General features: G+C 46.4%; 4 protein-coding genes across 11 annotated transcripts; 3 read left to right on the top strand and 1 right to left on the bottom strand.

Moving 5' to 3' along the window:
- Positions 1–49,054: 49,054 nt before the first annotated feature.
- PRDM10 (PR/SET domain 10) lies at positions 49,055–164,540 on the top strand. 3 transcript variants are annotated; one of them, XM_062197353.1, is made up of 22 exons: positions 49,055–49,338; positions 101,995–102,182; positions 104,418–104,582; positions 107,526–107,585; positions 115,503–115,728; positions 117,437–117,678; positions 120,277–120,480; positions 124,716–124,788; positions 126,601–126,718; positions 129,815–129,944; positions 130,431–130,673; positions 136,322–136,669; positions 138,856–139,011; positions 144,134–144,313; positions 145,582–145,692; positions 147,311–147,511; positions 148,447–148,590; positions 149,060–149,230; positions 149,643–149,783; positions 152,211–152,382; positions 157,413–157,516; positions 161,604–164,540. In XM_062197353.1, the coding sequence occupies exons 2-22, from the start codon at positions 102,114–102,116 to the stop codon at positions 161,805–161,807; spliced, it is 3,462 nt and encodes a 1,153-aa protein (XP_062053337.1). In that variant the 5' UTR covers positions 49,055–49,338; positions 101,995–102,113; the 3' UTR covers positions 161,808–164,540. The 3 variants fall into 3 exon arrangements, with proteins under 3 accessions (XP_062053337.1, XP_062053338.1, XP_062053339.1); XM_062197354.1 differs by lacking the exon at positions 49,055–49,338 and adding an exon at positions 92,362–92,383; XM_062197355.1 differs by lacking the exon at positions 49,055–49,338 and adding an exon at positions 95,480–95,561.
- A 5,890-nt stretch (positions 164,541–170,430) lies between these two features.
- Positions 170,431–207,910, top strand: NFRKB (nuclear factor related to kappaB binding protein). 5 transcript variants are annotated; one of them, XM_062197351.1, is made up of 27 exons: positions 170,431–170,526; positions 172,021–172,183; positions 172,884–173,055; positions 175,772–175,973; positions 179,333–179,460; positions 181,510–181,684; positions 182,254–182,355; positions 182,944–183,017; positions 183,771–183,855; positions 184,213–184,393; positions 184,635–184,743; positions 184,914–185,040; positions 185,291–185,356; positions 189,790–189,869; positions 189,978–190,024; positions 190,965–191,022; positions 191,427–191,601; positions 192,418–192,524; positions 192,929–193,052; positions 193,895–193,974; positions 194,146–194,366; positions 194,458–194,728; positions 195,370–195,582; positions 198,680–199,447; positions 204,229–204,335; positions 204,859–204,994; positions 205,108–207,910. In XM_062197351.1, the coding sequence occupies exons 3-27, from the start codon at positions 172,921–172,923 to the stop codon at positions 205,231–205,233; spliced, it is 3,897 nt and encodes a 1,298-aa protein (XP_062053335.1). In that variant the 5' UTR covers positions 170,431–170,526; positions 172,021–172,183; positions 172,884–172,920; the 3' UTR covers positions 205,234–207,910. The 5 variants fall into 5 exon arrangements, with proteins under 5 accessions (XP_062053335.1, XP_062053334.1, XP_062053333.1 ...); XM_062197350.1 differs by having other exon boundaries at positions 190,962–191,022; XM_062197349.1 differs by having other exon boundaries at positions 182,218–182,355.
- An 882-nt stretch (positions 207,911–208,792) lies between these two features.
- On the bottom strand, positions 208,793–251,953 carry TMEM45B (transmembrane protein 45B). Of its 2 annotated transcripts, none has more exons than XM_062198464.1 (6): positions 251,861–251,953; positions 215,600–215,796; positions 212,592–212,798; positions 211,671–211,855; positions 210,878–211,023; positions 208,793–209,595 (listed from the first exon to the last, which is right to left on the bottom strand). In XM_062198464.1, the coding sequence occupies exons 2-6, from the start codon at positions 215,778–215,780 to the stop codon at positions 209,484–209,486; spliced, it is 831 nt and encodes a 276-aa protein (XP_062054448.1). In that variant the 5' UTR covers positions 215,781–215,796; positions 251,861–251,953; the 3' UTR covers positions 208,793–209,483. The 2 variants fall into 2 exon arrangements, with proteins under 2 accessions (XP_062054448.1, XP_062054450.1); XM_062198466.1 differs by lacking the exon at positions 251,861–251,953 and adding an exon at positions 251,596–251,685.
- LOC133763986 (cbp/p300-interacting transactivator 1-like) lies at positions 251,908–257,700 on the top strand. The gene is given in 4 exon segments (XM_062197653.1): positions 251,908–252,171; positions 257,054–257,238; positions 257,240–257,263; positions 257,265–257,700. Coding segments are annotated over 4 exon segments (909 nt in total).
- Positions 257,701–286,104: the final 28,404 nt, after the last annotated feature.

Here is a 286,104-nt window from a genome sequence, read left to right as displayed (position 1 = left end):
CCACTACTCAGACTCCAGCCAGGAGCCAAAGTAAACTCCTCCCCTCCTAGAAGTTGCTCCTTCTGGTGTTTCAGTTAAAGTAACAAAAAGCTACCCCGCTAAAGCTGCAGCCAGACTCCACCTGCCCCATCATCACCCCATTCTCCCTAGCAGCAACCACTAACGTGAATTTAGGATGTGTCCCTGCCTATGTCTAAGTAGTTTTCCTACATAGGAACAGCAGGTAGTATTATTTTGTGTGGTTTAAAATGTACAAAGAATTATATCATGTGTTTTTCTGCAAATTACTCTTCATTCAATTTTATGTTTTTCAGAGATGTTGAAACATAGAAGGCACTTCAAAAAAAATTCATGTAAGAATAGGCTTAAGAGATGAGTTTTGGGATGGGTGTTGTGGTGCAGTGGATTAAACCAGACTTGTGACACTGGCATCCCATACTGGAGCATCAGTTCGAGTTCTGGCTGCTCCATTTCCAACCCAGCTACCTGCTGATGCGCCTGGGAAAGCAGTGGAGGATGCCCAAGTGCTTGGGCCCCTGTCACACACATGGTAGACCAAGATTAAGCTCCTGGCTCCTGGATTTGGCCTGGTCTAGCCCTTGCTGTTGCTACCATCTGGGGAATGAACCAGCAAATGTAGATTCCCTCTCTCTCTTTCTTCCTCTCTATAATTCTTTCAAATACATAAATAAATCTTTTTTTTTTAAAAAAAAAGGTGCTCCAAAACTACCCCTAAAATAATAAAAGGAGACATTTTTGTAAAATTCTAAAGTGGGTATTTTCACTCATGACATGATTGGAATTTCACAATAACCCTGGAGAGCAGGTGGTATTATTAATCCTTCCTAACACATAAGGAGACATAATTCAAGAAGTTCAGGGACAGGACTTGCCCAAGGCTAAATATGTAACAAGAGGCCAAACTGGAAGCCAAACACCAACCTTTGCAGGTAGGAGCTTTGGTACCCAATGTATTGCCTCCCATGCTGGTTTTTCATTTCAGGCTAAGAGCTGCAGGTTGAGAGTAAAAAATCCTGGGAGGAAGGGCTGGCGCCGTGGCTCACTTGGTTAATCTTCTGCCTGCGGCACCAGCAGCCCATATGGGTGCCAGGTTCTAGTCCCAGTTGCTCCTCTTCCAGTCCAGCTCTCTGCTGTGGCCCGGGAAGGCAGTGGAGGATGGCCCAAGTGCTTGGGTTTCTGTACCTACATAGGAGATCAGGAGAAGCACCTGGCTCCTGGTTTCGAATTGATGCAGCGCCGGCTGTGGCGGCCATTTGGGGATTGAACCAATGGAAAGAAGACCTTTCTCTCTGTCTCTCTCTCACTGTCTATAACTCTACCTGTCAAATAAAAAAAAAAATAATAATCCTGGGACGAACTGTTCCTTGTTGATCAAAGAAAGTCAAGACTTAAGAAATGAACAAGGGAGGGAGGGGCATTTGGTGCAGCAGGTTAAGTCACTGCTTAGGACACCCGCATCCCATATGGAGTGCCTGTGCCTGCTTCTGAGCCAGTTTCCTGATACGATGTACCTTGGGAGGCAGCAGGACTGGAGTCCCTGCCAGCCTCATGGGAAGCACTGGTTGAATTCTGGGCTCCTATTCTCTGCCTGTTCCTGCTCTAGCTGTTGTAGACATTTGGGGAATAAACAGGGGGTGAAAGATTTCTCTCTGTGAGTCTCTTTCTATCCATCTCTTTGCCTTTCAAATAAAATGAAAATAGATCCATCAAAACCTTAAAACAGCAAATGAGGAAGAGGAAGAAAAATAAATCAAATGAGTAAAATACAATGAGAGGGAAAAGTAAATCAAGAAAAAGTAGTTGTTTTGGTCAGGTGTGTAAAAAGGGTTATAAAATTTTCTCCCTGGATGCCCACAGGTTAAAAATGCAGACCTCATTTCATAAAGACAGAGGAGAGGAGATGCTGTTTAGACATCACGCTCGCTGTGTCTTTCACGGCCCCTTGGCAGTCCAGGGCTGAAGGCTGGGCTGAGAGCAGCTCTTTTTTTGCCTGGGGCAGAGCTTCCCCAAGATAACCTTAGATGTTACAGTGAGAGGAATTCATTGAATGGCAGAGTGTGAAAGTGAGATCTTTTGAAAAAAATATTTTGAAAGATTTGTTTATTTATTTGAAAGGCAGAGTGATAGAGAGAAATCTTCCATTTGCTGGTTCTCTTCCCAAATGACTGCAATGGCCAGGGCTGGACCAAACTGAAGCCAGGAGCTCAGGAGACTCCATCCGGGTCTCCCACATGGGTAGCAGGGGCTAAAGCACTTGGGCCATCTTTCACTGATTTCCCGGGAGCACTAGCAGGGAGCTGGATCAGAAGTGGAGCAGCCGGGCTCGAATCAGCATTCTGATACGGGATGCAAGCATCGTTATCCTGGGAAAGATTACTCTCTTTCACTATATTTCCCCTATGCTAGGGAAGCCATTAACTTAAGGAAAGAGAAGTTTTCCTCATTAACCTCTTGGACAGAGTCCCTATACTCAGACCATTCTGAGTTATAAAAATAAAGCCAGGCTAGCGTAAAGTCTTAATCTCAAGTCCAAGTTAATGCTGGACTCGTGCCTTTCCCCATATCCCTGGGTTTCTTTCATGTCCAGGGAAAGGGGCAAAAGTCCCCTCATTCATGAGAGGTGCTGTCCTCGTGTCTTGGCTGTGCTGCTTCTCACTGGCTGCTGATGCTCTCCTGTCTTGGGCATCTCTATGAGCTAGGTTTTTGTGATTTTTTTTTTTTTTAAGATTTATTTATTTGTTTGAAAGGCAGAGCAACAGAGGAGACGGAGACAGAAAGAGAGCATAGACAAAGAGAAAGGAGAGAGAGAGATAGAGAGGAGAGAAAGAGGTCTTCCATTACTGGTTCTATCCCCAAATATCCACAACAGCCAGGGCTGGGCCAGGAAGAAGCCAGGAGCTAGGGACGCCATCCCAGTCTCCCACATGGGTGGCAGGAACCCAAGCATCTGAGTCACCATCTGCTCCTCTTTCCAGGTGAAGTAGCAGGGAGCGGATCAGAAGCAGTGCAGCTGGGACAAGAACCAGCACTCTGCAAGCAGTGGCCTAACCCATTGTGCCACAGACGGTCCTTCTATGAATCAGGCTTTTTTGACACTGTAGTAAAATTCCTTGTAAAGAAACAGGTTTACTTTGGCTCATAGTTCTGGAGGTGCAGATCTGGGGACTGCCTTTGGTGATGGCCCCTCCGTTGGCAGAGCCCTGGGGCAGCACAGACTGTCACAGGGCAAGAGACAAGAGCCTGTGTGTCTGTGTCCCTGCCACCAGGATTCAGCCATGGGAGTGCCACCCTAAACACCATAGCTTTCACTTTCTTAATACCATTTGCATATGACTGTGGGGGTTACATTCCTGCCTTTGATGCAAACTATATCCAAACCATGGCATCCTCTGGGTTCTGATTTCACACTGGTGTTAGGCCGAGGCCTTTAGTGGGCCCGACCTGAGGCTCTTGGCTTAACTACTTTGGTTGTCTTTCAGCTCCCATTCCAACTGGGATCAGATATGCATCCACACTCCAGGGCACCCACTCCAGGCTCCCCCAAGGTACACTGTGTGTCCACACTCCACTCACAGGGAGAGCAGACCCTTTCTTGCTACCCCAGGCTCTTGGGGAGTCTCTCAGGCCTCTCCCTAAGTGGCCTGGCCTGGAACTGTATGTCTTTTTTTTTTGACAGGCAGAGTGGACAGTGAGAGAGACAGAGAGAAAGGTCTTCCTTTTCCATTGGTTCACCCCGCAGTGGTCACACCACACCAATCCGAAGCCAGAAGCCAGGTGCTTCTCCTGGTCTCCTTCCCAGGCCACAAGCACTTGGGCCATCCTCCACTGCACTCTGGGGCAACAGCAGAGAGCTGGACTGGAAGAGGGGCAACCAGGACAGAATTTGGCGCCCCAACCGGGACTAGAACCTGGTGTGCTGGCGCTGCAGGCGGAGGATTAGCCTGTTGGGCCGAGGCGCCGGCTGGAACTGTCTGATCACACTGGCCAGGCCTGATGAATGAGGACCCCAGCCCCTCTCCAGGCTACGGCCAATGACGAAAAAGTGGCAGAACTGGCCCAGCTGCCTCCTGATAAGCCCTAGGAAGGAATCTGCTCTTAATTGTTTGTAACTGTGCAGAGAGGGCGGGAGTGTAAAAACTTCAGCTCCCAGCCTTGGGTCCCAGTTCCCAGTTGTGTTTACATCCAGGGAATTCTTCCTTGGTGCCGGTTTGTCTAAGTCGCCTCTCTAACACCATCAGTCTCCTTTTAGACTCTACTGAGAACAGCATATCTACTACAAAGCAAGGTCCTGTGGTATTCCTTCTGTGCACTTTTACAGTCTATTCTGTTTATGACAGATGATACTAGTTTTCCACCTACCACAGTGATTTACAAGTTCATTTATAAGATTTTTTTTTTTTTTTTGGACAGGCATAGTGGATAGTGAGAGAGAGAGAGAGAGAGAGAGAAAGGTCTTCCTTTTTGCCGTTGGTTCACCCTCCAATGGCCGCTGCAGCCGGCGCACTGAGCTGATCCGAAGCCAGGAGCCAGGTGCTTCTCCTGGTCTCCCATGCGGGTGCAGGGACCAAGGACTTGGGCCACCCTCCACTGTATTCCAGGGCCATAGCAGAGAGCTGGACTGGAAGAGGAGCAACAAGGACAGAATCCGGCGCCCCGACCAGGACTAGAACCCGGTGTGCCGGCGCCGCAGGCTGAGGATTAGCCTGTTGAGCCACGGCGCCGGCCTCATTTATAAGATTTTTAGGGGGCTGGCGCTGTGGTGTAGTGGGTTAAACCTCGCCTGTAGCACCAGCATCCCATATGCACACCGGTTCGAGTCCCAGATGCTCCACTTCTGATCGAGCTCTCTGCTATGGCCTGGGAAAGCAGTAGAAGATGGCCCAAGTCCTTGGGCCCCTGTACTCACATGGGAGACCTGAAAGGGTCTCCTGGTCCTGGCTTCAGATCAGCTCAGCTCCAGATGTTGTGGACACCTGGGGAGTGAACCAGTGGATGGAAGACCTCTCTCTCTCTCTCTCTCTGCCTCTGCCTCTCTGTAACTCTTCTTTCAAATAATAAATAAATCTTTTTTAAAATAAGTTGGTTTACATATAAATATTAGGTTAATAGTTGTACAAGTGGGCTGGTGCTTTAGCTCAATAGGCTAATCCTCCGCCTGCGGCGCTGGCACACCAGGTTCTAGTCCCGGTCGGGGCGCCAGATTCTGTCCTTGTTGCCTCTCTTCCAGGACAGCTCTTTGCTGTGGCCCAGGAAGGCAGTGGAGGATGGCCCAAGTGCTTGGGCCCTGCACCCGCATGGGAGACCAGAAGACGCACCTGGCTCCTGGCTTCGGATCAGCACCGGCCGCAGCAGCCATTGAGGGGTGAACCAACGGAAAAGGAAGACCTTTCTCTCTGTCTCTGTCTCTCTCTCTCACTGTCCACTCTGCCTGTAAAAATAAAAAATTGTACAGGTGATAAGTGAATATGGAAAACACAGTGATAGTATGAGGAAGGCTGAAGTCTATGGAAATTGAGTGAAGGCATGTAAGATATTTAAAGTAGTGCTGATATACTATTGAGTCTTAGTAAATGTTGATTATTCATTCTAGTATTGAGTGCCCACTACATACCAGAAGTATGTTTTAAAAACAGCTCTATTGAGCTGTTATTAAGACACCATAACATTTCACTATTTTAAATGTATTATTCAGTAACTTTTAAAAAATTTATTTAAGTTTTTGAGAGACAGAAAGAGAGCACTCTCACCTTCTGGTTCACTCCCCAAATGCCTCCAATGGCTGGGGCAGGGGTTAGTGCTGGGTCAGGCCCAAGCCAGGAGTCAGAAACACAGTTCAAGTTTTGTGCATTGACGGAAGGGACTCAACCACTTCAGCCATCACCTGCTGCCTCCCAGGGTGTGGGTTAGCAGGAAGCTGGAATTAGTTGGAAGGCAGGGTCTAACCCCAGCCCTCTGACATGGGATGGAAGCACTCCATCAGATATCTTAATCTCCATGCCAAACACTTACCTTTCAACTTTCAATAAATCTATAGTTGTGTACAAGCGTAGTAATGGCACCGAGGCTCTGTTGGTTCCAATAAGGATTTTATTATGCAGTGGGGAAGTCACACATTCTAATTCACATAACACACTGGGCAAACCGACCACCCAAGACTCCCAAGGTACCTCTGGTGCTCCTCACAATATGTCCTAGCCACAGAGGGCGGATTCTCCCAGCATTCGCGTGGGTGGTGCCGCTGAGCCAAAGATCTCGCAGGTCTTGAAGGGCGAACCCGGCTTCAGTGTCAGGTGAGCTCAGAACCTCGTGTCAGGTGGGTGCAGGGCTGGCTGGGAGAACTCTCTTGCAGGAAGGTCTGAGTGCGGTGGGTGAGCCCGGAGCTTTTGTTCTGCTGCTCTCAGGAGAGACTGTTCAGAGTCTCTCTGGAACTCTTTAGCCTGAAGTTTATATACACTTTAGGTGGTCAGTGTAGGGTTGATGAGGTCCCAAGGAGGGTGTGTGTGGGCCATAGGTGGTTCTTATCAAGTCCAAGCAGATCTCCTGCAGTTAATTTAGCTCTTGCTTCTTTCTTGTTAATATTATGGTGGAGCTGTTTAGTTTCTGCTCCTTACATGTATCCAGGACCACAAACCAATTTTAGAATCCATCACCCCAAAAAGATCCCTTGTGCCCACTGGCCTCCACTCTCCATCCCTCATCCTCCAGCCCCAGGCAACCCTAAGGGATGTTAATAGATGTGTCTTTTCTCATGCAAATGGACTCATACAATACATGTACGTGATCTTTTCTGGTTTCTTTCCCTTAGCATAATGTTTATTGTGGGTTTGGTCACGAATAATGCCGCTAGGAACATTCACACACAAGTCATTGTGTGAACATATGTTTTCATTCGTCTTGGGTAGGAGTAAAACCGCTGGAAAATTCGTGCTTAACTTTGTAAGAAATCACAAAACTGTTTTTCCAAAGTGGCTGCACCGTTTTTACATTTCTGCCGGCAAAATAGGAAGGTGCCAGGTGCTATGCTACCGTTATTTTGAACACGTATGCCCACTATTTTATAGGGTAAGTCCACGGCTGCGAGAGGTTTCCTGACTGGCAGGTCATTCAGCCTTCACAAAGCCAGTATTCAGCACTATCTGATTGCCAATCCGGGTCCTCTTTCTATTCCGGACAGAGCTCTGGCTGGGCACTTGTTCTCTCTGACAGGGATGGGGGATGGTGCTGCAGCAGTTTTGCCTGGGGCAGGTGAATAATAAAGCATACAGCTGTGTAGTCTTTGCCCCACCTGGTCCCGGATACCAAGCCCCGGATATGATTTACATGACTGACTTATAAGTTTAGATGAAACTTCAGGCCCGCTTAACAGATGACCCGGCAAATGAGCCAACAGGGTGCTGTGAAGAGCCCCCAGCACCATGGACTTTGACAGTCTCCTAACCAACCGCTCAGCTGGCCACAGTGCAGGGAGAGGTTCTGCTTTGCTCTCGCCTCTGAGTCAGCACGTTCGCTAACAAGCCCAGGCTGCTGCCGACTGCATGGTTCCCCTTGCCTGGTTGTGTGTGGCTGGCCAACACAAAACAGCAGGCTGCATAAACCCATTCTGCAAAGACAAGGGAAATGGAAACATCCAGCAGGAGTGACTGCTTTTGGTAATCTATCTTTTCGGCACGATTTTAATAAAAGGCATCTTCTCTGATTCATGTCTTTCTACACCACAGTCTCCAAGGGCATCACGTTGGGGTAAACGAGTGTGGAGTCTGGCATTTTCATTCATTCAGCCTTGACTGTCGCAGCTTCTGCTCCCTTTGGTGCAGATCTCCTTCCTGTCACACTTTGGCTGGACCTGTCACTTGGCCACTCCCCACCCAAATCACCTCCACCCAGGCTGTTTCCCACACGGCTCCTGAGTTATCTTTCTGATGCACATTTTGCTTCTTTTTTTATTCAAGGAAAAATGATGACATTTTACTATTTAATTAGGGTGATTCATGGTGATGCAAATATGACAAAGGCACACAACTTGTCTCTGTACGTGAAAGATGCCTACTGATTTATAGGATGGCCAAAATAAAAGAAAAAGAATATTGTGGGGCTGGCGCTGCGGCATAGCGGGTAAAGCCGCTGCCTGCAGTGCTGGTATCCCATATAGGCGTCAGTTCGAGACCCCAGACCCGGCTGCTCCACTTCTGATCCAGCTCTCTGCTAAGGCCTGGAAAAGCAGAAGGTGGCCCAAGTGCTTGGGCCCCTGCACCCACGTGAGAGACCTGGAAGAAGCACCTGGCTTTGGATTGGCATAGCTCTGGCCATTGCAGCCAGCTGAGGAGTGAATCAGCAGATGGAAAGCCTCTCTCTCTCTCTCTCTCTCTCTCTCTCTCTCTCTTTTTCTCTCTCTCCCTCTCTGTAACTCTGCCTTTCAAATAAATAAATAAATCTTAAAAACAAAAGAATATTGTAAGGCTGTCAACTGCTGTAAAACAAAAATCCATGGTCTTTAGTAGATTATAAAAGACCATTTGTAACCTGGTTCAGCAACCTGTAGCCGATTTCTCACTATTCTCCTCTCTTTTACTCCATTTAGAGGGACATTTACTCAGCCTTCTGATATTGTCCAGCACCTGCTACAGGCCTGAACATCAAAGAGAGACTCAAAACTTCTCAGTAGGAGCAGGTGTTTGGTGATTAAAGTCACTGCTTGGGATGTCTGATTCCCATATCAGAGTGCCTGGTGTGTGTCCTATCTAGTTCGTTTCCAGTCCTACTTCTTGGTAATGTACACACTGGGAAGCAGCAGATGATGACTTAAATACTTGAATCCCTGCCACCCACAGGGGGGACCCTGAGGGAGTTGCAGGCTCCTGGCTCTGCCCTGACCCAGTCCTGGCTGTTGCCAGCACCTGAAGAGGAACCAGCTGATGGAAGATATCTCTCTCTGCCTCTTTCTTTCAAATTAATCGAATAGTTAATTAATTAAAAATACTTCTTGGTAGATTTCTAGTTGCTTTGATCTGTCATGAGCCATATTAATTCTTTAAGTCTTCAAAGGGGACTTCTAATTCCTAGCACTTTCTTCCTAACAGAGGAGCTGTAAGAATGTTAAATAGCTATCTATTTTTACTCTTCTCTTCAGAATAGAATCACACATTAACTCAACCTACCTCCTGAAATTTTTAAAGGTCAAATCCTTATTTTAAATTTCTAGAAGTGCCTACCCCTTAAGGTAGAATAAATTAATAAAGATATAGCAATTGAGTGTTAATTTTTCTAGCATTAGAAAATATAGTGAAATGTAATTTGGAAGTCCTAAGTGGTCACTGAAACTTGAACTACTAATTATTTTCTTAAGAAAAAAAAAGCCAAATAAATAACTAAAGGGAAGAAAACACAAGTGAGAGTTCTCCATAAGACAAAAGCTGCTTACACCTTACAGATTACAGAGGTCCACGTTTAACAGTGCCACAGTGCTATTCTGGGAAGTGGATGACTTAAACTACCAAGAGAATTATAAAATCTAGCCAATTATAGATTAGCTTATACATTTGTAAATTTAATGATATATTAATGATTTTACAATCATAGTGTCATATTCTATTATGTGTATGACCAGCCATATAAGTAAGTAGACCTAATGGAAATATCTATCAGACCCTTAATTATATGTATGTAGGCATTATTTAAAAACTAAACCATGAGGGCCAGCATTGTGGTGCAGTGGGTTAAACCACTGCTTGCCACTCAGGCATCTCATATCAAATCCTGGTACTCTGCTGCGGATCCAGCCCCTTGCTAACACACCTGGGAAGGCAGCAGAGGATGGCCCAAGTCTTTGAGCCCCTGCAACCTATGTGGGGATGGAATTCCTGGTTCCTGGCTTCAGCCTAGCCCAGCCTTAGCTTCTACCAGCACTTGGGGTATAAACCAGTGGATGGAAGATTCTCTCTCTGACTCTCAGCCTTTCAAATGAAAAACAGCTTTAAAAAGGGGGGGGGGGATAAAAACCCTAAGCCTTGTAAAAAAAAAAAAAAAGGTAGGAAAAAAATTTTAGCAAATTGACATGGGCAAGATGGCGGAATAGGCAGGGAGCACACTATTAGTCTGGGGGGAGAGAAAGTTTAATATAAGTGGAGATACCGCAGGGTCAAGGAAGAGTAGGGGATGAAACAGCAGAGGAAACTCTTCCGGAACTAGTGATTCACAGTGGACCTGCGTGGAGAGCGTGGGAGCCCAAGTTCGGGACACCAGCGGCAGACTCAACACACCAGCGCTGGAACGCGAGGTGAGCCGAACCTCAATAGCCCGAGATACCAGCGGGCAAGCGGAAAGAGGAGGCTAGAGGGAACGAGGCTTGAAACTCCGTGGGGAAAAGTTCACCAGGCTAACTAGAAGGGAGATAGGAAAAAAATAAAAAAAGTGACCGATACAGACACAAGTTTCTCTCTCTCTGCTCACCTCTCAAAGGCGAGCAAGACAGAGCAGGCACCATTTTGGACATACGTCATAAGCAGGGCGACCTCAGGTCTGCACCAGCCCTGAGCCTAGCAGAAAAACCTGACTCTGGGGGGAGGGGTGAAATAACAGGAGATTAGCATCTAACTTGGAAACCCAGTGGGAGACTACAGGAGAATTGGAGCCCACACTGAGGGCAGCAGAGATTCCCTGTGTGGTCCTTGGGAAAGAGCTTCCGATCTCTGGCTCCTGTGGGTATATCATTTGCCTGCTAACTACCTCCAATTACGTTCAACTGTGTGGAATTACTTCCCTTTTAAATCAAAAAAAGAAAGAGATTTACCACACCTAACCTGGGAGTGTCATCTTTGACACACCCTCAACCCTGAGGAACCAAACACAGCTCTCAGTCCACACTCATCTCAAGCCTCTAAGGCTCCACTGAAAGCAGACAGTCCACTTAATATAGAGCCATAGTGTAACAAGAAAAAACACCACAGTGAAGAAACCAAATATCTCCAACATGCCAAACAACAAACGCAAAAACCAAGCTAACAAGAACAAGGAAGAAACTATGATGCCCCCAAATGAAAAAGACACCCCAATTCAAGATTATGAAGATGATGAGATCGAAGAAATGCAAGAAGCGGATCTCAAAAAATTGATAAGAACATTAAGAAGTTCTCAAAAACAAATTCTTGAACTACAGAAATCCTTAATGGACAAGATAGAAAATCTCTCTCGTGAAAATGAAATATCAAGGAGGAATCAAAATGAAATGAAACAACTAGTGGAACAAGAAACTCTGATAGTGACTAGAAATCATAATGAAATGAAGAATTCAATAGATCAAATGACAAACACATTAGAGAGCCTAAAAATCAGAATGGGTGAAGCAGAAGAGAGAATATCGAATTAGAAGACAGAGAACAGGAAAGGAAACAGGCAAACCACAGAAAAGAAGAAGAAATTAGAAATCTAAAAAATATTGTCAGGAATCTACAGGATACTATTAAAAAAACCAACATTCAAGTTCTAGGAGTTCCTGAAGGCATGGAGAGGGAGAAAGGATTAGAAGGCATTTTCAGTGAGATACTAGCAGAAAATTTCCCAGGTTTGGAGAAGGAAAGAGGCATCTTAGTACAGGAAGCTTATAGAACCCCTAATAAACATGACCAAGAGAGATCCTCACCACGACATGTTGTAATCAAACTCACCACAGTGAAACATAAAGAAAAGATCCTAAAATGTGCAAGAGAGAAACGTCAGATCACTCTTAGAGGATCTCCAATTAGACTCACAGCAGACTTCTCATCAGAAACCCTACAAGCTAGAAGGGAATGGCGAGACATAGCCCAGGTACTAAGAGAGAAAAACTGCCAGCCCAGAATACTATATCCTGCAAAGCTCTCATTTGTGAATGAAGGTGAAATTAAGACTTTTCATAGCAAACAGAAACTGAAAGAATGTGTTGCCACTCATCCTGCCCTGCAAAAGATGCTTAAAGATGTGTTACACACAGAAACACAGAAACATGGTCATCAATATGAAAGAAGGTAAAGGAAGGAAACCTCATAGCAAAAGATCACAGGAAGCTCAATTTCTCTTTGACATAGAATTAAACTCTGATGCTCTGTTAAATCAATGTGTTAAAGTAATCTATTATGTTCTCTTGATGACTGTTAAATTCTAATTGTTCAAAAACAGCTGAATTTTTATTAAGAGCTATGGGTTATTTAAATATGTGCTTTTTTTCAAAAATTTGAATAATCACCTTGTAACAATGATCAAATTTGGTCTATGTTATGTCATGATTTTAAGAAATCTTATTTCAACCAGATATTTTGGATTTTGAGCCTTCTTGGCATTCTTGACAGGCATTCAAAAAATCAAAGTTTCAAACAATCTGGTCTCTAAAATTTCCAGTAAATCCTGGACTTTGGTTTTTCCAGTTTGGGCCCAACTGAAAAAATCAAAGGACCTATGTCTCTCATCTTATAGAGACACCAACTAATCAGTCTATTTGGATTATATTAGAAGGACTGTCAAGATGTGATGTGGTACCAGACTTTAAGTTTCTATAATGGAAAATGCTATTAATACAAATGTTTGAGAATTAAAAAGTCTAATGATCGTGTGTTACTAGACATGATAGTTATCTTAATGAGAAAGCCCCAGAGGCCTAAAGGGTTAAATACTTGTAAAAGCCTACAGGTGCTTTCAAAAATACTGTGAAGTAAGCAAGTGCCTCTTGTTGGTTGATGAGTTTATAATTTTAAACATGGCGACTTAAAGTCTTTTGTCATCCACAGTTATATATGATGTGCTGCTCATAAAACTAAAGCGTTGTTGGTTCTGTGTTTAGCTGTCCTCCTATAGGTTCCTATGGACTTTTTCCAGCCACCTTTATTGTATTCAGTACTTTGGGATGGCTCTGTAAACAGATGAAGCCAATAATGTATTAACAGTACCAATTGAGAGAAAGTATGGTTAACTGAGGTTACTAAAAAGAAAAAGCAATTCAAATCAATTGGCAATCTACAAAAAGTTAAAGATTTTAAAAGCTATTATTAAAATTGCTATATTGGTCTATTATGCTATATTATATGTGTGTACATATTGTATGTCCACATGGGGAAATTTTATTAAGAGTTTTATTTTAAATGGCTTATAGATAAGATTGTCCATAAATTTAAGCTGCTAAAATCAATCAAAGATACATTTTAATTTGTGGGACCTGAATCTGTGTATCATATGTTTTAGACTTGTTGGTAGAAAGAAACTAAAAACATTTTAGATGGTTGTGCTTAAGTTTACTGGCTAAACAAACTACACCATGTTAGATATTTAAGAGGTGTTTTCAAATACATGATTCTTAAAATTTATAGAAGGCATTGGACCTTCTGGTAAATGTTTTCTTAAGTTGTTATCTAATGGTTGAAACTGTTTGCTAAGTATTCATGTGATATTGCTATTGTCAGCAAGCGATCCAGGACTTCCCTCATTTCTCTATTCTAAGCCCAACTTGTTCTTTCATTTCTCTATTCTCTTCAAGGTAGGAAACTAATTCTATTATGAAGGAATCTGTAGGATGCACAATTTAATCTTTAGACCTTATAAAAGAGATGGCTAACATTTTTCTGCAATAGCATTGCCAAAATAAGAACTTAAATAATAATCTCATAGCTAGATTCACTTCGCCATCAGCGAAGTATACAGTAAGTAGAAAAAACCTCCCTTTCAGACCAAAGGGAAAGAAAGTTTTAAAGTGAGAATATAATTTTCCTCATGGGCATTGTCTACCTTAGAAAAACTACTACAGAACATGCCTGTGACTATAGACTTGTAGTTCAGGCCACCGAAGATTAGAGATGGGACTTGAGCACTCCCTTGACTTGCATCCTCTGGTCTGCTTTAACAAAAACCAGGAGGAAAAGAAAGCTAGGCATCAGAAGCAATGGGTGGCAGGCCTATTAATGGCTGATCTGTACAGTGATCTGCCCTCAAGGAGACCCAACAGGCCAGTCCACTGCAGTGGCTTTCAATGTGGTAAGCCTGGGCTTCAGCAGAAGTCAGCTTGTGAAGAGCCCTGGCAGCTCTGCCAAGAGTTGGATCACTGGAAATGGACCTGCCCTGGAGTCGAAGGATGCCCAGATCAGAGCCACAGATCTTATTGGCTCTAAGCTGAAAAGCCCTTCACTCAGCCCAACTTCCAAAGTGACCACTGCAGCTGAGGGGATGGTCAAGTAGGGTCAGCAACATTGCAGGCAGAACTGTCAATTTCTTGTTAGAGATGCCCCCTGCCTTTACCTGGCCAGCTCTCCTCCCAGGCCAGCCAAGTAATGAAAGTCAACAGAGTGCCTTTCCCTAGGAGGTTCACACCTCCCTTAGGATATACCCCACGGGAAGAGATAGATAGGTCTGGGCCTCTGAATTTACAAGGCCTAAAGCCCACCAGATTATTATCAAGCCCCTTCTATCAGGTTCTATTTGCCTCTCAATCAGAAAACTTAATTGTAGCTTAGACAGCACCTTTCTTAGCTCCTCTAATAATGACTCTGGCCTTTGTTCTAGGCCCTGTCTAGTGCACTTGGGCCTCATTCCTTTGTAATCATAACCTCTACTCTACCACCAATGGCTCTACTCCCAACCTGTGTGTACTGATGGTCCTCTTCCCCACTTAATGCTGTATAATTGTTCAAACCTGGTAAATGCCACTCTTAGGATCATTGGTTACTATCCTCACTCTGTCTTTTATGACCTTGTCTAAATATGATCAGAGTCGGCAAACTTGGAAGGCTTCCATAGCCTTGGCAACTCATGACGACAGCCTAGGATGGTTACTGGCGCCATAAACTAGACTGTCAATTTGTTGGGTCAACAACAGGAGCCACTGTGCACTTGCTCCTCATGTGGGATCTCTGTCCTTAATGTGCTGTACATTGTGATTTAATGCTATAACTAGTACTCAAACAGTATGTTTCACTTTGTGTTTCTATGTGGGTGCAAACTGTTGAAATCTTTATACTAAATTGATCTTCTGTATATAAAGAGAATTGAAAATGAATCTTGATGCAAATGGAAGGGGAGAGGGAGCGGGAGAGGGGAGGGTTGCGGGTGGGAGGGAAGTTATGGGAGGGGGAAGCCATTGTAATCCATAAGCTGTACACTGGAAATTTATATTCATTAAATAAAAGTTAAATAAATAATAAAAAAATAAAAAAAAATTTTAGCAAATTTTACAAAGAAAAATTTTACACCAAATTTTACACCAAAAATTAGTGAGATAAAATCCTTTCTGTAACAGTGTTGATAGATTAAAAATGTGAAAAGACAGACCATGAAAAGAGGTAATGTGATTAATAGATAACACAGAAGTCATTCAATTCCAGCTTCACCAGAAATCAAGGTATCAAGTTTTGCTGACCAAATTAGCCAAAACTGAAGAAAAAACTGATGGGACCAGCATCACGGCACAGTGACTTAAGCTGACTTACACCCTACAAATTACACAGAGGTCCACGTCCCATACTGAGTGCTGGTTCAAGCCCAAGCTGCTCCACCTCTGATCCAGCTCCCTGCTAATGCGCAGGGAAAGCAGAAGATGGCCCAGGTGCTTGGGCCCCTGCACACACATGAGAGATCTGGATGAATCTCCTGACTTCTGGCTTTGGCCTGGCACAGTCCTGGCTTTTATGGCCATTTTGGAGGTTGAACCAGCAGATGGAAGAACTCTCTCTGTCTCCCTGTCTCTCCCTCTCTCTGTGTGACTCTGCCTTTTATTTGAAAATAAAATCAGTAAATATTTCTTAAAAATAATTGTTAAGATTATTATTTGAAAGGCTGAGTTTCAGTTGGGGGAGGAGACAGAGAGATTTTCCACTGACTGGTTCACTCCCCAAATGGAGCCAACCACCAAAGCCAGGAGCCAGGAGCTTCAAGCACCTGGGCCAAGCACCTGGGCCATCCTCCACTGCTTTCCCAAAGGCATTAGCAGGGAGCTGGATGTGAACTGGAGCAACAAAAAATTGTCCCATGCCCATATAGAATGCCAGTGTTGCAGGCAGCAGCTTAACCTGCTGTGTCACAATGCTGGCCCCAAATTCATCTTTTTTAAAGATTTATTTACTGATTTTTTTAAAAAGATTTATTTATTTATTTGAAAGTCAGAATTACACACAGAGAGAGGAGAGGCAGAGAGAGAGAGGTCTTCCATCTGATGGTTCAGAGCTGTGCCGATCTGAAGCCAGGAGCCACTTCCAGGTCTCCCACATGGGTGCAGGGGCCCAAGGACTTGGGACATCTTCCACTGCTATCTCAGCCCACAGCAGAAAGCTGGATTGGAAGAGGAGCAGCCGGGACTAGAACCAGCTCCCATACGGGATGCCGGCGCTTCAGGCCAAGGGGTTAACCTGCTACGCCACAGCACAGGCCCCTATTTACTGATCTGAAAGTCAAAGTTACAGAGAGAGAGAGAGAGAGAGAGAGAATCTTCCATCTGTTGGTTCACTCCCCAGTTGGCAAAAAAAAGCCATCACTGCACCAGGCCGAAGTCAGGAGCCAGAAGCTTCATCAGGGTCTCTCATGCAGGTGGCAGAGGCCCAAGCACTTGGACCATCTTCTGCTGCTTTTTTCAGGCCTTTAGGAGGGAGATGGATCAGAAGTGGAACAGCCAGGACGCAAATCTTCAGCTACTTGGGATGCCCATGTTGCAGGCAGTGGCTTTACCCACTATGCCAGTGCCCCCTAAAAAAAACTCTTAAAAAAAGAGAAAAAGCAAATGACATCATCCATAGATACTGGTTATGTGATCAACCAAGGAACTAATATATATCTGGTGGTGATGTGAACTTTGTACAATTCTTTTGGAAAGCAGTCTGGCAATGTATGCAAGAATTAAAAAAATATTTTTGCGTTCTTTGGTCATTCACTTCTGAGTCTATAGTACTAGGTGGTAATTGTAAATGAGGAAAGAGTAAACACATACAGTTGGCAGGAAGATATTTGTCAAAACGTTATTTATGCTTGCACACCACCTAGATATTGAAAGGCAGAACACAAGAGAAATCATTATATATTTGTTTGATGAAATATGATATAGCAAGTATGAATCAGCATGAGTTATTGCCATAAACACAATGTTGAGATAGAAACAAAAGCAAGTTACAGAACATGTACTGTGTGCAACTATCTTGAAATATGCAAATAATATATTACATAGGGACATATACATACGTGGCGAATAGAAATAAACGCAAGGGTGAAGCCTCTCCTACTTCGAGGAGGTGATTCCATGTGTTACAGAGGGGGAGGTACTAAGAAGTGTGAGTATACAGAAAAGATCAATTGTACTGGTAATGCTTTATTTGTTAAGCTCTGTGGAAATACATGGGTGTTCATTCTGTTATTCTTTGTATTTTTTTTGTATTTTGTATGTCCCCTGCCACCCACATGGGAGATCTGGATGAAGCTCCTGGTTCCTGGCTTTGGCCTGGCCCAGCCTTGGCTGTCTGGGGAGTGAAACAGCAGATGGAAGATTTCTCTCTGACTCTTTGTCTTCTTTCTGTCTCTGTGACTGTGATTTTCAAATAAATAAATAAATAAATAAATAAATCTTTTTAAAAATTTACAAATTTAAAAAAATTGCAACTACTGTGAAAACCACTCAAAATCCTTGCCAAGAAATACCCCCAAAGGCAGGTGTGGGCATGGTGGTTAAGACATGAGTTGGGGGGCTGGTACTGTGGCCTAGTGGGTAAAGCACTGCACTGCCGCATCCCATGTGGGTGACGGTTCTAGTCCTGGCTGCTCCTCTTCCAATCCAGCTCTCTGCTATGGCCTGGGAAAGCAGTAGAAGATGGTCCAAGTCCTTGGGCCCCTGCACCCCTGTGGAAAACCTGGAAGAAGCTCCAGGCTCCTGGTTTCAGATCAGCACAGTTCTGGTTGTTGCAGCCATTTCAGCCATTTGGGAGAGTGAACCAGCGGAGGGAAGACCTCTCTCTCTCTCTCTCTCTCTCTCTCTGCTTTTGCCTCTGCCTCTCTGTAACTCTGTCTTTCAAATAAGTAAATAAATCTTTAAAAACAAACAAATAGGCCAGTGCCATGGCTCACTAGGTTAATCTTCCGCCTGCGGCGCCGGCACACCGGGTTCTAGTCCCAGTCGGGGCACCGGATTCTGTCCCGGTTGCCCCTCTTCCACGCCAGCTCTCTGCTGTGGCCTGGGAGTGCAGAGGAGGATGGCCCAAGTGCTTGGGCCCTGCACCCACATGGGAGACCAGGAGAAGCACCTGGCTCCAAGCTTCGGATCAGCGCGATGCGCCGGCCGCGGTGGCCATTGGAGGGTGAAGCAACGGCAAAAAGGAAGACCTTTCTCTCTGTCTCTCTCTCTCTCTCACTGTCTACTCTGCCTGTCAAAAAAAATAAAAAAATAAATAAAAAATAAACATGAGTTGGAATGCTTATATCCCAGCCCCAAGTGCCTCAGTGTGATGCCTGCCTGTGGTTCCTGATTTCAGATTCCTGTTCAGACACACCCTGTGAAACAGTGGTGATGGCTTAAGTGGCTGGGTCCCTGGCACCCATGTAATTGAGTATCTGGCTCCCAACTTTAGTTGTCTCCATCCCTGGCTGTTGTGGGCACTTGGTGGGTAAACCAGTGGATGGGGGCTCTTTCTGTCTGTCTGTTTCAAATAAATTAAATTAAAATTTTAATTTTATAAATAAATATCTCTCAAAGTTAATATTTTCCCTTCTGGATGTTGGTGTTATTCTTTTAATTTTCTAAAATTTTATTTATTTCCATTTTATTTGAAAGGCAGAGACAGAGACAGATAGATCCTCTATTTGTTGATTCAGTCCCCAGATGCTCACAACAGCCAAAGCTGGCTCAGAGCAAAACCAGGATCCTGGGACTCAATCCAGGTCTCCCACCTGGGATGTTGGTGTTGCACTCAGCAGCTTAACATGCTGGACCACTAATTATTAGTTCTTAGTCCATTTGTCCTCTTATACTGTGTTTGATTTGTAAATTAATGCTCTTGGCATCTAGCATCACTTGTGAGATGTGGAAGACTAAAGGCTGGCAGGACATGAGGTTGACTGAAGGGAATGAAGACAGGGTAACTCAGTGGTTTCTACTCTGGTGCCTGAAGTATCTGAGAAAGATCAATCTTGTGGTCGTGAGGAGTCTAGGTTGCCTCCAATGATTGCAAGGTTCCCCACAAGTAAAGTGAGTGGCATAGAGTAAATTCATTTTGCTGAAAGAAAGAAGAAATGAATGGAAGGATAAGTCCAGGATAATATTGAATTTGAGGCTCTTAACTCCACTTTAATATTGTTAGAGCATTTTAATAATTTCCAATGGGTTAACATTTTGGGACTGGCAGGGAACTTTGAGAGCATCTGCTTTAACTGCTTCATGTTACAATAAGTGCACACAATCCCAGATTGTTGAATAATATCACTGAGTAAATAAAAAATAAAATATTCTCACTCTTTTTTTAAAAATTATGTATTTCTATTTTATTTGGAAGGGAGACAGAGAGAGATATCTTCTATCCACTGGTTCACTTTTCAAATGCCTACAACAGCCAGGGATGGGGCAGGCCAAATCCAAGAGCTGGAAACTCAATCTGGTCTTGCACGGAGGTGCAGGTACCCTAGTACTTCAGCCACCACCACTGCCTCTGAGGCTGTGCAATAGCAAAAGGCTGGAATCAGAAGCAGAGCCAGGACTCGAACCCAGGCACCCTGATATGGGCTGTGGGTATCCCAAGGGGTGACTTAACCACTGTACCAAACCCCCAACCTGATTCTTGTTTAATGTTACATCTCTTGAAAAAGAAAGGCAAAAAAAAAAAAAAAAAAAAAAACCTAAAATCTTCATGGGAAAATACACCACAGATTCCTTGGCCCGCGCTTTTCCAATCACAGAGAACTCTGGAGAATCTGGCGCCAACCTATTTTCCTACCTTGTCTCTCACTAACCCTCCAGGAAAGCCTGGCATTTCTGCTATATTCTGCTTCCCTACCTCCACACCTGTGTTTCTCTCTCACCAATAAAGCCCTGGTGCCCTCTCGGTGCCTATTTAGAACAATTCATCTTTCAAGATACAACTAAAATATTTTGTGGGTTGGTTATGATCCAGAAGTAACATAAAATGAGTGTCTCGATTTTGGCCAAAGGGTATGGGAATGAAGTGGAACAGAAAAAGGCTGAGCTTAAGATGGGAAGAAGCCGTGGGGGATAATAATACTAACCATAATAACGCGATAATAGCTACTAACATTTACTCATTTACTGCATGCCCCTCATTTACTAAACTCTTGTGCTAACCATTTTTATTTTTATTTTTATTATCACAGTTCATAATAGTCCAACAACTCTGTGGAACGGCATATCAGTTAGGATTGTGTTATGTGTAACAGAAAACGCTATTATAAGCGCTTAGAGAAGTCAAGGTGTTTCCACTACAGAGGCCAGTCTGGTTTTGGTGAGGGGGACAGTGACGTCACCAGGAACCCAGGCACCGCCATCTTTGCTCATACTCCTCCTCATGGTTATCACAGAACGTCTCCACGCTCTGCATCTGCCTCCAGGGAGGAAGGACAATGGGCAGCTCTTCTCAAGGGCATCATCCATCCACATCTCTTCGGCCGGCCAGAGCTTTGTCACACCTAGTTACAAGGGGGGCTGGGAGACCACCCAGTGGAATTTTGTTAATGAAGAAGACCAGAGTTGTGGCTGGACACCTGTTTGGGAGTGCCTGTTTAGATGCCAGCTCCTCTGCCACCCTTCAGGCTTCCTGCTAATGAGACTGGGAAGGCCACCACCTGCTGGTTCACTCCCCTAACGACCACAGTGACCAGGGCTGGGCCAGGCCAGAGCCAGGAGCCTGGAATTCCATCTGGGTCTCCCACATGGCTGCAGGGACCAAAGCATCTTCCTCTGCTTTTGCAGGAGCATTAGCAGGATGCTGGATCAGAAATGCAGCAGCTGGAAGAAGGGTGGGAGGGAGGGAAGAAGGGAATATCACTATATACTTAGAATTATATCATCAAATCACATTGAATCTGTTAAAAACTAATCAAAAATTAAAATAAAAAATTTTAAAATAAATAAAACTTTTGCTTAGAGGGAAAACAAGAGCATAAGTAGTAGCATATAAGACAGTATGAAGGGGCCAGTGCTGTGGCGTAGCAGGTAAAGCTGCCACCTGCAGTGCCAGCATCCCATATGGGTGCCAGTTTGAGTCCCGGCTATTCCTCTTCTGATCCAGCTCTCTGCTATAGTCTGAGAAAGCAGTAGATGTCCTTGTGCCCCTGCACCTGTGTGGGAGACCTGGAAGAAGCTTCTGGCTCTGGCTTTGGATTGGCGCAGCTCTGGCCATTGTAGCCAAAACAGTATGAAATCCTATTTATACTCTTAAAAATCACATACCAAAATGTGTAACAGCTAGTTTCCATAATTTGAGGTTTATTATTCCATTTAATGAAACACAATATAAAATGTAAAGTAACATTTTTTGTTGAGTAATCTGCTCCTTAAGAGACCTATAGCTATTTTGCAGGGTAAAGCAAGGGTTATTTTATTGTTAGATAATACAAGGCCACATTTTGCTTATAAAGCAGAAAAGAAGGAGAAGAAGTGGAGTAGCCGGGACTTGAATAGGGCCCATAAGGGATGCTGGCATTGCAGGCAGCAGCTTAACGCACTGTGCCACCGTGCTGGCCCCTAGTGTAATTTTCTCTGTTAAGCTTCAGATATTGCCAAAGCTTTCAGGTAGATATATTCATAATCTTGGGTAATTCAGTCATGAACGAGCAAGCGAGAAGAAAAATAAGGTGAATGTTTAAGAAAGATACAAGGGGCCACTGCAGGAAATCAAGCCACTTGGAAGGGCTGCATTGGTTTCTGGCTGCTCTGCTTCCCATTTAATTCCCTGCTGATGCATTTAGGAGGCAGCACAGGATGGCTCCCATCCTTGGATTCGTGCCACTCACATGGGAGACCTGGTTGGAGTTCCTGGCTTCTAGCTCTGGGCTGGCCCAGCCCGTGATTGAAGCCATTTAGTGCGAGATCTCTATGTCTGTCCCTCTCCCTCTTTGCTGTGCCTTTCAAATAAATAAATGTTAGGGGGAAAAACAAGCTGAATTTTCCCTACTAGAATAATAAAATGTATTTGTTTTACCTATTTCTAAACCTGTTTATAACAAGGCTTTATATGCCTAAGGATGAAAAAGAGAAGATGATATTTCAGTGGTGAAGATAATACAAAAGTGAATTTAAAAAAAAAGTAATCTGAAGCATCATGAATTTCTATCTGTTTCTGAACACAGGGGCAGACAATGTTTTATTAAACTTTTGTAGAATTATTGGGGGATGGAAAAACACACAAAAAATAGGAATTGAGAGCCTCTGCAATGTATGACATGCACAAAAATCAGCTCACACCTCTAAGTAGTGATGAGTAGCATGATTTTTCATCTCCTGAACATGCTGCTTATTGCAAGTGTGGCAAGAATCAGTGATTACTTTCCTGTCTTTGGCAGACTTGAGGATGTACGTTGACAATTGCTGTTTTAGAATCATCTTTGAGTCATATATTTTTTTGTTGTACCTCAAAGTGAGAGAGAGGCAGACAGACCAACAAACAGCATGCACCCATCTGCAGGTTCACTCCCCAAAGGCCCACAGTGGGGTGGGTGTGCTGAAGCCAGGAGCCAGGAACCAGTCCAGATCTCCCTCATGGACGGCAGGAACCCACCCACTTGAGCTATCTCCACTAATGCCCAGGATCTGCATGGGCAGGAAGCTGGAATCAGGAGCCGGGGCAGGACTGGAACCCAGGCACTCCAGTGTGTGAGGTGGGATGTGGGAGACCCTAGAGGTGTCTCTAGCACCAGCAGGGAGCTGGATGGGAAGTGGAGCAGCCAGGACGTGAACTGTTGCAGATGAATGGACTGTGACTAGGTCTTGAGATGTCTGCAAGCATGTACAAGTTTTATGTGATGAAACAAGCAAAAGCTGGTTTGCTTTTTTTCTAGAATCCCAGTCACCGACAATGATTCATTTTTAGGTGTTAATGATTAGTGTTTCTTCCTAGTGAAGAGTTTTTAAAAATTTAAAGGTAAAAATACCTTGAGTCTTGACTACAAAGCAAAGCACTTGGATATCAGATCAGAATTTAAAGAGAAGACTTTTGGGGAAAGAGTCTTGCTTGGTGCTCCAGCTCTCTGCAGGTTATTTTAAAACGATAAGGAACTTGGTTAAGAGAGTATTTACATTCCATGACCGCAGGAGTAGAGCAAATACAAACCACTGTTCAGGAGGAGACAAAGCCTTTCTTAAATGTAAATCTAAGCAGGACTTGCTGCGGCCTGGGATGTTTGCCGAAAAGGAGTGAGAAGCTGGAGCAATTTAAAATCCAAACGTGAAGCATCGTGGTCGACATTCGGGGGAGGTCTCCCCTCATTTCTTACTGTCTCCTACTTTGAATAATCAGAGAAACATGTATTAACAGAGGAGGATTCTGGTTCTAACCAGGGGCTTGAATTTCCTCTCAGTTGTTAAAATCCTGCTTCCTCGGCTCTGGTCACAGCGCGGACGTCTTTTCATCAGAGGAAGCTTTATTGCCATATGTGCTGGAAAAGTCCACTCAAATTTTCTTTTCATCTGATTTGCATCAGCAATATCTGTTTATAAGGATTATTTATGGATTACCCATAAATATTCAGGACAAAGTTCCTGTGGGTTTTAATCTCTGCTGTACCTGGCTTTGTTTATTTTCTAAAAAAAAAAAAAAATTCCATTTCATTTCTTCTGTTCAGCAGAAGATTCATAAGGGCAGCATTGTGGCATAGCGAGTAAAGTCAACTCCTGCTACACTGGCATCCCATATAGGTGCCGGTTCGAGATCCAGCTGTTCCACTTCCAATCCAACTCCTTGCTAATAGCCTGAGAAAGCAGCAGAAGATGGCCCAAGTGCTTGGGCCCCTGCACCCACGTGGGAGACCTGGATGAAATGCCTGGCTCCTGGCTTCAGCCTGGTTTAGCCCTGGCCATTCCGGCTATCTGGGAAGTAAAGTGGTGGATGGAGATCTCTCTCTGCCTCTATCTCTCCCTCTCTGTAATTTTCAAATAAGTAAATCTTTTAAAAAAAATCACTCTACTTTGCCATTTGGTCAGCCACTGTCTCTGTAATCTTACTCAGATCAAATGGGGCTATTCACACAAAAGGCTCAGCAAACTCTAGGCACATATAAAATAAGGGTTTTACTCAGAATAGAAATACTTTGCCTTGCTGTGAATTTTTCTAAAAACTAAAGTTATTTGGGACCAGCATTGTGGCAAAGTCGGTTAAGCCACCCGCAATGTGGGCATCCCAAATGGGCACCGATTTGTGTCCTGGCTGCTTCATTTCCCATCCAGCTCCCTGCTAATGTGCCTGGGAAAGCAGCAGAAGATGGTCCAGTGGATGGAAGCTCTTTCTCTGTCTCTTCCTCTCTCTCTGTAATTCTTTCAAATAAATACATGAATATTTTTTAAAAATTTAAAAACTAATTTTTAAAACTAATTCCAGAACTCCCCTAACTCTATCAATTTTCCTTTTTCTTTCTTTTTTTTTTTTTTTTTTTTTGACAGGTAGAGTTACAGACTGAGAGAGAGAGAGGGAGAGAAAGAGAGAGAGAGAAAGGTCTTCCTTCTGTTGGTTCACTCCCCAAATGGCCACCATGGCTGGCGCTGAGCTGATCCGAAGCCAGGAGCCAGGTGCCTCCTCCTGGTCTCCCATGTGGGTGCAGGGCCCAAGCACTTGGGCCATCCTCCACTGCCTTCCCAGGCCACAGCAGAGAGCTGGACTGAAAGAGGAGCAACTGGGACTAGAACCCGGCGCCCATATGGGCTGCTGTTGCCGCAGGTGGAGAGTTAGCCAAATGAGCCATGGCGCTGGCCCCAAATTATTTTAATTTTATTTGAAAGGCAGATAAACACATACACACACACAGAGGAGGAGAGAAAGAGACTGAGAGATCTTCCATCTGCTGGATCATTCCTCAAATGCCTGCAACAGCCAGGGCTGGACCAAACCAAAGCCAGGAGCCTAGAATTCAATCTGGGTCTCCCATGTGGGTGGCAGGGATCCAAGTACTTGGGCCCTCACCTGCTGCCTGCCAGGATCACATTAGCAAGAAGCTGGATTGGAAGCCTGCAGTAACTAGAATTCCAACCTGGCACTCTGGTATGGGGTGTGGCTACTCTAAACACTGACTAACTGCTGTGCCAAACACCTACCCCTGCAATGAGTTTTTAAAATTAAGATTTAAGTAAACCAAAGGAAGAAAGTCTGCATATTTCTTTGGTGAAAATTCTTAGAAGGCATTTCCTTTCACATTTTCTGTGAGCTGTCGTTTTGAAAACAAGTCGTTTGGATCTGAGCCTACTCTACTGAAGCATTTGGGATTTTTTTTTTCCACTTTGCTCCCCAGAACTGTGTTTTCCCTCTGGGTTCTAAGGAACACAAACAAATCACTGGCTCAGCGACTCTTCATGTCTCTTCCACTCCCATCAGGTCTTTTTGTCATTTTGCCTGCCATTTTTCCAAGCAAGAAAGATGGATAAAGGCCAGTTTGTTTAAAACAGTCTACTATTAAAATTATTTACTTATTTTTAAAATTTAACTGGCATGTAACAATTGTACCTTTCCATGGGGTTACATGTAATGTTTCAATATATGTATATATATATATATATATACACACACATATATATATATACACATACGTGTATATATATATACACATATAATGTCCAACAGGGTAAATATATTTAGCTTCTCAAAAATCTAGCATTTTTTTAAGGTTTTATTTATTTATTTGAGAGGTAGAGTTACAGAGACACAGAGGGAGAGGCAGAGAGAAGGTCTTACAATGGCTGGTTCCTTCCCCAAATGAGCCGATCCGAAACCAGAAGCCAAAAGCTTCTTCAGGGATGCCCACATGGGTTCAAGAGCACAAGCTGCCAGGGCCGTGGCTCAACAGGCTAATCCTCCGCTTAGCGGCGCCGGCACACCAGGTTCTAGTCCCGGTTGGGGTGCTGGATTCTATCCCGGTTGCCCCTCTTCCAGGCCAGCTCTCTGCTGTGGCCAGGGAGTGCAGAGGAGGATGGCCCAAGTGCTTGGGCCCTGCACCCCATGGGAGACCAAGAGAAGCACCTGGCTCCTGCCTTCGGATCAGCGCAGTGTGCCGGCCGCAGCGGCCATTGGAGGGTGAACCAAAGGCAAAGGAAAACCTTTCTCTGTCTCTCTCTCTCTCTCACTGTCCACTCTGCCTGTCAAAATTGGGCCATCCTCTATTGCTTTCCCAGGCCATAGCAGAGAGCTGGGTTATAAAAGGAGCAGCCAGGACTAGAGCTGGTGCCCATATGGGATGCTGGCACCACAGGTGGAGGCTTAGCCCACTACACCACAGTGCCAGCCCCTAGCATTACTTTTTTAAAGATTTTATTTATTTATTTGACAGGTAGAGTTACAGACAGTGAGAGGGATAGACAGAGAAAGGTCTTCCACCCTCTGGTTCACTCCCCAAATGGCCGCAACGGCTGGAACTGGGCCGATCTGAAGCCAGGAGCCAGGAACCTCCTTCGGGGGTCTCACAGGAGAACAAGGGCCTAGGCTCTCGGACCATCTTTTACTGCCTTTCCAGGCCATCAGCAAAGAGTTGAATTGGAACAGGAGCAGCAGGGAATAGAACTGGCGCCCATATGGGACGCCAGCACCATAGGCAGAGGATTAACCTATTGTACCACAGTGCTGTCCCCTATAGCATTTCTTTAAACTTTTTTTTAGAGAGATATGTTGGGGCTGGTGCTGCTATGGTACTGCAGGTTAAGCCACCACCTGCAGATCCAACATCCCATATAAACGCTGGTTCCAGTACTGGCTGCTTTACTTCTGATCTAGCTCCCTGCTTATGTGTCTGAGAAAGCAGTGGAAGATGGTCAAGTGCTTGGGCCCCAGCCACTTACATGAGATGCTTAGCCCCCACTGTTGTAGCCATTTGGGAAGTGAACCAGCGGATGTCAACTGGCTGTAGATAAGTGGACTTACTTCTAGAGTTTCTATTCTGTTCCATAGGTCTGGGTCCAACTTGATGTCAATATAATTTTTTAAAAAAAGATTTATTTATTTGAAAAGTAAAGTGACAGAGAGAGAGAGAGAGAGAGAGAATGAATGAGAATATCTTCTATCCACTGGTTCACTTCCCAAATGGTTGCAACAGCTGGGGCAGGCTAAGTCAAAGCCAAGAGGCAGGAACTCCATACTGAACTCCCATGTGGGTAAAAGGGGTCCAAGCACTTGGACCATCCTCTGTTGCCTTCCCAGACAGATTAGTAGGCAGCTGAATCAGATTCAAAGCAGCTGAGATTTGAACAAGTGCTTCAATATGGGATGCCAGTGTCACAAACAGTGGCTTAACCTGTTGTGACACAATGCTGGTCCCTAACATGCTCTTTTAATTATTGTAGTTTTGTAATATATTTTAAAGTCAGTTGGTATTATGCCTCCAGCTTTGTTCTTTTTGCTCAAGATCATTTTGACTTTGGGGGTCTTTTGTGATCCCATACTTTAAAAAAAGAGATTTATTTATTTCAAAGGCAGAGTTAGAGAGAGAGAGAGAGAGAGAAAGAGAGAGATATCTTCCATCCACTGGTTCATTCCCTAGATGGCCACAATGGCTGGGGCTGGGCCAGATCAAAGCCAAGAACCAGGATCTTCTTCTGGGTCTCCCATGTGGGTATGGAGGCCCAAGGACCTGGGCCATCCTCAGCTGCTTTCCCAGGCTCATTCGCTGGGAGCTGGATTAGAAGCAGAGCAGCTGCCACACAAACTATTGTCCACATGAGATGCTGGTGCTGCAGATGGAAGCTTAACCCACTGTGCCACAACCTCAGCCCCTCCATACAATTATTAAAAAAAAACTGATTATTTATTTTCATCTACTTGAAAGGAAGAGTGGGAGGAAAAGAGAGAGAAAGATAGCCATTTGCTGGTTCACTTCCCAAATGCTCTTAACAGCCAGGGCTGGGCCAGGCTGAAGCCAGCTCCATGTAAGTCTTTCATATGGATGGTACGGGTCCAAACACTTGGGCCATCACTTGCTTCTTCTCAAGATGCATTAGTAGGACTTGAACTGGCATTCTAATTTGGGATGCAATGTCCCAAGTAGCAGCTTAACCTGCTGCATAACAAACCTGCTTCTCCATACAAATGTTACTTGTACTTTTCTAGTTCTGTGGGAAATGTCATTGGTATTTTGATAGGGAATGCATTGAATCTGTAAATTGCTTTATGTAATAGTATGGACATTTTAATGACATTGATTTGATTTTTCTAATCCATGAGCACAGGGAGTCTTTCCATTTCTTCATGTTTCTTTCACAGTGTTTTACAGTTTTCATTGTAGATGAGAAGTTCTCACCTTTTTGGTTACATTTATTCCTGGGTATTTAATTTATTTTTGTATCTATTGGAAATGGGATTGTTTCCTTGATTTCCTTTTAGACATTTTGCAGTTAGTGTATAACAATGCTGCTGGAATTTTTTTTTTGTACATTGACTTTGTATCCTGCAACTTCGTTGAGTTTGTTTATTCTAGTAGATTTTTGGTGTAATCTTTGGAATTTTCTATATGTAAGGTAATGTCATCTGTAAACAGTAACAACTTCTTTTCTGATTTTTAAAAAACATTTACTATTTATTTATTTGAAAGGCAGAGTTACAGAAAGAAAGGAAGAGACAGAGACAGAGAGAGTGAGAGAGTGCTTCCATCTGCTGGTTCACTTCCCAAATATCCACAACAGCTTTCTCCTTGCTTGTGGGTTTTGTTTTTGTTTTTTTTTTTGACAGGCAGAATTAGACAATGAGAGAGAGGAGAGACAGAGAGAAAGGTCTTCCTTTTTCCGTTGGTTCACCCCCAAGTGGCCGCTACAGCTGGCGCTGTGCCCATCCGAAGCCAGGAGCCAGGTGCCTCCTCCTGGTCTCCCATGCGGGTGCAGGGCCCAAGCACTTGGGCCATCCTCCACTGCACTCCGGGGCCACAGCAGAGAGCTGGACTGGAAGAGGGGCAACCGGGACAGAACCGGCGCCCCTACCGGGATTAGAACCCGGTGTGCCGGCGCCGCAAGGTGGAGGATTAGTCTAGTGAGCCGCGGCGCAAGCCCTCCTTGTTTGTGTTTTAAAATAGATATTTAAGGGATCAGCATTGGGCATAGTGGTCAAGATGCGGCTTGGGACATCCACAGCCCATACTGGAGTGCCTGCTTTAAATCCTGCCTCCACTTCCGATTCCAGCTTCCTGCTGCTGCACATCCTGAGGGGCAGCAACTCATTTCTCAAGTAGCTCATTTCTCAAGTCCCTGCCACCCATGCGGGAGACCTGGATTGAATTCCTGTCTCTTGGATTTAGCCTGAGCCAGTGCCTGCTGTTGTGGGTATTTGGGGAGTGAACCAGCTGATGAGAGATCTCTGTCTCTCTGCCTTGCAAATAAATTAAATAAATAAAAATAGAGTATTTAATAAGAACTCTGCCACTTCTCTGTGATTATAATATTTTTAAATGTTAACAAGAAATGAACAATGCTTAATGAGTTTTTTAGTATCTACTGAATAGTTGCTAACATGTATATATTTTAGTTTTTTATTGTCTATATATTTATATTTGCATAGTTTTTTTGTATAAATAGCAATTTGACCATCCTGGACATTTTATGTTTTTCATATTGTGGTCTTTTTCTCTTTTCTTTTCCCTTGGTGCTGTCTTCCTCTTCTAACCTGTGCCTACATCATTTCAACCCACTTAATCCAGGTAATCGCATGCTGTATTTTTCTCCATTCTCAACCACATGTGTTACCTGTACACATCTTTGCTTATACATATGTACACACATAGTAGTCCCCGTTGGGGAATGTGTCACAAGCCTTCCAGTGGATGCTTGTGGTTGTGGATAGCATAGACTCATACTCCATACTATGCTTTTTCACCTATATCCACAGCTGTGGTAATTTATAAATTAGGCATGGTTACGATATCACTAACGGTGGCTGGCACTGTGGCATAGTGGGTAAAGCCACCACCTGCAGTGCTGGCATCCCGTATGGACATCCCTCCCATATGGATCCCATTTGAGTCCTAGCTGCTCCACTTCCTATCCAGCTCTCTGCTGTGGTCTGGGAAAGCAGTAGAAGATGGCCCAAGTCTTTGGGCTCCTGCACCTGCCTGGAAAGGCCTGGAGGAAGCTCCTGGCTCCTGACTTTGGATTGGCACAGCTCCAGCCATTGTGGTCAATTGAGAGTGAAGCAGCAGATGGAAGACCTCTCTCTCTCTTTTTCTCTCCCTCTCTCTCTGCCTCTCCTTCTCTCTCTGTGTAACACTTTCAAATAAATAAATAAATAAATAAATATTTTTTAAAAAGATATTACTAATGATGAAATAGGACAATTATAACAATATACTGTAATAAAAGTGCTGCAACTGTTCTCTCTCAAAATACTTCAGTAGCTGCCTGGGTTATCAGATTACCTGTTGCAGAATCTTAGTGCTTATTTTACTTAATAAGGATATCTAAGCATAAGAACTGTGACAAGGACAATGTGAGTATGCCAAGGAGAAGCTGTGAAGTGGTTCTTTTAAGCATAGAGGTGAAAGTTCTTGCCTTACAAGGAAAGAAAAAGAAATCATATGCTGAGATCGCTACAACGTCTATGAGAAGAAGGAAAATCCTGTGAAGCCATGAAGAAAGGAAAAGAAATTTGTGTTAATTTTGATAACCAGTGGGCCACTGTGACACAAAGCTCTTGGGAGCAAAACTGTGGACAAGGGGGATTTCCAGTGCAGGGCTTTTTCTCATTGCACAAAACTATAGTGTCACAATGTGCTGATCCAGTTTTATGTGTCAACATGATCAGTCCATAAGCCACTAATCTAAGGGTTGTCTGAAGCTGTTTTGTGTATGTGATTACTGCCTGTAGTCACTCGACTTTAGGTAAAGATTGCCCTGAGAATCTGATGGACCTCATGGGGTCAGTCTGAGAACAGAGCAGATTTTGGGGAGAAAAACCCCACCTGTGGAGAGTGGCTTCCCTCTGTGGCAGAGTTCCAGCTGCCCTTCTCTGCTCGCCTGCCCTGCAGGTTTCAGACCTGCCTAGCCAGCCCTGGCAGCAAACTGGCTACAGTAAATTCCTTAAGATGTCTCCTACCAGTTCTGTTTTTCTAGCTAAGCCCTGCCCTGATACGACACATTTCCTTGATTTTCTTTTTACTTCAACAAGGTATCTTGGACATCACTCCAAACCCAAGGATATAGCTGTGGCTCATTCTCTTTAACTGGTGTGAAGTACCACTATTTTATGACTGTTTCCAAACTCATCCCATTGTGGAAAATGCTGCAAAAACACCTGGTGCTTCTCTTTCTTCTAGAGACAGTTCGAGAATGGGGACTACTGAGTTAAGCAGGCTTCCCCTGCCTCCTCTGAAGGTTCTCTGGGATGAACTGGAAATAGATGAATAGGCAGTAAAGGTAGGCAGATTCCTTGAATGCTTCCAGGGCCCAACAATAGGAGTGTTATCACCCAATCACCTAATAAGGCCAAGATGCTTTCTTTGGGGAGAGAGAGGTGGGGATGCGGTACTTTTGAAGGGAGTAAGCTTTGAGTTCGCATTAGGTGAATGCTCAGGCATGTTAGTAAGTGGTTCTCTTTGGGAACTGAGTGGGCCTTAGGTTGGACAACAGTGCGTGACAATCTTTCCAGGTGTGGCACATTCTTTAACTCCCCGCAGATATGGGCTCAGGAACCAAAGGTGGTTGCATTCTTTGGTAGGCGCAGTCTAGACAGATAAGGGAGTGTCAGATCACTGTAATAATTTTTTTTTTTTTTTTTTTGGTGTTGACTCTCATAGGCAGAGCATTGCTAGAAATAGAGAGAAGGCTGTCCACACATTTTACACTTAAGCATGACTACTACCTATGTAGGCTCTTCCAGGTAAAACACACAGTATGACTTGAGAAAGCTTTCCACCCTCACTCAGTACGTTCATGGTAGCTTTGGGATCCGCATGGAAGGAAGGCCTATATTTCCGGGAATGGAGAGGCCTACTTCCGGGGAAGAAAGTCTTTGTCAAGGTCCCTGCAGGTGCCTAAAGGTAAACCAATGAGGATGAGACCCGCCTCAACCTTTAACTCCCATGCCCTGAATCTATAAAAGGAGCTCTCCCAATCTCTGACATACGACTTCCCCGGCCCCTGCTCTGTTGCTCTCTTGGGACCGGGGAACCTCGCCCGGGAGCGGAACCCCAATAAAAGCCTGTGAATTAATCTATTCGTCTGCCTGGGAAGATCTGTTACGCGCCGGACACCTTACAGTTCATAGGTTCTCTCTCCAATGCGGCTGTGTAATACTCAATGAGGTGTAGCATCTGCCTGGAAATTGCTGCACATTCATTGCACTTCTAGGATATCCCTCAACTTTGAATTTTCTCACACCCAGTGAAATTTGATTTGTCTTTGATAGCTTTCTCTCTCATCTTCCTTACGTTCATAGGGTTTATCTCCAGGAGGACTTTGCTTGTGTCTAATGAGCCTTGATTCTGAATAAAAGCTTTCGTGTACTTATCACATTCATGATCTCTTTCTTGTAAGGATTATCTGATGAATAATGAAGTTTGTCTTTTGGCTGAAGACTTTCCACATTCATGGGATTTCTTTCCAAGTGTGAATGCTCTGATCTTTAATGAGATATTGCTTCTAGCTAAAGATACTTCCACATTAAATACATTAAGGGATTTCTTTCCTGTATGAATTTTCTCATGCTCCGTGAGATTGGATTTTCTCCTGAAAGCCTTATATGCCTAGGGTTTCTCTCCAGCGCGCCTTCTCTGGTGTCTAATGAAACTTGACATTTGGATAGAAGTCCTCCCACATTCATAAAGTTTCTTCCTGGAATGTAGAGTATGAAGTTTTCTGTTACAGCTGAAGGCTTTTTCATATTTATCATTTTTGTGATTTCCTCTGTATATGCTTCTTAAATGCAGAGTGAGAGAGATTCAACAGAACACTTGGGAGCGGGCAGACTCCTAACTACATTGAGTACAGACTTGTTATTTCTCTCCAATGGGCATTGTTCTCAATGTCTGTGGGGTATTGCTTTGGCCTAAAGATGTTTCCACTCTCATTGCATTTAAGTTTCTTTACAGTGTGATTTTTTTTATGCTGAAGGAGGTTTTATTTTGGCTGGATGCTCTCCAACACTCCTTACACTGTGGATTTTGTATATCAGTTCTCAGGTATCTGTTGACATTAGGTTACTGAAAGAAAGCTTTATCTTAGAATGACTACCCTTAAATGAGAGCACAGCTCTGAGGATATATTGAAGGAAAAAACCAGACACGGTTTCTCCTACTATAGCCTCACTCCACAGCCAACCCTGAAGACTTGTGTAACCAAATGTGAGAGGGGGATGAGGCTTCCCCACAGCGAGCAATCAGCTCTGCTGCATCAGAGAGCAGTCAGGTGTCCTCCAATTCAGTTCAGCTCTGACTCTTTCTCCAGGTAGACCCCAGGTGAATGCTCAGGTCCCATGACTGTCCTGCCCCCTCCCCCCCTCGATGTGAATTGCAAGCTTCAGCTTGTTTTACCTGTGCTTCTGACCAACAGGCTATAAATCAGGGGTCCCATGACACTCTCCTCAGGTGCAATCTGTTTGCTAGAGCAGCTCACAGATCTCAGGGAAACACTTGTGTTTTCCGTTTTGTTACAAAAGGTACCCACGGAAATGCAAATCAAAACTACAATGAGGATTCACCTCATCCACATTAGAATGGCTTTCATACAGAAATCAACAAACAACAAATGCTGGTAAGGATGTGGGGAGAAAGGTACCCTAATCCACTGTTGGTGGGAATGTAAACTGGTAAAGCCACTAAGGAAGACAGTATGGAGATACCTCAGAAATCTGAATACAGGCCTACTGTATGACCCAGCCATCCCACTGCTGGTAATTTACCCAAGGGAAATGAAATCAGTAAACAAAAGAGTTATCTGTACCTCCATGTTTATTGCAGCTCAATTCGTAATAGCTAAGACATGGAACCAACCTAAATGCCCATCAACCAAAGACTGGATAAAGAAATTATGGGATATATATGCTACAGAATACTACATGGCAGTAAAAAGGAAAAAAAAAAAAAAAAGAAAAAAAAAGAAAAAAAAAAAAAAGAAATCCGGTCATTTGAAACATGCATGAACCTGGAAAACATCATATTTTGTGAAATAAGCCAGTCCCAAAGGGACAAATACCATATGTCCTCCATGATCTGTGAGAACTAACAGACCACCTAAAACGAAATCTGAAGAAGTGATACTGACACTTGGAGAAGGGATGACTTGAGCTGCCTTTGTCTTGACTCAAGGAACAGTTTTAGTTTTTTTTTGGTTTGTTTTTTGTTTTTTCCTTCATACTATTTGTTGAACTCTTAATATAGAGTTAATCATATGTGTATAAAGTCAATTGAAAATAGATCTAAGTAAAAAATAGAAGTGGGAATAAGAGAGGGAGGAGGAAGTTTGTAACTGTAAAGCTGTATACTTCTGCACACATTCCTATGGACTTGCTTCTAAGAGTACAGTTTAAAAACTTGTCATGGGACTCCAAATCCCATTAAGCTTGGTGGTAAAAATGCCATTTAAATTGTTAAAGTGATCATATTAAGTGTTAAAATGAACATATAGAATTAAATATTAAAGTGATCATAAAAATAGGTTCAAGTGTCTGTTAATAATAGATAGAATTAAAAAGGAGAGAATGTTCCACCATGGGAAGCAGTCCACACAGTAGACTCATAGAATGACAATCGCTTTAAGTAACACTCTCACCTCAGAATCAGCTGTTAAGTCTTCCTGGTCTGGCTAAAAAGTCCGTGAGAGCATTTCAGGCAGGGAAAGCCAATATACTGTGGCAAAAAATGTTCTACATGAAGGATCTCTGTGAATAAGACCCCAGTGGAAAGAAGTGGCCATCAAAGAAGAATGTAATCTTTTTTAAAGGGAGGAGAGAACTTCCATTTTGCTTATGGCCTTGTCCAAATACTGATGGAGTTTGTGGATTCAAAAGGCTTCCTTAGCCTTGGCAGCTCATGTCAAGAGCCTCGGGTGGTCACTGACGTCACACATAAGAGTATTAATTGTTAATTTAACCACAGGAGTCACTGTGCACTAACTCCCCATGCAGGACCTCTGTCCTCAATGAGTTTTATTATGAGAGTTAACTGTAAAACTAGTTCTCAAACAATTGTGTGTGTGTGTATATGTGCACAAATTGTTGAAATCTTTACTTAGTATGGAGTTGGTCTTCTGTGTACAAATGAATCTCAATGGAGAATGGGACTTGCAAGGGGAGAGGGAGGAGGAGGAGGGGTAGGAGTGTGGGTGGCAGGGCGGGTATGGTGGGAAGAATAACTATATTCCTAAAGTGTACTTATGAAATTTGTATTCCTTAAAAAATAAATTAAAAGAAAAAAGTACCCATGAAGACCAGAGGCTGGGTAAAGGTACGGGGGAAGAAACAGGAAACTGGCGTGTGCCACCCTCCAGGAGTGCCACCCTCTAGGAATCTCCAGGTATCCTGATACCCAGAAGCTTTCTGAATCTTATTCTTTTCGGTTTTATGGAGGTTTCATTATGTGGGCATGATTGATCAAATCATTGGCCAATGGGTGATTAGGTCAACCTGTAGCACCTCCCCAGATGTTGGGAAGTAGGGCTGAAAGTTCCAACCCTCTAAACCTGTCTTGGTTTTCTAGTGACCAGGCCTCTTCCTGAAGCTACTTGGGAGTCCCCAGGCCTCATCACTTCATTAGCATACAAAGTCTGCACTTTGGAGCGTCCAGAAATTTTAGGAGTTACATGGTGGGACATAGCAAGACAAGGATGAAATACAGATTTCACAATATCACAATAGCATACTCATTATATTCATAGTAATTCTTTCTAATACAACTTATTTATATTGGAATCTAAGCTAAGGCACAAATATTTCCAATTGGGTCACATTTTTTGAGGGTGTTTTGTTGAAGTAACAATGTTTGATAGAAAATACTTTTTCATACATTTTGTTTTTTTCCCTTGAGTGTATTTCATGGAGAAAGTTGCAACTTAAAGTTTTTTCAAGTTGCTTTTCTCTCTGCTTATACAAATTTTTCAGACTTCTTCTGAATTTGACCTCCTTTTCTACTCTTTTTCTAACATCCATGACTATAGCTATTTGAACTGAAGATGACTGTGAGTTCTACACACACACACACACACACACACACACACATATATTGCTCCTTGTTGCTGCTACATGGCTCCTAAAATTCTTGCCACCTGTGCACTGATGACTATCTTTTTATGTTCATGGGATGACTGGTAGCGGAGGCCCTAGGTAGCTTCCAGAAGGGAGCTGGTCCCCAGAAATACCAAGGCAGAATTAAAGGGTTAGGAATTTTAGCCCCACTCCAAACCTCTTGGGAGAGGAGGGGGCTGTAGGTTGAGTTGAGCACCAATGGTAATGATAAACTCATTCAAATCTACATAATGAAGCTTCCATAAAAGCCTGAAAGAATGGGATTTGGAGGACAGTTGTAGAGGTGGCACACCCAGAGAGACACGGAAACTCCATGTCCCTTCCCACATTCCTTGCCCTATGTGTGTTTTCCATGACGCTCTTCTTCTGTGTCCCTTGTAACACCCTTTGTAATGAGCTAGTAAACACGAGTCTTTCTGAGTTCTGCGAGTCACACTAACAATTTAACCAAGACCAAGGAGTGGGTAGTGGGAATCTCAATCCATAGGCGGTTGGTCAGAAGCATAGGTGACAACCTGTTTCTTGCCATTGGTGTCAGAAATGGGAGGGAAGGAAGCTGTCTTGGGGAATCAATCTCACTTGGTAAATCTGATGCAATCTGCAGGAAAATTGCATGGTAGGTAGGGAATAATCCCCTCCTCCCACCCCAGCCCTTGGTCACTGAAGCAGTCTGTATTGAGTATGTGGGGGTAAGAAAAATACTTTGAAAAATACTTTTTCCTATCTCTTACTCTTTGGTAGCCTGGGGCACAAACCAAAACCCTACTCTACATAGCAAGTTCTTTTCCAGTCATCTTCTCTGTAAATAAAATCAATTTCCCATTCTAAATGAATTGTATATAAAAATCACACTTAAATATTTAGCTGTTCAATTCCTTAGCCTTTCCTTCCCAATATTAAAACAACAACTATGACAAACTATCGATAGTTCATGCTCCTAACTCTACCCACCCATATTCTCACTCCTTCCCATCTCCCAATCTTACACCACATAGTTGTTTTTTTTTTTTTTAACTCATTTTATTATGTCAAATTGATTTCTAAGGGTTGTAGTGACATTGTACCACACCTTGCGTGGCTGAAGGAATGGAAATGTGCTTTCTCTCTGTTCTGGGGCTATACGTCCAAAATCAAGGTGCTGGCAGGGCCACACTTCCTGTGAAGGCTGTAGGGAAGGATCTTTCCTTTCTTCCACCAGCCTGGCAGCTGCTGGCTGCCCCTGACTTTCCTCAGCTTGTGGGTGCATCATTCCTCATCTCTGATCAGGCTTTGTGTACCCTTTCCTCTATGCCTCTTTCGGTTTTCCCCTAACATCAGACAACAAGTGTAGGGTCTGCCCTATCCAGAATGATTTCATTTGAACTAATTACATCCTTAAAGACCCTATTTCCACACAAGGTTCTGGATATGAATTTAGGGTAATTCTATTCAACTCAGCCCAGATGTCAAACCACCCAGTTATTTCCATGTTCACCTGCACCTAGACCCTCTTTAGTTTGTTCCTCAACCACTGCTACCTAAACCTGAATTTCTGAACACTCTGGAGGGCCTCAAAACTCTCAATTCTTCCTCTGTAGCCCACTCGGTGGCCATATTAGACTTCCACTGCTATTATCTGCTGTCCACACAGAGTAGACTGACACCAAATGGTCAGCCTTTTTTGTTTTGGCTGGTGTCTTGTTCAGTTATTTTGAGCTTACAAAAAAGTTGCAAAAAAGAAGTACAAGAATTCCTATATACCTATCGTGTATATATGTTAATAGTTCAGCCATGTTTAATTTTTTTAAAGGATTTTATTTATTTATTTGAAAATCAGGGTTACGGGGCGGGAGGAGAGGGTTACTGAGAGAGAGAGAGAGGAAAAGACACACACACAGAGATATCTTTCATCTGCTGGTTCACTCCCAAGATAGCCAGGCCAAAGCCAGGAGCCAGGAGTGAGGAGCTTCACCTGGGTCTCACAGGTAGGTGGCAGTGGCCCAAGCACCTGGGCCATCTTCTGCTGCTTTTCCCAGGCTGCTTGCAGAGAAATGGATTGGAAGTGGAGCAGCAGGGACACGAACTGGCACCCTTTTGGGATACTGGTGTTGCAGGCAGTGGCTTTGCCGTGTCACAACATCAGCCCCGTCACTGACGTTTTTAAACAAGAATCCAAGCTGATCATTTTGTAGACTGTCTCTCAATGTTGGATTTGCCTATTGTTTCCTTATAATTAGATTCAGGCTATTAGCTTTTGACCATCATCTCACAAATGAAGTTATATCCTTTCAGAACATCAGAGGTGGAGGCACATATCTGTTTTCCATCCCTAAGTACATATATACACACATTAACTTGATCACTGGGTTAAGATGGGACCTGCCAGGGTGGGCGTTTGATGTAGTGGTTAAGATGCTGCTTGGAATGCCTGAGTCAGAGTGCCTGAGTTCAAGTCTAGCCTACATTTCTGAGGTCCAGCTTCCTGCTAATGTGTACCCTGGGAGGCAGCAGGTGATGGTGCAAGTACTTAGGCCCCTGCCATGCCCACATGGGAGATGCAGATTAATTCTGAACTCCTGGCATTAGTTTGGGACAGTCTCGGCTGTTATAGGAATCTGGGGAGGGAACCAATAGATGGAAGATTGTTTTTCTGCCTTTCGAATAAATAAGAAATAAAGTAAAAATTTTAAAAAAGAGGATCTACCAAATTCAAAGTAAAGTTAACATGTTATCAAAGCACCAAATTTTCATTCATTATTTTAGCATCTATTGTTAATTCTTGATTGAAAAAAAACCATTTAATAATTATTATGGTGGCTGCCAAAATTACATATTTTCTTTTCCCAACATTTTTTGAGTTTTATTAGTTTGCTTTCCTTTGTAATTATGAGCTTTCCTTTTATCTTCATTGACTTTGCTTTTAAACGCTTAAAATTTTTTTGAGAGGCAGAGAGACAGACATAGACAGCAAGATAAATGGGAAGAGCTGCCATTCACTGCTTTATGCCCTAAATACCCTAAAGGCTGGAACTGGGCTTGGCTGGGCTGAAGCCCGGAGTCAAGAACTCAGTCCAGGCTTCTATGGAGGTGGCAGGGACTCAGTCACTTTAGCCATCATTACTGCCTGGCAGGATCTGCGTTAGCAGGAAGCTGGAGTCAGGAGCTGCAGGGAGGAATTGAATGCCCGCTCCCTGGTTTTGTCTTTAACCTTTGTCGTGTCCTTACTCTCTTGCCAGCCTTGTGATATAGTGAAAAGAGTGTCCTACAAATAGCACATGTGATGAAAAATATAATGAAGATTCCAAGATGACAAGATAGGGTGGGAGCTTACTGCTCTAGTCTAGGGGAAGATAGTTAAAAAAAAAAAAAGAAAGTGGAGAGAGTGCAATCTCAGGGAAGAGTTAGGGAGAAAAATGGCAAACTCGATGCAAACTAGAGGGACACTGTGAGGCATAGTCCAAAGATAAAAGCCATCCACAGAGGGGGAAACAACAAAAACAAGTATCTCCACAGATGCCTAAAAATAAATGCAGCAACTCAAGAAACAAGAATAGGGAAGACAACATGATGCCCCCAAAGCAGCACAACAACACTTAAATACTAGAATGTGAACATGAAGAGATTGAAGAAATGCTGGAAATGGAATTCAAGAAATAGATTGTAGGATTACTTAGAAGTAATCAGAAGCAAATCCATGAATTAAAGAACTCCATACATGACATGAATAAAATTTTTTTCCATGAAGTTGATATTTTTAAAGAGAAATCAAAACAAAATATTGGAAATGAAGGATTTAATAGATCAAATACAAAGTGCGGTAGAAAGCCCAAACAACAGACTTGATAAGGCAGAAGAAAAGAATACCAAATACCAAAGTTAGAAGATAAAACTCTGGAAATTTTAGTTAGACAAAAAAAAAAAAAAAAAAAAAAAAGAGAAGGAGAAGAAACTAGAAAACTAAAACACAGTGTTGGAGATTTGTGGGATACTATCAAATGGCACAACATATGGGTCTTAGGAGTTCCTGAAGGTATGGAAAGAGAATGGATTAGAAGGGCTTTTAAGCGAAATAATAGACATGATCAGGAAATATCCTCACCACAACACATTGTAGTCAAACTCTCCACAGTAAAACATAAAGAAAAGACTCTAAAATGTGCACAAGAGAAACACCTGATTACTTTCAGAGGATCTCCAATTAGGCTCACAGCTGATTTCTCATCAGAAATTCTACTGGCTAAGAGAGAATGGCAAGATAAATTCTAAGTCTTCAGGGAAAAAAACTGTCAACCCAGAGTGTTGTAGCCTGCAAAGCTCTCATTTATCAATGAAGGTGAAATAAAGACCTTCCATAGCAAACAGAAATTGAAAGAATCTGTCACCACTTGTCCAGCTTTACAAAAGATGCTTAAGGATGTGCTACACACAGAAACACAGAAACATGATCATCACTGTGAAAGAAGGAAAAGGCAGAAAATCTCCCAGTAAAAGTACAAAGGAAATCCAAAGTAAACAATAAGAATATTTATGGAAGAATGGCAGGACCAAGTCATTACTCATCAATAATCACTTTGAATGTAAATGGCCTCAGCTCTCTACCTAAAAGATACAGACTGGATTAAAAAGCAAGACCCATGTATTTGCTGCCTACAAGAAACACATCTCACCAACAAAGATACCCACAGACTGAAAGTGAAAGGGTGGAAAAAGATCGGCCATGCTAACAGAAACCAAAAAAGAGCTGGTATAATCAGCCATGCTTATTAGACACAATAGACTTTAACACAAAAATTGTTAAAAGAGACAAAGAAGGGCACTATGGGAGCTGGTGCTGTGGCGTAGCAGATAAAGACCCCGCCTGCAGTGACGGCATCCCATATGGGTGTCGGTTCTAGTCCCGGCTGCTTCACTTCCAATCCAGCTCTCTGTTGTGGCCTGGGAAAGCAGTATAAGTTGTCCCAAGTCCTTGGGCCCCTGTGCCTGCATGGAAGACCTGGAGGAAGCTCCTGGCTCATAGCTTTGGATTGGTGCAGCTTCAACTGTTGCAGCCATCTCGGGAGTAAACCAGCGGATGGAAGACCTTTCTCTCTCTACCTCTGCCTCTCTGTAACTCTGCCTTTCAAATCAATCAATCAATCAATTTTTAGAAGGGCACTATGTAATGATTAAGGGATCAATTTAACAGGAAGATGTGACTATAATAAACATATATGCATCCAATTACAGGGCACCTGGCTATGTAAAAAAATGTTAATGGATCTAAAAGGAGACATAGACTCCAATACAATAGTAATGGAGGATTTCCATACCCCAGTTTCAGCAATGGACAGGTCAACCAGACAGAAAATCAGCAAGGAAAGAACAGAGGTAATCAACACTATAGACCAAATGACCTAACACATATCTACAGGACTTTTCACCCTACAGTTGCAGAATACACATTCTTATCATCACTGCATGGAACTTTCTCTAGGATAGCCCACATGCTAGGCCATAAAAAAAAAGGAATCCTCTTGTTTGCAATAAAATGGATGAAGCCAGAAAACATCATAGTTGGTGAAATAAGCCAGTCCCAAAAGGTCAAATACCATATGTTCTCCCTGATCTGTGCAAACTAATAGAGCCCCTAGAAAGAACAGAGCCCTATAGAAAAAAGAAATCTTTCTCCAAGGAGGAGTTGGTTAGGGAGACAAGGGGTGGCGTAAGCCCTCCCAAGATGAAGAAACCCTCGGCCCAGGAGGAAGCGGCAAATGATGTGGAAGAGGCGGGCACCAGGAAGTCCCCAAGAAAAAGAGGAAATTCTCTGCCAAGGAAGGAAGGCCCTGAGGAGGCCGCCCAGAAAGAGCAGTGCCAAGGAAATAAAAAAGCTCCTTAAAGCATCCCAGGAAGACTGACTAGCACGGACATTCCCTGCACCTGCGAGGGGTACCCTTTCCTGTCCTGTGTCCTCATCCCAATAAAAACATCACAAAATGCTAAAAAAAAAAAAAAAAAAAAAAAGGTAATCTATAGAAGTGAAATTGACACTTTGAGATGTGTTGACTTTGAACAGCCCTTGTCTTGACTATTGATGAAGTTTTTTTTCCATACTCTTTGTTGAACTCTTTACTTAGTATAGAGTTAATCTTATGTGTACAAGGTTAACTGAAAATAGATCTTAGTAAAAAATAAGAATGAGAATAGGAGCAGGAGGAGGGAGAAGGGTGGGAGTGCAGGTGGGAGGGTGGGTAGGGTAGGAAGAATCACTATGTTCCTCACATTGTATTTATGAAATGCATGAAGTTTGTATACCTTAAGCAAAAGGTTTCTGGGCAAAAAATAAAGAAAGAGAGAAAAATATTATGCATGGATTTCAAAATTTTTTGCACCAAAATAAAGTTCTCTTTTCAAAAAGACTAATTTATTATTTTGAAAGGCAGAGCATCGTAGATAGAAGGAGAGAGATCTTCCATCTGCTGGCTCATTCTCTAAATGACCACAACAACCCAAGCTGAGCCAGGCTGAAGCCAGGAGCCAGGAACTCCATCTAGGTCTCCCACTTGGGTGGCAGGGACCCAAGTATTTGAGTCATATTTTACTGCTTTCCCAGGCACATTAGCAGGGAGCTGGACTGGAAGCGGGAGTAACCTGGACTTGAACTGGTGCTTTGATATGGGATGCCCACATCACAGGTGGCCAAAATGCCTGTGCTAATACATTTATCTTTTCATTCCACTTTTCTGCGAACTTCTTGTAGGGCCCGTGTATAGCATTTTTAATTATTCTTGGCAGGGGCTGTTTCGTCTGCCATGCTCTTGGCCATAAGTGTTACTCTTCCCCTTCCATCCCTCCTTACAGCAATTCCTACAAAGCTTCCTAACTCCCATGAAGCTGCTTTGACCAAAGTGACCAGCTACTTCCCCCTCCACATTTCCAGCTGCATTATTTTGCTGACTCTCTCTTTAGCTCTGAGCAACACTTGCAGCTGACAACCACATCCTCCTTGAAACATTTTCTTCCCTTGGCCTCTGGGGCAACTCCTCTCCTGCCTCTCTTTCTGTTTTATTGGCCTTGTTCGTCTCTTTGCCCTTGTCACTCAACCTCTAAATTCGGCAGCTCCCAAGAGCTTTGTCCTTGACACGTTTGTCCTCTCTATACACACTCCAGCCTCATCTAATCCTTATCAGTTGACTCCAATTAAATAGACCTCATCTAACCCTAGGTATTTAAGTATATTTATAATCTGATGCATCCTAAAATTGTATCTCTGACTCCAATCTCTCTCTTGAATTCCAGCTGCCTCTATAGCACATCTAGTTGGATGTTGAAAAGATATATCAAATTGGATGTGACCAGCGTAGAGCTCTTAATTTTCTAACCATTTCTCTCCCAGCCTCCCCAGTCTCAGTGGAGGCACTGCTGTTTACTCAGTCACTTAAGTCTTAACTTTACAAGTTATTCTTGATTATCTCCTGTCATCGCCAGCAACTCCCACCCTGTCTTGTATTCTAAGTTCTGTGGCTTCACCTCCAAAATAGATCTGGTGTCTCTCTACTTCTCCCCATGGACCCCCCTGTTTTAGTCAAGATCACCATCATTTCTTGCCTACAACATACTATGGGTGCTGGCACCACGGCGTTGTAGGCTAAGCCTCTGTCTGTGGCATCTGCGTAAATTATGGGCGCTGGTTCATGTCCTGGCTGTTCCTCTTTTGATCCAGCTCTCTGCCATGGCCTGGGAAAGCAGTGGAAGATGGTCCAAGTGCTTGGGCCCCAGCACCTGCATGGGAGACCCAGAAGTAGCTCCTGGCTCCTGGCTTCGGATTAGCCCTTCCTAGGCCACCAGCAGGGAGCTGGATTGAAGGGAAGCAGCTTTGACCCATATGGGATGCTGCCATTACCGGCTACCCCCAATGCTGGCCCCATTATGTATCTTCTAAAACAAAAATCTTACAAAATAATGCAGCAGATTGCTAGTACACTTAGAGTAACATGCAAGTAAAAGGGAGCTGCAACAGATTTCATAAAAACAATTGGCTCAAAATAAGCTTTATATCGCATTCTCTCCATGAATTTTCTGAAACCCCTTTGTATGTTCATTGAAAAGAACATTTGATAAATGCCCAGGAACCTTTATGAGAAAATATAACAAGTCCTTTACTTCGTTTACTTTTAGCATTTCATGAGCACTAAGAGTAACTGGGGACGGCACCATAGCACAGTAGGTTAAGCTGAGGTCAGCAGCACCAGCATCCCATATGGGCGCTGGTTCGAATCCCAGCTTATCCACTTCCAATCCAGCTCCCTGCTGATGCCTGGGAAGTCAGATGAAGATGGCCAAGAGCCTGGGCTCCTGCACCTGTCTGGGAGACTTGGAGAGAGCTCCTGGCTCCAGACTTGCAAAGCTCCAGCCATTGTGGCCATTTAGGGAGTAAACCAGCAAATAGAGACCTTTCTGTCTGTCCAGCTCCCCTGCTAATGTGCCTGGGAAAGCAGCAGAAGATGGCTGAAGTCCCTGGACCCCTGCACCCACATGGGAGACCCAGATGAAGTTCTTTGCTCCTAGCTTTGGTCTTGTCTAGCCCTGGTTGCTGTGGGCATCTGGGGAGTGAACTGGTACATGGAGGATCTCTGTCTCTCTTCCTGTAACTCTGCCTATCAAATAAATAAATTAATCTTAAAAAGCAAATAAAGAGCAATCAGGTAGTTTGAAGCCAGGGTGTAAGCCACTCCCTTTCTTGTCCTCTTCCTCTTCCCCTGTGTTGAAGAGATTCTGAGTTCTCCTAGATCTTTGGTTAGATGGGTGGTTTCCAAAATGACTGGATTCTAGATAGAGAGTTGCTGCATAGAGTTTTTGGGCACTCGATCTGCAACTTTTCCAACATAGAAAACTACTTCAGTCAGTTTTGTTGCCCAAGCTTGGTTCATGAAACAGATAAGGCTTTGAGGAGCCCAGTAGCCGGCAAAGTGTGTGGCTGCAGGGCACTAGGCGCCAAGGAGGGCTTTTGTTTATTAAAATAGTTTTTTTTTTTTTTTAAGATTTCTTTTTCTTATTTGAAAGGCTGAGTCTCAAAGAGAGAAGGCAAGACAGAGAAAGAAATATCTTCCATCTGCTGGTTCCCTCTCCAAGCAGCTGCAATGGCTGGGCTGGGCCAGGCTGAAGCCAGGAGACAGGAGCTTCCTTCAGGTCTCCCAAGTAGGTACAGGGGCCCAAGGACTTGGGCCATTCTCTGCTGTTTTCCCAGGTCATAAGCAGGGAGCTGGATCAGAAGTGGTGCAGCTGGGACTCAAATCAGCACCCATGTGGGATGCCAGCATTGTAGGCAGAGGCTTAACCTGCTATGCCACAGGGCTCGCCCCATTAAAATAATAAGTGGGGACTCAGAACATGCCTGGGAGTTCTGGTGTCAGTGTCATAGGAGTAGTGGCAGACAAACGTCTGTGTCTTATCCTCAACAGAGGTGGCAGGTTCTTCTTTTTTTAATATTTATTTTTTATTTATTTGAAAGAATTACACACAGAGAGAAGGAGAGGCAGAGACAGAGAAGTCTTCCACCCTCTGGTTCACTCCCCAGTTGGCTGCAACAGCTGGAGCTGCATCTATGTGAAGCCAGGAGCTTCTTTCGGGTCTCCCACGCGGCAGGGGTTCAAGGACTTGGGCCATCTTCTACTGCTTTTCCCAGGCCACAGCAGTGAACTATATTGGAAGTGGAACGGCTGGGACTAGAACCGGCGCCCATATGGGATGCCGGCACTGCAGGCAGCGGTTTTACCTGGCCCGATTCTTCTTTTTGTTACAGCTCTTTCTGCTGCACTGTTACAATGCTCGCCTCTGCTGGCTCACGGTCGGTCTCTCTTCTCTGCTGGATTCATCCAGTGCTTCTGCCTTTGGGGTTACCGCTTCTCTTCTCTGCTGTGTTTTCTGTCTTGTGACCACAAAGAATGAGGTACGTGGACAAAGAAGGAGTGAGCAAAGCAAAGGACCTTCATCAGAAGCAGACATGGGGCCGACACTGATTAAGCTGTGGCCTGCAGCACCAGCATCCCACTGGGTTCAGGTTTGAGGCCCAGCTGCTCCACATCTGATCCAACTCCCTGCTGATGGCCTGGGAAGTCAATAGAAAATGGCCAAGGGCTTGGGCCCCTGCACCTATGTGGGAGACCTGGCTCCAGATTTGCCCAGCTCTGGCTGTTGTGGCCATCTGGGGAGTAGACGAGCAAATGGAAAGACCTCTGTCTGTCTCTCCCTGTATGTAACTGTGCCTCTCAGGTAAATAAATAAATCTTAAAAAAATAAAATAACATAAAGCAGACAAAGCTCTCTGGAAGCTGGGGAGGAGGGCTGCAGCCCCCAGCTACCTCTTAAGGCTGCGTGGCTCAGACTTTTATGCAGTCTAAAGCTTGAAGTTCTTGAAGTTCTCCCTGATTGGTTGATATGTATGCTAATGAGGCATGCTACATGAACCAATCAGTGAACTGACATGGAGTAGCCTGTCTTGCACAGAAGTGTGCAGAGTTCTCAATCAGGTCTATTACGCAGACTTAACAATATCCAAAGATTACATTGTATATGGTTCTTCCCCTCTTGTCTCCCCCTCCCCTAGGGCTCCTGGAAAGTTACCTCAAGTTGTTTATTTCCCCTCTTTTTCAGGGGCCCCTGGAGTCCCCATCAACCTTAATAGTATTTTTTTTTTCTCCCAATCACCTTCCCCACAATCCACCTGGCTTGGATGGATGAGGGAGTCATTGAAGTCAAGTGGCTCTGGGCACCCTGGTTTCTACTGTGCAACCACATGGCCTACCCAGTGCAGGCAGAGTGTGATAGGGTCTCACCATGCTCAATCTTTTTTTTTTTTTTTTTTAAAAACCTCATGGCCTTTCACATTTGCAATCCTCTAGGACTAGAATGTTCTCCTAGATCTTCACATGGTTTCTTTGATTTCCATGTTCAAGTCTCAAGTCACGTGGTAGTATGGGGGGCATTCCATAACACACAATTTAAATTGTCGGCATTTTCTCTCCTCTGCCTGTCCCTGCATTACTCTCTCAACAGCACTTGCCATCACCTGGAGTCATTTATTTGTGTTGTTCTCCTACCAGCCTTAGCTCAGCGAAGCGGGGACTTGTGTGTTGTTGTCTCCTACTCTTGGTGTTCAGAACCATGAGGGGTACCCAGCGCATGTTTTATAAGTGCTTCTTGTGAATGAGTGAATCGTACTGTGTTAATAAACAAGTTAATGACAAATCACAGGAACACCATGTTATTGAGGCTCACTCCCTGCATTCCAAAGGAAAAACAATTTGTGGGGCGGCTTCTACCTGTTAATGTGTGTGCATTCCGAATTTCAGCAGCATTTCTCTAACTCCATGAAGTTAAGGGGGAGGGGTGGCTCTCCGGACGATAGCTCCACCTCTCATGGGTAACTGTTTTGGGGGTTTCTTGGTGTCATTTCCGGTCATTAGATGCCAGTTGGGACCACCCTAACGGGACATTTTAATAAAGTTCTATCTCCAAAAACAAAATGATTCAGGGAGTGGCAGGCTTTCTTGGCTATGGGAGAACCTGTCCAACTTTTCACAACCAAAAAAAATAAAATAAAATAAAATAAATTCAAATAGCTTCCTTAACCTAAGGAATCACCCCCCAGTCAACAAACTTCCTCTTCTATATACCCGGAGTAAGAGCTAATAGCAGCTCTAGCCCGCAAGTGCTGGGGTCTACCCCATCAAGCCCCCTTTACCTTTTCCGTTCACTTCAACAAGGTTGCTTCTCACTCAGTCCGGCCAGCACTGGGGGCTGCAGCCTGGTCATCAAGTTGCCTACAGGGTAATCAACTGTGGATTTTGAAAAACATAACGCTCTCCCATTCTTCCCACTTTGCTTTCAGTTACATAAAACAGCAAAGACAACACGGCAAAAGATTCCAGCCTTGTCTTTTCCCTAGTTGTAACTTCTCCCTTTTTTCCTTGTTGGCCAACAGTGCAAGATTTCATGGGTTTTAGTAGCATCCTTAATGCTATCCCTCCTTGAAGTTCCAGCTTAGGTACTGTCAGTCTGGGAGTCCAAGGTGTTTTTCACCTTGGAGCCGCCAATCGGCGTTGCCAGTGGGGGAGAGGGCTCTGCCTGCAAAGCCGGAGTTCATTCCCGTGCACGCGGTTGCCCTTTGAAAAGGCAATTTCAAGGGCCACAGCCTGAGGTCAAAGTCACGGGCTAACCGGTGTTCAAGAACCCTGCACTTCTTAGCGCCTCCGCCAACTTTCCCTTTCCAGGACGGTGAGGCGGGAACTAGACACACAGTGAGGGTGCTCTACGGGGTGGCAGGCCTGGGCACCCACAGGCTCTCGGCAGCCGAGGCCCGCGGGGCGCGCGCTGGCCCACCGGTGTCGCAGGCTGCAGGAAGGCGCGTCCCGGGCACGCCGCCCCGCTCGGGCGCCTCCCGCTGGTTCCACAGAGCCCCACGGCGCCCGGCGAACAGTCGGTTCCATGGCCGGCGTACGCTGAGGAAAAGGCAGACGTTTCCCCGGCCTCACCGCGCCCGGGCCCGACCAGGGGTCCTGACCCCGAATGCGAAGCGTCGGGCTTTCTGATTGGCTTAGAGTACAAACACACGCGTGCGCCGCCTGAGAACCTCGCTCCGATTGGATTGTATAGGAACAGCAGAGCACGAAATAAAGAGGCCGTCAGTCATTGGGCCATTGTGTGAATCTCCTTTTGGCTCCTCTGCCGACTGAATTAACGTCTCAGGATCTTCGTCATGACTCTTAAATCTGGGCCTGTCAGTTTGCCCCAGCGTTTCTCGTCGCTAGGCGCGGCATGGAGTTTACAGAATTTGGCCAATCATATCACCTCGAGGTCAGGTTGCCAGGCAGATTATGCTAATGAGGCCCCGCCTTTTATGCTGCTCCCACTCTGCGGCGGGAAGAACCACCTGGAGGTGGCGGGGGGGGTTTGATTTCCATCACCCCTAGGGAGAGAGGATCGGGGACCCGCTGATCTTCCACCTCCCCTCTCCCAACGTCGTGTAAGTACCTAAAGGATTAAGGGAAACGGATAAACCAGGGTCCGCAGTACCCCTTCGCCTGGGAGGGTGTTTCGTCTTTGCTTAGTCCCACCCAAAATGGCGCCCAGCTCTTTCCGCGTCTCAGAGCCCGGCCGGGGCCAACCGACCGCGGACCCGGGTGGGGGGGGGGAATTGATGGTGGTGGTGGTGGGGGGGAGAAATCCCGGCGGCACCGCCCGATGGTACAGTCCAGCCGGGGCTGGGACACGGCACCTCACTCGGGGTGGGGGGTCAAACCATCGGCACCTTCCAAGGGGAAAAGGGCAAAACCCCCTCCTGGAGGCCCTCCTAGCGCCGCGGTCAGCGATGGCCTCGGCGCCTCCTCGCCCCTGCCTCCGCCGCGCGCGGCCTCCCTCGCGACCCCCGAGCGGCTCGCACGCTCCGCCGGCCGCGCGCACCTCTCCTCCCCTGCCCGCGTTGGTTGGGCCGGGACGGCGGTTGGGCGGCCTCGCGCTCCGGCGGCGGCGGCGGCGGCGGTTGGGCGGGCGCTTTGCTGGCCGGGCCGGGCCGGGCTGTGAGGGCCGGCGCGGTGGGTGGCGGCGCGGCCATGGTCTCTCGGAGCCGCAGGCCGCGCGCGGGCGCCCAAAGCCGGCGGGGCGCCTCCCACCTGCCGTAGGCTGCTGGTCCCCCGGCCTTTATTTACAAGGTGGCGCCGCCGGGGTCGGGAGGCCCCGCCCGTGCGGGGGTGCGGGCATGGCCCCTGGGGGTCCCTGCGAGCCAGCGCCGCGTTCTGGGCCGAGGTCGCGGGGCGGCCGCCCGCCCGCGCCGGGTGCGGTGCGAAGGCGTGACGGGGCCCGCCGCGGGGAGCGGGCTGCGGGCGCGCCGTGGGCCGGCCGTCGGCCGCTTTCGCTCAGCGCCCGGGGGTCGGGAGCCCCGACGCCGGGTGCCCTGCCACGTCCAGCGGGGGGCTGCGGCCGTCCGCGCCCCAGGCAGGTGCGGGAGGGGGCGGCGCCGCGGAGTGTTGGGGGGCGTGCGCCTCTCGCCTTGCGGGGTGCCACCCGTTGGGGTCAGACCTCGCGGGGGTGGCTTTGTGCCGGCGTCGAGGATGAAGCGGAGGGGGCTGGCGCCCATCGGGCCGGCCCTGTGCGCTCATTCGCCTCTTGGATCTGTGGAGATGCTGCCCAGCCCTTCGCCACCCCCCACCCCCGAGATCTCAGCTCCTCGGCCCTTAACCGTCATTGGGAACAAATTACGCTGGGCTGGAGGTGCAGCCTCCTGCCCTGCCCTGTCGCCGTGTCTGGGGCCCGCCGGGCAGCAGGGCGCGCGGTGTCCACGCACTTGATGCACTGCCGCTCTGCAGTGGAGCGGACACAGTTTGAAACAAACCAGGGTTGTTGGGGGCGGGGGGGCCTGCAATGCACTCTTGCAGCGGAGCCTTTTCAGCCTGTCGTATTTAGAAACTACTAGGTTTACTTTCTAGAAGCCAGTTCAGGTGGGATTGACATAAAATGAAGCATTTTTAAAGCGAAGAGGTCCGTGGTTGACTTGTTTTGCACTCAGGCATTTTTTTTCCCCTGTCGTCCCCCCCCAGTTCCATGAACATTCGCCCTTTGCGCTGTTGTTTTGCAAGAGTGCTAAGCCAGCCCGGCCTTTTTTTTTCCCCAAAGAAGCCATTTTTACCTTTTCTAATATTCAGTAGCCTGCTCCACCACACGTCGTGTATTGTACATCTGAATGTGAGTATGTGCCCTAGCTGTTCCAAGGTTCCTGGCTTCCTGGACCCTGAGTGCTTTTTTTTTTTTTTTTTTTTTTTTGTCATGACATGATGGTGGTCTAAAGGCTGGCAGGTTAATCTGGTACGATCCCAAATTGATCAGCACTGCTTCAATTTCCACTTTGTCTAACTAAGGCTTTTCTTTTTCTCTTCTAGTTTTAGCAGTCCTGTGCAATCATTGTAGAAAGTGTAGGAAACGGGCAGGCGCCGTGGCTTAACGGGCTAATCCTCTGCCTTGCGGCGCCGGCACGCCGGGTTCTAGTCCCGGTCGGGGTGCCGTATTCTATCCCTGTTGCCCCTCTTCCAGGCCAGCTCTCTGCTGTGGCCCGGGAAGGCAGTGGAGGATGGCCCAAGTGCTTGGGCCCTGCACCCGCATGGGAGACCAGGAGAAGCACCTGGCTCCTGGCTTCGGATCAGCGTGATGCGCCGGCCGCAGCGCACCAGCCATGGTGGCCATTGGCCACCAACGGCAAAAGGGAAGACCTGTCTCTCTGTCTCTCTCTCTCACTATCCTCTCTGCCTGTCAAAAAAAAAAAAAAAAAAAAAAAAAAAAAACCTGAGCACATCCTGAAAGCCAGCATCCTGTATATAAAATAAAATGTTTAAGAAAGTGTAGGAAACGTAGAAACATAATAAAAAGTTAACAGCCCCTGATGTAAGGTTACCTGAAGTAATAATCCTTATTTGGTGTTTTCCACATTGTGTGTAGGATATTTTTTTTTCCACACCCGGCATCATAATGTGTGGTTTATTATCTGCTTTTTACAAAACACCGAAGATTTGCCACTTGCAGTATTTTCCCCCGTAAGAATTACCATGTTTTGACACTCTGCTTTTTTTAAAAGAATTTTTTCGCTGGCTTTATTTTCGAGTCTAGACTTGGACAAACTGTTCATTCCACAAAACAGAATAAGCCTTGCCTCATTTTTCTTTTTAAAAGCGTAGTCTGCTTGGGCGGGAGACGTTTCTGGATAACAAGCAGAACTGCTCCAAGGCCGGGAACTACTGAGCTATCATTCATTGGTTTCCTCACTAATTCTTACATCCTTAGTGCTGATGAACAGGTGATAACTGCGTTATTTAGTGGACTCAAATGGATTTGCTGAAGACGGTTTTTGGAGGGTGCTTGTCCTTGCGCTGTTTGCACCGGTTAGTGAGACTTTGTTTTAAACCCCAGTCCTGATGTACTTTGACCTGTTGCCACTAAAATTGCGTCTACTCCAACCCCAACCCCAAAGAAAGTGGAAACGCCTCGTCCAGCATTTGATTATCGCCAGCAGAATTTGCTGTGTAAATTTGACATAGGAACAGTAATAGATTAGCCAAGGGGAATTTGGTGTTTAGAGCCAGCTAGTTAGGAGTAAGGAAATGTTTGCTGCAGCCCAGATCTTTGCAGTCCAGTCCCCCTGGATTCGCCAGGTGCAGATGGGAGTAGTAGGAGGCTGAGGGGAGCTTCACTCTTCCCTGCGCTTGACACGAAACTTCATTCAGTTTTTGAGGAATCACTGCTCCAGGGCCTCTGGCCTCTGTCCTTTTTCGTCTCAGTGTTGTAACTCTAGTTGGAGATTAGTGTGGAACATTCTGAACTCGCCTGTCTTCTGTCCCCCTCCCCCCCTACAACTCATTTGGCACTGACACCTCACTCTGTAGTCTTAAAATATTTAAAAATTCCCTTTCCAAAAATCTCAGTGCTTTCCCACTGTCCAAGTCTGTAGACTGTAAATTTGTTGCTAGAAAGCACTGGGAAGTAGGTTCTCTGTGCATAACCCAGAAGTGGCTTAGGGAGTTGGGGTATGTGTGTGAGGGAGGTTAGGGATAATCAAATTACAGTGACAGCAAGACTGGTAAGGTGGGAAAGCCATCATCAAATGAATGGTATAGATTACCAAAATAGCCGGCTACAGTAGCCTATTGTTACTGATTTTTAAGTTGAACCCACTTGTTTCAAACAATGTTGGAGCTGACTGCTCCCTTTTTCCCGCCTGTGTCCCCCTTCACTCTCACGGTCTGACACTGATGTTACAACCCACAGCCTCACTCCTGTTTGCTGCAAGGGCTGTCCCTTGGATTTCTGTCCTAGCATCGAAGTCAATAGCTGTGTGTGCTACTGAGCATTTGACATATGGCTGGTGCTGTAAGTGTGAAATACATACATAGATTTCAGATTTACCCTGGAAAAGATATAAAATACCTCGATTTCTAAACACTGATTCCATGTTGAAATGAGATGTTGGATAAGCTAGGTTAAGTAAAATAAATTATTGCAATTAATTTTATCCGTTTCTACTTTTTGTAGTTACCAGAACACTTAAAATTATGTATATGGCTTGATGTTTCTATTGAAAAGCACAGCCTTAGTCTGATAGGAGCAGTGTGTTTCCACGTAACAGTAAGATATAATGTAGTAGTTTTTGGTTTCTACAGTTTGAGTATACACTGCTCTTATGCAGATGTGTCTGATTTTTGTAATGTTTATGATAGCTGTCAAAGTATGATTCTTTCAAAAAATTATAAATTTACTTTATTTGAAAGGTAGAGACGGATAGAAATCTTTGATCTGGTTCATTCCCTACATACCTGTAATAGCTAGGGCTGGGCCAGGCCAAAGCCAAGAGCTGGGAACTCCATCTGAGTCCTCCACATTGGCAGCAGACACCCACCTACTTGAGCAGGAACAGAGCCAGGGCTGGAACCTGGGTACTCCAGTGTCTGATATGGGATGCGGACATCGCAAGAGGTATCTTTTAACTACTAAGCCAAATGCCTGTCCCAGAACACGATTATTCTTTTGAAGACTTATCTTAATCTTGAAACTATCTCTGGGTAATTGAATTGCTGTTAACTGAATTAATACATTTAATATTTGAGCTTGAAATTGTAAAATGACATCTGTGATTATATAACCTTTTTAAAAAAGTCGAGCTAAGCATAATTGGCTGAATTTTCCCAGACTTGGCCTACTACTTATTGATTTTTATAATTGGTCATTTCTCAAAGGTTTAAGAAAATATTTCTAGGAGGAACTTGAAATTTAAGCTCACATCTTTTCTCTCCTGTGGTTTAGAAAAATGCCACAATAGAAGCAGGCATTTAGGGGGCCAGCATTATGGTGTAGTGGATTAAGAGCTCTGTCTTTCCCTCTCTCTGTAACTGCCTTTCAAATAAATTTTTGGAAAGATTTATTTATTTGAGAAGTAGGGTTACAGACACAGAGAGGGACAGACAGAGAGAGGTCTTCCTTCTGCTGGTTCACTCCCCAAATGGCCACAATGGCTGGAGCTGGAGCGATTAGGAGTCAGGAGCTGCTTCTGGGTCTCCCACGTAGATGCAGGGCCCCAAGCACTTGAGCCATCTTCTACTGCTTTCCCAGGCCATAGCAGAGAGCTGGATTGGAAGTAGAGCAGCTGGGACATGAAGTGGTGCCCATATTGGCTGCTGGTGCTGCAGGTGGAGGCTTAGTCCACTATGCCACAGCGCTAGCCCCTAAATAAATGTTTACAAAGATAGCAGCAGAAGCAGCAGCAGCAGCAGCAGCAGGAGGCTTTAGCCAATTGGAGTACCTGAGTCCCATCCTTGGTTCTGACTCCTGACTCCAGCTTCCTGCCATTACAGATCCAGTGGTGTTGGCTCCAGTCATTGGGTTCCTGCCTCCTATGTGGAAGGCCTGAATTGTATTCCAGTTTCAGGCTTTGGTCCCTGCCCAGCCCCTGCCATTGTGGCATCTGGGGAGTAAGCTAGTAGATGGGAGCTAGAGTTCTCTTTTTCTCTGCCTCTCAAATAAATTTTTTAAAAGAAAAAGGCCTACAGTGGTTTGATTGTAAGTGTAGAACACTTTGGACCAGCTCATGGGACAGCTGTCCTTGTGAACACTGCTAGCAGATCACTACCTATAGGAAATCCATATTCTTTCTACTGCTGTGTTTGACAGTGTTAACAATGGAGCCCCACTCTGCCTCAGTAGATGTATTTCCTTTTTTTTTTTTTTTTTAAGATTTATTTATTTATTTGAAAGTTAGTTACACAGAGAGAGGAGAATCAGAGAGAGAGAGAGAGGTCTTCCATCTGATTGTTCACTCCCCAATTGGCTGCAATGGCTGGAACTGCGCCCATCTGAAGCCAGGAGCTAGGAGCCAGGAGCTTCCTCCGGGTCTTCCACATGGGTGATGTCCTTGGGCCATCTTCTACTGCTTTCCTAGGCCATGGCAGAGAGCTGGATTGGAACTGGAGTGGCCGGGTCTCGAACTAGTACTCATGTGGGGATGTCAGCACTGCAGGCCAGGGCGTTAACCCCCTAGCCACAGTGCCGGCCTCGATGCATTTCATTTTATTGCCTTGTGTGGCAGTTGGATAGGGTGAACAGCATAGGCTCTGGGGCAGAGCACCTTAGATTTCAGTGTCTTCTCATTTCAACCAGCTGAGATCTTGGGCCAGTGGCTTATGTAAACCTCTGGTTCCTTATCAAATCATTTAACTGGTTCCATGATTCTGAACAGGGCTAATAATGGTACCAATCTCATAGTTTCTGTGTGAGGATGCTTGTTAGTCACTACTGTACTTGGCGCAGCAACAAGGCGCGCAGTACTAAATGGCTCTGTAATTGCTAACCTGGTTGAACCCCTCCTTCAGCCAAACTGGCCTTCCCCTGTCCCTTACCTATTTCGGTTTTCCCTTCCTGTTTTCATTCCTTCATTGCCCAAGTGGTGTGTTTCTTCCAGTCCTCTGCCAGCTGTGCCCACCAAAATCCTGTCCATCTTTCTAGAGCAGTAAACTTGGTAAACTTATTCGCAAAGGAATAAGTCTCTGTGGGCCATATGATCTCTGTTGAAACTGCTTCTTCCCTCTGCCCTGCAAAGCATGGCTGTGTCCCAATACAGCTATATTTTGGACCCTGACATTTGAATTAATGCAACTTTAATGTGTCATGAAATATCTTAATTTTGAGTCTTTTTAACCACATTAACATGTAATGTTAACATGCAAAGCCTTTCTTAGGTCACAGGCTGAACAATAACAGGTGTCAGGCTACCTGCAGGCTAGAGTGTGCCACCCCTGTCCCAGAGCGAGCAGAAATGTCACAGCCCTCCTTGAGGCCTTGGCAACCATCTTGTTAAGAGCGATCCTCTTTGTCTATGGAGTTCCTGCAGGATTTTTGTGTGCTTTTTCATAATAGAAGTGCTTAATCTGTATTGCATTGCATTGCAATTATTTGTACTTGACTCTTGCTTCCTAAACAGACTGTAAATCCTTAGAAGCTACAGATGTGTTTTAGCCTCCTCTTAAAATGCAGCACAAAAGTGCTTTTGATTCTAAAATGTTTTGAAGAAACAGGTCTGGGAGCCGGCGCTGTGGCTCAACAGGCTAATCCTCCACCTCGTGGCGCCGGCACACCGGGTTCTAGTCCCGGTTGGGGCACCGGATTCTGTCCCGGTTGCCCCTCTTCCAGGCCAGCTTTCTGCTATGGCCCAGGAGTGCAGTGGAGGATGGCCCAAGTGCTTGGGCCCTGCACCCGCGTGGGAGACCAGGAGAAGCACCTGGCTCCTGGCTTCGGATCAGCGCGATGTGCCGGCCTCAGCACGCCGGCCACGGTGGCCATTGGAGGGTGAACCAATGGCAAAGGAAGACCTTTCTTTCTGTCTCTCTCTCTCTCACTGTCCACTCTGCCTGTCAAAAAAAAAAAAAAAAAAAAAGAAAGAAAGAAAGAAAGAAAGAAACAGGTCTGGGCCAAGTTGAGCTATGAGCTATGAGCTGTCTTCTATTGCTATCCCAAGCACTTTAGCAGGGAACTGGATGGGAAGTGGAGCAGCCCCTACTTGTCTGGGGCCCTCGAATATGGGATGTCTATGTTGCATGGTCAGGGCTGGGCCAGACTGAAGCCAGGAGCCTGGAATGCCATTTGGGTCTCCCTTGGGAGTGGCAGAGGCCCACATAGTTGGATCATCTTCTCTGCCTTATAAATGCGTTAGCAGGAGCTGGATTGGAAGTGGAGCTACTAGGTCTCGAACCTTCACTCATATGGGGTGCCTGTGTCACAGGTGTCTGCATAACACAACGCAAACCCAGCAATGCATAGGTTCTTTGCAGAGAAAATCCTAAAATTTCATTGAGTGACTTTAAACGAAGACTTACTAAATGGACAGCACAGTGGTTCAGGGACTGGAGAGTACTCTAAAGATGCCAGTACCTTGGGAACTGATTTATAGATGTCATGTAATCCAAGAAAAAAATTTAAAACTCAAAAAGCATTTTTGAAACCACATAAAGTCTCAACCCACAAAACGGAATAACACTTTTGACAAAGAAAGTTGGGAGAACTTGACTAAGAGACCAAGAGAAGCTGTGATAATTAAGATGGTGTGGGCCGGTGCTGTGGCTCACTAGGCTAATCCTCCGCCTGTGGTGCCAGCACCCCGGGTTCTAGTCCCGGTCGGGGCACCGGATTCTGTCTCGGTTGCCCCTCTTCCAGGCCAGCTCTCTGCTGTGGCCCGGGAGTGCAGTGGAGGATGGCCCAAGTGCTTGGGCCCTGCACCCGCATGGGAGACCAGGAGAAGCACCTGGCTCCTGGCTTTGGATCAGTGCGCGGTACGCAGGCTGCAGCACGCCAGGGCACAGCGGTCATTGGGGGTGAACCAATGAAAGGAAGACCTTTCTCTCTGTCTCTACATCTCTCACTGTCCACTCTGCCTGTCCAAAAAAAAAAAAAAAAAAAAAAAAGATGGTGTAATGTTGGCACTGGATAGAGCTACAGTGGTAGATCAGTAGAACACCATAAGGAGTCCAGAAATAGTCTCCTGCATATTCAGACACTGGATTTATGACCCAGGGCTCCTGGCAAAGGAAAGACCGAACCGTAAAGGAGAAGTTAACGTTGGAGACCACATCCATGACCTCCACTAGTGTGGAGAAGGATTTCTTCAGAAGCTGCTTCCGGAAGAGCAGGCACAGCTCACAAAAGGGCACTTTAGGAATGGCCAAATGTCGAATGACTGTGTGAGAAGGTGCCCAGTCTAGGTAATAGTCAGTGAAAGACTACCCTGCATACCTGAATTCAACTCGACAGTACCAAATCGTGAGCAGGTCGAGCAATATGGACTTTCAGAAATGGCTGGTAGGGATGTAAATTAGTTATAAATACTTTGGAAAACAGCAACACCAAGAGAGTAAAAAATACATATACTCTAGTGGCCATCTGTTCTGTTAGAGAAATTACATACGTACGAGAGAACCAGAAAAAATACTTAGTTATTTTCATCCTGTGATCTAGTTCAATTAATCTTTTTAAATTTAATTTTTTAAATCTAATTGGCATAGTAATTGTATATACAAGGCTGGCATTGTGGCTTAGCAAGTTAAGCCGTTGCCTGCAAAATCGGCATCCAAGATGCGCGCCACTTAGAGTCCCAGCTGCTCTACTTGCGATCCAGCTCCCTGCTAATGTGCCTGGGAAAGCAGTAGAGGTCCAAGTGCTTAGGCCCCTGCACCCACATGGGAAAGCCTGGATGAAGTTCCTGGCCCGGACCTGGCTGTTGTAGCCATCTGGGGAGTGAACCAGCAGTTGGAAGATCAATCTCTCTCTCTTTCCTTCTCATGGTAACTCTGCCTTTCAGATAAATAAATCTTAAGAAATAATTGTATAGGGGCTGGCGCTGTAGTGTAGCAGGTTAAGCTGCAACCTGCAGTGCCAGCATCCCATGTGGGCACTGGTTCGAGTCCCGGCTGCCCCACTTCTGATCCAGCTCTCTGCTATATGGCCTGGGAGAGCAGAAGATGGCCGAAGTGCTTGAGCCCCTGCACTATGTGGGAGACCCAAAAGAAACATCTGGCTCCTGGTATTGGACTGGTATAGCCCTGGCTGTTGTGGCCATTTGGGGAGTGAACCAGCAGATAGATCTCTCAGTCTCTGCTTCTCTCTCTACTTTTCAGATAAATCTTAAAAACTGTGTATGTTAAAAATTGTGTATATTGGGCCGGCGCCGTGGCTTAACAGGCTAATCCTCCGCCTTGTGGCGCTGGCACACCGGGTTCTAGTCCCGGTCGGGGCTCTGGATTCTGTCCCGATTGCCCCTCTTCCAGGCCAGCTCTCTGCTGTGGCCCGGGAAGGCAGTGGAGGATGGCCCAAGTGCTTGGGCCCTGCACCCCATGGGAGACCAGGAGAAGCACCTGGCTCCTGCCATTGGATCAGCGCGGTGCGCCGGCCGCAGCGCGCCGGCCGCGGCGGCCATTGGAGGGTGAACCAACGGCAAAAGGAAGACCTTTCTCTCTGTCTCTCACTGTCCACTCTGCCTGTCAAAAAAAAAAAAAAATTGTGTATATTAATGGGATATAGTATGATAATTTGATAACGCATACAATGTTATCAAATCATGGGCTAATTAGCATTTCCTTCTCCTTTAATATTTATCATTTCTTTGTGTTAGGAAGCTTCAAACTCTTCCCTTCTAGCTCTTTATAAAATATATAATAAAGGCCGGCGCTGTGGCTTAACAGGCTAATCCTCTGCCTTGCGGCGCCGGCACACCGGGTTCTAGTCCCGGTTGGGGTGCCGGATTCTATCCCGGTTGCCCCTCTTCCAAGCCAGCTCTCTGCTGTGGCCCGGGAAGGCAGTGGAGGATAGCCCAAGTGCTTGGGCCCTGCGCCCGCAGGGGAGACCAGGAGGGGCGCCTGGCTCCTGGCTTCGGATCAGCGAGATCTGCTGTCCGCAGCGGCCATTGGAAGGTGAGCCAACGGCAGGGGAAGACCTTCCTCTCTGTCTCTCTCACTATCCACTCTGCCTGTCAAAAAAAAAAAATATATATATATATATATATATAATAAAGTGTTGGGAACTATTGATTGAATTACATGAGGGCGCTATGTTTTAGAGACAGGTTGCTTTTTTTTTTTTGTAAAAATGGTGAGTAAATGTTATGCATCTTTTCCCTCTGGGTTGATTATGTTAAGATCTGTCATCCTTTGTGTACTTCCTTTGTTAAAGCTGGCCACTCAGTGGGCATTTAATGAATATTGTGTGGGAACTGTTGGAATTTTTCCAATGGGAACCCTTCCACAAGTCCACGTAGTTTTATCAGCTCCTTGGCTATTGAGTGGCTTGGTCAGGTCCGTCCGTTGGTGGCTTTAGGAAGTCACGGCCTCCTGTGGATCCCTTGAAAGGAAGCCCGGCCTGGTGACTGCGTCATCTAGAGGGAGACCAGGGGGATAGTGGCAGGCCCTGCCCGGCTTTGTAGGAGCAGGGAGGGGAAGGGCGGTTCTCGCTCTGCAGTAGGAGGGGTCCGGGCTTGAATCACGCTGTGACCTGGCACTAGGCACAAGGCGTTCTTCCTGGTGGCGTTGAGGGTCAGTTGACAGCGAGTGTTTGTTTACAGGACCTCTGTGTAATGCGAACAGCAGGAGCTGGGAGTCAGAGCACTGTGATTATGCTGACTTCTAAGGAGCTGCCTCTGGTCAGGGGTCTAGGTTTGTGCTCTCCTTTAACTCCTCCAAGGGATTTCTATCACACCTGAATGAATGACCCACTGAAGTGTTGGCAGTGAACAGTTAAGGCTGAGATTTGCAAACAAGTGGGAGGAAATACTGACTACATAGTTTTACAGTTCTGTCAATTTTCAGTTGAAATACACGCATTGTAAGAGAGTACCTGATCCCTGCAGTGAGGAGCTCTTTATTCCCAACTTAATTGTTTAATAATGAAAATGTATTAAAATACCTCTTAATTAAAAAATAAGACTTTTCTGAATAAGAGACCTTCATGATCTAGTACTTAGCCTGTGGTACACATAATTTAAATAGTTATTAACGTTTGCAACACTCAGTTCTGACCATTATCCCACTTTACATGAACAGCGAGCTTGGGAGTTAGCTAAGACTTGTGGTATTGTTCCAAGTGTCGAGATGAAATTATACACGTGTTCACCTCGCTTCTGTTTCCGCCATTTCATACTGAGAAATGTGGGGGCTGGTAGAGGACAGCTCTGAATACAGGACCAGTGAATGCTGGTTTATTCTGGGAGTTTTATCAAAGTGGAGTAGGTTGACGTTTGGTGGATTGTCCATCTTCCTTCTGTGCCAGTAAGATGGATTTTTTTATGAAGGGGATAACTGCTTTAATATGCTAACTGGGCTCACTGTCTTGTTCATAAAGTAATTTTTAAGAAAACTCGTTCTGTGTTGCCCATTTAACCTTGCAAACAAGGGGCTGAGCTTGATGAGCGAGGAGCTGAAAATGGAAAACCAGGTGGGGGGCATTCACGGGAACCTGTTTACAGGGGGCACGGATCTGATAGGAAGGGAATGACTTCAAACCAGTATCGGTTTGCTTCTTAGTGCTGAGGCGGAGTCATGGATCAGTCTCTTTGAACAAAGGACCATTTGTCAGGAGTTGGGACAGAGTGAAGGGGTTGTTAAGCTGTTTTTCCTGGTTTATACACATAGTGTATATAAATTATGAAAATTGAGCTCCAGATTAATTTTTCCCTAAGCAATTTTAATGCATTCCTTTTCCCCCAGTGAAAACAGTTTTAAAACACTTGGATTTATTGTGAAAACAGCTTACCAATACGATTGTGCCTCTTGTACAGGGTTTGTGATTTGTTGAGCCATAGTTACGCCGAGACCATCTGTAAGGAAGGCTTTTGGAGCCCAGAATACCCACCTGGAAATCTCCTGGTTACCGCAGTTCCCCAGAAGAGCGTGAGATATGTGGGACAGGTAGCTTTAGGCGCACAGGTGTACCAGGGCCGCAGGTCGTATCTGCCCCCTGCTGTTTGTTGATTAAATGGCGTTGTTCTGAAAGGAGCTGGAGGGAACGTGCTTGCAGCTTTGTACAGCCACAGTTGAAAAATATGGATGCTTGGGGTTATTTGATGAGTCATTTGCAGCAAGCTCTTCGTCTTCCAGTGTCCCTTATAGCTGCACATTTCACATCCAGTGCTGCTTTCGGGTACCCTGACAGGGCTATGGCTCAGCCTCGCTTGTTACCGGCTGGTGGAGGGCAGCTGGGTGAGGGCAGTCTGGTTGGCAGGGAAGACCACCTGCATTCACTGCCACCAGCCTTCTCAGAATTCCGAGGCACAGATACATCAGGGGAGCCGGCGAGTTGCATATTTTGAAGACAAGCGGACGGATTCTTCCTGAGTCTCTGTTCAGCAATGACGGTGGCTTTGGCCATTGCAGGGTTGTATAAAGAATAGTTGTTACTATCACGGAGTTGCAGTAGGCACTCAGAGCCCTAATCTTGGTCTCCTTCCTAGAGGCAGGTCTTGGCCCCTGTGTAATCAGCCTCTCGTATGACTTGCAGAATGATTTTCCAAAAAGTATCACTGCCGTGATAAGATATGATTCTTTTCCTTATTGTGCTGCAAGAGTTAGCTAGATCTGCCTGGCACCAGGATCACCTGTGGAGGTTTATAAGTAAAGGATCCTGTCTCGACTCTGGGGAGTCCAGTTCATGAGCTTTGGGAGCTGTAGCCCAGTTACAAGAAGTTTAAGACTTTCACTTTGTGGCCTTTCATCTGCCCATCCTAACCACTGTTTGAGATTTTCTCACTCATAGTTGCTAGTCCCTAAGCATGCTCTTAATTTTCCTTGCCTCTGGAACCTTCTCAAGCTGTTTCATCAGAGATACCTTCATGTTTACTCTAGGAGCAAATAACAGGCTCCCCCCCCCCCCCCGCCCCCAATCTTCTCTCTCCCTTCTATGTATGTCAGGGTTCTTGATGCGTATTGCCAAGTTGTTTCCTAGGAAGCTTGCATTGGGTGTAGGGGCCATTCTCCACTGCTTTCCTGGGTGCATTAGCAGAGAACTGGCTAGCAAGTGGAGCAGGCAGGTCTTGAACCGGCACCCAAATGAGATGCCAGTGGCGTTACCATAGTGCTGGCCCCTGTTGAGCTGTGATTTGCATTCACAATCAGTCATTTGAAGTGTACTGTGCTATGGCTCTGATATATTCTCAGAGTTGTGCAGAGGGCACCATCACCACAATCAGTTTTTGAAACATTTCCCTAATCCCCAGAGGAAGCACATAGCTCTTAGCATTCACTCGGTCCTCCCTCTCCTCCCAAGCCCTGTGGTTTGTGGGTTTGCCTGTAGGACATGTTTCACTTAAACGGGATCATTCAGTCTGGCTCTTTGTGACTAGCTGCTTTAACTCCGCCTAATGCTTTCAGGGTCCAGCCACGATGTAGCGTGTGTTAGTACACCAATTCCTTTTTCTTTTTTTTAAAAAGAAGATTTTATTTATTTGAAAGGCAGAGTTACGAAGAAGCAGAGGCAGACAGAGAGAGAGAGAGAGAGGTCATCCATCTGCTGTTGCACTCCCCAGTTGGCCGTATTGGCCAGAGCTATGCAGATCCGAAGCCAGGAGCCAGGAGATTCTTCAAGGTTTCCCATGCCAGTGCAGGGGCCCAAGGACTTGCTCTCCTAGGCCATAGCAGAGAAGTGGACCAGCCAGGACTTGAACCAGTGCCCATATGGGATGCCAGCACTGCAGGGGGTGGCTTTACCTGCTATGGCATAGCGCCAGCCCCCACCATTCCTTTTTATGCCCAAATAATATTCCATAACCCATTACATGGATATTTATGCAATCATTAATGAATAGATATTTGAGTTGTTTCCATTCTTAGCTACTCCCTACACACAGACACATAGACACACACACACACACAATACTTCATTTATTTATTGTATAAGTTTGGCAAACACTAAAATCCAGCAACATTTTCATTTTTCTTAATTTAATTGAAAGAGAGAGAGAGAGAGAGAGATCCTCAAATGGCCATACTGGCTGGGGCTGGTCCAGGCTGAAGTCAGGAGCCAGGAACTCCATCTTGGTCTCCCACATGGGTGGCAGGGGCCCAAGTGCCTGAACCATATTCTGCTACTTTCCCAGGTGCATTAGCAGGGAGCTGGATCAGAAGCGGAACAGCCAGCACTTGAACTAGCACTCTGATATGGGATGCTGGCATTGCAAGCAATGCCACAAAGCCAGGCTCCCAGCAACATTTTTTCTTTTAAGATTTATTTATTTAAAAGGCAGAGTTATGGACAGAGAAATGTCTGCTGATTCACCCCTCAAATGGCCGCAGTAGCTGGAGCTGGGCTGATCAGGAGCCAGGAGCCAGTTGCTTTTTCCGGGTCCCCGGCATGGGTGCAGGGGCTCAAGAACTTAGGCCATGTTCTGCTGCTTTTTCAGATGCACTACAGGGAGCTGGATTGGAAGTAGAACAAAAAGAACTGGAACCGGTGTCCATATGAAATGCTTGCGCTGCATAACCCTGTTATGCCACGGTCCTGTCTGGCAACATTTTAAGCATGTGAAAAAGTCAAACGCTAAACAGTACTGGAGATTTTTTTTTTCGTCATTAGAAATGACTACACGTTTCAAATGCTGCAAAGCTATGAAAATAAGGGTGTTTGGGCTTGAACATATGCCATAAAACACATGTAAAAATATGATTTGTCTTTATGAAAATTACATCCGACTAGTAGCAAAGAAAGATGTCAATAATGAAGTCTCTTGTGGCCGGCACTGTGGTGTAGGAGTTAAAGCCTCCGCCTGTGGTGCTGGCAGCCCATATGGGTGCTGGTTCCTGTCCTGGCTGCTACTCTTCAAATCCAGCTGTGCTAGTAATTGGGAAAGCAGTAGAGGATGGCCCAAGTGCTTGGGTCCCTGCACCCATGTGGGAGTCCTGGAGGAAGCTCCTGGCTCCTGGCTTTGGATTAGCCCTGCTCTGGCCGTTGAAGCCATTTGGGAAGTGAACCAGCAGATGGAAGACTTTTCTCTCTGTCTCTCCCTCTCTCTGTCTGTAACTCTACCTCTCAAATAAGTAAATCTTTAAAAAAAATAAAGTTTTCAGCCATGTTTACTACATATATCTTACATATAGTGATGCCATATCTCATACCCTGAAATGCCAAGTGCATAGATCCAAGCAGAGGCTTCTCATTGAGGCAAAGAATTATTGGAGAAGGATTGAATTTTTACATGTAACACACTCAAAACTTTCTATATAGAGAGTGCTGGATCATAACAATGTATTCTGGGGCCGGGACTGTGGCGTATTGGGTAAAGCCACTACCTGCAGTGCTGGCACCCCATATGGGCGCAGATTCGAGTCCTGGCTGCTCCACTTCTGATCCAGATATCTGCTATGGCCTGGGAAAGCAGTGGAAGATGGTCCAAGTCCTTGGGCCCCTGCACTCGTGTGGGAGACCCGGAAGAAGCTCCTGGATCCTGCCTTCGGATCAGCCCAGTTCCAGCCACTGTGTTTATTTGGGGAGTGAACTAGCAGATGGAAGACCTCTCTCTTTCTCTCTCTCTTTCTTTCTCTCTGCCTTTCAAAGAAATAAATCTTTAAAAAAAAAAAGAAAAAAGATTTCCAATGTGGTGGCAAGGATTCAAGTAGATGACTTAAAATCTCTCTCTCTCTCTGCCTCTCAAATAAAAAAATAAATAAATCTTTAACAGTGTATTCCGCTGTATTCCTGAGAGGTTGCGTCTTCTCTGGCAGTATAAAATTTCCTGGTCAGTGTCAAAGTTCTGGTAAACACAAAGGCATTTTCTGGTGCATACAGATGTTGCAGTGGGCATCAGTGAGAGTGGAAGAAAATTGTAGATTTCACACCAAGTTTCTGTTGAGCTTTGTCAAGCCAAACAGCCTAACTATAAGGCAAGCGAAAACACCCCCTATAACAGATTAGTGGGTTTGACCAAGTAAATGTAGGAATTTGACCTTAGGAAAAAACGTCGCATGAACAGACCTAAAATAGTTGGCATTGAAGTAAGCATCTAGTAATTAATCAACATCTTGGCCTGCAGGCATTGTTTCAAAAGCCTGACCAAAAAAATCTGTTGTTCTGTATTATTAAGTCAAGTTTTTAAAATCACCAGTCCTTCAAATCTCAAATTATAATATGGTCTTCATTACAATACATCCTTTTTGTGCCATATGAACACAGTTATAATTAGGTTAAAGAAAGCTGAATTTGTTCAAATTATTATATGTTTTTATGTATATTGAATACTAACTTTTTTTTAAAGATTTATTTATTTGAAAGAGTTACAGGAGGAGGGGGGTATCTTCCATCTGCTGGTTCATTCTCTAATTGGCCGCAATGGCTGGAGCTGTGCTAATCTGAAGCCAGGAGCCAGGAGGTCCTCCAGGTCTCTCAAGTGGGTGCAGGAGCCCAAGGACTTGGGCCATCTTCTACTGCTTTCCCAGGCCATAGCAGAGAGCTGGATGGGAAGTGGAGCAGCTGGGTCTCGAACCAGCATCCATATGGGGTGCCGGCACTTAGGCCAGGGCATTAACCTGCTGCGCCACAGCGCTGGCCCCTAACATTTTTTTTAAAGATTTATTTATTTATTTATTTGAAAGTCAGTTACACAGAGGAGAGACAGAGAGAGAGAGGTCTTTTTTTTTTTTTAATAGAAAACTTTTATTTAATATAAATTTCAAAAGTACAACTTTTGGATTATAGCGGTTCTTCCCCCCATAACCACCCTCCCACCCACAAACCATCCCATCTCCTACTCCCTCTCCCATCCCATTCTTCACTAAGATTTGTTTTTAATTTTCTATATATATAGATCACTCTATACTGAGTAAAGATTTCAACAGTTTGCACCCACACAGACACACAAAGTATAAAGTACTGTTTGAGGATTAGTTTTACTGTTAATTCTCATAGTACAACACATTAAGGACAGAGGTCCTACATGGGGAGCAAGTGCACAGTGACTCCCGTTGTTGATTTAGCGATTGACACTCTTATTTATGGTGTCAGTGATCACCCGAGGCTCTTGTCATGAGCTGCCAAGACTATGGATGCCTTTTAATTTCATAAGCTCTAACCTGATTTAGACAAGGCCATAATCAAAGCAGAAGTTCTCTCCTCCCTTCAGAGAGAGGTACCTCCTTCTTTGATGGCCCATTCTTTCTGCTGGGATCTCACTCACAGAGATCTTTCATTTAGGTAATTTTTTGCCACAATGTCTTGGCTTTCCATGCCTGAGATATTCTCATGGGCTTTCAGCCAGATCTGAATGCCTTAAGGGCTGATTCTGAGGTCAGCGTGCTGTTTAGGGCATTTGTCATTCTATGAGTCTGCTGTGTATCCTGCTTCCCATGTTGGATCGTTCCCTACTTTTTAATTCTATCAATTATTATTAGCAGACACTAGTCTTATTTATGTCATCCCTTTGATACTTAGTCATATCTTTATGATCAGTTATGAACTTAAACTGATCACCTTAATTAGTAAGGTGGCATTAGTACCTGCCAACTTAATGGGATTTGGATTCCCATGGCAAGTTTTTAGCCCACCCTTGGTGGTAAGTCTAAGGGAGCATGTGCTGAACTGTACATCTCCCTGAGAGTGGTCTTTCATTCACTGGTTCACTCCCTAATTGGCCTCAATGTCTGGAACTTCACAGATCCGAAGCAAGGAATCAGGAGCTTCCTCCGAGTCTTCCCACGTGGCTGTAGGGGCCCAAGGACTTGACCCATTTTCTACTGCTTTCCCATGCCATAGCAGAGAGCTGGATTGGAAATGGAGCAGCTGGGACTCAAACTGGTGTCTATATGGGATGCTGGGTCCATATGGGATGCCGGCGCTGCGGCATAGCAAGTAAAGCTGCCACCCCTCTTTTTTTTTTTTTTTAAAGATTATTTATTTCAAAGGCAGAGTTTTATATATAGAGAGATCTTCCATCCACTAGTTCACTCCCCAGATGGCCGCAACAGCCAGGGCTGGGCCAGGCCGAAGCCAGGAACCAGAAACTCTGGATCTCCCAGATGGTTGGCAGGAAGCCAAGTACTTCAGCCACCTTCCGCTGCTTTCCCAGGGGCATTAGCGAGGAGCTGGATTGCAAGTGGAACAGCCGAGACTTGAGCTCATGCCTGTATGGGATGCTGGTGTTGCAGGCAGGAGTTTAAACCACTGCACCACAAAATCAGCCCCTTAAGTTTCTTTTATTGTGCTTCTGTTTTGGGGCACTTGATGGGAGAGAAATTCATTTCACAGGATTGCATCCTCCCAATGCATTCCTTAGCACTGGTCCAAACTTAGCTGTTTTGAATAATGCTACAGAGATTCATGAACAGATTTTTTGGGGGGATACATGTTTTTATTTCTTTTGGGTTTATTATACCTTGGTGAGAAAACACAGGGTCACCTGATATCATAAAGCCTTTTGTGGAGTTGCCAGGATGGTTTTCAAAGTAACTGCAGCATTTTACGTTCTCCCCAGCAGTGTAGGAGGGTCCCAGGCTCTCCACATCCTCACCAGCACTTGTTATTACCTGTGGCAGTATCCAAATTTTGAATGAAATTAAAAGAAGGAAAATATCACCAACAGAAGCAATTTTGTGACATTGGATTGTGATATTGGATTCCTAACAGGTGTTGCCTGTGTTATGTCTGGAGCTCTTAACACAATAAAAAATATAGATTAATGTTTTGATGAAATTGAGGCCACAAAGCCTTTATTCAGCTACTTTGAAGGTACAGTGTGCTGTAGCTTTTTCATCTGGTCAGACCTTTACTATTAGCAGAGAATTTACAATCTGATTGCATTTCAAGTAAATGCTGCCCATGCACTAGCAGACAAAACTCTGAAATGCTTATTTTTTCATGACTTTGCTCATTCCTTTTTAGCCCTAGGGATGAACATGAATTGCTAGGGTGTATTATACTCACAACCACAACAACAAACTTTTTTTTTTTTTTTAAGATTTATTTTATTTGAAAGGCAGTTACAGAGAGGCAGAGGAAGAGAGGGACAGAGAGAAGTCTTCTATCCATTGGTTGGCTCCCCAAATGGCTGTAATGGCCAGAGATGCCCCCATCCGAAACCAGGAACCAGGAGCCAGGAGCTGCGTCTAGATCTTGCACATAGGCGCAGGGGCCCAAGCGTCTGGGCCATCTTCTACTGCTTTCCCAGGCCATAGCAGAGAGCTGGATCAGAAGTGGAGCAGCCGGGACTTGAACTGGCACTCATAAGAGATGCCAGCACTGCAGACAGCGGCTTTACCCATTACCCCACAGTGCCAGCACCAACAACAAACTCTTGAGTGTTTACCGTGTGTCAGGCCTGGTGTTAAGCACTTTTCTATAGTTTTTCATTTGCGTAGTCTATTATTAATTTCATAATATCACTTTATTATTGTTAATTGTTTTAAATTTAAGACAGAGAGAGAAGGGAGAGTGAGCTTCCATCTGCTGGTTCACTCCCCAGATACTTACAATGGTTTGGGCTTGACCAGAGTAGGAGACAGGAGCTGGAAACTCAGTCTAGGTCCTCTGGTTGACAAGAACCCAGTTACTTGAGTCCTCACTGCTCCCTCCCAGGGTTTGCATTAGCAGGAAAAAAGAGTCAGGAGCAGAGTAGGTATTGAACCCAGGTACTCTGATGTGGGATGGGATGTGGGTGTCTTAACCACAGGGGTAAAAAGCTGCTCCTGACATTATTTTCTGTTCTACTCTTGGGAGTAAGCTGTCGTAACTGTTTTGTAGAAGAGCAAGTTGAAGCGTGAGACATGCAGTGACCTGGCCCTGTAACTGGTGGCTGAAGTGTTTGAATCCAGGCCCCCCCGACTGGAGTTCCGCTGCCTCCCAGCCAGAGCTGTGCAGCAGTGTCAGGGGCAGGGGAGGGGGACGTCTGGTCATTCAGTCATGCTACACCGGGTGTTGGGTGAGGCCTTGCCACGGGCCCACCGCGTGGGAAAGCTGTGTGTGTGCGCCATTTCCAGCAGTGCCTGTTGCCTCCCAGAGCCTCTGCCCCTCCTGTTAACTGAGACAGGAGATGGACATTCTAGTCCCAGATCTGATCCCACCACAGACTTGCTTCCCCAGCCCACAGCAGCCTGCTTTTACTGCCGTGAGCACAGATGGCAGAATCCGAGCTATTCTTGCAGCGTTGTTGGGGGAGGGTCGCAAGGCCGTGGAGATAAAGGCATTCCGAAGCTTTAGAGTCATACATCAAGATGCACCCCTGTGGGAAGTGGACCTTCAAATCATTCCTTTTAGTGCCAGGTTGGGCTTCCGTGTATTCTTTGCATGTATAAAGGCTGATTTTGACTTTGATTCTGAGGACCTGGGAGTGGCTGAGCTGTGTGTGCCTCTGCAGCTGTATGAGTGACACTAGTTCAAGTTCCTTCAGGGGGTTCTTTTTTTTTTTTTTTTTTTTTGACAGGCAGAGTGGACAGTGAGAGAGAGAGACAGAGAGAAAGGTCTTCCTTTTCCGTTGGTTCACTCCCCAGTGGCCGCTGTGGCTGGCGCACCGCGCTGATCCGAAGCCAGGAGCCAGGTGCTTCTCCTGGTCTCCCATGCGGGTGCAGGGCCCAAGCACTTGGGCCATCCTCCACTGCCTTCCCGGGCCACAGCAGAGAGCTGGCCTGGAAAAGGGGCAACCGGGATAGAATCCGGTGCCCCTACCGGGACTAGAACCCGGTGTGCCGGCGCTGCAGGTGGAGGATTAGCCTGTTGAGCCGCGGCGTCGGCTCAGGGGGTTCTGATTTGCTAGTTTATACTACTGGAGAATGCCATCTAAAATGTAATCTCCCCCATAGTGCTTTTGTTTTCTTTCCAGCTCATTTAAGTTCAGTTATAAACATTGATATTATATATACATTTATGTATCTGTGTGTATCTTTGCCCAATTTATTCATGGTGGAAGCATTTGTCTCCATTTAAAAAAAAAAAAAGATTTATTTATTTGAAAGAGTTACACAGAGAGAGAAAGAGAGGCAGAGAGAGAAAGAGGTCTTCCATCCACTGGTTCACTCCTCAGGTGACCGCAACGGCCCGAGCTGCGCCGATCCAAAACCAGGAGCCAGGAACTTCTTCCAGGTCTCCCATACGGGTGCAGGGCTACCCTCCACTGCTTTCCCAGGCCATAGCAGAGAGCTGGATTGGAAGTGGAGCAGCTGGGACTAGAACTGGTGCCTATATAGGATGCCTGCACTGCGGGAGGTGGCTTTACCCGCTAAGCCACAGTGCTGACCCCTGTCTCCATCATGTTTAATGGCAAAACATAAAAGCAGACTACATCCTGAGAGGGGGTTAAGTAACAAAGTACCTTCCATTCACTGCAGAAGTGTTTGTGGATGACTTCCTGTACCATCCAGGGCAGTAGGTGCTGGGGGTACTCTGTGGTCCAGGTAGGGGAGGTGGCCCTTGGGCAGCACATTTCAGTGTGTGTGGGGGGTGAGGGGAGAGGACATGCATTGCACACTCACAGAGCTCACCTAATAGGTGGGTGCCTGGCAGGGTGTGAAGGAGAGCCACGCGAGAGAGGCTCATCAGAGAGGCCTACTGAGGAGCTCACCTTGACCCTGAGGCCTCAATCATGAGAAGTTGTTGGGAAGCATCCAGGTAGAGGAGACCGCTGTTGCCAAAACCCTGGCGGGGGGGGGCCAGTGCTGTGGCGCAGTGGGTAACGTACTGCTGCCCCAGTGAGCCCACCTGCGCATGTGTACCTCCATACCTCAGTTCCCTTCTCAGCCCACCCTCCGGGCTCCAGCCCCATCACTCCCCCCTACACCGAGCTTTTCAGGGGCTACTGCCGGATCTCGCTCCCCGGCTCCGGTGCCACTCGGCCTCCCTGTGACAATCACCTCTCCCTCACACTCTTCTCTTGCTTCCCTAACACTGAACACCCCAGGCGTCCCTGCCCTCTCTCTCTCTGGTAGTTCTGGGAGTGGCACTGCCCAGGCTCCCCCAGCTCCTCCTCCTCTGCTTAGCTCTACTTACTCTCCTGGCCCCCTAAGGGTTTGTTTTGTTTTTTAAAGATTTATTTATTTATTTGAAAGGCAGAGTTATAGAGAGACAGAGAGAGAGAGAGAGAGAGGTCTTCCATCTGCTGGTTCACTCCCCAAATGACTGCAACGGCCGGAGCTGAGCTGATCTGAAGCCAGGAGCCAGGAGCTTCTTCCAGGTCTCCCACGTGTGTGCAGGGGCCCAAGGCCTTGGGCCATCTTCTACTGCTTTCCCAGACCACAGCCGAGAGCTGGATGGGAAGTGGAGCAGCTGGGACTCAAACCAGCACCCATATGGGATGTCAGTGCTGCAGGCAAGGGTTTTAATCCGCTGCGCCACAGCGTCAGCCCCTATATATTTACGTTTTGTTTGTTTGTTTGTTTTAAACAAAATGTTCACCAGAATAGGGACTTATTTAAATTGGTAATTGGCACATCTGTCATGTTCACAGCAATGAGATTACTGAAAATACTTCAGTATCTGAAAAGATGTCCAGAGTATATTGTTATGTTAAATGTGGTTCCATTTGTGCACAGCATGTATGTGTATAGAGACAGCCAGTTCCCCCCAGTTTTTTATTTACTCATTTTCATTTTATTTGCAGGGCAGAGAGACAGGCAGAGATGCATTATCTACTGGTTCAATTCCCCAAACGCCCAGAACAGTCAGGGTTAGGTCAGGTGGGTCCAGAAGCCTGAACTCCATCTGGGTCTCCCGTGTGGGTGGTGGGTGGCAGGGACCCAAGTGGGAGCCATCATCTGCCTCCCAGCGCACATTAGCAGGAAGCTGGATCAGAAGCAGCGTTGCTAGGACTCAAACCAGGCACTCTGATAAAAGGAGGTTGATGTTCCAAGCAGCGCTTGTCTGCTACACCAAATGCCCACCACAAGTAACAGCTGGTTTTGTATTGGGTGTGTATATGATAGAACAATGGAAGGACACAACCTAGAACACTGGATTGTGGCTACATCTGGAGAATGGCATGGAAGTGGGAAACGTTTACTTTTCATTTCAAATCATCCCAAACTGTCAGATTTTTCCTCCTACGGGTGTGTGCAGCCCTCACAAGAAATTTTAGAACATTTTTATCACCTCGAAAAGGCGCCCCATACCTTTAGCCACCTCTCCATCCTCCCCATTCCTTGACCGTGAGCAGTCACTGATGTACTACTTTCTGTGTCTACAGACTTCCTTATCCTGGACTTTAACATAGAACAGGTGGCACACCATCCTGAAGGTTCAGTCGTGTCGCAGCATGTATGCACGCTTCACTCCTTTGTTCTGGTTGAATGGTAAATATCCTGTCCTGTGGATATGTCACATTTTATTTATGCCTTTGTCCATTAATGCACACTTGAGTTATTTCCACCTCCTGGCTATTATGATTAATGTGACTATCAACTCTTTTTGTACAACTTTTTATATGGGTACCTGTTTTCATTTCTTGAGAGTGTATTCTTAGGAGTGGAATTGCTTGGTTGTATGGTTAATTCCGTGTTTAATCGTTTGAGGAACTGCCAGAATGTTTTCCAAAGTGACTGGACTATTTTATAGTAGTAGTATAAGCATTCCGATTTCTCCACATCCCCACTAACACTTGTTTTTCTTTGGCTGGTTGATTCAAGCCATCCTAACGAGGATGAAGTGGTCTCTCATTGTGGCCTTGACATTTCCCTGCTAACTAATGGTGTTGAGTGTCTTCATGTGCTGTCGGTCATTTGCGTGTCTTCCTTGGGAAAACGTCTATTCAGATTCTTTGTTAGTTTGTCTTTTATTACTGAGTTTTATGAGTTCTTTCTGAAGTCTGTATATAGATCCCTTATCAGAAATACGATTTGCCACTCTTCAGATTTTCTCCTGTTCTCTAGGTTGTCTTTTTATCCTTGCTGGTATCCTGCAAAGAGCAAAAGGTTTTCATTTTGATTCAGTCTAATTTATCTTTTTTTCTTTTGTTGCTCATTGTTTTAATTTCATATGTAAGAATCTTTTTGCCAATTTTGACGTTATGGAGATTCACCCCTCTGTCTTCTTCTAAGAGTTTTACAAGATTTCACCTTGGGGCTGGAGATCTAGAGTAGTGGTAAGGCCACCATCTGCAGTGCTGGCATCCCATATGGGCGCTGATTTGAGACCTGGCTGCTCCACTTCCGATCCAGCTCTTTGCTAATGGCCTGGGAAAGCAGTAGAAGATGGCTCAAGTCCTTGGGCTCCTGTACTTGTGTGGGAGACCCAGAGGAAGCCCCTGGCTCCTGGCTTTGGATTGGCCCAGCTCTGGCCATTGAAGCCATTTGGGGAGTAAACCATTAGATAGAAGATTTCTCTCTCTCTCTCCCTCTCTTTCTCCCACTCTCCCTTTCTCCCTCCCTCTCTCTCTGCCTCTGCTTCTCTGTAATTCTGCCTTTCAAATAAATAAATAAATCCTAAAAAAAAAAAAAAAAAGATTTTGCCTTGATAATTAACCCTTCAATGCATTTTGTTTAGTGTAAGATAACAGTCCAACTTAATTATTTTCCTTGTGGAAATCCAGTTGCGTCAGCGCTAATGTGGAAATGGTTATTTCCCTGATGATTGATCCTGGCACCCTTATTGAAAATCAATAAATCAGTTATAGATTTATTTCTGGATTCCTAATTCTCTCCATTGTGCAAGTACTATGCTATCTTGATTACCATTGCTTTGTAGGGATTTTTTTAAAAAAAAGATTTATTTTACTTATTTGAAAGGTAGAGTGACAGAGAGAGGGAGACGGAGAGAAAGACATTGTCCATCCGCTGGTTCACTTCCCAAATGGTGGCAATAGCCAGGGCTGGGCCAGCCTGAACAGGACCTGGAATTTCATCTGCATGTCCCACATGAGTTGCAGGGGCCCAAGGACTTGGGACACCTTCTACTGCTTTCTCAGGCACATTGGGAGGTTGCTAGGTTGGAAGATGAGCAGCCAGAACTTGAACCGGCGCCCTGTATGAGATGCAGACATTGCAAGAAGCAGCTTGACCTGCTGTGCCACAATGTCAGCCACCTGTAGGAAATTTTGAAATTGCGAATTTTGGTCTTTGGTTTTTTTCAGGATTGACTTGACTGTTGTGGGTTCCTTGCATTTCCCAACAAACTTGAGAGTCAATTTGTCCTTTCTACAAAGGAATCAGCTGGAAGTTTGATTGGGATTGCATTGAATCTGTTGATCAACTTGCAGAGTGATACCGAGTCTTCTGATCCAAGAACATGTGATGTTTTCTCACTTATTTAGATCTATACTTTTTTTGACAATGTTTTATAGTTTTCAGGGTGTAATGTTTTGCATTCTTATTATTTTTTTAAATATTTATTTATTTATTTGAAAGTCAGATTTACAGAGAGAGAGAGAAAGAGGTCTTCCTTCTGCTGATTCACTCCCCAGTTGGCCGCAATGGCCAAGAGCTGCACCGATCTGAAGCCAGGAGCCAGCAGCTTCGTTCGGGTCTCTTGTGTGGGTGCAGGAGCCCAAGGACTTGGGCCATCTTCTACTACTTTCCTAGGCCATAGCAGAGAGCTGATTTGGAAGTGGAGCTGCTGGGACTTGAACCGGGCGCCCATATGGAATGTTGGCACTGCAGGGGGTGGCCCCACCACTATGCCACAGCACCGGCCCCTTCATTTCTTTTGTTAAAACTTTATTCCTGCTGTCGCTGCGGCTCAATAGGCTAATCCTCCGCCTGCGGCACCAGCACACCGGCACACCGGGTTCTAGTCCTGGTCGGGGCACCAGATTCTGTCCTGGTTGCTCCTCTTCCAGTCCAGCTCTCTTCTGTGGCCCGGGAGTACAGTGGAGTATGGCCCAAGTGCTTGGGCCCTGCACCCGCATAGGAGACCAGGAGAAGCACCTGGCTCCTGGCTTTGGATCAGCGCAGCGTGCCAGCCGCGTCGGCCATTGGAGGGTGAACCAATGGTAAAGGAAGACCTTTCTCTCTGTCTCTCTCTCTCACTGTCTAATTCTGCCTATCCAAAAAAAAAAAAAAAAAAAAAAAAAAAAACCAAAAAACAAAAACCTTTATTCCTAAATACTCCTTTTAAAATTTTTATTTACTTTTATCTATTTGAAAGGGAAAGAGAAATCTATCCTCTGGTTTACTCCCCCTGAAGGGTGCAATACCAAGGGTAGAGCCAGGCTAAAGTCAAGAGCCTATAGCTCAACCCAGGTCTCCCACGTGGGTGGCAGGGACCCCCAAGCAACCACTTCAGCCAGGGTGCCGCCTCCCAGGGTGCACGTTAATAGGAAGCTAGAAATGGAAGGGAAGCTGAGGTTCTGATTTGGGATGCTGGCGTACCTAGTGGTATCTTAACCCACTGCCCCAAATGCCTGTCCATTATTCTTTTTGATGCTACTACTATGAATGGAATTACTTTCTTGACTTTATTTTTAGATTTCTTATCACAAGTATATGTAAATACGGAGGATGTTATATTCTACAACGTTGTTGAACTTGTTTACATGTTAAGATCTTGTCATCAGGCTGGCGCCTCGGCTCACTTGGCTAATCCTCCGCCTGCGGCGCCAGTACTCCGGGTTCTAGTCCTAGTTGGGGCACCGGATTCTGTCCTGGTTGCTCCTCTTCCAGTCCAGCTCTCTGCTGTGGCCCTAGAGTGCAGTGGATGATGGCTCAAGTCCTTGGGCCCTGCACCCGCATGGGAAACCAGGAGGAAGCACCTGGTTCCTGGCTTTGGATTGGCTCAGTGCGCCGGCTGTAGCAGCCATTTGGGGTGAACCAACGGAAAAGGAAGACCTTTCTCTCTGTCTCTCTCTCTCACTGTCTAACTCTGCCTGTCCAAAAAAAAAAAAAAAAGATCTTGTCATCAGAGAAAGAGATTGTTTTACTTTTTCCTTTCTAGGCTAGATAACCTTTTATTTCTATGCCTTGTCTAAGCCCGTGGCTAGAGCCTTCAGTGGGGTGTGGAGCAGCAGTGGTGAAAGCAGACATGTCTGTCTTTCCTGATCGTAGGGGAAAGTGGTCAGGATTTCATCTCGGAGGGTGGAGGAGCATGAGCCTTGCAGGTGCCCTTTGCTGGGTGGCGGAACATCCCTTCTGAGTGTTTAACAAGAAGGCTGTTGGGTTTTGTCCAATGCATTTTCTGTGTCTAGTGAGATGATAATGTAAGCTTTCTTTTGCTGGAATTTTGCTTTGTTTTTTATTCTGTTAATATGACATATTACATAATTGGCTTTTGGATATTGAACCAACCTGGCATTCCTAACTGTGAGAATTATGAATGTGTGAGAAGTAATCCATACTCACTGCAGAAAGAAAAAAAATCCATCTTATTAGCACTGCAGCCCAACGGATTATGAGAAAAATTCCATTTTGTCTTGTTTCTTCAGTGCTACAAAGCTTGGTCACATGCAAACCATGATTGATATTCTTTGGAGATATTTCATAATAATTAAATAAATGGACTTTGTGTATGTTCTGCCAAGAGTTTTCAATAGAGCATATAGAAAATGGTGTATGTGGAAGGAATATTTAATTTACTACATTTAATTTGAAAGTAGAATCACAGTTTAGTGATAGGAATATTTTCACATTTTTGGATGTTGTGTATGTTCTAAAGCTTTCTCATTGCTTCTGTGCCCCCTTGATAAAGACATGACAAATCTGGTGTTTCTGGTCGCGTCTTGATTACAAGATTACTCTGCTAAGCCACACAGGACAGTGTGTTTATGACAGTGTTTACCTGTTTCTTTTCTTTTTTGGAAGGTGTATTTATTTATTCGAAAGGCAGAGTTACAGAGAGACAGAGGGAAAGGGACAGGGAGAGGGAGAGAGAGAGAGAGAGAGAGAGAGAGAGAGACTTCCTTCTACTGCTTCATTCCCCAGATGGCCACAATGGTGTTTTCCTTAGCAGGGCCTTCCTTACTGCCTTACTGGTGTCCACACATCTTCAACTTCTTGATTAACACAGTTGCAAGCTAGGCAGGGAAATATTTTCCACAGTCTGTCACCACGGGGTTGCCTTCAGTTTCCTACCTTGGGGGGCAGCTCCTGGAGAGAGGGCTGCTTATTGAAACATGCCCAGCTTGCTGCCCTGGCTTTCCCTCCTGGGGCATCTTCTGATCCTTGGAGAGGGAGAAGAGGCTGGGAGATGGGCCTGAGTGGCAGAGAAGCCCGCAGTGTTCAGCGATTTCACGGGCCTGGGGAGCTAAAACGTTACAGAGTGGGAGGGCTGCTAAGGCCATCGGAACACGCAGGGCCAACCTCCCCAAGGAAGGGGAAGGTGCAGCGCTGGCTTTTCCCCTGACGTCTTTGCTGACCAAGCTGCCCTGGTCAAAAGGCTAAGAAGGCGAACAAAACGCAGCTGAATAGAACAGGGTTCTTGGCAGTCTCCTGTTGCCGGGGAGACGGAAGCTGGAGTCCAAGGCCACTGAAGAGGAGAGGTTCTAGGACTCACCTTAATCTCCCTAGCAACCCTGGGAGGTCACACTTCGGAGCCCTCCCACCCCTGTGGCCTCTGCAGATGAGCCTTATGTCAGCCCAGCGGGTCGCAGGGGGATGGGTGCTTGGGCAGGGAGATGATTACACATGGGTCGGAGCGCCAGGAGGCTGTGGGGAGCCAGGTGCATGTACCTCGGGAACGCTTAGGGGTTTGTGCACTCCTGTGCAGGCACGGGATGCGCTCTGCTGCTTTGAGTATCTTTGGAGAGTAGAATAGAGGACCCCTGACAGGCTGCCCTTTGCCGTCGCCTTCACATTTTGCCAGCCAAGCCGCTATTCGTTCAAAAAAGGGAAAGGCAGACATGAAGGTTTGTCACTTCTTCAGAACTCGCAGGGAAATGTCAGCTGCCTTTGAGCTCAAGGGTTTCCGCGCAGGACCTGCAGGCTCAGACAGACCCTCAGCAAGTCTCTCGGCTTCAGATACCCTTGCCTTCGCATGAATGCGTTCCTGCAGGGCTCTTTGGAAGGGCCGGATGCGTGCATCCCTAACAAACCGTCAGATGGGCTGGGAGGCTCAGTCTTTGTTTTTTGGTGCGTGGAAAATTCTCATCTGAGTGGGGGTGGGAGGAGCCGGGGAGGCGAGAGCCCACACGGCTTGGTTAACATGCGGCTCTTTTGAGGCATGAAGAAAGGAGTGCCACAAGGACTGGAAGAAAGACCCTTCTTTCTCAGGGGGAAAACTTAGTCTCTGAAAGCCCTTTGTGCCCAAGAAAAGCAAGGAGGTACCGTCGCCTGCTGTGAGGATGCTGCCCGGGCAGTCAGGCGCGGGGGGACAGACACAGAATGCAGTGGGAGAATTGGCCAGGGCCGGCCTGCACACGTCACTCCCACGGCTGCCGCTGTCCCCCTGCCGGCCTTCATCTGGCTGGCCGGTTTGTTTCCACCCTTTGTGCAACCCTCCCAAGACACAGTGCCTTCCTCCACGAGGGCCCGAAACAAACCAGGACGCTGCTTTAGCGTGAGTCACTCGGGAGATTTTAGACTGCAACAGATGGTACAGTTGCCTGCCATCGGAAGAGTTACCCACCCTGAACTTTGTTTGCCATTGTCTGTTCACTCGGTTTCTGAGGGCTTTTCTGGAATTTTGTTTCCCCCCAGCAGCATAAAATTTTATTGTCTGCGGGTTTTTATTTTTTTTTTCCTGGAATCTTGGACATTTTATTGTTTGCTGCGTTGTTAACATTTATAGCACTCATTAAATGGCAGTACCTGCAGGACCCATTATTATCGGTTTCTCATTCTTTATCTTTGCCTTAGACTTTCCTGTTTATGGACAAGTATTCCAAATCTATAACGGTTGAACTAGGAAAAAAAAAAAAAAACACTTGGAACCTCGTCAAGGCTTGTTGGCGGGTTCTTTCTTTTTCAGTCTGTTGGAATCCTTTGTGAAAGCTTGGTTTCCCTGCATGTTTACTTTCTCAGAGCCCTCAGTTCCTTAGTCATATTTCTCCTAGCTGAAAGTGTTTATTTTACTTTCTATTGGAATGAAAAGAAATATTGTAGTCATTGTTTGTCTGCCCTAACTTGTAGGTTCCTGGTGGCTTCCCAGCTGTGGTGGCAATGGTACAGTAAGATGGGCATGGAACTCTACCAGGTGGAGAGACCTCGGGCTCAGGCACACCTGCATCGCCCGTCTCAGAAGCTATTGTTCCTCTGTGAAACCGGGAGCGGGCTTGGTGGTTAGGCTGCCACTTGGGACACCTGCATCTCATATCAGAATGCCAGGGTCCAAGTTCCACTCCCGATTGCAGCTTCCTGCTAATGCACACCCTGATGGTGGCTCAAATGGTTGAGTCCCTGCCATCCACACGGAGACACGGATGGAGGTCTCAGGTCCAGGGGGAATGAAGCAGCAAATGGGAGTTCTCTGTCTGTCTGTCTGTCTCTCTCTCTCTGTATCTCTGCCTTTCAAGTAAATAAACTAAATAAAAATTGAAAAAAATAAAATGCAACTGCATTGTGGAGTTGAGGAGTTGTGGAGCAAGGGAAGCCATGAAGGTGTTTGGCAAACCCTGCTAGGCAAGCTTAGGGAACTGTTATTTTATATATATAAATCTACAAATTATATATAAAATATATATCTTATCTATGTGGATGATGGTTTATTTCCATCTTTTTCTCAGCAGTATTGATCATTTGTTGTGATTCTTGGGACTGAGAGACTTCTGCGATGGGCTCATTGGGCTTCCTTTTGCAGCAAGTGTGGGGAATTTGTGCTGACCCTTGTATTATTCTGTTTGTCCATTGCGACTTCTGCTGCCAGTTCTGTCCACCATTTAGAACTCAGTCCAGTATTTTTTTTTTCTTTTCTTCTGAGTTCTGAAACGATTTGTTCCAGAAATCGGTTAAGTGTAAAATCCCTACTTCCCATTCCAAATGAATGAACACGATAGAGGCTCTTTATTTTCATTCTCCTCGGCCTCATTCTATATCTCTCGGATTCAACGGGACACCTCCCGTCACGCGGTCGTTCTCAGCTGCTCAGAGGAGGGTTCCCGTTTATTCTGTGCTGTCACGTGCTTTCTGAACGTGAGTTTTGAACGACTTCATTGGCTTGTTGTGGGCATTAGCAGCGTTGGTGGATGTTCATGTGGAGACTGGTGTCTCACGTGGTCAGCCCTCCATACGTGGTGGCTGTCCTCGTATTCTGTCCCTGTGACTGACCCTGTGCCCTGCCTCCCCTCGGCAGCGCCAGACCAGGGGCCTGGGCTTGCTGGCGGGTTCTAGTGTGGCTGGTGGGAGTGTCACAAATCTTTTTTTGGAAAAGTTTATTTGAAAGGCAGAGTGAGAGAGATAGAGAGAGAGGAGTAAGTGAGAGAGAGAGAGAGAGGAGTAAGTGAGAGAGATCCATCTTCCATCCATTGGTTCCCTCCCCAAATGGCTGCAAGAGCCAGAGCTGGGAAGGTTGAAGCCAGGAACCAGGAATTCCATCCTGGTCTCCTTAGAGAGCGTGGCAGGGGCCCAAGCTCTTGGCCCCTCATTCACTGCTTTCCCAGGTGCATTAGCAGGGAGCTGGATCAGAAGCAGAGTAGCTGGTACTTGAACTAGTGCTCTGATCTGGGATGCTGGTGGCAAGCAGCGGCTTAACCTGCTGTGGCCACAACGCAGGCTCACGAATCTTGGATAAAAAGCATGGTGTGAAACCCAAGGTGAATCAGGTCAAGAGTCAGGGTCCAGAGAATAAGCCTGGAACCAAAACCTGGAGGTAGGTGGGGGAAAGAGGCAGATGAAGTAGTTCCACAGGGTGACCTGTGCTGTGCTCCGACAGAGAGGACAGGACCCTTTTTTTTTTTTTTTTTGACAGGCAGAGTGGATAGTGAGAGAGAGAGAGACAGAGGGAAAGGTCTTCCTTTTTGCCGTTGGTTCACCCTCCAATGGCCACTGTGGCCGGTGCATCGCGCTGATCCAAAGCTTGCAGCCAGGTGGTCTCCCATGCGGGTGCAGGGCCCAAGCACTTGGGCCATCCTCCACTGTCTTCCCAGGCCATAGCAGAGAGCTGGCCTGGAAGAGGGGCAACTGGGATAGAATCCGGCGCCCCAACTGGGACTAGAACCCAGTGTGCCGGCGCTGCAAGGTGGAGGATTAGCCTGTTGAGCCACGGCGCCGGCCATGGACCCTTCTTTTGTAACCCTCACTCTCTCCTTCTTCTCTCTACCCTCGTGTGGATATGCAGGTATTGTATAAGGCCAGATACTGTTGCCTCAACCCCATGACCCTGTCTCCAGTACAATTAAATACAAAAATGCAAGAAGTCGAAAAGAGTGAGGCTCAGAACCTTGACCATAATGGCAACTGCTACCGTGTATTGATCACCCACTATGTGCCAGGCACCATGGAGAGTGCTTTATATTGTAGCCACTGTGAGACAGGAGCAGGAGCAGGTGGTTGGCTCTCAGAATATTCCAGAAGGGGCTGTGTTGGGGACCAGCTGCTTTCACCTGAGCTAGGAGAGATTGCAACGGTGGCAGGAAGTTGGCAGCAGTGATTGGGTTGGGCAGAGGAAGGAAGGCAGGGCTCCTCTTTTTAAAATTTTATTTTTTAGAATTTTACTTGAGATGGAGAGAGAGAGAGAGAGCTCCTATCTACTGGTTTATTCCTCACATGCCTGCAGTAGCTAGAGCTGGACCCAGGTACTCTGTCTAAATCTCCCAGTTGAGTGGCAGGGACTGAACTACTTGAGTCTCAACCACTGCCTTGCAGGATCTGCAATAGCAGGAAGCTGGAGTCTGGAATAAAGTCGGGAATTGTACCCAGGCTCTCCTGATGTGGGACTGAGAGCCTTACCCAGTGTCTTAACTGCTAGGCCAAACGCCTGCCCCTGGGGTTCCTCTTAAATGCGAGGAACCGCCAGTAGGTGGCCGTGTGCGTGTTTATTCGTGGCTGTGATGGAACAGGGACCAGTGAAGTCCTATTTCCATCATGAGAGTGAGTTGGAGGTTACTACTGGGGTTTGTCTACATTTTCTCAATTTTTTTATTGTGGTAAAATATATATGAAATAAAATTTATCATGTAGCCATTTTTAAGTGTACAGTTCAATGGCATCAAGTACGTTCCAATATCATACAACTATAACCATCTATTTTCAGAACTCTTTGATCATCCCAAACAGGGATAGCCCCATTGAACAGTAACTTCCCACTGTCCTTTCCCTCCAGTCCCAGGTAACCTCTGGTCTGTTTGTTGTGTCTGGATTTACCTAATCCAGGTGCTTCTTGTAAGTGGAGTCACATAATAGTTGTCCTTTGTGTTTGCCGTATTTCACTTAATATCCTCAGGTGAGTCCATATCATAGCATGTGCCAGAATTTTCTTTTTATGACTAACATTCCACTGCACAATAATGTATACCACGTTTTGTTTATCCAGTCATCTGTTGACAGTACCTGTGGCATAAATCTTTAAAAAAAAAATATTATTTGTTTGAAAGGCAGAATCATGGAGAAAGAGAGGGAAGGGAAGGAAAGAGGTTGCTTCCATTGACTGGTTTATTCCCCAAATGGTTGCAACAGCCAGGGCTGGGCCAAGCTGAAGCCAGCAGCCAAGAACTCCATCCTGGTCTCCCACATGGATGGCAGGGACTCAAGTACTTGGGTCATCATTTTCTGTCTTCCCAGACATGTTAGCAGGAAACTGGATCAGAAGCAGAGCAATGGGTATGTTCAACCTGCAGCAGTTTAACTGCTGTTCCACAATGCCAGCCCCTAAAATGTTTTATTATTCATTTATTTTCATTTTGTTTGAGAGCAAAAATGAGAGAGAGATTGATCTTCTGTCAGCTGATTCACTCTCCAAATGCCCACAACAGCCAGTGCTGGGCCAGGCTAAAGCCAGGAACCAGGAGCTCCCTCTGGGCCTCCCACTTTGGTGGCCGGGTCTCCAGTCCTTGGGCCATCACCTGCTGCCTCCAAGGTGCATTAGCAGGAAGCTGAGCTGGAAGCTGAACTGGGACTCAAACCCAAGCACTCAGGATGGGATGTGGATGTCCCAAGCAGAATCTTAACCCCCTCGGCAAACGTCCATGCCTCCTATGGCCTTTTTAGAGCAACCTTGTTAGACAGTGACGGGAGACTAGCAGGTGCTCTCCACCCCCAGCCGTGGCTGTAACTGCGGAGTTGATTTCTCATGGGAGTAACCTTCTAGATGGTTCCACTTCTAGTTCTTTCCCACATAGCTCAGGACAGTGTGATTCATTTCCCACCCTGCTCCCCGCCCCCCCCCCCCTTCCCTTCCTGTTCTACTTGTCTGGGTTTTTCTTTGGAGACCCCTCCCCCACCCCGTTTATTCCTCTTGTCCATTTCCTTCCAGTCTTTCTGTTGACCTCCTTCTCCTGTTTCTTCATTGGTCTCCTCTCATTTCTTCTACACCTGTTTGTGTTCTCTCCTGTCTTCCCTCCAGCTTCTTCTTTTAAATTTGTGTCTCAGAAATGACCCTGATCATTATTTGTTCCCACGGTAAGGTGGTTACCACATTCAGGACCTGCAAATCTTGTCTTATTTAATCCTGTTTACAAGTCTAAGAAGTAGGTACTATTCTTATCTCCAAATACAGATGATAAGGTTGGGTTATGGGCAGTTAGGTAATTGGTACAGGGTCAGTTGGTGAAATGGAACCAGGATTGGAACCCAGGTGGGATGGGTCCAGTGTGCACCTGACCCTTCCACTCTGCCCTGCTGAGTATGTAGGAATGCCATGTGTCAGCTCAAGGGCAGAGGGATATTGTAGTTCAAAGTCAAGTTAAATGTAGTATTTATCCTGTCAATCTCCAAATGTCTACAGGTACTGTCTGCAGAAGTCTCACCTCTATATCTGTACAAGTCGTCTTTCTTTTCCCTTTTGCTATTTACACCTGTGTTTCAAGTATGTGGTTTTAAAAAGTCATTTAATTTCATATTACTTATAAAGCTGAAAAGTACTTTGATGAAATTATTTTATAAAGAGGGACTGATTTGCCTAAATCTACTTTAATTTTGTTTTCTAACTTTTCCTAACCATTGACATTGTAACAGATGGTTGTTTAAATTTTGACTTTATTTCAGCTCAGTTAATTTATTTTATGAGTAAATTTTTTAATTCTCTGAGTCAAAACATATAAGAATTTTTATTTATTTTTATTATTTTTTTGACAGGTAGAATTACAGACAGTGAGAGAGACAGAGACAGAGAGAAAGGTCTTCCTTTTCCGTTGGTTCACTCCCCAAATGGCTGCTATGGCTGGAGCTATGCCAATCCAAAGCCAGGAGCCAGGTGCGTCTTCCTGGTCTCCCATGAGGGTGCAGGGCCCAAGCACTTGGGCCATCCTCTACTGCCTTCCCGGGCCATAGCAGAGAGCTGGACTGGAAGAGGAGCAACCAGGACTAGAACCCGGCGCCGCAAGGTGGAGGATTAACCAAGTAAGCCATGGCGCTGGCCCCAAGAATTTTTATTTTTAAATGTTTATTTTCATCTATTTGAAAGGCAGAGACACAGAGAAAGCAAGAAAGAGATAGCTTCTATCCATTGGTTTACTCTCCAAATGTCTACAGCTGCTAGATCTGGCCCAGGCTGAAGCCAGGAGCTAGGAGCCCCATCTGGGTCTTCCATGTGGGTGGCAGGTGCCCGTGAACTTGAACTATCACTTGCTGTTTACCAGGATGCATTAACAGGTAGCTGGATTGGAAGTAGAGTAGCTGGGACTCAAACTGGAACTCTGATAAGGGGTGCACATGTCCTGCGCAGTGGCCCAATCCACTGCACCACAGTGCCCCCCCATAACATAATTTTAAATGGAATGTACATTTAAAACATCTTCAGATAACTTAGAACCAGCCTTTGTAATTTAGTCCCTATCTAAATTGTCTTTTGTCTGGTCTCTTTCTTGCTGGGAAGGTTCTAGCTTGGTACCTCTCCCCTCATTGGTTTTTCCTCAGTTATCTGGGTCCTCATTCATTGCCAGTGCTTAGCTTAGTTCATCAGTTTGGCTCATGGACCTTGAACAATGCATAGAACTGTTCATATACATTGTTTGGTCTTTCCTATCTTTCACCTCTACTGACTGCCTAATCTGGGTATTCACAAAACACTGCCTTTCTCCTTCTTCACCCAGCATACAACTTTGCTTTGGTGTCTAGTTTTTATTCTGAGGTTTTATAATCTCATGATATGAGCCTTGGAGTTTTCAAGATGGTACAGTTTGTCCTCTGTATCTGCAGGTTCTGCATGAATCCACCCAACTGAGGATCAGAAGTATTTGAGAAACAAATTGTGTCCGTATTGGACATGGCCAGACTTATTCTTTCTTTTCATTACAATGCAATGTAACAAACTAGACATAACATTTACAATGCATGGGGTATTATAAGTAATCTGGAGATGATTTAACATATGTGAGTTATATGCAAATATTGTGCCTCCTGTGGATTTTGGCATCCACAGAGGTATAAGAGGGCCTGTGACGTCAAACCCCTAGGAAAATGAGTGACAAAATCGTATGGGAGGACTTCAGAAAGTCCATGGGAAGATGGAATTAGAAGATTATCTTTATTAGAAGGTTTTCATTACAAAATAACTTTGAAATTCATGTTGTAGTTTTATCACAATGCACCTTGTCCAGGAGTCTCTTGGAGACCCCCCCCCCTTGCATTTTATAATGAGCTAATCTGTTATCTAAAACTTTTGTCTTGGAAGGGAGGGAAGGTGAGAGGGAAAGGAAGTGCAACATTTTCTTTACAGAAAGGGGCTTGTCTCTTGCTAGAGATCACACCTCGCTTGCTGCCCTCTCAAATCTCGGTAGATCTTAGCTAGGATCTGCCTTTTTTTTTTTTTTTTTTTTAAGATTTGTTTGTTTATTTGGAAGTCTGAGTTATACAGAGAGAGGGAGAGACACAGATCACCCAACCGCTGCTTCACTCCCCAGATGGCTGCAACGGCCAGGAGCTAGGAGCTTCTTCTAGGTTTCCCATGTGGGAGCAGGGGCCCAGGGACTTGAGCCACCTTCTGGTGCTTTTCCCAGACTAATTTGCAGGGATCTGGGTCAGCCAGGACCTGAACCAGTGGCTCTCATATGGGATGCCGGTGTCGCTTTACCCACTATGCCACAGCGCTGGCCCCAGGGCTTGCCATTTTCTTACCCTGCTTGTCTTGCCTGCTAGACCATTGTGATGGCTGGGGAAGCTGCTTTTCTTGGCTATCAAGTGCAAGACTGTTTCTCAAAACTGTCAAGGACAGTGAACTTTCTAGAAACAAAGCCAAGATGAACAGCGTCAGGCAGTGTCAGGAGCGGCCCTGAATCCTTCCCGCATCCCCATGGGCACAGTGCTGGAAGTCTCGGGTTGTGATTTTCGTGTTGTCTCTCATCTGCTCTGTGACCTGAGGGGACACACACAGCCTCTCTGGATCCTAGGTTTGCCACCTGGAGAATAGAAGTCACTCTAGGGGATTGATTTCCAAATCATCCTCTTGCAGGCACATCTCATAAAGCTAGATTAAGGTGTTTAAAAACAAAGGGGAGATAAACATTCAGATCTGGCTGAAAAGCCCATAAGAGTTTTTCAGGCATGGAAAGCCAAGACACTGTGGCAAAAAATTACCTAAATGAAAGATCTCTGTGAGATCCCAGTGGAAAGAATGGGCCATCAAAGAAGGAGGTACCTCTCTCTGAAGGGAGGAGAGAACTTCCACTTTGATTATGGCCTTGTCTAAATAAGGTTGGAGTTTGTGAACTCTAGAGGCTTCCATAGCCTTGGCAGCTCATGACAAGAGCCTTGGGTGATTACTGATGCCATAAATAAGAGTGTCAATGGTTAAGTCAACAACAGGAGTCACTGTGCACCTACTCCCCATGTAGGATCTCTGTCCTTAATGTGTTGTACTATGAGAATTAACAGTAAAACTAATCTGCAGTCAGTACTTTATACTTTGTGTGTCTGTGTGGGTGCAAAATGTTGAAATCTTTACTCAGTATAGAGTTGATCTTCTGTATATAAAAATAATTAAAAATGAATCTTAATGAAGAATGGGATGGGAGAGGGAGTAGGAGATGGGATGGTTTGTGGGTGGGAGGGTGGTTATGGGGGGAAGAATCGCTATAATCCAAAAGTTGTACTTTTGAAATTTATATTTATTAAATAAAAGTTTTCTATAAAAAAAAGAGGGGGAAAAGGGATAGCATTTGCTTCTGAGCTTACAGTCTCATGAGATGCTGTTCATTCTTCGTTACTACCTCTGGCAATCGTCTCAGCCAGCACTCGGATGTGACAGGTGAACAAGCAGGAAAATAAATGGTGGAGAAGTTGGGAGTACCTAGTCTTTCTTGGTTTAACGATTTAAAAAAAAAAAAAAGTCCGAGTGAGGTTGGGCATGGTTTTTCTGTGGCTCATGAGGCTCATGAATGGAGTAGTTTGTCCTGGGTGATCACTTGGGCCAGGTGTCTCTGTCTGTGGGGTGAGGAGCCCCAGGCCTGCTCTGTGCTTGGCTGCTTTCTCACACGGTGACCTGGGCCGGTCACGTAACCTCTCTATCTCTAATTTACAAAATGGAGACAACATGTATCGGCTTCATAGATTGTGGTGGGGATTAAATGAATCATTGCACGGGAGGTACTTAGAGGGGCTTTGTACATAGTAAGAACTACATGGATGTCAGTTAATGCTATTTTGTCATATAAATGAAATAGATCAATATTTCATGGCATTGTGACACCGGGTCCCTGTCATCTGAATATATTTGAGAACCCTGGAGGCCAGTGCTTTGGCATAGCAGGTAAAGCTGCCACCTGCAGTGCCGGCATCCCATATGGGTGCCAGTTCCAGTCCCAGCTGCTCCACTTCGAATCCAGCTCTCTGCTATGGCCTGGGAAAGCAGTAGAAGATGGCCCAAGTCTTTGGACCCCTGCACCTGCGTGGGAGTCTTGGAAGAAACTCCTGGCTCCTGGCTTCGGATTGGTGCAGCTCCGGCTGTTGTGGCCATCTGAGGAGTGAACCAGCGGATGGAAGACCTCTCTTTCTCTCTACCTCTCCTTCTCTCTGTGTATAACTCTGACTTTCAAATAAATAAATCAATCTAAAAAAAAAGAGAGAGAGAGAGAGAGAGAGAGAACCCTGGGTCTGGAATTTCTCTTCTAGTTATGAAGCTAACTCTGTTAATTTATCCCATAGAATGAGTCCTCATAATCTTTGTCTCCCTCTTCGTTTTTCCTTTTATTTTTTTTCTAAGATGTATTTATTTATTTGAAAGGCAAAGTTGACTGAGAGAGAAGGAGACAGAGAGAGAAGTCTACTACTTGCTGGTTCACTCTCCAAATGGCCACAACAGCCAGAGCTGAGCTAGCTCTAAGCCAGGAGCCAAGAGCTTCTTCCAGGTCTCCCATATGAGTTCAGGGAACCAAGCACTTGGGCCATCTTCTACTGCTTTCCTTGGTGCATTCCACCGGAAGTGGAGCAGCCAGGACTCTACTCGCGCCCACATGGCTGCTGATGTCTCAGGCCACAGCTGTACCCGCTGCACCACAGCACTCCCCGCCCTGCCCCGCTTCAGTTAACTCGGCCTTAATGAAGATGTGTTTTTCTATACTTAGAGCGAAGTCACTTTGCAGTCACCATGTGGCATCTCAAATGTGGGTCTAGGGGGCTTCTCTTCTGTTTCTAGGTAGGCGGGTATTTTTACACTATGTACATTAGCTGCAATCATCTATTTATCAAATGCCTGCTATTCCTGGCTTCTTTATTCTTATAGATGAAGAAAGGAACTCACGTAGATTAATCAAGTTGGCCAGAGCTGTAAGTGGCAGATCCAAGATCTTAAGACGAGCCAGGCCGCCTGACTCCAAGCTGTCTCATGGACGCCTATGCAAACCTTGTTCCTTGTCCAGCGGCTGCGGTATTTATGGCAGCTCTTTTCAGAGAGCTCCAACAGCACTTCTCTAAACGGAGGCCAATTTCTAAATAAGTGTTCCTGAAGAATGTACTTTTTATGCTGGGTCAGCAAAAGTCACCTTGTAACTGGTACATATTCATGGAAAGAAAGGTGAAAGATGAAACAAACAAGCTAAGTGATTGCTTTAGTATCAGGTCAGAGACTCTGGGCCCAGTCATTCCCTGTTTGCCCCATGGGAACCTTCCTGTGTAAACAAGAGCATGCTTCTGTCCTAGCCCCGCAGGAGGAGGTAGGTGTGGCAGAGAGAGGATGCCCAGCTGCCAGCCTGTCTCCTGGAGTTTGCTGTGCACTCTCTGCCCTACCTCTCGTGCTGCCTTGAGGTTCCCCATTGTCCAGAAGCTCTGGGGGACTGTGTTTCTGCATGGCAGTGTCTGGGTGCAGGCGTGGGCTGGGGGCTCAGGGTTATATGGGGTGAGGGTAGAGAACAACAGGAACATTCTGCCTCTACCTCCCCATTCCTGTGGTGTGGGGTGCTCTTCTGTTCTGGCTGCTGCTTCCACCTCCACAGGGTCCTTTCTGTGTTGGAACTCAGCCTCCTCCATTTTCTTAGTGTTTTGGTATTTTTTTGTTTTGTCTTTTAATTTGAAAGGCAGAGAGAGGGAGAGAGATAAAGATAGAGATCTGCCACCTACTGGCTCAAATGCTGGCAACAGCCAGGGATGGGCCGGGAGCCAGGAATTAGTTTGGGTCTCCCAGGTGGGGGGCAGGGACCTAAGTACTGGAGCCATCACCTGCTGCTTCCCTTTGCAATGGCAGGAAACTAGCATCAGAAGCAGAGTCAGGACGCGAACCCAGGCACTCCCACATGGGGTGCAGTTGTCAAATGCTTGCCTTTCTCACTGTTGACTCTGTGGGTCCCTCAGTCTCCCTGAACTTCTCCCTGTGGTGCATCTGGGGTTGGATTTCAGAGAGGGAGCCAGAAGAATTTACCTGTAAGTGCATTGTCTGGAATGGGATACGCGTCTTTCCATATGAATAACCATATTTCTGGCATATGGAGTGGCAGGCCAGTGCAGCTACCTCTGTAGATTCTTAATGTTCCTGAGGTTAATAATGTACCCCCCGGTCCTGTGAAACATAATCACCTTGTATCACAACAGTGGGAAGTATTTATGGCTCATCCCGGGATCCCAGGTACACAGCTACCTTTGAAGGTGGATGTGGGTCTCTTTCTCCTTCGCTGCATAAACAGGTGATGAATAATATGGAACTCCTGATTTCTCTAGTCTGGGGGAGTTTTCAAGGGGTGGCGTTGGCCAAGAAGGGCCCAACGATGCTGGGAATGAGGCTGGTGGATGATGGAGGTGAGCAGCATGGTTGGGACTTGGGACCACAGCAAGACAGGAGACTGTGGAGTCGGGCCATAGGCTGGACCACTGTCTACAGCTGTATCGTTAAGTGAGCTGGAAAAGTAGTTTATCTTCCCTCCTTACTCATCTTCAGTCTTCATCATCGTCAGTCTCACCATGTAGATGTGACCGTATGGTGAGCCGGGGGTAGCTGTCGTCTCCCCACTATGCTGTGAGCTCCATGGGAGCAGTGTCTTTGCTCATCTTTATCCCTAGTGCTTGCCATGTACTTTTAAAAAAAAAAAAAGTGTTCAATCTTCACCAAGCATGGAAAAATTGCTGCTGTGTCTTGAATGTTCACCATTATGCTTTGTGTCACAACTCTTCCCATGTTGTATTTCTTAAAATTCTATCTTCCTCTGGAAATAGTTTTTTATCTTAAAATTAATTATTTATTTTCATTTTAATTGAAAGGGGGGGGGGAGAGAGAGAGAGAGAGATTGATTGATTTTCTATCTGTCGGTTCATTCCCCAAATGCCCACAACAGCCGGGGCTGGGCCAAGCCAAAGCCAGAAGCCTGGAGTGCCCATCCACATCTCCCACATGGGTGCTAGGGACCCAGGTACTTGGGCCATTGTCTGCTGCCTCCCAGGATGCATATTACCAGGAAGGGGGAGTAGCTGGTATTTGAACCAGGTGATAGGAGGAAATGCTGGTGTCCTAAGTGGTGACTTAAGCCTCTGTGCTTTGAATAGAAGATGTTAATGGTAAGAGACACAATTGCTTTATATATCAATAAGAAAGCTAAAAACCCTGACAAGGGGAAATATAAGTAAAATAAATTGATTAAGATGTTCCTAAAAGGTATTCACCCTAAGAGTGGCCCTTCAGCATCTCTTTTGACTCTTGATGTTGGTTTTCACATAGCATCATTCTTTGTGCCATGCAGAGTATGGGTGATGTGGCATTTCTTAAAAGAGGGCACACTCCTACCTCCAGGAATCTCCTCTGAGCATCTAATACCTACTCTGCAAGTTTTTAAAAATATTTTATTTATTTATTTATTTGAGAGACTTACAGACAGTGAGAGGGAGAGACAGAGAGAAAGGTCTTCCATCTGCTGGTTCACTCCCCAAATGCTGGGCCGATCTGAAGCCAGGAGCCAGGAGCTTCTTTCTGGTCTCCAACAAGGTTGCACGGGTCCAAGCATCTAGGCCATCTTCTTCTGCTTTCCCAGGCCGTAGCAGAGAGCTGGATTGGAAGAGGAACAGCTGAGACTCGAACTGGCGCCTGTATGGGATTCTGGCACCACAGACAGAAGATTAACCTACTGAGCCACAGCACTAGCCCCATCTCTTCAAGTTTTGATGCTGGTACTTTCTTGCTTGGCTGGTGGCAGGTCTTTTTCCCCCTGTGAATCTTGGTAATAACAACACATCCTGCAGCTCCATCCATGTGGGCTGCTTTTTTTACCCAGGTTTTATACAGACCTTGTTTGTTAAAGTCATTTTTCCAGTGGTGGATATTTGCTTCCTTAATCAAATGTATGGCTTGCTACTCTTCCCATACCTTTGGTTTGTTAATACCAAACATTTGCATGATTTTGTTTTGAAGACATTTAAAATGGCAGTTAGTGGAGGGTGTTGTGGCACAGAGTGTTAAGCTGCCGCTTGGGACACCTGCATCAAATATGGTGTGCACGTTCAAGTCCTGGATGCTGCACTTCCAATTCAGCTTCTTGCTAAGGCATCCTGACTGGCAGCAGCTGATGGCTCAAGAGCCTGGGCCCCTGGCACCCATTTGGGAGACCTGGATGGAGTTCCAGGCCTGGCTGTTTTGAGCATTTAGGGGAGTGAACCAGTGAATAAAAGACTCTCTCTGTCTCTCTCTCATCCTGCCTTTCAAGCAGATGAAAATAAAAGAAAAATAGACATTTAAAATGGCAGTTATACTTGGTACCTCTGGTGTCTATAACACACATTAACTCAGTTGAAGTAAGGCTGGAACTAATAATGAACAGCTCTGATGAAAGTCACACATGCACGATGACCCCTATCCTGTCTGCCCCTTGGATGAGAGTGACTGCAGGATACTGCTGAGTGTAAAATTGATTCCTGTTTCAGAAATGTTAACATGTCAGAAGGAGTGCCCCTTAATCCCAGTGAAATACATACAGATCGTCAGCTCTTACAGCAGCCATGCTGGGCAGAGAATTTGGATTTTTAAGTGAAGATACTGAGGATTAGAGTGTGTGGCTTGTGAGGGTCTGTGCTAAATTTGGGAGTCCAGAACCCAGCTTTGTCTGATTCTGAAGTTCATGCTTTTCACTATGCAATACTGTTAAAACAAAACAAAACAAAACAAAAATGACTAGGAGCTCAAGAAGGCACGGGTGATTTCTTTTTACTTTTCCCTCCCTCTGTTCTTTGTGCACCAATGTTTCTTCAGGACCGAGAACAGCTCCTGGCACATATATAGTACCCAAGGAATATTTGTTGAATAAGTCAACGATTGGAGAGGAGATGGAAGTGCAAGCATGTCCTCTCTTTGGAAATGAAATCTCTGGCTCTTTCTTGGACAATGGGAAGAAGAAGAAAGTGGGGTGTCATTTCTAGAATGTGATCCTCCTGTTTTCTGAGGCGCAGAGGGAGGAGTGGAAGGAGGTGTCTTCTGGCTGTCAGGGCCATCAGCACCTGCCTGCTGGACAGCGCCAACATGGCTCTAGCTTCTTCCTCCCATCTCCTTTTAATCAAAATCAACAGAGCTGTGTCAATTGTGCCATCAAAAAGGAACTTATTGATGTTAAATTGTTAGGTTTTTAAAATTGTTGGTAGATGATTAATTGTTAGGTTTTTAAAGAATGTGTGATTTTTCAAAAGTTTTGCAAAGCTTATCTGTAAAATATGAGCATTTTTATTTTCACTGTTTTAGGTTCCAGACATTTTGTTTTTTAAACTCAAGACACTAAAAAAAATTATTTCAAAGACAGAGAGATCTCCCACTTGCTGGTATACTTCCCAAGTACCTAAAACAGCCAGGACGGGGCCAGACCAAAGCAAGGAATCCTGAAACCAATCTAGATCTCCCATATGGATAGCAGGAACTGGGTATGTGAACTGTGACCTGCTGTCTCTCAGGGTGTGCATTAGCGGGTATCAGAAGCAGGCATCAGAAGCAGATCCTGCTCTGATGTAGGATGTGGGTGTCCCAAGTGGTAGCTCAACTGCTGTGCCAAGTGCCCACCCCTCCAGACACTCTTTGAAGTGGTGTTCTCACTGTCTTGGGTGAGTAGAAAAAGGAATAAGCAGATTCAGTTTCTTCCACTATGCTTCCCACTCAACAACCAACCTAGGTTGACTTCTGTGATCAAAGATGTAAGTGATTTTCCTCCCCTGGCATGCAAACAATTAGTTCTGTCCCATCAGCCACCAGTCTGGTTGATTTCAGTTTATTTCTGACACTGTCTTCCTGGAGACAGTATCAGGTCTCCCAGATGAGGGCTCAGTCCCCATGACTGCTACTCCCGATCCGTGCCAGTTGTAAGCCCCAGTTGACTTACCTGTGTTTTCAACCACCTGGCTATAAATTGGGGTACCTGCACCCCCCTGTTTGGGTTTGGTTTATTTGCTGAGTGGCTCACAGATCTCAGGGAAACACCCTTACTTAGATATATTGGTTTGTCATTAAGTATATGGCAAAGGATACCCATGAAGACCAGTTGAAGAGGGTACATGGCAAGGGTTGGGGGAAGGGGCCTATAGCTTCCATGCCCTTTCTAGAACTCTAATGTGTTCAACCATCTAAAAGGTTTCTGAACCCTGTGCTTTGTAGAGGCTTCAGTACATAGGCACTATTGATTAAACCTTTGGCCACTAGTGACCAATACAACCTCCAGGCCCTCTCCCCTCCTTGGAGGTTGAGGTGTGTGGGCTGAAAGTCCCAACCCCCTAATCCTGCCTTGGCCTTTCAGATGGCCAGCCCCCATCCTGAAGCTACCCAAGGCTGCTGGCCATCTCTCAGGTCCAGTCATTAGCATACTAAAAGACACTTTGAAGCTCTTTGAAGATCCCAAGGACTTCAGGAGCCAGGGAAAGGGGACCAGGACCAAACACACATTTGTGCTACATTGGGCTGCTTGAGTTGCTAACAGTGTTCCAGATTGGGAATGGCCATTGTGTGCAGATAATTTTGTTGCTAAATTTTACTTATGTATTTTCCCGATAACAGATTAGCTGTTCTGTTCTTTTGTTCCCCATCTGCTATGTTTTCCTCCCCGCTATGCACACACTTTATGCTTATCTTATGTGATTTGTTAGTATTCTTTTTAATCTAGTTCTGTTTACTTCCATATTCTGCTAAGATTAGCAAAGATATTTCAGTCTGGAATACTTGTGCTGCCCCGTGCCGTTTCTGCTTACTTCCCCTGTTCGTCATTGAAATTTCATCTTTTCCAAGAAGTCATCCCTGATCCCGCCTGCCTTCACCTCTCTTCTCACTACACTCCGTGATGTCATTAAACCACACCACCAAAGTCACCAAGGTCTGCCACAGGTCAGAAGCCAACAGAACACATTCCTGGACCTTAAGGAACTTAGTATTGAGATGGAGAGGCAGATGGTAGACAGAAAAATGCAATATGGTTGGAAAACTTTTTTTTTTTTTTTACGGCAATTGATTATTATGTAACAGGCATTGTCTAAATAGTTCACATGTGTTATTTCACACTATTCTCTCAGTAATCTTATGGTCCTCATTTTACAGAGAAGGATGAGGAGTGTGGAGAATTTCTGTGATTTGCCCAAGGTCATTTAAGTCTCAGAGCTGCTACCCAAATCCAGGAGCAGAGCCCAGTTCCTCACCATCCTGCCTCTGTCGCTAACTCCTGCTTCTCCATGCCTCAGAGCGCGCATCCTCCTGTGTCTCCAGTGCTCCAAGGTCAGGTGCACCAGCATCAGGGTTTAGAGAGCAGTCATGACCTCATTTGCAGACAACCATTTCAACTGCCTCAGAACCTTCCCCAGGAGATCCCCCAAAAGAGCACAAGATGCTAAGGTAGACAGTGCAGGATAGTAACGTGTGTATAGTGGTTTGTAGTCAGAGTTACTCATCATAGTGTTGTAGGTAATTGCAAAAGATGAGAAGTAGCCTAAATGTTCATCAGTGCATGAGTGATTCAATAAATTATGGTATATTCACACAATGAAATTGCACAGCTATGATAAAGGGTGGGGAATATACACACATATTTATGTATATATATATATATATATAGAGAGAGAGAGAGAGAGAGAGAGAGAGAGTTAGAGAACAAAGGCATAATGTTACATGGAACAAACAAGGTATGGAAGAGTTGCTGCCTCTGGGATCAATAGTTTAATTCTATTTGTGCTCAGAGAGGGTGAGAGCATACTCAGAGATACGCTTGTATATGCGTCTTTGGACGAAAAGACAAGAAATTAATAATTTATCAAAAAGTCCATGGAAAAGTGGAAATAAAAGATGATGCTCATTTTCCAAGAACTCTTATGGAAGTTGTCTCTGAGGAGTGACCAGAGGATTCCAAGCAGGAAGCCTGCCCACTGTGTCCCTTTTGAACTTTGAACGAACTGCATACGATTACCTGTTTAAAAAGATGTAAATAAAATCATGGCCTGACCCCTGCAGCTTCCCAGCCTCGTGTGCACTTGAGCGTTTGTGCAATCAGTGAACCAGGTTGGAAAAAGATCTCCAGTCCCTTTGTTGGAAGGACACAACATCTCGTATGTGGTATTCCTGCTAAAAATACGTATCCTGAATATAACCATGAAGAAGCATCAGACAAACTCAAACTGAGGAGCATTCTGAAAAATAAATGGCCTGTGCATTTCAAAAATGTCAAGGTCATAGAGCACGGAGGAGTAGGAGCTGGCTTCGGATTGGAGAGTGGAGGGACGCCACCACTGACTGACTGTGTGGCACCAGGTTGGGTCCTGGGCCAGAGATAGAAGGCTCTTTGGTTAGAAAGGACATTAATTAGACAATTCACAAAGTTTGAATGCGGTCTGTCAGTGAAATAGTGTTGTTTTAAGGTTAACTTCCTCCCTGATTTTGATGATGGTTCTGTGTTTATAAATGAATGTTCTGGGGCCAGCGCTGTGCCATAGCGGGTAAACCTGCCGCCTGCAGCACCGGCATCCCATGTGGGCGGTGCTTCTAGTCCTGGCTGCTCCACTTCCAATCCAGCTCTCTGCTATGGCCTGGGAAAGCAGTGGAAGATGGCCCAAGTCCTTGGGCCACTGAACCCATATGGGAGACCCTGAAGAAGCTCCTGGCTCCAGGCTTTGGATTGGTGCAGCTCCGGCCATAGCGGCCAATTGGGGAGTGAACCAGTAGATGGAAGATCTCTCTCTCTCTCTCTACCTCTGCCTCTCTGTAACTCTGCCTTTCAAATAGATAAATAAATATTTTAAAAAAGGAAAATGTTCATATTTTAAGAATTTAGGGTAAAGGGAAAATGTGGCTGCTGCTTATTCTCAAATGATTCAGGTTAAATAAAAATGAGAAAGAGAAAAAAAAATAATGTGAGCATGGCAAAATGTTAACATTTGGTGACTGAGTGAAGAAATACAGGAATTCTTTGTACTATTTTTGCAACATTTCAGTGTGAAATTATTTCAGATTAAAAACTTTTCATTAAATAAAAGCTTTCTACCTGGAACATGTTTTATTTTGTAATTACTGAGACTTTTATGTTATTTTGTACAATTCTATAGTTCATATAAATCTTTATATTATTTGTGACCCTTAATTCCTAGTTTTTTATTTTAAAATATATTTATTTATATATATATACAAAGAACAGATTTCATGTATTTCAAAGGAACAATTTTAAGAACATAGTGATAGTTCTCACCTTCCCTTTCTACCTCCACCCTCCCTTCTTCCTTTCTTATTTTTCTTTAAATTTTGTGAGAACATGCTTCCCATTTGCTTTATAATCAGAGGCCTAATGGTCCACTAAATAAAGAATTCAACAAGTAGAAAGTAGACCACTGTTGCTCAGGAGTCCAAAGGGCTATAAACTAACCAGATTTCAAGATGTCGGTTTCACTCATGTACATTTTTTGTAGTCTATACATGAGCTGTCACTTATTAGAGAAAACATGATATATTTCTTTTTGGTATTGGCTTACTTCACTAAGCATAGTGGTCTCCATCCATGTTCTTGCACAAGACAGGACTTCATTCTTTTTTATGGCTAAGTAGTATTCCTGCATGTGTGTGTGTGTGTCTCCCATTTTCTTTATCCAGTCATCCATTGATGAACATGTGGGTTGATTCCATATGTGCTATATGTGCTATTGTGAACTGGGCTGCGTACACATGGGGTACAGATAACTCGTTCATATGTTGATTTCATATCCTTTGGGTCAATTCCCAGCAGTGGGATGAGCGGGTCATATAGTAGATCAGCTTTCAGATCTCTGAGGAATCTCCTTATGGTTATGCTAACTTACATGCCCACCAGCAATGGATTTTCTCCACATCTTCGCCAGCATTTGTTATTTTTGGATTTTTAGATGATGTTTTTTTCCAATGGCTCTGATGAGTATAATTTATATATCTGTGAAACTTACCCTGAATATCTTTTTGTGTATGTTTAAATAACACTGCTATATAAGGAAGTCTATAAAAATCTATTAAAATCTTTAATAAGTTATAACTCATGTCTGATAAAATTCATGCATTTTAATTGAATAGATTGATGCCTTTTTTTTTTTTTTTTTTGACAGGCAGAATTAGACAGTGAGAGAGAGACAGAGAGAAAGGTCTTCCTTCCTTTGGTTCACTCCCCAAATGGCCGCTACAGCCGGCCCGCTGCGGTGATCCGAAGCCGGGAGCCAGGTGCCTCCTCCTGGTCTCCCATGGGGTGCAGGGTCCAAGCACTTGGGCCATCCTCCACTGCCTTCCTGGGCCACAGCAGAGAGCTGGCCTGGAAGAGGGGCAACCGGGATAGAACTGGCGCCCTGACTGGGACTAGAACCCGGAGTGCCAGTGCCGCAGGCAGAGGATTAGCCTAGTGAGCTGTGCTCCAGGCCGATGCCTTTTTTTTTTTTTTTAAGATTTGTTTATTTTTTTGAAAGTCAGAGTTACACACAGAAAGAAGGAGAGGCAGAGAGAGAGAGAGAGAGAGAGAGAAAGTCTTCCATTTGCTGGTTCACTCCCCAATTGGTTGTAATGGCTGGAGCTGCACCAATCCGAAGCCAGGAGTCAGGAACTTCCTCCAGGTCCTCCTATGTGGGTGCAAGGGCCCAAGGACTTGGGCCATCTTCTACTGCTTTCCCAGGTCATAGCAGAGAACTGGATCAGAAGTGGAGCAGCCAGGACTTGAACTGACACCCATATGGGAAGCTGGTGCCTCGGGTTGAGGCTTAACCTATCACACCATAGCACCAGCCCCTTAGCATCCTTTCTTTCTTCCTTGGGCTTTGTTCTGGTTCAGAGATTGGAGCATGTGTAGTCCAGGAATATGCTTCCCAGCCTATTTGCATTAATAATGAGGAAAATTAGGAGCAGATCTCAGACAGTGATCTTTCTCCACAGCGAGCGATTGCAGTGTTTCTCATCTGTGCACGCCACTGTGATGGCAGGGTGGGAGGAGACGCATCAGACCTGGCTGCTGCCCTGTTAACCTGTCACGTGGCTTTTAAAATGTCAGCATTTTTCATCATTCAAATGGATGATTGATTACCTTAAAACTCTTTTGGAAATGAATAAGCTTTGGAGATGTGGATTTTGTGCCTGCTCATGTTTAGTAAGGCTTTTTTTTTTTTTTTTAAGTTTATTTTTTTATTTGAAAGGCAGAGAGAAAGAGAGAGATCTTTCATCCGATGGTTCACTCCCCAAATGCCCACAAAAGTCAGTGTTGGGCCAGGCTGAAACTAGCAACCAGGAACGTCATCTGGGTCTTCCACGTGGGTGGCGGGGGCCCAAGAACTTGAGGCATCAGCTGCTTCCTCCTAGGACCGCCTCAGCAGGAAGCTGGATTGGAAGGTGAGTAGTTGGGACTTGAACTAAGCACTCCTGTCTGGGATGTGGGCGTCCCAGGCAGTGGCTTCACCTGCCCCCCACCACACCCACCTCTAATTAGGTCACTGATAATTTCTGCATGGGTTTGCTGGGAAACCTGGGCCATTTTTCTTGTTTTGAAAATGATCCTACTGTTCATTCTGAATAAAGGTGGTATAGGAGGTCAGTGTCAGCAAGGCAAGAGCAATAGCTGTGTAGCAATAGACTATCCCTTGCCTGCAGTTAGCCTGCACGTTACCCTTTCTCCAGGATGAAGATCGTATTTTATTTATATATATATATATATAATATAATATATATACACACACTTATATGCACACACAATATGTAATATAACTTGATAGATAAAATGTGTGAGTACTTCAAAAACATTTGTGGAAAAGGATTAAATGATGTTTATTTTGGTACAAAAAAATTCTATTAGTCCATATGTACTTTATTTTTAAAAAATATTTATTTATTTATTTGAAAGGCAGAGGGAGAGAGAGAGAGAGAGAGAGAGGTGTCTTCCATCTGCTGGTTCATTCCCCAGATGGCCACAATGACCAGAGCTGCGCCGATCCAAAGCCAGGAGCCAGGAGCTTCCTCCAGGTCTCCCACGTGGGTGCAGGGGCCCAAGCACTTGGGCCATCCTCTGCTGCTTTCCCAGGCCATAGCAGAGAGCTGGATTCGAAGTGGAGCAGCCAGGACTCGAACTGGCGCCTATATGGGATGCTGGCACTGCAGGTGGCTGCTTTATCTAATATGCCACAACGCTGGCCCCCGTTGTATTATTCTTACAAATAATTTCTTCATTTTTACCTTTTTGCTCAGATGTGTTGCTTTGAACAGAGCTTTTTAAAAAATGAATTTATTTATTTATTTTTTAGATTTATTTATTTGAAAGAGTTAAACAGAGAGAGAGAGGTTCACTCCCCAGATGGCCACAACAGCCGGAGCTGTGCCGATCCTAAGCCAGGAGCCAGGAGCTTCCTTCGGGTCTTCCATGTGGGTACAGGGGCTCTTGTACTGCTTTCCCAGGCCATAGCAGAGAGATGGATTGGAAGAGGAGCAGCCAGGACTAGAACCAGTGCCCATATGGGATGCCAATGCCACAGGCCAGAGTATTAACCCGCTGCACCACAGCGCCAGCCCCTGAATTTATTTATTTTTAAAAGATTTATTTATGGCCGGCACTGCGGCTCACTAGGCTAATCCTCCGCCTGCGGTGCCGGCACCCCGGGTTCTAGTCCCAGTCGGGGCGCTGGATTCTGTCCCGGTTGCTCCTCTTCCAGTCCAGCTCTCTGCTGTGGCCTGGGAGTGCAGTAGAGGATGGCCCAAGTCCTTGGGCCCTGCACCTGCATGGGAGACCAGGAGAAGCACCTGGCTCCTGGCTTCGGATAGGCGCAGCACACCGGCTGTAGCAGCCATTTGGGGGGTGAACCGGTGGAAAAGGAAGACCTTTCTCTCTGTCTTTCTCTCTCTCTCTCTCACTGTCTAATTCTGCCTGTCAAAAAAAAAAAAAAAGATTTATTTATTTATTTAAAAAGCAGAATGACAAAGACACCAGAGAGACAGAGAAAGGGAAAAAGATCCTCTGTCTGCTGCTTCACTTCCAAATGGCTACAACAGCCAGGGTTGGGCCATGCCAAAGCCCAGAACCGGAAACTCCATCCTTCTCCCATGTGGGTGGCAGGGGCTCAGATCCTTGGGCCATCTGCTGCCACCTTCCCAGGTGCTTAAGCAGGGAAGGAGGGTTGGAAGCAGAACAGCCAGGACTTGAACTGGTGCCCTGATATGGGATGCTGGCATTGCAGGAGGCTGCTGAACCTGCTGTGCCATAACACAGCCGCAGCCACACAGCTTTTTCTTTTTGCCTTTGTTCTGTCAAAACGGATTCATCTTAAAGTCTTGGTTGCCTCTCTGTGTTTTTCAGGGGCCTTGCAGCGAGAACTTCCCTACCGTCCTTGGTGAACACAGGTGCGGCAGACAGATGACGGCCCTGTCCCCTGTGCTGCTGTAGTGCCCCAGCCCTGGTGCTGCCCGCTGGGGAAGATGGAGTCCAAAGACGAAAGCTCGCCTGTGTGGCCGACAGCCACGGAGCATGAGCAGAACACGACCCAGGTGAGGACTGCTCCTTCCCAGTGGGCCTCCATGGCAGGTTTTTAGTTGAGTACGGTTTGATGACAGCTAAGGAAATGAAAGTTACCATGGAGCGCGAATATGAGAGACTATGTGGGAAGATGGAATTAAGGCTTGTTTTGCTCCATGCACTTTTGAAATCTCTGCATAGCTTCCTCATAATACACATTTTCCATGAATTTTTGGAGGACCCTGCTTGTTGTACGTAGGCGTGGGGACTCTCAGTGCTCTGAGTGCTCATCTACGTGGATCGCTGTGAGTTTGCTGTGAGAAGAGCTAAGCCACCACCCGTTGGCTTCTCTGCCTTTTCTGCAACTTACTGTCCCACGCTCCCACGCTGTTGTGCTACCCTGCTTTGCTGTATGTCACCGGTGCTGAAAAACCTCGACCTGTAGTTTGTCTTCCTTACGTTCTCTGATGTTAACTGGATTTCCATTTCTTGTGTGGAATGCAGTACCAGGCACGTCTACAGTGAGTGGCCTTTTCTCTGTAACGTCAGAACGGAAGCCTGGAAGTGAAAACGGCCCCTTGCTGAGTCAGCAGCCCTGGCGCTCAGGCACTGGGTCGGGTGCTGCAGTCCTTGGAGACGTCTGCCCTTCGATTTGCCATCACAGCCAGCTGCGTGTTCTCAGCTGCATCTTTTGAACTTTGGGATGAGTCAGCAGTCACGTAGAGACTTATTTTATAAATGAGACCAAAGTGTAACACTTAATTTTTAAATATCATTACAAATATGCACTTTTTATTTAATTTTTCATTAGCCACATAACCACAGTTCTATGCTCAAACTCAAGAAGTTAAAAAGATTTAAATACATAAATCTCACATAATGTAAGCAATATATTATTATGATAAATAAAATTGATATAGTATGATTTAAAATTCTGTCTTAATACTTAAAAAAAAATCCCCAGAGATGTTTTTCAGCAGAATAATTGAGAGTGATTTTATGAAATTATATGAAGCTACATGCCATATTTTGTTTATCAACAAAAATATAGTCCATTGCAAAGCGAATCCAGAGGAAGTCTGGCTGTGACACTGCGTGTGACCAGGGTCTCCATGTGTGGGTAGCCAGATGGTAGACAGCCACGGTCAGCATTGCCTATTGCACCCCTAATTCCTGGCCAGGAATTCTGATTTAGTAGAATCTGAGTGATGGATGCCAGGTGGAAAAGCATGTTTGCCTTTTTTAAGCACTGAAATTAGCTCAAGGGTTTCATGTTGATGAAAAAAAAAATTGAACGTCACTGATTATCTTGCGGAAGTTAAAACGATACAAGCACCTTATGAACCTGTTTTTTTCCTAGCACGCAAACTTTATCTTCACAGGCAAATCAAGTGTCTGTGGATGCCAGGTTAATCCTCCAGTACAGAGGTAGAAGTTGGTTGTGGTGCTTGATTATGTGTGGTCTCTAGATTTCTTTATGAGAATTGAATTAATTTATCTCATTCTTCCGATCTGCTGTCCCCACCAGAGAAAATTGCCATAACAATGTTAGGTCCAAAGCGAGTGAGTATAAGAATAAGGATTCCAACCTAAGAGAGCCTGACTTCCGTATCAGCACATAGATTATTTCCGTCCCCAATGTGCACGGAGACCATCTGCTTCCCCACCTTCGGTACCAGGCATCAGGCTGTGCGCCAAGCTCCAGCCTTCAAGGATTCAGTCCTCCCAAGCTGACCACTCAGAGCGTCTTTTGCAAAGCTCAGTTGCTGCCTTGGTCCTGTAAGTCTTGGGAGATAGAAAATTACTTAGCCTGGTGACAGCGGAAATTGCTGTCCGGAACCCTTCAGAGGATTCGTCAGAGTCTTCTGTGTCTTTCTCTCACTGCCAGTGCAGGGTCCTCCTTCACTGGTGTTTCATATTTGGTAGTGTTGCCAAGCAGGAATTTTCCGTCACTTGTCCAGGACCAGTTAACCCTCCCACCCCCACCCAAGACTTCCCGGAAGAGTCACCTGCGTTGAACGCTTGAGGCAATGGGGAATTTAAGTGAGTTGCCTGACACTGTTAAGCAGTGAGTTAGTGACAAGGTCCTCGGAGCTGGTCTCCTTCTAGTCCCTCGCCTGGCATAGCTGGAGGTGCCATCAATCCCCGTTTGTCTTTCACTGGGATTCTTCAGCAACACGTGTGGGCTGGGTGGCTGGGTACCTTTGTGAGACTAATTTTTGTGGTACAGGGAAAGTCGCTACATAAATGCCTGCCTTTTGCCCCAGGTGCACTTCGTCCCAGACGCTGGAACCGTGGCTCAGATTGTCTACACCGATGACCAGGTCCGGCCACCCCAGCAGGTGGTGTACACAGCAGATGGTGCCTCCTACACGTCAGTGGATGGGCCAGAGCACACGCTGGTGTACATCCATCCAGTGGAAGCTGCACAGGCATGTGAAGGATTATTTGCTTAAAACTTGGTTGTTACTGAATTACTTTATCAGTTGCTTACGTTCACCCTCTGCCAGTCCCTGTGTTAAGGGCCCGTGACAGAGGAAATATTCAGGTAAGGTTTGTGCTCCCACGCAGCCGATAGCTTGGCAGGAGAGATGGTTCATTCATAGGTTAAATACACTGAGGAGTCGGAGCACTGGCTTCATATCAGCTCTTCTCCCCCAGGACTACTGACTAGACCTTGAACTTGTCACTTTTCCCTAGTATCAGGATCCAGGCCAAACATGACATTGAGTTCTATGAAGTTCTGTCAGAGAGGACTCAGTAAAAACATACAGATTATTTTAGTTAAGTATGTAAGCAAAGCGTCCTACTAATTTATTAACTACTACATATATATGTATATATTATTTTCTGACAGGCAGAGTGGATAGTGAGAGAGAGACAGAGAGAAAGGTCTTCCTTTGCTGTTGGTTCACCCTCCAATGGCTGCTGCAGCCGGCGCATCTTGCTGATCCGAAGCCAGGAGCCAGGTGTTTCTCCTGGTCTCCCATGCGGGTGCAGGGCCCAAGCACTTGGGCCATCCTCCACTGCACTCCCGGGCCACAGCAGAGAGCTGGCCTGGAAGAGGGGCAACTGGGATAGAATCCGGCGCCCCAACCGGGACTAGAACCCGGTGTGCCGGCGCCGCAAGGCGGAGGATTAGCCTGTTAAGCCACGGCACCGGCCATTAACTACTATATATTAATAACTTACTGATTTGTAGGATTATAGCAGATGCAGAGACGTTTACTGATAAAAGCTGTTCAGTTATAGCTGCTTTTACCTTTTGGCAGTGTTTTCCAAGTGGGTCACACAAATTTCCCTTAATATATAAATGTTATTTTTCTTTTTAAACTTTATTTATTTGAGAGGTAGAGAGAGAGAGACTGCGAGAGCAAGAGCGAGATTGATCACTTCTCTGTCTGCTGGTTTTCCCCAAATTCCTGCAACAGCTGGGGCTAGGCAGCAGCTGGGAGCTAGGAACACAAGCCAGATCCTCACTGTGGGTGGCGGGAACCCAATGACTTGGGCCACTGCCACTGCTTCCTGGGCTCTGAATTGGCAGGAAGCTGGAGTTGGGAGTCCAAGCCAGGAACTGAACGTAGGAAGTCCAGTGTGGGATGTGAGCGTCTTCACTGCTGGGCTACACGTTTACCCCTAGATGCTGTTTTCTGTTGTTAGCACTTTACAACGTGTGGGGTCAGTCACAGCGTGGGATGCCTGCACCCCGAACTGGAGCACCAGTTCAAGTCCTGGCTGTTCCACTTCCAACCCAGCTCCCTGTTCATGCACCTGGGAGGCAGCAGATGATGGTTCAAATACTTGAGACCCCACCACCGATGTGGGAGACCCAGATGGGATTCCTGGCTCCTGGCTTCAGCCTGGTCCAGCCTCTACACCAGATGGAAGGTCTTTGTCTCTGTCTCTCAAATAAATAAATCTTAAAAAAAAAAGCACATTTTTTAAAAACAAAGTCCATACGTTCACTGTAGGATCCTGGTAATAAAAATTTGCCCTCATGCAATATTTAATCCAGAGGCTCAAATCACTCCCAAGAAGAAATGAGGCCCACCTAACCATTACCTTTCAAATCTATGTAAAGATGAAATTGCTAAACAGCTGTTGGTTTAGGAATGCCTCTGCTTAGTTTTAGTTACCTAACTATATTAAAATAAGATCAGAGAGTGTATGTAAAGAATGCCCTGTGCCCAAATTTTAGCTTATTGTGATCTTCCTAAATACGTAAATTCTGATCATTTTTTAATGTTACATCTAGGAACTCTGACTTTGGCTGAAAATCTCATTTACATTCCTCTGCAATCATAACCACAGTTCTTATTCCTGGTGGTTCATTAAAGGTCTGGGCAAATTAAAGTCCTTTTACAAGCTTTAGAAGAAAGTTTTTTTCTGGGTTTGAGACAGTAGGTGTATGCTCTAGCCATAAGTTTTGGAGATTTTCCTCCTCCAGTAAGCTTTGCTGCGTCGTGACCCAACTTACTGTTTACAATGATTAGGTTTTTATTAAGATTTATTTATTTATTTGAAAAGCAGAATTACAGAAAGAGATAAAGAGATCTTCTACCTGCTGGTTCTCTCCCCAAATGGCCAAAATGGGCAGATCTGGGCCGGTCTGAAGCCCAGGAGCCAGGAGCTTCTTCCAGGTCTCCCACATGGGTGCAGGGGCCCAAGCACTTGGGCCGTCCTCCGCTGCTTTCCCAGGCCATTCCCAGGGAGCTGGATTGGAAGTGGAGCAGCTGGGTCTTGAACTGGTGCCCTTACGGGATGCTGGTGTCATAGGCGGAAGCTTAACCTGCTGTGCCATGATGCCAGCCTCCCAGTTTTGTTTTGTTTTTATGCCTTTACTGGCTTTATCCTGAAAAGAACCTATGAAACATGAAGGTCAGTGCTTCCCTTCTGATACCAAACATGCCTTTACACAGGAGGGAGCTGTGATCCAGGTGTGTACTAGTCTCCTGTTTGTCCGTGTAGCCCATCCCTTCTCATTTGGTCACAGGCCCCGCCTTGTGAGTAGCGTTGGGTGATAGGTACCCTCATCGATGGCATGTTTTTAAATTTTCGTGATGCATCTCCTTAATTAGCTGTGACATTCAACCTCAAGGGCGGCTTTGCTGGAGAGTCCGTTACCGCGTGTGTTTGCTGATTGGGAGGGCTGGCTTAGAGCAGCTCCTTGGAGCTGTGTGAATGAAGGGCTTTGGCTACGTCTGGGGAAGATCCCCATCTCTGTCTCCCTGTTAATGAAGGATTACTGGCGATAATGGCAGTTAGCTCTCCCAGGAGGTGGTGCTTAGCAGCAGGGTAAGTTTCCCCGAGTGGGCGAACTGTCTCAAGATCTGTTGATAACTTTTTTTTTCCTTCTTTTTCTTTTTCTGCTCTAGACTCTGTTTACAGACCCAGGCCAGGTAGCTTTTGTCCAACAAGATGCTGCAGCTCAGCAGGTAATGGATGTGGGGTGGGGGCAATACGCCGGGCGGTACTCTTCCCCTGTCCCCTGTGCCGGCTCTGGTTGTTTGTTTCCTGTGCTCTAAGAACCTTCTGCTCCCTTCATAACATCCCATGAGCAAAGCCCGATCGCTGTATGTTGAGATAGCCTGGTAATAAAAGGGGATTTGTCAGTGAAATGTAAAAAAATAAACATACAAACGGATTATTGGTTCCACGTTTTAAAGAATAACCAGGAGTTTTAAAAGCATCTTTTTAATTTTTGGGGAAGTTGGGAACATTTTTGTGCTTGTTCTCTTTTTAAATATTGAAGAAAACATTCCTGTGTGGTTAACGCATACATTTGGTGGCAACCCTCTGCATTCTGAAGAGTCCTGAAGGGCTGAGGGCCTTCTTGGTTTTCCTTTGAAACGTTGCCTTCCCTTCATCCCCATGTCTAACGTGTCCTGGTTGACCATGAAGGGCGCCTTGGGGTCCGCACCACTTCCTTGTTTGCTGCTAAAGGACACAGAGGTGATAAGGAAGGGGCAGAAGCCCGCGTTGCCAGTCCTGCCTCGAGGGCATGTGGGCTCAGCCAGTGAGGCTGTTGCTAACCCATCCCACTGAGTGCCATGACCCACCGACAAGTAAATTCTCTTTAGGAGGCACTTTCTGCTGTTTTCCCTTTTCGTAGATGATCTGTGTAATTCCATTTTAAAATTTGGTAACAGTAGAGAAAAGTAGAGAGAGTGAGTTAAGAGCCTTTGTTATATAAGTTGGGATTGAATTCATTCCTGACGGGTAGTGAACTTCAGTACTTTGCGGTGTGAGAACTTGAATAATTATAATTATTTTATCTAATTACATTTTTATTTGCTTGTTTTCATTGTATCTGAAGGGCAAGAGATAGAGTTCGTTCATCGCTGATTCATTCCCCAGGTGCCCCATGATAGCCAGGATGAGCCAGGCCGAAGCCAGGAGCCTGGAGCTCAATTTGGGTCTCCTGTGTGGGTGGCTGGGACCCAGTCACTTGAGCCAGCATCTGCTGCTCCCACGGTGTGTGGTAGAGCAAGCTGGAATCCAGAGTTTGGGAGCTGGGACTTGAGTCCAGGCTGCCTCATGGACTGGGGGTTTCCCAAGCAGGGTCTTCCCTGCTGCACCAAACACTTGCCCCAATTATTTTATTTTAATAATTTTTATAACAAATTCTGCATATATTTGACCGAAAGAAACCTCACTTTGGATACTTATTGATTTTATCAAGTAAGCAATGGATTATTATTATATGTGTACATGTATTATGGTATACTGTTATTTATGTTCACCATCTATTGTGTTTACATGTAGGTTATTTCTTTTTCTTTCCTTACTATAAAGAACATTTTCATGGATAAAATATCAGATTATTTCCTTAGGATAAATATGTTCCCCAAAGAGAAATGGTAGAGACGGAAATTATTTGTGTTTTACGTTGAGAACCAAGTTTTCTTATGAGAAAAAAGTACAAATACAAAAATCAAGAGAAATAAAACCCCAGAATCCTAGATTTGAACCAGAACATCAGTATGAACTGATGATTTTTTTTTTTTTTCTCTTAAAACGCATGTTTCCTAGTTCTGGCCAGTGAAGAGTTTTGGGTACAATGATCAGGTCAGTTACAGCATCCCTTATGCCCTTCTGTGGGCTGCCTTACAGTTGTCCTTGGAGAACTGGCTCTGGGGCAGGGAATGCACAGATGAACTTGGAACATCTTGTCCTCTCAGAATGCAAGGGAGCTTTGAAACCTTCTCTTCTGGCATCCAGTGGGACGAATTCCAGGTGTAACTTGGAGGGGCTAGAACAGGACGGTTTGATCTATAAAAACGAATGGGGACAGGTGTTCAGCACAGCAGTTAAGTTGCGGCTTGGGATGCCCACATTCCATCTTAGGGTGCCTGGTTTGATTCTCAGCCACTCTACTTCCAGTCTAGCTTCTTGCTAAGGAATACCCTGAGAGGCAAGGGTGCTTGGGTCCCTGCCATCCACGTGGGAGACCCAGATGGAGTTCTGGGCTCCTGCCTTCAGTCTGGCTTAGCTCTGGGCTGTATCGGCATTTGGGGGGTAAATCAGCAGATTGAAAGGCTCTCTCCTTCTCTCTCTCTCTCTCTGCCTGTTAAATAAAATGAAGGTACATTAAAAATTAAAAAAAGAATAATGTCTAATAGATTGAAGTATATATAAACCTGCAAGTTCACACTGATATTACAAGACGTAACTCATTAGTCGCTTTCTAAGGCTGTTAGGGATTCCCGTGATGTGCTGGAACTGGTAAATGAAGGAGGAGAATCCGACGGTACTCAGGAAACCAGCGACTTGAGAAGGGAAATTTCTTTGTAGAAACTTTCCAGCTCATATATAAGGAGGAGATGATTGACTTGGAAAACCACCATGTTGCATCCTCTGATGAAATATGGGTCTAGGCAATGGTTGTCAATAGCAGTCTGAAGTCACCAGGAAGAAGCTGATGAGGAACAGTGTCAAGGGTCATAGCGCAGGGTGGTAGCAGCTGTAACCCTTCAACCAGTTTTCATAGGGGACCACTGAAAGGGAGCCCACCCTTTGTATGTGTGTCCCTGATACTGTGCACTTGCTGTTGCATTCTACCACACTGGAAGCATTCTGTCCCCCAGAATCCAGCCCAAATCCCTGGAGTCTCTAGATTTGAGGCGCCCGCGTGTACAAAGCATGGCGGACAGAATGGAAGATGTGAAAAGACATACAAGAATGCAGTTGGCAAAACCCAGCTTACGGGAACTCTACGGGATCAATGCCTTGTTTTTCCCACAGATAAATTACAAGGAAAAAGAAGAGGAAGGGCAGTTTATAGATGATCTGGGCCTTGTTTGCATCCTCACTCTAATAAAACAATAAAAAAAAAAAGAGGGGGAGAGACCGTTGGGGAAATTGTAACCGTCACCGGATATTTGACAATATTAAGGAGTGGTTAATCTTTTAGATATGATAAAAGTTGCTTTCTTTTAGAGGTATATGTGAGACATATAATGTGTAGGCTTTGCTTCAAAATAACCTAGAGAGGAAGTGGGTGGAAGACTAGTTAAAATAAAATTGGCTGCAAGTTGACAACTGTCAAAGCTGAGGGAAGAGTTAGATGAGACTTAAAATACTATTTTCTCTTTTTGGTATATGTTTGGAGTCAGACCTTACCGATAGGAAGCTTATTTTCCTAAGACTTTCCAAATTGCTTTTCTGGTACTGAAAAGATTTATGTTCTCACTGACAATGTATGGGAAATGCCCATTTCCACACACCCTTGCTTGGCACACTGGGTGTTTGCATTCTTTTCAAATTTTGCCCATCTGATAGGCAAAATGGCATTTTGCTTTAAGATTAAGGCACAATTTTAATTAAAGGTTTTGTTGCCATTTGTACCTCAAAGGGCCCTTCATCTCCTCTAATCTCCAGGAACAATCTGCTTGGTTCAGTGTTTCGTCCCAGAGGAAAGTTCTGTGCAGAGAGCTCTGTAAACCCCGGCATCAGGAGGCCGTGTGACTGTTGGCTGCCTGTCTTTCCTCATCGCAACTGCTTTTAGCAGCCCGGTTTTTATTGCAGGCCATAGCATCTCAGCAGTTGTCAGTTTATTCGGTGACCTGGATAAATTCTGGATAGGAGGTCGGATTGAGGGCTTAGCACGGATGACAGTTACTCGTTTTGGGTTTTGCTTTTGCCTTAGCAAACACGTGCCTTTTCTCAGTTGTTTTTGGCGGTGTCAGAATCTGTCTGAAGCCTTACTCCCGTACACACCCCGCCCCCGGGTCCGGAAGCAGGGTGCTGCGGGTCTCCAGGTTTGGGGGCGCCCTCGAGAACTCCTCTTTGTTTCTGAAAATGAACATGTGTGGCTCCCCACACGCCGCGCAGAAACTCTGCTGCTCTCAGAATTGGTCTCAGTAGGAAATCAAGACACTCCTGTGTTTGCTGCTGCCCGGTGTGGTTTCATATTTCACCTCTCAGATAAATTGCATTCTGAAATGCATTCCGTAGATTGAGAAATAATTAGAGAAGGAGGCCGTACACCGTACATTGAACAAATTCTTTTTTTCCTTTACCTTGATTGAACATGACAAAACGCTGCGCAGGATTAACCTTGGTTTGCTCCTCACTCTTGTCCTCTAAGTGAAGTAGGCTTGCGTGTTGTTTTACCAGCCAACCGCCCACTCCCTCCCTGGGGAGCAGGAGTGTGGTTGCCACCACGCTGTGGTGTTCAAGGTGTGGCTGGTGTTCCCCTTCTCCACTGCAACAGACTGAATTCCATCGGGGCCACTGTGACGTAGTGCAAAAAAGCAGGGGGCAACGTCAGAATTTAAATTTCATCCCCGCCTCTCCGGAGCTGTGTGGTAGCATTTCCAGGCCTCAAAGGCATTTAAATATATACCTGTGCTCAGTGTCAGTTGAGCTTGGACCGGTCACTCACTGAACACACTGGAACACATGCCTGCTGGGCGTGCGCCATCTAGAGCCACCCGGCTTCTTGCCAAGAAGGGGTCGGCATCCACCTTGCCCGTTCCTTTGCAGCGGCAGTTGCAGGGTTCTGGAACGGGTCCCACTGCTGCTGCTCCAGCACCTAAGGACGGTGCTTGTGTTGGAGCCTTTCCCTCCGTCTTTTAGGCGAGTTCCAGTGTTGGGGAGGAGAAGGCTGTGGGTAGTGCTTCGATGTCAGCTTTCTCAGCAGTGGCGAGAAGCCAGCAGCAACCTTGCAGAACCAGAGCCTTTCTAACGGCGTCTGTCGGGAAGAAATCCCTCGCAGCCTCACTAGAATAACCTGGAATCACGGACTTGGTTCTTTGAGGCTGGCTCCGTGAAGAAGTAAAGGATGGGTGAAGGGTAGAGGTGCCCGTATGCTGTGGTTTGCTCCATGTGTTAGAAGATGCATCACTAATGTTCAGGTGAAGTTGAAGACTTAGAAAGCAGAGTGATTCATCACCTGTGCTCCCAGATGGTGGGAATGGAGTCTCCTCTTTGTAGGATCCAGTCGGTGCAAGGGGAGGCAGTGAGAGGAGCCGTTGCATGGGCAGAGGTCCCCTGCTCTTTTCCTGGTGGGGTCCTAACCCTCGATGGCATTTTATTCTGCCATTTTTAAAAAGATTTATTTATTTATTTGAAAGGCAGAGTTACACAGAGAGAGGGAGAGGGAGAGGCAGAGAGAGAGAGAGAGAGAGAGAGAGGTTTTCCATCCACTGGTTCACTCCCCAATTGGCTGCAATGGTAGGAGCTGTGCCGATCTGAAGCCAGGATCCAGGAGCTTCTTCTGGGTTTCCCACCTGGGTACAGGGGCCCAAAGCCTTGGGCCATCTTCCACTACTTTCCCAGGCCATAGCAGAGAGCTGGATTGGAAGTGGAGTAGCTGGGACTCGAACCAACACCCATATGGGATGCTGGCACTGCAGGTGGTGGCTTTACTCACCTGCTACGCCACAGCACCAGCCCCTGCCTTTTTTATTTTTATTTATTTTTTTAAGCTGAGGCAGACTCATTTAGAATTTTGTCTTCCTGTGTAAAAATATCTCAAGGATCCCAAGTTCCAGGGAAGCAATGCCATGTAAGAGTCAGGGCTCCTGTTTGAAGTGAGTGCGTGTGAAAACATGCATGCACTGTTTTGGGTAACTGATTTTATCTGCTTTCCTGAGTTTGAGCGTTACAGACGTTGGGCAGTGGTCATCAGCTACTGCAGTCTGAACACCCCCAGCACTGTTTCTGTGCATAGTTGAAGAAGTTCTTAGACTGAGGTCCAGGAAGGTCTGTGGCTGTCTGCCTCCCAGCCTCATACCCTCCTTTCCCACAGAGGCAGGATGGACTCACGTGGCAGTGACTGCTCTCTGCCAAAACCAAAGGCTTTTAGCAATGGCTACGAGGCCTCTCTGAGGGATAGCTAACATGGGAGGTGTCAGGCTCAGGATTCTGAATGGTCTTGGCCCACTGGGAAGGAGGCATAAAAGCCATCAAGTGGAGTTTACTGGTGATAAATGCAAAATCACCATGTAGTGAAATCACTATTGAAGTTCCAAGGAGGAGACAGATGGCTTAATAGCTGTCTATGAGGGGGAAACGGGACTTGGGGATTTTAGTTACCTGTAGAGCAGTGGCTGTCGTAAACCCTAATTCAGGCTGACACTGTGGTCACAATCCTGTAGAATCCACTGAGGGATAAATGAAGACAATAAGAGGACTGGGAGCTGGAAATTGGACAATATGAGAAATGATAGAATGAGTTATGGGTTTTGGGCCTTCAAATATTCGACTCATGTGGCAGGAATTTACCTAATTCCAGAGCAAAGTCCCAGGCTCCCACCAATACATGGAAGATACTGTGGTACAGGGAGCCCTAGCCCCCATGGAAACTGTCACAGAACTGTCCCAAAATGACTAGGGATGCCTAGGGGAGGTGATGAGGCTGAGGGCTGGGTAGCATGGGCTTCTATGACTCTGCGTGCTGTAGGAGTGGAGAGTAGAGTCAGGGAAGGCTGGAGGCACCAGAGTTAGTTCACTGGGAAACTGGAACATGATAGGTTCTAGAAGCTTGGTGAGGCAAACAGCAAATGGGAAGACAGAGAAACAGGGATCGGCATCTCAAAGCACTTGGTTGGTTTGTTGAGTAGGAAGGGCACATAGCTTGAATCTGACCGCAGCGTGGTATTCGGGTAGTAGATGTAAGATTGGTTGAAAGGGATTAAGGATCAATTCATATTGGAGGCAAGAGAACTTCTTAGTGAGCCTTTTTTTTCCCTGCATTGCATTTGGTGAGATAGCATTAACCGATACGCTGTCACCCAAACCTTATCTTATTTGCAAGAGAGTGACTTCAGCATGGTGAAACAAGTAGGAACCATTTTCAGTCTCTACTTATTTATTCTCAAGTGTGAGTGTGTCCATGTAGTCAGGCCCATTTAAAAAAAATTATCTCTTCAAAAGGCAGAGAGACAAGAAAGAGATGGAGAGGGAGAAGGAGAGAGAGAGAGAGCAAGATCTTTCATTCATTGGATCACTGTCCAAATCCCATGACAGGTGGGGCTGGGCCAGATTGAAGCCAGGAGCCCAGAACTTGATCTGGGTCTCCCACATAGGTGTCAAGTACTTCAGTCACCATCTGCTACCACGCAGGGTGTGCATTAGCAGGAAGATAGAGTTGGAAGCAGATCCGGGGACTTGAACACAGGCCCATGAATATACGATGTGTGCATGTCCCAAGTGACGTCTTCACTGATGCATCAAATGTCTGCTCCTCACTCTTAGTTTAAGAGCTCAACCTCTCTTCCATGTTTAAAGGGAGAGCTGTTGGCTGGTACCGTGGCAGGGACCAGCCACGTGTTGTACTGTTGAGTTTCACAGATGTTCAGTTTCACAGGTGAAGTGGCTGAAGGCAGGTCAGATCATTCCCTCTCCTAGCTGATGGCCGCCCAGTAAGGGAGGGACCAGCAACTGGGCTCTGATATGAAGACTGATGGTCCTGCACATAGGTGGCTTATGACAAGGCCTACTGCCTCCATGTTTGAAGTCCCTGGGCAGGCAGGTGTGGTGTGCCTTGAGAATGAGGAGAGGAGGGTGGGTTTCACTGAGGTTCAGGAGTGGGTCAGAGGCACGTGGTCAGGATCTTGCCAGGTGTGAGTCTTCTACTGGTGCCGGAGCAGGCATCCAGGCTGGCTTCTCAGGCTGCCCAGATGTGGGGCGGGGGTAAGGGAGGGTTGTGACATCCAAAATGAAACCAGATTCCTCCTCACTGCTACAAGTGGAAGTCATTTTTCCAGGGCCTTGAAGGGAGCCAGCGTGAAGGATTCAGTCCACCACAATCTGGCACTTAACACGTGTGTGTGTGCTTGCACGTGTGTGCACCAGCCGACAAAAGGCAGGTATCTGCTCACTTTGTGCTTTGCACTGTTGTCCAGGCCACGTTGCCAGTGCATAACCAGGTGCTGCCCTCCATTGAGAGCGTGGACGGTTCCGACCCTTTGGCAGCTCTGCAGAACCCTATTGGGAGACTGGAGGCAAAAGAGGAAGAGGATGAGGATGAGGACGAGGACACAGAGGAAGATGAGGAAGAAGATGGTGAAGACACAGATCTGGATGACTGGGAGCCGGACCCGCCCCGGCCCTTTGACCCCCATGACCTGTGTAAGTGCGGGGGCTGAGCTGAGCTGTGGGTTCCTTTATGTGATGTGTGCGTGTGCATATGCGTGTGTGTGTGTGTATGCAAGTGTGTGAGTGTGAACACGGTCCACACACATGCACTGAGTCCTCCCTCTGGCCCACGCTCTACACGCATCATCTCCTCAGACTTGCTTGCCTGCTCTCTAGTTTTCCCCACAAGGAAGCTGCAGCTCAGAGGAAGTTATGCAACCCGCTCCGTATCTCAGGGCTGCGTGGGGGGCAGGGGTGGGGGAACCCCAGCTTAGGGTTCCTCGGTACCAGCACTTTAGCTCCTAGATGCGTGATAAGATTGTCTGGTCCTGGACTGTTCAGCCATTTCAGCTCCCATGTTTGCTTTGCTGCTTTACTTGTTTCCTAAGCAGCTTTTAAAAGCGCTCCTCATGCCCCAGGCACTGGCACTCCCCGCTCACTAATGCACTTCTAGCTCTGCGCAGTCCTAGGGGTGGGGAGTTTTCCAAGGTCACGCTAGTGAGCTGTGAGTCAGGATTCCAACCCAGGCCAGGCAGCCTGTGTTAGGCCCAACACCTACCTTCCTGCCTCTCTCTGGCCTGCCTGCGAGGCCTCTCCTCCCCTCTTACCAAATCATTGCTCCTTTCTGTCAATTTTCCTGCTTGTTGGCCGACTTCTGGCCTCACTGATGGGGGTTACCAGGGCTTTCTGAACTCTGGGACCTCACCCAGCTTCTGCCACACCCCTGGGTGGCAGCGACAGAACCTGTCAGAGTGGGGCCAGTGTCTAAGCTCCATATCCAGGCCCGGAGAACTCCTTCCTGTTGTTTCTCCTTGAATTTCTTTCAATTTCTCAAGGCAACTCCGAAGTCAGAAGTACAGAAAGTCGCTTTGTCCTCTCACTATTAGTACAGAGTAGCTCTCCATTATTTGAGAGCTTACAGAAGTCAGAAATACCTAACCCAGCCCACCACTGGCCTGAGTAGAGTCAGAGTGGATTTGTTTGTGTTGTTTGTGGCTGACAGTTGATTCAGAGATGAATGCTATTGGCCAAGAAGTGGGGGGGGCAGGGAGGGAGAGGGCTGGACCAGTGCAAGCTGAACACCCCTAGAATGCACTAGAATGTCCAAGTGAAGGGTGGGGTGCTGCGTTCATTCATTCTAGCGCTGTCATCATCCAGTGCACTGGTTGTGCGCTGGGTCCTGGTCTGCTCAGCACCTTCCCTGTTAGTCCTGCCCGGATGGTGCGGCTCCTCTAGCTCCCTTGGAGGATACTGGTTCAGCAGCACTGTCGGGTTTTTCTTCTTCCTAACAGCTCTATTGAGGTAGAATTTACCTACTACAGAATTCACCTACTTTTGTCTCATCAGATTTCTGCAACGTTTAGCCTGATAAGGGCTTCTTTTTTGTCTTTCTCAGGCACGTTGTAGTTGGTTTGCGGATTTACTGGCCACTGTTTGACTCACCAAACCACAGAGCAAAAAGTCACAGCCTGCATATTATTTTTGGCAGGCGTAGGCAAATTCTGTCTGATGTTAAGAGGAAAATTACAGGGTTTTTTTTTTTATTGGTCTATGAAAGCTAATGGATTAAAATTGGCTAGATGGTGCCACTGCAGGAGTTAATTGAATTTGGCTTGAAAACTTAGATTTGGGGATTTTTCAGGTCAGAACTTTTTGCTTGGGGTCAAGTCTTGCTGAGGAATTGGACTGTTCTCTTTTGTAGGGTGCGAGGAGTGTAACAACGCCCATTCTTCAGTGTGCCCGAAGCATGGTCCCCTGCACCCGATCCCCAATCGGCCCGTGCTCACCCGCGCCAGAGCCAGCCTGCCCCTGGTCCTCTACATAGACAGGTTCCTTGGCGGGGTGTTCTCCAAGAGGCGCATCCCCAAGCGCACCCAATTTGGCCCCGTGGAGGGGCCCCTCGTCAGAGGCTCTGAGCTGAAAGACTGTTACATTCACCTAAAGGTAACTAACACTTTATTGCACTTCACCTGGTTTCTTAACAGTTTTTCCAAGGCCACTCATTTTTTTTTTCAGCCATCTCTTAATTTCAATTTCACAGCAGTTGTTTGCATGTGTTTTACTTTCTATGCCTAATTTGTTGTCAGTGAAAACTCCCTCTCTCTCACCAATAGAGCAGAGGTTTGCAGTTCAGTTCCGTGTCACGTTACATGAAGAATTCCGAGACGTGTAGTGTTCGGGGAGGGGGCAGTAGTGGTTCGCCGGGGCTCCCATAATATGCCATAGGCTGGTGGCTCAAGTGGGAAATTTGTGTCTCATAATTCTGGACGCTGGACATCCAAGACCAAGATGGGAGCCGGCGTGGTTTCTGCTGAGGCCTCCCTCTCCCTCCGTGGTGCATGGACAGCCCCCCTCTGGCTGTGACCTCCCAGAGTCTTCCTCTGTGTGCACGCTTGGCTGTGTCCTAGTCGCCTCTGGTTCCAAGGACTGTCATATCGGATTAGGGTACATCAACCATGGCATTGATGTCTTTTATTTTTTGAAGATTTATTTATTTATTTGAAATGCAAAGTGACAGAAAAAGAGAGAGAGAAAGAGAAAGAGAATAGAATACTTCTATTTGCCGGTTCATTTCCCAAATGCCCACAACAGCTGAGACTGGGCCAGGATGAAGTCAGGAGCCAGGAACTCCATCAGGTCTCCCGCGCAGGGGTCAGGGACCCATCCACTGCCTCCCAGACACATTAGCGGGAAGCTGGATCGGAAGTACAGAGTATCCAGGCCTTGAACCTCTGCTGTGACATGGGATGCAGGAGTCTCAAGTGATGAGTTAACCCATTGTACCACAACACCCACCGATTACCTTATTTGATGTTCTTTGTTTACTTTTTAAACAAATTTTATTGTTACATTTTATTTGAGGCAGAGGGAGACAGACAGCAGAGATCTCCCATCTGCTAATTCACCCCCCAAGTGCCTACAACAGCCAGGACTAAGCCTGGCCAAAGCCAGGAGCTGGGCACACAATCCAGTCTCCCACGTGGGTGGAGCCATCGCCTCTGCCACCCACAGTGTCCATTAGAAGGAAGATGGAATCGGAGCTATAGTTGGGAATTGATGCCAGGCGCTCTGCTGTGGAACACAGGTGTCTTTTTTGTTTGTTTGCTCTTAAAAATATTTTAAACATGTATTTGAAAGGCAGAGTATATACAGAGAGAGAAAAAGAAGCAGAGAGAGAGAGGTTGATTTTCCATCAACCGGTTCACTCCCCAAGACTGCAATGGCCAAGACTGGGCCAGATTGAAGCTAGGAGCTAGGAGCTTTATACAAGTTTTCCACATGGGTGCAGGGATCCAAGTACATGAGCCTTCTTCCACTGCTTTCCCTGGTGCATTAGCAGGGAGCTGGATTGGAAGTACAGCAGCTGAGTCTCCCACTGGTGCCTATATAGGATGCTGGCATCATAGGCAGTAGCCTAAGCCACTATGCCACAACACCAGCCCTGATGCGGGTGTCTTAACAGGCATCTCACTCATTAGGCTGAGTGCCTTCCCTGACTGTACCTCTTGAACAGCCCTGTCTCTAAATGCAATCACATTCTGGGGTATTGGGGATTAGGATTTCAGCATATGAATTTTGGGAGTATACAATTCAGATCATAACAGGAGCTCTGACAGTCTTTTTCCTTTTGTCATTAAAATTTTTTTAAAGATTTATTTATTTGAAAGGCAAGAGTTACCGACAGAGAGAGAGAGAGAGAGAGAGAAAAAGACACATACACACACACACACACACACAGAGGAGATCTTCCATCCACTGGTTTACTCCCCAGATGGCCAGGGTTAGGCCAGGCCAAAGCCAGGAACTTAATTCGGGTCTCCTACGTGGGTGGCAGGGTCCCAAGCACTTGGGCCATCTTCCATTGCCTTTCCAGCTACATTAGCATCGGAAGTGGAGCAGCTGGGACTTGAACCAGTGCCCATATGGAATGCCGGTACTGCAGACAAGTGGCTTAACCTACTGTGCTGGCCCCTTTTTTCCTTTTTTAAAACAGCTTTGGCTTACAAAGAGAACTTTGCAGACTTAAGTCATCTGTCATGTGATACTAATGTTTGCAAGAAAGCCACTTTTCAAATTTGAAACATGCCTGTCCTGTCAAATCTTTCATTAACGAGTAGTTCACTGTATGTCGAAGCATATTTATATTGATCTCTATGCTTTATGTTTGATGTTTTAATTTCTGCCCAACCTTCTGTGTGATCTGCTTCTTGGATAGCCACTCTGGAGGACCGAGAAAGGGCTGTGGGAAGGGGTGAATGTGGGGATGTGGTTTTTGAGACATCGCTATCAACAGGGAGGTTTTCTTTGCTGAGTGCTGGAGATTCCCAGCAACAGTCTTAATTCTCCTTCAGGGGAGGCCAAAGTATCCACTGTCTTACTTTTGGCGAATCATGGTCGCAGTGTCTTTCTAGATGCAAAGGGAAGAATCAGGATGCTTGGTTAATTTAAGGAGCAGTATTTTGTATATATAACGTGAGTCATATTGAAGGTTTTACTTGTTTGTGTGTTTGGTGTGGCTTTTTACTTTCTCTTTGGTTGCAGGTTTCTCTTGATAAAGGGGACAGAAAAGACAGGGATTTGCATGAAGACCTGTGGTTTGAGTTGTCTGATGAGACCCTTTGTAACTGGATGATGTTTGTACGTCCAGCCCAGAACCACCTGGAGCAGAACCTGGTGGCGTACCAGTACGGCCACCACGTGTACTACACGACGATAAAGAACGTGGAGCCCAAGCAGGAGCTGAAGGTACATTACCCTCTGCTAGCAGAAGCCATTGTTGAGGGCCCATTGTCATTTTTGGTTTTTGTTTTTTTTCCTAAAGTGGGATTCTTACAAAAATGGTTCTTTCCTGTTTAATTCACTTACTTGTTGAGTAGTTGTTGAAATAACCCTGTAAATAAAACGTGATGAAAAGTACATGGCTTCGGAGCTTATAAAAGACTTCCACAGAGGCCTTCAGTCCACGGGTAAGGAAGTAGGTATTTGTGGCAGACTGGTGTTAGTGATGGGGAGGTTGAGGTGATCACTTAGCATGTACACATGCTAGATGAAAATGAGCTGGGAAACAGGACATTTTGTAAAATCGAATAAAGATGTCTGGGTAGGATTTTTTTTTCCTTTTGTCTAAATGTTACATTTGACTCAAAGAATTCTACATGCTGACTTCTGATTTCAGGAATACATATTTTCTGGAAACTCTGTTGGAATTTAAATATTTACATCTGATGACATAATGAAAATTCTGCTGTGATTCTAAATGCAAAGTTCTTCTTTTCAAAAGCTTATGTTCGGGACATGGCCAAAAGAAGGAGTCAGAGTACCCTTTAGCTTCCTGATACAAAAGGAAAAATAGATGAGAAATGGCCATATCAGTACATGAACACTGAATTGCAAGACGCTCAAAAGTGGTGAAAGCTAGAAATTGATACCTCTTTAGAGAGCCAACGAAGCCACCACCTGCAGCACTTCTGATCCAGCTCCCTGCTAATGTGCCTGGGAAAGCAGTAGAAGATGGCCCAAATGCTTGGGTCCCTGCACCCATGTAGGAGACCTGGAAGAAGCTGCTGGCTCCTACCTGACCCAACCCCAGCCATTGTGACCATTTGGAGAGTGAACCAGTGCATGGAAGACCTCTCTCTTTGTCTCCCCCTTTCTGTAACTCTGCCCTTCAAATAAATAAAATAAATCTTAAAAAAAAAAAAAAAAAAAAAAGAAAGAAAGAAATTGATACCTCTTTGGGAGAACAAAGACCTGGATTTTGTTCAAAAGCTACCCAGAACTTATTATTGAAACCATCAGCTAAATAATCTTCCAGCCTTAATGCTGTCTATTCCAATAATTTTTTTAGTTCTTTTTTTATTTATTTTATTCATTTGAAAGGCAGGGGGATTGAGGGGAAAGAGTTAGAGAGAGAGAGAGAGAGAGAGTGAGAGAGAGAGAGATCTTCTGTCCATAGGTTCATTCATTCCCCAAATGTCTACAATGGCTGGGGCTGGGATAGGCTGAAGCCAGGAGCCAGGAACTCAATCCACGTCTCCCACATGGGGGACAGAGACTCAGCTACTTGAGCCTTCATCTCCCTAGCCTGCACATCAGCAGCAAGCTGGGATGGGGAGCAGCGTCGGGACTTAAACTAGGCCCCTCGACATGGGGTGCAGGCATTTTGTGCCGAGTCTTAACTGCCATGCCAAACTCCTTCCTCCGTGATGCCTTTCTAACAGCAGCAGAAATCATTATTTTATATTTCTTGAGCAAACCATTTTAGACTTATTTCGACTTCATTTTAAAGTCACAGCATACTCGTGCATGCCTAAAAAGGCACACAGGCAAAATAAATTGGTTAAGTTTGTAAACAGCTTTGTGTGCGGAGTCTGACTTTTTTCCTGAATCACTGCTCTACATTACCATGGTCTTGGTGTTTTCGTGTGCACCGTCATCTGCACCAGCAGGAGTGTTGATGATGCTACACTATTTTTTTTTAAAAGATTTATTTATTTATTTGGGAGTCAGAGTTACACAGAGAGAGAAGGAGAGGCAGAGAGAGAGAGTGTGAGCGAGTGCTTCCACCCACTGGTCCACTCCCCAATTGGCTGCAACAGCTGGAGCTGTGCCCATCTGAAGCCAGGACCAGGAGCTTCTTCCAGGTCTCCTACTTGGGTGCAGGGGCCCAAGAACTTGGGGCCACCTTGTACTGCTTTCCCAGGCCATAGCAGAGAGCTGGATCGGAAGTGAAGCAGCCAGGACTCGAACTGGCACCCATATGGGATGCTGGCTTTGCAGGCAGCAGCTTTACCTGCTGCGCCACAGTGCCGGCCCTATGATGCTACACTATTTTTAAAGTTAAGTTCTCCACTGTTGCCTCAGGGCTGTTTTCCCAGGCCACCGCTAGGCTTTCTGCAGGATTTAATACTTGTGCTTTCTCGTTTGAATGAATTCGTCTGTGTCTTTTTCCTCAGTTGAATCTCCTATCCTTGGAAGTTAATTGGCTTCTGATGGAGTCAGTAGGAAGTTTCTGACAATCCGCTGTCTGATGTGTTAATGAGAGAGGCGCTGTAGGGATGCTCACCAGCTTTGCATGGCTTTGATATTTCTTTTGTTTATTCTGATGGATTTTTTTTGGTCTTCATTTGCATTGCTTGGCAAGTGTTAACAATCCATGGTGTGCTGATGGGGCTGGAAACAGGATGAGGTGGAACAGTGCGAAGAGCTTGGCCAGGTTTGTGTAGGAGCCTGAGCCTGTTGCAAGAGCACTGGCATAGCAATGACTGTAGAGCACAACAGCGTTGGAGACACATTCTGATTTCTCAGGTGCTAAAATCTGGAAAATGGAAAATCTTGGAATTGAGGGCTTAGAATCTGTAACAGCAAGATGAGAAACCACCTAAAAGGGGCATAGTAAATGATGAATTCACACCCTGTTGAATATTGTTCCCCAGTTAAAAATGAAGTCTCCCTAGACAGATGTCGCCATATATTTAAAGTAATCTTCCATAAACATTGTAGGGCATTAACAGTGTTCGGTGATTGAACCCCTGCTGTGTTGCAGCCACTAGAAATAGTGCTCAGGGAGTTTGCATTCTGGAGGGGGAAGTGGCTAGAAAGAGGTAAACAAGCAGATAGAATCAACTTGGGCAAGTGCTACGGTGGGAAACCAACAAGTGATGGGAAAGGAACCAACTTGGATCTGATGGGTTGGCAAGGCCTCGATGAAGGGCTGGTGGTTGGGCTGAGAGCCATGGAATACAGAGGATTGTGTGGGGCAGAACCCTGCATTCCTGGGGGTGAAACAGCAAGGGTTAGGATGGGGAAGCGCTGGCATGTTTGAGGAGCTGGGGGCAGGCCTTTTGGGGTCAGGGTTGGGCAAGGGAGAGGCACAAGGGCTGAGGTTGCTTAGAGAGATGGGAGCATCACGGAGCCCTTGGGGCTCAGCATCAAGCCTTTAGGTTTATTAGGAAATGAGACGCCATCACTGGCAAGACAGAGTCTGATGGTGTTTTACGAAACCCACTCTGGCTACTGTGTGGACTATAGGGAAGAGAGGAGCCTTGTTAGAAGGCCAGTCTGGTGGTCACCCAGGCAGGTGACAATCCTGGCCTGCACGTGGGTGGCAGAAGCAGAGGCAGTGAATGTGTGAGGAAACCACCATCTTTGCTGAAAGATTACAGCAGCCAAGTGGAGAAATCAGACGCCTTCTAGGTTCCAGGTCTGAGCGGCTGGGTAGGAAGTAGGGTATTTACTGAGGTGGGGGGTGACAGAAGGGTGGGCATGTGGATGGGAAGCGTGGAAAATCCTATCGTGGACGTGCAGAGTTCGAGCAGTCAGGGAGACAGCCACAATACCTGGTCAGCAGGACAGTGCACTTAGAGGGGACCGAGAACGAGGCTCTGCGAGTCCTTAGCGTAGGGCTGGTTGGACATGAAGTAAGAAGGCCCTTGTCTTGGACTAAGCTTTGAGGAATGCTCTGTTTGGAAGTTAGGGAGAGGAAGGGGAGCCGGCCAGGGAGAGTGAGCACAGGCAGCCGGTGGAGTAGGAGGGAGGGGAGACCCGAGACAATGACAGAGCATTTGAAATAGTCGTTGGTGATCCCAGGGCAGGTGGTAGGGTGGCAGCCACTGTGATTACAACTGTGTAAAAGCCTGTGTTTAAATATAGATTAGAAAACCAGAAGAGGCTGTTTTCATTTAGATAAAGAAGCTTTGAATATAATTCTTGTGAAGTTGTTCTAATAACAAAAATAATTAAAAAAAAAAAAAAAGCAGCAAACAGGCAGTGTGTCTTCACAGATGGACTTCCTGACAGTCTGTGTGCTGAAATGGGTGTTATGGGAGAGGGTCTCAGTGTTTTTTTAAAAATTAGAAACATTTTTTAACAGGCTGTGGAAAAACCTGCATTGCTTCGTGTAAGCAGGAGAAATAAACTAAGCATGCAAAGCGTATCTTGCAACTTCCCTTAGTTCTTGACCATCTCCTTGGTCCTTGCAGGTGTGGTATGCTGCATCCTATGCCGAGTTTGTGAATCAGAAAATTCATGACATCTCCGAGGAAGAAAGGAAAGGTGGTTGGACTTTTATATTTCATGTTCCCTCTATGAATTCTGACTTGTTTGTGTTTTATCTTTATGCCACCTCCAATTTTCCTATCTCAAGCTATTGCAGAAGATATTCCAGTAGTTTTCTTAGAGCTTCCCATGTCCATCTAATTCTAGGATTGGATTTCAATGACATAGGAGTATTTACATGTCTTCCTGGGAGCTGGAAAATAGTATTTAATATAATGAAAACCTCCAAATACGAAATTAGAACCTAGAGCAGAGGGCAGCTCCTATCTAGATATAATTATCTCTAAGGACATGGCAAGGCAAGCATTGGCGTTCTTTTTTAATGTAAATGTTAGCAGAGTATAATCTACATAGAGAAAGATGCACAGATCCTAAGCATGTGGCTTGCTGAGTTTTCACAAGGTGAACACAGCTGACTAACCTGCCCCCAGATAAGAACCAGAATACGACTGGTACCTGGAACTTCTAATTCCTTCTCACTCCCAGGTGTAATTACTGTCTGGACCGCCAATACCACACATAACATGATAGGCTTGTTCCTCAATTGTGCATAAGTAGAAGTCTAGGATATCTGCACTTTTTGTGTCTGGACATCGGCCACGTTGTTGTGTATGATTGTAACCTACGTGTTCTCACTGTGTGGGATTCTGTTTTGTGACTCTGTCACAATTGATTTGTACACTTTACTGTAGATTTGGCATTATAATTCTGACACTATAATTCTCCCACCAGTTAGGTCAGATTTCACAGGTTAAAGGCGCAGTCTTCCTCAAGACTGCCCTCACTCAGACACCAGCTGATTTCCTTGCTGACCAACTAGCTACAATGTGGGGAGTTCCCAATATTCCCTCATTAGAATGACTCCTAGAACTCAGAAAGTCCGTATTTAACCATTAAAGTTTTATTGCAGAGGATAGATATCAGGACCAGCCGTGTGAGATTTGTAGAGAGGTCTGGGAGGGCCCCGGCTTCCCTCAGGATGGTCCCCCTCCTGGCCCAGTGATGTGTGATTGCCAACTGTAGCTGCCACTCGAGCTTAAGTGTTCAGAGTTTTTATAAGGGCATCGCTTCGGAGGCATGGTAGATTGAGTCATCAGCCGTGTGACTAAACTCAGTCTGCAGCCCACCGTGAATAAAAAGATGCTCCCACAACTTGGTAACTTCCACTGACTTAGCGGTTACCTCCCAGGAATCAGAGACAGAAGTCAGCCGAATTCTTTATTGTACCACTGGATTGTTTTTGGGTTTTTGCTGTTTTGAAGAGTGCTATGACCTAAGGTGTCAAGATGTTTTAATAACATATGTGTATACTTCTGTTGGGCATATGTCGAGAAGTGGAGCTGCTGGGTTATAGGACATGCACGTATCTTCTGGACATTCTGCTTGGGTAGTTATATTTCACATTGACATTTAAGTGGTTTGTGATCAAGTGATTAGGTTGTGGAACGAGGGTTTGAATCACTAATGTATCTGAATCAGGCCTTCTTTGTAGGTCTTTCTGTCTTCCCAGAGTGGTGAGTGTATATGTGTGTGGGTGGGTTGGTTTATGCGTATGGGAGATGGGAGATAGTGTGAGGATGTTTGTTCCTTTGATGTCTGTCATGAATGTATCAGAAAATAAGTTTTCAGAACTCTGCCAAATTATAAGCCTTTGATTTCATAACAAAGCAGCCATGCACATAGCAGATACCATATCATGATGACCTGTTTGGGCTGCAGTGAGATGAGAATGGTGGAGGTGGCGGGCATTTGAGTTTTGCTGGTATCTGTTGATCATCAGCCTTTATGATTTCTCTCCTGTGCCTATAGTTCTTCGAGAGCAAGAGAAGAATTGGCCCTGCTATGAATGTAATCGCCGGTTTGTAAGCTCAGAGCAGTTGCAGCAGCATCTCAATTCTCATGATGAGAAACTGGATGTGTTTAGCAGGTATATATGAGGGGACGTGCTCATGCATTTAGTTTGTCTGTAAAGGTTCAGAATCATTCCTGTATCTTCTGTAAACTAATAAATGCTGCCTGGCGTGCATGCGTGCATGTGTGTGTGTGTGTGTGTGTGAAAGAGAGAGAGAGAGAAGTAACCAGGTGATCAGGTGCTGCTGGGAGCCTGCCGAGGGGAACGTCTTACCTGCCACTTCCTCTCCCCAGCCCTGATTGCTATTTAGTCATTTCCAGTTAACCAATACCAAGAAAGAGCGATCCTTTCACCTTATAGTCCCCCTTGAGATTCTGAAATAGGCATTCTTGAATTCCTTTGAAATAATCTGTACCTCTGATTTTCAAGCTTTTTTTCAGTGGAACAATGCCTTTACAAAACTAAATCCTGTGTTTAATTCCACTATGTAAAAAAAGGAGGATGAGGGGACAGTCTTGTAGGATGGGGTGAGCAGGTGCCGGATCAGGTCAGGCCTTAAGGGTGACGGTCAGAAGTTTGGATTTTATTCTAACTGTGAAAGGAGGAAGTCTTCAGAGGGTTCTGCCTGGGGAGTGTTCTGATCTTAATTTAGTTTTAAAAGATCCCTCTGGATCAAAATTGAAACATCGTGTTGGCCTATCCTGGAGTAAGAGTGAAGACCATGAGTTAGCGTGGAAGCTGTTGCAACAGTTGAGCTGAGGACTGAGGGTTGCTTTGGAATAGGGTAGTGCCAGTGGCGCAGATAACAGGGTTGTCAACGTTTATGGGGTTTGGAGACTGGAGGCCATGAGAAGTGCCATCCAGGCCAGTGGGAAAGTGGATGTTCTAGGGAAGGTACCCCACAGTTACCTGCATTATGAACTTGGGGTTCATGGTCATGAAGTGCAAATGAGACCACTAGCAAGGCTGCGTGCTGTTCTGTAGCTGCCAGGGCCCTGGGGCAGAGCGGCCAGGGAACTGGATTACACAGGGTGTGGTTTTGCCAAGCGTGCACAGGGCGGCGGGGTAATGACGCAGCAGTGGGCATGGGAATTGAGAACAAATCCTAGGGAGTGATTACACTGAATGACCTTGGAGTTTGAGTGAGAAAGGGGGTGTAGGATTGCAGGTCAGCTACAGAGCAATTGGATTGGAGCCTGTGAGGCTGAAGAGTTGCTGCATCCAGCTCTAGAGGGCGCTAGAGAGAGAGAGAGAAAGAGAGCACCTAGAGATGGTATCAGAGGGGGCATAGGGGTTGGGGCCTTAGTGAGGGAGACTTACTGAGGATAGCAAAGTCTAGGGTGTGACCATAGGAAGAAGTGTCCGAGGGGGCAGACACAGTGAAAGTTAACTCCCTCCTCCTGGTATCCCTAAAACTGTTGGTGGCTCTACTGTGGCACTTTTTATATTGCAATTTTGGTTTATATGTCTGCTGCCTCTCCTACACCTCTGTGGGGTGGAGAGGGGGAACTGTTGCATATAACTTTATAACTTTTGTGGCTAGGATGGGGAATGACAAATAGCAGATAAAATGTTTTTTAGCCAGCTGATAGGAGTTTGAGACTTAGGACAATTTGGACTTTGGCGAGATAGAGTAATACTGAGCGAGTGACAGGCTTTTTGAAGGTGTCATAATGGTATTGTGGTTACAGATATACAAAGAGTCTTTATGCTTTGGAGACACATACTGAAATATTCACAGATGAAATGATGTCTGGGGCCTGCTTCGAAACACTCTGATGGGAATGTGTGTGTGCTAGTAGGGGGGCTGTGGATGGAATAAGGTTGAGTATGCAATGCTAAATGTTGAAGTTGGGTTATAGGTACCTGTGTTAGGCGCCTAGTGCTGTTTTCTCTACATTTACCTAGGTTCAAAACTTTCCATAACGAAGAATCTTATATAGATTCCTGGAAAAAAATAATAACATTTGTTAAATTGTTAAGTAGATAAGTGTGGAAGAATGAATCGAACATGATCTGAATAATATTATAATACATTTCCTACAGCCACATCTTTTTTAAAAAACAATTTTTTTGTTGTTGTTGTTAGTTCTTTAGTGCTGGAAGTCTTGTTTGAACAATTGGCAGTAAGTAGCAAGTGCATCGGGTCAGTATACACTTGAGAGGAAGGTTGGGCTGTGTATTTTATTTTTTGTTTTTGGGTGAAGATTAATTTTATTTATTTGAAAGGCAGAGTTATAGAGAGAGAGGGAGAGAGAAAGATCTTCTACCCACTGGTTCATTTCCCAAATGGCTGCAGAAGACAAAGCTGGGCAGGCAGAAGCCAGGAGCCTGGAACTCCATCCGAGTCTCCCATGCGGGTGCTTTCCCAAGCACATTAGTTGGGAGCTGGATTGGAAGTGGAGCAGCCAGGACTCGAACTTGTGCCCATATAGGATGTCACCATTGCAGGCGGCAGCTTAGCCTGCTATGCCATAGAGTTGGCCCCCCAAAATTTATTTTTAAGGGACACATTTTCATTGTGCATTCACATTTAGGGGATACATGTGGCATGTCAATACATGTTTTGGTGTGTTTTGATCAGGGTGGCTGATATTCAGCACCTCAGACATTTGTCATTTCTTGGTATTAGGAACATTCAGAATCCTCTCTGCTGGTTTTCTTCAATGATTGAACTAATTGCTGTGAACCACGCTGTGCCTTGCTCTGCTGTACAGAACAGCAGAAGTTGCTCACCTACACACCTGCACTCCCTGGTCCCTGTCCCAGTTCTCCCTCCAGACCTCCCTCCCCACACCCTTCCCAGGCCCTGGGCACCTCTGCTCTGCTCCTGTGACATCAACTTCGGCTTCCACATCGGAGAACACACAGCGTTTGTCCTTAGACACCTGACCGCACACCCTTCCGAGAGAGGTTTCCGTGACGTACTTTCGGAGTCTCTCTTAAGTCAGGCGTTTTTGCGTGTTAGAGACCTGTGAAAGGGGACACACTGTGTGTGGCGCTTACAAGGTGTGTTTCAGATTGGAGGAACTGGAAACGTGAATTTAGCCACATTCCTTGGGGGGACTGTGAGAAGTCAGACTCTGGGGCAGGCAAGGACGACCTAGGGGAATATTTGGGGTGCGATGTCCTATAACTGTGATTATTTGTAACCCGCTGTCTTGTTCCTAGAACGAGAGGCAGAGGAAGGGGACGAGGCAAGAGGCGATTCGGCCCAGGTCGGCGGCCGGGGCGTCCTCCAAAATTTATCCGCTTGGAAATAACGAGCGAGAACGGGGAGAAGAGTGATGACGGGACGCAGGTACTGGGGATGGGAAAGCTGCAGGCCGGGCTGGCCAGGGCTCTGGCGGGACTGAAGTAACAGAGACCTCTCAGGTGGCGCAGCCCTGTCATCTGAGGGCTTTGCTGCTGGCCGTCAGAGTGTGACTGGAGAATTGGCAGGAAAAGAATGTATGTTTCAAGTGTTACAGCAGGAACCAATGTGGCTGCCCTAAAGATGTGTAATTAACCAGAGATATTAGAGGAGGGCTTTGTCTAATTAAACAATTAAAATTATTGATATTCCAGAAGTCTCTTCCTCGCAGAGTGGTCCGAAACACCTCCTAGTTGTGTGGTCCGTGCACAGGTGCCTAATTAACTCCCCCAGCGGGAGACTATTGGTCCTGAGGTGTTTGAATCTGGCCATTTAAAAGTCAGCAGCAATTCCAAATCTCAGCTGACAATGCTCCCAGCACTGATCTTCATTCACTCAGGTAGGGAACTAATTCCCGGTTGTTGCAAATTTCAGGATTTGCTACATTTTCCCACAAAGGAGCAGTTTGATGAGACTGAACCAGCTACTCCGAATGGGCTGGACCAACCAGGACAGACCCCTATCCCACTGCCTCAGCCACCGCAGGAAACCCCGGCTTCCCTGGACCATGAACCAGAAACCCACACCCTGCACCTGCAGCCGCAGCACGAGGAGAGCGTGGCGCCTACCCAGAGCACTCTGACTGCCGACGACATGCGCAGAGCCAAACGCATCCGAGTAAGTGGGAAGTGTGCCCCGTGCTCGCTCGCTGCCCGTCTTCCTCCCTCCAGCCAGCTTTGTCGGTGCGCTGTGTTCCAGCCTCCCCACCATCCACGTCTGAGTCTTGCCTCATCCTAATCACACACATGACCCCTTGGATTTGGAAGAAAGTATAAACGGTTTCTCAAAGTCTCTGTGTGCTGTGGTGGGCTGGTGTGGCGGCTGCCAGGTTCAATCAGTTCAGTAATGACCCAAAAGCCAGGATTTTGGTAGCTCCTGGACTAGTGTAGTTAAAGTAGAACAGCTCCTTGCATCCCCAAGTTCACAGGTTGAAAATGGAGAAAGAACTACATTGCATTGTAATAATTACTTTGTATTTTAAGCCAGGCTAATCTGTGTCTCGTCATAGCTCTCAAGTTAACTTTGGGTAACTAAGTTTGGTTTTCTGCATTTTCCAAGGGGAAACTAGCAAATGGCATAGACACCTATGCAAAGGTGCCTGTGTCCAAGATGCTAAGCCAGGAGCAGTCCACACACCTGGGAGAGCGTGAAGGGAAGTGTAGGTTCCGGAAGTAGTCGGTGTCTCACAGTTGGTGTGAACCTGCTTCTTGGCTTTAACTGTGGCTTCCAGTGCAGATGTGTTTTCCAGGCAGGATTTGAGACTGGAGGTGTGCAGAAAATAACATGGCTTTGTGGGATGAATGTCTGTGCTGACAAAAACAAAAACCCCCAGTGGCATAAAACCCACGTTTACAGCAGCTGGGTGCATAAAGACTTGTACTGGTACTTTACAGTAGGTCAGAGAGACTTTGTGTGTCTTCTTGGTTCTGCACTTTCTGGATGTATGGTCCTTTTAGCTTAGTATTTCCTTTGGTCTTCTTATTTGCCTATAGGCTAGAAGGGACCTTGAAAAATAGTCTAGTCCATGCTTTCAGTCCATGCCTACAAATACATTGAGGCACTTATGGCAGTAGAAGCTTGGACAGGCTGTAAGAACTCTGAGGCTGACCCCCTTCCTGAGGGTCTTTGAAATGCGAAAGTTTCGGCTGAGTCTGGATTACTTCCACAGGTTGTATAGGCTGGAAAGACAGTTCTTCCCCAGTCTTTCCCACACTTTGTTCTCTCACCCAAATACTATATTTTCTGCTTTTGCCATTCTGATTTTTTTTTTTTTTTTACTAAGTCCAGAGACATCTTTACTAGATTTTTTTTTTTTTTAAGGAAAATACTAAAGCCCACACATACAGTGAAACTGTGGATATACAAACATAGTTGAGCCACAATTGAGCTTGCATTTTGGAGTGAGTTGGTTTACTAGTTTCAGCACAAGATTCTTTGTGTCAAATCCAAAGCCATGTGTATATGGCATTTGGAGGTCAGTCTTAGCTGGGCTGTATTTTCTTTTTTTTTTCCTCTCACACATTCTAAAAAGCAGGCTACGTATTTTTTCATCTTTTCTATCCAGATTGGTAATGACCAACCGCAGGAAAGTCTTCCAATCCAATTGGTAATGTAACTATTTTTCTCTCCTCTAATGCTGCCTGCTCAGTTGGAGCTGCAGGTAGGTTTGTTTCCTGTGTTTCACTTAACAGAATGCTATCTAAGTGTGTGCCTGACCCACCGTTCTTTGCAACCTGCACTCACTAAATCACGGTGGAAACCACAGTTTGGTTGCTACAGTAAATGCAAATTACTGAATCCTGACAGTTCATTAGCATATAAGTCAGTGGTTAACGTTGGGCCTCAGATTCCTTGTATACAGATGAAGGGTAGGACTAAGTGATCTCCAAGGGCCCTTCCAGCTCTACAACTGTCTGAATGACGTACGGAATGGTACTGAGTTCTGGCTGTCATTCACTGGGCTAGGGACACAATAGAATTTTTGCTTGAACTTTGTCACCCGGGAGCTTACAGTTTGCATATGAAGTCAGCACGAATGGAAGATAGTTTACAGTCAACATGTAATTGCTTATAGGAACTCAGAAGAGCAAAAGGCCAGAGAGAGAGAGAGATGGAGGAGTTAGGGAACACTTCATGGAAGAGGTGACGCACAGGCTGGTCCTTGAAGGAGAGGCCAGGGAGAAGTTTGATGCTTCCAGAGGAGGGTAGCCATAGCATGAGAGGCGCAGACGTGGTATGTGCTTGGTTCTGATGATGGGACAGGACAAACACCAGCTTGGCCCTCTTCGCCAGTGCCGATTGAAGAGCGGTCGAGAGTGAGGCATGTTGACCAGGGCCAGCCCACCAGAGCTTTTGAAAGCTGGGCAGGAAGCAGGCCAAAATAAAGTTGCTTTAAAAAACCAAAACCAGGAGCTGGCTTTGTGGTGCAGTGGGTTAAGCCAACCCTTGCGATGCCAGTATTCCATCTTGGATTGCCAGTTCAAGTCCTGGCTGCTGTGCCGGTGATCCAGCTCCCTGCTAATGTCCCTGGCAAAGCAGTGGACAATTACCCAAGTGCTTGTGTCCCTTCCACCCGCATGGAGACTAGGAAGGAGTTCCTGGCTCCTGGCTTGGACATGGCTCAGCCCTGGCTTTTGCAGACATTTGGGAAGTGAACAGCAGGTGGAAAGCTCTCTCTGTCACTTTCTCTCTGTCACTCTGTCTTTCAAATAAATAAATCTTTTTTTGGAGGGAGGGGGTAGGGAGAACCAACCAATCAACGTGATTGTTTGATTTCCTTTTAGTGTCAGAGCAAAATAGTATGAAAATTGATTAATAATTTCGGTTCCTTTAGCTATTAATATCGAACTTCAGAAGCATTTTATGACTTTTATCTGCAAGGAATGTGTTGTCTGGGAATTCATTGCAAAGTGAGTGGACTCCTGTGGCACAGAGTTTAACAATGATTCTGTTTTGGCGTCCTTAGAGCCGCTGCTGTACCATTCAGTCTGGTGTAGTTGATGAACTGGAACTCAGGGCAGAAAACCCGCGACGGGCCCGTGTGCCACTGCCATCGTTTGTCATGATTACTTGTAGAAATGTGCACCATATGTGGCTCTGAGCTGTGGACGGTCTCCTGGGGTAGCAGTGGCCAGCAGGAGGCTCAAGGGGCAGGACAATCCCAACACAGTAACTACCTTGTGATAGGAGGAATTGGAATCATTAGATCAGAGAAGTGACAGCCTTGCTCTTGAGGCCTTGGCCAGTGTTCACAGCTCCGTGGAAATGAACAAAGATGGCAAGAGTTGTCAACGGAACTGGAGAAGCAGAGCCAGGTCACTGCTGAGATTAAATCAAGAGTCTGAGGTGCTCGTGCTAATCAGAAGTGACAGGAGACTCGAGGAGCAAAAGGGACCAAACCAAAGCCAAGGGCAGGATTCGGTCCCGAGGGGTAGTGGCATCCTCAGCAGCACCGGCATCAGTCGTTGTGTGCTGTGTCTGTCCCTGGAAACATCACCAAACTTGGGGAAAGGAAGTGACTGCCAGGCAAGCGTGCCCTGAGTCTTGAGGCTGGGACCTCAGCGGTAGCACCTGTTTGTCTGCCATCTTTCCTTGAAGTCAGTCATGAAAGTAGACAGAGGCCGGCGCCACGGCTCACTAGGTTAATCCTCTGCCTGTGGCGCTGGCACCCTGGGTTCTAGTCCCAGTCGGGGCACTGAATTCTGTCCCGGTTGCCCCTCTTCCAGCCTAGCTCTCTGCTGTGGCCCGGGAGTGCAATGGAGGATGGCCCAGGTGCTTGGGCCCTGCACCCGCATGGGAGACCAGGAGGAAGCACCTGGCTCCTGGCTTCGGATCAGCGCAGTGCGCCGGCCACAGTGGCCATTGGGAGGTGAACCAACGGAAAAGGAAGACCTTTCTTTCTGTCTCTCTCTCTCACTGTCCACTCTGCCTGTCAAAAAAAAAAAAAAAAAAAAGTAGACAGAATGGGAGGAGCTTTTATGTAAAATAAGTATCTATGCAGATGAGGTAAAAGGATTAGGTGGCTACTCAGCGGTAGAAGCAAGGATAGGAAGTTCTGTGGCTGGTTTGGGAAAGATCTGTTCTTACGATCTCTGCAATGATACGGGAAAGACATTGAAATGAGTTTTTTTTGAAGTTCATGTGAAAAACGTTCCAGTGCCTAATCCACTGTCAAGCGTTTCCTATGAGCTAAGTAAGCCATGTATTGAGGCATCTAGAATCAAAGGAGACTCCTGGCAGCAGCCCTGGTCAGCCTGGGAAGACAGCAGAGCTGCTAATGATCGGCTTAGGCTAAGCGAGTAGCCGGTGTCTGAAAACATTCTCCTCACCCTGCTAGAGAAGCCCCAAGAAGGAAGTTTATCTCTTACAAAGTGACTGTGGTCAGGCATTTCACTTAATCAAAAATAATTATTTTGCTTTCTTCCCTTAAATGATTATCTCGCACCAAATTTGGTTTAGAGGCCACTGCTAGTAAGTAATGAAGAGTTAAAAGCGTTGCTCACGTACCTTCTTCATTGCACAAACAAAGCTTTAAGAGCTCCGTTAATTCTTCCGCTGCAGTTCCCTTAAGCTGCATGGGCGTCCCTGGTCGCAGGTGTACACTTTGAGGGACTTCTCTGCCCCCTCACAGCTATCTGAGCCTCCCTGCGGTATTTGAGGAACTTAGGGATGAGTGCTTGTGGGTAGCATAACTGAAATCCTGATGCTGTGTTGTGACTCGAGAGGGGACCCTGTGCATCCGGCCCTCGCTGAGCGTGATGGGTTTCTCCGTGCAGTCCTGGGTGTTTGCGCTGAGTACCCAGGTTCTCTCACTCAGAGTCCCTAGAGCTGCCTGAGTGTACAGATGGCTCGTCAGCTAAGGTGCAGTCCGTGACGGAACGAAAAGCAAAGCTGACCGTTCTAGACAGGGGATGAAGCAATGCGTGGCATTCTAGCCCCTAGAACTACCCAGCTGCCTTGGAACTTGCCCTCCGCAGTTTCTAAGTAGGAAGTGATGAGGTGCTTTTGATCTCTTTATGGTGTGTGCCCCATACCTCATGGACACATTCACATCCATCCGAACTCTTCGTCTCCTTTTTAATTATTCTTTTGTAAAAATTAAGGTCTATAATTCGTATAGCCTAAAATTCACCCTTTTAAAGTGGTTCTTGGACTATTCCTGAAGCTGTTCAGCTGTCACCGCCGTATAATTCCAGAACATTTTCATCACCCCCAAAGGAAGCCCTGTATTTGTCTCCTCTCCCAAACCCACCCGTGGCCAAGCGTTCTACCCTTTAGTGCTCCTTTGTTATCTGTTTTTGCTGAACATGTCCATCAAGCGGCAGACTTTTTTTGGCTTACGGACTTCAGCAAGTGACATTTGGCTGACTCCTCCAGCCTCCTTCATGTCCGTGTGACTCACCCTCTTTTCTTCCAAATCTTTCATTTTTATCCTATTCCATTCTGGGGTTTGTCTCATCATGCAGATCTTCTATTGAGAACACTTTGTTTGAATGTTGCTTAAATCCTTTCAGAAGCAAACACACCTACATAGACATCAAAGAAAAGCCAAAAAAAAAAAAAAAAAAAAAAAAAAGAGTTGTCTTGTCCAAGATGGCTTCCTTTTCAGCGCCTTTGCCAGGCCAATCTTCTCTCCTCGTCCATGCCCAAGAGTTTGCCTCCTTTGGGAAGCCTGCGATTGCAGAAAAGCCCCTCTGTCTACACAGGTGATCCCCCTGCACCCTGCACGTCCGCCCTACATAATCTCATTTGTGTATGTCTTTCAGAATGCAGCTCTTCAACATCTGTTTATTCGGAAGTCCTTCCGGCCTTTTAAGTGTTTGCAGTGTGGGAAGGCCTTCCGTGAAAAGGACAAACTGGACCAACACTTGCGCTTCCATGGGCGGGAGGGGAACTGCCCGCTGACCTGTGACCTCTGTAACAAGGGCTTCATCAGCAGTGCGTCCTTGGAGAGCCACATGAAGCTCCACTCGGACCAGAAGACTTACTCTTGCATTTTTTGCCCAGACTCCTTTGACCGCCTTGATTTGTTGAAAGATCACGTGGCCATTCATATCAATGATGGCTACTTCACCTGCCCAACTTGTAAGAAACGGTTCCCAGATTTCATCCAGGTGAGTGTCTCTGCTGCAGAGATTCCTGTCTGCTTCCTTCTTTGGTAAAAGAAACTTCAGTGTTTGGAAGATTGGGGCTGCCCGGCACCTGCATTGTCATCCTTTCCTTGAAATAACGTTAGACTGGAGAATATTTTGTCCTCAAACTGCTTTTGATGCACAAAAGATGGTGATCCTTGAATGTGCAGATCAGACATTGACACACTTTTTTACACACTTTTTTTTTAAAAAAAGAGATTTATTTGAAAGACAGAATGGCAGATTGAGAGAGAGAGAGAGAGAGAGACAGGAAGAGAGAGAGAGAGAGAAAGAAAGAGAGGGAGAGATCTTCTATCCACTGGCTCACTCCCCAAATGGCAATGGCCTGGGCTGAGCCAGGCTGAAGCCAGGAGCCAGGAGCTTCTTCCAGGTCTCCCATATGGGTTCAGGAGCCCAAACACTTGGGCCATCTTCCCCTGCTTTCTCAGGCACATTAGCAGGGAGCCGGATTGGAAGTGGAATAGCCAGGACTTGAATCGGCGTCCTTATGGGATGCCAGTTTAAACATTTGTGTTACATTACAAATAAAACTATCCAGATCTAGTTGTAATTTTGTGAAAGTCTTTCTTAATCCTTGTCCTTATCAATTACTCATAAAATATGCAGAACCTATTGAAGACGTTCTCCCACTTTTGTAGACTAGAACCATCATCTTCCTACCACTGTAGTTTCAGACTGTCTTGCTTTTGCGAGGTCTTATATTTTGGAAGGAAACAAAGAGAGAGTTGGTATATACTGTACTGTTGTATCATGCACTGGCTGCCTCCTTGTAGTATATTCTTTGTTACAGCAACATGGCTGAAGTTCCAGAATAATCATGACTTCATTTGGACGTCAAGTGATATTTTTATTTGCTAGTCAGTGAGTAGTTGGCTCTAAATGTCTTGTAGAAAAGACTTACCAAAGTGAAAGGAGACTAGTACTCATATTTCTGCCCGTATTGAGAGTCTTGGATGTTTTCTCACTTCATGCACATGTTAGAAAGGTTGCTTTAAGGTAGAATTCAATAGCAGAAGGAACTTCAATGAAAAATACTAAAAATACAAATAAAATTATAAGATTAAAAAATCTATAAGGTTAAAGACAAATGGAGTTTTAGAAAATAAAGAAAGAAAGAAACTCCAACAATAATGAAGCAAAATGTCTTATAGGAACAGTTTGATGTGTCTCACCACTTAGCTCCCATCCGCAGCGCTCCTCCGTTGGGTATGGATGGCTTGCAGAGTTCAATGGCCATCATCCTTTATTTAAGTTACTGCAAAGTAAAGGGAACAACCCAGTTTGAGAGAGGTGACGCTAGTGCTGTGTTATTCTCATAAACAGGTAATTTTTTCTGTGTCCTCTAATTCATGTCTGTAATTCTTCAGAATCCGGTTTTAGATGTGGACAGATCGGTGGCTGACAGAGGCCAAATTGCTTCTGTCTGTGTTGAAGGCAGAAGAAAGTGGGGGAGAATTATTTTTTTGTCTTCCTACAAGTAATTTTTAGCAAGATTCATTTTAACCGGAAGGAACTCTGCTTTCTTTATTTTTCATTTAAAGGTTTTCTTCTAGGCATTTACTTTGTTTTATTTTAAATTTAAATTTTTTTAAATTTTATTCATTTGGAAGGCAGAGACAGAGAGCCAAGAAGGGAGAGAGATCTTCCGTCTGCTGTCTGACTCCCCAAACACCCACAATAGTGGGAGCTGGGCTGGGCCAGGCCAAAGCCTAGAACTCAATCCAGGTCTCCCATGTGGGTGGCAGGGACTTGGGCCATCCTCCACGGCTTTCCCAGGCGCATTAGCAAGAAGCTGGATCAGAAGTGGAGCAGCCAGGACCAGAACCTGTGCTCCAAAATGGGATACTAGCATTGCGGGCAGTGGTTTACCCCACCGCACTACAGTGTGGGCCCCTCTTTTAAGAAAAATGTTCTCCAAGTGATTGGGGCTTTCACCAAGCAAACATTCTTTATTCTCTTCATTTCATGGTAGAGGTTAAGATTTTCTATGCTTTTTGTTTTGTCTCTTTGTAGCAGGGATAATAGGTACTGAGGCCAATCATCCCATCTGACTGGATTACGCGGCCAGGCTGGTGACAATCCATGGTAAAGCCTTTGGCTCCCTCTAGCGTTGGTGAACTGAGTTTCCCGTGGTCTTCTCTTGCCAGGTGAAAAAGCACGTGCGCAGCTTCCACTCGGAGAAGATCTACCAGTGCACAGAGTGTGACAAGGCCTTCTGTCGGCCCGACAAGCTGCGGCTCCACATGCTCCGGCATTCGGACCGCAAGGACTTCCTGTGCTCCACCTGTGGGAAGCAATTCAAGGTATGCCACCAGCGCACAGCCTGCGGGGCGAGCTCAGGCTAAGGATAAGCGCTTTCCGTTGCGTCAGGTTTTCGCCCACTTGTGAGGAACTCGTGTCCTCACTTCGCATCTCGTGTTTGCCCTTTGAAAATTAGGATGGAAAATGTGCCTTAGTTTCTCCAAAGAACTAATTGAGATTCTGTAAACATAGTCAAAATGCATCATCTGGTGCAAGAATCCAAACGTAGAGTGACTTGTAGCACTACGTGACTGTTGAGGATTCCTGAGACGTCAGCACATTGATTTACCACTTCAAAGTTTTATGAAGCACTAAGCCAGTATCAGGGCCTGTAACTGAGCCCTGCAGGAGCAGGGGTCTCATCTGATGGAGGTGGGACATCTGAAGATGCTGAGAGGGCTTAGACTTCTTTGGGGAATGGCAATGATGCCTCCAAGGATTAAGATAAAAAGTACTAAGTATCAGTAAGTTGTCTGCAACTTACACCAAACCAAGAAAATACCAGTGATAGCTGCTTCGTCGGGAAATCAGATGAATCTGCAAAAGTGTCATTGAGCGATAATCTATGGAATACAACTGCGGATTGCACTGTCCTGGAAAAAACTGGAGAACAATCAGAAATGGGTCCAGGAGGGGAAACCCAAGAGCCTATTTGTAGAGAATATGAAGCTATTAAAGAGAAATAGGGAGTCATCTGTCAAAGCTTGAGTTCTGTGGGATGTGTGTTATAGAATATAATATCAGTGGCTTTTAATATAGTAGCATGATCTGCAACTCTGTAGACGACTACAATGTGAGAAATATAAATGGTTCTGGGTATTTTTCTGGTTCTTAATTTTTTAAGCAAATTTTATCTAGAAGGATCTGTATCTTTTTAAAAAAAATTTTTTTTTATTTAATTATTTGAGAGGTAGAGTTACAGACAGAGAGAGGGAGAGACAGAGAGAAAGGTCTTCCATCTGCTGGTTCACTACCCAAATGGCTGCAATGACCAGAGCTGGGCCCATCCAAAGCCAGGAGCCAGGAGCTTCCTCCTGGACTCCCATGTGGGTGCAGGGGCCCAAGGACTTGGGCCATCTTCCACTGCTTTCTCAGGCCATAGCAGAGAGCTGGACTGGAAAAGGAACAGCCAGGACATAAACCAGCACCCATATAGGGTGCCATTGCCGCAGGCGAGGCTTAGCCCACTGTGCCACAGCAGTGGCCCCAGGATCTATATCTTGTGAAACTGTTGGGTCATCCATTCAACACGCTTTGATAATCTTGGGCCAGATATCATTGTAACTGCTAGGAACATAAAATGTACATCTGCTTCCATTTTCCTCTTGACTTTCACTCAGTAAATTAGGCAGGCTTCAGTCAGAGGAGCAAAACCAGGATGAATATCACATAGTGAGGGATTTTCTTAGACTAAAAGACGTTAGGAGAAGTGGAGAAGTTGGAGCCTGAAGGGAGATGTTGGGAGGTCAGAGAAGTTGCTCTTGTGCTCTCCAAAGCTCTGGTCTGGGTGGACAAATGAGAACTTCCCCTGGGAATGTGAGAACCAGGCCCCTCCAACTGCAAGCTGGCCCCTGTCTGTGTTGCTGCATCTGGTGGTGGATGGGAGGTTGGCCAGTAGGGCTGGAGGTCAACAAGAGGGCAAGGTCCCTGCGAGGACCTGCAGGCACCTCTGCCCTCGACGCTGCTCCTGGGCGTGGGAGCCACACTGTGAGGGGATTGCATTTCAGTGTAGTGCCCCATAGCCAAGTGGACACCACACAGAACCACTGCATGCCGTCAGTGCAGCTCTCAGCCTGTACCCAGAGTCATTTTTCTAGAGAACACATCTGATGTCATGTTCCTTCTGAAAAACCCTCGAGTAGCTCTTCCCACGACAGGCTCCCAGGTTCTTGTGACCTAGAAGACCCTGCAGGATCTGGCTCCCAGGACCTCCCCGGGTCCTACTGCTGCTGCTTTGCCCACGCTCTGCTTGCATCCACTTACGTGTGGCACGTGCTCTCCTTGGGCTTTTGGATTTGCTCTCCTTCCTGTCCATGGCTTGAAATAAACTTTCGTACTCTCTCTCACGTCATTTTGCCTTGCTTCATAGGAGGCATTTTTGGGTCCTTGGCTTAAGTGATTCTGCCCTGAATTACCACACGGTTTTTTGCTGGAGAACCCCATCAAAGCATGTATGCACTGCAAGTGCCTGTCCTGCTGTGGTTAAGTCTCATGAGGGCAGCTTACCTAAAGGCGAAGTAGGGCTTTCTGACTTGAAGGAGCTCACAGTGTAATGGGCAAATGAGACAGATGCATTCAAAAAATGCAAAAGATAAGGTGCTAGGAGAGTGATGGACTCTGATTTGGGGCATAAGGGGAAAGGACACTTTTTTTTTTTAATTTTTATTTTTGACAGGCAGAGTGGATAGTGAGAGAGAGGTCTTCCTTTACCATTGGTTCACCCTCCAATGGCCGCTGCTGCCGGCGCACCGTGCTGATCCGAATCTGGGAGCCAGGTGCATCTCCTGGTCTCCCATGCGAGTGCAGGGCCCAAGCACTTGGGCCACCATCCTCCACTGCACTCCCGGGCCACAGCAGAGAGCTGGCCTGGAAGAGGAGCAACCGGGACAGAATCCGGTGCCCCAACCAGGACTAGAACCCGGTGTGCTGGCGCCGCAAAGCGGAGGATTAGCCTAGTGAGCCACAGTGCCGGCCGAAAAGGACACTTTTGAATTCACTAAAGGGTAGACAAAGGGAGAGCATGAGGAGTTGGGGGAGCAGCAGTGACTAAGGCAGTGCCACAGCCCGGAGACGGTGACAGGTGGAGAGATGGGGGGCCTGGTAAGAGGCCCCTGGTGAGATGCAGCCTGAGAAATAGGTTAAGCCAGCTCGTGATGCTGAATAATTAGATTTATGGTGAAGGGGGCTTCAGGGGTCTTAGAGCTGACTGCAGGCAGAGACTGTGGGCTTGGAGAAGAGGGCCCACATTCAAGACAGATGTTTGAGGAAGCCCAATAGGACCCCACATCTGTGTGGAAGGATGAAAGGGGATGGTGAGGAATGAGATCCATGGATTGGGAGGCTGGATGTTTGGGAACACAGCTGATACAAGGAGCTGGACTCAGGCCGGAGGGGAAAGTGGGGAGACAATGGATCTGGGTTTGGAGATAGCAGGATGGAAAGGCCTTGTGGAGGTTGAGCATTCAAGAAACACACGCCCATCGCTGCATGTTGGCCTGGCATTGTGTTAGTGCAGGCTGAGTAGTCCCCATCCAGGATGCCTTGAACCAGAGTATTTCAGGTTTCATATTATTTCAAGATACTGGAATATTTGTGTACTTAGGACCCAAGTCTAAAAATTTACTTGAAAGGCAGAGTTTACCGACAGAGGAATCTTCCATCTACTGGTTCACTTCCTAAATGCCCACGATGTTCAGGGCTGGGCCAGGATGAAGCCAGGAGCCAGGAGCTTCTTCCAGGTCTCTCACAGGGTTGCAGGGGCCCAAGGATTTGGGGCATCCTCTGCTGCTTTCCCAGGTGCATTAGCAGGGAGCTGGATCAGAATTGGAGCAGCCAGGATGCGAACCTGCCCACATTGCAGGCAGAGGCTTTACCCTCTAATGCCACAGTGTCAGCCCCAAGAAATGATCTTTCTTAGGGCAATATTCTGAATCCAGTCTTTACCTTAGACTAAGCAACTTTGGTCAGGCTCTTTTGGACTTTCCAGGAATGAGAAGGGGTGGAGCCAGGAGGAAGGAGCAGTTGGGTCTCAACTCTGTTGTTTGCGAAAGAGGCAGGAGGGAGCCTACCTTTGGAACTTGGCACTTAGCTAGTAGGCATCAAGGAATATTTGTTGGATTACTGTGCTGAAAAATGGAGTGGTTAAAAAAAAAAAAAAAAGGCTCTGAACCAAAAGATGGGAAGAACTGGCCTTGTAGAAAAGCTCAAATCTTCACCAGATGTATAACAGTTCAAGAGAGCCGGAGGCCCTCCCTGGACAGAGAGCTTGCATGTTTTTGAGTTTGTTTTTATTCAGGATGGGCTAGGCCTACCTTTTCTTTATGGACTCACAAAAAATTCAGCATGGATCACTATATGCATAAACCAGAAGTTGAGCCCTAGGCCCTGCGCTCTGTCCATAGTGGACAGTATACATTTTTAACTGGACCTTGAAGTCCCTATGTGAAAGATTCTTGCTTGGGGCCGATGCTGTGGTTTAGTGGGTAGAGCTGCCACCTACAGTGCTGGCACCCCATATGGGTGCTGATTCGAGTCCTGGCTGCTCCACTTCCAATCCAGCTTCCTGCTAATGTGCCTGGGAAGGCAGCAGAAGATACCTCAAGTCCTTGGGCCCCTGAACCCCCATGAGAGACCCGGAAGAAGCTCCTGGCTTTGTCTTGGCCCAGCACTGGCTGTTGTGGTCATTTGGGAGTGAACCAGCAGCTGGAAGATCTCTCTTCCTCTCTCTCTTTCTGTAATTCTGTCTTTCAAATAAATAAAATAAATCTTTTTAAACATTGATTTATTTGAAAGTCAGAGTTACACAGAGAGAGAAGGAGAGGCAGAGAGAGAGAGGTCCTCCATCCACTGGTCCACTCCCCAGATGGCCACAGCGGCCAGAGCTATGCCGATCCAAAGCCAGGAGCCAGGAGCTTCCTCTGGGTCTCCCACATGGGTGCAGGAACTTGGGCCATCCTCCACTGCTCTCCCAGGCCACAGCAGAGAGCCAGATCAGAAGTGGAGCAGCCAGGACTTGAACCGCCACCCACATGGGATGCTGGCACTGCTGGCAGCAGCTTTACCTACTATACCACAGTGCCAGCCCCCCCATCACTCATTTTCAATTTGTCTTCGAGTTCTTAAGCCCGTCCTTACTGCACATACCCTATGAACTCCTCTATATAATGCAGTGTTCCCTCTCAAAATCAGTGTGTACCTTCCCATTTAGTGGTGTTTTCTGGCTTGCCAGTGAATAAAGTCATTCCCAGTCACCTCCGTCCCGGTGTGCACCAGCACCCCAGCTAACCTAGATGTCTCTCAGGAGATTGTGGTGATTGCAAATTTGTATGCTTTTCTCATTATTCCTTCAACTGAAAATTTTCTACCCCACTCCTGTCCCCGCTTCTGATGTTTCCTTTCGAATAGCGAAAAGACAAACTACGGGAACACATGCAGAGGATGCACAACCCAGAGAGGGAGGCCAAGAAAGCCGACCGCATCAGCCGCTCCAAGACCTTCAAGCCTCGCATCACGTCCACGGACTACGACAGCTTCACGTTCAAGTGCCGGCTGTGCATGATGGGCTTCCGGCGGCGAGGCATGCTGGTCAGTGCCAGGCGGCTGGGGGCTGCCGGTGGGGGGCGATCATGGCTCCTGTGTTGTCACCTGGAGCTGGTTCTGTCTGTCCGCGGCTGGGGGAGAAACAGGCACACGACTTCCCCAGCTGGAGCCCTCTCTGCTCCAGTCTCTGCGCCCTCCTGTGCCCCTGTCCGAGTGATCTCATTCTCTCCTGCTTTCCATGGCTGCTTTTGTGTTTCTTCATCCTTTCAGTTTTTTTTAAAGATTTATTTATTTATTTGAAAATCAGAGTTATGCAGAGAGAGGAGAGGCAGAGAGAGAGAGAGAGAGAGGTCTTCCATCTGCTGGTTCACTCCCCAATTGGCCGCAACGGCCAGAGCTGCACCGATCTGAAGCCAGGAGCCAGGAGCTTCCTTTGGGTCTCCCATGTGGGTGCAGGGGCCCAAGGACCTAGGCCACCTTCTACTGCTTTCCCAGGCCACTGCAGAGAGCTGGATTGGAAGTGGAGCAGCTGGGTCTCAAACCAGCGCCCATATGGGATGCTGGCGCTTCAGGCCAGGGCGTTAACCCGCTGTGCCACAGCACCAGCCCCCAGTTTTTTTTTTTTTTTGTTTTTTTTTTTTACTCATTCCATTTTCTTTCCTCTCCTCTTCTGTGATCCCGAGAGTAGACTTTCCAGTGAGGGGCATCTTTGCCTTCTCCTTGACTGTGCCCCGTCAGTGCACCTGTGTTGTAGGTTTCCAATAGCAGTGGAAGGAGACCGTCCGTCACCACAGGGCATGGCGGCCCAGGGTAGCGGAAACACTGGGCTGGCCAGTCCACTGCTCGCAATGCGTTTTGCCCCTGTCAAAGTTGTGAGCGTTCTGCCAGGACCTGGAAGGCTGTGGCACCATGTTAAAATTCCGAGCCATAGTTCCTATCTCAGTGTTCTCAGTAAAGCTAGGGCACGAAAGATGCAAGACGGCACTGCCTTGAGAGAATTCGCCCAAGTCATGCATGCCGGTGCGGTTTGCAGGTGTTGCAGCCGAAGCCCATTGATGACATCCACGCCACCCAGCTCACACCCGGTTGTTTGCTGAATTGCTGGGAACTCCTCTTAGCAGTGCCTGTTAGTGTGCTGGGGTTGGATGGCTCTGGTGATGCTGATGTTAGCTGCTAATCTTACTGTTTGGGGGCCCCTGGCTTCAGAGAACTTCAGCTTCCAGCACTCATCGTCAGAGGCATTTGGTTAGCTTCTGTTAATGGAGGGGTCTCTTTTTTTTTTTCTCTTTTGACCATTTTTTCCCCCACTTTAGGTGAATCACTTATCAAAGAGACACCCAGACATGAAGATCGAAGAGGTGCCGGAGCTAACTCTCCCCATCATCAAACCCAACCGTGACTACTTTTGTCAGTACTGTGACAAGGTAAAGGGAGAATTCTGTTCTCATACACCCCTGTGGGCACCCTGTAGGGAGCCCGTTGTCTGCATGTCTAAATATGTTCTAGGATTTTGCAGGTGTTCTTAGCAGATGGTTCCCTGTCTCAGTAGTTTTCCATTCAGATAAAAAGGGCTACAGATACAGCCTCATTTTAAGCCAATTTTTCTCCTTAAGAATTTAGTTGGCTTTGTTTTTCTTATTGTACCTGCTCTTTGTGGTTCTTATTACAAAAGGAGAAAACTGTTACCAAGAGCCTGGTATGTGAATTCATTTTAAACCCCTAAGATCTAAAATGAGAGTGTTTATCATCTTACTTTTAAAATATTGATAGCTTTTGGATTCCTAGAAGATTGAGTGGGACATGAAAAAGTGTTGAGATAGAATTCTGCACTGGTATTGCTCCAATTCTCTATTTGTGTGCAGTTGCAAAAAAAGACAAAAGAAAATATTTGTTAGTTGTTTCATTGTAATATAATCTTATCATTTCCTTACGTAGTGAAGTTTTGTTAGCTTAAAAATAAGAAACGTGTTTTTATAGGTTTATTTATATATTTGAAAGGCAGAGTTACAGAAAGAGAAAGAGAAACAGAGAGAGAGAGAGGTCTTCCATCCACTGTTTCCCTCCCCAAATGGCTACAATGACTGGGGCTGGGCTAGGCTGCAGCCTGAAGCCAGGAGCTTCTTCTGGGTCTCCCATGAGAATAGAGGGGCCCAAGGTCTTGGGACATCCTCCACTGCTTTACCAGGTGCATTAACAAGGAGCTGGATCAGAAGTGGAACAACCAGGACTTGAACTGGCACCCGTGTGGGATGCTGGAACTGTAGGCTGTGGCTTTAACCTGCTGTGCCACAATGCCAGCCCCAAGAAACATTTTTTAAACATAGATTCCTCCATTAGAGGTTAATTCCTTTGGCAGATTCCTTGGCTCCCAGTAGTCAGCTATGTGCATCTTAGGCCACTTTAAAACCAGTTCTCTTTCTCTGTACATCTACCTTTTATTTTATTTTTATTAGATTTATTTATTTATTTGAAAATCAGAGTTACAGAGAGGGAGAGACAGAGAAACAGAGATCTTCCATTGCTGGCTCACTCCCCAGATGGCTGTAATAGCCTGAGCTGGGCCAGGCCAAAGCCAGGAGCCAGGAGCTTCACCAGGGTCTCCCACATGGGTAGCAGGGGCCCAAATACTTGAGCTACTCTGCTGCTCTTCCCATGCCACTAGCAGGCAGTTGGATCAGAAGTGGAACAGCTAGGGCACGAACCAGTACCCATGTGGGATGCTGGTGTCACAGGTGGCAGCTTGACCCACCACGCCACAACGCCAGCCCCTGTACATTCACCTTTTAAACTTTAGGGTAATGGGTGTTGTTACAGTTACAGTCTTAGATTTATAAACTCAAGGAAGATGTCTAGCATATCTGTATTGTGTTCTTATCCTAATTTATGTTCTATCCTTATTACCTTTCATTAGAGAATATGTTTTATTTTCATCTACATGAATCCTTTCCCTTAGTTCCTCCTTGTGGGATTGCTAGATGGTTTGCCTTGAGCCAGAAAGCGGAACTGTACACTGCTCTCACATCAGCGCATCTGAATTTGCAGGTTTATAAAAGTGCAAGTAAGCGGAAAGCCCATATTCTGAAGAATCACCCAGGAGCTGAGCTCCCGCCAAGCATAAGGAAACTTCGTCCTGCTGGCCCCGGAGAGCCCGACCCCATGCTGAGCACCCACACCCAGCTGACGGGCACCATCGCCACGCCTCCCGTCTGTTGCCCTCACTGCTCCAAGCAGTACAGCAGCAAGGTACGACTCCCCCGAAGCCACCAGCTACCCGAGGCATCTCTTAAGAGGAGATGACTTCTCAGCGAGATGGCCAAGTAGCTCCTTTGGACTGGATAGGGACTAAGAGAGTTGTTACCGTAGTCCCTGTAAACAGGGGCCCCAGCAAAGGGTGGGAAGACAGTGCTGTGGCATTTCCCGCGGAGGCGGGGATGCCTGACCCTTCTCGGTTTCCCTCAGCCTGCACAGGGCTCCCTCTGTGAGTGTTCCATGCTCATAGTTTATGAGTTCCTGCTGTTGGGAGCACAGCAGAGGAACTTAAGCAGTGGTCCCTGAAAAGGGGGCCGTTTTTGCTGGGGAATTGTGCTGCCCACAGTAGTGTGGTTGGGGGATGCTGTGAGGTGCCCAGCCCTTGCCTGGTGGAAGACGATCCTGTGGATTTTTACTTCTTTTCTGCCCCTTGCCTTTTTTTTTTAAAATCTTTCATAGTGTGCCATTTTAGTAAGTATAGGCATAGAGTCAATGTTGCTCTAATTTTTTTTTTTTGAAAGGCCAACAGAGAGAGTGAGAGAGAGATACAGAGACGTGGGAGATACAGAGCGAGCTGCCATCTGCTGGTTCACCCCCCAGATGTCCGCAATGGGCGTGGCTGGAATGGGGCTGAAGCCAGGAGCTGGGAACTCAGTCCAGGTCACCATCACCAATGCCTCCCAGGGTCTCCATTAGCAAGAGGTTGGAGTCAGGAGCTGGAGCCAGGAATCAAACCCAGATACTCTGCTGTGGGATGTGTACATTTTAACTACTTGGCGAAATGCTGCCTCTGAATTTTTCTTTTTTCTTTTTTTTTCTTAAGGAACAAGAGAAAAGACTTTAGGCACCTTTGGAAGGTTTGCATATAAGAAAGACCGAAAGTGACTACTTTCAGTAACTACTCTTGGTGTTTTGCCTTACTTTTTCAGACCAAGATGGTCCAACACATTCGAAAGAAGCATCCAGAGTACGCCCAGCTCCCCAACACCATCCACACACCCTTGACGACGGCCGTGATCAGCACTGCCCCAGCTGTGTTGACGACAGATAGCGCCACTGGAGAGACTGTGGTGGTAAGTCTGGCGAGGAGGAGGGGCTCCCCTCCCGCAGCGCCCTGGTGTCTTCAGAATGCCAAAGTCATGTCCACCTAGTTAGTGAGTGGGCTGCAACTGTGGCCAGTTATTGTTCAGCTTCCTGCAGAAGGCATTACGATTAGGATTGGGTCCCGGCGGATGCCTTCCAGAACTCCGTGACAGGGGAACCTGGAACTTCAGTGCAGCTCAACCCTGCAGCATTGTCGGGTCCTCGGGAGCAGCGCCGCTGGGTCCCACCAGACAGGCAGACGCACGTAGCTGTAGCTGCTGGTGTAGATATTGAGATAATCTCCCAGCATCCTCTCAAGCTCAGAGTATTTCTTCCTGGGTTCAGGGATAATTTGTAGCTCTGTGACCCATCGGTGAGAGACACACTAAAGTTTGAAGAGCACTGGAATAGCTGCAGACAGTCGTGTCACCAGTGAATGTGCGGTGTGCTTTTTTGTAGACAACAGACCTGCTCACCCAAGCAATGACAGAGCTGTCCCAGACCTTAACAACAGACTACCGAACGCCCCAGGGGGATTACCAGAGGATTCAGTATATCCCTGTGTCTCAGTCTGCCTCTGGTCTGCAGCAGCCTCAACACATACAGCTTCAAGTGGTGCAGGTAGCCCCGGTACGTATCACCTTCCTTGCTCTTCAGCTCTGGGAACACCACGGTGCCATCAGCCAGGCCGGGAGCCGGGGTCAGTTCTCAGAAGAGCAGCCGGCTCTGCATGACGTACCCCTGCACGTGCATCCTGAGACCCAAGCACTTGTAAAGCACCCACCTCTGCCCTCCCCGGGCTGGTGAGAGCCTTGGACTTAGCATTGTGAGAGATGGCTGTCTTAGGGAGTCGTATTTTCCGTGCTCCGATCTGGCCTGGCTTAGGTATGGGACCTGTGGGAAGGCCTCCTTGGATCTGATGTTCCATCCATTCTGTTTCTGTCGGGATATTGTTTTCAGTTGGATCTGGAAGGAACTGCCCTTAACCTCAGTCAATAGTCATACGTATCTGGTTTCTGGGCCCGTTTTTCTCTCCCACCAGGCCACCTCCCCCCACCAATCTCAGCAGCCCACCGTGGATGTCGGCCAGCTGCACGACCCCCAGACCTACACCCCACATGCCATCCAGGTGCAGCACATCCAGGTGACAGAGCCCACCACCTCAACTCCCTCGCCCTCCCAGGTACACTTTTTTAAAAAAATTTGTTTAAAGACTTATTTATGGGGGCCGGTGCTATAGCATAGTAGGTAAAGCCATCACCTGCAGTGCCAGCATCCCATGTGGGCACCAGTTCTAGGCCCAGCTGCTCCTCTTCTGATCTAGCTCTCTGCTATGGCCTGGGAAAGCAGTAGAAGATGGCTCAAGTCCTTGGGCCCCTGCACCCATGTGGGAGATCCAGAAGAAGCTCCTGGCTCCTGGCTTTAGATCAGCACAGCTCTGCCCATTGCGGCCAATTGGGGAGCGAACCTCTCTTTCTCTCTCTCTTCTCCCTGTACCTCTCCTCCTCTCTCTGTGTAACTCTTTCAAATGCATAAATAAATCTTTTAAAAAAAGAGAGATTTATTTATGTATGTGAAAGGCAGAATTAGAAGAGAGAGATTTCCATCTGTTGGTTCACTCCCCAAATGGCTACAGTGTCCAGGGTTGGGACTGGCTGAAGCCAGGAGCCAGGAGATTCTTCTGGGTCTCCCATGTGAGTGCAGGAGCCCTGGGACTTGGGCCATGTTCTGCTGCCTTCCCAGGCGCGTTAGCAGGGAGCTAGTTTGTAAGTGGAGCACCTGGGACTCGAACCACCAGCACTCATATGGGATGCTGGTGTTGCAGGTGACGGCTTAACCTGCTGTGCCACAATTCTGATCCCCCCAGGTACACTTCTCTGTGAAATGTTCTGACAATTTAACATGGTCTCAGGGACCGTATGAATTAATAATGGTGAAGACATCATTTTTAGACCCAGCCTCGACTTTTGAGATTATATCTTTATTTTTGAACCTTAATTAAGGAGTCTTATCTTGGCCTCCAGTTTTTATATTGGTAAAAACACACGTATATCAAGTGATGAGCTCTCCTTCCCACTTGGAACCCTGTGACATGAAATCCTAGAAATGACACTGGCCTTTGCTTCTCACTATAAATGCAGTTGCTAAGTTGCCTCTGTAATTTGGTGTGCTGACTTGGTGGGGTCTTACTGTGTTTGTGAGATTGAGTCATTTTGTAAGATGTGTACATAAGTTCTGGGGGTTCCGTGGAGGAATAATTGTTTATCAGGGAACCGAGGACCTTTTAGTAGAAGAAGTGGTCTTTGTCTTGAAGGAAAAGTCCAATTTCCTTACGGTTTTGGGGAAAGTATTACAGTCTGAATAAGCTCACACGGTTAGTGAAGACACAGTCATGGGAAATTGTGGTACATTCCATTCAGGTTCATAACAGGAAGTGTTGTTTGGGAAGAAAGTTGGGAAGCTAGTTTGGGGCTGGATTGTGGAGGGCCTGGAGTGGCAGGCAGTGGAACGCGGGCTTCAGCCTACAGTCAGCAGTAGGCCCTTCCATGCGGGTTAGTGGAGATTGTGACTTGTGGGTTCTGTTTGTGTTCCAAACTAGCTTTGTCACTTAGACAAGTTATTTCACTTCCCAGTTTTTTTTTTGTTTTTTTTTTTTATAACCTCATGTTATAGTTTTGCTTTCATTAGTTTGCCTTTCTTTTTTAAAGATTTATTTTATTTATTTGAAAGACAGAGTTACAGAGAGAGGTAGAGACAGAGAGAAAGGTCTTCCATCCGCTGGTTCATTCCCCAGATGACCGCAACTGCCAGAGCTGCACCGATCCGAAGCCAGGAGCTTCTTCTGGGTCTCCCATGCGGGTGCAGGAGCCCAAGGACTTGGGCCATCTTCCACTGCTTTCCCAAGCTATAGCAGATAGCTGGATCGGAAGAGGAGCAGCTGGGCCTAGAACCAGCGCCCATATGGGATATCGGTGCTTCAGGCCAGGGCGTTAACCTGCTGCACCACAGCGCTGGCCCCATAGTTTGCCTTTCTAATTTTATCGAAATTAGGTTTTTGCAGACTCCTTTGAAGACAGATTAGAATTTCGGAGTTACAGTTGCTTTTCTTTTTTTTTTTTTTGACAGGCAGAGTGGACAGTGAGAGAGAGAGAGAGACAGAGAGAGACAGGTCTTCCTTTGCTGTTGGTTCACCCTCCAATGGCCGCCGCGGCAGGCGCACCGCGCTGAATCGAAGGCAGGAGCCAGGTGCTTCTCCTGGTCTCCCATGCGGGTGCAGGGCCCAAGCACTTGGGCCATCCTCCACTGCACTCCCTGGCCACCGCAGAGAGCTGGCCTGGAAGAGGGGCAACCGGGACAGGATCGGTGCCCCGACCGGGACTAGAACCCGGTGTGCCAGCGCCGCAAGGCGGAGGATTAGCCTGTTGAGCCACGGCGCCGGCCTACAGTTGCTTTTCATAAATTCCACTGTTACTTACAATATTATTGCTTTAGCTGTGATGACTTCGGTATTCAAATTCGTGGTAGTTTGATTTACCTCCTTGGCTGACGTGTGAGTCTTACCTGCACTGTAAATTCATCATTCCCTACTCTTCCTTCTCTTTCTCCCCAGGTAGCTGGGCAGCCTTTGAGCCCCTCTCCCCAGCAGTCTCAGCAGGGGCTCAGCCCCTCCCACATACCAGGCGGTTCTTCCACGCAAGGGCAGGCCCTGCAGCAGCAGCAGCAGAACTCCTCTGTCCAGCACACATACCTGCCCAACGCTTGGAACTCCTTCCGTGGCTATCGTGAGTGAAAACGACACGGACAGTGCTGTATATATAGGCCGTGGGTGGGGATGTCTTGTCCTGGAAGCATAGTGCTCTCCACTTTATAGTAGCGCTCGGGATGAAAATATCAAGTGGTCGTTTTCCACACTCTATAATACATGTATGTCAAGGTTTTGTGACAAAATTCAAGGCACCACGTTGATCTCAGAGAGCCACCTTGGTATGGCATCTTCAGACGTTAATGCTGGAGAAAGTGCAGGTAGGGAACTTAATAGAACGGATGCACGGAGGCTATGTTGGTGGCAGAGATTCGTCCCTTCCACCAGTGTTTATCGAATGCCTGTGTAGCAGTCACTGCGGGGCCCTGGGTTTACAAAGGTCCCTGTTGACACTAACTGTTAGCTGGCTTCCAGCAAGCTCATCACATGCCAGGAGTGAGTCTGAGCCGCAATGTCACATTCGGCATTCACTAAAACCTGGCAGGTAAATCCAGTTGCCATTTGCATCTTACGGATAAGGCAACTCAGACATAATAAGTTGTCTTACAGACGTGAGTTGTAAATGGACGCTGACTCCAGCGTTCACCCTTGAAATCGCTCCTCTGGGCTGCTTCTCCTAATGAGCTCCTCTGTGGCTCAAAGAGACCATCGCCTGCTACAGGCATAGACATGTGGGTTGTTCCCAAACCCTGAGATGGGGACTGCAGGTGGGAATAGGCGGGCTGCGGGAGTTGAGACTAGGCAGAAATCTTGGTGGCAGCCATAGCTTTGGGCACGAGCTGGGAAAGATAAGGCTTTTACCATAGAAGGTGTGGAAGGAATGGAAATAGAGGTTAACGGTCGGGCCTCACTAGGAGGAAAAGGGGAAGAGAGTAGGGCAGCATTGACCTTCCTCCTATTGTTGGTTTCTTTTCGGGGTCTGTCTCTGTTCTGATTTATACTTGGCTGTATTAGGTAGATTTGCTGTGGAGTCAGACTCATCCCATTGAGTCATTTTTGTAACCTGTCCCTTTAACTATCGGTGATCATGACGAGGGCCCAGTCTGGTTCTCAGTCAGGAAACACTCTCTTGCTTGCAGTAAATACCAGTAGAATACGGGACATTGACATTCACACTCAGTTTAATGCCTGTGATAAAAGTGGAGTGATAAAGATATCCACAGTAGCAGTTGTCTGAGTTAGCATTCTAACCTGGAGAAAAGATTCTAGAACTGAAGTTTTTTATTAGGAAAAAATGTCAGAATGTTCAAAAGTAAAGTTCAAAAGTAAAAGTATAATGAATCCTGCTGTACCCATAGCTACAACTTCAGCCCTGAGCCTTGTCTCATCTCTACTCCCACATTCTCTTCCGTCTTCCAGTTAGATGGGCACACATCACATCATCTCATTCTTAAGTATTTTAGTGGGTAGTTCTAGAACAAAAAGACAGATTTTTGCTTATTTATTATTTTTTGAAGGTTTATTTGTTTAAAAAGCAGAGTGACTGAGAGAGAGAGAGAGAGGGAGAGAGAGAGAGAGAGAGAAGGGTCTCCTGTCTGCTCGTTCACTTGCCAAATGTATACAGCAGCTAGATTTAAGCCAAGCTGAAGCCAGGACCCAGGGACTCCATCTGGGTCACTCACATGGGTGCAGGGGACCAAGCACTTAGACCATCTTCCACTGCTATCCCAGGCCACAGCAGAGAGTGGGATCAGAAGAGGAGCAGCCGGGACTAGAACTGGCGCCCATATGAGATGCCGGCGCTTCAGGCCAGGGCTTTAACCCACTGTGCCACAGTACCAGCCCCTGAAGGACTTCTTTTTAAAAACACGGCTCTATACAACACAGCATTCCCAAATCCAAGAAGAAACGACAGCAGTTCTTTAATGCATAGAAATGTGCTTCCAGTACCCAGTGTTCAGATTTCCATGATTGTCTCAAAAATTATTTTTTAATTGTTTGTTCAAATTGGGCTCCAAATAAGGTCTATCCATTGGCATTATTATAATTAAAATATAAAATTATTATAATTTCTTTGAGTCTCTTTTAAAATATGCATTCAGTGTCTCTTGTATGCAATTTCTGTGTTAAAGAAACTGGGTCATTTGTCCTATAGTTTTCCCAGGTCTAGATTTTTTTCTAGAGCTATCATTTAATAAGCTTTCCTCTGTCCCTCTTAAATCCTACACTCAGGCAATTAGAATCTGAGGCTTGATCAGGTTCAGATTCAGTATTTTCCACCCAAGATACTTGGTAACTGGGTGTTTCCATTAGGAAGCACATAATGTGAGGTTGCCTCTCTTTGTTAAGAACCGGCAATATGGGGCCAGCATATGGCGCAGTGGGTTGAAGCTGCCGCCTGTAGTGCTGCCATCCCATCCAGGCGCTGGTTTGAGTCCTGGCTGCTTCTCTTCTGATCCAACTCTCTGCTATGGCAGAGAAGGCAGTGGAAGATGGCCCAAGTCCTTGGGCCCCTATACCCACGGGGAAGACCCAGAAGAAGCTCCTGGCTCTTGGCTTCAGATCAGCTCAGCTCTGGCCATTGGGGCTATCTGGGGAGTGAACCAGCAGATGGAAGACCTCTCTCTCTTTCTCTCTCTCACTCTCTCTTTGTGTGACTCTGCCTTTCAAATAAATAAATAAATCTTAAAAAAGAGACAACAGTGTTCATTCCTTAGCTCTGTAATTTCATTGGGGTTTGCAAAGCTATAGTGTCTAGCTAGTTCACGACCAACTAGTTAGCTAGCTAGAAAAATTGCATGAAGGAGAAAATTTTATCCTAATTGCCATGTTACTATGAGGTACAGTTTAGATGAGCAAGACAGAAGTGCTTTAAGTATTTGATTCAAATACCCACCCCCTCTCCTTACTTAGCAGTTTTTGAAATACTGAGTTGGTTTCTCAGTGTTGTCCAAGGTGACTGTGAGAGGCATGCGTGTGTGTGGTGTGTGCTTAGTGTCATTTTGTACTCATGGACTTCAACACATGATATATTTCAGCCTATTACAGTTGCTCTTGTTCATGCTCATGCTCCTCTTTTTACCTGGTAGACGTCCCTTCAAACTGGCTCCTATGTCTGTCTTTCCCTCACAACTTCATAGCCATAATGTCTTGTGTGTGGTGAGATGCGATGTTCCTGGCTTGTCTGTTACATCATTCTCTCTCTCTCTCGATGTGCTTATTTGAAAGGCAGAGTTATAGGCAGGAGAGAGAGAGAGAGAGACAGAGAGAGAGAGAGAGAGACAGAGAGAGAGAGAGAGAGACAGAGAGTGAGATCTTCCACCTGTTGGTTCATTCCCCAAATGGCTGCAACAGCTGGGGCTGGGCCAGGCTGAAGCCAGGAGTCAGGAGCTTCAGCCAAGACTCCCATGCAGGTGGCAGGGGCCCCAACACTTGATCCATCTTCTGCTGCTTTCCCAGGCACATTAGCAGGGTGCTGGATCAGAAGTGGAGTAGCCAGGACTTGGAGCCATGCCCATATGGGATGTTGGCACTGCAGATAGTGGTTTAACCTGCTGTGCTACAGTGCCAGCCCCATCTATTACACTTTCTGTCCAGGTCTGCAAATCAACCATTTTCCCAAGAAGCTCTTGCTACTTCTAGTCACAATATTATTTACAGATTACCAGCAGAGGGCCTGCACTGATAGGCTGGTGTGGTAGGTTAAGCATCTGCCTGTGGTGCCAGCATCTCATATGAGTACCGGTTCAAGTCTTGGCTGCTCCACTTCCAATCCAGCTTCCTGATGATGGCCTGAGAAAGCAGTAGAAGATGGCCCAAGTGCTTGGGCCCTTGTACCTGTATGGGAGACCTGGAAGAAACTTCTGGCTCCTGGCTTTGGATCGGCCCAGTTTCAGCCATTGTGGTTATTTGGGGAGTGAACCAGCAGATGGAAGACCTCTCTCTGTCTTTCCCTCTCTGTCTATAACTATGCCTCTCAAGTAAATAAATAAATCTTTTTAACAAAGAGAGATTATCAGCAGAGTGCTAGGATAAACTTTGGTTTCGATTTACTTTAATGACACTGGTGGTGAAATAAAATTGTATTTGGATTATATTGTGATTGCTCAGCAACTGTGGACATGTTTGTGCAAGTAATTCACGTCTGAATATAAAAGGTAAAAATATTAGGCTAAAAGATAAATATTTGCAATTTATTTCAGGGTTTTAACAAAATGTTGAATACTTTTCTTTATGAAGATTCAAGAATCACATTTGAGGGGGATGCATTGACTGTCTCTGATGCTCAGTAGCCCTGTGGCCTCTTCTCGTCTGGTCGGTTCTTATCAGAGATGGCTTTTGCTATGTGAAGAAATCACATCGTAAGATTTGCAGCAAGCAAGTCTATGGAAAAATGTCTTAGTGGGGAATATAACCACTGGTTAAGGACAACAGATAGTCCCTGACTTTTAATGGTTCAACTTAAATCTTTCAACTTTAAGGTGATGTGAAAATGTACCCATGTAACTGTTTATTATTTATTTCTTTTCATTTGTTTGATAGGCAGAGAGACAGAGACAGACAGAGAGATCTACCTGCTTGTTCACTCCATGAATAGCCACAACAGTGAGGCTGGGCTAGGCTGAAGCTGGGGTCCCAGAATTCATGCAGGTTTCCTTTGTGGGTGGCAGAACCCCAAATACTTGAGCTGACTTCTGCTGTCTCCCAGTGTGCACAGAGCAGGAACCTGGCATCAGAAGCAGAGCTGGGACTCGAACCCAGACCTTGATATAGGATGCAGGCCTCCCAAGCAGCATCTTCACCATGGCACCAAACACCCTCCCCCATGGAACCATTCTGTTTTTCACTTTCAGTACCACGTTCAATAAGCTACATGAGATATTCAGCACTTCACTTTGTGTGAGATGATTTTGCCCAACTGTAGGTTGGTGTAAGTGTTCAGAGCGTGTTGAAGTAGGCTTGGCTAAGCTGTGGTGCTCAGTAGGTTAAGTGTAACAAATGCATTAGGATATTTTCAGTTCACGATGGGACTATCAGGTTGCAGCCCTGTCTCCAGAACTTGGATTGAAACCTGAGACCACTGAACTGTGGCTATTTCCTCTTTTTCAGCGTCCGAGATTCAAATGATGACACTTCCCGCTGGTCAGTTTGTGATTGCAGACACCAGTGTGCCAACTCCTGTTACTACTGGACAAGTGAAGGCAGTCACTTCGGTAAGCTGTGCCGCTCAGTTGGGTTTTTCCAGTCCATTTTGTGATGCTATCTCATAGCCCTTATTGGTTCACTCTGTTTTTGCACAGTGGATGAGGAATTCCTTGAAACCAGAGTCTTGCCTTTTAACACTTTATTCTCAACGATGTGCCCAGGAGGCTGGGCTACAGCAAATGCCTAACAAATATCTATTACAATAATAACTCTAATGTGCCTCCTAGATCCATTCATATGTATGGTCACTATGTTATGTGCTTCCATGCAAGGCTGTGAGTCTTCCAAACTGTTGGTCTGCAGCTGAGTTGGGAGAGATGAATTAAACTAGGGAGGTGTTGAGAACATACTATTGTTTGTTTATTTGAAAGGCAGAGGGAGGGAAACACATGCACACACAGAGTGAGAGATGGGGATGGGGGTCGGGGGAGAGATCTTCCATTTGCTGTTTCATTCCCCAAATGCCGGCAACAGCAGAGGCTGGGTCAGGCTGAAGCCCAGAGCCAGGACCACCATCTGAGTCTCCCAGGTGGGTGGCAGGGACCCAAGGACTGGACCCATGACCTGCTGCCTCCCAGGGTTAGCAGGAAACCCCTGCCCCTAATTACAGGGCTGTTGTAAACAGTTCATCTACTTCTTGATGGAAAACATTGCCACATATTATCTTATGATATTTAACTTGGGCAGGTACAGTGTTGATTGTATCTACAAACCTGTTTTATCTTCGCTAGTTTGTTCTGGCATGCTTCTAAGTTAGTAGAAGACAGAGGAGGGCAGGCATTTGGCACAGTTGTTAAGACACTGTTGGGATGCCTGCATCCTATATCAGAGGATCTGGGTTCAGGTCCTGGCTCCACTTCCAGTTCCAACTTCCTGCTAATGTGCACCCCAGGGAGGTAGCAGGTGATGGCTCAAGTAGCCATGTCCTTAACCCCTATGTGGGAAACCAAATAAAGTTCCTGTCTTTGGCCCAATTCAGCCCCAGCTGTTGTAGGCATTTGAAGACTGAACTGGCAGATGGAAGATCTCTCTGTCTATCTCTCTCTCTATGCCTCTGTCTCAGTCTATCTATTAAATTACAAGACACACTCTTGGAGAAACTAGTTTCTGTAGATCGGGTGTATAGCGTGGTGGCTGTAGTTAATACTAATGTATTGTACATTTGTTAACAGAGCAGATCTTAAATGTCCTTACCACAAAAGTACTAAATGTGTGAGGTGATGGATATGAACGGCTTGATCTAAGATATTCATAATGTGTGTGTGCAAACATCACATCGAACCTCCTGGATGTATGCAGTTGTTCATCATCAGTTACACCTTATTAAAGCTGGACTTGGGGAAGAAAACACCAGTAACTGTCTAAGGGTATTGGGATAGTCCTAGGTGCAGCCGACTTCCCAGGAGGCCTCAGAGGGTAGTGCGGAGGTTCGTAGTGCCAGAAAGCTGATTTTTAAAGGCACATTGAGGGGCCGGTGCTGTGGCATAGCAGGTAGAGCTACCGCCTATGGTGCTGGCATCCCATATGGGCACTGGTTTGAGTCCTGGCTGCTCCACTTTCAATCTGGCTCTATTCTATGGCCTGGGAAAGCAGTACAAAATGACCCAAGTGCTTGGGCCCCTGCACCCATGTGGGAGACCTGGAGGAAGCTCCTGGCTCCTGGCTTTGGATCGGCACAGCTCCGGCCATTGCAGCCAACTGGGGAGTGAACCAGCGGTGAACCAGTGAAGGCCTCTCTCTCTCTGTATAACTCTGACTTTCAAATAAATAAATCAGTCTTAAAAAAAAAAATAGATAAATGCACATTGAGAGATGACCCGTTTCCCAGCAGACAGTATCACAGGGCCAGACTGGGGAGAGATGTGTAAATTCCGAGTCACACTGTTAATTGTCAGTGAAAGCAGTAACCGAGGTAGCAAGGGCTCGGCACGGTGGCGTGGTCAGTGACCGTTCTTACCCCTGGAGGAGCACTGATCGGTTCTGCCCTCCTTTGGCCAGGAACTCATTTGAGAACCTGCTTGTCGCCAGGATGCTTCCCACCCCTGCTGCAGTGCACACACATACGTTCAGTGTACATTCTGGTTTATGGGGTCTCTGCAGACCACCTCTGCACCCATTAGGCGTCTCTGTCCTCCTAAATTGAGAACCAGTCCCCTCCCCACTACACAAGACCTACGTGGGAAAACCACACGTTCATCAGAAGGCTGCTGGGTGGCGCAGACTGGGAACGTTGGGCCCTGGGTGAACTGTGGCTGTGGCTTTTCTGGAGAACACTTGGGAAAGCTACTACTTGAGTTTTCCCTGAGACTTTTTTTTTAATTATTTATTTATTTGAAAGAGTTACAGAGAGGTAGAGGCAGAGAGAGAGAGAGGTCTTCCATCCGCTGGTTCACTCCCCAATTGGCCGCAAGGGGCATAGCTGTGCTGATCTGAAGCCAGGAGCCAGGAGCTTCTTCCAGGTCTCCCATGTGGGTTCCTTCTATCTGTTGGTTTACTCCTCAAATTATCTGCAACGGGCAGGGCTGGCCAGGCTGAAACCAGGAGCTCAGAACTGAATGTGGGTCTCTCCGAGTGGCAGGAACCCAGGTACTTGAGCCGTCACCTGTTGCATGCATGCCTTAGCGGGGAGCTGGAGTGGAGAGCAGAACTGGAACCCAGACCCAGGCACTCCGATGTGGATGCAGGCATCCCACGCAGCATCTTCACAGCTGTTCCAAATGCCCACCCACTTTCTTCTGCTTCTGTAGCTGACAGATGATAGCACACTCCTTTTTTTTTTTTTTTAAAGATTTATTTTATTTATTTGAAAGACAGAGTTACAGAGAGAGGTAGAGACAGAGAGACAGGTCTTCTATCCGCTGGTTCACTCACCAGGTGGCCGCAATGGCCAGAGATGCGCCAATCCAAAGCCAGGAGCCAGGAGCTTCTCCCAGGTCTCCCACGTGGGTGCAGGGGCCCAAGGGCTTGGGCCATCATGTACTGCTTTCCCAGGCCATAGCAGAGAGCTGGATCAGAAGAGGAGCAGCTGGGACTAGAACCAGCACCCATGTGGGATGCCAGCGCTTCAGGCCAGGGCTTTAACGCGCTGTGGCTCACTACGTTAATCCTCTGCCTGTGGCGCCGGCACCCCGGGTTCTAGTCCCGGTTGGGGTGCTGGTTCTGTCCCAGTTGCTCCTCTTCCAGTCCAGCTCTCTGCTGTGGCCTGGGAGTGCAGTGGAGGATGGCCCAGGTCCTTGGGTCTTGCACCCGCATGGGAGACCAGGAGGAAGCACCTGGCTCCTGGCTTTGGATCGGCCACAACACACTGGCCATAGCGGCCACTTGGGGGGTGAACCAACGGAAAAAGGAAGACCTTTCTCTCTGTCTCTCTCTCTTACTGTCTAACTCTGCCTGTCTAAATAAATAAATAATATTAAAAAAAAATGTCAGCATGCTAGCTAGTTACAGGTCTCTGTAGAGACCCCAGGGAAAAAAGAAAGATGGTGTGAGTTTCCATAAAGCTAATTTATTCAGTGAAAGGAACTTCATGCTAAGATCGCATTCTTAATTCCTGGAGTGTTAAAGTGTCTATCTGATGGGTAACATGTTTCAAATTGACAAAATGTAGTTTTGGGGCTGTTTATCATTATTTTAAATTTTGCTGGTCTTTGAAATTCCGACATCTGAGAACCACTGACCTTAGACTCGGCCTGTTGTAGGGGCCGCTCTGTGCTGACTTGAAGTATTTCTTCTTTGATCCATTTTGTATTAATCTCAGCATTTAACTGATGAATACTAATCATCTCTGCATTTCCAAACCCTTGGGAGCAGCACAGTAGCAGGTGTTTGCCATGTAGGTTACCACCATGATGCAAATTTCTGTCCCTGAAGTTCCACAGTCTGTCGTTAAGGTGCGCCCTTAAATTACCTTTGTAGTCAGTTACCGTGAGCCACCGTCCTCGGTAAAGCACTTAGGTACACGCCTCTCACGGGTGCCCACTTGGTGTCCCCTCGTAATGTTTCTGTACACACGCCTCCCTCTGTGCTTCCCTGGTAGTTCCCCTTTTTCCTCCGAAGCCCCAGAGTTTAAAGACGACTCTCCTCTGCCGCTCTCAGGGTCATTACGTGTTATCCGAAAGTCAACCAGAATTGGAGGAAAAGCAGACTTCAGCCCTCTCCGGCGGAGTCCAGGTTCAAGCGTCTGCGCAGAGTGAGGCCCTGGACGCCCAGCCCACCAGCCAGCAGCAGACCACACAGTACATCATCACCACCACCACCAACGGGAACGGAGACAGCGAAGTGCACATCACCAAACCTTAACTCCGCCTGGCCCTGCACCCGAGCAGTCACATCGCGTCTTTTCTCAGCCCTAAGCCCGGAAACTCCCACCGCCCGGAACTCTTTTGTAAGGTTTATTATTCACTCAAAGAGTTTGGAAGCTGCCGTCTTGACACTCAGACACACCATGGGGTTTATCTTGCCAACACTGTCTTTACCAAATCGACTTGACTCTGAGCCCTTGGGGTTCCCGCCACAGAATGAAGCTCTTCCAGAGGAAAGTAGATTTGCAAGATGGAGAAATTTTGCCTTGCTCTTGAATTGGTTTCCTTTCTTTTCCTTCTTTCTTTTCTTTTTCTTTTTTTAATTTTTTTTTAAAAAACATATTGATAAGCCTTACTTTCCCTTTGTGGAAATATCAAGTGGCTTATTGCGTTCATACTGAAGGTGGAGAAGGGTTGTACCTAGTCCACGGTTGGTGGGCTTCTTGATTCCAAGCTGTGGGGTTAAAGGGGAAGGGGCATTTCATGGGTACATATCAGGTCAGAACCACTTTATCATGTGGCTTGGAGTTTTTGGTAATTTAACAAAGGGAACCTAATCAAATAAGAAAACTATAGCAACAAAAATTTGACAGTGATGTTCTAAAGGAAAAACTATCACCTAAATTTTTTTTTAATTACTAATTGTTGTTGGGCTGTTGGGCATTCTTTGCAGGGAGGCCAGCCCTCAGCAGGTCTGGTCAGAACCTCATGTCCTGACGCATTTCTCCACCGTGGTGCGTGGGGGCTTGATGTCAACAGAGCTGAAACCTTCACCTCCCATTATCTGGTTGTTCTTGGATTAAGAAGGAGATCTGGGTACCAAGTAAAATGATGAGAACTATATATGGAGAAAGAGAGAGAGGGTCCTGGAACCTTATCCTGCTTGTAGGATCCGTTCAGCATTCACTGGTAAAGGATGAATCCTTGCCCTTGCCAAGTACCCATTTAGCTCTAGAGCTCACAGCACTCAGTGTGTTCTAGAACTTCAACGTTGTCTTAAAATGAACGTTCTCTAATGTCGGGCAGAAAGGTGGCCTTCCTTATTTCAAAACACTACTGACTTTGAGCAGTGTAACGCCTCCATCCCTTTGTGTCAGGTGACCAAATTCACCCTGAGGGGAAGAACAAGCATGTGGGGACCATTTATAATGCAGTAAGGGGATTATAAGGGATCTGGAGGAAATCTAATCCTTGTGACTCTCTGTCAGTTGGGAGAGGAAGAGAAAATCCACTTGGACAGTAGTTTTTCTCCTCTTTGTTCCTGCTTGGGAGTCCCGACTGCTATGAATTCAACAGGAAGAGGTATTTCCCTTCTTTTTACTGTACATTCCAATTGCCATAAAATGGCATGCTGATTTAAAAAATCAGTATGTATTTTCGCAACTTTTTGTGACATGCTAGCATATTTTTAGGATAACTGTTGCACAGTAGAATCCATCACTCCAGAATAGAAAGACCCGACTTGATTTCATCTGAAGTTAACTATTTTATTTACATTTTGGGGTCTAAACTGGTTTGATGAAAAGAAGTATAGAAGCATCTTTATGATAAAGCTACCTTCCTGAAAAACAAACCATTCTGTCCAAATAACTACTAATCTATAGATTTTGCACTTTATTTTTGCGACCTCATTCATGTCGTTATCCCTGAAGATTTGGGCATTAAGAGAACTTGAGAAAAGTACTTCATCAATGTGTAGAGACTGAAAATGCACCCTGTCTCTTTGGTGACAAAGAAGTACTGTTGATATTTTCAACAGAAAACGTTGACCCCGAGTCACAGAACAGGGACTTGGGTTCCCAAAGTCTCACTGTGTATTAATTGCAAAGATTCCAGTGTCTGTCCTGGGAAGACTTGCTTGGTGAAGACTATCCCCAGGGGTCCACATTCAGCTCCTCTCACTTACACTCGGCCCTTTTTTATTTGAACCAGCAAGGTATGTCCCCTCTTCTCAGGAGGAACCCATTGGTTGGAACTGCAAGCGATCACAGAATGGAATGCTCATTTTATGCCAGTTATTTCATGTTCTAAAATACACAAAGGAAAATATTGAAATATTGGGAAGGGACCTCTTTGTCTCTTTCCTTTCTTCCCTTCTAGGTTTTTTTTTCTTCCCTTTTTTTTTTTTTTTTTTTTTTTTTGGTCCTTGTATGAAATAAAGAGAGACTCTAAAACTAATTTATAAATAATCAGCCAGAGATGCTGGTGGCAACTCAAACCAAATAACACTGCTTTAAGATCAGGTATTCTGCACATTCATTCCAAGGGGATAGATTTGGAAGAGATGGCGGATGCAAAGCTGCTTGACGGACAACATGTGTAGCCAGCGTTTATACTGCGACCTCTCTCAAGACACACTGACGCTGTAGACTTCATTCAGTGCAGTGGGAGTGTTTTGGAGTAGGTTGGCTGTAGATTTTACATTTTTATTGTTTGATTTATGCCCACAGAAATAGACATTTCATCATGTAAGATTCCTGTTATTCTGGGAAACCTATTGTTTTGATCTTCTTGAATTGTTTTTTGACCTGGAATTCCCCTTTAAAAAAACTCTTTAAGATGTCTAGGGCTAAAAAGCACTTCATGAGATGCTAAAGCTGACCCATTGGTCAAAAATGTTGACCCTATCCTGTTATTTAAATGTGAACATTTATTGTACATTCAGTGAGTTATAGTGTTAATAGTCTTGTGCTACCCAGCAGGTGTAAAAATTAATAAACTTTTTTTTAGTAAACGCATTTCTTGTTTGTATGTGTATGTATGGTATAACAAGAATTATTGAAGGACAGGCATTGTGGTGTAGGGAGTTAAGCGGCCATCTGCAACACTGGCATCCCATGTCGGTGCCAGTTTGAGTCCAGCTCCCTGCTAACGTGCCTGGGAAAGTAGCAGAGGATGGCCCAGGTCCTTGGAGCCCTGCACCCATGTGGGAGACCCAAATGGAGTTCCAGGGTCCTGGCTTCAGTCTGCCCCAGCCCTGGGCGTTGCAGCCATTTGGAGAGTGAACCAGCGGATGCAAGAGCTCTCTCTCCCTCTCTGTAACTCTGCCTTTTCAAATAAATACATCTCTCTTTAAAAAAAAAAAAAAAACAACTATTGAGATGGTTAAATTTTTTTCTTTTGAATGTTACAACTTAACTTCTGGTTTCTAGTCTGGCCTGTAGGGAGCTTGGAAGTCGCCCCTCCATCCCAATAACAAGTGAAAAACTGAACAAACTGAAAAATCATGAACTCTTCCTGGATCCATCAGAGACTCAGGGGCTGAGCTCATAGGGCAGCCTGCTGCTTCCAAAATTGGACAGACATGAAGATGGAGAATCACAACTCACGGAGCAGAAGCCCATGAACAGAACCCTCTATAGGGATCTCTGCTGGCTGTGAGCCATGGCTGGTGGCTCAGTGTGCACAAGTCTGAGGGATTAAAAACTCCAAGGGGAGCCAGGCACTGGGAGGGGATAAAAAGGGACCCTCAGTTTTCCAAGTTTTGCTCCTAGGAACTTGGCCAATTCTCATGGAAAGTTAACGGAAAATTCCCTTCAAGCTTTCAAGCAAGGGGAGGGACCAGGAACCATTTGAGAATTTGCCAGAGCACTCTGTTCCCCTGAACGGGGCCCACCCTCAGGAACTGAGGCGGCAGCACAGCCTGGCTGACCCAGGACTAGGGAAGTGCCCGAGCCCTGGGCTACGTGAGCCATCCTGTCCCACCTAAGTGGCGAACTTTGCAGGCCTATAGGCTGACACAGAGAACTCCCTCTCCCCACACACCTTACTGCCACTTCGCAGCCTACTTTCAGAAGGTCTTTCTACCTTGTACCTGTGTGCAACTCTCAAGGAAAAAAAAATTACAAGACAAAGGACACCCTTTGAAGAAACAGAGCAAGTGTCAGAACCAGCTTCAGATGTGGCAGCCATGTAGACTCTGTCAGACTGGTTTTGGAACGATGATAATCAGTACACTCATAGCTCCCAGTGGATGAAGTAGCCAGCGTGCAAGAAAAATGGATAGCGGAAGCAGAGAGATGAAAAGTTTAAGATGGAATCAAAAAGAAGCGTTAGAGATGAGACAATGGTGACAATGAGGGCTGCTTTGATGGACTTAGGAGGTGGAATATGCTCGAGCAAAGAGTCTGAGCTTAAGGATCATCAATAGAAGCATCCAGGGGCCTGCACTGTGGCATAGCTGGTAAGGCTGCCACCTTCAGTGCCAGCATCCTATAGGGGTGCCAGTTCCAGACCCGGTAACTCCACTTCCGATCCAGCTCTCTGCTATTGCCTGGGAAAGCAGTGGAAGATGGCCCAAGGCCTTGGGCCCCTGCACCTGCGTGGGAGACCAGGAAGAAGCTCCTGGCTCCTGGCTTCGGATCAGCGCAGCTGCGGCCATTGCGGCCAATTGGGGAGTGAACCAGCAGATGGAAGACCTCTGTCTCTCTGCCTCTCCTCTCTCTGTGTAACTCTGTCTTTCAAATAAACAAATAAATGTTTTTTTAAAAAATAATAGAAGCATCCAGAACTGAAAAGCAAAAGAGAACAAAATTGGGGAAAGAAACGATAGAATATCCCAGAACTGTGGGAGAGCTACAAGAGATATCTTTATATTTCATACATGTAGTAGGAATGCCAGAAAGAGAGGAAAGGAACAGAAGAAATATTAGAGAAAGTATTGACCAAGAATTTACTGCACTTAATGTCAGACACCAAGCTACAGACGCAGGAAGCTAGAGAACACCAAGTATAATAAATGGCAAAAATACCATCTACACTGAAGTATATCACTTGAAAACTACAGAAGATCATAAAAATATCAGAGTGGGCATGTGGTGCAGTGGTTGCCACTCGGGACTCATGTATTCCACATTTTTTAAAAGATGTATTTATTTCATATTTGAAAGGCAGAGATACAGAAAGAGGGAGAGGCAGAGAGATCTTCTATCTGCTGGTTCACTCTCCAAATGGCCTCAATGGCCAGGGCTGGGCCAGACCAAAGCCAGAAGCCAGGAGTTTCTTCTGGTTCTCCCATGTGGGTGCAGGGGCCAACAAGCACTTGGGCCATCTTCCGCTGCTTTGCAAGGTGGACTAGCTGGGAGCTGGATCAGAAGTAGAGCAGCTGAGACTCGAACCATTGCCCATATGGGATGCCAGCACTGCAGGTGGAGGCTTAGCCCACCACACCACAGCGTTGGCTCCCCACATTCCATATTGAAGTGCCTGATACCAAGACCCAGTGCCAGTTCCCATCCAGCTTCCTGCTAATACGCACCTTGGGGTGTAGCAAGTGAAGCTCAAGTTTTTGAATCCCTATGATCCACCTGGGAGACCTGGATTAAACTCTGGGTTCGTGGCTTTGGCCCAGCCTGGGTTGTTGAGTGCATTTGAGGTATAAACCAGCAGCTGGGAGATCTCTCTCTCTCTCTCTCTCTCTACTTCTCTGCCTTCCAAAAAAAAAAGAGTAATTTTTTTTAATTAGCAAAGAAGCCCCCCCCCCAAAAAAAAAAAAAAAACCAAACCCTAACCCCCCACCTGTCTGTCATGGGGTAAGATAACATTCATTCTGGTTTCTCCTCAGAAACCATGAAAGCAGGCAAAATGGAGTGAGTGAAGTGTTGAGAGACAGTGAAAAGACCAAACTAGAACGTTGCACCCATGGAATTATTATTCAAAACGAAGGAGAAACAACTCGCATCACAAGGAAAAGCTGAGAGAATTTTTGCCAGCTAACTTGTTTCGCAAGATACCTCGAAGAAGTTTTTTTTTTTTGGACAGGCAGAGTGGATAGTGAGAGAGAGAGAGACAGAGAGAAAGGTCTTCCTTTGCCATTGGTTCACCCTCCAATGGCCGCCACGGTAGGCGCGCTGTGGCCGGCGCACCGCGCTGATCCAATGGCAGGAGCCAGGTGCTTCTCCTGGTCTCTCATGGGGTGCAGGACCCAAGCACTTGGGCCATCCTCCACTGCACTCCCTGGCCACTGCAGAGAGATGGCCTGGAAGAGGGGCAACCGGGACAGGATCGGTGCCCCGACCGGAACTAGAATCCGGTGTGCTGGCACCGCAAGGTGGAGGATTAGCCTAGTGAGCCGCGGCGCCAGCCATCGAAGAAGTTTTGTAGAGAGAAGGAAAAGGTAAAAGTCCGAATCCCAGGTCTGCATAAAGAAAGGCAGCACTTTGGGGAGGAACCCTGCCACCCAGGTGGGAGTCCCAGGTGGAGTCTCGGGTTCCCAGCTTCAGCCTGGCCCTGACCTGGCTGTGTGGCCACTTGGGGAGTAAACCAGCAGATAGGAGACTCCCCCTCTCTCTGTCATTTTGTCAAATGTATTTTAAAAATACTTGAGATACTTACCAACAGGGTTGTTAGAATGGCCAAAATCCAGAACGTTGGCAATACCAATGCAGGTGAGGGTATGGAGCTGGAGGAATGCCCATTAACTGTTCGTGGGAATGTAAAATTACATATCCATTTTGGAAGGCAGTTGGGTAGTTTCTTACCAAACTAAGCATACTCTTCCCAGAGGACCCAGCAGTTACTCAAAGGAATTAAAAAGTTATGTCCAGGGCCGGTGCTGTGGCATAGCAGGTAAAGCCTCCGCTTGCAGTGCCGGCATCCCATGTGGGTGCCGGTTCCAGACCTTGCTGCTCCGCTTCCGATCCAGCTCTCTACTATGGCCTGGGAAAGCAGTAGAAGATGGTCCAGGTGCTTGAGCCCCTGCACCCACATGGGCGACCTGGAAGAGACTCCTGGCTCCTGGCTTCAGATTGACCTAGCTCCAGCTGTTACAGCTATTTGGGGAGTGAACCAGTTGATGGAAGATCTCTCTCTCTCTCTCTCTCTCTCTCTCTCTGCTTCTCTCTCTGTCACTCCAACTTTCAAATAAATAAATCTTAAAAAACAAAAACAAAAACTATAAAAACAAATGAGCTATCAAGAGGAAACTTAAAATGCATATCCCTAAGTGAAAAAAAGCCCGTCTCATAGTATAAGATTCTAACTCCGTGACATTTGATAAAGGCAATACTACAGAGACAGTAAAACAAACAAAAAACACATACACAAGGGCTGCCTGGGATAGAGGCAAGGGGTGAGTGTTTGGGGCACAGCTGATTTCTCGGACAGTGGAACAACTGTATTATGTTGTGATGGCAGATAACGATGGGTAGACGGAGGTCTTTCAGCTGCTGAGAAGGGAACCAGTCTGCTGGGAGACTTTGGTCACAGAGGGCCCCATGCCTGCGTGGAGGCGGTGAGTTATCGGGGAAATCTCTGAGGTTTTCGTTTTATTTTGCTGTGAGCCTAAAACTGCTCAAAAAAAGAGTTAAAAATAAAAACGGCAATTTATAAAGTTTTGACTGTTTCTCCGATCTTATACAGTCCCAAGGCGAGGGGCATATTGACGACTAGGGAATGATGTTCCACTGCCATTTACACGTGGGTTCAGAAACCTCCCAACAGTCTGGAGGGCGTCGGTGGAGCCGGCAGAGGCGGGGACCCTGGACCCCGTGCGACTGCGCTTCGGGAGAGGCGCACTGGCCAGCGAGTGTGTCCGTCCGACGGAGAGCCCCGAGAGCCGGTGCGTCCGTCCGGCGGAGAGCCCCGGGAGCCGGTGCGTCCGTCCGGCGGGGGGCCCCGGGAGCCGGTGCGTCCGTCCGTCCGGCGGAGGGCCCCGGGAGCCGGTGCGTCCGTCCTACGGGGGGGCCCGGGAGCCGGTGCGTCCGTCCGGCGGGGGGGCCCGGGAGCCGGTGCGTCCGTCCGGCGGGGGGCCCCGGGAGCCGGTGCGTCCGTCCGGCGGGGGCCCCCGGGAGCCGGCGCGTCCGTCCGTCCGGCGGAGGGCCCCGGGAGCCGGCGCGTCCGTCCGTCCGGCGGAGGGCCCCGGGAGCCGGCGCGTCCGTCCGTCCGGCGGAGGGCCCCGGGGAGCCGGCGCGTCCGTCCGTCCGGCGGGGGCCCCCGGGAGCCGGTGCGTCCGTCCGGCGGGGAGGCCCCCGGGGAGCCGGTGCGTCCGTCCGTCCGGCGGGGGGGCCCCGGGGAGCCGGTGCGTCCGTCCATCCGGTGGAGGGCCCCGGGAGCCGGTGCGTCCGTCCATCCGGCGGAGGGCCCCGGGAGCCGGTGGGAATGCCCGGAACGCGCGGTCTAAGCGAGTTAGAGGAGAGGGCGTAGAACACTGCACAGCTTAACCATTTAACATACGCCTCTTCGATGTGTCTGTTTTCTTTCTGGGCGTGAAGGGCCCAGGGATGGGAGGCAGCCATGAGGAGGGCATCTAGGGGAACGGGCTGAACCCCGAGAAACTGGGGTTTCCCCGACTGCGAAACAGGCACGCGCGGTGCGGAGCTGGACAGAGGGCTTGGTGCAGAGCCTGGGGCAGGGGTGCTGTCGGTGAACGTTAGCCAATAGCACCGCACTGGCTCCTGGCCTCTGGAGCCTTGACAGAGAACACGGACACCTGTTTTCTGGGAGCGCCCAAACCGCCCGGAAAAAAACGCGCCCACTGGGATTTACAACCCCGAAACCCAGCACCGCCCAGGGCGGCTCCGCTCCGTCCGCCGCGCTGCAGGCCCCGCCCACCGCAGCACCGCCCCGCACTCCCGGGCTCCGCCCCTCGAGGCTCCGCCCCTTCCGCCGCCCGTAGCCCGGAGCGTGCACGCACCCAGACGCCTGGCGGGAGCGAGCTCGTCCGGGAACCCGCGGCCCGAGGAGCGCTGGGGGCCGGGAGACCCGCGCCCGCGGTTTAGGTGAGGGTGAGCAGGCGGCCGCGAAAGGGTTAACGTGTCGCGGGGGCGCGAGGCCGGGAGGCGGCGGGGTCTGTGAGGCCGCCGTCCGCGCGGTCCTGGGGCGGGGCGCGGAGCGGCCCAGGTGGGTGGGGGTTAGGGTTAGGCTCGGTGTGGGGGAGGGGCGGGAGCCGGGCCCGAGGCCGTGGCGGGGTGGTTGGGGAGGGGTCTGCTTCTAGGGCGCGGGGTTGGAGCCGGCGGTTTAGCTTCTGTCTTGCGGTGGGTCCGTGAGGTAAAGTTAGCCCAGGTGCAGGGGCAAGGCCACGGGAGAGGCCTGCCCGGGGGGGTGTAGGGGTTCAGGGCGCCCCGATTCTCACACTGCTTGGCTTCCGGGGTTCCAACGCCGTGGCCGCGGCCCGCTTTTTTTTTTTTTTTTTTTGAAGTTGAACTGTTGTTCAGGAAAGCGGCAGGGCCAAGGTTATCTCTGTGATAGGTTGGAGTGGGTGGGCTTGCACCGGCATTGGAGAATTGGAGGAGGCGAGGTTAGAGGTGAGCCTCCCGCGGGGGGACACGGGGGACGCGCGCCTTGCAGCTGCTGCTCGCTCCCCTGCCGGGTGCGTGGAGAGGGCATCAGGTTGCTTCTTGCACTTTCTCCCCGCTGTCCCGTGTCAGGCTCCTACACCATGTGCTTTCTCACCTGCCTTCGGGGCTGCGTGCACAGCCTTGTGCCGCGGGGCGGTGGGGCACACTGGGCCTGGGCCCCCATTCACGCTGCCCTGATTCAACGGTGCCCTTCCTGCCGTGTCTGTAAAAAGTCTCCAGGAGAACTTGAAATAAGTGAGCGGACAGGTGCTTCGTTTGAGATGTAGTGTTATAGGTCGGCTCTGTGACAGTTTGACAGGGGGAATCAGAGGTACCTACTTTGGGAGATAGGAACTGTCACTCATCTGATTAGTCATTGCGAGATTCCAGGGTTGCAGATAAAAGTAGGGAGGACCTGGTTCAACTCCTCTTCTTACAGAGATTGACCCCGGTTGAGAGGAGGTTTGCAGAATGTCCCTGGAAGTAGGGGCAGATCTGGGGCAAAGGTCTGGCATTTCGACTGTCCATGTCTTCCTTCTGTTTTGGTGTGCTTGTATTAGCCCATCTGGTAGGAATAGGAGCTCGAGAGAATAGGTTTGGCAGATGTGTGTGCAGTGTTTGAGTTCAAGCTCTCCGTAGTCCCGTTAGCATTCAGTTCTGTGACGTCAACTTTATCCTTGAGTCCAGCCGTCCGTCTTGTGAGATGCTCCCTGAAAATGCTTCCATTTGTGTTTTTCTAAAAGGTGGCCATACTGTTCAGTTATTACAGGAAGGAGAAAAATAGCATTACTTACGTGACTATAAGGATCAGAGGGACCGACCCACTAACAGCAGATTGACCACAGACTTTATGCTTATTGTGGGCAGGTGCTTAAAGCCTCAGGCGTTTATGTGGACTAATAGTCTTAAGAAGCTTCTTTGCATTTTTTTCTCTAGATGTATTTATTTGAAAGTCAGAGATCTCTTCCGTTCACCAATTCACTCCTTAAATGGCTACAAAAGCTGGGCTTGTGCCAGGCTGAAACCAGGAGCTTCTTCCAGGTCTCCCATGTAGGTGCAGTGGCCCAAGCACTTGAGCCATCCTCTGCTGATTTTCCAGGTACATTAGCCGAATTCGAACCAGCGCCTGAATGCCAGCATTGCAGACAATGGCTTAACCCACTACACCACGACACTGTCCTGTAGGCATGGTTTAAATTGAGATTTTGTATGAGAGATGATGTACACAGTATAATGTTAAGAACATGGATTTATAGTCAAACTCATTTTTGGTACTGTTTCTCAGGTTGAGCGAGTCACTTATCTCCTTTTTAATATTTGTAGTTTTAATATGTGCAGAATAGATGTAACCCATGTAACCCTACGTTGCGTAGTTTAAGAATTAAATGCGATATGAAAGGTCTGGCACTTAATACATACACCCTCATGAAGTTTCTGTTAGTGTCTCAGCTTTACTACTGCGTGTGGATTTCCAGTAAATGTACTTTTGTAAAGGAATAAAAAAAGGCTTAAAAAGAGCCAACAGTTGCTAAAGAAATTCTGTTGTAGTAGATTCTAGGCCTGTGAAGTTTACATTATGGACCGTGATGTGTTTATTGTTTAAACTGTGAGTTTCGCCTTACTCCTCTGTGAAATGGAGGTGCAAGAAATGTCTGAATGTAGGAGTGACTGTAACTGAAACTTCCAGTGGAAGCACAGTGCTGGGGAGAGGGAGAAGGGCCGTTGACTTGCATTTTGGGTGTAACGGTGAAGGATAAGGATAAACCACATCCCTGGGATTTCTGCCTTTCTCTCTCAAGATGCCTGATTTGTCCAGAGTGCCTGTGGAAATAACCAATGGATTCCTTGGACCACATGCTGACGGACCCCCTGGAACTCGGTCCATGTGGAGACGGCCATGGCACCCGGATCATGGAGGACTGCCTGCTGGGAGGCACCAGGGTCAGTCTGCCGGAGGACCTCCTGGAGGACGTGAGTGGAAACATCCTTGCAATCCTTTCCTCTCTGTCAGCTTCTGAGTAGCAGCCATTTGGAACTCTTATATGTTCTTAGTCTTCTGTGCTGCTGTTCATTGTTTGCATTGTGTGCATTCTCTCTCTCTTTTTTTTTTTTAAGATTTATTTATTTATTTGAAAGGCAGAGATACAGAAGGAGAGACAGAGGCAGAGAGATCTTCCATCTGTTGGTTCACTCCCCAACTGGCTGCAATGGCCAAGGCTGGGCCAGACCGAAGCCAGGAGCTTCTTTGGATCTCCCACATAGGTGAAGGGGCCCAAACACTTGAACTGTTTTTTGCTGCCATCCCAGGCTCGTCAGCAGGTAGCTGGGTTGGAAGTGGAGCAGCCAAGACCTGAGCTAGCGCCCATATGGGCAGTCAGCACAGCAGGTCGATGCTTAACCTTCCACACCACAGTGCCAGCCCCAACTCATCTTTTTTTTTTTTTTTTTAAAGATTTATTTATTATTTGAAAGAGTCACACAGAGAGAGAGGCGGAGAAAGAGAGAGAGAGAGGTCTTCCCTCCTTTGGTTCACTCCCCAGTTGGCCACAACGGCCACAGCTGCGCCGATCCGAAGCCAGGAGCCAGGAGATTCTTCTGGGTCTCCCGTGTGAGTGCAGGGGCCCAAGGCCTTGGGCCATCTTCTACTGCTTTCCCATTACATAGCAGAGAGCTGGATTGGAAGTGGAGCAGCTGGGACTCGAACCAGTGCCCAGATGGGATGCTGGCTCTGCAGGTGGCAGCTTTACCCGCTATGCCACAATGCAAGCCGCAGGACACTGGTGTCTTTAATGGCTAGACCAAATGCCCACCCAAAACTCTGTTTTTAATAAGATAATTTTCATCAATTTAACAAAGATAGCATATTTTGGGAGTGGATTTATGTGTGTGTTTATATTAAAATGGATAGTGTATTTGGAACCATTAAGCATATTATCTGTTCATAAGGTAACCTTCTAATCAAGTAATAGTGCCCTAGGATAGGAAACCCGCATGTTTACTATGGTGGCTGCCACTTATTGAATGCTTATGTGTGCAAGTCAGTGTGCAGCTGAAACCATTAATTTAAGCACAGAATTTTTGGGGGCCGTATCTTGGAATACAGGTTTTGAGTATAATGTGGCAAACCCTCGTTTGCGCATCACCCAGTCTTAGGAGATAATGTCATACAGTCGTATCTGTTTCATTGTTTTTTCATAAACTGTCAGTGTGGATGAAATGAAAGCCACCATTGTGCCCTTCTCTGACCCTCCCACCTGCAGTTGGTATTCTTCCTTCTCGTCTGTATTTCCTTTGCATACCCTTTCAAAGAACTGTGTCATTCATTTAGTCAGCAGATGCTTGTTTTATTAATACTACAGCGTGCCAGACACTGAGTTAAGTGCTTGGAATAAGATGATGTATAAAAGTAGGTTTGCAGGGGAAGATTTTACACCAGTTTATGTGGAGATTCCTGGTATACCGCCAGTAGGATTTCTGAGTTGTCTTCTGTTTAAACCCTTCATGGCTTTCTATTGTCCCTGGTGCATAGTCCCAAATACTTAACATGTTTACAAGTCCTTTGCTTCTCTCTACTGCCTTCCCATCTTCTGTCCTTGACCTAGCCAAGCTGTCTGAACTCTTTTTATAATTAAAATGAAATGTTAAAAAATTGCATATAAGAAAAATATATGAAATGCGTGTATAAGGGTACTTCTAAAGTTTTGTGGGAAAACAGAATGAAAATACAAGTTTATTTTCATGCAAAAGTTTTGAAGTCCATGTCTAACTTTTTCATGATACATATGTTCCATGAACTTTTTGAGGACCCCTCATATATACCATTTAAGCAATAATAAAACATGCATGAGGCCATCACCTAGGTTAAGGATGCCACCAATACCATTTAAGCCCCTTTGTCCCCCTCCGCATCTCATGCCTCTCCATTTCCCCAACAGGTGCCTGCTATCCTTGCTTTCGTGTGAATTTTTCCTTAGTTTTTGTTTTTGCTCTGTGGATTTCTAACTCCCTTTCCCAGTACCTTTTTTGCCTTTGTCCCCTGTTTTAAAACTCTCACTCTCTGGGGGGCACTCTCTGTCACCACGAGTCTGGGATGTGTGCACCTGTCACCCCTTTAACTGCATTGTAATTGCTTCTTTACTAGTTCTCCCCTCCAGACAATATAAAGGCCAGTCAGGCTAGTACTTAGCGCCTAGAACGCGTCCAGTATGTATCCAGTGAGTTGAGAATGAACTCCTCTGTCCTGTTTCTTCTCTCCCTTAGCAGGTGACCTCAGCCTCTGAAGATCTTTCCTCCCAGGTTAATCTTTTCCTGCCTCTCAGTTTCAGCTGAATTCAGATGGTCACCATCAAACCCTTGTTAGCAGAGATGGCTTCCAAATGGGGTTCTCTCTGCAGTACTGAGACCATTTGTTTCTGGATTATTATTTACTGTTGGGTATAAGATTGTGGTTTATATGTAGTCTTTAATAACCCAAGTTTTGAGAATTTTATAAAGATCACTGAAATTTCAGTTTGTTTTAAAAACTTGGAGGGTGGTGATGGTTGTACTGCAAATGTGAATGTGCCTAAAGCCATTGAACTGTGCATTTAAACATCACTAACATGGTAAATTTTCTGCTAGATACATCTTACTACACGTACCTGAAAACTTACTGTGCTCTTGTTTGCTTTCTCCCACATTCTCCCAGCCCGAGATATTCTTCGACGTGGTCAGCCTCGCGACGTGGCAGGGAGTGCTGAGTGAGTCTCAGCGCGCACACCTGCGGCAGTTCCTGCCTCGCTTTCCCGAGGACAGCCCTGAGCAGCAGAATGAGCTGGTGCTTGCCCTGTTCAGTGGGGAGAACTTCCGCTTCGGAAACCCTCTGCACATCGCCCAGAAGCTTTTCCGAGGTCTGCAGCTCAGGGTTCCCGTTCTGAGGGAGGTGAAGGGCGGGACACACTCATTTCTACAGGTGCTCTTTCCTTCCCTTTACTCTGTTTATTCTCAGGTACACAAACTGACCCAGTAGAGAGTGATTTTGTATGATACTTGGCTTCTTAGTAGGTTGACTTGCATTGAAAAAACTTAGCTGTGTAATCATCTAGTGATGGTCAAGAAGTACATCGCCAGCATCCCAAGGTGCCGTTTATGACTGGTCATTAAAGGTTTTTATGAATAGTTTCGCCAGTTGCTTTATTGCCTGTGTATCTATGTGCATACCTGCATACACGCTTCACTGCCAGCCACTTCAGCGTGTATATCTCCCTTAATAAGAGCATTCTTCCACCTAAGCTCAGTCCTGTCATCAAATCCAAGAAATTTTGCATTGAGCAAATTATATAGAATATTCCATGTTTAGATCTTTTTGGTTGCTCTTGAGATGTCTTTGATAGTTGTTTAACTCTAGGATCTGTTCAGGGTTCATGCGTGGTGTTGGGGTCTTTGGTCTCTTTAGCTCTTTAGGGCCTTCTGCCTGTTTTTGTTATTTTTCAGAACACACTCTTTATGAAGAGTCCAGGACACTCTGGTCATGACATATTCTGCTTTCTGGGAATTTGTTTCCTTACAAGTAGATTTGCCTTGAATATTTTTGACAAGAGTATCAGGTGGGAAATATTTTCCCCATCACATTACCTGAGGAGACAGGCACATGGTATCAGTTTTTCCATTTGTGGTAGTGCTTTTTTGATCTGCCAGACCTCTTGATTTCTTTTTTTTTTTTTTTTTAAAGATTTATATATGGGGGCTGATGTTGTGGTATAACCAGTTAAGCTGTTGCCTACAGTGTTGGCATCCCATTTGGGCACTGGTTTGAGTCCTGGCTGCTCCACTTCTGATCCAGCTCCCTGCTGATGTGCCTGGGAAAGCAGCGGAGAATGGCCCAAGTGCTTGGGCCCCTTCACCCATGTGGGAGACCCAGATGAAGCTTCTGTCTCCTGGCTTTGACCTGGCCCAGCCGTGGCCTTTGTGCCCATCTGGAGAATGAACAAGCGGATGGGAACTCTCTCTAATGCTGATTTTCAAATAAATAAAATAAATCTTCCCCCAAGAAAGATTGATTTATTTTGAAATCATTACAGAGACAAAGAGAGATCTTCAGCCTGCTGGTTCACTCCCTAGATGGCCACAACAGCTAGCTGTTGGCCAGGCCAAAGCCAGTAGCATCTTTTAGGTCTCCCGTGTGAGTGGTAGGGAGAGTCCCAAACACTTTAGCCATCTTCCATTGCTTTTCCCAGGCCATAAGCAGGGAGCTGAATCAGAAGTGGAGCAGCTGGGAGTCAAACCGGTACAGGATACCAGCATTGCAAGCAGTGGCTTTACCCACTTCAGCCCAACACTGGCCCCAGACCTCTTGATTTTAAACACTGACTTTATGTTTTATAATTAAGCAGTGTGTAGGGTGATACTTTGGGACCATGGGGTAATCTTACTTCCTAAAAGCCTGTTTCACCCATTTGTGTTTTCTTTTGTTGGTGGGGAAAGAGGCTGAGACTGCCATCACACGTTGCTCTCTGTCCTGCAGGGGGCGGGCAGGGGAAGCCCTTCTTCCCCTCTCTCTGGGAGTAACATTGGTTTGGGTGGAGGGCCTGAAAGGTGGTCACATCTCCCTGAGTTTTGTTAAATTGGACACCTTGACAGCTGCTGAAGACTGGAGAGAGCAGACTTACTATTTTAACTCTCTCGTTATCTTAATGGTTTAAAATGAGCATTCTAGGTTGAGGGGGAACAGGTAGACATTGTGGCTTAGTGAGTTAAAACTGCTCAGGATGCCCACGTCCCTTACTGGAGTGCTGGTTCCAGTCCCTGCTGCTCTGCTTCTGATCCAGCTTCATGTTAATGTGTCCTAGGAGGCAGTGGATCATGGCTCTAGTGCCTGGGCCCCTCCCACCCATATGAGAGACCAGGATGTAGTTTCAGGCTTCCAGCTTCAGCCTTCCCCAGTCCTGGCTGTTGGTGAGCACTTAGGGAGTGGATAAGTGAAAGGAAGATCTCTCTCTCTCTCTCTCTCTTTTTCTGTTGCTGTACTTTTCAAGCAGGTGAAAATAGACATTTAAAAAAATAATAAAATTAGCATTCCCAGGGTATTGTAGCTTAGTGGGTTAAGCCCCATCTTAGATGCCTCCATCTGATACCAGAGCGCCTGGAATTGAGTTCTGCCTCTACTTGTGATCTAGCTTCCTGCTAATACGTACCCTGGGAGGCAGCCAGAGATGGCCTAAGTACTTAGGTTCCTTCCACTCAGTGGGAGACCCAGGTGGTATTTCTGGCTCTTGGCTTTGCGTGGCCCAGCTCCAGCTGTTGTGGGCACTTGAAGAGTGAACCATTGAATGGAAGGCTTGCTTGCTTGCTTTCTTTCTCTCTCTCTCTCTCTTTCTTTCTTTTGTTCTTTCTTTCGTTCTTTCTTTCTTTCTTGACAGGCAGAGTAGACAGACAGGGAGAAAGGTCTTCCTTTACCGTTGGTTCAGCCTCCAATGGCTGCTGCGGCTGACAGGCTGCGCCTATCCGAAGCCAGGAGCCAGGTGCTTCTCCTGGTCTCCCATATGGGTGCAGGGCCCAAGCACTTGGGCCATCCTCCACTGCCTTCCTGGGCCACAGCAGAGAGCTGGCCTGGAAGAGGAGCAACCAGGACAGAATCCGGCACCCCGCCAGGGACTAGAACCCCGTGTGCCAATGCCGCAGGTGGAGGATTAGCCTATTGAGCCGTGGCGCCGGCCTAAGATTTCTTTCTGTCTCTCTTTAGGTCACTCTGTCAAATAAATCAATTTTTAAAAAAGCATTCGCTCCTTAGATGGGTGATTAGTTTAAATAGGAAGTACCCTTTGACTGGCCCAGATCTGTTTTATGGAGGCTGGGGGTCTTAGTCTCTGATAGAGCAGAAGTGAGGGAACCTGCTTGGCTTTAGAGGGGTAGGGGCTATGTGAGGGGCCTAGAGTGTTAGTAATGTTAGACTGTTGTGCTGTGTTTCTCCCAGAACAGTGTGTGAATCTGGTGAGAGTCTGGACAAGGAATCTGAAGGCAGGAATGTCTGCATATCTCACTCCGACAAGTGCCCTGTTTCCAGTGGCTGAAGACAGTTGTGTTGCCTGCTGCTTAAGGCTTCAGTCTTCACTGAGCTATTGTTGCTTTTCCTTTCGTTTGGTTCTCTTTCCCTAAATTCTTAAATGCTCACTTTTCCCTTCAATTCTATGGAACAAAGTACCACATCTTGAATGCTCATTAACTATTTGTCGACTGATACGTGTGTGATTGTAGCTCTATTTTTTTTAAGATGGACATTTTAACCCTGAGGTGGTCAAGTATCGACAGCTATGCTTCAAGTCACAATACAAGCGATACCTCAATTCTCAGCAGCAGTATTTCCATCGGCTGCTGAAGCAGATTCTTGCTTCCCGGAGTGTAAGTAATGCTGGCACCTGGATATAAGACGTGGGCAGGGACCTCACAACTCCTGTGAGCTCAGGGCAGGCGTTTGGCCTGATGGGTAAGATGCCACCTGGGATGCCTGCGTCCTCTAGTGGACTCCTGATTTCACTTCCTGCTGATATGCACCTGGGAGGCAGTGCTGATGGCTCAGTTAACTGGGTCTCTGGCACCCATGTGGGAGACCTGAATTGAGTACCTGGCTTCTGCTTCAGCCTGGGGCAGCTTTGGTGATTATGGGCGTTTGGGTAGTGAACTAGCAAATGGGAGCTTTCTCTCTCTGCCTTTCAAGTAAATGAAAATAATTAAAACTCTAGAAATTAAGAAGTATCAATTTAAAAAATTGGTTCAACTGCCAATTTTTCTTACATATCACTAAGAAGAAATGCTCTCAACTGAGCCACAGCACAGTTAAGCTGTGTCATCTTACCAACTTAAAAATATGCTGATTTCAGAGATTTAAAACAGAAAAAAAAGTGCTTCCTAAAATTGATGAAATGCAGTAGCTTCAAAATTTACCCAAATAAGTGAATTTCAGGTCCCTTATGGGTTATTAAGGAAACTAGGATTCTCTGGAATTGAAGCACATGTACGTGCACGCAGGCCACTGGAAGCTGCAGTGGGTTGGAGCATACCATGTCTAAAGCCCCTGGGTGGGACCAGCCTGGAAATTCTTTAGAGATAAGGTTGGCTTGAGTTGAATGGTCTATTATGTTTCACTGTAGAAATACTTGGCTTTCTGCTGTCACAAATGTTCATTCTCAGAGTTTCAGTGAAACAAGTCCGCACTTAGCCTTTGGATTTTGTAATACAGGTTGAATATTGCCTATCAGAAATGTTTGGGAGCAGAAGGCATTTCTGTTTTTGAGCTTTATTTATTTATTTACTTTGGATAATTTGCCTCTACACAAGACACCTTAGGATGGAACTCAAATCTACAAGTGAAATTTATGTTTCGTGTTCACTATATACATATGACCTGAAGATAATTTTATACAATTATTTTAGGGCACCTGTGTTTTGACTACAACCCATCCCATGAGGTCAGAGGTAGACTTTTGCACTTGTGGTATCATGTCAGCACTCAAAACATTTCAGATTTTTTTCCTTGTAGGAGAAGTGGAGTGAGATAGTGAGGTAGAGATCTTCCGTTTGCTGATTCACTCCCCAGATTCCTGCAGTAGCTAGAGCTGGGCCGGGCTGAAGCTGGGATTGAGGAACTCCCATCGGGATCTCCTAAATGAGCGTGGCAGGGACCCGAGTGCTTCCTCAGCATCTGCTGTCTTGCAGAGTGCACGTTAGCCAGGAGCTGGACCAGAAGTAGAGGCAGGGCTCGATCCCAGGCACTCCTTTAAGGATGCCGGCATTCCAGGAGGTTGATTTAACCTGCTGTCCCACAACACCTGGCCAGATCTGCACTTTAGGGCTTCCCATTTTTTAATCAATGTAGACCCTCTTTATTTGAATGATTCTTTTTTTGTTTGTGTTTTTTTTTATTAAAAATTTTTTTTTAAATTTTTTTTAAAGGTTTATTTATTTATTTGAAAGTCAGAGTTACACAGAGAGAGGAAAGGCATAGAGAGAGGTCTTCCATCCAATGGTTCACTCTCTAGATGGCCGCAATGGCCGGAGCTGCGCCGATCCAAAGCCAGGAGCCAGGAGCTTCTTCTGGGTCTCCCACATGGATGCAGGGGTCCAAGGACTTGGGCCATCCTCCACTGCTTTCCCAGGCCATAGCAGAGAGCTGGATCGGAAGTGGAGCAGCCAGGACAAACTGGCGCCCATATAGGATGCTGGCACTGCAGGGGGCAGCTTTACCCGCTACACCACAGCGCTGGCCGCTTGTTTGTTTTTAATTTGACATTTTTTTCTATGACCAGAGGGAGGGAATAATGTCCTGGCGTCTTTTTCTGTGATGAGAGGGAGGCTTAACACTGAAGAGAATGTCATGCAGACTTGACAGGTGCGCGTGGTTCCAGAACAAGAGTGAGGTGATGGTGTGTACCTCATCTGGTCTCTTCCTAGGATCTCCTGGAGATGGCCCGACGGGGCGGACCGGCCCTTCCTGTGCGGCAGAAGCGCCCCTCACCATCGCGCAGCCCCGAGGAGCGGGAGTGGCGGGCCCAGCAGCGCTACCTGAAGGTCCTGAGGGAAGTGAAGGAGGAGTGTGGTGACACGGCCCTGTCCTCTGATGAAGAAGGTGCGTGTCCCTGGGCACTGGGGCGTCTCATCTAGGTCAGCTGCTTACCTCTTTGGAGCCAGTGGGAGCCTGTAGTTTCCCCAGCATTGTTGTCTAGTCTTGGGGGTGGTAGTGGGAATAGTGTCCCTGGGCTTTTGGGTTGCTGAGACATTGTTGTTAGGTGTTAGTAACTGTATGTGCATTTTACCCTTGTGCTTGGGTGGCATTTGAGCTTAGAGGAGAACCTGTTGGTTGAACCTCTGCATAGCAGGGCTGTCTTCACCATAGGCCTGCGTGGTCCCATGGTGCCACTTGAGAGAACTGCTTTTCCCCCTTACAGGCGAGTAGTAGTGACTGTTGGCCTGCTGCAGTGTGACCCCATCACTCTGTTGAAGTCTCTCTTCCTGGAAAAGCCGTTTAAATGACCTAAGTGTGCTCCAGCTCATCTGGGGAAGGGTCAGAAAGGAGTGTGGAACCCTGGCCTCCATGTTGGTGGCTTAGCCTTGTTGAACCCAAATGGCCACTTACCCAATCTCCCCTATTGGAGTCCACAGCCACGTTGGATTTACAAGAACAATTTTCTTTTGAAGATCTCAGCTCATGGCTTCCGAGCTCTCCAGCACGTTCTCCTAGTCCTGCGGTGCCCCTGCGGGTGGTGCCCACGCTTTGTACCACGGATATGAAAACCGCAGGTGAGCACTGAACTGGGCTGCTGGGGTCACAGTGTGGACCCGAGAACCCCCGCAGTGGGTGTGGGGCCTGGGGTCTCACTGGCCAGGACAGCAGTGCTCCCTGGAATTAAGCCGTCTGGAGAAGGTTTTGTACCATTCCACTATTTTGCATCTGGAGATAGGCCTGCCTTTCTTGTCTTTGTTTTGAAAATTATCTGCTAAAGAAAGCAGAATCTTAGACTAGCGATACCAGTGGACGATTCAATAATAGGACAAAAAGGGGAGCCAGAGCTGTAGCAGTTCCTCAGAACGTCTGAAATTGAGGGAGGACTTTTGTGTGGAATAAGAATTAAGGAAGAATGTTAAGAACCTTTATTGTGTTTTAGGACCAGCCAAGTAACGGAAGTAATTTACTGACCAGTGTGTAGTAGAGGGGAAATGTTGATCCTGTGACTGTGTCAAGATTTGGGTACTTAAACGCTTATGGGAGTCAGAAGGGAAACTCAGAGATACTTTACTTTTGAATGTCACAAGTGACCAGAAAGATTCAAATTGGAGCATGTGGTGTTGAATGACCTAGTACATAAGGTGTGGTTCATTTTCTCTCAGATAAAATAGAACTGGGGGACAGTGACCTGAAGATAATGTTAAAGAAGCACCACGAGAAACGGAAACACCAACCAGTAAGATTGGGAGAGGGTGTGGCCATGAGCGGTTCTCAGTTTACTGTCCCTGTGTTGTCTACCCTGAGGAAGGTAGCAGATAGTCACTGCCTCATTTATGTTCCTGGTCATTCTTGGGGGACAGGAACAGCAGGAGAGGCATCAGAGGTGTGAGACCATGGGAATACATTGACTTTATAAGGCATGCTTAACAGTGTCTACTTTTTTCTTGCCTAGGACACTGGCAAATGAATCATTATCTGCATTTCCCCAGTGCTCAGAGAAGTAGGACTTGCTCTTGGTACTGCAGCCAGAGGTGGCAGCGCTGAGTCAGCCTGCGCTCCGCGCACCTTGCTGTTGGCATTACTGCACTCTGCGAAGTCCAGAGTGCCAAGCAGGGCTTAGAGACAAAGCCGTCTGTCTAAGGCGCATGCGGAGAGAAGGAGAACTCAGAATTGCATTCCCTGTCCTTCCTGCAGATCCCGTAACATCTCTAAACTCCGTTTTTGGTCTTGTGACCTAGGGTGGTACCTGAAAAGTAGCTGAGATGAGGAATGCAGAGGAGCTGTATAAGTTGTAAACACCACACGATAGAAAGATCAGCACCGTGTTCTCTGTGTACCAGAAGGAAAAGCAGTAGTTTTTATCTCTGTACATTTTTAATTCTGCATGATTTCCTCAAGTGTATGTAACATCTCTTTGTGTATGTTAGGTAAATTGGCAAAGTCAGCATCAGTTTTTGGTCCGTTTTTGACCTCTGAATGTCCTACCTAGGACCACCCGGACCTTTTGACGGGAGACCTGACCCTCAATGACATCATGACTCGAGTGAATGCTGGCAGGAAGGGCTCTCTGGCAGGTAAATGACTGGGTCCCCTCCGGGTAGCCTTCACGGCGCTTGTCTGTAGCCTCTCTACATGTGAGAAAGTCAGTGAAGCCACTGCTCTTTCCGTGCTGATAACCTGTGTTTTGTTTTGGCAGGTGGGAAATGAGTTAGAGTCAGCACACCAGTACATTGAACTCTTTAATAGATGTTAAAATTGAGCTGGAAATTGCTAGTTGTTTTGTTTAAAAAGAATCTGAAAGTCTAAAAAAAAAAAATCTTATTATTGAGACTTCTGTCTGGTTGGCCTTGGCCAAATACGATGCCAAGAAGGCTGTCACCTCCTTATGTACAAAGTACAGTCCTGTGACTTGGGTTACTTCTTTATTCTAGCCCTGTATGATCTGGCAGTCCTTAAAAAAAAGGTTAAGGAAAAAGAGGAGAAGAAAAAGAAGAAAATAAAAATGATCAAATCAGAGGCAGAGGATCTGGCTGAGCCCCTGAGCAATGCTGATGGGGTCCCACCTCTCTCCCAGGCCCCATCTCCACTGGCAATACCTGCTATCAAGGAAGAGTAAGTGAGCGTGAGACTGTGTGATGCTTGGGGTGGAAAAATAAGCCCAGGGCGGTGCCCCGTCTCCTGGGGCTCCCATGAGCTGGCTGTAAGGGTGCTTCCTGCTGAGAAAATGTATTGTGTGCTACTGTCATGAACTTTTAGGACTTCAGGTGACCTGGAGGGAGGGGGGTGGTGACCAAATGTAAGGATGTGTTCTTGATCTTTCTGGTTGTTCTTACGTGTTTTCTTTCCTTATTAGGCCCCTTGAAGACCTGAAGCCTTGCCTTGGAATCAATGAGATATCTTCCAGTTTCTTTTCCCTGCTGCTAGAGATCTTGCTGCTGGAGAATCAGGCTAGCCTCCCTATGGTAATTTTGGAAGAGTCACATGTGCACCAGAGTTTTCCAGTCGTTGACGTCTTTAATGGTAGCTCTCTGCTGGCTCCTCTAACTTGGTTTGTGGACTGGGCAAAGTGAGCGTACATGGAGTTGCTGGTGTAGAAGAGAAGTCTCACTGGGTTCTGCCTTTACTCCCTCAGCTAGAGGAACGGGTTTTGGACTGGCAGTCGTCTCCAGCCAGCTCCCTCAACAGCTGGTTTTCTGCAGCCCCCAACTGGGCCGAGTTGGTGTTACCAGCCCTGCAGTACCTTGCTGGAGAGAGCCGAGGTAAGGTACATCGCTTGGTAGGGTCAGTGTCTTTTTTTCCCTTTTGTCTAAGGAATTTTTACAGTAAAGGGTAGCTTGGCTCATCTAATTCATGACGCCTTTGTCTAATGCCATCCCTGAGAGGTGTGCTAGCCTGAGACACTGTGAGCCATTCAGAAGCCTACCCAGAACTCAGGGATGCACGTTACTTGTTCTGAGTTCAGCATTCTCTGTGACCTGTGTGACTTGTTACATTATTCATTTCTTGCAGCTGTTCCTTCCAGTTTCTCTCCATTTGTTGAGTTCAAAGAGAAAACCCAGCAGTGGAAGTTGCTTGGTGAGTTATTCATATGATCTACTCCAACATGGGTTTTTATTCTTCCATTTCCTACCCTAAGCTTCGTTTGCCTTTCAGTTATTACAGTCCAGCAGACTGTCAGAAAGGAATCTATTAGGCCTTATTTGCTGTGTGAAGGAATCCTTCAAGACCCTTTAAGAAAGATTTATTTATTTATTTGAAACACAAAGTGACAGGGAGAGGCTAAGACAGAGCGAGGTCTTCTAGCTACTGGTTCACTTCCTAAATGCCTATAATAGCTGGGGCTGGGCCAGGCTGAAACCAGGAGCCAGGAACTTCATTCTGGTTTCCCATGTGGGTATGGCTGGGGCCAAAGTACTTGGGTCATAATTTGCTGTCTTTCTGGATGTATAAGCAGGAAGCTGGATCAGAAGTAGGGGAGCTGAGACATGAATCAGATAAATTTAAATCTACAGGGCTGTTTTTAATTACTGTCAACATTTATATTAAACCAGTGATTTGGGATTAACTTGTAATATAATTATTTTTCTTTCCTAAAAATGGGTTTTACTGCTGAGGATATGTTGGGTAGCTCCAGATAAACTATTTCTAAAGAACAGAGTCCTTACTTTTATTTTAATTTTATAAATTCCCACTTAATATATCAGTTGTCATTACCTGCATTTTTTTTTTTTTTTTTTCTGACAGGCAGAGTTAGAGAGAGAGAGAAAGGTCTTCCTTCCTTTGGTTCACCCCCCAAGTGGCTAGTACGGCCGGCGCGCTGCGCCGATCCAAAGCCAGGAGCCAGATGCTTCCTCCTGGTCTCTTATGTGGGTGCAGGACCGAAGCACCTGGGCCATCCTCCACTGTACTCCCGGGCCACAGAGAGCTGGACTGGAAGAGGAGCAACCGGGACAGAATCCAGCACCCCAACCGGGACTAGAACCCGGGGTGCTGGCGCCACAAGCGGAGGATTAGCCTAGTGAGCTGTTTCGCCGGTCCTGGCTGCTTCTCTTCTGATCCCGCTCCCTACTAATGTGCCTGGGAAAGCAGTGGAGAATGACCCAAATCTTTGGGCCTTGGTACCCACGTGGGAGATCCAGAAGAAGCTCCTGGCTTCTAACTTTTGATCGTCCCAGCTCTGGCAGTTGTGGCCATTTGGGGAGTGAACCAGTGGATGGGAAATGTCTGCCTGCCTCTCTCTCTCTCTCTCTCTCTCTCCCTCCCTCCCTCCCTTCCTCCCTCTCCCTCTCTCTCCCTCCCTCCCTCCCTCCCTCCCTCTCTCCCTCTCCCCCCTTCTCCCCCCACTCTGCTTTTCAAATAAATAAATCTTTTAAAAAATTAATATTCCATTGTGTAACACATTTTTTTAGAGATATTTGAAAGTAAGAGTGACAGAAACACACAGAGGTCTTCTGTCCTCTGATTCACTTCCCAAACTTGGGCTAGGCCAGGCCAAAGCCAGGAGCCAGGAATTCCATCTGGGTTTTCCCACATAGATGCCAGAACAGTAGGCTTGGAGGGACAGAGTAGCTGGGACTTGAGCCAGGCAGTCCAGTATGGGATGCAGGCATCCCAGGTGGCAGCTACACTGCACGTAACTCCTGCCATAACACATTTTTCTTCATTCATTAATCCACTGATGGACATTAGGTTGTTTCCAGTGTTGGCTGTTGTGAATAATGCTGCAGTGAACGTGGGTGCAGTTACCTCTTCAGGATCTTGGTTTCAGTTCTCCTGGGTTTATACCTGAAAGTGGTGTTACTGGATCATATGTTAGCTCTGTTTTTAGTTTTCCATAGTGGCTGACCATTTTACATTTCAGGGTTCTTTTTCCTATGTCCTTGCCAGTACTTTTTTTTTTTAAAGATTTATTTATTTGAAAGAATGACAAATCTTCCATCAGCTGGTTCACTCCCCAAATGGCTGTTACTGGCTAGAAGCCAAGAACTCTGTCGGGTCTCCCATGTGGCTGATGTGCCCAAGTACTTGGGCCGTCTTGGGCTGTTTTCCCAGGCACATTGGCAGGATGCTGGATCTAAGGCAGAGCAGCTGGGACTTGAACTGGCACTCTAGCATGGGATGCTGATGTCACATTCGGTGGCTTAATCTGCTGAATCACAACACAGGCCCATCTTTTTTTTTTTTTTTTTTTTTTTTTAAGTAGTAGCCATTCTGACAGGTATCAGGTGATACCACACTGTGGTTTTGATTTGCATTTCCTTGATGATGGGCAATGGTAAGCATCTTTTCATGTGCTTGTTGACCATTTTTATGTTTTTTTTTTTGGAGAAACGTCTGTGTAGGCCCTTGGTCCATTTTTTAGTGAGGCTGCTTTTTTTCTGCTATTGATTTGTAGGAATTTTCTTTTATATTTTAGATACTAACCTCTTTTCAAACACATGGTTTGAAGATATTTTCTCCTATTCTGTGTGTTATCTTCACTGTTGCTTGTGCAGAAGCCTTGTAATCTTAATGCAGTCACATTTACTTTTTCTGTGCTGTTGGTATTAAAAGAGTAATGACCAAGAAAGCCCCTGTTTAAATCTTGAAACTCATCTGAGGGCCTGTCATTGTATAGTTGGCATCCCATATGGATGCTGGTTCAATTCCCAGCTGCTCCACTACCAATCCAGCTCCCTGCCTATGTGGCTGGGAAAGTATTAGAAGATGGCCCAAGTGCTTGGGCCCCTGCAACCCATATGGGAGACCCACTTGAAGCTATTGGCATTGGGCTGGCCCAGTCCTGGCTGTTGCGGCCATTTGGGGCATGAACCAGCAGGTGGAAGATCTCTGTCTCTCTATGTCTCCCCCTCTCTGTAACTTTGCCTTTCAAATAAATAAATACATAAATACTTTAAAAAAATATATATATATATATAGACATGTATATATGTATACATATATATGTATGTATATGGAAACTATTTGGGGTTGGTTTTTTGCATATGGTATGAAATAAAGTCTAATTTCACTCTTTTATATATGGATATCCAGTTTTCCCATTATCATTTGTTGAAGAAGCTGTTCTCTTTATGCAACCTTGATAGCCTTTCCCAAAAATTAATTAGTGTTTATATATGTAGGCTTATTTTAGGATCTCTAGTGTAGAACAGGATTTTGTTTTTATTTTGCTTTTTTGGGGAGAAATACCTGAAATCAGCCATGGGGTAGAAGGAGGCACTCAACTCTGCTTCCTGACCCTGTGGGATATGGCTGTGAGAGAATATGACGGCATCCACAAGGTGTAAGGGATCAGAAGAGAGCAGATTTCACACCAGACAGGCAAGTGGAGAGTGTTGAGAGAAGGTCTGGCTGTGGCATTGACTGGTTATGAAGTAGCATCTCCAGAAGGCACAGTGGGAATGAACCGGTTAAGGATAAAGGGTTGAGAAGTGTCTGGGATGAGAGTTGAGGTCTTCCAAGCCGGGGTGGGAGAGAGTTGGTGTTGGGGTTGGCATTGTGTACTGACTGGTGTGGACAGAGTGAAGCAGCATGGTGAGTGTCTCAGCAGCGTCCACGAGGCAGGTGTTTGCAGTCTCACACACGCACACCTGCCTGATGTTCTGTGGCTTCTAGCCCAGGTGAACCTAGGTACTCTCATGTCTCAGGTGCTGCAGGAGTAGTCCAAACAGAGTGACGTGACAGGAAGCCAGGAGCGTGCTCATCTCTTTGTAGGTGGGTTAGGAGCATTTGGATTTGTTCCTTCCTCAGGGCCACCTTTTTTATTTTTTAAAGATTTATTTATTTATTTGAAAGGCAGAATTTACAGAGAGAGAGAGAGGGAGAGACAGAGAAATCTTCCATCTGCTGGTTCACCCTTCACATGGCCTCAATGGGCTGAGCTGGGCTGGACTGAAGCCAGGAGCTTCTTCCCAGTCTCCCATGTGGGTGGCAGGGGCCCAAGGACTTGGGCTGTCTTCTGCTTTCTCAGGCACACTGTCAGGGAACTGGATCGGAAGTGGAGTAACTGGAACTCGAATTGGCACCCACAAGGGATGCCGGTTTCGCAAGCAGCAGCTTTAGCCGGCTGCTCCACAAAGCTGGTGCTCTGGGCCATCTTCTTGCTGTGTCAGTGCCTAGAATGACTTTGCGGCCCACTTGGCCACAGCTTTTTTCACCCACAAGAAGAGGACCATTTCCTTGGTGCATAGCCATCAAATAGCCTTTGTGACCCCTACCCCTTTTAGAATTGGATTTATTTAACTTTACTGTAAATTCCATGGAGGCAGAGGCTGAATTCTCTGAGTAACTCCAGCTTCATATGCGGTGCCTGGCACGCTGTGGCTCTTCAGCAGATACCTACTGAGTGGATGGTTCAGTTAGGTGGCATCCAAGAGTGATGGTCTAGGCAGTGCACCTAGAAAGGATCAACGCCACGGTTCCGGCAGAGACAGAACAAGTGATGAGAAGGTGGGATTCTGTGTAGCAGCTTAGATGTATTTATTTCTTGTCTTTTGTTCCTGTAAAAGGCCAGTCCCAAGATAATGAAAAGGAATTAGCTGCACTCTTCCAGCTGTGGCTGGAGACCAAAGACCAGGCCTTCTGTAAGGTACGGTTTCTAAGAAACAACAACATCTTCCTCAGTGGGTTTCCAGAGCCTTTAGCTTAGTGAAAATTCTTTAGTCCATTTACCTGTTAATCTTTTCCTTCCCACCAGCAAGAAAACGAAGACAGCTCAGATGCCACGACACCTGTCCCTCGGGTGTGAGTACAGTACTTGAATTGTGGGTGGTGGCCTGTGAGAGGTAGTGGAAGGCACTGCCCTGATTTTGCTGACATGGCTTCATGTGTTAGAGCTAATCCTGGACTTTAGAGATCCTAGTGGTCCACTGAGTGTCACCTGCTCAGCATGACCTTCAGATGCACCACACTCCCGTCAGTAAGAGTGGCTCCCGATGGATTGGGCTCTTGACGGGGGGCGGGGATTGTGTGGTGGAGGCTCTGAAGGGGACGCGATCCACCTTGTGGTTGAACATGCATTTTTCCTTGTGTCCTCTTCCTGGCTTCCCATTTGAGATGATGAACCCAGCTTCCTCATTTACCTATGCAAAATGGGTCATTAGGTTCAGTGACTTGCGGAAAGTCCATGATAGGACCCCGCCCAGAATTTGCATCCCCTGACTCTCAGCCTTGTCTTGTTGTCTCACATTGCTCTTTCCTGCTGGTTGAGTCTGTAGATTCTGAACCCCAGCACAGACACCTGACCTAAGTGTGGCAGAATGTGTTAGCTCACGTAGTAGAGGGTAGGACTCAAGTTCTGGCTGCTTCCGAGGTGGCAGAAAAACCACCCTTGTCATCTTTCATGTTTGAAGTCCTTTGTTGCTCCAGGGCTGAATGTTTTGTTCCTGTTGGATATCAGTAGTACCTAAAACGGTGCTAAATGTCAGCCTCTTTCCCGCCTCCCCAGTGCCAATCTGGATTTCTAAGAATCAGGTCATTTTGGAAATACCAACAGTACTTACTTGGTAGGACCTGGCCGGTGGACTTGTGACTTTTGCCAAGAACTGAGTATTTAGAAAGGGACAGTTTTTCATGCTTCAAAGGGAATGGTTCTAGGTGCTGAAGAGGGGGGCCGTGGGTCGGGTGCTCTTTCACCCAGCTGTCAACTCTCAGAGTTGATACAGCATTCTTTATGTTTCAGAAGAACTGACTATGTGGTGCGGCCTAGCACCGGGGAGGAGAAACGGGTTTTTCAGGAGCAGGTAAGCAGTGCTGGAAGGCAACGTCAGCCTCTCTGAGGCCGTGCCGGGGACGCCGAGACTAGTTCTCCTTTGAGTCACATTCTTGGAGGCCATTCACACCGTTCACCTGGGATATTCTGCTTGGGAGCAAAATCAGTGGGAGGGAAGGGGATGAAAAATACTTTGGGGATCTTTTCTATCCAGTAGCAGAATGCGTTTACATTTATCTTCCTGTCCCTTTGTCGCCTTGATGGCCACCTCTGGGAACCATCCTTTTCCCACTGTGGTTGGCTCAGTCATTCTTCGTGGACCAGCTTCTTTCCTTCCTGTTTTAATCTGTCCGTGTAGGTCATCTTACTAAAGGGAGCTCTAGAGAGAAGCCTGCTAATTCTGACTTAGAAGCTTTCTCCCGTTTCTTTCGGTAGGAGCGGTACAGGTACAGCCAACCCCATAAGGCATTCACCTTCCGCATGCACGGCTTTGAGTCCGTGGTGGGGCCGGTGAAGGGTGTGTTTGACAAGGAGACCTCCCTCAACAAGGCTCGGGAGCACTCCCTGCTGCGCTCGGACAGGCCCGCCTATGTCACCATCCTCTCTCTCGGTACGTGGTGTGCAGTCCTGCCAGGCCCCAGTTCCGACGCCCTGCCCTCTCCCCGTGCCTCTTCCCCCCAGAGACCTCTTGGAGGCTCAGGCGGAGATGATGGGGGAGTTTTGCTGAACAGACATGTGTTCTAAGAATCAGTGTAGAGGTCTAGATTCACATTTATGTTCTCTAGGAGTATCTCACAGGCCAGCTAAGTAGTTAGTTATGTCTGGGGATTTGCTTCCTTAACGACTTTTGTATGCTCTGGATCCCTTTGATAGTCTCGTGAAACCTGCTTTTTAAGTGCATAAAATGTTAGAGTTAGAAGAGAAGCCAGTCATTGTTGAGACCATTATCAAGATGTTTAAACAAATTTACGGTGCAGAAATATGTGTGTCTTATGATTTTAAATGATAAGATTGAGCAGCAGATCTTGTAGTTCTAAGTAATGGTGCATATAAGTGATAACTGAGTTCCCTATACCTGTAGTATATGAAAATACCTGGTATCTTATAACATCGCAGCACTGCCAATATGTGGCTTGTTACCTTTGTTCATAATGAAAGGAAATGCTACTGTCAGTTACAGATGTTCATGAACCCACTGATTTCTAAGGTGTCCATGGACCTTCGGTTTTGCCTTGTGGAATGTATAGGAAATTCCAGTGGCAGAACTGCTGGCCACTAGGGGGCAGTGCATGCCTGTGATGAGTCGGGTCACGTAGGGGAGAGGGTAACTCGAGGGAGAGTCACCCCAGCAGGGCAGGTCAGAAGACGCTGTTTCCCAGTAGAAGCCCTGCTTGACTCTTGGACGTTGTATTTTCCGATGTTACAGTTCGAGATGCTGCTGCCCGGCTACCTAACGGAGAGGGCACACGGGCAGAGATCTGTGAACTGCTCAAGGACTCCCAGTTCCTGGCACCCGATGTCACCAGCACTCAGGTAAGACGGAGCAGAGATTGCTGGTGTGTTGTTGAGGAGTGGATATAAGAAAACATATTAAGAAATGTGAAGTACAACACAAATTTTTTAAAAAACTTTGAGGAAGGGATAAAAAGCAGATGAAAAATGTGTACAGCCATGAAGAGATTTGGCTGTAAGCTTCCTTGGCAAAGGGAAGGCGTGTCAGGTACTCGGTTCACCGTCTCCTCATGGTGGAAGTGCATCAGGATCTCAGGTTCTGACGGCATTTCTTGTTTGCAAATGATTTGTTGAACCACTGGGAGTACGTAGCTAGGCCGGGCTATATAGTCTGTCTGCTGACTCTTAGCAGTGATTTTTCTCTGGAGTCCGAGTAATGTCTGTTTTCTGGGTCTTCCTTGGCCCATGTCTTCCTTTGTTCTTAGGTGAACACAGTCGTGAGTGGTGCACTGGACCGCCTGCATTATGAAAAGGACCCTTGTGTGAAGTATGACATTGGACGGAAGCTTTGGATCTATCTGCATCGGGACCGGAGTGAGGAAGAATTTGGTGTGTGAGGCCTCTGGGCAGGTGTCCAGCTAGGCTAGTGACGCTTTGACTTTGCTGTCACAGTTGCATTGTCCTCTTTATTGACATTCAGGCAGGATAGGGTTGTAGAGGGAGGACTCAACCCACCAGCAAAGCTTCTGGTATTTTTTTGAAATACTTCTAAAAAATGTATTTATTTTTGTTTTAACGGTAGAGAGAGATTGTCTACCCACTGGTTCACGTCCCAAAAGCTGCAACAGCCAGGAGTGGGCCAGGCTGAAGCTGGAAACCCAAAACTAAATCCAGGTTTCCCAAGTGGCCGGCTGTGACCCAGCTGCTTGAGCCATGTTGCCTTCCAGGGTGTGCATTATTGGGAAGCTAGAAGTGGAAGTGTAGCCAGAACTTGAACCAAGGCACTTGTCCTAAGTGGCATCTTTTTATTTTTATTTTATTTTTTAAGATTTATTTATTTATTTGAGAGGCAGAGTTACAGGCAGAGAGAGGGATAGAGACAGAGAAACATCTTCTATCTGCTGGTTCACTCCCCAAATGGCCACAATGGCCAGAGCCAGGCCAATCAGGAGTCAGGAGCCAAGAGCTTCTTCTGGGTCTCCCTTGTGGGTACAGGGGCCCAAGCACTTGGACCATCTTCCACTGCTTTCCCAGGCACATTAGCAGGGAGCTGGATCAGTAGTGGAACAGCTAAGGCTCGAACCAGTGCCCATACAGGATGCCAGCATTGCAGGCTGCGGCTTAACTCCTTGCTTCCCAGGGCTAGCCCCTGGCTTTGGTTTCCAACAAAAGCCCCATACTTGGCATGCGGAGGTTACGCCCTTGCTGATGCTTATTACTGTTGTTCACAGAGCGGATTCATCAAGCACAAGCAGCTGCTGCTAAGGCCAGAAAGGCTCTTCAGCAAAAGCCCAAGCCCCCATCCAAGGTGGTAAGTGATACCAAGAGAGCAGTGCCTTGGGGGTCCTGGGTTGGGGGCAGTTGGTAGTAGATGCTCAGCTTTCCCTTGATTTGGTGTGTTAGGCGCTGTAGGGACCATGCCTGCCTTCAGTGGAACCTTTGTGTACCCTGCAGGTGAATTTCCTTTTCTTGTCGTTTCTAGAAGTCCAGTAGCAAGGAAAATTCCATAAAGGTCCTGAACAGTGGCCCTTCTGAGCAGAGCCAGATGAGCCTCAGTGACTCCAGCATGCCACCCACTCCGGTCACACCCGTAACCCCTACCACGCCAGCGTTGCCTGCCACTCCCATCTCCCCTCCGCCTGTGTCATCGGTGAACAAAAGTGGCCCTGCCACTGTCTCAGAACCAGCCAAGTCCAGCTCTGGGTAAGCGCGCCTCCATTTCTTCTCCAGCTGTTTCTCTGTGAAGTCCTTTTGTATACATGCCGTAAGGGTCTGTTTGCCAATTTCCTTTTAGTGTTCTTCTGGTGTCTTCGCCAACAATGCCACAGCTTGGAACAATGCTTTCCCCGGCCTCCAGCCAGACTCCACCCAGTTCTCAGGCTGCTGCCCGGGTTGTGAGCCACTCTGGCTCAGCTGGACTGCCACAGGTGCGGGTGGTGGCCCAGCCCAGCCTTCCTGCTGTCCCCCAGCAGCCAGCAGGGCCAGCACAGACACTGCCACAGATGCCCGCAGGACCACAGATCAGAACTCCGGCCACAGCCACACAGACCAAAGTTGTGCCCCAGGTAAACAAGGATGCTGCGGGTCACTGTGAAATAGGGACAGTGGCCCCGAGGTGGGCTGACAAAGCAGATGGGTGGGGTTTAAGGATGACCAGGAGTCATAGTTTACTACTGACAGTGAGGCTCATCAGAACAACTCCTTTAAGGTTCAGAGCCAGGTAAATGGTTATAAATACTCTGCTTTACATGCTGGGGACGCCATGTTCAGGGAAGTCCAGTGAGGTACCTGCGATTTAACTGGAGCACCCTGGGAGAGGTGGGATGCCAGTGCAAACCTTGGGAGTCTGTCTCGAGTTCCTCGCATGTTGCCTGTGGCCTTGGCCATGCTGTTGTTGGTATGTGTGGTTTAGAGAAGATACTCTTTGCCTCAGTTTCCTTTACTGTAAAAGGGGTATAATCATGTTTATCCTCGGTGTGAGGAATAGAATGATTGTGAAATGTAAAGGCCTTCTAAAAATTAAGATGTACTACACAAAGAGAAATTTACAGTGTCTGTTTTAGAGCGTGGTGGGCCTTGAGCACTGTTAGGTTAGAAGTTGTGTTTCCTGGGTGAAACACTTGCAGGTGGGAAGGTGTGGGTAGACTGAAGTGCTGGTCTGCATTTTACTGTCTAATTAAGCTTTTGGCTTCATGCCCTGAACTAGACAGTAATGGCCACCGTACCAGTGAAGGCTCCGACCGCGGCAGCCACCGTACAGCGACCTGGCCCCGGGCCGACAGGGCTCACGGTGACAAGCCTCCCTGCCGCGGCCAGCCCTGTGAGCAAGCCAGCCACGAGCTCTCCTGGGAGCTCTGCTGCAAGTGCCTCTACAGCTGCCGTCATTCAGAACGTCACTGGACAGAACATCATCAAGCAGGTGGGTGGGGCTCGCTCAGAGTGCACAGGGCACAGTGTTACCGGGTGGGGGTGGTGTGCCCTGTGGGTAGACCCGACCGCTTTGTCCTCAGGCAGAGGACCCGTGGAATGGCAGGTTCTGTGTGCCTGTGGAAAAAAGGTGTGTTGTCTTTGACCCTCGGTTTGACCCTCAGGTACTTCAGGTGAGAGTACACACCGAAGGCAGCGCAGCCTTCACGAATGCCGACAGGTTTCTTCTGTTTCATTCCATCGACGTCCGCTTTCATGAATTGAATTTCTAGACCTAGACTTTCCACGGAGTTACTTAAAGCCTTGTGGCATAACTTAATTAAATCCCCCTGGCCATTTTCTTAGGGAAAAGAAGAATCACTTGAGAGAAGGAGACAGATCTCCCGTCCTCTGGTTTACTCCCCAGATGCCTGCAACAGCTGGAGCCGGGCCTGGCTGAATGAAGCTGGGAACTGAGAACTCGGCCCAGGTCTCCCACGTAGATAGTGGAGGAGCTACTTGATATATCACTGTTGCTTCTCAGGGTCTGCATTTGCACGAAGCTGGTGTCAGGGGCTGGAGCTGGGCATTGATACAGGATGTGAGTGTTCCAACCGATGTTCTAACTGCCGGGCCAGACACTTGCCCCGTGGCCATATTTTATTAGCTTTTTCGTTTACCACTAGTAAAGGTAGAAAGACTGTATTTTTTTTTTTTTTATATAAGATTTATTTGAAAGGCAGAGTTATAGAGAGCAGAGAGAGAGGTCTTCCATCTGCTGGTTCATTCCCCAGATGGCTGCAACAATTGGAGCTGGACTGATCTGAAGCCAGGAGCTTCTTCTGGGTCTCCCACGTGGCTGCAGGGACCCAACAATTTGGACTATTTTCCATTGCTTTCCCAGGCTAGAGCAGACAGCTGGATTGAAAGTGGAGCAGCTGGGACTTGAACTGGCACCCATATGGGATGCTGGAACTGCAGGCGCCAGCTTTACCCGCTTTGCCACAGCGCCGTCCCAAAGAATGTGTATTTTTTGGTTGTGCATGTAAAAGGATAATTATTGAACTTAAAGAATTATTAGAGGGGCCGGCACTGTGGCGCAGCAGGTTAAAGCCCTGGCCTAAAACGCCGGCATCTCCTATGGGTGCTGGTTCTGGTCCCGGCTGCTCCTCTTCTGATCCAGCTCTCTGCTATGGCCTGGGAAAGCAGTAGAAGATGGCCCAAGTCCTTGAGTCCCTGCAGCCATGTGGGAGACCTGGAAGAAGCTCCTGGCTTCGGATCAGTTCAACTCCAGCCAATGCAGCCATCTGGGGAGTGAACCAGCAGATGGAAGACCTCTTTCTGTCTCTACCTCTCTCTGTAACTCTGTCTTTCAAATAAATAAAATAAATTAAAAAAAAAAAAAGAATTATTAGGTAGAATAGCACTAGTGCTGTGAGGAGTGCTTCCTGTGTGCCTGTACTGAGCATGTTGGAAGATGTTACAATAATCCAGTCCTCATGGCCCTGTGACATAGGCATCTTTGTGGCCCTCTTTTTACAAATGAAGAAGTGAGCTGCATATTGATAAAGTAACCTTTTTTGATACTCAGCACACATCTGTTGAGTGTCTCGTGTGTTTCTGGCACTGTCCTAAGTGTTGGTGGTTTATGGGTGTATATATGTTAAAGTCTCTGCCTTCACGGAACTCATTCTCTAGGCTGGGAGGCAGGTGTTAATGAGTACTGTGGACATGACTAGGCAGGGTGTGGGTGGGGGGTGGTGGCATGCTCATCTTAACTAGGGTGGTCGGAGAAGGAGAGTACATGACACCAGAGAGAGGGGCCTGGGGTAGAGCCTGTGCCACGTGATGACACCCAGAGAGAATGCTCTGCAGACCTAGGAGTGGCACATGTATGAGGGACAGTTGGAAAACCATTGTCTGAAGCTTAGCAAGCAGGTATTAGATGAGGGGGGTGAGGCTGCCAGTGGTTAGATCATGTCTCTCTCTCGTTTTAATTTAAATGTGATGGGGAACCACTGGAAGACTGACTCAGACTGGTTTGATCTGGTTTACACTTAAAGAAACTGCTGGCTGCTTTGTAGACTGAGCTGTAGGGGAAAGAATGGAAGCAGGAAGCCATGAGCGAGGCATTCGTCTTGGTCCCGGGACAAGAGTGCTTCAGAGTGCGTGTGCTGGAGGTGTGAGGAGTTAGTTGGAGGGGAGGCCAGAGAGATTTTCTGGTGGGCTTGTGTGTGGGTCAGAGAGGGCCACTGAGGGTGATCCCTTGGTTTTTGGCTTCAGTGACTGGGTAGACAGTGATATCATTTACCGAGGTAAAAGGATGTTGGGGGGGGGGGTGCTGTAAGACAGAGAAAAGTGCCCCCACGGCAGGAGCAGACCCACGTCTGATGGGTGACCGTGGGATGGAGATAATGAGTGCACTTGACCGGGTCCCGGGACTGAGAATGTGAGGTGAGGAAGTGGAGGCGGTGAGCATAGGTGGCTTTAAATAAATTTTGCCTCTGAAGAGCAGAGAACTGGGGCTGGATTAGGATGTGAGCAGAACGATTAGGTGAAGGCGCGTGTGAGGGGAAGGCCGTGCGTAAGCCAGATCTGTGCCCACAGGGCTTGGCCTTAGGGTGGAGTTGTGTGAACCCAGGGTGTCTGGCTGCAGAGCCTGTGCTTGTAGCCACTGTGTCACACTGCTGTTCTCACAGTGAGGTGGCCCAGCATAACTGGACATCGTTGAGCGAGTTGGGGACATGGAATGCACACTGATGGGAATTAGTTGGGTAGCGGTGATAGCATCGTGATTCGTTTTTTGGTTTTAAAAGGCCTCTTCTAGGTTGGAGATGTATTGTTCAGTAAAATGATTTATCTTGGATTTACTTGAAAATAGTTGAGGGCTCCTTTCTACGCCTGCCTTCCTCCAGGTTAGGGAAGGACTGACGAAGCAACAGTAACTGCTACCTTTTGAGTGAAGGGTATGTGGATGTTACACCAGAACTAGTCTCTGCTTTTGTGACTGCTCACTGTTTTTCAAAGGAAAAAGTTAAAATAGCAATGTGACACAGACCCACAAAATGGAGGTTCCCCTCATCACTAACTGCTGGTTCTCCCCGATGCAGGTGGCAATTACTGGGCAGCTTGGTGTGAAGCCCCAGACGGGCAGCAGCATCCCACTCACAGCCACTAACTTCCGCATCCAGGGTAAGGACGTGTTGCGTCTGCCACCCTCTTCCATCACCACAGATGCCAAGGGACAGACGGTTCTGCGAATCACTCCGGACATGATGGCCACATTGGCCAAGTCCCAGGTTACCACAGTCAAGTTGACCCAGGACCTCTTTGGGACAGGAAGTGGCACTGCAGGCAAAGGCATCTCTGCCACCCTACACGTCACCTCCAATCCAGTCCATGCAGCTGATAGCCCTGCCAAGGCCAGTTCAGCCAGTGCCCCTTCATCCGCTCCAACAGGTACCACGGTGGTCAAAGTGACTCCTGATCTCAAGGCAACAGAAACCTCAAGTTCAGCTTTTCGTTTGATGCCAGCCCTTGGTGTGAGTGTGGCAGACCAGAAAGGAAAAAACACAGTGGCCTCTTCAGAAGCAAAACCAGCTGCCACGATCCGTATCGTGCAGGGCCTGGGGGTGATGCCTCCCAAAGCAGGCCAGACCATCACGGTTGCAACTCATGCGAAGCAGGGAGCCCCGGTGGCCAGTGGGTCTGGAACTGTCCATACCGCAGCAGTGTCCTTGCCCAGCATGAATGCTGCTGTGTCCAAGACTGTGGCTGTGGCTTCGGGGGCTGCGAGCACTCCCCTCAACATCGGAACGGGCGCCCCCACCATGCGGCAGGTCCCAGTCAGCACCACGGTCGTGTCCACGTCCCAGGCTGTGAGTAATAATAGCCCTTCTGTTCAGGAAACTTTTAAGGTGGTCAACCTCCCGTGAGGAGGAGACCCCCTGAGAACCAGGGGGCTTCTTTGTAGGAATGGAAATCAGAAGCCTTGTCTGTGATGGCTTGTTTGACCCAGATAGATTTATTTACTGGTAGACTTTTCTATTTTCTTTTGAAAAGCACTTTATAAAAGTGTAGAATATGCATACATTGCTAAAAATATTAAACAACAATGCCTGAAATACCCAGAGTAAAATCCATAATTTCCTTTACTACCCTCCAGGTCTCCCTTTATGAGAGTTAATTACTGTTATTGATTTGGCAATTGTCCTAGACCTTTTTTCTGAGCATTTTCATAGATACACACATACACAGAGTTTACACGAAAAGCTGTGACATTATCTTCTGTAATTACTATTTTTTAAAAGGTTAATCTATTTGAAAGAGTTAGATAGAGAGAATTGATCGATCTTCCATCCTCTGGTTCACTCCTCAAATGGCTGCAATGGCTGGGGCTGGGCCAGGCTGAAGCCAGAAGACAGGAGCTTCTCCTGGATCTCCCATGTGGGTACAGGGACCCAAACAGTTGGGCCATCCTCTGCTGCTTTCCTAGGTATGTTAGGAGGGAGCTCTACTGGAAGTGGATCTGCAGGCTCTTGAATCAGTGCCCATATGGGATGCTGGCACTGCATCCGGTAGTGGCTTTACCAGCTATGCCACAGCACCAGCCCCCTGTAATTATTTTAAAAAGGGTCTTGAGGTAGGCTATACACAGATACTATTGATTACATTAGTCTCCCCTACCTCTCCAAAGCTTTATTTCTTTATTTGAAAGATAAAGTAACAGAAGGATCGATCTTGTACCTACTGGACCACTCCCCAAATGGCTGGAAAGACCAGGCCTGGGCCAGGAGCCAGGAACTCCACCACCTGGGTCTCCCGTGGGGGTGGCAGGGGCTCAAGCACCAGGTGCACCAGCAGGGGGCTGGATCAGAAGGGGAGCTGCTGGGACGTGAAAAGTCACTCCAGTATGGGATGCTGGCTTCAGAAGTGGCGGCGTAACCTGCTGTGCCACAGTGCCAAACCTTGACTTTTTTTTTTTTAAAGATTTATTTATTTGGAAGGCAGACTTGAAGAGGGAGAGACAGAGATTTTCCATCTGCTGGTTCACTCCCAAGATGGCCACAATGGCTGGAGCCATTTGCTTCACCCAGATCTCTTATGTGGGTGACGAGCCCAAACCACTTGGACCATCTTCTACTGCCAGGCCATAGCAGGGAGCTGAATCAAAAGTGGAGCAGCCAGGATTTGAACCAGCACTCATGGGATGCCGGCACTGCAGGCGACAGCTTTACCCACTATGCCACAGTGCCAGCCCTGAGTTATTTTTGATGGTATCATAATAATCTAGACAAGGGCCCCTGTCAGAGGTGAGTTGCCAGTGCTGGCCAGTGCTGCAGAGTGTCTGGACGTGTGGTAGAGACATGTCCACATGAGGTAGAGATCGCTAGGATGAGTCACTGATGTGTATGCAGTCAAAGTCCTGCTGTACCAAAATGCCATACAGGCATAGACTCCCATCAGGCCTTCTGTTTTCCCTGGAACCTACCCAGTGCTAGGTCACACCTTTTGAGTTTTATGTTCCTGTCTTACCAGTGAGCACAGGGTCTTTCTCGGTTGTTTTTCTAATCATGAGTGTGGTCAGGCACCCTTCTGAATATTTGGAGCTTGGCATGTTCTCTCTAGTGGTGAATAAATCTTTGCCAGTTTTTTTGGGGGTAGCTGTTTCATGTTTTGGGGTGGCCCTTTGTGTCTTCTGGATGCTGAATTTTGTATGTAAGAATGTATTTTCTTCCAGTCTGTCATCTTTTAACCTTCCATGTGCAGACTTACTCTTTAGGCATTTATAATTTTGTCTGAAAAGACCTATCACCATTTTCTTTTATGGTTTCTAGGTTTTGTGTCTGTGCTACCCCATGGCTATAAAACCCTTACTTCATAAAAAATTTTGAGTTTAAAAAATAGTATAATTGATCATCCATTTGAAACATGTTTGTGAAGGGGGGGGTTTCTCTTCATGTTTTTCAAATTATTCCAAAATCATTTAGTTTATCTTTTCTTGACTATTTGAAGTACTGTATTTGTCACACACATGGCTGTGTGTCTGGATGCATGTGTGTCTGCTCTCTCGCCTCTAGGTAAGGAGCTCTCCTCTGAACAGGAGTGTGGCTAGCGAGTATAAAACACAGCTCCATTTTTCTAAGCAAGCTGTTCAGGAAAATCTCCGTGATTTGGGATAAAAGCCAGAAGAACATCATATATATTAGTGAAGCAAACCAACCAGAAATCTTGACGTGCTGCGGTTTAAAAGGAAGCAATTATTTAGATTGCCATAACGCACAAATTGAAGTCAGGACGTGAGCAAACTTTGCTTACTCTATCCACGCATTCTCTTGATTGACACAGGTTCCTCCTGGGGCCGTCTGTGTTGTCAAGATCAGTCTGGGTCCCTGTAACTGGGGAGTAGTGAGCGGGGCTTTTCCTGTCTTACCAGCTAGTTGGGCTAGTTCCTGAAGGGACCACCGTGGGTGGTGTACAGGTGGTCTGAGGTGTTTCAGCCACGAGACCTTAAGAAAATAGAACCATAAGTAAATCCAGGAATTGCCTGTTCACCCATACATGCTTTTTAACAGGTTACAGTCGGTGAGTAAAATGTATGGAGATTGGTATGGGACCTACAGTTAAGTGCCTGACTTTTTTTTTTATGAAGAGTTACTTTTTTTTTTTTTTTTTAAGATTTATTTGATTTATTTGAAAGAGTTACAGAGAGAGGCAGAGACCGAGAGTTCCTCCATCCGCTGGTTCACTCCCTAGATGATCGCAATGGACAGAGCTGCGCCAATCCAAAGCCAGGAACCAGGAGCCTCCTCTGGGTCTCCAACGCTGGTGCAGGGGCCCACGGACTTAGGCCATCTTCTATTGCTTTCCTGGGCCATAGCTGAGAGCTGGATCAGAAGAGGAGCAGTCAGGACTAGAACCGGTGCCCATATGGGGTGCCGGCGTCCCAGGCCAGGGCCTTAACCCACTGCACCATAGCGCCAACCCCTAGAATTACTTATTTGAAAAGCTGAGTGATAGAGATCTTCCATCTGCTGGTTCACTCCCCAGATGCTGCCAACAGCCAAGGCTAGGCATACCAAAGCCAGGATCCGTAAACCTTATCCAGGTCTTCATGCATGTGGCAGAGACCCAAATACTTGGGCCATTGTCCACTGCCTTCCCAGGGGTATTAGCAGAGTATAAATTGGAAATGGAGCAGCTGGGACTGGAAACCAGTGTTCTGATATGGGATGCTGTCATCATAACTGGCACCTCAACCTGGTGTGCTACAATGCCAGTCCTCCCCCACCCCCCAGCTTCTTTAGAGGTAGCCTGTGCAGGAGCTGGCGCTGTGGCATTGCGGGTAAAGCTGCCACCTGCAATGCCAGCATCCCATATGGCCGCCGGTTCGAAACCCAGCTGCTCCATTTCCGATCCAGCTCTCTGCTGTGGCCTGGGAAAATAGTAGAAGATGGCCCAAGTCCTTGGGCCCCTGTATCCGCATGAGAGACCCAGAAGAAGCTCCTGGCTTCGGATCAGTGCAGCTCTGATCTTGGCGGCCACCTGTGGAGTGAACCAGCAGATAGAAGACTCACTCTCGCTCTTGCTCTCTGTTACTCTGCCTTTCAAATAAATAAATAATTTTTTTTTAAAGGTAGCCTGTGCAATGAGTTTTCTTACCATACTGTTTTTTTTTTTTAAAGATTTTATTTATTTATTTATTTATTTGAAGGAGTTACATAGGAGAGAGAGATTTTCCATCTGCTGGTTCACTCCCCAGTTGGCTGCAACAGCCAGGGCCATGCCAGGCTGAAGCCTGGAGCCAGGAGCTTTTTCTGGGTCTCCTATGTGGGTGCAGGGGCCCATGGACTCTGCTGCCTTTCCAGGCACATTAGCAGGGGACTGGGTCAGAAGAGGAACAGCCAGGACTCCAATCAGCGCTGGTTCTTTAACAGACTGTTAGCCATCTCTTGAATTATTTTTGAAATCAGATTTGATTTTACTTTGTATAAGTTTTATTAGCAACCAAGCATTAAAAACCAGGCATCCTAAAAACAGGAAGCAGTGACCTGTCTGAACCATCCTGAAGTCCCAAAGACTTCAGGCCTTTTCGTGTGTTTGCTCTTCATGGAGCTTACTGGCTTTGGGCTTGGACTTTTCACTTGGTTGAGTTTATTGTTAGTGTCCCCTGACTAACCTCTCTTATCTCTGGGAGACACAGAAAGCCCCTGGGGAGGGTGCCCTGTTGTTCGTTCCCCACCAGTGAGCCTGCATTCCAGTGGAGTAGTCATCACGCGTTTCCTGTGTTAACTCGTGAGCGCCTCAGTCCTTCCTCACGCCCGCCTGTTGGAGTGAGTGAGACTCTGCGCTGTGCGGAGCACAGGGGCTCGGACTGGGCTGAAACGAGGATGCGCTCGCCTTTGTGACGTAGGTACAGGTTTCATCCTAAGACAGCAGGCTCTGTGTGGGTGCTGCTGCTCTTCAGTAGCTTTGAGGAGCATGGTAGCAGGTCAGATGACGCTGAGCCATGGAGCATGAGCCCTTGGTCCCCAGCCCTTAGGACCTTTGGGGTCCTGGCAGGGGTGGGTGGGAGCATCTTCAGTTCTTGTAGCCCTGTAGGTGACGCTTGGTAGTTCTTATCTCCTATCCCACCAATGTGCTTGCTTTTTCTCTTTAGGGGAAGCTGCCTACACGGATCACGGTGCCGCTGTCTGTGATTAGCCAGCCAATGAAGGGCAAGAGCGTGGTCACCGCCCCAATCATCAAAGGCAACCTGGGAGCCAAGTACGTGCTGTGTCGTCACGAAGGACCAGTTTGGGCGGAGGAGGGGGGCACGTTGTAAGCTACCAGTCCTTGTCACAGAATCGGATGGCAGCTGGTTTTTCTGAGGCCTACTTTGATCTTCTTCCTGTTTTGTGGTCATTGGTAATACTCCTTGAGCACCTGGTTCTGTGTTAGGTGCAGTGATTCAAACAGAAATTCATGCTGTCCAAGCTTACATTGTAGAGCAGGGAAAGAAAAAGTAATTTAAAAAAAATATTGTAGTGTGTTGAGTGGAGATGTAGAGGAGAAAGGAGGGGCGAGGGGGGCCGCTGGGAGGGAGGAAGGGAAGCCTCCCTGTGACCTGTGTGCTCTGGACCTAAACCGCCTCCGAGGCTGAGGGCTTCCTGTGGCCCTCTCACAGCGAGGGTAAAGGGCGGGAAGCAGTCAGCCGCAGCCTCAGGGCAGCGTGTGTGTGAGGCTGTCGGGGAGGATGTGGGAGTGCCCCGTGATGCCCTCGTCCCACACCCACGCCTTCCCTCCACAGCCTTGGCGGGCTGGGCCGCAACATCATCCTCACCACCATGCCGGCGGGCACGAAGCTCATCGCTGGCAACAAGCCTGTGAGTTTCCTCACCGCGCAGCAGTTGCAGCAGCTCCAGCAGCAAGGGCAGGCCACACAGGTAAGGGCCAAGGCAAACCTGGCCACACCAGGCTTCTCTGTGTTCTGTGCTGTTCCTGACTGAGGAGCCTCTTACCAACAGCGTGCTAACCAAGTCTTCCTCCTTGCACACAGGTGCGCATCCAGACTGTCCCCGCATCCCATCTCCAGCAGGGAACAGCCTCTGGCTCCTCCAAAGCAGTCTCCACTGTCGTCGTGACCACAGCGCCGTCTCCTAAACAGGCCCCTGAGCAGCAGTGACGGTGAAGAGAGCTGGCTTCTGCAGAGGACGGGCCTGGTCTGTCCTGGCTGAAAGGCGGGGAGCAGGGAGCTCGCATCCGTGCTCCAGGCTGTGTGTGGAAGGCAGGCCAGTGCGGGGACGGTGGCGCCAGGAGCCTCAGTTCTGCTGCTGCGCCCTGCAGTGGAGCGCTGTGAGAAGGGCTCCCTCCAGAGTTCCAAGGCGTGCTCTGTCCCAATCCAGGAGAAGTTTCTGTTCAGAGTTGCGGGGTCACAGTTCCGTGATGAGCGCCAGGCCCCCAGGGAAGGTGCCAGTTGCACAGTGATCGAGCCCCGTGCCACGTGAGGCTTGTGTTGTAGCTTGGGGTCTTCCCCGTGACAGTGGCCTGGGTACGAGTTTTGTGTCCAGAAAACTTTATGTAACTTATTTTTTTAAAGAACCTATTGCACATCTTTATCAGATAGAAGCCTGGGCTTTAGCCCCTCCCAGACAGCTTACTTATTTTGACCAGAGTGAGGAGATAGCAAGAATCTTAGTAAGCTGATGGCTGACTGGATAATTGCCCAGAAACTGAGCGGCTGTAAGTTGGGAAGAACCATAGAAAGTGAGGTAGTCAGGATTCCCTCCGGTGGACTGAGTTTGGCACTCCCTCTTGGGAACGGGGTGTAGGGGTCTTGATTGTTTAGGCACAAGCACCTGCCGGTGACCTTGGCGAGCCTGTCACAAGGAGTCCAGAGCCGGTGGACGGGGCAGGGGATGAGTGAAGACGCTGCTTGTGCAGCACAGACTTCCGTGCAGTTCAGAGCCATCGACTCTGCCCGCTGCAGAGCAGGAGCGGCAGGCCCAGGGGAGCTGGCCGCTGCTCGTGGCAGGTTTGTCTGAGCGCAGCCCATTCCCATTTGGTTATGTATTCTCTGTGGCTGCTTTCGGTTAGAAGGCAGAATTGAGTCATCGCCCTGGATACCATAGGGCTCTGAAGCCTAAACTGCTGTGGGTTTGTTTTTTTATTTTTTGTTGTTTTTGTTTGTTTGTCTGTTTGCCTACATTATTTCTGATCCCGGCCCCAAAGAGATGGCAGGAGCGGAGTGGGTGTGGCATGTACAGGGACTGCCTGGCAGTAACAGCCTTAGAAGAGGCTGGTCTGGATTCGCAAGTGACTCATTCCTGCCTCTTTCACCTTCTCAGCCTCCATCAGCGGTAGACAAAGAGCTCAGAGTGGTGTTTTAAAATGTGATAAGTAAGTGAAGCACTGGTTGTTAACGTGTGGTGCCTCTTCTGTTTCGGGGCAAGAGTGGGTGGTAAAGCTTCCCTGAAGGGATAAGGCTTTCCAATCTCTGCTGAAAGTATCCCAGTTATTAAAAGTGACCATCTTTAACTCTAGAAATGAGTGATTATCTTCTGAGGGACGGGGCGAGGAGGAGCTGGTGGGCCCCATGGAGACGGCCTGGTGTGACTGGGTGCCGGGTTCAGCGGTGAGGCAAGTTGAGGAGCCCCAATGGAGTGGGAGGGGTTGTCAGGACTTCACAGACAACAGCTTTCTGTAAAGTAGATGTAACCATCTGCTTTAACTGTAAGAAAACTGTTATATGCCAGCTGAGTCGAAGCTAGAGAACCAAGGTGGAAATCCAGTCTTGAGGTTGAATTGCAGACTGAGAAGTTAGGTTCCCTCTCTGTTGCTCTCCTAAGGGGAGGGTGGCTGGGATGTGTTGAGGGGAGCCTGGGGTCGATCCAGTTAGGACGTGAAAGCTGAATTACCATGAGCAGGAGTGACAGGCTCAGGAAGACGAAGCTCCTGGTGGGTGAGTAGCGGACCACCACTGAACCAGGACTGGGAGCGGTGAGAGGTGAGGACTGCATTGAGGGGGAGATGGGTCTTGCACCAGAGTACATTTGTGTATTATAATACTTTGAAATTTGCACATCACTCTCATTTCCAGGAGTCACATTTCAGAGAGAAAGCCGCGTGGCTGTTTCTGAATAAGAGAGAGGTAGAAAATCGAGAGATCCTGTTTCAGATATTTACTGCTGGTTAAAAATAAACCCCTTCTGAATTTACATAACAAATTGCTCTCATAAAAGTAGCTCTGGCATGGAGCCTCAGCCCTGCCCGCACTTATTTACCAAAGTCACCTGACTCTGCCCATCTGTCTTGTGCGTGCAGATGTGTACAGCCTAGGGAGCAGGGGTGTACAATATGGGGCTGTTTCAAGGTGCCAGGGTGGGGTGGACTCCCTGGTAGCATTTTGGTACCAGCCAGCGTGTCAGTGGAGCAGTGTAGAAAGGAAATCCCCTGTTGGAGTGTGCACGGTGACAGCACCAGTATCTGCACCACGTTTGCACCTTGGAGATGGGCAGTGAAGCTGGGTGTTTTGTGGGGAACAATTCTGAGCCTGTGGTCGACTGAGGCTGGTAAACCGTTCAGCCTGTGTTTGTAAGACTGAGTACATGGCATACTGGCCAGTTTGTGTTCAGTACCATGTGTAAGGACGTTTATGTCAGCTTGGTCACTGGGGCAAAGGTATCACAAGCCATGCTCTGTGAGAGGCATCAAAATTTGCTTTAATGTTTCTGTCTGATCATCACATCTCTCAGCCTGTCACTCTGGAGAGAATGTATTTCTTTTAATTCCTTTGTCCCTTTTAAAAATCTCAAATGTAGATCTTTTCTATGAAAATAAAACAGTGGGTTCCTTCATCTCATATCAACCCCTAAGGAAAGAGTACCATTTATATTACTTGCTAATAACAGGTCATCCAATACCTGTAGAATGAGTGTTCAGGTTTCCACTCAGCTAGCAAAAACCATGGTGGATACCAAAGGGGGCTACCCGGGAGTTTGCTGACCACAAAATCACTCTTTTCAGCAGTTCGTCACTAATCCCTAAGCTGTGACTCCAACGTGAAAGACTGACTGGCCATGGGGTGTTCAGCCTTTCACTGCAGTGTAGCGTTTCTCCCAGAGAGCATGCAAAGCCCATGCGAAGGAGCAGAGTGAAGGGGTGAGAAAGATGCTGGGCTTCGGCGTCCTGCTGAAGACTGGCTTTGCCACTTGGAGGCCTCCGGCTAGCCAGTTTCTCCGGAGGACCTCTGCTCCCACGCTGTGGTGGTTGTGAAACCAAGCCAGGTAGGACACGTCTCAGAATGTGCAAAAGGCAGTGCTCATGAAAGGGACTCCGCTTTGTCTTCGCCGCCTTGTTTGAGTTTACAGAGCTCGGTGTCTAACGCTCCCCGGACACCTGGGCTTTCACTGCCCTTGTACACACGTTCTGTTCCCTGTGCCTGGGATGGCGAACTCCCGGCTCCCCCTCCCTCTCACCAGAGTTTCTACTCACCTCTCACAGCACCCATCACACTGTTGGACTGCTTGCAAGTCTAAACGGGAAAAGGTAGACATTTGAGAGGCTGTCAGCTCCTTGCCGGACACGTTCCAGCGTTCCAGTGCCGAAGCAGAGTGAGTGTTCGGTAAATGCTTGCTGAGGGAAGTTTTATAAATAAGTAACAGATCCAGAACCCAGAGCGGAGTATCGAGCTTTATAGTACCCACTTGGAATTCAGATCCTGTGCAGTCCAAGGCCTTCCCAAACCTGACATTTTTCTCTACGTCATCACACACATTTCCTGTCCGCATCCTCTGTCAGGGTAGCTGCAGGGTCAGGATAGCCGAGTGGTGACAGCTGGGCTGCTAACTTGCTCCAGATTTAAAAAAAAAAAAGCCTTTGCCCCAATTTTGTCTCTTATCGATGGTGGTAATGATTAATTAAGAGATTTTTAACAAGTACAGTTTAACACACCAAAGCTTGTGGAAAGTTTAAAATTGTGTCTCTAAAGGCACTGCCGTTCACTTACGTTCTCCTATTTTTCTGATTAAGTAGCTGCTTTCTACAGCGAAAAAGAGGAGTTACCAAAAGCAGTAAGTCTGGCAGGATTCAGGCCCTGGATGCATTCGGGAGGCCACTAAAGCTTTCAAGTCTCTGACTTCCCCCACTAAGAGTCTTCCTGCTCATAGGCATGGCTTCATTTTTCTTGGTGAAGGATACTACACAAACACAGACTATTAAATTACATTAAAAAGTCCAAACAGCAAGATACACAGGAACACCAAAAGCCTCCTGATTTCCTGTTCAGAGCCTCCAGCTTTGTATTAAACAATGGAATGTACAAAACCATAAGAGCAGACCAGAGTGGGCATTAACACGGGGTGGGAGAGGGGAAGGGGAACGAGCTGTGTTTGCTATGGAGGACACAGTGCAACCCACCCTCTGCCTGGTCTAACTTCATTCCTCTTCGGAGTCATTCAAGAGGGCGGTCTGGTCCGGGTGATCCGGCTTTAGCTGCTGAATCCCAATGATTTCCCCTCCTCCCTGTCTCTTCAGCCGAGTCAAAAACCTGTAACAGGGAAACCGTAAGAGCCTCTGAGCCGGAAGAAGTCCCTTATTCCCTCACCCAGGGATGTGAGAGCATGTGCTGCTTGGTCAGGTGTTTTCTTTGTGTCTACACATCTGACTCAGACGTCTCATTTCTTAGTAGATAAAGGGACTCGGGGTTAGAACCAGTGCCTTCTAGCCTACTGTCCACAGACCAGGCAGGACAACTACAGGAGACTGACAGTGACTCCCTTATCTGGTCCCTGTGCAACTCCTCCTGGGTGAAGTGTATCTGAGAATAAGGACCTAGACACAAGGGGGGCAGTGACAGCGGTAGACCCAGAATACCCTGCGCTAAAACCCACCCTCACCCTGTGCGGTTGTGCTGTTTACTAGTTGTGTAACCTTGGATGAAACTGCTCAACCTCTCAAAACCTGGGTTTACCCTGTCTTAAAAGTAGAGATGGAAATTGTGGTGCAGTGGTTTAAGCTGCTGCTTGGGATGCCTGCATCCCATATAGGGATGCCTGGGTTGAGTTCCGCCTGTGCTGGGACTCAGCTTGCTTTTAATGTGCCTGGAAAGGCAGCAGATGACAGCCCAAGTACTTGGGTTCCTGTCACCCACGTGGAAGACCTGGAAGGCACTTGTGGCTTCTGTCTTCCTCGTGTCCCAGCGTCACTATTGGGGCAATTGGGGAGTAAACCAGAGGGTGGAAGAGCTGTTTCTCCCTCTCTCACTCTGCCCTTTCAAATAAACAGATTATTTTTAAAAAAGGGAGTGAACGACTTAAACACGTAACAGTACACCATAAAGGAGTGAGGGTTAAATGAGAAGGTCCAGTGTCAAGTGCTTCCTGTGTTCCCAGGACACAGTCCATGTAAGCAGTCAGTAGGAGTTGCCGCCTACGCATCTCTAAGAGAGCCTTAGAGCACTTTCTGCCCCGATGCAGTATGTGGCTGCCATGAGCACTCTGGCAGGTAGGCAGGGCAAGTGCAGGCGTCAGGTGACGGGTCCAGAGTGAACCAGCGGCAGCAGGGACTACAACCCAATACTAATTCCTAAAGCACTTTTCTCAGCACGGGCTTAAAAAATCTGTCAGAACTGCATTTGAAACCTGGATCTCAGGCTACTGTGAGCCAGCCACATGACTTCACAAAGCTGCACGGCCCTCATTGGTGAGGAAGGGTGGTGATGCGTGGCCTGCAGTGTACGGGACCTTGCACAAGACTTGGCACTTGGCCAGTGGCAGTGCCTGGAGGTGGTTGAGGAGGAGCGCATGTCACGTGAGCCATCTCAGACATACCAGTAAACCAGGGAGTAGTTGGCGGCCACGATGCAGAGAGCGGCCAGGTAGTGCCAGCAGAAACACATGGTGATGAACATGAGGTTTGTGTCTTCCTGCTGGTCCCACTCAGGAGTTCCAAATGGTGGGAACAGCACAAACCCGATCTGGCAGATGAGATGGAGAGAGCAGTGCAGGGGTTAGTAGTCCTGAGAGACGGCCGAGCCTTCTTCCTTTGGCCACCAGAGTGGCCCATGCTACCCCACCTCGAGGTTCCCGCACCTGCTTAGCACAGATGAGCCTTTTCACCCAGGAACACAGCTACCAGGTTTGGCTTTAGCATAGGCTGATTTGAAAACAGCCCAACTCCAGGGCCTACACTTCAAGCGCACAGTTCAGCAAGCAGAGCCTTTGCAAGGTTATCAGAGCCCCAGTTGCGGAGGGCAGGTTGGGCGGTATTTCAGCGACTTGCCAGCTACCAGGGGTCTTCGGGAAGGGCACGCAGAATGTGCATCGTGAAAAACCTGTGCATAGACTTCAAAATGTACCAAATAATATCTTTCAATTCTACTTCCCATGAGCTTTCTGGGGCGCCCCCATATGCTTCAGGGATTCCTGCTCGTTTAATACATCAGCAGGATATTAGGCAAAACTGGATAGACCAAGAGAAGAGGGCGGCCTGCACCTGTTCCCTTGAACGCCAGAGCTGCGTCTTTGGGCAGCATGCTGCTTTCAGAAACTTCTGCTGGACTAGCTCAGGGGTCGGGCACCGCAATCCAGACCACTTGGGGAGCACTGGTATAAATATAATCACCTGCCAGAACCAGGTTCCCTGCAGAAGAACGAGACTGGTTCGGAAAAGCTCCAGCACGATGTTGTCCCGAAAGATCACCTCGAGGAAGACGCTGACACTCCCTCCGAACAGAGCAACCAGCAGCAGCGAGTGGATGTGCCGGTCCAGAGGAGGCCGGTTGTGAACGTGGTAGTAGAACAGAAAACCTGCCGCAAACCGAATGCCAGCCGTGAGACGGGCTTTCTTCCCACGCCTCTCCCAGTGCTAGCCGCTTCAGCGCTGGGGGCCGGCATCTCTAACCCGGAAGAGCGACAGACGCAGGTGAAGTTCCTCGGGTGGGGGTGTGAAGAGAATCAGCACTAAAGGATGGGTGCCTCTTTAAACCTCTTTGCCAAACTCATGGTTCAGGGTGGTGTGCAACACCCTGTGCGTGTGTATGCCTGAAATTCACTTTTGCTGTTATTCACCTTTCATTTTCCTGCTCCCTGAGCTAGGGAAGTAAGTGAGGGGGGTGGATTTTCATACCCCAGTGAACGTGAGGCCTATTGGAGAGCTCTCAGGTGGGTAGGCCTCCTGGGATCTGTGATGGAGGCGAGACAGTACCAGCCCAGGGTGGGGAGGTGCAGTGCAGGTCCCCTGTGTGGTGACATTCAACCTGTCTCTAGGTCATGCTCTGGGTGCGTGCTTGTATGTGCACTGCACTCAGGGACAGGTGTGTGCACACATGCGAGCAGGAGTGCGAGTGGGCTTCAAGAGCTGCCCCCTGGAATCTGTCATCTGGGCCACCCAAAGCACAGGATCGGGTCCTATGCAGAGTTTGGAAGCCCAGACGTGGATTTTCTGGGAAAGGTTATTACAGTTGCAATCTTTCTGGTATTTTGTACTCTGATCTCTAATAGATTCAACTTGTCAGTCTCCTTCCTTTTCTCTATCCACTCTCACCTTCAGTGAATACGGACACGGCCATAGCCAATCTGTCCACCCCCAGGGGGATGTGGGTGACCAGATAGGTGAGCATATCAATGATGCCCGAGACTGCAAAGAACAGGTACATGGTGCTGTGCTGCCAGTTCATCAGCTTCACCCACTGCTTCTCATTGTAGAGGTGCAGGTGCGGCCCATCTGGAACAAACTGCTCTGCCAGGATCCCTGCGGGAAAACCAGAGTGGAAATGAGAAGTGCAGAGTGGCTCTGAGACAAACCGGAGACAGCCAGCAATTACCAAAAGCCACTGCAGTCTACGATAAGGGGGTCCCTGCGTGAGCTATGCAGACACCTGGCTGTTGTTCCTTTTAGAGGGTTGGGCACGGGGGAAGAAGTAGTAACAGAAACACAGCCACACACAAGGTGCCCAGGAATTTTGCCCAGCAGCAACAGAGATGAGGGACATTGGACACCCTGTAAAGTGGGCATGGGAAGAGATCCCTGAAAGCAACAGTTGGGTTGAAAATAGAACTAGAGCAGATGCTCTGGTGATGGAGATCCCTGTACTGCCTCGGAGGGAAGCAGCTCTTGGGGGTGTGTCTGTTGGAGCAGACTTCCAAGGCGTGCCTCTCTTTGGCCCAGAGTGAACCCTGTGAGCCCTGGGGGCTGCCTCCAGTTTATTTTATTTTATTAAAATTTGTTCAATGGAGAGGCAAAGTTACAGACAGAGAGAGGGAGAGATGGAGAGAGGTCTTCCATCTGCTGATTCACTCCCCAAATGGCCACAACAGCTGGAGCTGGGCTGATCCAAAGCCAGGAGCTAGGAGCTTCTTTCAGGTCTCCTACGTGGATGCAGGGGCCCAAGGACTTCAGGCCATCTTCCCACTGCTTTCCAGGCCAAGAGCAGGGAGCTGGATTGGAAGTGGAGCAGCAGGGACTTGAACCAGTGTTCATATGGGATGCTGGCACTGTGGGCAGACTTTGCCTGCTAGGCCACAGCGCTGGCTCCATGAGTATCATTTTCACACAGCCAAGGGACCAAACAGAAGATTGGTAGCTTTAGTTACGTGGGTGCTGTCCTTACCAGTTAAGCCATGTGGCCGCTGTCACTGCTCAGCTCCAGAAAGAGCTGACCAGGCCAGCAAAGGTAGGGAAGCACTGCTTTGCTCCAAGAGAAGCCACTGTCGGTGTTCCCTTCCCTCCCGAGAAACTGAGCCAAAGATGACAGGGGCAGTGTGCACCTGCCGCGTAAGAGCCCTCTCCCATGGAGTGCGAATTACCGTGGCCCCAGCTTTTGTGCAACGTGCCAGAGTACAGGAAAATCCCCCTCTCTCAGCCCCTTGGTGTCTCTTTCCAGTCTCTTCCTGCCTGTCTTCCAGCAGAATCCCCCCTTCTCTAAAATAGCCATGAGAGTTGAGGGTGCCGGCCGTGCCTGTGAGCTGGGTGTTACTCACTACTCTGAGACCTTAGAGAGAAAGGCAGCTGGGAGTGGGGAAGGAAGAAGATTTTTCTTTAAGCTCCATTTGGTACCTTCCTGGGATGTGTGTCCATGAACCTGGTCTATTTTAATTCATTCTTGGGGCCAGCACTGTGGTATGGCGGGCAAAGCCACCGTCTGCAGTGCCGGCATCCCATATGGGCGTGGGTTCGAGTCCTGGCTGCTTCACTTCCCATCCAGCTCTCTGCTGTGGCCTGGAAAAGCAGTGGAAGATGGCCCAAGTCCTTGGGCCCCTGCACCCATGTGGGAGACCCGGAAGAAGCTCCTGGCTCCTGGCTCCTGGCTTCAAATCAGTTCAGCTCCAGCCGTTGCAGCCAATTGGGGAGTGAACCAGTGGATGGAAGACCTCTCTCTCTCTCTCTCTCTGCCTCTCTCTCTGTCCTTCTTTGTGTAACTCCAACTTTCAAATAAATAAATCTTTTAAAAAATTGTTCCTTTTTTTTTTCTATTTTTATGTTATACTTTTTTTATCTGGTATGTATTCTGTTCCTAAGACTTTCCATACCTCTATCCCTCTGAGGCAAAGCATTTCGTTGATTTGGGAGTTTCTCATAGTGCGCTCTGATGTCAGGTGCTGTTAACTATCAGTACTGTCAAGCTCAGCACACAGTGGATGTTAGCATAGAACAGCCTAGTGGCCAACTGGAAGCCCTTGTCCTGGTGTCTCTGCGAGTGGAAACATCTACACGGGTGCTTTTAGAAAGTTTGTGAGAAAATGGAGTTAAGTGGAGTTTTTGCTGTAAAAAAAAAAAACACATGTAGAAATCCATGCATAGTTTTTTCCGAATATGAACTATGCCACCTGTGATGCAGGATGTAGGCATCCCATATAAGCACTGGTCCAAGTCCCACCTTGGAGACTTGGATGGAGTTCCAGGCTGCTGACTCCAGCCTGGCTCAGCCCTGGCAATTGTGGGCATCTGAGTGAGCCAGCGGATGCAAGATCTCTGTCTTTCTCTTTTCTTCTGTAATTCTACCTTTCAAATAAATAAGCATTTTAAACAAACCAAAGAATATGCATTTTTCATGAACTTTTTTTTTCTTTTATGTCATCAGCTTCTCTGGATTGAAATTGTCTCCTTTTTTTTTTTAAATTGTTTTTATTAAGATGCATTTATTTGAAAGGCAGAACAACAGAGAGAGAGAGAGAGAGAGAGAGATCTTCCATCAACTAGTCCATGCCTTATATAAATGACCACAGCATCCAGGGCTGAGCCAGGCCAAATCCAGGAACCAGGAACTTCATCCTGCTCTCCCATGTGGGTGGCAGGGGCCAAGGTGCTTGGGCCACCTGCTGTCTTCCCAGGGGCATCAGCAGACAGCCGGATGGGAAGTGGAGCATCCTGGATTCCAACTGGCACTCCTATATGGGATGCCACTGTTGCAAGTGGCAGCTTAAACTACTGCGCCACAAAACACTGGCCCCGTGAACTTCTGAAAACACTTTATGTGCGTGGAGTTCAATTTTTTTTGGGGGGTACCAAACTAAACGTCATGCTTCTCTGGACAAAACGACCCCCGCTCTTACCAATGACAGAAAACAGCGTCCTGACCGCGGCTTCGATGATCTCCAGGCGCTGATAGTGGAGGCTCAGCCTGCTCTTCTTCCCCTTCTGGTGGAAGTACTTGAGTGGGAACTTCACGGACCACCACAGCCCCACTATCAGGAAGAAGCTGCCGGGAAGAGCGTGGCCCTTGAAGTTCGCCATCTGTATTCTGGGGCACCTGGAAAACAAGGCAGCAGCCGTCAGGTGGCTGAACGAAGGCAGCCGAGATGTGTGTTTTGGCAGGAAACCCGCTACGTGCCCGAAGATTCCAGATCACAAGCCACCCTGCGAAGGGCCAGCCCTCATCAGGGAAGTGGGACACGAGGTCACCGCGCGCCCTTCTGGAAGGCCAGGCACGGGTGGAAGGAGTGCCACTGGCCTCACGGCTTTACGTGAGGGTAAAATGGAAACATGGGGGAGGGAAGAGGAGATAAACACTGATGTCAATGTCAAGAAACCTTCCTAACACATCAAAGGAAAACTAGAAAAGCATTCGATTACATAGCAGCATTGTTTGTTTGTTTTAGATTTGCTTGTTAATTTGAAAGGCAGAGAGTTACAGAGAGGCAGAGAGAGAGAGAGAGAGAGAGAGTGTCTTCCATCTGCTGGTTCACTCCCCAGATGGTCGAGATGGTCGGAGCTGTGCTGATCCGAAGCCAGGAGCCAGGAGCTTCTTCCTGGTCTCCCACGTGGGTGCAGGGACCCAAGGACTTGGGCCATCTTCCACTGCTTTCCTAGGCCATAGCAGAGAGCTGATGGGAAGTGGAGCAGCCAGGACTCGAACCGGCACCCGTATGGGATACCAGCACTCCAGGCTTTACCTGCTACACCACAGTGCCGGCCCCTACATAGCATTTTTTAAAATATGAAATCAACAAAAGGCAAACAAAAAAATCATAAAAATGTAGCAGCTTTATAGTAAATTGCTACTACATTAGAATGCTTTTACACATTAATAAGACCATAAAAGAATGGGCAAAAGACATGAATGGGTGGTTCACCAAATAACACCAACTGTTAATAAGCCCCTGTCATCGGAGATGTACAAATAAAAGCACAATACCAGTTTTCATCTTATCTGAAAAATGAGAGCTTTTGGTGTGAGCGTGGGTCATATGATTCAAATTTTGTAGCCATCAATGAATTATGTAAATATCAACTTATTCCAAAAGAATATTTCAGGCATGATTTGCTTTTATTCCATTTATAGTAGCATGAGATGCTGGAATCAAACTTATGAATGTTAACTAGGATTTATTCAGAAGAGAAAAGAGCATTTTCCCCTGGGGTCTGAGTGCTGACCTAAAGACTATGGAGGGTGGGAGCTGGTGTTGTGGCAACATGGGTAAAGCCTGTGACACCAGAATCCCTTCTGAATGCCAGTTCAAGTCCCGGCCGCTCCACTTCCAGTCCAGCTCTCTGCTAATGCACCCAGGCAAGCAGCAGCAGATGGCCCAAGTGCTTAAACCCGAGGTGCAGGCAGAGACTTGCTTCAGGAACAGACCCACCCAGAGCCTGCCTTGCATTAGAGACGTACGTGATACAGCCAATGGGCTAGGCTTGCCTGGAACTCTGGGGCCCTAATCCCTATTTCTGTGTGTCCAGAAGGCAGGACCTGGAGCCAAAGAAAATTATTCTGAAGCCTTAAGACCTGAGCTTGTTTGCCCTGTGGTGTTTTGGACTGACTGGGGGCCGATCAGTCCATTCTTCTTGTTTCTTCAGCATTTTGGAATAGCATTGTCTTTTCTGTACTTGGCTGGCCACAGGATCTGGCCAGCAACGACATTTCTTCAGTTTCATAGGCTCACGGCTGGAGGAAAATTTCCTCAGGCTGAATCATGGCTTGAATCTCACCCATATCTGATTTAGATGAGACTTTGGACATTGACTTAAAGTTGATGCTGGGATGAGTTCAGGCTTTTGGGGATTATGGGAGTGGAATGAATATAGTTCATATGTGATAAGGGACACGAATTTGGGGGGGTCAGGGGTGGAGTGCTACGGTTTGAAGGTGTCCCCTCCAAAATTTAGGTGTTGCCATTGTGATAGTGTTAAGAGGGGGCCCTTTTAAGATGGGATCAGGCCATGGGGTTTCTTCTTATTGAATGACATTAAGTGCCCTTATAAAGGGGCCCTTCTGCCTTTGGCCACGTGAGGACGCAGCCCTCACTGGACAGCAGGCACCTGTACCTTGATCTTGGACTTCAAAGGCTCTGTAACTGTGAGAAATGAATTTTTGTTCTTTATAAATTAACCAGTCGACAGTATTCTGTTAGAGCAGCAAAACCAGATCAAGACAGTGACCTAGAGGGGCCTGTATTATGGAGCACTGGGTTAAGTCACCACCTGCAATGCTGGCATCCCATAGGAGTACTAGTTCGAGTCCCGGCTGCTCCACTTTCAATCCAGCTCTCTGGTAATGCTCCTGGGAAGGCAGCTTACGATGGGCCAGTATTTGGGCCTCTGTTGTGTGGGAGACCCAGATGAGTTCCAGGCTCCTGGCTTCAATCTGGTCCAGCCTTGGCTATTGCAGCTATCTGGGGAGTGAACCAGCAGATGGAAGATCTCTCTCTCTCTCTCTCTCTCTCTCGCACTCTTTCCTTTCTCTCTGTAACTCCATCTTTCAAATGAGTAAGTAATAATAAAAAAGAACACATATCAAAACACATACTAGTTTTTTCCCCAAAGAAACCTTTTATTTAAGGAATACAAACTTCATGCATTTCCTAAGTACAACTTTAGGAACATAGTGATTCTTCCTATCGCACTCCCCCTCCCACCCACACTCCCACCCCTCCTCCTCCTCTCTCTCCCATTCCCAGGCCCATTCTTCACTAAGGTTCATTTTTTTAATTAAAAAAATTTTTTTTTTTAATTTTTTGACAGGCAGAGTGGACAGTAGAGGGAGACAGAGAGAAATGTCTTCCTTTTTTTTTTTTTTTTGCCGTTGGTTCACCCTCCAATGGCCGCCGCGGTAGGCGTGCTGCAGCCGGCGCACCGCGCTGTTCCGATGGCAGGAGCCAGGTGCATCTCCTGGTCTCCCATGGGGTGCAGGGCCCAAGCACTTGGGCCATCCTCCACTGCACTCCCTGGCCACAGCAGAGAGCTGGCCTGGAAGAGGGGCAACCGGGACAGGATCGGTGCCCCGACCGGGACTAGAACCCGGTGTGCCGGCACCGCAAGGCAGAGGATTAGCCTAGTGAGCCGCGGCGCCGGCCCTTCACTAAGATTCATTTTCAATTAACTTTATACACAGAAAACCAACTCTATACTAGGTAAAGATTTCAACAATTTGCACACACACACTGCACACACACAAAGCCTGTTCAACAGTTGAGTCAAGGGCTGTTCATATCTTCTGCTGAATATACTACAATGAAATAAATCTTTGAGACCAAGTTTTACTGTTAACTCTCATAATACAACTCATTGAGGACACAGGTCCTACATGGGGAGTTACTGCACAGTGACTCCTGTTGTTAACACTCTTATGTATGATGTCAGTGACCACCCGAGGCTCTTGACGTGAGCTGCCAAGGCTTTGGAGGCCTTTTGAATCCACAATCTCCGTCAGGATTTAGACAAAGCCGTAAGCAAAGTGGAAGTTCTCTTCTCCCTTCAGAGAAAAGTACCTCCTTTGATGACCACTTCTTTCCACTGGGGTCTCACCCACAGAGATCCTTCATATAGAATATTTATTATTATTATTATTATTATTATTATTTTTGCCACAGTGTCTTGGCTTTCCATGTCTATCAGTTTATTTAAAAGCAAAACAAAACAGGGATCTAGAAGAGACAAGAACCCACACTATGCATAGCCTGTTTCAGCCACGGGCCATTTGCGTACATAATCCTAGTTGCCTTTTGCACACTGCCATTTGCTTGCTTATCAATGTCAAGTGTTATTTACCAACTTCCTGGAGCTCTCCTAACGACCTCTCCCTCCTCTGCACCCTTCCAGTCTCACAATCATCACATTGTGCTCATGAAGTCATCAGTGTGATAATTCCGGCTCGGTACATCCAAAGTCCATACTAGGGCAATCAGGCTTTTTATGACCCAGTCCTGGGCTATCTCTTCGATCTCACCCAGCACTCATCCCCTGCCACCCCGGGTCCCTCGGTTGGGTCTGATTCCTTTGTGTGTCAGGATCCTGCGTGATCTGCTCTTTCTAGAACAGTGGCCTCATCGAGAGCCGGCAATCTTCTCCTTGGCTTTATTCCAGTCTCTGCTCGAATGTCTCTTTCATTCTTGGCTATTCAATGAAAAGTAGCAGACCTGCAGCACTGTTCAATCCATGTATCCTTGCAAATTATCCTTCAAGTGTGATCGCTGCCTGATGTTACAGATCCCCCCCCCCCCGCTTTTTTTTTTTTTTTTGTTAAACATCTGTCTCCATCCACCGAAAAGTAAGCCCCGTGGAAGGAGGAATTTCATCTGTTTCATTATTACAGTCATCACGGTGCTTACATGGGGTCAGGCACATGGTGTGTGCTTAGCAAACATTTATATAATGAGTGAATTCTGATCCCAGCAGTGTACCTTGGGTTATGTTTTCTTCAACATTGTTTTTTGTTCTGGAGTTCAAAGCTGTCTTGTGTTTCTTTTGTTTCATTTCCCATACACCCATCATTATGTTTGCCTATAGGAGACCTAACAGATCTGTCCAATGTCTACCAAATTAAATTCCAGACATGCTAGCATCAGACTACTTTGTCAGTTCTATTTTCTTCCTAGGGTCCTTTCTTCCAGAACTTTCTAGCCTCCTGTTGCAAACGGAGCTGGCTGGCTCTCTGTCCCCATGGAGCACCCAGCACTGCCTTCCAAGTTCGTTTCCTTTTTCCTGTTTTGGATTCCCTCTTTCCTGAATGCCATGTATCTTTATTTTCTGTTTTATTCTCAGTAATATACACCGAGTATTTCCTCAAATATGCATAAAAGGGAAAGTCTTTGAGAATATGCATGGTTTACAATCTCTGTTGATTGGAAGGGCTTGTGTTAGTCCATTCATAGTAATGTAATTATCGATGTTGTTATATTTACATCTGTCATTTTGCTATTTTTTTCTGTGTCCATGCATTTTTCAGCTTTATTGAGGTATATGTGACAAAAATTACATATATTCACGGAGTGCAATGTGATGTTTTGATATATGTATACATCGTAAAATGATGGCCACAATCAAGTTAAAATATTGATCACTTCACATAGTTAGGTTTTCTTTTTCTTTGTCATCTGAATGCCTGTGATCTGCTCTCAGCAGATTTCAAGTACACAGCCCGTTGTTTAACTGTAGCCACCGTGCTGTAGGTGAAGTCTCTGGAATTATTTTATTCATGTTACACCTGCAACTGTGCACCCTCTGACCAACAAACAGCTCTTCATCTCTCCACTCCCTAAACCCGGTAACCACTCTTCAAAACGGTTTCATTTTTTTTTTTTTTTTAGGTTCTTCACATAGATAACTCAGTATTTATCTTTCTGTGTCTGGCTTATTTCACTTAGTATAGTGTCTTCCGGGTTTATCTGTGTTGTTGCAAATGGTAGGATTTCCTTCTTTTCAAAGGCTGAATGCCATATTGTACTTGTATACCACGTTTTCTTTATCCATTCGTCTGTTGACGGACACTTAGTTGTTGCCATATGTTGGCTATTATGAGCAATGCTGCAATGAACGTGGGCGTGCAGGTGACTCTTTGAATATAGTGATTTTTATTTCCTTTGACTATGTATCTAGAAGTGGGGTTGCTGGATTATATAGTAATTCTATTTTAAATATCTTGACGAACCTACATGCTGTTTTTTGTAATGGCTGTACAATTCACATTTTCCCCAACAGTGTATAAAGGTGCCCTTTTCCCACATCTGTACCAACACTTGTTAGCTTCTGATGTTTTGATGAGAGCCCTCCTAACAGATGGGAGGTGCTTTCTCATTTTGACTTTCATTCTCATTTTCCTGATGCTTACTGATGTTGAGCACCTTTTTATATATCTGTTGTCTAGTGTGTATGTTTTTGGAGTGAAGTATATTTAGGTCCTTTGTGTGTTTCATTTAAAATTTTAGATGTTATTATTTGTGCTTTATATGGACACCAGAGAGAGAGAGAGAGAGAGAGAGAGAGAGAGAGAGAGAGAGGGAGATACAGAGAGACAGAGAAGTCTTCCATCTACTGAATGCCTGCAATAGTTGAGCTGGGCCAGGCCAAGACCGGGAGCCTGGAATTCCATCCCAGTGTGGTGGCTGCCATCACCTGCTGCCTGCCAGGGTGCACATTAGCAGGAAGCTGGGATCGAGGTAGAGCTGGGACTGGAACCAGGAATGCGGGATGCGGAAGTCCCAAGCGGTGTCTTTTTTCTTTTTTTTAAATAATACTCGAGAAAGAGTAACCTTTTTTCCTTCATTTTATTTGAATAGGAGAGAGAGAGAGACTCTTCCATCTAATGGTTTCTCTCTCCAGGAGGTCTGAGCCAGGCTGAAGCCAGGAACTGGCTGGGATCCCTGTCCATTTCTCCCACATTAGTGGCAGGGACCCAAGTACTTCACATGCTGCCTTACAGGGTGTGTACCCCATAGGATTCTGGAACCGGAAGTGGAGCTGGAACTGGAACTCAGGCATTCTAATATGGGATGTGAGCTTCCCCAGCAGAGGTTTAATCGCTGCACCAAATGCCTGCCCCTACATGGTTTTAAATAATGTTACTTGGTATTTTTGCTCTTCAGTCGGACTATTCCTTATATACCTTATACATTAGCTCTTTGTTACGTTTACTTGTGTGGTTTGCAAATACTTTCTCCCATTCTGTGTGCTGTCTTTTTTCACTCTGTTGATCATTTCCTTTGCTGTGCATAAGCTTTTTTTTTTTTTAAACATTTATTTATTTGAAAAGCAGAGTTACAGAGAGGCAGAAAGAGAGAGAGAGAGAGAGAGAGAGAGAGAGAGAGAGAGAGGTCTTCCATCTGCTGGTTCACTCCCCAAATGGCTGTAATGGCTGGAGCTGGGCTGATCTGAAGCCAAGAGCCAGGAGTTTCTTCCAGGTCTCCCACATGGGTGCAGGGGCCAAGGTTTATCAGCTATGCCACAGCACCAGATTCTGTGCGTAAGCTTTTAAATTTGATGCAACCCCACGTATTTACTTTTGCTTTTATTGCCTGTGCTTTGCTGTCATATAAAAAAAAATCATTGTCAGTACCAATGTCCTGGAGTTTTCCCCCTGTTTTCTCCTAGGAATTTTATGGTTTTAGGTTTTAGATTTAAATCTTTAATCTATTTTGAGTTGATTTTTGGTTATCCTGTAAGATAAGCATTCATGGGGTGACACTGTAGCACAGTAGGCTAAACCTCCTCCTGCAGCGCCAGCATCCCATATGGTCACCAGTTCATGTCCCAGCTGCTCCTCTTCTGATCCAGCTCCCTGCTATGGCCCAGGAAAGCAGTAGATGATGGCCCAAGTGCTTGGGCCTCTGCACCCACGTGGGAGACTGGGAAGACGCTCCTGGCTTCAGATGGGTGCAGCTCCGGCAGTTGCAGCCATTTGGGGAGTAAACCAGCAGATGGAAGACCTCTCTCTCTGTCTCTGTCTCTCTCTGTCTGTAGCCCTACCTCTCAAATAAATAAATAAAATAAAAAAAAGAAAATCATTGAAAAGGGCATTCATTTCCTCTTTTTTTGGCATGTGAACATCCAGTTTTCTCAACATTGTTTATCAAAGAGATTCTTCTTTCTCCATGAGTGTTCTTGGCACCTTTGTTCAAGATTGGTTGACTTTACATGGGTAGGTTTATTTCTGGGATTTGTATTCTGTTCTCTTGGTCTATATGTATGTGTTTTTATGACAGTACTGTGCTGTTTTTCAATATAATTTGAAATCAGGAAGTGTGATATCTTCAGCTTTGTTCTTCCTAGTGAAGAGTGATTTAGCTATTTGGGGTCTTTGTGGTTCTATCAGGGTTGGGGTATGTCCAGCCCATGGATCGTATAAATAATTTGATCCACAAAACCATTTGGTTTGGCCCTGCCAAGGCAACCGCGGGCAGGACTCAAAATTTAATAAATTGGGGTTTGGTGCTGTGGCATAGTAGGTAAAGCTGGTTCAAGTTCTGGCTGCTCCACTTCCAAGCCAGCTCTCTGCTGTGGCCTGGTAAACCAGTAGAGGATGGCCCAAGTCCTTGGGCCTTGCACCCATGTGGGAGACCTGGCGGAAGCTCCTGGCTCCTGATTTCAGATCGGCACAATTCTGGCCATTGTGGCCATTTGAGGAGTGAACCAGCGGATGGAAGACCTCTCTCTTTCTCTCCCTCCCTCTCTCTCTCTCTGCCTCTTTGTAACTCTGCCTTTCAAATAAATAAAATATTTTTTAAAATTTAACAAATGAATAGCAAGGTAGTTTTTAAAAAAGATTATTTATTTGAAATGCAGTTACAGAGAGGCAGAGGCAGGGAGAGAGAGCGAGGTCTCCCATCCGCTGGTTCACTCCCAGATGGCCACAACGGTTGGAGCTGCATGGATCCAAAGCCAGGAGCCAGGAGCTTCCTTCGGGTCTCCCACACAGGTGCAGGGGCCCAAGGACTTGGGCCATCCTCTACTGCTTTCCCAGGTCATAACAGAGAACTGGATCAGAAGTGGAGCAGCCGGGATTGGAACCGGCGCCCATATGGGATGACAGCACAGCAGGTGCTTTACCTGCTGCGCCACAAAGCCAGACCCTGTATATTTTCATGTCTTGTAATTTTTGGTTGAAAACAATGTATTTACAATTTTTATCTACTCATTTTATTTATTTGAAAGACAGACAGAAATAGACAAAGAGAGAGAAAGATACCGTCTTTTCACTGCTTCACTTCCCAAATACCTGCAACAGTCTAGGGCTGAAGCCAGGAGCCTGGAATTCAGGCTGGGGCTCCCTTGTGAGTGGCAGGGATCAAAATACTTGAGCCAGCACCTGCTCTGTCAGGGTGTGCATTAGCAGGAAGCTGGAATCAGGAGCGGGGTCAGGACCGACAGGAGATGTGTGCCTCCCAAGTGGTGTCTTAACCAAATGCCCACCCCTGAAAACAAACATTTTAGATAACACTAAGTACTTTGCATTCTATCTGCCCAAGGGGTGTTCTTTTCCCCTTTTCAGTGATTCTCCTGGGCTATGGACTCCTTCCCTCACGTGAAGTGCAGGTGCTGATGTCTCTGCTCCGTTTTGTTATTCTTGGTTTTCATTTCTTGCCTTGGCTTCTTAGAGATCACCTGGGCCAAGATTTGCTTCCAGGTTGCCTCAATCCATCTGTTTAAGAGAAAGCCAAGTCTCCAGTGCCTTTCACTGCCTGCCGGGCTCTCTCAGGTCTCCCCGGTTCTCAGTCAGCTGAGGATGTGTGGAGGGTTTAATCTCAACCCCCCTAGGACTCTGATTTCCAACATCTCCATGTCACATTCCTCATTGGCCTGCTGCTTGTTCAAAGCAGGATGGAGGCAAGCAAAGCTGTGAGTTTCCCCTGTGCATTGCCACAAATTTGGTTGCACATTGAGCAGCAAAGTCAAAGTTTTTCAGTGCCAACTTGGCACTGAGTCTGCTTGTACGGTAGCAAAAGTGCTGGTTTTCATGTTCTTCAAAGCCATTGGCTGAGCCAAGGGGGTGATGGAGTAATCGAAGCAAAATGATCACCATTGCCTACTGTTCACTTGTGAAGATGACGTAGTTATTATTATTTTTTTTAAGATTTATTTATTTATTTGAAAGGCAGAGTTACAGAGAGGCAGAGGCAGAAAGTGCACATGCGCAAGAGAGGTCTTCCGTCTGCTGGTTCACTCCTCAAATGGCCACGATGGTTGGAGGTGGGTCCATCGAAGCCAGAAGCTGGGAGCTTCTTCTGGGTCTCCCACATGAGCGCAGGGGCCCAAGGACTTGAGCCATCTTCCACTGCTATCCCAGGCCATAGCAGAGAGCTGGATCGGAAGTGGAGCAGCTGGGACTCGAACTGGTGCCCATATGGGATGCCGGCATGGCAGGTGACAGCTTTACCTGCTATGACACAGTGCTGGCCCTATAGGTTTTTTTTTTTCCTTAATAATAAATGTTTCTCAATTTGTTGTCTACTTTTGGTCAAGCAGGCTCCTGAAATGATTGTTTTTGAAAACATTGTCTAGTTTTCTACATACTGTTTTTGTTCTTTTTTTCCCCAGAAAACAATTGCCAAACTCTTCCTGTTACCATGGCTGGAAGGCCCTCATCTCATTCTTTCTAAGTTCTCTTTAGATCAACATTAAAAAAAAAAAAAAAAAGAAATCTCAGTTTTTGTTTAATGTTTAACACAGGTCCGGTTCAAGATCAAGCCTGTTGTACCATTCCTTTTCTTAGCCCAAGGTGCAGAAAAACCAGCTTTGCAAATGTGTGTCAAAACTACGCGCTGGGTACCGGCTTTTCCTTCTCCCAGCGCTTGCTGGTTTTTCTGAGAAGCAGAACCTGAAGTCAAGGCAGAGTCCCTGTCTGCTCTGCACGCTGGACGCCCGTTTATCAAGCCGCACCCTGCCCTTTCGCCTGCTCTGAAGTTCACATCTGAGGCTGGAAGCCCTGCAACACACATGGAAACTGCTCTAACCTTCCGCGCGCTCCACGCAGGCTGACGACCTGGACTTTTCATGAGTGACAGGGATGGGGGAGGTAGATTTCTTTCAATCACAAAGGCACATCATGGTAGAGAGAGAGGATGGGTCAGTTTTTGTCAAAGGAGGAAGAAGACAATAAGTAAGTTGAAATAGAACAACAAAAGTTTAAACTCCTAGTAATTAGAAAAATCCCTTTCGAATAGGTAAGCCCCTAAGAAATCTAGCTGTAAGAAATTATTTAAATTGGGGCCAGTGCTGGCACAGTGGGTTAAGTCACTGCCTGCAGTACCAGCATCCCATATAGGTGCCTGTTTGAGTCCCAGCTGTTCCACTTCCAATCCAGCTCTCTGCTGTGGCCTGGGAAAGCAGTAGAGGATGGCCCAAGTCCTTGGGCCCCTGCACCCGCGTGGGAGACCCGGAAGAAGCTCCTGGCTCCTGGCTTCGGATCCATGCAGCTTCAGCTGTTGCAGCCATCTGGGGGAGTGAACCAGTGGATGGAAGACCTCTCTGTCTCTCTCTCTCTCTCTGTAACTCTGACTTTCAAATAAATAAATAAATCTTAAAAAAATTATTTAAATTAAAAAAGTAAAATAAATCTGGAGCATTTCAAAGAAGTATAAAATGTTAAATAAAAAAGTAACCACGTAAGGGGTGCATTCCCTAACACAATCCCATGGTGTAGTCACTACATAGTAGTGGTCTTTGTAGAAAGCCAGCATCAGGGCCCAGTGCTGTGGTGTAGTGGGTAAAGCCCCAGCTTGTAGTGCTGTCATCCCAAATGGGTGCCGATTTGAGTCCTCGCTGCTCCATTTCTGATCCAGCTCTCTACTGTGGCCTGGGAAAGCAGTAGAAGATGGCCCAAGTGTTTGAGCCTCTGCACCTGCGTGGGAGACCTGGAAGAAGATCCTGGCTCCTGGCTTTGGATCAGTGTGTCTCCGGCCAATTGGGGAGTGAACGATCAGATGGAAGACCTCTCTCTCTGTCTCTGCCTCTCCTTCTCCCTCTGTGTAAATCTTTCAAGTAAATAAATAAATCTTAAAAAAAAAAAAAAAGAGTGGGAGGTGGGGGCAAGGAAATCCCCACGATGTTTGGGGATTTCTGCCAGTTGACACTCTGCCAGCTTGGACAGAAGGGGACACAGGTGGGAAAGAAATGGAGGGAAGCTGTCCAGTTTCTAAAAAGTTCTAGGGGGCCAGCCTACAGAGCCACTGGCTGGTAACACACGCTGTCCTCCAAGGGAAAGGCAGAGCGACCCTGAAGGCCGCTCTGAGATCTGCAAGCTGCCACTGTGACTCAGACCCAGCAGGCACAGGTGCAGGGGGCTGCACGGTCTCCTCCCCTGCTTCAGAGGGTGGGCCATCTTCTCAGTGCCAGCACACAGGCTGCCCAGCCAGGGCCACCACCCCAGGCACAGGGGACAGGGCTGCTGCCTCCATGACCCCAGAAGGCAGGAACTCTCCACTGGCCCCGACCACAGAATGTCAAGCCAAAGAGGAGTATTCTGAATTCTTGGAACCTGCTGGAACTTTCCCTGATGGGTTTCAGACTTGCCTGGGCACCACGATCACTTCCTTCCAATTTCCCCTTTGGGAATGGGAATATCTATCCTGTGCCTGTCCTGTTTTGGAAGCAGATAACTTCTGATCTCATATTAAAAGTCCATCGCTGGAGAACAATTTCACCCAAGATGAGTCATCCCTCACATCTCAGGTGGGGCTGGGCCAGGCTGAAGCCAGGAGCCGGGAACTTAGTCTGGATCCTCCGTGTTGGTGGAAGGGACACAGCTACTTGGGCCATCACCTGCTGCTTCCCAGGATGTGCGTAAGCAGGCAACTAGAGTCAGAGCACAGCCCAGACTTGAACTCAGACCCCCCCTATGGGATGCAGCATCCTAACCACCATGCCAGACGCCTACCTTGAGAACTGGGGTTCTTTTTGAGATGGTGAAAATGTTCTAAAATTGACTGGTATGATGGTTGCACGACTGAATACACTCAGAGTCATTAAACTTTATACTTTGGGCCGGTGCCGTGGCCTAGCAGGTAAAGCCTCCACCTGCAGTGCTGCCATCCCATATGGGTGCCAGTTCGAGTCCTGGCTGCTCCACTTCTGATCCAGCTCCCTGCTTTGGCCTGGGAAAGCAGTGAAGATGGTCCAAGTCCTTGGGCCCCTGTGCCCACGTGGGAGACCCAGAAGAAGCTCCTGTCTCCTTGCTTCGGATCAGTGCAGCTCCGGCCGTTGTGGCCATCTGGGGAGTGAACCAGCAGATGGAAGACCTCTCTCTCTGTGTCTGCCTCTCTGTAACTCTGCCTTTCAAATAAATAAATAAGTAAACATAAAAAAATACAATAACTGAACTGAAAATTAAAAAAAAAAGAAGGGGGATATGGGTAACATGATGAAAAGTGCTGGGGAAGGGAGTTCTTTTTTAAATCTTTTTTATTTTTTATTTTATTTTATTTATTTGACAGATAGAGCTACAGACAGTGAGAGGAAGAGACAGAGAGGAAGGTCTTCCATCTGCTGGTTCACTCCCCAAATGGCAGGGATGGCCGGAGCTGGGCAGATCGGAAGCCAGGATCCAGGAGCTTCCTCTGGGTCTCCCACATGGGTGCAGGGGCCCAAGGACTTAGGCCATCTTCTACTGCTTTCCCAGGCCACAGAATAGAGCTGGATTGGAAGAGGAGCAGCCGGGTCTCGAACCGGCGCCCAGTGGAATGCTGGCACTGCAGGCTGGGGCTTTAACTGCTGTGCCACAGCATTGGCCCCATTCTGCCTTTCAAATAAATAAATATTTTTTTAGCCGGTCTACAAAAGCTTGGTGGCTCAATATAGAAACTGTTTATTTCTCACCCCTGCCATGTGTTCTTCATGGTTTCTTTGGGGTTCGGCTTCCTATGGTGAATGCTGGTTGTGTGAGAAGATGATGTTGTGTTTTATTTATTTATTTGATAGGTAGAGTTACAGACAGTGAGAGGGAGAGACAGAGAGAAAGGTCTTCCTTCCATTGGTTCACTCCCCAAATGGCCACTGCAGCCGGCGCTGCGCCGATCCGAAGCCAGGAGCCAGGTGCTTCCTCCAGGTCTCTCATGCAGGTCCAGGGGCCCAAGCACTTGGGCCATCCTCCACTGCCTTCCCGGGCCACAGCAGAGAGCTGGACTGGAAGAGGAGCAGCCAGGACTAGAACTCAGCGCCCATATGGGATGCCAGCACTGCAGGCGGAGGATTAACCAAGTGAGCCATGGTGCTGGCCCCAAAGATGATGTTGTGAACACTGACTGTGGTAGGGCGATATGTGTCCTGGGGAGTCTTGAACTCGCAATATTGTGCTTCAGGCCAGACATGACATAGGACACTTCTGCTGCCAACCTACTGGCCAGAACTAGCCAATCCTAAAGTGCAGTCACACCGTATGCCTGGAAGACCAGGAGCCAGTATGCTTAATGCATAGCATTAAATACCCACAAAGGGGGCTGGCGCTGTGGCGCAGTGGGTTAAAGCCCTGGCCTAAAGTGCTGGCATCTCATATGGGCGCCAGTTCTAGTCCCGGCTGCTCTTCTTCTGATCCAGCTCTCTGCTATGGCCTGGGAAAGCAGTAGGAGATGGCCCAGTCCTTGGGCCCTTGTACCCGCGTGGGAGACCCAGAGGAAGCACCTGGCTCCCGCCTTTGGATCGTCGCAGCTCTGGCCATTGTGGCTATCTGGGGAGTGAACCAGCGAATGAAAGTCTTCTCTCTCTGTCTCTACCTCTCTCTGTAACTCTGTCTTTCAAATAAATAAACTAAATCTTTTACAAAATACCCACAAAGTACTCTTCCACATGGCTTTCTTGTTCATGTAATTGTAAATCCATCCATTTAAAGTCTCAGTCTCTTTTACACTTCTATAGGAGAATACTGCAGATGGGACCAGTGCTGTGGCGCAGCGGGTTAATGCCCTGGCCTGCAGTGCTGGCATCTCATATGGGTGCTGGTTCAAGTCCCAGCTCCTCCACTTCCGATCCAGCTCTCTGCTATGACCTGGGAAAGCAAAAGAAGATAGCACAGGTCCTTGGGCCCCTGCACCTGCGTGGGAGACCTGGAAGAAGTTCCTGGCTCCTGCCTTTGGGTTGGCACAGTTCCGACCATTGCGGACAATTGAGGAGTGAAGCATCGGATAGAACACCTCTCTCTCTCTCTCTCTGTCTCTGTCTCTGTCTCTCTCTCTCTGTGCTTATCCTCTCTCTGTAACTCTGACTTTCAAATAAATAAGTAAATCTTAAAAAAAAAACAAAACAAAAGACTACCACAGAAAGGCAAAGAGAGAATAAGGGTGTTGGGGGCATGGGGAGAGCACACGAGAGGGGACTGAATCCATCGTTTTCTAAAGACTTCACTCCTGTGAGAATGAACCCATTCCCAGAGGCTGGTGTTAAACCATTCACAAGGTCATAGCCCTCATGACCCGCTCCACACTTAACAGCCCCATCTCTTATTAACTGTTGCGAGGAGGATAAGGTCTCCAACACACGATCAGTGGAGGACACATCCAGAGCCATGGCAGTGATAAAGGTGCTCTCCAAGACGATGGAAGCTTTCTCTCCCACTCTCCCCTTTTCTCTCGCAGCCCTCACCAGGATCGCCATGAACGTCCGTATTCTTCCAAGTCTCCCCAAGGAAACTGAAGCTGTCTCCAGCGTGCACCTCGACACTCTCCTAGCCTTTTCTGATTGCCCTGCCCCACAGCCATGCCCATACCTATAGTTTCCATTACAGCAGCACCCTCTACCAAGTGTACCAGTACTGGGTTGCTAGGGGCCACAGACTGGCTGGCTCAGACAACAAAAATTCATTTTCTCATTTGCTGGAGGCTACAAGTCCAAAACAGAGGGTTGGTTTCTTCCGAGGCCTTGCTCCTTGGCTTGTAGGTGGTCATCTTCTCCCTGTGTTGTGTTCTCTGTGTGGCAGCGTGCAGTGTGCCTCTTCTTGTAAGTATACCAGTTGTATTGGATTAGTGCGCTAGTGACCTAATTTTAAGTTAATGGCTTCTTTATTTTTTTAAAAAACATTTATTTATTTATTTGAAAGGGAGAATTGTGGGGGGAGACACACACACACACACACACACAGAGGGAGAAAGAGAGAATAGAGAAATAGAAAGAGAGAGAGATCTTCCATCGGTTCAATCCTCAAAAGGCCACAACAGCCAGAGCTGGGCCAATCAGAAGCCAGGAGCCAGGAGCTTCTTCCAGGTCTCCCACGTGGGTGCAGGGGCCTAAGCACTTGGGCCATTTCCTGCTGCTTTCCCAGGCCATAGCAGAGGGATGGATCAGAAGAGGAGCAGCTGGGACTTGAACTGGCGCCCATATGGGATGCCGGCACTGCGGGCAGTGGCTTTACCCGCTATACCACAGCGCCAGCCCCAGCCATCTCATTTTAGATGAAAGATTACAACTGTCAACGTGGGCATTTGGTTAAGACGCCTCCAACCCATATTGGAGTGCCTGGATTTGATTCCGGCTCTGGCTCCCAATTTCAGCTTCCTGTTCACACAGACCCTGTGAGACAGTGGTGATGGCCGAAGTGCTTGGGTCTCTGCCAATACATGGGCGACCTGGACAGAGTTTCCAGTCCCTGGCTTCAGCCTGCTCCAGCTCATCTGCTTACAGGCATTTGGGAAGTGAACCAGCAGTTGGGTGCTATGTCTGTATCTGTCTCTTTGCCCCTTAATGAGTAGAGGAAAAAAAACCATAACTGTCTGATTTTAGAATATTTGTATCAGTCCCAAAACAAACCTCATTCTCACCAGCAGGCATTTCTATTTTCTTTCAATCCTCAGCTCCTGGAATTGAATAGACTTTCAATCTCTACAGGCTTGTCTACTCTAGACATTTCCATAGAAATGGACTAATATAATATAAACTATCTTTCACTTAGTGTGATGTTTTCAAGGTTCATCTATGTTGTGGCATGTGTCAGAACTTGACTCCTTTTCACTGCCCAACAATATCCCATCACATTGCTAGGTTATATTTTGTTAATGTAGTCATCAGTTGGTAAACATTTAGGTCACTATGAATAATGATGCTATGCAAATTAGCCTGCAAGTTTTATGTATATGATGTTTTAAATTCTCTTGGGTACATTCCAGAAACTTAGAATTTTCCAAAGTGGTTGCACTATTTTACAATCCCACCAGCAACACTAGAGTCCTGGTTACTTTACATTATTGCCAACACTTACGTCTGTTTTATTTTCGCCATCTTAGTGGATGTGAAGTGTTATCTTGACATTTTGTTTTATTTCCCTAATAATTAGTGATGTTGAACCCTTTTCATGTGCTTAGAGGGCATTTGTATATCTTCAAATCCACTGCCCATTTTTAATTGGGTTGTTTACATTTTTAAAAAAATTGAGTGGTAATAGTTTATATTCTGGACACAAGCCCCTTGCCAAGTATTTGATTTGCAAGTCTTTTCTCCCATTCTTGGACTGTCTTTTCACTTACTGATGGTATACTTGAAGCACAGCTTTTCATCTTGTTGAAGTCCAATGTATCTGTTTTTTCTTTTGTTCGCACTGCTGGTGTCACATCTAGGAAACCATTGCTTAACCAAACATCGTGAAGATTAACTCTGCTAAGAGTTCTGTTGTTTCACTTTAAAACTGATATGTATAATCCATTTTGAATTAACTTTCATGCATGGTCTAAGGCAGTGATCCAACTTCAGTCTCTCACATGCGATTGTCCAAGGGTCCCAGCCATTTGTCGATAAAATCATTTTTCCCCTTCCTTCACTGAATTGTTTTGACACCATGTCTTCCCTTCTACTTCTGCAAGTAGATTTCACCAGTCTTCAAAGACGGACCCTCTTACAATCAGTCCAAAGTGTTATTAAGACAGACTAAACTATTACAATGCCTGCAATAAATGCTTTCATGGAGTGTACGAGGGCTATGCATATAAAGGGGGGAGCCCTATTCAGCCTGGGGGAAGCAGGAGACAGATTATAGAGGGAAGCATCACCAAAGCTTCTTTGAAAATCAACCAAGTAGGAGCCAGCACTGTGGTATAGAAAGTTAAGCCTCTGCCTGCAATGCTGGCATCCCATATGGGCACTGGTTTGAGACCTGGCTGCTCCACTTCCAATCCAGCTCTCTGCTATGGCCTGGGAAAGCAGTGGAAGACGGCCCAGGTCCTTGGGCCCCTGCACCCATGTGGAAAGACCCGGAGGAGGCTCCTGATTCCTGGCTTCGGATTGGCGCAGCTCCGGCTGTTGCGGCCAATTGGGGAGTGAACCAGTGGATGGAAGACCTCTCTCTCTCTCTTCTCTCTGCCTCTCCTTCTCTCTCTCTGTAATTCTTTCAAATAAATAAATAAATCTTTAAAACAATAATACATGTGAGTTTCTACTGTAGTCCGATGCTCTTAGACCTATTTCCACACGGAGCGGGGAGAAACCTTGGCCTTTCTCCCAGGAGAGAGAAGGTCACCTGTTGAGCCGAGGCTGCCGAGTTGCTGACCTCACAAGGGCAAAAATTTCCACTTCACATCACCTATTCCTGGAGAGCACCGCGGCCGAGCCTGTCTTTTCAGTGGGACTGGAGCGTGTGTTTGGTCAGTGGAGAAGCAGAGTGAAGTAGTGGAGAAGGTCATGGGGTGATCAGAACATTTTATTTTACATATTTGCAGGACATGGTTTTTTATGCTTTCCAAATCTGTCCTTGTCAGCAAGAACACTCAGACGGCTCTGGCCCAAGTTTCCTTTGGAATACGGCCAACCCTGCCTGACTCAGCTTGCTGTCAGCATGCAAATATCGGGCTTACGATGTCTTCCTCTTCTGGGGAGCCTCTTGGGAATAGAATGCAGGGGAAGCACAACGTGCAGTGTTGCTTCCGGGCCACTGTGACTGTGAGCATGGCCCTGAACTTCAGCCAGGCCATAGCTTGCCCTACAGTACCCGAGAGGCCGCAGGAGGACCAGATTGCTACCGCCATCGTGGCGATTTCCTCTGTAGGTGGTTCTTAGCAACAACTGGATGGAAGCAGTAAGACCAGAGTCAGAGTCTGGTCCTCCTTCCAGCATGAATTCACCATGGCCATGGAACACAATCCCACGAGCAGGAGCTCAGTCACTTCCTGGCACATTTGATTTCTATGCAGGAAGAAGGTCCCAGCTCCCCACCCCCATGTGAGCTGATTAACTATGAGATTCATCTGGGTGCTGAGGAAGTAATAAATGATGGAAGAAATGGTCCCTACCTTCAAGGACTTCATAGCCTAGGAGAAAGCTGTATGATTGGGGCCAGCACTGTGGTGCAGTGGGTTAACGCCCTGGCCTAAAGTGCCAGCATCCCATATGGGTGCCGGTTTGAGACCTGGCTGCTCCACTTCCAATCCAGCTCTCTGCTATGGCCTGGGAAAGCAATAGAAGATGGCCCAAGTCCTTGGGCTCCTGAACCCACGTGGGAGACCCAGAAGCTCCTGGCTCCTGGCTTCGGATTGGCGCAGCTCCGGCCGTTGCGGCCATCTGGGGAGTGAACCATTGGATGGAAGATCTCTCTCTCTCTCTCTCTCTCCCTCTCCTCTCTTTGTGTAACTCTGCCTTCCAAATAAATAAATAAATCTTTTTAAAAAAAAGTTGTATGCTTGTGAAAGGCTAATGCCATGCAAGATACTGAGCGAGGTCCTTGGGCACAGAGACTAGAAAGTGACTCACCTGGGGCCTGCCTTGTGGCACAATGGGTTAAGCAGCTGCCTGCAACATGGGCATTCCATATGAGCACCAATTTGAGTCCTGGCTGCTCCACTTCCTATCCAGCTCCCTGCTGGTATGCCTGAGAAGGCAACAGAAGATGGCCCTAGTATTGAGCCCCTGCCACCCCTGTGGGAGTGGCTTTGGTCTGGCCCAGCCCTGGCTATTGGCAGCCATTTGGGGAGTGAACCAGTAGAGGCGAGAGATGTATTCTCTCTCTGTTTCTCCCTCTCTATAATTCTGCCTTTCAAATAAATAATAATAAAATAAATTAAGGCCGGCGCCGTGACTTAACAGGCTAATCCTCCGCCTTGCGGTGCCGGCACACCAGGTTCTAGTCCCGGTTGAGGTGCCGGATTCTGTCCTGGTTGCCCCTCTTCCAGGCCAGCTCTCTGCTATGGCCCGGGAAGGCAGTGGAGGATGGCCCAAGTGCTTGGGCCCTGCACCCGCATGGGAGACCAGGAGAAGCACCTGGCTCCTGGCTTTGGATCAGCGCAATGCGCCGGCTGCAGCGGCCATTGGAGGGTGAACCAACGGCAAAAAGGAAGACCTTTCTCTCTGTCTCTCTCTCTCTCACTATCCACTCTGCCTGTCAAAAAAATAAAAAAAAATAATAATAAAATAAAATAAAATAAATTAAAAAAAGAAAGTGAATCACTTTCATAGATATTCAGCAAAGGCCTCTCAGAGGAGGTGGCATTCCCTCTGGGCCTTTCTTCCTTGGCTTATTTTTTTTTAGAACACTTTTATTTAATAAATATAAATATAAATTTTGAAAGTACAACTTTTGGATTATAGTTGTTTTTCTCCATACCCACCCTTGCACTCGCAAACTATCCCATCTCCTATTCCCTCTCCCATCCCATTCTTCATTAAGATTCATTTTTAATTATCTTTATATATAGAAGATCAACTCTATACTAAGTAAATATTTCAACAGTTTGCACTCACAGAGACATACAAAGTATAAAGTACTGTTTGAGGACTAGTTATACCATTAATTCTCATAGTACAACACATTAAGAACAGAGATCCTACACGGGGAGCAAGTACACAGTGATTCCTGTTGTTGATTTAACAATTGACGCTCTTGTTTATGATGTCAATAATCACCCAAGGCTCTGTCCTGAGCTGCCAAGGCTATAGAAGTTTCTTGCGTTGACAAACTCTGACATTATGTAGACCTTGGCTTACTTGAAACTCTCATGAAAGTTAGGTGGCCTCAATGGTATCTGAAATTAAAAATGGCTAAATTCCATGCTTCCTCACTATCTAAAAAGAACAGAACACTGGCCTCTGAGACAAGGGACCTGCTAGGAACTCACTCTGCGTCCTTGGGCAAGAACATATCCTCTCTGGGACCGACGCTGTGGCGTAGTGGGTTAAGCCATAGCCTGCAGTGCCAGCATCCCATTTGGGTACTGGTTTGAGTCCTGGCTACTCTACTTCTGATCCAGCTTCCTCCTAATGCTCCTGGGAAAGCAGTGGAAAATGGCCCAAGTGCTTGGGCCCCTGAACCCACATGGGAGACCTGGAAAAAGCTCCTGGCTCCTGGCTTTGGATTTGCCCAACTCCAGCTATTGCGGCCATTTGGGGAGTGAACCAGCAGATGGAAGAACTCTCTCTTTTTCTGTACCTCTCTCTTTAACTCTGTCTTTCAAATCAATAAAATAAAATCTTAAAAAAAAGATTTCCGGGAAAATGATTTTCAACTTAAAACAGATGCAGATGTATTTTGGGTAGCACACTTTTTTTTTTTTTTTTTTTTTTTTTTTTTTTTTTAAGCATCAAGAAAGACTTCAGCTTATGCCAAGCTGTTCTGGGTCCAGCCTGCACGTCCTTGGGAGTTCAGTGTTATTGTTAGCTGTGACTGAGAAACACTAACCTACAGACCACTGTTTTACACTGTAGTTTTTTGTTCCTGTTTTAGAACATGCCATCCAAAAATAGTCCCAGCGAGACCAAAGCAGGAGTGATCTCAAAAGCAGGCAGAAGAGAGGGACTCCCATTCCAGGTCTGAGTTTGCTTTGAAGGGCGTCTACCTGGTTGTCAGGGTTGGGTCTTTGGAAATTAGCACAACACTGTATTTTGTACAAAAATACCAGATCACAGGCGACGGGTAGCAGAGGGAGGCAGAAAAACAGCACTGGGATGATCAAAGAGCAGGTTTGGATCAAAGTGGGGTTGGATCAGAAACAGCGGAGGGAAGTGAAGGGCACAACAGCCAAGGCAGGACCCGAGGAGAGAGAAGAATCCAAACACACCTCTGGCTGAAGATAGGACCAGAGGGAGGGCATTGACCTAAGAAATCATTGTGGGGCCGGCGCTGTGGCATAGCAGGTAAAGCAGCTGCCTGCAGTGCCAACATCCCATATGGGCATCAGTTCGAGTCCCGGCTACTCTACTTTTGATCCAGCTCTCTGTTATGGCCTAGGAAAGCAGTAGGAGATGGCCCAAGTCCTTGGACCCCTGCACCTGTGTGGGAGACCCGGAAGAAGCTGCTGGCTCCTGGCTTTGGATTGGCGCAGCTCTGGCCATCTGGGGAGTGAACCAGTGGATGGAAGACCTCTCTCTCTCTCTCTCTCTGCCTCTCCTCTCTCTGTGCAATTCTGACTTTCAAATAAATAAATAAAAATCTTTAAAATAAAAAGAGAAATCATTGCGTATTTAGTTAGGTGATGTGGGGAGTTTTCATTCCTGGAAATTCCAGAGTCCTAGTAGTTTCAGATCTTCCCAGTCTGTTTCCTTTTTTGGTAGCAGAGGAACTGGGATGGCAAGAGTGGACCCCAGTCTTCTGTGCCGATGCCTGAGGAGAAGCCCACAGGAGAAGATCCAGTGGTGAACAGCTGGGCTTTCCGACTAGCAGGCTGCAGACGAAACCATTACCCCTGTAATGCGTCACAGCCAGTCCTCTCACCTGGCCTAAAACTTCCCCAGCAAAAAAAAAAAGAAAGAAAGAGTGATGACCCTGCCCTAAGTTCTACTGCGGGAAGAAGAGGTATGGACGTGGGGAGCATCTTTCGAGGGTAGAACTCCCCTCCCAAGTTCTCTAGCCAACACATTCTCGGAGCTGTAAGATTTTCTCAATATAACTCCCGAGAGAAAAACTGTGCTGATTAGACTTTCCTATTGTAATGAAGTCTTCCCCTAAACCACTTGTTACGACAAACCCCTGCGTGATCAGGCGCCTCTCCCAGGGCCCTAACTTACTCAGAGTTCAGAATTTCTTCTCTGGAGGTGGCCAGTGGGCGTTTCACAAATGGTAGTTCCTAAACAGTTACTTGCACATGTGTTCAAAGCTCTTCCGTTACCCAGAAACCTTGGGCCTTTTCATTTCCATTGTTCAACAGAAAATAGAAAGCACAGATCACCAGGAGCTTCAAGGTCAGGGGCAGCAAGACCGGAATTCCAGGTTTGATCTCTCCACTTCTGGCCTCACAACAAGAGCCCCTGCTGTGAAGCAGGTTACATAATCCATAAATCTAAGCTATCAACAGCGTTTTCTCCTGCAGGAATAAACTGCGAGAGATGGGGTTTCCTACTGAGAAGCAGATGATACCAGAAAGCTGCTAGAAATACTGATCTCCCATGAAGAAAAGCCTTGCCCGCCCCATCCCCCCACATAGGAGCTGGCTGATCTACAAGCCATTCTCAGATTGCACATGCCCTTCGGAGGTGTGGATATTCCAGCAAATCTCCCAAGGCGAAAGACAGAGCCTAAAACAACACAGGGAGGCACACTCAGAAAATAAACAGATGTGGTAGGTAGCCAGAGAAAACTTTAATGTGTAAGAAAAATACAGAGTTAATAGTCACAGGGAAATAAGAGAAGATAGTAGATGTATGAAATAAGAACACAAAAAACCAGCACTTATGAAAACTCCCTACTCCAGCTAATAAAAGCTCACAGGAGTTAAAAATATAGTGGTAGAAGTGTAAAAAATTAATAAATTAATAGAAGGCTTGAGACATTGATTAGAAATGGAAGTAAGGAGTTTTTTTTTTTTTTTTTTTGACAGGCAGAGTGGACAGTGAGAGAGAGAGAGACAGAGAGAAAGGTCTTCCTTTGCCGTTGGTTCACCCTCCAATGGCCGCCGCGGCGGGCGCACTGCAGCCGGCGCACTGTGCTGATCTGAAGCCAGGAGCCAGGTGATCCAATCTAAGTAATGTAAGTTTAAGAAAGAGAAAACGGAGAATTACAAGATTCCAATCCAATAAAAGCAGGTGACTTCAACACCCCACTGTCATCAATGGGCAGATCATCCAGACAAAAAAATTCTATAAAAATACATCGGAGTTGAAATATACCAAAACCAAACAAAGACACCACAGAGAAAGAAAACTGCAGACCTACATCCTTGATAAACATAGATGCAAAGGTTCTCAACAAAACATTAGCAACTCTAATCCAAAACACCATCAAAAAGCTCATAGATCACAATCAAATGAGATGTGGCAAAAATCTCCACAAATTAGATATAGAAGGACCATTCTTCAACATTATAAAGGCTACATATCACAAACCAACAGCGAGTATCATACTGAATAGGGAAAAACTGAAAGCATTTCCCCTCAGATCTGGAACAAGGCAAGGATGTCCACTTTCCCCACTCTTATTCCATATAGTACTGGAGGTTTTAGCAAGAGCAATTACCTAGGAGAAAGGGCATCAACATTGGAAAAAAGGAAATCAAATTATCCATGTTTGCATGGATGATGCACCCACAGAAAGAGAAATCAAGAAGGAAACCTCATTCACAATAGCCACAAAAAATCAAATAGTTAGAAATAAATTTAACCAAAGAAGTAAAAGATCTCTACAGTAAAAATTATCAAACTTTGATGAAAAAAACCTTCAAAGACACAGAAAAAATGGAAAGATATTCCTTGCTCATGGATCAGAAGAATTGATATCATTAAAATATCTATACTACCTAAAGCAACTTATTTACAGATTCAAAGCAATATCTATCAAAATACCAATGGTATTCTTTACAGAGTTAGAAAAGACAATCCTAAAACTTCAATAGCCAAAGCGATCCTGAGCAAGAAAACGAAGCAGGAGGCATCACAATACGTCATTTCAAAGTATACTACAAAGCTACAGTAATTAAAACAGTTTGGTAGTGGTATAAAAATGATACATAGATCAATGGGAACAGAATAGAGAGCCCAAAATACAGCCAACTGATTTTTGACAAAAGTGCTCAGACCACACAGTGGAGTAAGGAGAAGCTCTTCAACAAATGGTGCTGGTGAAACTGGGTGTGTATATATATAGAAGAATGAAATTAGATCCATACCTCTCACCATATACCTTGATCAATTCAAATGGATCAAAGATCTAAATTTAAGACCTAAGACTATTAAGCTGGTGGAAGAAAAGGTAGGCGAAACACTCTAAGACATTTGTGTAGGGGATGAACTCTTAGACAAGAACCCCAAAGGACAGGCAACAAAAGCAAAACTAAAGAGATGAGACTATATTGAACTCAGAAGCTTTGGCACAGCAAAGGAAATGATCAATAGAGTGAAGAGACAGCCAACAGATTGAAAGAAAATATTTGCAAACCACCTATCTGACAAAGGATTAATATCCTGAATATATCAGCAAGTTAAAAAACCCAACAACAAAAACCTAACTGGTCCAGTTGAGAAATGGGCAGAGGACTTTAATAGACATTTCTCAAAAGAAGAAATACAAATGGCCAACAAATATATGAAAAAATGCTCAACAGCACTAGAAATCAGGGAAATGCAAATCAAAACCACAGAGATGTCACCTCACCCCTGTTGGAAAGGCTGAAGTCCAAAACATGGAGAGTTACAAATGCTGGTGAGGATGTGGAGAAAGGGGAACACTTATACACTGTTGGTGGGAATGTCACCATGGAGATTAGTGCAGTCACCATGGAAAACAGTGTAGAGATTTCTTATAAAACTAGAAATAGACTTGCCATATGATCCAGCAATCCCACTAGTGGGTATGTACCCAAAAGATTTGAACACAACATGTGGAAGAATTACCTGGTCAAAATTTGGAACCAACCAAGGTATCCAACATCAGATGAATGGATACAGAAAATGTAGTATATATACATAATGGAATACTATTCAGCTATAAAAAAAGAACAAAATTCTACCGTTTGTAGCAAAATGGATACAACTGGAGGATATCATGTTGAGTGAAGTAAGCTGGAGCCAGAAAGACAAATAACGCATATTCTCCCTTATATGTGGGAGCTAAAATTTAAAAACCAAACGAAAAAGAAAAGAAGGAAAAAAGAAGAAATGTCTGTGTGTATCAGTATTGCTGCAAATATAATTTTAAAAAAAATATTTATTTATCTGAAAGGCAAAGTTACAGAGAGGCAGAGGCAGAGAGACAGAGAGAGAGAGAGAGAGAGAGAGAGAGAGAGAGAAAGGTCTTCCATCTGCTGGTTCACTCCCCAAATGCCTGCAACGGCCAGAGCTGGGCTGATCTGAAGCCAGGAGCCAGGAGCTTCTTCCAGGTCTCCCATGCAGGTGCAGGAGTCCAAGCATTTGGGCCATCTTCCACTGCTTTCCCAGGCCATAGCAGAGAGCTGGATCAGAAGTAGAGCAGCTGGGACTCAAACCAGCGCTCACATGGGATGCCGGCACTGCAGGCGACTTTACCTGCTAAGCCACAGTGCTGGCCCCTGCAAATATAGTTTTGTAAAACTTTGTTTTATATCTTTGCCAAACCAGTGGTTAAGAATATTATGCTACTATAGTTTTAATGATCTTTTACTTTAAAATTTACTGTATATGGGTGAAATGGTTGTTTTTCCATTCAATTATTGTTTATAGCTGTTGTCTATATTCCCACTAAATCAGGGTCTTTTTGCTTTTTACTTGTTAAACATTTTAGTTAGTGAAGTATTAAGCTTTTTAACTGCAATGTAAATTTAAAATAGATTATCTCAAAAACTAAAAAAAAAAGATGAAAGAAAGAAGAAAGAAGGATGAGAGGGAGAGAGGGGAGGGAGAGTAAAGAAGGAAGGGAATATTATTATATTCTTAGAATTGTATCTGTAAAGCACGCTGAATCTGTAAAATACTCATTAAAAATTTTAAAAAGAAGGAAAAGAATAAAATAAGAAATAAAAGAAGACAAAGAAAGAGAATACAGAGAAACAATTCAACATTCTAACAGATTTGATACAGAGATGGAAGTAATTAAACAAAATCAAGTATTAATTTTTCAGCTAAAAATGCATTAAGTGAGATTAAAAACACAATTGAGGGCATCAATAGGAGATCAGTATCTTTTCTAACCACAGTGCAAAAACCTAGACATCCAGAAGAGAAACTTTGTAAACTGCACAAATACATGGGATTTAAACAACTTACTCCTGAACAATGAAGGAATAAATCAAGGACTTCCAGGCTCCTGGCTTCAGTCTGGCCCAGCCCCAGCCATTGTAGCCATTTGCAGAATAAGCCAGCTGGTAGAAGATTTCTCTCTCTGTAACTCTGCCTTTCAAATAAATAAATAATCTTTTTTTTTTTTCATTTAAGAAAAAGCCTATAAAGTACCCAAGTCAATGACTGGAAACACACCCCAGCGGTGCGTAACCACATTATGAAATATCGGAATGTGAGGGATACAGAACATAAAATCCTACACACTCCACAGCTGCAAACAAAACCCGAGGGATCAGGAGTTGGAAGAGCATCGGCTTCCCAACAGCAGCGCAGGGAGGAGAAGAAAATGAACGGAGCTTTCAAAACTCGGAGAGAGCCGGCGCCACGGCTCACTAGGCTAATCCTCCGCCTTGCAGCGCCGGCACACCGGGTTCTAGTCCTGGTCGGGGCACCGGATTCTATCCCGGTTGCCCCTCTTCCAGGCCAGCTCTCTGCTGTGGCCAGGGAGTGCAGTGGAGGATGGCCCAAGTGCTTGGGCCCTGTACCCCATGGGAGACCAGGAGAAGCACCTGGCTCCTGCCATCGGAACAGCGCGGTGCGCCGGCCGCAGCGCACCAGCCGTGGCGGCCACTGGAGGGTGAACCAACGGCAAAAAGGAAGACCTTTCTCTCTGTCTCTCTCTCTCTCACTGTCCACTCTGCCTGTCAAAAAAAAAGAAAAACAAGAAAAAAAAACTCGGAGAGGACATGATTTCCGATGAGTCTCCTGTGTCCAGGCAAACCATCCACCAGATGTGAGGGAGGAAAAGCGACAACGTGAGGGAGGAAAAGTGACAACGTTTTGTTTGTAAGTATGGATTCTGATTTATTTATGTAATTTATCTGAGGGACACAGAGACGGAGAGACAGAGCTGCCATCCCCTGGTTCACTTTCCAAGTACTCACAGCAGCTGGGGTTGGGTTAGGCTGAAGCCAGGAACCTGGAACTCAGTCCAGGTCTCCTACTTGGGTGGCAGGGACCCAACTTTTTGAGCCATTGTTGCTGCCTTCCAGGGTGTGCAGTAGCAGGAAGCTGGGATCATGAGCAAACCCGGGACCTGACTCAAGGTCTCCAATGTGGGCATGTGGGCATCTTCAGCTGCACCCTTATTGCAAAGCCAAACATCTGCCCCAAAATTGACTTTTTTTTTTTAATTTGACAGATAGAGTTAGACAGTGAGAGAGAGAGAGAGAGAGACAGAGAGAAAGTCTTCCTTTCGTTGGTTCACCCCCCAAATGGCTGCTACGGCTGGTGTGCTGTGCCAATCTGAAGCCAGGAGCCAGGTGCTTCCTCCTGGTCTCCCATGCGGGTGCAGCGCCCAAGCACCTGGGCCATCCTCCACTGCCTTCCCGGGCCACAGCAGAGAGCTGGACTGGGAGAGGAGCAACCGGGACTAGAACCCGGCGCCCATATGGGATGCCGGTGCCGCAGGCAGAGGATTAACCAAGTGAGCCACTGGCGCCAACCCCCCAAAGTGACATCTTAAATATGCAAGATCTCAAAAAGCAACTGGGTCTTGTGGGACCTGCATCTTTTATATGCTGGGGAGCTCTTTTTAAGAAAATGCTGTGCGTGACAGGGCCAGCATTGTGTTGTAGGGGGTAAAGCCATTGCCTGCAATGCCGGCGTCCCATATGGGCACTATTTCATGTCCAGGCTTCTCCACTTCCAATCCAGCTCCCTGCTAATGGACTAGAAAGAGCAGCAGAAGATGGTACAAGTGCTTGGGTCCCTGCTACCCACGTGGGAGACCTGGAAAAAACTCTTGGCTTTGGTCTGGCCCAGCTCCGGCCATTGTGGCCTTCTGGGGAATGAACCAGTGGATGGACGCTCTCTCTCTCGCTCTCTCTCTCTCTCTCTCTGTTTCTGTAACTCTTTCAAATAAATAAAAATAAAAAAAAGAAAGAAGCCATGAATCACATGCAGATATTGAGTATGAATGTGAACATGTATTTAGAATGGGAAATGAAATTAAAACATACTGGGGACATGGATGTTCAGCGTTTTTTCCTAAAGAACTCTGTAGAAAATTATCCCCAAATGCTTCAGGTTGATGGCTTTAATTCTCCACTGAACAACTCAAAGCAATTTGTAGCACTTGGGGAACCGTGAGCTTTCAGACTCAATATGTCTGTTTCCACGTACCCTTTCTCAGGAAGCTATGCTCCAGCAAAACCAAGGAGTACAGAAGAATGGGATCCAAGAAACAGGAATCCAGTGCAGTTCCCAGGGTGGCAGGGAGGGGTGCAGTCCTCGTATACCAAGTCCCAGAGACTATCCGGCCTCAGAGAATGGGAATGAGCAGGAATGTTCCATACGGATGAGCAACTTGATGTTTTAACTCTACAGGGAGGAACTTTATCATTTTGTCAAAGTTTGAAGAAGAATTGATGATGAACTCTCAAAAAAAAAAAAAAAGCAATAAAAGGAAATAGAGTGAACAGTAGCAACTGTTCACTCCAGGGGGAAAGAAAAAAAAAAGTTGATGAAGAAAGGCAGGGTAAAGATCAGGATCAGCCCCTCGCCTGGGACGGGCATAATATTTACACAGTCACAACAATGCAAACACTGCCACTGACATATCCAGACGGGCATGGAGCTATCAGGAAGGGGAAGTGAGTGCGAAGGGGAATGATGAGGTGTAAACCTGCTAATCTCAGCCTCCAAGGTAAGACATCAGTAGATGTTATCCAGAACTACAAGAAAGAAATGCTCCTACCAGCATGGCGTTTAGGGATATGGGAGGAACTAACACACCGACCAAAGCATTGAAAGAAAGGAGGCAACTCAGTAGAAACCGTCTAGAACTAATGACTTCTGATAATGCATTGATTTACTTTGACCAAAGTGGAAAATAACAAAAGAAAGGTGGAGACTCAAGCGGAAAAAGAAAATGAAGGGGGTGGATATTTGGCCTATCAGTTGACACTGGGGTTGGATTCCTGGCTCTCAGTTGACACTGGGGTTGGATTCCTGGCTCTGGCTGCAGCTTCTTGCTAATACGGACCCTGGGGCTGGGGGGTGGGCAGCAGTGATGGCTCAAGCAATTGGGTACCTGTCATCCACGTGGGAAACCTGGACTGTGTTCCTAACTCCTGTCTTTGTCTCTGGCCCAACCACTGTAGGCATTTCTAGAGTCAACAAGCACACGGGAAATCTCCCTCCGTTTCTGTCCTCATCTCTCTGTTTCTCAAGTAAATAACTAACTAAATAAACGTTTGGGTTTTTTTTAAAGCAAAGAAAATGAAAGTGCCTCTCCCTATCTCCTCCAAGTCCACTGTGTCTCAAAATGTCATCCTACAGCCAAGTGCATTCAGATTCTCTGGAGTCCCAGTCTGCAGTCCAGATGTGTAGACCCGTCCTAGACCCATGCCATCATTCCTTGGTCTCCACAGGATGCTGTTTCCAGGACCCCTCCCCCACCGACACCCAAATCCACAGATACATCGGTCCTTTATGTAAAATGGCATAGAATTGGATCATGGCCTGTGGACTTCCTCATTTAAAATGAAATCCCTACCACAGTGTAAATGCTATGTGAACTGACATCATACTGTTCAGGGAATAATGACTAGGGAAGAAAACCCTGTATATTTTTCATATGGGTGCTGTTTTTTTCCCCTGAACATTTGCAATCTGTGGCTGATTGAATCCATCAACGTGGAATCCAAGGAGGACCAGCTGTGGTCAGCATTTCCCCAGGTGGGACCCAGATTCTACAATCAAAAGAAGGTTCCCCTGGACTCATCGCACTATAGTTTTTGGTACAACAAAATCCAAGACTCACAAAACCTGCCATGGCAGGCACTGAGAGCTGCCAAGCGTGTCCCCTTCTCCTCCTCCCTTATGAGTGAAAGTCCTCTTTTGTTGCATTCACAATGTGTTCAACCGTAACATTAGGTTTTCTCAGGCTCCTCTGGCAGCTGGCATTGGCCATGCGACGTGCGTGTAGTTCTGGCCAATACGATGTAAGAAGTCTACTGGGTGCAATATCCAGGAAAGCTATTGTGTTTTTAAAGACTTATTTATTTACTTGAAAGTCATAGTTCCACAGAGAAAGAAGGAGAGGCAGAGAGAGAGGGGGGGGTGGTCTTCCATCCGCTGGTTCACTCCCCAATTGGCTACAACGGTCAGAGCTGTGCCCGTCCACAGCCAGGAACCAGGAGCCCCTTCCAGGTCTCCCACCAGGTGCTTTCCCAGGCCATAGCAGAGAGCTGGATCAGAAGTGGAGCAGCCAGGACTCGAACCAATGCCCATATGGGTGCTGGCACTGCAGGTGGTGGCTTTACCTGCTAGGCCACAGCGCCAACCCCTGAAAGCTATTATTATTATTTATCATGAAACAGAATCGACTCAGCTGGTGCATGCCTTCCGCACTTCCTTCTGCAGAAGCACAGAGAACTGAGAGCCAGACAGCAATGGTCGGGAACTGCTTTCCCAGCCTTGGACTCCCCACCCCCAGTCTCTACTCGTCTGAGAAAAACACGCTGCTTCCTTGCTTAAGGCACTGCTGCTACCTGCACCTGAATGAAATGCTCATGTCATCGCATCCTTGTTCAAACATTCATTGGGCATATATGAGGGGCCTTGAAACAAGTTCGTGGGAGGGGTTGGCATTGTGGCATAGTGGGTAAAGCTGCCACCTGCAATGCTGGCACCCTAAACGGGTGCCAGTTTGAGCCTCAGCTGCTCCACTTCTGATCCAGCTCTCTGTTAATGCACCTGGGAGAGCAGTGGAAGATGGGCCCAGTGCTTGAGCCCCTGCACCCACGTGGGAGACCTGGAAGAAACTCCTGGCTCCTAGCTTCAGCCTAGCACAGCTCCAACCTTTGGGGCCATTTGGGAAGTGAATCAACGGATAGAAGATTGATCTCTCTCTCTCTCTCTTTAATGCCTCCTTTCAAATAAACAAAATAAATCTTTAAAAAATAGTTTATGGAAAATACATATTATGATAAAACTACTTATGTATTTGAAATTTTTTTTTCACCAAAATAAACTTCCTGGGGTGGGCATTTGACCCACAAGTTATATGCTGTTTGGGGCACTCATGTTGCATATCAGAGTTTCTGGGTTTGAGCCCCACTTCTCTCCTGGTTCCAGTTTCCTGTTAGTGCACACCCTGGGAGCAGCAGAGATGGCTCTAATACTGTGTCCCTGCCACCTACATGGCAGTCCTGGATTGAGCTCCTGGCTCCTGGCATCAGCCTGGCTCAACCCTGGCTGTTGTAGGCATTTGGAGGGTAAGCCAGAGGATGGGAGCACTCTATGTGTGTATCTGTTTGTCTCTGTTTCTCTTCCTCTCAAATTAATAAAATAAATTTAAAAATTAAAAAAGCTTCTCATCTTTTAATTCCATTTTCCATTAACTTTTTGAGGTACCCTTATATTGAGCACATTATACTGAGTGCCTACATATAATGACATAGTGGTCCAGCCAAATACAGCGCTTCCTCTGATGGAAAGCAGAATACAGTTAGAAAAGATGGATCTGTTACTACACTGGTCCCAAATGATGGTTTGACTTCAACTTTACAGTGGTGTGAAAGCAGATCACACTCAATAGAAACTGCACTTGGAGTTTTGAAATTGGGTCTTTGCCCAGGCCACACTCAGTGGCCCCATCCTGTTTTGTGATGCCGAGCAGCGCCAGAGAGCATAGCTCCCAGCCAGCCTCCTGGTCACAGCAGGAGACAGCTCACCCTGTACTGTATGCTGTGTTCCTAAGCTAGGATGTTTGGTAGGTTGGGCGTATTAATTGCGTTTTTGGCTGCTGGTATTTTCAGTGTACAATGTGTTTATTGGGGCATGACCCCATTGTAAGTTGGGGAACACTTGTTTTTGAGCCCAGGATTCAGGGACACTACTGTTGGCTGTCACAGACCTCAAAGCAATAGCACATTTCACAATAAGTCACTTGATTTGTATGTTTAAGAAATTCCCAAGGCACCACGCGCCAGGAAGAGCAACAGTCTGAGCATTGTGGGGGCTAGAACTTAGCAGCAATTCAATGAAGTAGATCTGCTGATAACATGGGGAACTTCCTTAATTTTTCCTGAGCCCAGTTTTTTTTTTTTTAATATTACAAGATTGGACTTGGTAGCCTGTAAGCTATCTCCAGCCTTAAAATATTTGTTGTGAACACACTGAATGAACAAAGGTGGACAAAATATGCCAAACAAGAGTGTTTCTAAATTTTAGGTTCTAAGAGTTTTAAAACAGAGGATATATTAAATACATGTCCAGGAAATGGCATCACAATCCCCTACTGCAAAATTAAATGTACAAAAATATGTTGGAGGGAGCTATGGAGTTCTGGAAAAAATTCTGGTTTGAGTCCTGGCCCTGCTCTCTGAGAGCTGGGCAGTCCTGCACCAGATCCACAATGTTTCAGTTTCCTCATTTCCGTTTTTATCTTATTTAAATATGCTTGTTTATGTGAGGATTGAGAAAGAGAGAGTGTGAGACTCTCATTTGCTGGTCTACTCTCTAATGTTTGCAACAGCTAAGACTGGACCAGGCAGAAGCCAGGAGCTGGAATTCAACCCCAGATCCCCAATGTGGGTGGCAGGAACCCAATCACTTGAGCCATCACCCTCCAGGCTCTGCATTGGCATAAGCTGGAGTGTTGAGAGGGCCTGGGAGTTGAACCCCAGTCCTGTGATGTGGAACATAGGCATCTTAACGGATGTCTTAACCGTTAACATAGGTAGGCATCGTAACGGATGTCTTCACCAGTGATAAATGCCCAGCCCTTTATTTTTAAGTTTATTTAAAAAATGCACTACCAGAAGCAAGACCAAACACATATCCAATCACTACAACCACTTCCGTCATTACAAGAAGCCATAACTGCACACCTAATAGTCACCTATTATCTGAGGATTTTGCTAATTTGATCCTGGTGCCCCCTATTTCATCAAGAAATAAAAACAACTACTTGACAAAATTAATAATTAAAAAAATGTACACAGGCCCTCATTTTAGTCACCAAAATAATACACTTGAGGGAGATTTGCAAAAAAAAAAAATAAAATAATAAAAATAAAAATCAAGGAGCCTGGCACTGAGATCCTGGTAGGGTCTCCCAAGAATATCCAGGCATGTTCAGGCCAGGCTGCAGCAATGGCTCCATTTCCCAGGGTGGACAGTTGTCTTTGAACCCCCCGCTGCCCAGCATCCCCCCCATGAGGGGAGCAGCAGCTGCAAGGCCACCTGGAGAGGTCTTGCCATGCCGGCTCCCTGAGCCCTGGGCGCCGGTCTCCCCTGTGTGAAACAGGGACACTATTATCACAAGGTATCACTTTGTGGTCGGCAAAGTCTTGTGATGATCTGATGACCAGCAGGCTAGATGATGGCTTAGAACTGGCAATGGGACTGCAGGGGCCGTGGAGGGGAGGGATGTGTGGTGATAGATTCCGCTGAATTCTGCATCACTCACAGGAGACTGATCGATCTCTTGACTAGGACACCTTGTAGCCATTTCATGCTTAATAAGAGAGCAGGTGAAGGAAACAGAGCCGCTAAAATTCAAATTCCCTCTCTGCTTGTTTCTAGTCCCAGGGAAAGTTAAGGGAGGGAGGGTGGAAGAGCAGTGAAGTGTGGATACCATGGCACTTATCTGGCTTCTATTTGTTCATTTTCAATACGGTCTGATCTTGGGAATAGTCCTGTGTTTGTTTTATGACCTGTCTATAGGGGCAGATAGAGCTAGCAAACGTGTCCACATATGATGACACCCAAGTGACTTCAACTCCCTTACCCACAATAAAAGTTTTGCAACAGCAGGGACTTTGACTAGGGGAGTGGCCTCTGCCCAGGGTCAAATTGCCCTACCCCATTTCAACAAGGAAGTGCCATTGAGGAAACCAGTCAATCCTTTGCTTATGCCAACAGAGGTAGCATCTGTACTTTGAATAACAAAACCCAGCAGTTGATGTTATCTTGAAGATGGTGAGGAGAAAATAAGTCTCCTTTTCCCTTTATACCCTCCTCCCCTGCCTTTGCCAAGCCCTGCCTGCCTCAAAATGCCACTTGATGAGCATAAGCCAGACCCCCTAACCCAGGGGCCTATGGTGGACTGAACTGGTGCCCAAAGTGAGGGTCAGTAGCTCAGCCTCCCCCCTAGCAACCACCAGCCACCAGGGGGCTGAATACAAGGACACTCATGGTTTGGGGAGGGGTAATCAGAGGTCCTGTTTCCAATTTCCACGGAAGAAGCAGAAAAAAAAAAAAATCACAGCTCTTTGATATGGAGAAAACTGAAGGCTTAGCTCCGCCAGAACAAGTAATGAACAACCAGAGAGAATGCCTTACCTGCTACCTGTCTCCGGCCACCCCTACTCGTAAAACAGAGAGTTCTGGATTCGATAAAACCATGGTGGAATCCCATATCGTTCCCAGAAACTCTAGGAACGGAAGGTGCCCAGATCATCACCACGCCAAGAAACTCAGCAGTCAGGAACCAAGTCTAAAGCGGCGCTCGCCCCGGGGGGCACCGGCTCCTAAGGGTTTTCCTTCTGCTTCTCCCCGCACACAGCTTCTCCCCGCACCAAACCCGGGTCAGAGCGAGCGTGGCGCACACAGCCGGCTGGAAGAAAAGTACGCGCTTCTGACGAACTATGAAGCACACCACCTGTCAAAGTGAGTGTAAAACTACAGGGAACCCGCAGCGGCTCTCCCTGTAGAGAGAAGGCCACGCACTTTGCGACAGGCACAGCCCTGCGGGTGGGACGCAGGAGTGTATGGTGCGGGTGGGACGCCGCGCCCGCGAGAAGCCAGACCCCAGGGACCCGGCCCGGGAGAAGGAATGTGAAGGAAATGGCCCTTTCCGCGGTTTCCCGGAAGGGTGGTCTCTCCTACATTTAAAAAAACGATTTCTATTTAATCAAGCGTAGGTTTCGCTGGATGCAACGCAAGGCTTCGGTCTAGGGCCAGACCCAGCTCCCAGGCGCGTTTCTCTGCACCCAGACGCCGGCGCGGACGCAAACCTCGGGTCCCGCTGCCCACCTCACCCTCGGCTCCCGCAGCGCTCTCCACCCAGCGCTCTGCGACAGGAGCTCCATCGGGACTTCGAGGGACTTTCTCAGTCGCTTCGGGTTCTTAGATTCCAGCAAAGAATCTGGTTCTCCTGTTTGCGGTGGGCGCCCCCAGGAGGGGACCGCGGGGGCCCAGGTGGGCAAGCTGACAAGGACCCGCGATCTCAGAGACCAGCCATTACCGCGGGCAGGTGGGATGGAGGCCTCGGGCTTCACTCCTGCTGCCCACCGGACAGCGCCTCGATCCGACTGGTCGGGGACACCCGCGAGTTCCAGGGACTCCGGCTCGTGGGACGCGCCCGCTCGCCAACCCCAAGGGACTTCCGCGATACCAGGGCCGTCGGGTCCACTCCGCCTCTCTCCACCTGACCCCACCTCCTCGTCGGAGCGCCCCTCCCCCACCGGCGTCCCCCCGCAGAGGGACCCCTCCCCTTCCGTGCACCTCACCTGCTCGAGTCCCGGAGCTCACCGCGGACGTCTGACCTGCTGTGTGTATGTGTGTGTGTGTCCTCAACCGTCCGCAACCGGAGCCAAGCAGCAGTGCGGTCACCCAGGAGCAGGTGCAGGCGCTGCCGCCCTGCCGGCCCCGCTCCGCCCCGCTGCGCCCCGCCCTGCCCTGCCCAGCCGGCCTCAGCTGCCCAGGCCGTCCTCACCCCTACCTCTCCCCTGCCCCTGCCTGCTCCCGCTGCCTGGCTCGGCCTGCGTTTCGCTCCAAGCCCCTGGCCCCCCTTTCTCCCCCTGAGTCGCCCCAGGCCCAGGTACACCCTAGGGAGAGAACGGTTCCTTGGTCACCAGGTGGACTGAAACCAACCGTGACCTCCAGCGCAATCACAGGCCCTCCTGGGCTGCGAGGACCACCACGGAACACACTGGAAGAGTAGCCTGGAAGGCCATATCCACCCCACTCCCCCAAAATCGTTGCCCAGATCCATGCTATGTGCTTTTCCCCCTGTGTTTTTTCTGGTAGTTTCATAGCTTAGCACCTTACATGTAAGCCTTTAATCCATCGTGGGTTGATTTTTGTATATGGTAAGAGATAACGGTTTATTTTCACCCTTAAAGCAAAAAAAAAAAAAAAAAAAAAAAAAAAAAAAAAAGGCAAGTGGGATTACATTAAACTGAGAAACTTCCTCACCACTAAGGAAACAACAGAGTGAAGAGATAACCCACAGTATAGGAGAAAATATTTGCAAATTGTGCACCTGATTAAGAATCAATGTCCATCAAGGAGAGAGGCGCCTTTCTCCAAAGGGAGGAAGGAACCTCCACTGTGATACGGCCTTGACTAAACAAGTTCAGAGTCGGTGAACTCAAGGGGCTCCCATAGCCTAGACAGCTCATGGCAAGGGCCTCGGGTGATTGCTGACGTCACAAATAAGAGTGCCAATTGTTAAATCAACAACGGGAGTCACTGGGTACATGCTCCCCACGTAGGATCTCTGTCCTTAATGTGTTTTACTATGAAACTTAAAAACAATACCCTATACCTTGTGCGGTTGTGTGAATGCAGCCTGTTGAAATCCTTGCTTAGTATATACTAAGTTGATCTTCAGTATATGAAGGTAATTAAAAATGAAACTCGATAAAGGGCGGGATGGGAGAGGGAGAGGGGAGGGCCACGGGAGGGAGGGAGGTTGGGGGGGGGAGCCACAACAATACAAAAGTTGCACTTTGTAAATTCACATTTATAAAATAAAAAAAAGTCAATGTCCAAAATATATAAGGAACATGAACAATTCAATAGTGAGAACAAAAAATCCTATTTAAAAAATGGGCAAAGGATCTGAATACACTTTTCTTTTTTAAAATATTTTATTTATTTATTTGAGAGGTAGAATTACAGACAGTGAGAAGGAGAGACAGAGAGAAAGGTCTTCCTTCCATTGGTTCACTCCCCAGATGGCCGCAATGGCTGGAGATGCGCCCATCCAAAGCCAGGAACCAGGTGCATTTTCCCAGTCTCCCATGCGGGTGCAGGGGCCCAAGCACTTGGGCCATCCTCTACTGCTTTCCTGGGCCAGAGCAGAGAGCCAGCACAGTGGGTGGCAGCTTTACCACAGCGCCGTCCCTGATCTCCTTTGAATATATGCCCAGTAGTAGGCTTGCTTGCTGGATTAGTTGGTAATCTTAGTTTTAATATTTTGAGGAAACTTCACGCTGTTTTCCATAATGGCTATGCTAATTTACATTCCTACCAACATTCTATAAACATTCTGTTTCCTCTACATACAGATCGACTTTTATTATCTTTTTATATATAATAGCTACTGTAACAGGTGTGAAGTGATATCTTATTGTGGTTTTGATTTGCATTTCCCTGTGGTTAGTGATATTGGGCATTTTTTTTTTATTTATTTACCTGTTAGTCATTTGTATGTCTTTAAAAAAAAGAAAAAAAAAGAGGGGGCCGGCTCTGTGGCGCAATAGGTTAATCCTCCGCTTGTGGCGCCGGCATCCCATATGGGCACTGGTTCTAGTCCTGGCTGCTCCACTTCCGATCCAGCTCTCTGCTGTGGCCTGGGAAAGCAGTAGAAGATGACCCAAGTCCTTGGGCCCCTGCACCAATACGGGAGACCTGGAAGAAGCTCCTGGCTCCTGGCTTCGAATCAGTCATTGCAGCCATCTGAGGAGTGAACTAGTGGATGGAAGACCTCTCTCTCTGTCTGTCTCTCTGTAACTCTGCCTTTCAAATAAATAAATAAATCTTAAAAAAAAAAAAAGAGATGAAATCAGTATGTCAAGGAGATACCTGCACTCACATATTTATTGGAGCACTATTCACAAGAGCAAAGACGTGGAGCCAACTGATGAGCAACAGACAGACAACGGAGGTGCCCGTCGATGGATGAATGGATAAAGAAAAACGTGATCTATACACACAATGGAATGCTGCTCAGCTGTAAATAAAAGCAAAATCCTGTTATTTGGATGAACCTGGAGGACTTTATGTTACATGAAATACGCCAGGCAGGGAAAGACAAATACTGCATGGTCTCACTTTGGTGGGACCTCAACAAGTTGACCTCATAGTATAGAGTGGCATGGTGGTTGGGTATGGGTGCTGATCAAAGGCTATATACTAACTGCAGGTAGATAGAAGGCAGAGGGAAGTCCAGAATGGGCCAATTTTTAGAGAAAGAAAGTAGATAAGTATTTGCTCTGGCCTGGGGGTTTGGGGTGGGAGGATAGCTGGGGGTGGAAGAGAAACAGGGAGTGACTGCTAATGGTTATGGAACTTCCTTCTTGGGTAATGAAAAATGCTCCCAAATTGATGGTGATGGTTGCACAACTCTGTGAACGTACTAAGAACCACCGGATTGTACTCTTTAAAAATTTTTTTTTAAAGATTCATTTGAAAAGTGGAGTTACAGAGAGAGAGAGAGGTCTTCCATCCTCTTACCCCTCCAAATGACTGTAATGTCTGGGGCTGGATCAGGCTGAAGGTAGGAACCAGGAGTTTTTTTCTGGGTCTCCCACGTGGGTGGCAGGGGCCCGGGTACTTGGGCCATCATTCAGTACTTTCCTATGGCATAAGCAGAGAGCTGGATTGGAAGTGGAGCAGCCAGGATAAAAACCAGAGCCCATGTGGGATGCCAGCATTGCAGTTGTTGGCTCCATACTGTACTCTTTAAATGTGTGAATTGCAATATATGCTAATTACATTTTAATAAAGCTGTCTCAAAAAAGGCAAAGGAAGTAGCTACAACCCCAGTCCCCTGCCCTGCAACTCCTCAGCAAAGGAAGGTACTACTGGTACATCCATGACAAGAATCCAGTTTTTCTAGTTTAAAGTTGATGGCTAACTTTGTTATATAGTCCATTCATCCATTCATTCATTCATCCAATCTGCCATGTCTCATACGGTAACAAATCTGACAGGTGCACACAGTTCTAGGTGCTGGCAGTAGAGCTGACCTTGCCCTTGGGAGGAGCCTATTTCCTACTGAGAAGCCCATGATATCTTTGCAATATCCAACCTGCTACAAACACTTTAGATCTGTAGCTATGATCTTTATACAATCTGTAGCTGCTGCTCACCATTCCTCACAGACATCAGAAGACCAAGAGCCGACGTGCTATCTCAGCCCTACTAATAAGCACCACTAAACCTGTGCAGGATGGGAGGAAGTTAGAGTTGAGAACCCTAGGTCTGGAATTTAAAGTTTCATTCCATTTTCAGCTCATTCCATTGTTGAGGGCACTGGCAATCCAGAAAAGTTTTGTGGAAGAGATGATTGTATTTGGTTTTTTAAGGCCAAGGACACACATTAGCAGTGTGGAAGGGCTTGAGATCCCCAGTGCAGCTTCTTTTGATAAAATAAAGAACTCTTCTTTTCTATAAAGGCAAAGAGAGGCACTTAGGAGGATAAGGCCTTTCCTGTATAGAAGAGAATGAATAGGAGCTGATAGGCAGGGTTAATGGTCACCAGACAGTGTCATCTGTTAAAAGGATAATGGAGCCCATCACCTTAGAGGGATAATGCACCCGAGCTGGGAGGGCACCTTTTAGCATCACCAAAGAGGAAGCTGTGAGAGTGAGCTGGCTACCGAGAACAGCCTCTCCCAGGTTGACAGGCACGAAGGACTCACCCTACAATCCAGTTCTGAGCAAGTGCTGGGGAGAAGTCATGTGTTGAAGAAGTTTCCCAAGCTGATGGGAAATTTATTAGGTGCTCAGGAACTTCCTTCATCACCTGCCCTCGCCCCCGCGCTTACCCACATCAGTGTTCTGAAGTGGATTCCCCAGCTCCCTCTACGGCTTTCTTTTTAGTAAGGTTTTTGCTCTAAGACAAAGATCATAAAACCAGTGTGTCGCCTCGTAACTGCATGATGACTTTTGGATAGAGTTTTTTTTTTTTTAATACTAAAAAATTAGAGCTATGAGAATTATCTCAAATTATAATATCCAGGTGCTAGGAAAAACCAGTCTTTAAAATACTAGTTTGTCTTTTACCTGAACTATAAAAATGACCTAAATCAAACATCTTCAACCAAATAATCACCAAATGGCCAACTATGAAATAAACCATAAAATAATACAATATTATAGCCAATAATTATTAGCAAACTATTTTAACACAACAATGGAGCAAGTTAGTGTCTAGAATTAGATCTAATTATATGTGGAATTTACTAAACACATGATGGCTTTTCAATTTTTTAGGAAATGGTTTATTTTGTACATGTTGCTAGTATGTCAAGGTACTTCAGAAAGTTCATGGAGGGGGGCGGGTGCTGTGGCTCAGTAAGTTAATCCTCTGCCTGCAGAACCGGCATCCCATATGGGCGCCGGTTCTAGTTCCAGCTGCTTTGATCCAGCTCCCTGCTATGGCCTAGGAAAGCAGTAGAAGATGGCCCAGGTGCTTGGGCCCCTGTACCTGCATGGGAGACCTGGAAGCAGCTCCTGGCTCTTGGCTTTGGATCGGCACAGCTCTGGCCATTGTGGCCACTTGGGGAATGAACCAGTGGAGGGAAGACCTTTTTCTCTATCATTCTAACTGTAACTCTATCTTTCAAAGAAATGAATAAATAAATAATCTTTAAAAAAAAGTTCATGGGAAAATAGAATTAAAGGATACGTTTAGGGGCACCACTGAGCTGCTGAAAGGAGGTTCGCTCTGCCCTGCTGCCCTCCCGCAGCCCAGTGCTGAGGGGCCGTTCTCAGCGAAGACGGACAGGGCAGAGGAAGGCACAACACCCTCTCGGGCTCTCTCACAACAACTCCAGCTGGCAGCACCACCTCGGGCCAGTTTCTCCAACTTCTGCCAAGGCTCGGAGATGCCAACTATGTCAAGGCCTGCACTGGATGTGAAAGGTGGCGCCAGCGGCCATCTTGTACTATCCCAGAGTGGGGAGGGGCCCTCAAGGACAGTGGGGCTCCCACTGGTGCCTCAGGATCTCCATCTCCAATGGGCTCTCCTACTGCCACCCCTCCCTCTAAACCCCCACCCTTCAGTGTGCACCCCACCCCTCACCTGCTAGCCAGTGTGCAGCTGCAGAAACGGAATAGTCGGTATCATGGGGTGACTGCCACCACTCTGGGCCAACCTGGGCAGGCAGGGACCCAAAACTGGGGCTGTGAGGCTCAGGCAGGAGGTGTGGAGTTACTCTGTCCTGCTGCTGCCGGTGCCCAGAGCCCTGCTGTCATTGATTCTGACCCAGTGGGTGAGGAGGTGCTGATGTCGCTGGTGGTGGAACTGGGACTGGATCGGACCAATGAGCTTCCGGAGCTGTGGTGGGGGCAGAATGAGTTTGATTTCACTGCAGACCTTCCGTCTGATTGCTGATGCCAAGTGCCCCTAAAGATGGAAGAATAAAGCCACCAATTCTGTTGCAAATAAAAATAAAAGTTACTTGCAAAGAGAAAAAAACCATATGTTTATTTTGGTGAAAAAAATTGAAACTCATGCACATTTTTTTCCATAATACAAATTTCCATGAACTTCTTGAAATTCCCTCATAACTGATTGTTTTATGGGAAGATTCTATCATGGAGTTACTTATTATCCAATCTCCCCTTGGCCATTGTAACACTAGTTAGAAGCATAGTCAAATAATTACTATTTTTCCCCGTCTGCCTTTGCGCTAGGACAGGTTATATGACTAAGTTCAGGCCAACGGGATGGGCGTGGAATTGTTACAGGGGATGTACAAGGAGTGTCCTGAAAGGGAAGGGGTTTGTCTATCTTGTTCCCTCCCTTTCTGTCTCCTGCCAACTGGAATGTGGACATGAATGTGAGCTAGTGCTGAGCCATTGTGGATCAGTGGCCTAACAAGAGGACAAAGGAAGGCTGGGGTCTTGGATGTTATCAGCAATAGTCTGATCCAGCTCTCTGTTATGGCCTGGGAAAGCAGTAGAAGATGGTCCAAGTCTTGGGCCCCTGCACTCAAGTGGGAAACCCAGAGGAAGCGCCTGGCTCCTGGCTTCAGGTTGGCACAGCTCTGGCCATTGCAGCCATTTGGGGAGTGAACCAGTGGATGGAAGACCTCTCTCTCTCTCTCTCTCTCTGCCTCTCCTCTCTCTGTATAACTCTGACTTTCAAATAAATAAATAAATATTTTTTTTTAAAAAAAAGATGGGTTACACAGAAATCTAAATATACCAGTCACTTTGCCTAGTGACCACAATTTGGGGAATTGACTGTACAGAACTAAGAGGTTATAAGAATTTTTAAAAATTTTGTTTATTTATTTTCATTTAAATTGAAAGGCAGAAAGAGAGAGGGGGGAGAGGGCTTTCATTTACTGGTTTACTCCCCGAATGCCATCCAATCGCCAGGACTGGGCCAGGCTGAAACCAGGAGCTGAGAACTCATTCCAGAGCTACCACATGGGTGGGAGGGACCTAAGTTCTTGAGCCACCACCTGTTGCCTCCTGGGGTGCACATTAGCAAGGATCAGTAGGAAGCAGGGGTGCACATTAGCAAGGATCAGTAGGAAGCAGAGGTGAGATCCAGGTACTCTGAAACTGTCCTTCCCCTATTGAATGGATACAATGTTCTTCCCTCAGCCCCATTAGTTACAGGGCTTTTCTGTACTGAGAGGTGGTTTTTTTTTTTTTTTTTTTTTTTTTTTTTTTTTTTTTTTTTTTTTTTTGACAGGCAGAGTGGACAGTGAGAGAGAGAGACAGAGAGAAAGGTCTTCCTTTGCCATTGTTCACCCTCCAATGGCCGCTGAGGCTGGTGCACTGTGGCTGGCGCACCGTGCTGATCCGAAACCAGGAGCCAGGTGCTTCTCCTGGTCTCCCATGCGGGTGCAGGGCCCAAGGACTTGGGCCATCCACTGAGAGGTTTTTGATTACTGGTGCAAACCTCCTAGTCTATTCAGATATTCTATTTCTTTATGAAGCAGTTTTAGTAGGTGGTAGTTGGGTACGTTGTCCACTTCATCTGGATTATCATCTTAGTTCACTTGTGCAGCTATAAAAAAGCCTGGGACTGGACAGTTTATAAAGAATAGAAATTTCTATTTTGCAGTTCTGAAAGCTGGGAAATTTACCACCAAGGCCCTGGAAAATTTAGTATCTGGTGATGGGGCTCCTGCTTCTGCTTCCAAGGTGATGCCTTGCTGCTGTGTCCCCTGGAGGGGAGACCCTTGTGTCCTAACATGGCAGAATGGGTGGATGGGGAAAGCGGGCAAACTCCATCATCAAGTCCCTTCAAAAGACACCTCATCCCATTCATGGAGGTGGAACCCAATGACTCACTTAAAGCCACACCTTTAATAATTGTTTAGTGGAGATTAAGTTTCAACATGAATTGTGGAGGAGACAAAACACTCCAACAATCGCAGTTACCCAATTTGTTGCAAAACTATTCATGATATTTGTCTACATTACTTATCATTCTTGTAGAATCCATATTAATATCCTCACTTTCAATTCTGGTGTTAATAATTGGAGTTTTCTTTCTTACTCCATCTACCTACAGATTTGTCAGCTTTTTCAGTATTAAACTTTTCAAAGAATCAATTTTTAATTTTGTTGATTTTCCCTAATATTTTTGTTCTATGTCTTGTTTCTCTCTGCTGTTTATTATTTCTTTTCTTCTGCTATCTTTGGGTTTACTTTCTTCTTCCTTTTTGAGAGCTTCCTATTCTTTTAAATAAGCATTTTCAGCTAAAAATTTCCCTCCCAAGACTCCTTTTTGTGATCTGCTGGGTTCTCATTCTCATTCAGCTCCAAGTATTTCCCAATTTCTCTTGAGATTTCGTCATTGCCCCACTGGGTGTTGAAGAGGATGCTGCTGCATTTCCACAAATGTTCTCCTTCTGTTATTGATTCCTAACTTCATTCTGTTTTGGTAGGAGATTTTTTTTTAAAGATTTCATTTATTTATTTGACAGTGAGAGGGAGAGACAGACAGAAACGTATTCCATCCGCTGGTTCACTTCCCAAATGGCTGTGATGACCAGAGCTGGGCCGATCCAAAACCAAGAGCCGGGAGCTTCTTTTCAATCTCCCATGTGGGTGCAGTCTCCCATGTTGGGCCATCTTCTGCTGCTTTCCCAGGCCACAGCAGAACGCTGAATCAGAAGCGGAGCAGCTGGGACTAGAACTGGTGCCGTTATGGGATGCTAACGCTGCAGGCAGAGAATTAACATACTGAACCACAGCGCCAACCTCAGAGAAGGCACTTTTTTTATGACATCTATCTTTTTAAGTCCACTGAGTCTTGATTTATGGTCTACCCCAGAGAATGTCCCTTGTGCACCTGAGAGAACCTGTTTTGTTACTCTTGAGGGAATGTTCTGTATGTCTCAGATCTAGATAATATATTTTCTTTTCTTTTTGCTCAGCTATTTCATAATAATGAGAACACAGCACACATATGTATTCTTAATTTCATGTGTGCCTTTCATGTATGAGTGTAAAAGGAAGGTTTGGAAAGTGGCCTTGGTAACTGCACAGGAATGACCCTGGACAGGAGTGGGGCACAGCAGGGAGCGTTGCCTTGTTCTTGGAAGAGTGTTGTACGGGGAGCTGGGATGAGGGTGAGGTGAAGGGATCCGAACTGGATGGAATTTGAAGACGCTCTCCATCATGACTCAGAGCTGAGCAATGGGGATTGCAGTTCATTCTACGAAAGATATGGGATCCTTGTAGAAGTTGTACCTCCCACTCTATTGCAGAAGGTTCGGCATGGGCTGGTCCTGGGAGGCCTGCGTGCTCACAGCGAATACACAGAGCACCTCTTGGGCAACACTTCGATGTCCTCTCAGCCCCACCTCCGTCCGATGTCAGTCACCCTGAGCGCCTCATGCAAGCTTTCACAGGCTTTGTGTGGGTACAGCAGTGAGAGCTTCCTGTCCGCGTGGATTGCAGATCTCCTGCGGCGTGCTCTGGGGCTTCTCTGGAGCTTCACAGGGAGTAGGAACTTGAACGGAACCTGCTCAGTGGTCACGAGTGTGCTACTGGGAATCCTAGGGGAACCAGTGCATAGATGCCTCGCCCACTTATGCCCTTAAGCAGAGAATTCCAAAACATTTTACAAAGCTTCTCGCTCAGTGCCACTCAGAAGAAAAGTCCTGGTGGCCAACTAGTGCCTCCCTCCTTGCTGGTGATGCTCCCATGTCACTTATTCCTGCTTTCAGGAGCCCCCTTCCAAGGACTCTGCCTACACACAAAGCTCCTTTCTCCTGCTCTGACTTGAAGAAATCTAATAAAGACAGGAGTTTGTCCAAAGGATACAGGAGCTAGCTTGCAGGGACATCCTGTGTCAAGTTGGGACAAACTGGAAGTCTGGTAGGATACCAACAATTTATAAAAACATACTGGATAGATGTAAAAGCATGAATTCATTAGGACAATGAAAGAGGAAAGATAAATAAAATGAAATGAATTATATGCTTTTCGAGGTTGCTGGGGTACCAACGAATTGTTTAGAAATTAGTCATTAAAGGGAAACAATTAAGCACTTAGCCTGCCTTGCTGGTATGAACTATGTTATCAGGAAAACGAAATGGCCTTAAAGGATGGACGAGAGTTTTGGTTCACTGGAAAGTTCTAGCCCATAAATGCATAATGAATTGTAGAATTAGAAAATTGCCATTTGGCAATTCCTAAGGAAACGATCGGTTAAGGTTATGATCACTAAATAAAGTCAATCTAATAAGGGATGTACAGGTTTCCACACGGAAATCCGTAAAGCAGTGTGCAGAGAATCTGAAGGCCTATGTCTGTACAGGGAGGAGGCTGTAACACGTTTGGGTACCGAAAACTCAGCATAGTAAAGATATCAATCCTTTCCAAATCGATGTATCGGTTCAATGCAGTCTCAATCAAACACTGCGGGACTTCCTGTGTGCGATAAACAATAAGCTGATTTTAAAATAAACATGGAAATGGAAAAAGGGTTATGAATTGTTAAGATAAGCTTGAAGAAGAAGAACAAATCCAAAGTACTTATGTTATGTAACAAGACTAACTACGAAGTTGCAATAACTGAGGTAGGCGGGAGTTGGCATAAGAATAGACCAATTAACCAAAGGAACAACAACAAAAAAATAGCCCAGAGAATGACTCATAAGTATACAGTTATTTGTATCTTTGTATATGTATATGTATATGTGTATGTAAATATAACTCATTTAGTTTAATGACTAAGATCCACTTCCCACATTAGAATGCCTGGGTTCAATTGCCAGCTCTAGTTTTTGACTTCAGTTTCATGCCAACGAAGAGCCTGGGAGACAGCAGTGATGGCTCAAGTCATTGGATTCCTGCCACCCATCTGGGAGTCTTGGGAGGAGTGCTCAGCTCCCAGCTTTGGCCCAGACCAGCTCCAGCTGTTGCAGACATTTGGGCACAGAAGTGAGTAGGAGCTCTTTCTCTCTCTCAAATAAGTAAATCAATGATTTAGAATAACACACAATGAGATAGGAATATAAGTATCCCAATAAAAATGAATTTGAGTGACAATATCGGGCAGCAGCAAGGTTGTGGAGCAATTAGAACCCTCATATGCTGCTAATGGAAGTGTAATCTGGTTAAGACCACTTTGGGCCTGGCGCTATGGCGTTGTGGGTAAAACCACTGCCTGCAGTGCCGGCATCCCAGATAGGTGTCAGTTCAAGTCCTGGCTGCTCCACTTCCAATCCAGCTCCCTGTTAATGGCCTGAGAATAGCAGGGGAATATGGTCCAAGTCCTTAAGCCCCTGCATCCACATGGGAGACCTGGAAGAAGCTCCTGGCTCCTGGCTTCAGATTGGCCCAGTTCTGGCCATGGTGGCCATCTGGGAGGTGAACCAGAGGATGGAAGACCTTTCTCTCTCTGCCTCTGCCTCTCTGTAACTTTGCCTTTCAAATAATAAATAAATCTCTAAAAAGAAGACCACTTTGAAAAACTATTTGGCAATATATACTTAGTCTGAATATATATGTATGAGGGCACTTCAAAAAATTTATGGAAAAACAGAATTAAAAGTATGAGTTTACTTTGGTGCAAAAAATATTTTTATAATGTCGGGAAAGTGTGTGGAGAAATTCATTTCAAAATAATTTTTTGCAACATGATCGATTTATATTTTTAATTCTATTTTTCTCACAAACTTTTTTGTTTTTTTGACAGGCATAGTGGATAGTGAGAGAGAGAGAGAGACAGAGAGAAAGGTCTTCCTTTTTGCCGTTGGTTCACCCTCCAATGGCCGCTGCAGCCGGCGCATTGCGCTGATCCAAAGCCAGGAGCCAGGTGCTTCTCCTGGTCTCCCATGCAGGTGCAGGGCCCAAGGACTTGGGCCATTCTCTACTGCCTTCCCAGGCCATAGCAGAGAGCTGGCCTGGAAGAGGGGCAACCGGGACAGAATCTGGCACCCCGACCGGGACTAGAACCCGGTGTGCCGGCGCCGCAAGGAGGAAGATTAGCCTGTTAAGCCACGGCACTGGCCCTCACAAACTTTTAAAAATACTTTCATGTATGTATACTCTCTGATCCAACAACTTCAACTTTTAGATATATATCCAAAGAAATGAGTTCAATTTATTCCTCAAAGGCACATACAGGAATATTCAAAGCAATATTATTCATCAAAGCCCACGCTGGAAAGAATCCAAGTGTCACCAACAGCAGAATGGGCAAATTGTACGTTGATGTACTTGAATACTGTTCAGTGATAATGAATATACTACTCCAGATGCACTGATGTGGTAATCTCACAAAATGGTCTTGAGCAAAGGAAGAAAATGAATATAAAAAAAGCAAAATCATCCATACAAATGAGCACCTCCTCCATGACCCCACTTATGTGAAGTCTAAAATTAGGCAAAATGGTATTAGAAACCATGGAAGAGGTTATTTTGGGAGAGCGTGACTGGGGAAGAGCTTTGGTCTGCTAGGGGTTTTCTTATGTCTGTTTAGGGCAGAGTTGAGTGTACAGTAATACACATTTCCCGGGTGCTCTCTGTCCCCGCAATCATAGATCCTCCCCGTTATCAATACCTTCCACCAGAGAGTTGTACTTAACATTGATGAATCGTCGTTGACACATCATTACTATCCAAAGTCCATATTCTACATAAGGGTTCACTCTTGGTGATGCAGATTCTGTGGACTTGGAAAATTTTATAATGACAGGCAGCTGCCATGAAGGTGTCACACACCTTAGTTTCACTGCCTTTTAAACCTTCCATGGAAGCAATATAGTTTGCAGTCGTACAGAGTGTGGCCTTTCAGACGGGCTTCCTTCACTTAGCAGTATGCATTGAAGTTTCTTTCATGTCTCTTCCTGGCTCATAGAGCAGTTCTTAGTACGGAATAGTCCATTATCTAGCCATATCACAGTTTATCTGTCTACTCAAGAGCCCATGTTTGGGCAATTATGAATGAAAGCTACTATACACATCCATGGGTGGGTTTTGTGTAGACATGGTTTTAATCAGTTTGAGTAAATACCAAGCAGGATGTCTGCTGTATCCTTGGTAAGAATGAGTTGAGTTTTGTCAGCAACTTGAAAACTGTCTTTCAAAGTGGCCTGTATCATTTTTTTTAACTTTTATTTAATGAATATAAATTTCCAAAGTACAGCTTATGGATTACAATGGCTTTTTCCCCCCCATAATTTCCCTCCCACCCGCAACCCTGCCCTCTCCCGCTCCCTCTCCCCTTCCAATCACATCAAGATTCATTTTCAATTCTCTTTATATACAGAAGATCAGTTTAATATATAAGTAAAGCTTTCAACAGTTTGCACCCACATAGAAACACAAAGTGAAACATACTGTCTGAGTACTAGTTATAGCATTAAATCACAATGTACAGCACATTAAGGACAGAGATCCCACATGAGGAGCAAGTGCACAGTGACTCCTGTTGTTGACCCAACAAATTGACACTTTAGTTTATGGCGCCAGTAATCACCCTAGGCTCTCGTCATGAGTTGCCAAGGCTATGGAAGCCTTTTGAGTTCGCTGACTCTGATCACATTTAGACAAGGTTATAGTCAAAGTGGAAGTTCTCTCTTCCCTTCAGAGAAAGATACCTCCTTCTTTGATGACCTGTTCTTTCCACTGGGATCTCACAGAGATCTTTCATTTAGGTCATTTTTTTTTTTTTTTTGGCACAGTGTCTTAGCTTTCCATGCCTGAAATTCTCTCATGGGCTTTTCAGCCGGATCTGAATGCCCCAAGGGCTGATTCTGACGTGGCCTGTATCATTTCAGATTCTCACCAGCCATGTATGAGGGTTTGCTCCATATCCTTGCCTGCTCTTGTTGTCAATGTTCTGGATTTTGGCCATTGTAACAGGGATGTGGTCATGGTCATTTTATTTTATTTTTTAAAAAGGATTATTTATTTTAAAGGCAGAGCAATAGACAGAGACAGAAGGAGAAATGAGAGAGAAGAGAAAAAAAAAAGAGAGAAAGAATGGAAGGGAAGAGAAGGAAAGGGAGAAATCTTCCATCCTTCGCCCAGGAAGATTTCTCTCTGTCTCTCCCTCTCTCTGTCTGTAACTCTGCCTCTCAAACAGATTAATCTTAAAAAATATGAAAACATAAAAATAGGCTGGCTCACTAGGCTAATCCTCTGCCTGCGGCGCCAGCACCCCGGGTTCTAGTCCCGGCTGGGGTGCTGGTTCTGTCCCGGTTGCTCCTCTTCCAGGCCAGCTCTCTGCTGTGGCCCAGGAAGGCAGTGGAGGATGGCCCAAGTGCTTGGGCCCTGCACCCCTATGGGAGACCAGGAGGAAGTACCTGGCTCCTGGCTTCAGATCAGCATAGCTCTGGCTGTCGTGGCCATTTGGGGGGTGAACCAACGGAAAAAAAGACCTTTCTCTGTCTCTCTCTCTCACTATCCACTCTGCCTGTCAAAAAAAAAAAAAAAAACCCATAAAAATAATAAATGCATCATAACAAAATTGGCCTATCCCAGAAATATAAACTTGGCTTAATATTAGAAAATAAGTCACTATAATTCACCACCTCTTAACATAGCACCAAAATATTAATCATGTGGTAATTAGATCTAACAAAATATGTTAAACTTATGAAGGAAATTATAAAAATTTTATTTTAGCATGAAAAATCAGAAAAGACTTTATATCTATGCCAAGACATTGTTTTGTGGAAGAGATACTTTAAAAAAAACTTTTTATTTATTTGTTTTCATTTATTTGAAAGTCAGGGGACAGAGAGATCTTACATCCACTGGTTACTCCTCACAGGCCTACAATAGCCATGGCTGGGCCAGGCTGAAACCAGGAGCCAGGAACTTGGTCCAGGTCACCCGTGGGTGTAGCAGGAACCCAAGCTCTGAGCCATCCCCTGCTGCCTCCCAGGGCGCACAGTAGCAGGAAGCTGGATCAGAAGCAGAGACGAGACTCAATCCCAGGCCGTCTCCTGGGACGTGGGCCTCCCAGGCAGCCTCCTAACCACCATGACACATGCCCACTCTAAAGAAGACACTCTCAGTGAATAATGTGGGATAACTTTCCACAGTGAAGACGTGGCTTCCTATAAAGCTGTCGTAATTACAGTGTGGCTTTGGCAGAGGATAGACAAACTGACAAAAGAGAATGGGACAAAAACCAAGAAACAGACCTGTGCGTGTATGCACGCTTAACTCCTAACGAAACTTTCGGCAGACAACTGGCAAAAGACGGACTTCGAAATAACTGGTATTGGGATAATTGGTGATCCACATTTAAAAAAGAAAGTTGAACCCCTACCTCACACAAAACACAGAAACCGATTTCAGATGGATTATAGGCCTAAATGTAAAAGGCAAAATAACAAAGCTTTAAGATTATATTACAGTCATCTCCCACCCCTTCTCTTGCTTTCTTAATTAAATTTTGTTAAAAGATTTATTCATTTGAAAGGTGAGAGAGGAGGAGGAGGAGAGAAAGAGAGAGAGAGAGAGAGAGATCTTCCATCCACTGGTTCACTCCCCAAATGGCCACAACGGTCCGAGCTGGACTAGGCTGAAGCCAGGAGCCAGGAGCTTCTTTCAGGTATCCTACATGGGTGCAGGGGTCCAGGCACTTGGGCGGTCCTCCGCTGCTTTCCCAGGCTGTTAGCAGGGAGCTGGATTGGATGTGGAGCAGCTGGGATTTGAACTGGTGTCCATATGGGATGCCCTCATCGGAGGCGGCAACTTTACCCACTGTGCCATAACGCCAGCCCCACAATTAAATTTGAAAGACATCAAGTGAGACCAAGCAAGGAAGGGCTGTGTGTCAGGGTTGACAGTGACCCAGAGTGGATGCTGGGGTGTGGGTGTCCTGGGTGTGGGTGTCCAAGTGGGAGAGGCTCAGGCTGCAGTGTGGAGCCCATGCGGTGTGAAGAGAACCTGTGTTTCTAGGAAAGGGAGAGCAGGGAGCCTCGTCTGAATGTCAGGGCCTGAACTTGAAGAAGCAGGCCTCTGTCTTGGGGGCCACCTGGTGTAGAATGCTGGAACCCATGCCGTTAGGAGGTTGGTTGTCTGCATGGGAGTGTGGCCAGTGTGTGGTCTTTGAGGTTGAGTGGGTGGGGAATGTGCCCATTTTAGGGCTGTCTGGCATGAGTGGCAAGGCCCAAGCCAGAGAAGGAGTCAATCCACTCCTCCGGGAGCTGACCTGGCAGGGGGTGTTGTTGGAGACTCAATGGTGGGGAGGAGGCTTCTGCAGAGGTGATACAATGGAAGCATCAGTGGGAAATTGGGTACAAACAGGAGATAAATAAGCAAATATCCTAAGGATGATAGAAGTCAGTCTCTGGGCACCTGCACTCACATGGGAGACCCAGAAGAAGCTCCTGGCTCCTGGTTTCGGATCAGCCCAGATGCAGCCATTGTGGCCATTTGGGGAGTGAATCAGTGGATGGAAGACCTTTCTTTCTGTCTCTCTCTCTCTGCCTAACTCTGCCTGTCCAAAAAAAAAAAAAAAATCCTTGAGAGGCTGGCGTTGTGGCATAGTGGGTTAGGCTGCTGCCTGCAGTTCCAGCATCCCCTTGCATCCCCTTTGGGTGCCTGTTCAAGTTCCGGCTGCTCCACTTCCAATTCAGCTCCTTGCTAATGCACCTGGGAAGCAGTGGAAGATGGCCCGAGTGCTTGGGCCCTGGCACCCATGCGGGAGACATAGCTCCGGACTTGCCCAGCTCATTCCTTTACGGCTGTTTGGGGAGTGAACCAACGACTGGAAGACTCTCTTCCTCCCCCTCCCCCTCCCCCTCCCCCTCCCCCTTCCCTTCCCCTCCCCCTCCCCTTCTCCCTCTCCCTCTCTCATTCTAACTCTGCCTTTCAAATAAATGGATAACTCTTTTTTTTTCATTTATTAAACTTTTATTTAATGAATATAAATTTCCAAAGTACAGCTTATGGGTTACAATGGCTTCCCCCCTCCCATAACTTCCCTCCCACCCACAACCCTCCCCTTTCCCGCTCCCTCTCCCCTTCCATTCACATCAAGATTCATTTTCAATTCTCTTTATATACAGAAGATCAGTTTAGTATATATTAGGTAAAGATTTCAACAGTTTGCCCCCATATAGCAACACAAAGTGAAAAAAATACTGTTGGAGTACTAGTTATAGCATTAAATAAGGGTGTACAGCACATTAAAGACAGAGATCCTACATAATATTTTTTTTAAAAGTTAATTAATTTTCTATGCCGTTTCCAATTTAACACCAGGTTTTTTTTTTTCAATAAATGGATAACTCTTAAAAAATCCTTGAATTGTGCAGTCACAGTAGGTGAATTCTATTGTATGTGTATCTTGACAAAGGTGTTAAAAATCATAGCAACACTAAGTGAGCAGTGGAAAAGTTTTGATGAAATAAGATAGTTGAAGCTGGATGGTGAGCAGTAGCAGTTCATTTTTCACTTTCTTCTGCTTTTGCATATGTTAAAAATGTTTGCCCTAAAATAGTTTTTAAAAGTTGCAGGCTGGCAACTCATGACAAGAGCCTTGGGTGATTACTGACGCCATAAATAAGAGTGTCAATTGTTAAATCAACAACAGGAGTCACTGTGCACTTACTCCCCATGTAGGATCTCTGTCCTTAATGTGTTGTACTATGTGAATTAACGGTATAACTAGTATTCAAACAGTACTTTACACTTTGTGTTTCTGTGTGGGTGCAAACTGTTGAAATCTTTACTTAATATATACTAAATTGATCTTCTGTATATAAAGATAATTGAAAATGGATCTTGATGAAGAATGGGATAGGAGAGGGAGTGGGAGATGGGATGGTTGTGGGCGGGAGGGAGGTTATGGGGGGAAAAAGCCATTGTAATCCAAAAGTTGTACTTTGGAAATTTATATTTATTAAATAAAAGTTTAAAAAAAGTTGCAGGCTGACTTATTATATAAAAATAAAGTTGGAGAACTTACATTGTCTGATTTTAGAATTTAATATACTATTGAAGATAGTGTGGAATGGGTTTAAAGATGCCCATATGGATCTGAGAGCCTGGAAATGAACCTTGATATTTATGCTCAACTGATTTTAGGAAAAGGCAATTCAATGGGAGATTCACAGATAGCCAAGTGGAACAGAAAGAGTTCACATAGACCTATTTAAATAACCTTGATATATAAAAGTTGGTAAAGTTGCTGCCATAGGTCAGTGCTCAGTAGATAGTCCACAAATAGAAAAGCAAGGGACCAGTGTTGTGGCATAATGGGTTAAGTTGTGCCCTGAGCCACTGGCATCCCATCTGGGTAATGGTTTGAGTCCTGGCTGTTCCACTTCTGATTCAGCTCCTTGCTAATGGCCTGGGCAAGCAGCAGAAGATGACCCAAGTGCTTGGGCCCCTGCCACCAATGTGGGAGACTCACATGAAGTTCCTGACTCCTGGCTTCAGCCTGGTCCAGTGCTGGTCTTGTGGCCTTTGGGGGAATTGGATCAGTGGATGGGAGATCTCTGTCTCTGTCTGTCTCTTTGTAACTCTGACTTTCAAAACAAATACATATATCTTTAAATAGAAAAAAAAATGGTACCCTAAGATATCTATGTCAGTTGAACTAAAAATTTAAAGTTTCTAAAGTTTATTTAAGAATTTCTTCCTGACTACTTAAGGTTCCCCAAAACATGAAGCATAAGGCAAAAAAATTAATGAATTTCATTGCAACAAATTATAAACTTTTGTTAACCAAAGGACCCCTATAGTCAAGGTCAACACATAGACAATAGACTGGGAAAATGTGTTTGCAATATCTAAAACTGACCAGAGACTCATGCTGGAAAATACAAACAACTCTTGTGAATTGATAATCAGAGACAGAGAGAACACTAGACAAATGAACAGGAAATTTCCAAGTAGCAATCTGAAATGAAAATCCTATCAAGAGATAGTCCAAGTCAATAATAATTAGAAAAAATGTATAGCTATTAAAAAACTAGATGTCAGGGTTTCAAAAATTAGAAATTAATGATGCCACAAAACTGGAACCCTCCTGCATTGCTGGGGGGAGTTTTTTCTGGCATAGTTTTCCTTGAAGAGTAAACTAACTTACTTACATTTCTATTCAACATGAATATATTTTGGGCAAATTACCACACAGGTGCACAATAAGGCATGTACACAAATGCTACAGCAGTTCTGTATGTAATAGCAGGAATAGGAAGCAATTAGGCAAATGCAGTTGATGCAGACAATGGAATTCTGTGCAGCATTAGGAGTAACAATGAAATGCACACAAAAACATGAATATGATAGGAAAACAGTGCTGGGCAAAATCAGCAATAAACAGTACAAGCTCTATATAGTAAAACACTTTTTATGTATGTGTAAATTATGAGATACCTTTAAAGAGCTTAAGGAAACATGGAATTAAAAGAGTATCTTGGTGCAAAGATTTTTTGAGATTGATGCAGAGATTTTTTTCACCCTATGCATTTGCTATGAACTTTTTAAAAGACTTTATTTATTTATTTGAAAGGCAGAGTTACAGAGAGGCAGAGGCAGCAAGAGAGAGAGGGAGAGAGAGGTCTGCCATCTGCTTGCTCACTCAGATGGCTGCGAAGGCTGGAGCTGCGCCGATCCGAAGCCAGGAGCCAGGAGCTAGAAGTTTCTTCTGGGTCTCCCACATGGGTGCAGGGGTCCAAGCACTTGGCCCATCTTCTACTGCTCTTCCAGGCCACAGCAGAGAGCTGGACCTGAAGTGGAGCAGCTGCAGCTTGAACCTGCGCCCACATGGGATGCCGGCACTGCAGGTGGCAGCCTTACCCAATACACCACAGCACTGGCCCCTTGCTATGAACTTTTTGAGGATCCCTCCTACATACATAACATCATCATCACCACCACTACTAAAGTAGATTTTACAAAGAAATACGGAAATTTAAAAATACATAACTGTCATTTGAAGATTAGGAAATTTTGAGGAAATAAAGTGTTAGTCTGTTTTTTGTTTTTCTGTCTTAATAACTTAATAGCTTTCAGTTTATTAACACCAACAATCAGGGAGAGGAAATCTGCCAATGTTGTGAACTTCTGAGCCAGCACCTGCTGCTAAGTGCTTTGATGAAGCAAGGCTGTGAAATTCTGACTAAAACACCGGTAATGTTCTTTTAGCTTCCCTAGAATGGAGAATGGCAGACAGAACTTAGGGGCGTAAGAACAAGATTCTGCACTTCTCATCAACAAACTTGCTGAACCTCAAAATCAACCTTCCCAAGTCACATTATTTTTTCTTTATCCATATTGAAAAGATGTGTGGAAGTATTCAATGGGCAATTAAAACCATTCGAGATACCTCCCCTAAGACAGAGGAAGTAACATTCCAACTCTAATTACAATCAAAGCAAATCACTCAGGAAACTGCTCTAGTCTATGTATTATAATGAATCAAGCAAGAAAAATCAGACGTAGAAGTGGTAAACACATGCTAAGCCAGTGTAAGCCAGCCACAGCTACAGCAACTTTTTCCTGGATATATTTTAGCCAAAGAGAGCAAAAGTATCAGCAATAACATTCTTACTAATGTTGGAGTCAGTATAGTCATATCGATGGGACAAAGTGCAGATTTAAGGTACACGATCTTGTGATAATGATGTGGGACAATGAGGACAATGTTGGCTCTTGTCTCACGCTGAAGGAGGATTTCCATGGGACAGGGCCAGTGAACAATCCAGAAGTTTATGGAGAGCAAGAAACCTCCTGTTACAACAGTCAGGAGGGGGGCTCCAAGGGAGGAGTCGCCAGTGCCAGCTCTGTTATACACAAAATGGTTCTCCTTGATTGGCCTCTTTCTGAGGCCAATCTGGAGGGCAGACTAACAATCAGTGAGGAACCAGAAAATCAACCAATCAGGAGGCCAGAATAGCAACCAATTGGGAGGCAGGAATTAGTAACTAAGCCTAGCCTGTTTTCATGATAAAACTAAGTGTTACCACAGTCTCCAGGAGGAAGTAAGCATTTTTCCACTCTCAAAGGAACTCTGCCCCTTTCTCACCCCGACAGGGACCTGATCTAACTGCCTATTAATCCATCTAACTCCTCACAATCACACCAATGGGAAATAATATTTATATCACATATTTAATTTTCTTGATTTATTGCATTAGCTAGACACTCCCAAACAGTACTAACTACTAGTGATAGCAGGGAGCAATGTCTTATATCTGATTTTAATGGAAGTGTCGTTAGCATTTCACAAATTTGTATGATGCTATCATTTTTGCTTTTAAGAAACATGTGTGTTTTTTTAAAAAAGATTTATTTATTTGAAAGTCAGAGTTACTCAGAAAGAGAAGGAGAAGCAGAGAGAGAGAGAGAGAGAGAGAGGTCTTCCATCTGCTGGTTCACTCTCCAATTGGCCACAAAGGCGGGAGCTGTGCCGATCTGAAGCCAGGAGCCAGAAGCTTCTTCTGGGTCTCTCCGATGTGGGTGCAGGGGCCCAAGGACTTGGGTCATCTTCTCCTGCTTTCCCAGGCGATAGCAGAGAGCTGGATCAGAAGTGGAGCAGCCGGGACTTGAACCGGTACCAATATGGGATGCCGGTACTGCAGGCGGTGGCCCCGCCCACTATGCCACAACACTGGCCCCGAAATGTGTGTTTTAATTTCCAAGCACCTCAGGATCATTTGTACATCAGTTATTGATTCTAATTTAATTCCACTGTGGTCAGAATGGATTCTGGCTTGAACACTTTCAAACCCGTCAAGGCTCAGAATATGGCCTACCTTGTTAAAGGTTTCGTGGGCAACACGAAGGAAATGTGTATTGTGTTATTGAGTAGTTTTTTCCATAAAAGTCAGGTAGAGCAAGTTGGTTCTTGGCAAATATGCCTTCTACCTATATTATTTATCTATATTATTTTAAAATTTTCTGTTTTTCAATTGTGGAGAGAAGCATGTTGAAATTCCCAATTATTATTATGGGTTCGTATATTTCTTTCACTGATTTTAATTTTTGTTTCATTCAGTTTTTAAAAAGATTTATTTCCTTATTTGAAAGGCAGAGTTACAGAGACAGAAGAAGAGCCAGAGAGAGAGGGAGAGACAGAAAGAGATCTTCTGTCCACTGGTTCACTCCCCAAACCTCTGCATCCAGGCCTGGGTCAGGCAGAAGGCAGGAGCCAGAAGCTTCATCCAGGTCTCCCACATAGGTGCAGGGACCCAAGTACTTGGAGCATCTTCCACACTAACAGGGAGCTGGATGGGCGGTGGAGCAGCTCCTATCTGAATGGGTGCACCACTGTGCGAGGCCCCAACTTCATTTTCAAAGCATCGCGAACAGGGGCATAAGCCTTTAGGATCATTATGTCCTTGTGATAATCAACCTCTTTACCGTTACTGAGTGGTTCCCTTCATCCCTGGTAATATCGTGACCCGAAGTGTGACGCGGGCACCTGAAACTGTACACTCGCTGGAGTTTGTTTTTTGCTCCAGGAACAACATCGCACCCGGTGGAGGGACCAGAGAGCCACTGCTGCAGGCAGCTGCTGGAGGCCACGCTGAGTGAGATGTCCCAGTGCTGTAGTTGTGCGAGGATCTGCCTTGCAAGTGGGCAAAGCCTTGCCACTGCCCGGCTCCTACAGCCTGGCCCCACTTCTACCCCTTGCTCTAAAGCCCTGGCAAAGTGCAAGTTGGGGAGGGAGTTCTTTCAGAGCTCTGTGGTGCCACTGTTTCCTTTACTGTTTCCCTCTGAGCAGCTCCTGCTTGAGGCTGTCGTACAACGCCCCAAGCAAAGGACACTTGTGTCTCCTGGCCCCAAAGTCCACCTCCTCCCACGTTAGTGTCCCTTGATTAGTGTTAACACAGGGCAGCTTTCTCCACCGGGTCCTCCAGGAGCTCCAAGGGAGGGGGAAGCATACACAGCCTGATCTTCAGATGTCGAGTCTGCCCAGCGGACCTTACTGAACACTGTACACTTCTGTGCAATACAGGTGACTCCAATTTCGTTTTCCCTGATTGGTTGTTACCTCTGCCTTCTGATTCATTGCTATTCTGCTCCTCTCCTTGATTGGTTAAAACTATACTCACTTTTCAGGAAGGGGCCAATCAGAGAGAGCCACTTTGTGTATAAAAGACCCGGCACTTGTGAGCTTCCCTGGCAACTCTTCCCTGTGTCCTCCTCCTGACTGCTGTGGCAGTCGCTGTCAATTTATCTAGCTTTGCTCACTGTCCCTGTCAGTGCGGAATTTTTTTTGATATAAGACAAGAATTGAGATTGCCCTTTTTGTCCTGCAACAAAATATAGTTGTGCAACCTGCTGTAATTGCTCCTCTCCCTCCCTGTGTAATTAACAAAGTGATTCTCCCTCCTGTCTTCCTCCTATAGAGTTTGGAAACACCATTCCCCTTCAGTGGAAACGTCCCAAATTTAGAAAATTCCTCTATAGAGAAAAGAAAAATATGAAAAGCAAACAAACAAACAAAACAAAAACAAAAACAAAACACACAATTCCACTCTCACTTTTGGTAAATGGAGTAACAGCAACAAACAGAAATAAAGAAGTAAATGAATATTGCCTCATGCAGCATCAAAAAAATAAAAATTCAATTAAATTTGAGCAAAAAGATGGGTTCTTTGTCTACAGCATATAATTGTTTAGTACATTTGTAACTAATGTCAAGATTACCAATGTGCTTAAGTTTAAATCTACCAGCCGGCGCTGCAGCTCAATAGGCTAATCCTCCGACTGCGGCGCCGGCACCTCGGATTCTGTCCCGGTCGCTCCTCTTCCTGTTCAGCTCTCTGCTGTGGCCCGGGAGTGCAGTGGAGGATGGCCCAAGTGCTTGGGCCCTGCACCCGTATGGGAGACCAGGGGAAGCATTGGCTCCTGGCTTCGGATCGACGCAGTGCCGGCCACGGAGGCCATTGGAGGGTGAACCAATGGCAAAGGAAGACCTTTCTCTCTGTCTCTCTCTCTCACTGTCCACTCTGCCTGTCAAAAAAATAAAATAAAAAAAAAAAGAAAAAAAAAAGTTTAAATCTACCATCATGATATTGTTTTCTTTCATTTCATTCATATTTTGGTCCTTCTTTTTTTTGTTTTGTTTTGTTTTGTTTTCCATCTTCTTTCAGGTGAACCCCTGACCCTGCCCACCAGGTTGGGCCCTGTTCTCTTGTAAAGTGAAATGTAAGTCTAACTCTGATGGGCTTCATTTATCTCTGTTAAAATTTTCAAGCAAGTACATTTCCACTATTGACTGTTGGTTCTTCCTTTTTATTTTTAGTTTTTATTTGATGTTCTACTGTGACTTATGATATGCAAGGGGCCTTCAAAATGTTCATGGAAAATATGTATCATGGAAAGACTATGGATGGATTTTAATCATTTTTTGGCACAAAAATAAACTTATTTTAAAATTCTATTTCCATGAACTTTTTGAAGTAGTTTCATATGTCTTTATAGTAAGTCTTTACCTCTGTTCCTTTAAATAGTATTATAGTACCTGCAGTGTGAGAGCTGTATAATAAATAATATACTTCTTTTTATTCCCTGTTGGCCTTCATACTATTGTCATGCATATACTTCTCAAGTTGCAAACTCTGAAATTCATTGTTGTTTTTGCTCTAATCAGTCAATTATCCTTTTTAAAGGATTATTTAAAAATATCTTATTTATTTGAAAGACAGACTGACAGAAAGAGATCTTCCATCCCCTGGCTCACTTCCTAAATGGCCACATCAGCCAGGGCCAGGCCAGGCTGAAACCAGGACCTGGAGCTCCATCTGGGTCTCCCACGGCCATTGTCTGCTGTTTCCCAGGCCCATTAGCAGGGACATGAATCAGGAACAGCAATGAGATCAAACCAGCGCTCTGATATGGGATGCTGGTATTGTACGTGATGGCTTAACCTGCTGTGCCACAACTATGGCCCTTGGATCCTTTCTTTTTCAAAGAGCTTTTTTTTAGGTTCACTGGATGATAGAACAGAAGATTTCCCGTCTTCCCCTTGCCCCCACACCTATAGAACCTTACCATTATCAGCATGCTCCACCAGGTTGGTACATCTGTTACAGCTGATAACCTACATAATCATTAAAAGTCCATAGTTTATGTTAGGATCCACTGTTTGGATTTGCATATTCCAAGGGCTTGGATGAACACACAATGATATGCATCTACCATAATCATATCTTGACTACCATAAGGTAGTTCCACTGCCTTAAACATTCTTCATGCTGTACCTATTTATCTCTCCCCCAACTCTAACCTTTAGCAAACTCTGGTCTTTCTATTATTTTCATAATTTTGCCTTTTCTAGAATGTCATATAGTTGAAATCATATAGTATATATAATTATATAGTCTTTTCAGTATGGCTTCTGGCACCTGGCAACATGCATTTAACTTTCATTCATATCTCTTCATGGTTTGATAACTTGTTTCTTTTTAATGTTGGTCAATTCTATCATGTGACTATAACAATAATTAGTTACCAATTCAACTACTGAAGCCCATTTTGGTTTTTTTTTTATTTTTTAAATTTTTATTTTTTTTTTAGACAGGCAGAGTGGACAGTGAGAGAGGGAGACAGAGAGAAAGGTCTTACTTTTTGCTGTTGGTTCAACCTCCAATGGCCACCGTGGCTGGCACGCTGCGGCCGGCGCACCGCACTAATCCGATGGCAGGAGCCAGGTGCTTCTCCTGGTCTCCCATGGGGTGCAGGGCCTATGCACCTGGGCCATCCTCCACTGCACTCCCTGGCCACAGCAGAGAGCTGGCCTGGAAGAGGGGCAACCGGGACAGGATCGGTGCCCCGACCGGGACTAGAACCCGGTGTGCCGGCGCCGTAAGGCGGAGGATTAGCCTATTGAGCCACGGCGCTGGCCCCATTTTGGTTTCTTCCAAAATGTTTGTCAGTTAGCTAAAATTTCTCTTGGCATTCATGTGTCAGTTTTTATTTGGACTTAGCTTTTCAAGCTCTTTAGGTAAAATCCAAGAGTACAACGATTGGATCATATAGTAAGAGTGTGTTTAGTTTTTTAAGAAACCACTACACTCTTCCAAAGTGACTGTACCATTTGCATCCCCATCAGCAAAGAATGAGAGTCCCTATGGCTTCACACTCTTACCAGCATTTGGTGTTGTCAGGGTGATAACGAGTGTGTAGAGGTATCTTATTATCATTTTAATTGGTATTACTTCTATAATTACATGATGTGGAGCATCTTTTCATATGTTTATCTACCATCCCTGTATTTTCTTTTTCTTTAGCTTTAAGAAGTAAATTTTAATGTATTTTTTGTTTTATCTTTTGACAATATTATGTACCTTCTAAATTCTTTGCATGCTACTTGCAATTTTTTTATTTTTTTTAACTTTTATTTAATGAATATAAATTTCCAAAGTAAACCTTATGGATTACAATGGCTTCCCCCTCCCATAACTTCCCTCCCACCTGCAACCCTCACCTCTCCCGCTCCCTCTCTCCTTCCAATCATATCAAGATTCATTTTCAATTCTCTTTATATACAGAAGATCAATTTAGTATATATTAAGTAAAGATTTCAACAGTTTGCACCCACATAGAAACAAAGTGAAACATACTGTTTGAGTACTAGTTATTGCATTAAATCACAATGTACAGCACATTAAGGACAGAGATCCTACATGAGGAGCAAGTGCACAGTGACTCCTGTTGTTGACCCAACCAATTGACACTCTAGTTTATGGCATCAGTAACCACCTAGGCTCTCATCATGAGTTGCCAAGGTTATGGAAGCCTTCCAAGTTCGCCGACTCTGATCATATTTCGACAAGGTCATAAAAGACAGGGTGAGGATAGTAACCAATGATCCTAAGAGTGGCATTAACCAGGTCTGAACTATATACAGCATTAAGTGGGGAAGAGGACCATCAGTACACACAGGGTGGGAGTAGAGCCATTGGTGGTAGAGTAGAGGTTATGATTACAAAGGAATGAGGCCCAAGTGCACTAGACAGGGTCTAGAACAAAGGACAGAGTCATTATTAGAGGAGCTAAGAAAGGTGCTGTCTAAGCTACAATTAAGTTTTCTGATTGAGAGGCAGATAGAACCTGATAGAAGGGGCTTGATAATAATCTGTTGGGCTTTAGGACTTGTAAGTTAAGAGGCCCAGACCTATCTATCTCTTCGCCTGGAGTACATACTAAGGGAGGTGTGAACCTCCTAGGGGAAGGCACCCTGTTGACTTTCATTACTTAGCTGGCCTGAGAGGAGAGCTGGCCAGGTAAAGGCAGGTGGCATCTCTAACAAGAAATTGACAGTTCTGGCTGCAATGTTGCTGACCCTACTTGGCCGTCCCCTCACTGCAGTGGTCACTTTGGAAGTTGGGCTGAGTGAAGGGCTTTTCAGCTTAGAGCCAATAAGATCTGTGGCTCTGACCTGGGCATCCTGCGACTCCAGGGCAGGTCCATTTCCAGTGATCCAACTCTTGGCAGAGCTGCCAGGGCTCTTCACAAGTTGACTTCTGCTGAAGCCCAGGCTTACCACATTGCAAGCCACTGCAGTGGACTGGCCTGTTGGGTCTCCTTGAGGGCAGATCACTGTATAGATCAGCCATTAATAGGCCTGCCACCCATTGCTTCTGATGCCGAGCTTTCTTTTCCTCCTGGTTTTTGTTAAAGCCGACCAGAGGATGCAAGTCAAGGGAGTGCCCAAGTCCCATCTCTAACCTTGGTAGCCTGAACTACAAGTCTATAGTCACAGGCATGTTCTGTAGTAGTTTTTCTAAGGTAGACAATGCTCATGAGGAAAATTATATTCTCATTTTAAACCTTTCTTTCCCTTTGGTCTGAAAGGGAGGTTTTTTCTACTTACTGTTTACTTCACTGATGGCGAAGTAAATCTAGCTATGAGATTATAATTTAAGCTCTTATTTTGGCTATGCTATTACAGAAAAATGTTAGCCATCTCTTTTATAAGGTCTAAAGATTAAATTGTGTGTCCTACAGATTCCTTCATAATAGAATTAGTTACATACCTTGAAGAGAATAGAGAAATGAAAGAACAAGTTGGGCTTAGAATAGAGAAATGAGGGAGCAAGTCCTAGATCGCTTGCTGACAATAGCAATATCACATGAATACTTAGCAAACAGTTTCAACCATTAGATAACAACTTAAGAAAACATTTACCAGAAGGTCCAAAGCTTTCTATAAATTTTAAGAATCATGTATTTGGAAACACCTCTTAAATATCTAACATGGTGTAGTTTGTTTAACCAGTAAACTTAAGCACAAACATATAAAATGTTTTTAGTTTCTTTCTACCAACAAGTGTAAAACATATGATACAGAGATTCAGGTCACACGAATTAAAATGTATTTTTGATTAAATTTAGCAGCTTAAATTTATGGGCAATCTTATCTACAAGCCATTTAAAATAAAGCTCTTAATAAAATTTTCCCATGTGGACATACAATATGTACACATATATAACATAGCATAATAGACCAATATAGCAATTTTAAAAATAGCTTTTAAAATCTTTAACTCATTTTGTAAATTGCCAATTGATTTGAATTGCTTTTTGTTTTTAGTAACCTCAGTTAACCATACTTTCTCTCAGTTGGTACTGTTAATACATTATTGGCTTCATCTGTTTACAGAGCCATCCCAAAGTACTGAATACAATAGAAGTGGCTGGAAAAAGTCCATAGGAACCTATAGGAGGACAGTTAAACACAAAACCAACAACGCTTTAGTTTTATGAGCAGCAAATCATATCTAACTGGGGATGACAAAAGACTTTAAGTCGCCATGTTTAAAATTATAAACTCATCAACCAACAAGAGGCACTCGCTTACTTCACAGTATTTTTGAAAGCACCTGTAGGATTTTACAAGTATTTAACCCTTTAGGCCTCTGGGGCTTTCTCGTTAAGATAACTATTATGCGCGGTGCGCCGGCATCAGCGCGCCTACCGCGGCGGCCATTGGAGGGTGAACCAACGGCAAAGGAAGACCTTTCTCTCTGTCTCTCTCTCTCACTGTCCACTCTGCCTGTCAAAAAAAAAAAAAAAAAAAAAAAAAAAGATAACTATCATGTCTAGTAACACGAGATCATTAGACTTTTTAATTCTCAAACATTTGTATTAATAGCATTTTCCATTATAGAAACTTAAAATTTAGTACCACGTCACATCTTGACAGTACTTCTAATATAATCCAAATAGCCTGATTAGTTGGTGTCTCTATAAGATGAGAGACATAGGTCCCTCGATTTTTTCAGTTGGGCCCAAACTGGAAAAACCAAAGTCCAAGATTTACTGGAAATTTTAGAGTCCAGATTGTTTGAAACTTTGATTTTTTGAATGCCTGTCAAGAATGCCAAGAAGGTTCAAAATCCAAAATATCTGGCTGAAATAAGATTTCTTAAAATCATGAGATAATATAGACCAAATTTGATCATTGTTACAAGGTGATTATTCAAATCTTTGAAAATAAGCACATATTTAAATAACCCATAGCTCTTAATAAAAATTCAGCTGTTTTTGAACAATTAGAATTTAACAGACATCTAGAGAACATAATAGATTACTTTAACACATTGCTTTAACAGAGCATCAGAGTTTATTTCTATGTCAAAGAGAAATTGAGCTTCCTGTGATCTTTTGCTGTGAGGTTTCCTTCCTTTACCTTCTTTCATATTGGTGACCATGTTTCTGTGTTTCTGTGTATAACACATCTTTAAGCATCTTTTGCAGGGCAGGACGAGTGGCAACAAATTCTTTCAATTTCTGTTTGCTCTGAAAAGTCTTTATTTCACCTTCATTCACAAATGAGAGCTTTGCAGGATATAATATTCTGGGCTGGCAGTTTTTCTCTCTTAGTACCTGGGCTATGTCTTGCCATTCCCTTCTAGATTGTAGGGTTTCTGATGAGAAGTCTGCTGTGAGTCTAATTGGAGATCCTCTGAGAGTAATCTGATGTTTCTCTCTTGCACATTTTAGAATCTTTTCTTTCTGTTTCACTGTGGTGAGTTTGATTACAACATGTCGTGGTGAGGCTCTCTTTTGGTCATGTTTATTAGGCGTTCTATGAGCTTCCTGTACTAGGATGTCTCTGTCCTTCTCCAAACCTGGGAAATTTTCTGCTAGTATCTCACTAAAAAGGCCTTCTAATCCTTTCTCCCTCTCCATGCCTTCAGGTACTCCTAGAACCTGAATGTTGGGTTTTTTAATAGTATCCTGTAGATTCCTGACAGTATTTTTTAGATTTCTGATTTTTTCTTCTTTTCTTTGATTTGACTGTTTCCTTTCCTGTTCTCTGTCTTCTAATTTCGATATTCTCTCTTCTGCTTCACCCATTCTGATTTTTAGGCTCTCTAATGTGTTTGTTATTTGATCTATTGAATTCTTCATTTCATTATGATTCCCAGATCTAAAGCTTTTAAAAAAAGATTTGTTATTTATTTGAAAGGCAGAGTTACAGAGAGAGGCTGGAAGGGGGGGGGGGAGACAGAGAGAGAGAGAGAGAGAGAGAGGTCTTCCATCCACTAGTTCACTCCCCAGATGGCCACAATGGTTAGAGATGGGCCAGGCTGAAGCCAGGAGTCAGGACCTTCTTCCAGGTCTCCCATATGGGTGCAGGGGCCCAAGGAGTTGGGCCATCTTCTGCTGCTTTCCCAGGTACATTAGCAGGGACCTGGATCAAAAGTAAAGCAGCCGGGTCTCAAACCACATGGGATACCGTGGCAGGAGGCTGCTTTCCCCACAACACTGGCTCCTGAAGGTGTCCTAATTAATCTATGAGTGCCCTTCACTTAGCATTCCTGTGAGGCTTGGTACTGGGTGTTTTTTGTTTTATTTTTTTAAAGGTAGAGTGAGTGAGAGAGACAGAGAGTGGTCTTCTGCCCACTGGTTTACTCCTCGAATTCCCCAAATGGCCACAATGGCTGGAGCTGGGCCAGGCTGAAGCCAGGAGCTTCTTCCAGGCCTCCCACATGGGTGCAGGGGCCCAAGCACTTGGGCCATCTTCTGCTGCTTTCCAAGGCCATAGCAGAGATGCTAGATAGAAAGGGAAACAGCCAGGACTAGAACCCGTGCCCATATAGGATGCTGGTGCCACAGGTGGAGGAGGAACCTACCGCGCTCACTGGTCCTGGTATTGAATGTTGAACAACTAATACAGAACCTGTAGGAGACACGCAGTTACCTCACTGTGACCACAAGGTGGTGCTGCAGACTACCACATGGTTCTCAGTTGGGCCGCTGGGCTTAGTCACTAGGACAGAACTTGTAGGGTAGGGGACTAACACAGAAGCTGCAGGTGCCCTTGGCACTTTGTCTATTAAAATGAGATTAGTTTTGTCACTTACCTTCAAAGAGACCAAATATTCCTGCAAGCCTCAGTGACAGGATCCAACAGCAATAATGAAATCCAGTGGCAATAATAATAACTCCACTCTGAACAGTCTGCGGCCAGGATCTGAGAACAGCGACATGCAGCTGTTTTCCTGAAGAGGGCAGAGCCGCACCTGCCTCCCTGCTTTACCCAGGACAGCAACCAATCTCATCAAGCACACTTTCTAGACCCCTTCCCCACACACATGGGTCTCTGTCTCCAGCGCTTCGTGCCTCTCGACATCAGAACCCTGCGAATAAGAATGGAGACCAGGAGTTTGGTTTTTTTTAAAAAATATGTTGAAATCTATGTTTTAAAAATTATTTATTTGAGGAGAGAAAAAGTGAGAAAGAGAGAGATGGCTCATCCACTGGTTCACTCCCCAAATGCCCATCACAGCTGAGGCTGGGCCAGACCAAAGCCAGGATCCCATAACTCTGCGGACTTGGGTCTTCTTCTACTGCTTTCTCAGGCCACAGCAGAGAGCTGGATTGGAAGTGGAGCAGCCGGGACTTGAACCGGTGCCCATATGGGATGCCAGCACTGTAGGCGGTGGATTTATCTGCTACGTCACAACACTGGCCCCACGTCTTTCAAGGATACTTCAAACAAGCACACTCCATGCAGTGTTCACAGTCAGCTTGGGTTTGTGACAATCACAAAGTGCTTGTCTTGTCAAATCTATGTCAATTGTGAATTTGTCTCATTTTCTTTGAAAGATTTTTATGAAAGCTGTAATCCCACTCCAAGAACTGTCTACCAAAAGCCATGTTCTAGAACATTCATAGCACTTGGATTACTAAAGCCCCCAAACAGGAAATTATCCAAACACACAAGACTGGAAAGGTTATATAAACTGTGCTCTATCTACTGACTGCAATACTCTGCAGTTATGAGGATGAATGAATTAAAAGTACAACCAAGAAGCATGAAGTTCACAGGCATAATGTTGAATGAGAAAAGCTCGTCACAAAAACGTGCGTACTCAGAGAACAGGCAGAGCCAGTCTACATGTTAGGACAGTGGTTGCCCTGAGTTTGGGGTTGGCGTAGTGGCTGGCAGGGGGGGTGGCCTGGGCTTCGGGGGCGCAGTATTTCACCCTCTTGATATGCTGCTAGCTTTTCAGGTGTGTTCACCTTGTAAAAATTCATTGAGCTGTAAACTCGTGACCTAATGTACTTTTCTGTTTTAGCAAAGTTGGAGAAAATCAAGAACTATACGGTCAGGTGTTACTTGGACTGCAGTTTGAAGATTTCTGGGGCTCAGAATGCAGCTTGACCCGTCACCATCTAGGCCCCGGGCCCCTGCCTACTGTGTAAGAACATTGAGGTCAAGTGTAGAGGCTATTTCTCATCTTTCAACCCTTTGTGTGTCTACAGGGTGAGGGACATCAGCGATGCAGGTCTGTTATCCTGAGCACACGTCCACTCTCTGGTCACCCTTTGGGAGAAATGCCAGGCTTATAAATTCATCTGTACAGAGCAAGCCAGCAGGCTGCCCACTGTCCACTGCCCATTGTCTTTTTTTGCATTGTCCCGGGCCTCTGGCCACACACATCTTCTAAAATAACCATGCAGTTGTCATCATCACTCAGGAGACTATTTTAGCTCGGTGATGCGCAAGGACCCGGAAGGGGCCAGCTGTCTGGAGGGAGGCCCAGGGCCATCCGGGAGCTGGGGTGGGTAGTGAGTCACCTGTGTTTGGGTTGCAGGAGGGACCCAGGGCCAACACACACTGTCTGCTAAGTGTTCCATTTTTGCTCTGGGGGGGATTGAGAAGCAATGGCAAAGAACGGTCAGGATGGGGTGCAGCTTGGAGGGAAGCTTTAGGGGAGCAGGCAGAGGACAGAAACTGAACAAAGGGAGGGAGCTGAGGGGCACCATGGTTGTGGTGTTGCTTTGAGTCATTTCTGTAGCCAGGGAGGACTTGGCGACAGCTGCTAGGAGCCGTTCACAGGACGATAGCGAGAGTGAGTGCTATGATGGTTCACAGGAGCTCACACATCCGGCCGTCCTCAGGAGCTTACTGGGTGGCCGGACAACTTGTGCCTTCAGTGCACAGCAATGGCGAAACCAGGTCTCACAGGGGTTGCGATGGAGGAGAGGGGCCCATGGCCCTAAGGAGACAGGTGACATTCCCCTGTCTTTTTCCACAGGCTGGTAGGAACCACACACCCTCGGTTAAGGACCTGAATTTCACTGGTTCTTGTAGCCTCACACCTCTCCGGTTCTACAGCCCCTTCAAAGTCTGCAGCCAGTGTATCTGGGAGTCCTATGACAGAGTTCCTGTCCTCCTGTATGAATTGTCTCCCTCTGGGGCCCTTGGGGCTGGAGCTGTGCTAGGTACTGGTGCCAAGTCTGATTCCTTCTTCTTCTTTTTTTTTTTAAAGATTTATTTATTCGATAGTCAGAGTTACACACACACACACACACAGAGAGAGAGAGAGAGAGAGAGAGAGAGAGAGAGAGAGAGAGAGAGGTCTTCCATCCTCTGGTTCACTCCCCAGATGGCCCAATGGCTGGAGCTGTGCCGATCCAAAGCCAGGAGCCAGGAACTTCTTCTGGGTCTCCCACGCAGGTGCAGGGGCCCAAGGACTTGGGCCATCTTCTGCTGCTTTTTCCCTCTGGTGCTCCTGCATAAAGACTTGTCTTGGTATCCACCACCATGCCAGATTTCCTTGAGGCCCTAGGAGAGGTCTAGTCTCGGGTTAAGTGCAGCTTCCTGTTTTATAAAAGACCTCGTGTGCAGTGGGCATTTGGCCGAGCAGTTAGGATCCTCATGCCCTGCACGAGAGGGCCTGGGTTTGATTTCTGGCTCTGGCTCCTGACTCCAGCTTCTTACTAATGCAGACCCTGGGAGGTGGTAGTGATGGCTTAAGTAATAAGTAATTGGATTTCTGGCCACCCAGATGGGGAACTTGGGTTGAGTTCCTGGCTCTTGGCTCTCATCCTGCCAAATCCCAGCTGTTTCAAGCATTTGAACCAGTGGCTGGGG

This window comes from Lepus europaeus, chromosome 7 (assembly GCF_033115175.1).
Source record: "Lepus europaeus isolate LE1 chromosome 7, mLepTim1.pri, whole genome shotgun sequence".
Taxonomy (NCBI): Eukaryota; Metazoa; Chordata; class Mammalia; order Lagomorpha; family Leporidae; genus Lepus; species Lepus europaeus.
The sequence above is the reverse complement of the archived record's forward strand: the minus strand, read 5'-3'. Positions and strand labels throughout refer to the sequence as shown.

Coding starts and splice junctions, on each gene's coding strand:
- PRDM10 (XM_062197353.1), top strand. CDS start 102,114: ATGGAGTCCAAAGACGAAAGCTCGCCTGTGTGGCCGACAGCCACGGAG. Junction 120,481..124,715: donor AGCCCAAGCAGGAGCTGAAG/GTACATTACCCT, acceptor TGGTCCTTGCAG/GTGTGGTATGCTGCATCCTA. Junction 149,784..152,210: donor CAACTCCCTCGCCCTCCCAG/GTACACTTTTTT, acceptor CTTTCTCCCCAG/GTAGCTGGGCAGCCTTTGAG.
- NFRKB (XM_062197348.1), top strand. CDS start 172,921: ATGGATTCCTTGGACCACATGCTGACGGACCCCCTGGAACTCGGTCCA. Junction 195,583..198,679: donor GACAGAACATCATCAAGCAG/GTGGGTGGGGCT, acceptor TCCCCGATGCAG/GTGGCAATTACTGGGCAGCT. Junction 204,336..204,858: donor AAAGGCAACCTGGGAGCCAA/GTACGTGCTGTG, acceptor TTCCCTCCACAG/CCTTGGCGGGCTGGGCCGCA.
- TMEM45B (XM_062198464.1), bottom strand. CDS start 215,780: ATGGCGAACTTCAAGGGCCACGCTCTTCCCGGCAGCTTCTTCCTGATA. Junction 212,799..215,599: donor GACGCTGTTTTCTGTCATTG/GTAAGAGCGGGG, acceptor GTTTTCCCGCAG/GGATCCTGGCAGAGCAGTTT. Junction 211,024..211,670: donor AGGGAACCTGGTTCTGGCAG/GTGATTATATTT, acceptor CTCATCTGCCAG/ATCGGGTTTGTGCTGTTCCC.